At 38.8% G+C, this 260,385-nt stretch overlaps 31 protein-coding genes, 2 long non-coding RNA genes, 1 other non-coding gene and 2 pseudogenes across 53 annotated transcripts; 13 read left to right on the top strand and 23 right to left on the bottom strand.

Annotated features, from left to right (window-relative positions):
• The first annotated feature begins 5,038 nt into the window (after positions 1–5,038).
• On the top strand, positions 5,039–5,954 carry LOC103453895 (protein SRC1). 2 transcript variants are annotated; one of them, XM_029092888.2, is made up of 2 exons: positions 5,039–5,554; positions 5,735–5,954. In XM_029092888.2, exon 1 carries the CDS (start codon positions 5,167–5,169, stop codon positions 5,506–5,508), a length of 342 nt encoding a protein of 113 aa, XP_028948721.2. In that variant the 5' UTR covers positions 5,039–5,166; the 3' UTR covers positions 5,509–5,554; positions 5,735–5,954. The 2 variants fall into 2 exon arrangements, with proteins under 2 accessions (XP_028948721.2, XP_070668686.1); XM_070812585.1 differs by having other exon boundaries at positions 5,075–5,554; positions 5,718–5,954.
• An 8,577-nt stretch (positions 5,955–14,531) lies between these two features.
• Positions 14,532–16,550, top strand: LOC103453967 (protein VAPYRIN-like). The gene has a single exon (XM_008393560.4). It carries the CDS (start codon positions 14,682–14,684, stop codon positions 16,305–16,307), a length of 1,626 nt encoding a protein of 541 aa, XP_008391782.1. The 5' UTR covers positions 14,532–14,681; the 3' UTR covers positions 16,308–16,550.
• A 1,061-nt stretch (positions 16,551–17,611) lies between these two features.
• Positions 17,612–18,490, bottom strand: LOC139191509 (uncharacterized mitochondrial protein AtMg00810-like). Its single transcript, XM_070812396.1, has one exon. The coding sequence runs from the start codon at positions 18,488–18,490 to the stop codon at positions 17,612–17,614; it is 879 nt and encodes a 292-aa protein (XP_070668497.1).
• A 20,063-nt stretch (positions 18,491–38,553) lies between these two features.
• LOC103453893 (5-methyltetrahydropteroyltriglutamate--homocysteine methyltransferase) lies at positions 38,554–43,766 on the top strand. Of its 2 annotated transcripts, none has more exons than XM_008393486.4 (11): positions 38,554–39,102; positions 39,887–40,240; positions 40,341–40,428; positions 40,899–41,026; positions 41,136–41,527; positions 41,609–41,772; positions 41,977–42,057; positions 42,146–42,312; positions 42,415–42,520; positions 42,598–43,050; positions 43,145–43,766. In XM_008393486.4, the coding sequence occupies exons 2-11, from the start codon at positions 39,891–39,893 to the stop codon at positions 43,511–43,513; spliced, it is 2,298 nt and encodes a 765-aa protein (XP_008391708.1). In that variant the 5' UTR covers positions 38,554–39,102; positions 39,887–39,890; the 3' UTR covers positions 43,514–43,766. The 2 variants fall into 2 exon arrangements, with proteins under 2 accessions (XP_008391708.1, XP_008391707.1); XM_008393485.4 differs by having other exon boundaries at positions 38,668–38,881.
• A 6,271-nt stretch (positions 43,767–50,037) lies between these two features.
• Positions 50,038–50,892, top strand: LOC103453966 (blue copper protein 1a-like). The gene is made up of 2 exons (XM_008393558.3): positions 50,038–50,236; positions 50,394–50,892. The coding sequence occupies exons 1-2, from the start codon at positions 50,071–50,073 to the stop codon at positions 50,708–50,710; spliced, it is 483 nt and encodes a 160-aa protein (XP_008391780.1). The 5' UTR covers positions 50,038–50,070; the 3' UTR covers positions 50,711–50,892.
• A 29,694-nt stretch (positions 50,893–80,586) lies between these two features.
• LOC103408701 (uncharacterized) lies at positions 80,587–81,976 on the bottom strand. 2 transcript variants are annotated; one of them, XM_070812583.1, is made up of 3 exons: positions 81,769–81,976; positions 80,966–81,685; positions 80,587–80,881 (listed from the first exon to the last, which is right to left on the bottom strand). In XM_070812583.1, the coding sequence occupies exons 2-3, from the start codon at positions 81,576–81,578 to the stop codon at positions 80,634–80,636; spliced, it is 861 nt and encodes a 286-aa protein (XP_070668684.1). In that variant the 5' UTR covers positions 81,579–81,685; positions 81,769–81,976; the 3' UTR covers positions 80,587–80,633. The 2 variants fall into 2 exon arrangements, with proteins under 2 accessions (XP_070668684.1, XP_028948972.2); XM_029093139.2 differs by lacking the exon at positions 81,769–81,976 and having other exon boundaries at positions 80,966–81,697.
• A 2,316-nt stretch (positions 81,977–84,292) lies between these two features.
• LOC103408702 (uncharacterized) lies at positions 84,293–85,108 on the bottom strand. Its single transcript, XR_011575738.1, has 2 exons — positions 84,838–85,108; positions 84,293–84,762 (listed from the first exon to the last, which is right to left on the bottom strand). It is a non-coding gene; the product is annotated as an uncharacterized lncRNA (long non-coding RNA).
• A 7,294-nt stretch (positions 85,109–92,402) lies between these two features.
• Positions 92,403–93,593, bottom strand: LOC139191508 (uncharacterized). The gene has a single exon (XM_070812394.1). It carries the CDS (start codon positions 93,591–93,593, stop codon positions 92,403–92,405), a length of 1,191 nt encoding a protein of 396 aa, XP_070668495.1.
• An 8,479-nt stretch (positions 93,594–102,072) lies between these two features.
• Positions 102,073–103,306, bottom strand: LOC114821088 (uncharacterized). The gene is made up of 2 exons (XR_003768509.2): positions 103,128–103,306; positions 102,073–103,045 (listed from the first exon to the last, which is right to left on the bottom strand). It is a non-coding gene; the product is annotated as an uncharacterized lncRNA (long non-coding RNA).
• A 4,731-nt stretch (positions 103,307–108,037) lies between these two features.
• Positions 108,038–109,130, bottom strand: LOC114821076 (uncharacterized). Its single transcript, XR_011575408.1, has 2 exons — positions 108,949–109,130; positions 108,038–108,604 (listed from the first exon to the last, which is right to left on the bottom strand). It is a non-coding gene; the product is annotated as an uncharacterized protein (transcript).
• Positions 109,131–112,323: 3,193 nt separating this feature from the next.
• On the bottom strand, positions 112,324–113,705 carry LOC114821197 (uncharacterized). The gene is made up of 2 exons (XM_029093166.2): positions 113,401–113,705; positions 112,324–113,318 (listed from the first exon to the last, which is right to left on the bottom strand). Exons 1-2 carry the CDS (start codon positions 113,581–113,583, stop codon positions 112,473–112,475), a joined length of 1,029 nt encoding a protein of 342 aa, XP_028948999.1. The 5' UTR covers positions 113,584–113,705; the 3' UTR covers positions 112,324–112,472.
• A 2,178-nt stretch (positions 113,706–115,883) lies between these two features.
• Positions 115,884–128,404, bottom strand: LOC114821143 (GPN-loop GTPase QQT2-like; annotated as a pseudogene).
• Positions 121,120–122,472, bottom strand: LOC139191507 (uncharacterized). The gene is made up of 2 exons (XM_070812392.1): positions 121,510–122,472; positions 121,120–121,293 (listed from the first exon to the last, which is right to left on the bottom strand). The coding sequence occupies exons 1-2, from the start codon at positions 122,470–122,472 to the stop codon at positions 121,120–121,122; spliced, it is 1,137 nt and encodes a 378-aa protein (XP_070668493.1).
• On the bottom strand, positions 124,431–124,760 carry LOC139191504 (uncharacterized). The gene has a single exon (XM_070812391.1). The coding sequence runs from the start codon at positions 124,758–124,760 to the stop codon at positions 124,431–124,433; it is 330 nt and encodes a 109-aa protein (XP_070668492.1).
• A 579-nt stretch (positions 128,405–128,983) lies between the features above and the next one.
• On the top strand, positions 128,984–136,695 carry LOC103453886 (uncharacterized). 3 transcript variants are annotated; one of them, XM_008393479.4, is made up of 11 exons: positions 128,984–129,229; positions 130,096–130,648; positions 131,567–131,744; positions 131,848–132,076; positions 132,530–132,669; positions 132,916–133,205; positions 133,371–133,583; positions 133,686–134,168; positions 134,466–135,131; positions 135,585–136,109; positions 136,196–136,695. In XM_008393479.4, the coding sequence occupies exons 2-11, from the start codon at positions 130,394–130,396 to the stop codon at positions 136,430–136,432; spliced, it is 3,216 nt and encodes a 1,071-aa protein (XP_008391701.2). In that variant the 5' UTR covers positions 128,984–129,229; positions 130,096–130,393; the 3' UTR covers positions 136,433–136,695. The 3 variants fall into 3 exon arrangements, with proteins under 3 accessions (XP_008391701.2, XP_008391702.2, XP_017192938.2); XM_008393480.4 differs by having other exon boundaries at positions 129,112–129,302; XM_017337449.3 differs by lacking the exon at positions 128,984–129,229 and adding an exon at positions 129,291–129,383.
• A 3,074-nt stretch (positions 136,696–139,769) lies between these two features.
• Positions 139,770–143,900, top strand: LOC103453887 (multiple C2 domain and transmembrane region protein 16). Its single transcript, XM_008393481.4, has one exon. The coding sequence runs from the start codon at positions 140,532–140,534 to the stop codon at positions 143,703–143,705; it is 3,174 nt and encodes a 1,057-aa protein (XP_008391703.3). The 5' UTR covers positions 139,770–140,531; the 3' UTR covers positions 143,706–143,900.
• A 252-nt stretch (positions 143,901–144,152) lies between these two features.
• LOC139191629 (uncharacterized) lies at positions 144,153–145,495 on the top strand. The gene is made up of 3 exons (XM_070812582.1): positions 144,153–144,234; positions 144,808–145,024; positions 145,150–145,495. The coding sequence occupies exons 2-3, from the start codon at positions 144,811–144,813 to the stop codon at positions 145,377–145,379; spliced, it is 444 nt and encodes a 147-aa protein (XP_070668683.1). The 5' UTR covers positions 144,153–144,234; positions 144,808–144,810; the 3' UTR covers positions 145,380–145,495.
• A 15,619-nt stretch (positions 145,496–161,114) lies between these two features.
• LOC139191503 (S-protein homolog 5-like) lies at positions 161,115–161,522 on the bottom strand. Its single transcript, XM_070812390.1, has one exon. The coding sequence runs from the start codon at positions 161,520–161,522 to the stop codon at positions 161,115–161,117; it is 408 nt and encodes a 135-aa protein (XP_070668491.1).
• A 1,490-nt stretch (positions 161,523–163,012) lies between these two features.
• Positions 163,013–167,593, top strand: LOC103453963 (uncharacterized). The gene is made up of 10 exons (XM_017337451.3): positions 163,013–163,338; positions 163,966–164,188; positions 164,329–164,533; positions 164,916–165,006; positions 165,094–165,239; positions 165,883–166,126; positions 166,226–166,330; positions 166,423–166,605; positions 166,685–166,889; positions 167,027–167,593. The coding sequence occupies exons 2-10, from the start codon at positions 163,969–163,971 to the stop codon at positions 167,512–167,514; spliced, it is 1,887 nt and encodes a 628-aa protein (XP_017192940.1). The 5' UTR covers positions 163,013–163,338; positions 163,966–163,968; the 3' UTR covers positions 167,515–167,593.
• A 300-nt stretch (positions 167,594–167,893) lies between these two features.
• On the bottom strand, positions 167,894–173,420 carry LOC103453889 (syntaxin-132-like). Its single transcript, XM_008393482.4, has 13 exons — positions 173,088–173,420; positions 171,657–171,767; positions 171,431–171,487; positions 170,711–170,759; positions 170,298–170,386; positions 170,135–170,208; positions 169,898–169,940; positions 169,745–169,805; positions 169,608–169,633; positions 169,449–169,526; positions 169,152–169,232; positions 168,437–168,502; positions 167,894–168,278 (listed from the first exon to the last, which is right to left on the bottom strand). Exons 1-13 carry the CDS (start codon positions 173,103–173,105, stop codon positions 168,105–168,107), a joined length of 927 nt encoding a protein of 308 aa, XP_008391704.1. The 5' UTR covers positions 173,106–173,420; the 3' UTR covers positions 167,894–168,104.
• A 1,645-nt stretch (positions 173,421–175,065) lies between these two features.
• LOC103424217 (uncharacterized) lies at positions 175,066–178,495 on the top strand. 4 transcript variants are annotated; one of them, XM_070812580.1, is made up of 3 exons: positions 175,066–175,544; positions 176,376–177,031; positions 177,140–178,495. In XM_070812580.1, exons 2-3 carry the CDS (start codon positions 176,434–176,436, stop codon positions 178,120–178,122), a joined length of 1,581 nt encoding a protein of 526 aa, XP_070668681.1. In that variant the 5' UTR covers positions 175,066–175,544; positions 176,376–176,433; the 3' UTR covers positions 178,123–178,495. The 4 variants fall into 4 exon arrangements, with proteins under 4 accessions (XP_070668681.1, XP_028948325.2, XP_070668682.1 ...); XM_070812581.1 differs by having other exon boundaries at positions 175,092–175,544; positions 176,385–177,031; XM_029092492.2 differs by having other exon boundaries at positions 176,376–178,495.
• A 693-nt stretch (positions 178,496–179,188) lies between these two features.
• Positions 179,189–185,354, bottom strand: LOC103424218 (protein EMBRYO SAC DEVELOPMENT ARREST 30-like). Of its 2 annotated transcripts, XM_008362312.4 has the most exons (11): positions 185,034–185,354; positions 184,591–184,843; positions 184,407–184,491; positions 184,048–184,118; positions 183,881–183,969; positions 183,543–183,786; positions 183,079–183,191; positions 182,115–182,205; positions 181,508–181,636; positions 180,020–180,573; positions 179,189–179,931 (listed from the first exon to the last, which is right to left on the bottom strand). In XM_008362312.4, the coding sequence occupies exons 2-11, from the start codon at positions 184,756–184,758 to the stop codon at positions 179,490–179,492; spliced, it is 1,986 nt and encodes a 661-aa protein (XP_008360534.3). In that variant the 5' UTR covers positions 184,759–184,843; positions 185,034–185,354; the 3' UTR covers positions 179,189–179,489. The 2 variants fall into 2 exon arrangements, with proteins under 2 accessions (XP_008360534.3, XP_008360533.3); XM_008362311.4 differs by lacking the exon at positions 183,543–183,786 and having other exon boundaries at positions 183,881–183,943.
• A 1,033-nt stretch (positions 185,355–186,387) lies between these two features.
• Positions 186,388–195,464, bottom strand: LOC103453961 (THO complex subunit 1). Of its 5 annotated transcripts, none has more exons than XM_029092380.2 (22): positions 195,162–195,464; positions 194,464–194,579; positions 194,288–194,371; positions 193,834–193,908; positions 193,403–193,496; positions 192,742–192,887; positions 192,550–192,621; positions 191,924–191,996; positions 191,750–191,815; positions 191,553–191,599; positions 191,251–191,322; positions 191,019–191,144; positions 190,849–190,914; positions 190,651–190,692; positions 189,842–189,958; positions 189,671–189,753; positions 188,561–188,627; positions 187,990–188,061; positions 187,801–187,851; positions 187,491–187,550; positions 187,256–187,405; positions 186,388–186,844 (listed from the first exon to the last, which is right to left on the bottom strand). In XM_029092380.2, exons 2-22 carry the CDS (start codon positions 194,464–194,466, stop codon positions 186,599–186,601), a joined length of 1,812 nt encoding a protein of 603 aa, XP_028948213.2. In that variant the 5' UTR covers positions 194,467–194,579; positions 195,162–195,464; the 3' UTR covers positions 186,388–186,598. The 5 variants fall into 5 exon arrangements, with proteins under 5 accessions (XP_028948213.2, XP_028948216.2, XP_028948214.2 ...); XM_029092383.2 differs by having other exon boundaries at positions 194,464–194,541; positions 195,162–195,442; XM_029092381.2 differs by having other exon boundaries at positions 194,464–194,527; positions 195,162–195,372.
• Positions 195,465–203,714: 8,250 nt separating this feature from the next.
• Positions 203,715–204,137, bottom strand: LOC103453960 (cysteine proteinase inhibitor 1-like). The gene has a single exon (XM_008393553.3). The coding sequence runs from the start codon at positions 204,135–204,137 to the stop codon at positions 203,715–203,717; it is 423 nt and encodes a 140-aa protein (XP_008391775.3).
• A 1,658-nt stretch (positions 204,138–205,795) lies between these two features.
• Positions 205,796–207,995, bottom strand: LOC103453885 (uncharacterized). The gene is made up of 2 exons (XM_008393478.4): positions 206,631–207,995; positions 205,796–206,181 (listed from the first exon to the last, which is right to left on the bottom strand). The coding sequence occupies exons 1-2, from the start codon at positions 207,405–207,407 to the stop codon at positions 206,065–206,067; spliced, it is 894 nt and encodes a 297-aa protein (XP_008391700.1). The 5' UTR covers positions 207,408–207,995; the 3' UTR covers positions 205,796–206,064.
• Positions 207,996–209,386: 1,391 nt separating this feature from the next.
• Positions 209,387–221,934, bottom strand: LOC103453884 (5'-adenylylsulfate reductase-like 5). Its single transcript, XM_008393477.4, has 4 exons — positions 221,415–221,934; positions 210,813–210,994; positions 210,249–210,373; positions 209,387–210,118 (listed from the first exon to the last, which is right to left on the bottom strand). The coding sequence occupies exons 1-4, from the start codon at positions 221,571–221,573 to the stop codon at positions 209,667–209,669; spliced, it is 918 nt and encodes a 305-aa protein (XP_008391699.1). The 5' UTR covers positions 221,574–221,934; the 3' UTR covers positions 209,387–209,666.
• Positions 221,935–222,719: 785 nt separating this feature from the next.
• LOC103453883 (eukaryotic translation initiation factor NCBP-like) lies at positions 222,720–227,241 on the top strand. Its single transcript, XM_008393476.4, has 6 exons — positions 222,720–223,048; positions 223,472–223,567; positions 223,659–223,763; positions 223,908–223,985; positions 226,666–226,785; positions 226,875–227,241. The coding sequence occupies exons 1-6, from the start codon at positions 222,875–222,877 to the stop codon at positions 227,004–227,006; spliced, it is 705 nt and encodes a 234-aa protein (XP_008391698.1). The 5' UTR covers positions 222,720–222,874; the 3' UTR covers positions 227,007–227,241.
• Positions 227,242–227,981: 740 nt separating this feature from the next.
• Positions 227,982–230,869, bottom strand: LOC103453882 (superoxide dismutase [Cu-Zn] 2-like). 3 transcript variants are annotated; one of them, XM_008393472.4, is made up of 7 exons: positions 230,645–230,830; positions 230,470–230,574; positions 230,206–230,298; positions 230,083–230,114; positions 229,809–229,884; positions 228,498–228,551; positions 227,982–228,343 (listed from the first exon to the last, which is right to left on the bottom strand). In XM_008393472.4, exons 1-7 carry the CDS (start codon positions 230,778–230,780, stop codon positions 228,315–228,317), a joined length of 525 nt encoding a protein of 174 aa, XP_008391694.3. In that variant the 5' UTR covers positions 230,781–230,830; the 3' UTR covers positions 227,982–228,314. The 3 variants fall into 3 exon arrangements, with proteins under 3 accessions (XP_008391694.3, XP_008391695.3, XP_008391696.2); XM_008393473.4 differs by lacking the exon at positions 229,809–229,884 and having other exon boundaries at positions 230,645–230,869; XM_008393474.4 differs by lacking the exon at positions 230,206–230,298 and having other exon boundaries at positions 230,645–230,831.
• A 1,085-nt stretch (positions 230,870–231,954) lies between these two features.
• Positions 231,955–235,937, top strand: LOC103453881 (tubulin alpha-5 chain). The gene is made up of 5 exons (XM_029092680.2): positions 231,955–232,195; positions 233,352–233,566; positions 233,647–233,846; positions 234,440–234,948; positions 235,396–235,937. The coding sequence occupies exons 1-5, from the start codon at positions 232,083–232,085 to the stop codon at positions 235,706–235,708; spliced, it is 1,350 nt and encodes a 449-aa protein (XP_028948513.1). The 5' UTR covers positions 231,955–232,082; the 3' UTR covers positions 235,709–235,937.
• A 429-nt stretch (positions 235,938–236,366) lies between these two features.
• LOC103453959 (ethylene-responsive transcription factor ERN1-like) lies at positions 236,367–237,792 on the bottom strand. The gene has a single exon (XM_008393552.3). It carries the CDS (start codon positions 237,516–237,518, stop codon positions 236,535–236,537), a length of 984 nt encoding a protein of 327 aa, XP_008391774.1. The 5' UTR covers positions 237,519–237,792; the 3' UTR covers positions 236,367–236,534.
• A 2,067-nt stretch (positions 237,793–239,859) lies between these two features.
• LOC103453880 (uncharacterized) lies at positions 239,860–241,949 on the top strand. 2 transcript variants are annotated; one of them, XM_008393470.4, is made up of 5 exons: positions 239,860–240,124; positions 240,240–240,477; positions 241,127–241,418; positions 241,537–241,614; positions 241,727–241,949. In XM_008393470.4, the coding sequence occupies exons 2-5, from the start codon at positions 240,242–240,244 to the stop codon at positions 241,775–241,777; spliced, it is 657 nt and encodes a 218-aa protein (XP_008391692.1). In that variant the 5' UTR covers positions 239,860–240,124; positions 240,240–240,241; the 3' UTR covers positions 241,778–241,949. The 2 variants fall into 2 exon arrangements, with proteins under 2 accessions (XP_008391692.1, XP_008391693.1); XM_008393471.4 differs by having other exon boundaries at positions 239,887–240,142.
• Positions 241,950–242,472: 523 nt separating this feature from the next.
• On the bottom strand, positions 242,473–247,225 carry LOC103453879 (glutamyl-tRNA reductase-binding protein, chloroplastic-like). The gene is made up of 13 exons (XM_008393469.4): positions 246,886–247,225; positions 246,626–246,679; positions 246,364–246,450; positions 245,458–245,556; positions 244,657–244,752; positions 244,445–244,510; positions 244,259–244,349; positions 243,967–244,034; positions 243,805–243,870; positions 243,445–243,495; positions 243,205–243,269; positions 242,869–242,945; positions 242,473–242,784 (listed from the first exon to the last, which is right to left on the bottom strand). Exons 1-12 carry the CDS (start codon positions 247,069–247,071, stop codon positions 242,897–242,899), a joined length of 978 nt encoding a protein of 325 aa, XP_008391691.3. The 5' UTR covers positions 247,072–247,225; the 3' UTR covers positions 242,473–242,784; positions 242,869–242,896.
• A 483-nt stretch (positions 247,226–247,708) lies between these two features.
• On the bottom strand, positions 247,709–248,466 carry LOC103453957 (large ribosomal subunit protein uL1z-like). Its single transcript, XM_017337252.3, has one exon. The coding sequence runs from the start codon at positions 248,308–248,310 to the stop codon at positions 247,780–247,782; it is 531 nt and encodes a 176-aa protein (XP_017192741.3). The 5' UTR covers positions 248,311–248,466; the 3' UTR covers positions 247,709–247,779.
• A 720-nt stretch (positions 248,467–249,186) lies between these two features.
• On the bottom strand, positions 249,187–253,446 carry LOC103453878 (adenylyl-sulfate kinase 3). 4 transcript variants are annotated; one of them, XM_070812576.1, is made up of 8 exons: positions 252,997–253,221; positions 251,772–251,925; positions 251,336–251,430; positions 250,533–250,682; positions 250,180–250,298; positions 249,997–250,081; positions 249,710–249,756; positions 249,187–249,553 (listed from the first exon to the last, which is right to left on the bottom strand). In XM_070812576.1, the coding sequence occupies exons 3-8, from the start codon at positions 251,358–251,360 to the stop codon at positions 249,452–249,454; spliced, it is 528 nt and encodes a 175-aa protein (XP_070668677.1). In that variant the 5' UTR covers positions 251,361–251,430; positions 251,772–251,925; positions 252,997–253,221; the 3' UTR covers positions 249,187–249,451. The 4 variants fall into 4 exon arrangements, with proteins under 4 accessions (XP_070668677.1, XP_028948544.1, XP_028948545.1 ...); XM_029092711.2 differs by lacking the exon at positions 251,336–251,430 and having other exon boundaries at positions 251,772–251,916; positions 252,997–253,446; XM_029092712.2 differs by lacking the exon at positions 251,336–251,430 and having other exon boundaries at positions 252,997–253,254.
• Positions 253,447–254,274: 828 nt separating this feature from the next.
• On the top strand, positions 254,275–256,093 carry LOC139191502 (uncharacterized; annotated as a pseudogene).
• A 1,410-nt stretch (positions 256,094–257,503) lies between these two features.
• Positions 257,504–258,216, bottom strand: LOC103453877 (uncharacterized). The gene is made up of 2 exons (XM_008393465.4): positions 257,818–258,216; positions 257,504–257,697 (listed from the first exon to the last, which is right to left on the bottom strand). The coding sequence occupies exons 1-2, from the start codon at positions 258,001–258,003 to the stop codon at positions 257,599–257,601; spliced, it is 285 nt and encodes a 94-aa protein (XP_008391687.4). The 5' UTR covers positions 258,004–258,216; the 3' UTR covers positions 257,504–257,598.
• Between the last annotated feature and the right edge of the window lie 2,169 nt (positions 258,217–260,385).

Here is a 260,385-nt window from a genome sequence, read left to right as displayed (position 1 = left end):
TAACGCAACGTCGCTGAGCCCAAGTGGGCTGACACATTTTCAGGAAAGCCTGAAACCCACTCGCGCCTTGTGCGCGCCTGAGAAACAGGCCAGCTTCTTGGTTAGTCCAAAACGTGCTGGGCTGTTGCCTGGTATGGGCTGGGTGCCAGGCAACTCCACGGGCTAGAGCAAATGGACTGAGGGCTAGCTTGTTTTTTGGATTGAGGGCTGGGACATTTTTTTCTCGGTGGACTTGCTCTTAGGTTGTCCAGATAGGCCATCATTTAGGTGTGGCCTAATTGGATTATTAGTCCTGTGGTAATAAGGTAGTTGGAAAATAGCTCATGTGGTGAAAAATTTAGGATTTAAGCGCTTGTGGTGAAGTTTATTAGGATTTAGGCCTAAAATTGAAAATTTCGTCAACTCTTTGTTAATTAGCATGTGAGTCACACATATGAGGCTAAAACGAAACTCTTTGTTAATTGTTAGCACGTGAAGCTTACATGTGAGGCTAACATTATTTTTTTAGTCTCACATATTAGACTCATGTGCTAACAACTAACGGTGAGTGAGAAATTTTTTCAATTTTGAGCTTAAATCTCAGAGTAAATTGTAACAATGATCCCTCAACTTTAATCAAATTGGAGTAATGATCTTTCAACTAAAAATCCATTACCATTGGTCCCTCAACCTATCAAAATGTGTAGCTATAGTCATTTTCATCAATTTTGTGAAAATTTTGTTAAAATAAGTTATGTTGGAATAACCATTTATATAATTAGGGTCTCTCAACTCATCAAAGTGTATAATTATGGTTATTTTCGTCAACTACGTCAAAAATTTTGTCAAAATGAGTTATGTTGGAATGACCATTGCTACAATTGGGTTAAAGTTAAAGGACAATTTCTCTAATTGAATTAAAGTTGAGGGACCAATGGTAATGAATTTTTAGTTGAGGGATCATAGCTGCACGTTTTGATGAGTTGAGGGACCAATGATAATTAATTTTTAGTTGAGGGATCATAGGTGCACATTTTGATGAGTTGAGGGACCAATGATAATTAATTTTTAGTTGAGGGACCATTGCTTCAATTGAGTTAAAGTTAAAAGATCATAACTACAATTTACTCTAAATCTCAACAAACTTCATCACAGGAGCTTAAATATTTTATTTTTATTTTTTTACCACAGGGCATGACATTCACGTCGCACATAAGGGGCGAGTGGGAAATAGACAAGTCAGTAGAAGATGTTGGCATTAGTTTGTGTGGAGGAAAATGATGCGGTTTGGCATAAATCTCGGACCCAAACTGTAATTCACGTGGTAACAAATAAAAGCAAGAAAGATCAGTTTCACCACATGTTAGTGTCTTTCGGTCCTCATTGCACATAATGAAAGAGATACTCACAAGAGTGCAATCGGTGACGCACTCAAGAAGTATGTCGAACAAAAATGCTTTAATGAGTCTTTTTAGTCTCCGAAATGATAGATTGTTAAGGCGAAGCCATCGGCCGATCCTTTAAATAAAAAAAAATGATTGCTATGTTGAAATAACGTTCGACCGAAATGATTGCTGTACTGAAATAATATTGGCAACTTGTTCATTTGTATTTTCTTTCTTCTACTTTCTCATATTTTTATATGATTTTATGATATTTGATAATGGGAACTGTTTAATTTTTTTTTTAAGTTAGATTTACTCTGTAAAGAATCAACCAAAAATTGTTTAACTGTTTGATTTACATGGTCATAATTACAGACAACATGATTTATTTATTTATTAAATGAGCAACCGATTAGGTGTAAAATGATTAAACAATTTTAAATTTAATTAATTTTTGCATATACGGTCTTTAAATGATTAAATTAGAAAATAGACGGCGTATGCGCTGTATGATGAGAAGGTTGAAAAAAAAGTATTTAAATGAGAAGGTTGATAGAATTTATGGTAAAATAGATTAGGGTGTAAGTCATAGGGTGATGATGAGAAGAAGATTGAAAATAAAATATGTAATTGAAAAAAGGTAGGTAGCATGTTGCGATATCGATTCTTAGAAATGGGTAAGCTTCCCAAATCTGTCGGCAAGTTGTCGACCGTACACGTGTCAAGCACTGACACATAGAGAAGTTTGATTCGATTCACAGGACTTTCTCAAAGTATATGTAAAAAATAGAGCAGGATTCTCTCGAAACCTTTATTTTCATATGAAAATTAATGAAAATTATTTGAAAGTTTTGAGTTTTAACCATAAGAAAAAAAATAAAGGATAAAGTGAATAATATCAGGATTGACATTTAAGTGTAAAAATATAATTTTTTGTTAAAATGAACAGTACCAGAAGTTTTTCGTTAAAGTTTCGTATTTTCATTCACTTTCCTTCTCTCTTTTTACACTTTATTTTTTTGTTTTATTATCTTTATAAAAAAAATTAATATTTCTACTGATTAATGAAACATCGTTTGTCAATCAAAAAATGGTGAAAAGACAATTTAGTTTTCTATCACAAAAAAAAAATGATGAGCAAAAATGTAATTTCACATGTTCAAATTTTACTATTTTTTATTAAAACTTCACCTACAGATGATGTTAAAATATCTCTAATATTTAAATTAAAAAAAAAACCTCCTACTCCCCCTTCTCCCCCCCGGTTCTCTCTCTCTCTCCCTCTCTTCTTCTTATTTTCTAAAAAAATGTATTTATACATCTAAAGTGTGTAAGCAAATGCTAGTAAGATATTAACGTGACTTAATCGTAACTGTTCAAGGAAAAGAAAAGGAGGAGAGAGATACTATACTATACTAACACAAGTGATGCATTATTGTATTGAATATGGCGTTATGTAAGAGAGTCGTTGAGGCTTTAAAGAGAACAGGTGTCAGCAGCAGCACGTGAACTTGTGTTATGCGGCCATCGTAGAGCGGGGGGTCTGCCTCATTCTTCTCCCTTCTCCATGCTTCAAGATTCTTGCTCATCCAAGAGTTGCCAAAAGGGTAGAAGATATTATCTCTTTGTACATCTCCATATCTTAATTTCTTCAATCTTCTTTTCTCCATAAACACTTTTTATTATATTTACCTTCACATATGGAATGAAATCCATCTCCGGATTTATAAAGAAACCAAATATTTAGACAATCCATTTTACATCGTGTAATCCTTATTATTTTATCACACCGCCTCACTATACAAATCACGCCCTAATATCTCTCTCTCTCTTTCTCAAATGGCCGCATTTTCGGATCCGTCTGCTCTATGGTGTACGATTCTTAGGTAATTGAAGAGAAATTGAACTTGGACCTCGTATGAGGTCTTTAATTATAAAAACATTTGGTAACGACGTTTATCTGATAATCTGATTATAATAGTTCCCACACCAAATGAAATCAAATTGCATAAATAATTACGAATTTGTCGGCCACCTCGACTCGAGTTTTTCTCTTAGTCTAAGACTTTGATGTAGAAATGCTCGTATTTAAAAAAGAAAGAAGAAAATAAACTGATTTACCGACATCCGACAGATGTGGGATATCTAAAGTCTAAAGATAGACCATGGAAGAGACTTTTTACAAAATATATTTTCTTACCTTTTTTTTTTTTCCTGTTTGAAAAACGGTGCTAAATCTAATGATACAAATAAAATTAATAATAAATTTAGACTGAAACATCCAAAGCCAATTTTTATGAACAAAACTAATTGAAGAGGAGAATTATCAAACTAAAAATTGCCTAAATCTAACTCAAGGTTGTAGGTCCTTAAACCGTCCGGCTTCTATGTAAGTGCATAATCTAATTCTACTAGTAATTTATCCGTCCTAATCTTCATGCCAATTGTACGCTTAAATAAAATCCTCGTAGCTCAATAGTGAGAATCTCACATGTGCCTAAATTAACGCAAAACTCAAAAATCTATTTACCATCAAGATCTTTTAAAACACCACCTGCTCCAATAGAATTATTATTTCATTTTCTTACAACCATCAATATTAAGCTTAAACCAATATGAAGTAAGAACTTCCCAACCATCATTGTAACAATAATAAGCTACAATAGCCTTAAGCATATTGTCGGAGAGCTGGCAGATAGCATATGAAGCAAAATACTACATTTTGCCCATTTGTCAGCCCAAAAATTTACCATATAAGTATTTCCAATTCGCATAGTACCCCTCATGCAAAAGTTTAGTCCCTTCAAGAACAAATTTCCAATCGCAAGAATAGTCTAAAGCAGTTTAATTATTGAGTAACTGACCCATATCACCTTTAATATACTTGCTGTCTAAAACTTTTGCCCAAAGACCATTATACCCCTGCATCAATCTTAAAGAGTTCTTAGCAAGAAGAGAGGTAGAGATGAATTTGTACCTCTCATGTTTTTCAAGCCAAACCCACCAAAACACTTTGAAAGGCGAACTTTGGGTCCATTTAACCAAATTAACTTTATTTTTGGATTGAGTGGAGTCCTAGACAAAATTCTTATTCTTATTTCCAAAAGGCTAATCATATTTTCTTATTTTAATTACCCATCATTGTTTCGCGCGTACACGTCGACGTAGTATGGATAATGATATGGCATGGATTTATTACGTGGCAATGGAGAAATTTTTGTAGATAACGTGTTACAATACATGTCACGTGTTTGTATTACTTTACGTGTTATAACATAATTGAACATTAGTTTAACATATTTGAATTTTAAGTCACGTATTTATATCATTTTACGTATTATAATATAAGTAAACACTAAGTTTGATATAATCAACTTTAAGTACCAATATGAAGTTGTTTCATAAAAACGGTGATATTTTTCAAGTTTAAAAAATTCATGTCACGTGTTTATATTATTTTATATGTTATAATATAGACGAACATTAAGATTAATATATCAGACTTTTAAGGTATATTAATAAATTAAATCATGTGATATATTTTAAGTTGAATAATAACATCACATGCCCGTGTATTATGTGTTCTAGATACACATGAAAAGTCCTAGTATGGCCAATGGGCATTTTTGTAGTTTCAAATCAGACCACGGATAAGCTCGAGTATCAGTTGTTTGCTTATTTAAAGAAATAACGAAAAAGAAAGGTAATAAATTTTCGCATTTTCCTTATAAATAGGTACATCTTCAGTTTCATATCTCATAAAACATAACACTACTACACACAGAAGTTAGAGAGAGTGAAAATGGCAGGAATCGTGAGCAAGATTGGAGATGCCCTCCACATTGGAGGAAACAAGAAAGACGGCGAGCACACGGACAAGAAAGGCGAGCACCACACGGACAAGAAGGACGAGCACCACAAGGACAAGAAGGACGAGCACCACAAGGACAAGAAGGACGAGCACCACAAGGACAAGAAGGACGAGCACCACAAGGACAAGAAAGACGACCACCACAAGGAGAAGGACGGCGACCACCACAAGAAGGACAAGGGCGACCACAAAGACAAAGGCGAGAAGAAAAAGAAGAAGGATAAGAAGAAGGATGGCCATGGGAGCGGCAGCAGCAGCAGCGACAGCGATTGATCCGCCCTTGCTACTTCGCATGTGCATGCATCTGCCCAATAATCAGGTAATTATTCACAAAAGAATTTTGATTAGTTCGATTTAATTAAGAAACAAAAAATTAGTCATTTAATTTTGATCTAAATGTGATCAATGGCAAGGTTTAATTAATTCATTTATTTTTCAAGTTTAATTTAATTTGTTAATCTCTATGTAATTATATATGTAAGTTTGATTTGCCTTGTAGGTGTTTCATGTTTGGGGCGTCAAGAGAGCATGCTCAAGTCCTGTTTCCTTTTCGTAACGGCCAATATTTACATTCAAAAAGAAAAGGCTTCTTTCACAGCCCAACCAAAAACCCAAAAAAACGTGTTTATTTTCTTGTTACTAGGAAGTTGTAAAATGTTTCTGGGAAACCTTGGAAAGCCTTTGTGATATGAAATAATAATGTGGGTGAATGCTCAGTACTATCTGTGTTAATTGATTTAGTTGTTTAATATATCTGTACTGCCCATCATAGTAGCGTTTTGTAATTAAACAAGACATTTAAGTGTTATTTAGTATTATTAGCTTATAGGTATTCTTCTTCGTAAGTAAGATTTTAGATTCGAATTTTAAAAATTACGAGCTTGATACTAATTGATGCACACACCCCCAGTATAACTATACATGTTGTATATATATTAAAAAAAACTATAGATGCGGAGGTGTGGCCAATAAACACATACTTCTGATCGGATTGAGAGATCCATACAAGTCAATTTCAATCTTATGGACTCTATTAGACTATTATCCCGTCCCATTAGTCCACTTCACATAAATCTAAAAACTTAAAACGGTTTCTCTTTCTCTTTCTTAAACGGTCAGATATCTCGGTATGTCGGTATGGGAGCTCCAGATAAAGAGATTCCTAATGGTTCTCATTCACGGACCCGGCTTCTCTGCTCTCCAACTTTTGATACTCGCATTCTTTTTTATTCTGTGGTTAAGTCATGTTAATCTTTTATATTAATTTTTTAATAAAAATAATAAGAGAAGAAGTAATAGTAATATAAAATGTTGACGTGGTTTAATTGTTTATATTAATTTTTTAATAAAAATAATAAGAGAAGAAGTAATAGTAATATAAAATGTTGACGTGGTTTAATTGTGATCGTACAAATAGGAGGGTATGAGAGTATATGGTAAATGAGAGGGCGGAAGCTAGGTCCCTCATTCACTTCTCATCTTTCTTAAGAAGATAAGCTTGTCGAATTTTTATCCGACTTGTGATGTGTTCATGTTAGATTAGAAGAATATTACTAGATCATAATACTAAGTGATTTCTTATATTTTTCAAAAATGACGACTTTTGTAGCCTAACTTCATGTTATTAATAGCAATCGAAACGATGGTTAGAGAGCGGTGAACAAATAGTTTGGTTTAGCTTGTCTAAATAGTTGTATTGTATTCATTACTTAGTACTATGGTTTGATAATATTTATCTTCATTTGTAAATGAGGCTTAAGTTTAATTCTTGCTAAAAAGGTATTCGAACCAAATTATTATGGTTAGTACATTATGGTAGCTCATTTCTCACCCCCTTAATGCAAGTAATATCGTATGTATTTAAAAAAATTAGTTGTATTGTTTTCAAAAAAGCATGCTTATATGTACGTAAGAAAAACGAAGGTGCATTTTTGTTCATACAAAGATGCAGAATATATATTTTTTCTTTTGACTTGTAAGATATAGATGTACATTTTTACTCGTAGCAAATAACAAGTGAATTGATTATTTTAAATTCCCATATCTGATTTAGTCAAATTAGTTAGAGCAGTGTACTTCACATGTAGATAAGTACAATGTAATTATAAAAAAGGAAAATTAGATTTTTTTATTATTACAATCTATTTTTTGTATTAATTTGCACGTGGAAGGAAGGAAGGTTTCAACCTGAGATCGTAATATTTTGAAGAGAAAGATCTAACCACCAATTTCATAGAAAATCAATTTCAAAAAGAAATATATATGGATAAAGAAATTATGAAATATGTTGGGCTGTCTCGAATTCTAAGTTTCTAACCTGATAGCCCTAGTTTTGGCACGATGGATCACCTCAGTTAGGTACAGAATCAGAAAATGTGGACTTCGATGGGCTACCAAGGATAACATACATGTAATTTATGACAAGTACCAATCAACTTAAAGAACAAAAATATGACAAGTGGATTGTTATGATGATTAGCGTCTTATTCTTTAATTCACTACTTTTCGAATTCAAATCTTTTCTTCTTAAGTTTGTAATTTAGTATCGTAATAACGCTTATATTAAAAATAAAAATAAAAATTCAATTTAAGACAAAACAAAAGAAAAATAAAATAAAATAAAAGTACCGAGGTAGTTGACAATTTCTCACAATAAATAAACGCACATAGAAATACAGAATCCAACAACTCTAGCAGCAAAAGTTAGATATATGGGTGTAAATCTAGTTGAACAAAACCAACAAATTAAAGACATCGAAAATAGAGGAAGGGCACATCATACATCCATGCAGCAGCCAACTGTATAAGTTAACCATCAACTCACCAGGTGAAAAATCAGCAACCCGACCCACTGTTTTGCTTTTCCTTTCCTTTTCCTTTCGGAGAAAGCAACCTAAACCAGTGGACTGCAGTTAATTTAATTCACCTTCTCCCACTGTTTTGCACTTCCTTTCCTTTCCTTTTCCTTTCGGAGACAACAACCTAAACCCTATATATATATAGCCACAAACAAATCTCTTTCTGTATAATCATCTCTATACATATTCACCACCGTTTCAACTTCAATTCAAGCACAACCAGTTTAGTTCTACTTTCAATGGCTTCTCTTGTTCTTCTGTTGTCCGTAATAGGGCGTCACAGCAGTAACAACACAGATCCAAGTAACTTCTGGGTGACAACAAGTTCACCTCCTTCTTCTTCTTGTTCTAATTCTGCCGGTGCTGCCGCCTCCGCCGCTTCTAATTCTTTTACCGCCGCCATAAAACCGCTGATCAGAAATGGAAGCTGCAAATACAATGAGAATATGGGAAAGTTGGATGATTATCTGCAGTTAGAGTCAAGAGTTTGTGTGGATTCAGTTTGGCCATAGAGATCCATGTCCTGTTTTGCCATCTTCAAAATATTAACCGATTTGTTAATATTTAGGTCTATTTATATTTTCTTGTTGATCTTTAAATTAGAGTCCGTTACATTTACATCTTCTTAAGTTTGTCGTGGTTTTCATTTAACTCCCTCCAGTTGTATAAAGTTTTAAAGTTGCAATAAGAAAACTTGAATGCGATTGCTTGCTATAAAGTTTTAAAGTTTGACACGCCCTTACAAAACTGCAACTTGAAAGGTTGCTTTTCTAATCAATAACAGATCATGCCTTGGGGACCATCGAATGGGCCCTGAGACCTATAGACATAAACTTCATCCAAAATTAGGTTAAACTTCGAAAGATTCACCGAGAAATGCTACAAGTTGTTTGTGACATACCCTTCACTCTGTGATCCAATTGCCAAAGTGAAACCATAAAAAAATTCATTTCTAAAATTCCACATAAAATGAAAAATGAAAACAATTACCAATTAACTTTGTAAAAGTTTAATTATTTATTTGAAAGCTAAAAAAAATAGCTATTCTTAAACTAAACACTAATCTGTAAATTGCAATGATTATTAAACGAGCAGGACACATTTTCATTAAACGTATCAGTTTTCTTCTATTGAGTTACAACAAGGAATACAGTCGAATCAATCGGTGCAATGTCTAAATTTGGAGCTGAGCTACGGGCTTCATTGTTCACTAGAGTCAACTATGATTTCTGGTGCATCAAGATGAAGATAATATTTAAGTCTCACAATCTGTGAAAATTTATTGAAGAAGTTTATGAGCTTCCCTCAGATTCAGATATGAAGAGCTGACTGAGAAGCAACAAATTGTGGCTGAAGATATTACTGCTCGCGATGCTAAAGCTCTGGGATTTATTCAAAGAGTAGACTCTGATGAGATCTTTCCTCGGGTTGCAAATCAAGAGACGGCAAAGACAGCTTGGATAAGCAAGAATATAGAGGTGATTCACATGTCCGAGCTGTGAAATTACAAGGTCTTCGACGAGACTTTGAATATGCTCGTATGAGAATGATGAAATGTTGTATGCTTATTTGACTAGATTGTTTTATCTAATTAATCAAATGTATGGTGAAGAATTGTCAAATAAGAGAATAGTTGAAAACTTGGTCTTACTCCATCTATTGGCAATATAGTGTTTGTGATTGAGGAAACTAAGAAGAGAATTAGATGAAATTGATTCTACTGAAATTGTAGCTACTCTACAAGGCCCTGAGCAGAGATTATTGAGACATGTTGAAGGAAATGAGGTTACTGAAAAGGCTTTTAGTAGATAGCTCACAAGCTAATAGTTCTAAGGGCAAATTTTTTTGGTAGAATAAGGAGAAGAAAGGTGGATTTAAGGCTGGTGATAGAACTGGTACATTGGTGAAGTATAATGGGAACAAGGAGAGTTCAAAGGAAGCTTGTAAATATTATGATGTTTCACTATGACACGTTGGTTCAAAGGTAAGCCTAATAGGTGTGACAAGTTTGGTCATATAGCTAAAGACTGCAATAGCAAGGTGAAACAACTTGTTCACCATGCTAACATGTAGAAGAGGAAGCCTCAATGTTTTATGCTTGCCATTCTGTAGAAGTTGTGAAAAAAAAAAAAAAACCTAGTGGGTGTAGTAATCATATTACATCACATGAATCTCTCTTGATTGATAGTGGACAATGGATCACATGACATCACATAAATCTCTTAAGAATAAGTCTCTGACTTTCAAGGTGAAAATGGAAAATGGTGAACTAGTTATTAACACAGGATCCTTTTCAATACTTAAAATAGTACAGGTCAAGTGAAAAACTGAGAAAAGCTCAAGAAAGATCAAGGCCCAAGGAGGAACATGAAGTCCATGGCCCTGTGGAATTCAAATGAGGCATTTCAGAGCGCTCACTAGTTTGATCCGATTGAGCAACATAAAGTACTTTTTGACTGTCAAGTTCACGTGAGAAGACTGACAACTTTATGACACAATACTTTAAGAGTGGCTTACTCAGACAACAATTAGGCCATGTGTCAATCATCAATCAAAAGCAGAAGTTTAGGACGAGACGTAAAGGTAGTCAGCCCATGGCTTGGGAATGACATCGTTGACTAGTCAAGGCCGAACAGTTCACTCAACACACATTGATTTGAAAAGCCGTGCAATCCTAACTGAGCAACTGTCACTTCACCATTGAATATTGACTGATGGGTAAAAAGGTTATCAGAATGCTAGTCTATATAGATGGCACATTAAATGCCAGAAAAGTAAAGCCAAGTGAGCCCAAAGCTTTCTGGGTTTATTGAGGGTGTATATAAAGGAGTGGAAACCTCTTGTAACTAAAGGTGCTAAAAGAAATTAGCTAGGAAATGAAATTAAAAGCTATTTCACTTTTTAATTTTGGAAGAAGTTTTAAGTCCAAATATCCCATCTTTATCGATTATAAGTATATGCCAGATGCTAAAATTGACAAGAAAAACAACTCATGCTTGAAGTATGATTGCAACAGCAAGAGTGATCATCAAATCAATGAGCCGTTTACAGGTTTTTTTTTTTTTTTTTTTTCTTGTAAATAATCATCAAATAAATAATCATCAAATAGTTGGCTGATGTGCTGCAACATCGCAATCGTAGAAAAGGTCGTGTTATGTAATTTGAAGAGCCAAAGACAAGGCTGATGATTCAAATAGAGCAAATGACAATAGAGATTTTAGGGTAGGGTTCTTACCATTCACAAACCAAATGATGCCACGTGTTAAAGTTCAGCAGTATGTTGTTATGGTTAGTTGTATTGCCAGCAGAAATATTGCAACAAAATCCATTGAAAAGGTAGGTAGTGCCTATTTGTACATGGTATTGTTCATAGTTAATTCGGCAAGTAAATGGTAGTAGGATATTGAATCGCTGCACACAAGGAGTTCTTTATATTTACTCCATAGAATGTTCTTATGATAAACAACAACAAAGTCTTAGTTTATTAAGGGATCGGTTGTATAAATTCTACAACGACACTATGGCATTGAATAAATTCATTAAGTCATTCGTTTGCTCCAAATACTTTATGTCTTTTCTTAAAAACTCATTCAAATCCTAAATCTTATTCTACCCCTTATGCTCTAAGCTTCTGTCACATAGTTCTAAGCCTTTATTATCATATATTCTTATGATAAACTTTATTAAAATAAAAAAGAAGAAAGAAAATATTCTTGTAATAAAACTTATACGTTCACATAGGGTTGTTAGTTTTAATTTTAAATGAAATAAACTAAGAAAATTGTCTTTCTATAATCAGTTTAGACTCCTAGGAATTTTCAATTGGATGGAGAGCATCTTGTTGGCTTCTTCATTGATCCCACTTTGTTAAACAATGATGTTAATTCATTTGACGTAAGCCTCCTCTTTCTCTAGACATTAGAGCAACGACAACAATTAAAAAAGTTTTCTTGTGCATAACATAAATTATATTACAAAACTGAGAGTGACATCTTAGAGAAAAGGCTTTGAAATTAACTCTCTGTCTCTTCCAATTTTTTTTTTTTAGAGAAATGAGATCCACCTATCATTTTTAGCCTTCAACACACCTATGTTCTTTTATTTATTTATTTATTCAATCTTCCGACTAAAAATTGATAGGGGTGTGTAAAACATAATTATTTATTGAATTATCTATCCTCTATCTCTTTTCAATCACTCATTGTTTTTTTTTTATCAAAATTTCAATCACTCATTGAGTAACCTTTTATGTTGACAGTGGATTTTTCTTTTATGAAACTAAACGTGCTAAAAGACACTAGCTAGGAAATGAAATTAAAAGGTATTTCACTTTTCAATATTGGGAGAAGTTGTAAGTCCCAATCTTCCATATCTGTTGATTATAAATAATATACCGAATGATAAAATTGACAAGAAAAACAACTCATGCTTGAAGTATGATTGCAACAGCAAGAGTGATCATCAAATCAATAAGCCGTTTACAGTTTTCATATTTCTGGTAAATAATACAGTTATAGTTGGCTGGTGTGCTGCAACATCGCAATCGTAGAAAAGGTCGTGTTATGTAATTTGAAGAGCCAAAGACAAGGCTTCTGCTTTAAAGAGAGCAAATGACAATAGAGGTGTAGGGTAGGGTTCTTACCATTCCACAAACCAAATGATGCCACGTGTCAATACTTGTCAATATATTGTTGTGGTTGGCTGTCTTGCCAACAGAAATATTGAAACAAATCCATTGAAAAATATTGAAACAAATCCATTGAAAAGGTTGTTAGTGCCTGCTTGTACATGGTATGGTTCAGAGTTAATTCGGCAAGTAAATGGTAGTAGGATTGAGTCGCTGCACACAAGGAATTCTTTATATTTTCTCCATAATATATTCTTATGATAAACTAATTAAAAATGACGAACAAGATGAAATATTCTTGTAAACTAAACTTATACGTTCGCATAGTTCTTCATATTTACTCCATAATATATTCTTATGAAACAACAACAACAACAATAAAGTTGTATCTCACTAAATGATGTGGGATGTATAAATCTTTCAACGTCATTGTGCTCGGATTTGAGCTAAGTCCTCCATTAGTTCTAAATACTCTATGTCTTTTCTTAAAGGTCTTTCAAACTCTTCCTAAGTCTTTCTCTATCCCTTATGCTCTGAGCATGTGTTACATAGCTTTAGAGGTGGCAAATTAACTCACTGGGTTGTTAATGGGTACCCGTTAAAATCTGTTTAGTTTGATATCATCGTAATATAAAGGTGACATTAGTAGTAGTGATGATGATGTAAGGTGAAATCAAACTAAATGGGTGTTAATGAGTACCTATTAACAACCCAATGAGTTAATTTGCTACTTGATAGCTCTAAACCTCCGTTATCATATATTCTTGTAGTAAAACATACGGTTGTTAGTTTTAATTTTTTTAATTTTTTTTAAGAGAAACAATAGCATTTATTGAATAATCATGAGTCAATCAACAACAATGAGGGCCTCCACAATTCAATCCGGAGGCTCCTCAAATCAACAAAACTCAATTGAAGAAGACACAACCAATTTGGCCATACCATATGTGCCGATTCCTGGGGTCTTCTTCCATGGATCTTCTGATGGATGACATCCGTGCTAGTTTTAATTTTAAATGAATACGTTCACATAGGTTGTTAGTTTTAATTTTAAATGAAATAAACTAAGAAAATTATATTTTTATAATCAGTTTATTGTTGTACTCTTAGGAATTTTCAATTGGATGGAGAGCATCTTGATGGCTTCTTCATTGATCCCACTTTTTAAACAATAGTGTTAATTCATTTGACGTAAGCCTCCTCTCTCCCTAGATATTAGAGCAACAACAACAATTAAAAAAAGTTTTCTTGTGCATAATAGAAATTATAATACAAAACTGAGAGAGTGACATCCTAGTTAAGCAGCTTTGAAATTAACTTTCTGTCTCTTCCAAAAAAAAAAAAAAGTTTGAGAAATGGTTTTTACACATCATTTTTAGCTTTTTACACATTCCTACTCATTTCTATTTATTGATTTATTTATTTATTTAATTCACTAACTAGAAATTGATACGGGTGTGTAGAAGGAGAATAAGATTGTAAAATTACCTCTCAAAAATTAAGACGACTAAATTTTTGGCATTTTCACAAGAAGAGTATAATGATATTTCTTTGTACTTGTAGGTAGAAGCTTTTAAACTCGACTTTCATAGATGACAAGTTTGATACCGAATTACTATAACTACTTGTTGGATGATTTAGTCCAAAATCTTCGATTCTTTAATGTGAATATATTGTTTCATTAAAAAAATTGTTCATACAACTGTGATTTTAGGAGTTATACTCCCTAGTTGAGACGCCGAATAGAACAAGTCAGCATTGTTTTTAACACCCCCACTTGGCATTCTCTCATCAAAGCCGGCCTTCACATTCCCTTCTTTTAAACTACACCCACCAAACTCAAAACTTTCAATTCGAATATCACTTCCTCCTTCAGTATTTCATGTGTTTTAATTTCTTCTATACATCATAAGAACCCTAAAAACTCATTGATCTGAAGCCAAAGTGAAAATCAAAGAAAGATGGACAGGCTCATAAGTTTGGAGCCATCAAACTTTGTTGCAATAAGGATCGAACCGGGACAGAAATGTTACGGCCAGCTCACTTTACGCAACGTTATGTACACTATGCCGGTAGCGTTCAGGCTCCAACCGCTGATCAAGAATCGTTACACGGTGAAGCCTCAGTCCGGGATCATATCTCCTCTCGAGAAGTTGACCGTAGAGATTGTTTATCACCTTCCACCGGGGTCCAGTCTCCCCGACTCCTTCCCTTACTGCAATGACTCCTTCCTTTTGCATAGCGTGGTTGTGCCCGGAGCAGCGATCAAAGACTCTTCTTCGACATTCGATGCTGTCCCAAACGACTGGTTCACCACAAAGAAGAAACAAGTGTTCATAGATAGTGGTGTCAAGATTATGTTTGTTGGTTCACCTGTTTTGGCACAACTTGTGTCCGATGGTTTGATGGATGATATTCGAGAAGTGCTTGAGAAGAGTGAAACTTCATGGAGAGCTGCCGATTCCGTGGATTCTGAGGGCCAATCTTTGCTTCACTTGGCTGTTGCTCAAGGACGGCCTGACCTAGTCCAGCTACTTCTTGAATTTGAGCCTGACGTGGAGGCTCAAAGCCGATCAGGGTCTACCCCACTCGAGGCTGCAGCCTCGAAAGGAGAAGCCTTGATAGTCGAACTTTTAATGGCCCGACGTGCCAGCACTGAACGATCTGAGTCCTCCACTTGGGGCCCCATTCACCTTGCGGCCGGAGGAGGCCACGTAGAGGTTCTGAGGCTTCTTATAATCAAGGGGGCTAATGTTGATGCGCTGACTAAAGATGGTAGCACAGCTTTGCACCTTGCGGTGGAGGAGCGAAGAAGGGACTGCGCAAGGCTCTTATTGGCGAGCGGGGCAAAAGCTGGAGTTCGTGATTGTAGAGATGGTGACACGCCTTTGCATATCGCAGCTAGCATGGGGGACGAGTACATGGTGAAGCTGTTGCTGCAAAAGGGTGCCAATAAAGATATCAGAAACTTTGCCGGCCTAACGGCCTATGATGTTGCGTTGGAGAATGGACACACGAGACTATTTGACGCTCTTCGACTTGGTGATAGCTTGTGCATTGCGGCGAGGAAGGGAGAGGTGAGAACAATTGTAAGGCTGCTTGAGACAGGTGCGACGATCAATGGAAGAGACCAACATGGGTGGACTGCTCTCCATAGGGCATGTTTCAAAGGGAACATTGAAGTCGTTCGAACGCTGCTCGAAAAGGGTGTGGATGTGGATGCTAAAGATGAGGATGGATACACCGCGTTGCACTGCGCAGTGGAGTCAGGACATGCGGATGTGATTGAGATGTTGGTAAAGAAAGGAGCTGATGCTGAAGCTCGAACTAACAAAGGTGTGACCGCACTGAAGATTGCTGAGTCTTTGCACTACGCTGGGATTACTAGGATACTTATTCATGGAGGTGCAACAAAAGCCAATAGTAATATGGCACGTATCTCGACCCAGACCTCAGTTGCATTTGGGAAAAAATCTAAGGGACTAGAGGAGGAGATCATCAAAGGAGGGATGAAGAAGAAGAAATCGAGTCGTGCTAGAGCTCTTCGTGGGAGCTTCGACCATTCGATCCCATTGGTTGTTCTTTAGCTAGCAAAACTGGAACTGATATTGGTGCATGTGTATTTTGAATTAGGTTTTGTCACATTTAGAGCTCACAATGACGCTGCTTTGGCTGAAATTATAGGCGGAAGAAATTGTAGACTCTTTTGTAATATATTCATTCTAAAAACACCTAAATACGTATATTTTGTTATTAAAACAAACTTGATCTATGTCACAATTGATTGTAATTCCTTATATGTATGCTAATAAGTGGATGTAGTTCGTTTATATTTGTCACTTGATAAAAGATGATCATAACATAAATATATATGTATATATATGTAGTCAAACCAATGTACTACAAAATATGCACGAAAGCAATGAGAAGACCGAAATTTTGCAATATATTGTTTGTTTGAATCCACAATATTATAAGCCGGCAGTAACAAATCATCATTTGCCAGATTAGGGTAGAAAGGATAATTAATCTTTTCTGGGAGGAAGAGATATTTTACTAAATTTTTTTTCAATAAGATCTTAACAACGGATTCTTTTAACTGCACATGCAACCACCACACAGGCCAAAATAACCACACAAGAGCTTATAGTGGCTCGGCCAATTGTGCTTACAGTCACTCTGGTGATCGCCTCAAGAAATTTCACTAGCAAAGAATAGGAACTGCTATGGCTACAAGCCCCTTACTGTGAAGATTGAAGTAGTAGTTCCAATGAAGGTAGTCGAAGAAACTGAGATTGAGAGAGAGAGAGATAGAGAGATTTCAGAGAAGTTTTCTTTTGTATTTCTTGTATATTGCATTATCGATTACACCTTTAGCTATGTGTATTTATATTATTACATTCCTTGCTCCATAAGCTAAGATATGAATTCTATCAATTTAACAACCTTAGCACCATACCCTAACAACCTTGTAACTTCCTTTGGATCTTGTGACACTTGTCCTCATCTAGACCCTTGAATTGCTTTCACTTGGATTCTGCTCTTGGTGCTTGTTGTCCTTACTTAGATCTTCATCTTTGTGTTTGTTTATACTCTTACATCCCCCCTCAATCTCATGCTTGAGTGAACTGAGCATGAGATTGCCACAGTGATGTTGAAACAAGGGTGCAGATAAACCCTTTGTGAAAATATCAACGAACTGATCAGCAGAAGAAACATGTTGAACGTGAAGATCTCTTCTTGTCACCTTTTCACGAACAAAATGATAGTCAATCTCAATGTGCTTGGACTTCGCATGAAACACAGGATTTGTTGAAAGGGCAATGGCTGAAATGTTATCGCAGTGAATCATTAGGGCTTGAGAGAGAGGAATATATAAATCACAAAGCAACTATCGAATCCAGGATAGTTCAGCAGCTGTGATAGCAAGAGCTCGATACTCAGCTTCTGTGGATGACCGGGAGACCGTATGCTGCTTCTTTGAGGACCAGGAAATAGGATTGGATCCAAGAAAAACTATAAAGCCAGAGGTGGATCGTCTGTCATTTGGATCCCCAGCCCAGTCGGCATCACTATAGGATTGAAGAGATAGCAGTCCAGGTTTAAAATGTATCCTATAATCTGGTGTGCCTTTGAGATATCGAATGATCCGTTTGATTGCAATGACATGAGACTCCATAGGATTATGCATGAATTGGCAAGCTTGATTCATGGAGAAGGCTATGTCAGGCCTTGTAAATGTGAGATATTGAAGGGCTCCCACGACACTTCTGTATTGATCGGGATTGTGATACGGCTTACCATCATCTTTTAAGAGTCGATGATATGGTAAACAGGGAGTAGCACAAGGTTTACACTCTTGTAAATCCACCTTGGCAACTAACTCACTGATGTATTTGGATTGGGAAACAAATAAACCTTCTGCAGTGTGACTAATTTGCAGCCTCAAGAAGTAATGTAGATCACCTAAATCCTTCATTTCAAATTCGGTAGTAAGAGCTTTGATGACCTGAGCTATCAACTGAGGAGAACTCCCAGTTAAAATAACATCATCAACATAAAGCAGTAAGACAACAATGCCTTGTTGAGAGGATTGAACAAATAACGATGGATCGGCATGTGAAGACTGGAATCCCAAGGCTGGTAGAAAACTTGTAAATCTGTCATTCCACGCTCTTGGAGCCTGTTTTAACCCGTAGAGGGACTTGTGAAGCTTACAGACATAATTAGATGGATACTGTGGGCTGAGAAATCCTGGAGGCTGTTCCATGTACACTTATTCTTGTAAAATGCCATGTAAGAAGGCATTTTTTACATCAAGTTGCCGGAGTTGCCAGTGGAACTGTGATGCCAAGGCAAGAATAAGGCGAATGGTTGTAGGTTTAACCACCGAACTGAATGTTTCATCGTAGTCGACACCCTTTTCTTGACTCTACCCTTTTGCTACAAGTCGTGATTTATATCGTGCCACAGTGCCACAGTGCCATTTGCATTCTTCTTTATTCGATACACCTATTTACATCCAACCAAGTTCTTGTCACTTGGAAGAGGAACTAGGGACCATGTTTGTTGAGAATGAAGTGCATCGATCTCTTCCTGCATTGCACTTTGCCATTCTACAACTTTAGAAGCGGTCTTGAATGTTTTTGGTTCGGAGACAGGTGACTGAGAGCCAATGCTAGCTAAGAAAGCCTTCGGTTTGACAATACCATTTTTGGAACGTGTTACCATAGGATGCACATTCATTGGTATTGAGAGAACAACATTAAGATGATCGGGTTGGAAATCAGGATCCACAGGGATGGGAGACTGTGTAGGCGTGGTAACTGGTATGTCAACACTTGGAGGTTGATATGAATTCAAATGTGGGACAGATGCATGTGTTTCCAAGGAATCAGAGGCACTAGATGCAACCAAGGAATCTGAGGCACTAGATGCAGCCAAGTAATCTGAGGCACTAGATACATGCAAGGAATCTGGAGTACTAAATGCATTTGAACGTATTGAATTTGTGTTATGAGATGAGGATGCATGATTATGAAGTGATGATGTGATTTGCTTAGTCAATGTAATGCATGGTAATGACGGAGAATGATGCAATGATGGAGGTGAGACTACCAAAGGTGATGTATTGACAAAAATAGAAAACTTGTCATAAGGAAAGTTGGATTCATCAAAAAGCACATGTCTTGATATGTACATTTTGTTTTGAGTAAGATTTAAACATAGAAAACCTTTATAATCTCCTGCATAGCCCAGAAACACACAAGTAGCTGTTTTTTGTTGTAATTTGGAAGTATTATATGGTTTCAAGAGAGGAAAACATGCACATCCAAAACCTTTTAAATGACTAATGTGTGGAAGATGACCATAAAACAGTTGATAAGGAGACTTCATTTTAAGAATGACACAGGGCAAGCGATTGATGAGATATACTGCAGTGGCACAAGCATGAAACCAGAAGAGAGTAGGTAACTTAGCAGTTTGAAGTAGAGTAATGGCAGTTTCTAGAATGTGCCTATGTTTTCTTTCAACTAATCTGTTCTGTTCAGGAGTGTGTGGGCATGATTTGTGATGAAGTATACCATTGGTGGTGAGAAAATGTTTAAATTGAGAGCTAATGTACTCTCCACCACCATCACTTTGTAAAATTTTTACTTTGGCAGAAAATTGGTTACACACAAACGCATGAAACTTGACAAATATAGCAAACACTTCTGATTTATATTTCAAAGGAAAAATCCATGTAAATCGTGTACATTCGTCTATGAAGGTTACATAGTATCTAAACCCTTCATATGATAAGAGAGGAGCAGGGCCTCATACATCACTATGTATGATTTCTAGGGGATGTACAAATTTATTGGTGGGAAAAGAAAAAGGCAACTTGGTAAATTTCCCTTCTAGACATGGTGTACAAACTGTTTTACAAGTGTCTAAAGATGCAGAAACTTGATGCTGATGTAGTATGGCAGAAGTGATTGCATTATATGGGTGTCCTAGCCTTTGATGCCATAGACTTGTACTAACAAGTTGTGCAAGAAAGCGTTTGTGTAACTGAGATGATGCAGATGGCAGCTTCTGAGTAATGTGGAAAGGTATAGGATAATAACTAGCCCTACACAGCCCCTTGAGAAGGATTTTCCTTGTGAATTTGTCCTGAACCCAAAAAGAAACATCATCACATATGAATCTGCATCTATTATCCTTATAGAGTTGGTAAATTGATAATAAATGCTGAGATATCTTTAGCACATGTAAAACATTCTTCAACACAAGATTATGAGAGGAAGTATGCAATTTGGAAGATCCTATGTGAGAAATGTGTAAACCTGCACCACTTGCATTGGTAATCGTGTCATTGCCGTGGTATGGTCTTGCCAACTCCAAGTTAGCTAGCTCAGAGGTCATATGAGATGTTGCACCCGTGTCTGCAACCCAGAATTGTTCTTCAGGGGCAAATGGTTGATGCTGAACATGCATTGCAGAGAGATGTGGGGTTGGTGGCCTTCCTTGATAAGCAAAATTTCCTCGATGATAGCATTGAATAGCTGAATGACCAAACTTCCAGCAAATTTGGCATTGAATCGAAGAATTAGAAGCGGAGACCGGTGTACTATGTCGCTAAAAGCAATCAGCTACAACATGCCCTTTTTTGTTGCATATTTGACAAGTTGGTATTTCAGATGGATGATCTGGATAATGAGACTGAAATGGTCTTGGAGCACCAAGAATTCCAGGACTTAGATTTGGTGAATGATTATAAGATCGGGGACCAGACTGATATGACCTTCCTCTTCCTTTGCCTCTGAAGTTGTTTCCCTTGTAACCGCCATAGTGGTAAGAACTCTGAGAATTACTTCCAAAATTGATAGATAGACTCCCATTGGTATAATATTGCCCACCAGAATTATAACCAGTAGAACGTGAACCACCACCATTGTTCTTGTATGGTTGATCATTGATGCCAGAGCTAAAACCAAACTCAACAGAATAAGAGGAATCTTGATCAAGAACTAGAGCTTTCCCTTTGTCAGTGTTGGTACCAGCAACCATTGCAGCACTAAAGGATGGGGAAGACTCAAAATATTGACCAATTGTAGTCTCTTCGGCTAACAATTGAGACCTAAAATCTTTTAGGGAAATACCATTTTCTCTGCCTCTTATAACACACCTGAAGGTGTTAAATTCTGCAAGAAGACCTTTCAGGGCAAGAATTATGATATCATCATCATAAAAAATGACTCCTGCAGCAGCAAGATGATCTCTCGCATCTTTGATCTTTTGCAAATACACAGAGACAGATTCATACCCTTTTTGAATGTTTTGGAGCTCAGTTTTCATCTGAAAGATTGTAGCTTTCGTGACTGTCGAGAATCGCTCAGCAAGATTAACCCAAATTTCATGAGAACTGTGACTCCCAATTATACAGGACATTGCAGTTGTAGACAAAGTTGCAATGATTAATTGCATAAGAGCACGATCATGCATCTTCCATACAAGATAATCATCAGTTTCAATCCCTTCAGTTGTAGCATCCTTACCAAATCTTGGAGGACATTTTCGTGATCCATCAACAAACCCTAGAATGCCATGACTTTTAAAGAGAAGTTTAATCTAAAAGCTCCAGGTTAAGTAGTTAGAATCATCAAGCTTGACTGTAACGGACGTAGAAATGGTAGAGATAAGACCGGTGATTGGAGACTGAACAATCCTTAGCTGATCAGTAGTAACCATTGTTGATTCGTGAGACAAGAAGTTCACTGAGACCTTTTAACAAACAGTTGATATGCAGAAGAAGAAGACGAAGTTCTTGAAGCTCTGTAATAATCTGACGACGCCAATTTTGTTTTACCACAGAACAGTGTGCAAACTAGAGGGTAGAGAGAAGAAATGAAAGCTTTGATTAAGATTTGGAAGCGCCAGTCGGATCGGCGATGATACCATGTGAAGATTGAAGCAGTAGTTCCAATGAAGGTAGTCGAAGAAACTGAGATTTAGAGAGAGAGAGATAGAGAGATTTCAGAGAAGTTTTCTTTTGTATTTCTTGTATATTGCATTATCGATTACACCTTTAGCTATGTGTATTTATATTATTACATTCCTTGCTCCATAAGCTAAGATATGAATTCTATCAATTTAACAACCTTAGCACCATATCCTAACAGCCTTGTAACTTCCTTTGGATCTTGTGACACTTATCCTCATCTAGACCCTTGAATTGCTTTCACTTGGATTCTGCTCTTGGTGCTTGTTGTCCTTACTTAGATCCAAGGAACAAAATATCGATATTATCGGCGATATTTCGCCGATAATATCGTTTTTATGAGAAGACGATATTTTCATACTTTTCCATTTAATTATCGTCAAAATATCGTGATATTATCGATAATATCACGATATTACCGATAATATCGCGATATTCGTACTCTTCATCTGTGCTATCACCGTGGCTTTCAGGATTTCTACACAGAAAGCACACATGTATGAGGGTTTCCTCCCTTTTCTTATAAAAAAGAAAACTGGAAACGATGATGACTAAAAAAAAAAAAGAGGTTGTTTACCTTTGTGCACTTTTATCGGCTTAGATCCGTTTATGGGCTGTTTGCCCAATCGAAGTAAGAGGGCAAGATTTGCATAATGGAGGTGTGGGTTGCTTTGGTTTAGGGTTGCAGGTAGAGCTGACCAATAGAGAGGGAGTTGCACGATGGAGCTACAAAGAGAAGAGAGAAATGGGTGAAATGGTTTGGGTTAGTCTTGGGAGTAATGGGAAGAGTCTGGAGAAATAAAAACATATAAGTGGTTTGGCTCTGGGCTCGAGGTGAGAGTGCATGATAGCTGTTTGTTTAATACTCCTTTTTGCTAGGGTTCATGGTGCACTTACGTGGGCTTTCCTTCCAAGACTTGGCTTCTCCCGTCATCATGGTGCCCTTCCATGGGCCTTTCTTCCAAACTCTACTTGGGTTTTCATGACCCAGTGCATGGTTCATCAAGACCTTAGGTCCGTATTCCACCAGGTGCATTCTTTTCTTTTCTTTTCTCTCATTATTTTTTTATTTTTTATTTTTTTTGTCTTTTACTTATTGTTATCTTTCTTTAGGTTTTGTTTAGCTTTTTAATTTCCTTTTCGATTGTCTTTTATTTATTTTTTCACACCTTGGGAACAATGTATGATTTAAGTTTTTTTTTGGGGTGGGGGGGGGACGGATCAATTTGGAGAGAGGCACTACTTTGGAGCTTTTGACGATTCAAGGTGTTTTCCATCCATATTTTTAATAATAATTTATTTTATGATGTTATGCATGTAGGTTGGGATTCGAACCCCTCCCTTTGTCAACAACGCACCTGGACCTTATCCAACTCGCTACAGATGTGTTTATGATTACATATTCATCCTGTAATATTTATATGGTTGTTAAGATTTCTGCAAGGCTTGCAAGCTAATATTTATTATCTAGGATAAATTTCTATATTTAAAAAAACACCAAAGGGATTTGAACCCCTCCCATTTTACTCCTTCAACACCTTGACCACCATATCACTTATGTTTTTGTGAAAATATGCTAAAAAACACTTACTCTACACATAGAGATGATGAAGATAGTGAAAATTTTGAACCTCATAGGAACTCTATGTGGTACTAAATTACTCATGTATCTTACCATGCAATGTATAAAGTGTAAAATATTGTACTAATTCATTATATATAAATGATTATGGTGTGTTTAAACTTCTTTCATTAATTACTACATATTTTCTACACTCACAATGTTTGTCAGCTCGCTATATATTCAACTTGATAATGTTAAATCCATCATGCAATGCATTTCCTTCCAATTTTTTGTGATAAACTAATAGATAATTGACTAAATAAACATCCTACAAAGTTTCAATAAAAATTTCCAAGTTTTTCTTACAATTTCCGTGGTTTCCATGTAATTTTTATCGATATCGATATTATCCCGATATTTCCATCGATATTTCCGTGTTTTCGGACTATCGATATTTCCGATATTACCGATATTTTCTTCCTTGCTTAGATCTTCATCTTTGTGTTTGTTTATACTCTTACACTTACCTCCTATCGAACCCTAGGTCCTAACGTCTCTCACACCCTCCAAATCAAACCCTTTGACTCCCCTTATGACTTGTGTGGGAATTCGATAAACCCGAATAACTCTCTTGTTCTTTGAAATCTCATGTCAAGTCTATCTCCCACACCGCCCCTATCCTATTTACAATAGGAATTGAAACCGTAAACAAATTCTCAAAAATAGGAAAAACCTAGAATTCATATATTCACTTATCGCAACTGTTGGTATTCAGACCATCTTCATCTTAATTAAAACTAGAATAAAAAGATGGAGATATGAATTAAGGCAGCAGCTGCAGAGAAGAAACAGAGAGCAGAGAAAGCTTTTGTACGAAGAGATATTTTCTGATTATTTCCTTTTTGGGTATTGCTTCCAGTGCATAGGACAGCTGCTAAGGCTGTAGGGCAGCAGCATTAGAGCAACTCCAACGTTGCTTATTGCCTTGGAGATTGACAACCTGATCCACTCCCTTCTTCTCAAAATACTCCAACCCACTCGGGTAATTGGGCTCAAGGCAAATCCGATGGAGAAATTAGGTAATAATCGTATGACTCAGCGCCCTGCCTATGTGATGCAAGGTTGACCTTAGCCACAATTTAAATTATTAAAAAATTATAATAAACCAATTAAAAATATAAAAGTTATATTTTTTCTATACCTAACCATGTTCTTCCACTTTGTACTACATTTCAATATTTTCAAATACTTTCAACCAATCTTTTATTATTATCCGAAATTAAAAATAAGGTTATCTTTTATTAGTTTATAAAAAAAAATTAATACGAATTGTCTGACTATTCAATTTAAAGGTGTGGATATGCACTTAGACAATTACTGTTCACTATAGGCCGTTACTGTTCATTCAAGGGGATTGAGTTGCCTATTGCCCAACGGGCTTTAGTACACTGGAAGTGCTCTTACAATTCATCTATGCCATACATGTGGCAGCAAATTAGAATTTAGATCAAAATGCAAATTACCAAACTAAACCTACCAAAATACAGCATAGTACTAACGTTATTGTGAAAAACAAGACATAGGAGTTAGTGGACAGACCTTGTAACAACTCCATTATTAGAGTGAAATGGGTTTATAAGACTAAACTCAATCAAGATGGTTCCATTCAAAGGAACAAAGCTAGATTGGTAGCAAAAGGTTATTCTTAGAAATTCGGGACTGACTTCCTAGAAACCTTTGCATCGTTATCTACGCATGAGGCAATCAGAGGTCTTATTTCTGTAGCTTCTCAGAAGTGGTGGTTCTTACACCAACTCGATGTCAAGTCCGCTTTCCTAAATGGAGTCGTAAAAGAAAAGGTGCTTGTTGACCAACCTCAAGGATTTGTTCATAAAGGACAAGTGCACAAGGTGTACAAGCTTAAGAAGGAATTTTATGGCTTGAAACAAGCTCCAAGAGCATGGTATGGAGAGATCGACTCATATTTCAATGAAAGATGATTTCAAAGAAGTGAGAATAAACCTGCACTCTACGTCAAAACCGAAGGTACTTCAGATATCCTTATCGTTTCTTTATATGTTGATAATTTGGTTTATACTGGAACTAGTGATAGAATGATCTTGAATTTCAAGAATGTCATGATGATGAAATATGAGATGAGTGATCTAGGCATGTTGCATTATTTTTTGGGAATTGGTATCATTCAACCAGATGATGGTATCTTTATTACTCAAAAGAAATATGCAAAAAACATTTTTATAGAAATTCAAAATGGTTGGTTGTATGCCTGTTGCAACACCTCTAGTTGTGAATGACAAGTTTCAAAAAGAAGATGGTAGTGGTGATGCAGATGAATCTATGTATATAAGCCTTGTAGGGAGTTTGTTGTATTTGACAACAACTAGACCCAAGATATCATGTATACTGCAAGCTTGTTGTCTAGATTTATGCACATGTCTACTCGCATTCACTATGAAGCTGCAAAGAGAATCTTATGATACATACAAGATACACACTTGACATTGGTACTATGTATGAAAGGAATGTTGAGCCAAAACTGTTTGTGTTTTGTGACAGTAATTGGGGAGGTAGTGTGGTTGACTTGAAGAGTACATTTGGTTATACTTTTACACTAGGGCTGGTGTATTCTTTTGGGCGTCTAACAAGCAAAAATCAGTTGCATTATCAACTGCAGAGGCTGAGTATGTGCTTTGACTTCAATTGCAACTTCTCAAACAGTGTGGCTGGGAAGAATTATGCAAGACTTTTATGAGAAACAAGAATCAGCAACCCCTATTCTTTGTGATAACAAGTCCGCTATTGCCATGAGCAAGAATCATGTATGTCATGGCAAATCAAAACATGTTTCTATGAAACATCATTAACAAAGGACAAATTCATCTACCTAAGAGGACTTATGAGAGTGAAGTAGTAAAGCATTAAGAAGGAGTGTTAAAGCTAACAACAACACCAATTACAAAATACTATCACACTTACTTTTTTTTTTTTTTTGAGAAATTTCGACGATACGAGAGAATATTATTGATATATAAAAAAAAAATTACAACTAATTAAGGGGACAATCATACCCCTAACATTTTCGACTGCTAACCCTTTCCATTTTCACCTCCCTTCTTTTTTTCTCATGAATCCTGGATTTCATTCCCAACGTTACTTCAATGTCAAAAGTACATAGATTTTTGTTTTTTTGACCAAATGATATTATCTACACTAAGGGGGTGGGGGAGTGGGCGAAGCCTCACAATGGGATAGCAATAATGTGGTTGAAATTTACCTTTGGTAAGAATCAAACCTAAGACGTTTCACTTACAAGTGAAAAGGAATACCACTAGACCGTACGGTAGTACTAAGTGGCAAGAAGTACATAGTTAAGAAACAATAAAAGAGAAGAAAAATAAGACGATAAGCTTAGACCTCTGTAAAAAATCTTCAGTTTGAAAACCACCTAATATGAGGAGAAGACCACCAAAGAAAAAAGGCGCATCCTACCGTTTGGTACGTGGACGAAACGCAGTGGGACATGACACACTCGTCCCACATTTGGTGTGCCAATTTGCCTAGGACGTGTTGTACCGTGGAATAGATTTTAGTCAATTTTTTGTGCCACCCTCCCTCTGAAATGACTTGTTCCAACCCATGGAACACAAAATTATAACTTTTTGGACAGCAATACCCCTCATCTTTTTCATTAATTTCACTATCTACCATTTCTCTCCCGTAGCCTCCCTCTCTTCTACCCTCAATCTCTCTTGTAGCCTCCTCCTCCTCCACCACAAACCCAACAACCCAGGCTAACCCAATCACAGCAAACCCATCCGAAATCAACCCCACCTCCTCCCGCCGCCTCCCTACTATCTGCTAGTCCCACGACAAGACCGTCGCCCTCCGTCGCGAAAACCTCAAGACTACCCACTCATAGGACGTAGCCAACGCCATCACTCTAGAGATGTGATGGCGAGGATTAGGCAGAAGATGTGAGGGATGACGTTGAACTTGTCAGTGGTGACTCAAGTAAGGTCGAACTCGTCGGAGTGGATGGGTACATTTGTCATTTAATTCTTTATTCCATTCCTGCCTGAGCGTACACCAAATGTAGCATGGAACCTCTGTTATGTTCCATTCTGTCCCGTTCTGTCCCGTTTCGTCCCATCTGCGTACCAAACAGTACCTTGTATTCTTGCTTCGCTTGGAAGCCATCTTATAGTTCAAAAAAGGTGTACTAAATTTTCATAAATCAAAGAGGGATTTTCCCAGTAAGATGAACTAGTAAACGTTGTAGTTTGACTTCTTTCTTTCTTTCTTTTTTCCGTCAATGCATACATTTTAAAAATATTGTTAGGTTTTCCCTAAAGAATAGTTTATGACTAATACACTCAGCAAAATTGTATCACCATAATCAGTTAATTACATGTGTATTAAACCCAACATAAATATCTATGTAGTATTGCATTCACATATGAGTCGAATTTAAGCAGCCTCCAGTCAAGTGGTAACAACTATCTCAAAGCTTAGCTATTTCTTTATTTCCCTTACAATATGGACTATGATTGCGTTATTTTGTACCGCTAATGTTAAGAAATGACTTAAGATCTTCCTCTTTAACTCATTTTATCTTACATTCAAACTCGATCTCTCCATCTTTTTGTAACATAAAGTAGTAATATCGCTTATACAAAAATTAAAATACAAGAAAGAAAGAAAATGAAAGTTTTGAAAGGGTTGAGTTTTGGATGTTGGAATTCTTTTTGGGCAGTGGACAATTGAGTAGTAAAACCAAAAGGGAGCAATCAGTTGTTGGTGTTGAAGATGAAAAGACACCTTTCTAGCTTTCCATTTTGTAGTCTCATAGATCACCAACCCTGAATTATACTAAAAGGTGGGTTGGTGATTTTAGGTATTTTATGTGCATCAGGTCCATAAGCTGACGTTATGTGCATCTAGAATAATTACTATGAGAAATCTAAGCACAAATTTTAAAATAGACAGAGAAATTTTTTTATACGTATCATTATTTTTAATATTTAAACAATAAGCACAAAAAAAAAGATGTTTTGCTTGTAATGTCTTTTTTTTTATATAAATAATATTAAAAAAAAAACAATTGGACTCAAACTTAAGATGATAAAATGTAATTATGCGAGATTAGTCCTTCCCAAAGTTCTCTGCATGTCATAGAGTGCAAGCGTCTACCCTCAATCCAAAGGGAGAAGGGACCAAACAAACGCCCGCCCACCATATCCTAGCATTTTTATTCCAAAAGCAAGAACAAGCAAATGCAAACCAAACCAAAACCTCTGGGACTTTTGCTTACCTATCTTCTTAATGATAATAACTTGCATAGCACATGTACATCGTTATGTGCCGATCTGTATTAAAAAAATGAGACTGTACAAAACAAAAATTTACATATGTTTTTGTTTCTTAACATGGAGGTGTTGGAACTTTGAGTAGAAATTTCCTTGTCCCACATTGGCCATTCCCAAAAGAGTTTATCACTTTATAAGGCTTTGTCCTTTAAAGAAAGTAATTTGAGTAATAGGCCTGGAGACTAAAATTGGGCTCACCCTTGGGGTTGGGCTTTGGGGTGTATTAATTATTTGGTAATTAATTATAATTAATATATAATTAATATATATTTAATTGTCAAAAGATGGGCCTTGGGCTCTAATAATTAAATTATTTAATTAATTATTTTTCGGATTTAATTAATTATTTTTAATTAAATTCGAATTTAATTAATTAATTATTTTTATGAAAACAGAGCAAAGCACCCCTCTGAAGAGATGTCTCCCAACAGTCACACCCCATTTTCATACCTGTTGCAAACAGGCATCCATTTGCTATATATACATCCATCTGCCATCCATCTGCATGGCATTTAGAACACAGAAATAATCAACTTCATCTTCTACATTCATAAACCTTCTTACTGAGAGAACCACACTAAATTCGCCAGAAGTTAAATTTTCCGGTGCTGGAATTTTAACTTGATCGTTGAATCCTAGTGAAGCAGACGTCTGTAGAACTATAAGCACAGAGTAGGGACGAAATTTCTGTTTCAAGGACATTGCGGTACGCAAGCCTCGATCTTCAAGTTGTCTCTTTTAGAATTCATATTCTAGTTTATATTATGTTAGTTTCTATTGCATTTATTATTTATTAGCATATATAAATTATCACAGATTGTTGACTTTTAACCAACAGGAGGTGCCATATAAATCCTTCTCCTCCAAAACGGCATTGTACGCACTATGTTTATTTGAACTTTGTTGAATGATATTATCTCGATTCACCGCAAATAAAAGACAAACCGATACGCCTTTAACTCATCAAAGATCATGAGCGCAGAAGTGCTAGCATAAAAAACCAAATAAAACAAAACCCAACACACCATTCCCCAAAACAACAACTAAACAAATTAACAAGAGACTCCAAATCACTATTTACCATCATCTTTCCAGTCATAGCTGACTCCTTAGATTGATATTGACGCCATTATAACACGTGACAACTATCTCTAAGGTCTCAGAGCTGCTAGAAAAGTTAGAGAATATTCTTTAATTACATCGTCGTTCTCATTAATTTTATTCATCAATCCTCACACCCGTTACACAACAAAGAAGAAATGAGAAGGGAGAGAAATAAGAGCGGAAATAATCTCAAATTCTAAGAGCTGAAAACTTACCATCCGAATAACACTCTCAGCCTTGACATTTGCATTGGACTTGATGATAATCTCAAGTTAATAGGAGTGGTCAGCTTAATTTCACTTAACTAGGTCAAAGCCAAGCTTACAACCTAAGGATGTTGGGTACCTTTGTTTTTCTAATTCATATTTAGTTTATTTTTTAATTCCTTAACAAAATTAATAAACGATAATTGAATAAAGCTTGTGGGATAGATGACAGGTGAAGAGAATTGGGTAGTATACACACAAAAGAGAATGTGGGTAGCAAAAATGCACTCTTACTATGAACTCTTCGAAAAGTAGAACAACACATGTAGTTAATGAGAAGCTTGGAATCGCCTTTAACAGTTAACTAGACAGATTCTTTCTTGCACCATAAGATATAGTTTTTAATGACGGTATTCATCTAATGTATCTTTGTCAAAAGAATGCCTCTCCTTTGAGGTTTTAATTGGGATACGAAACCTTATTTTATGTATTATGTATAATGCATGTACTTTGATTTGGACGGATTGATATTATTATTAAGTGATCGGCAGTAGTGATAATGTACGTTTTGTGCATTGGGAATGTAGGAGAATCCAAATGAAAAGGTTAATAATTAAATGGAAAACGACAACAAACTGCAAGCAATCTGCGCACAAGTATCGGCAACGACCGACGAAGAAAAGGCCATGCAGTACACTGCATGCACTGCCCTACTGTACTCTAAGTTATCTCCTTCAATACCTTGTCAGTTGTATGACGCGGATACATCATGATATAAATGTGTTAACTTTTTACATAACTATTCTTATATTATTGATTTGGAAACTTCAGTGTAGCGGTAAATTTTGATGAGAAATGATATCAATTTATGTTTTTAATATAATTTTTGTATCAATATTATAAAATATTATATATATATATAAAAAAAAGATGACTAAGAGAACATAGAGAGTTTCCATTTGCCTTCTTAGCATTTCTCTACCTATATCCCAAGTTGCGCTCCTTTTTGTGACATACGATAAAACGTGTACTTCACTTGCCCCCGACAAAATAGAAGGAGCGTGGGCATTAATTTTGGTTCACTCCAAAACTATCAGACAATAGCATTAAAGTTCTAAATCATGCAGTCGTAAATCTTATGGGATGTGCGTGTTTTGAGAGAGAGAGAGAGAGAGAGAGAGAGAGAGGCAGAACTCCTAGTACTACCGACACTCAGCGTGCGTGCCATGCACGCTATTCTTGTTCTGTCCTGACTGAGTCTAATAAAGCCATTCGAGTCAAAGCAGCTCAATTTCTTTTGCGTTTATTTCCTCACCGTCACCGACATTTCTATAACCCAATTTAATATAGAAATGTGATCTCAAATCCCCATATAAAACTTTATTTATAGATGATAATCACTTCTCCTTTCTGGCATTCTGTATCTGCATATTCTTTTATCTCTCTTTTACCTAAATTTCGATGCATAATAACCAAAAGTCTCCCACTTTTTCAGCTGTTTATTTAGCCTCCCACTAGGGGCACTACTGGGTGTATTTTATTTATCTATATCAGTATATGCTCCTTAAATTTTTTTTTTTTATTTTTAAAATTGAAAGAGGCAGGAAGACAGTGAGAGGAATTAGAAAAACATTATGCTTTAAAAATTTTAGTCAAGAAGTTGGGATTGCAGCAATCGCAACTCTTGTTTTGCTAACAAAGCTATGTTCAAAAGCGTAGAACCCGCACCTTTCTGTCTCACCATACACAAATTATCCCAAACTAGCCAGTACTAGGTACTCAGCAATCGCAACTCTTGTTTTGCAGGAACGCGCGTCCGTTTTCTTCTTGATGCAGTAAGACTACTACGTACCCAGCTCGGCAGATGTCTGGTCTCAGACAATGCCAAAAGGAACCAATAGCTAGCCCTCACACAACTCAAAAGCTTCCGGAGAGATCCTATAAGGCATGGTTCAACTAATGATAATAGTAAGACTCTAACTACTGAAAAACTTTCACAATCTTATATCCCAGATGTTTGTTGTTTCTGACCTGGAAATCTCATACGCACGTCACGTGGAATGCACATGTGAGAGAGGAAAAAGATAAGGTGGAGAGATGAGTGAGAAAGTTGGAAGGGTTCATGTTGTTGCTCTAGCGGGCGTTAGCGTCATTCCACATCAACTTTTGTAAGCATGATTCTAGTATTAGTATATCAGATAAAAAAGTAATATTTATTTTCTTAGAGCGACTATGTTATTTAAATATCATAATAAACTCAAAGAGTTTACTAGAGACGTGGCTTTCTAAACGCAGTTAGAGACTAGAGCAGTGTACTCAATTTTTCGTACTCAAGTTCGACTTCCTCTCCTAGTAAGTCTAGATTTTTTATCGGACGTTTCTCATAATAAGTTAAAATTAGATTAATCAGAACTGCTCAAATGAAAGGAATTAAGATGTTAAAAATTGAGTTAAAGTGATTTCTTATAATTTGCCCAGTTTTTTTTTACAACTTACAATGTTTATATATAAAGGTGTTTCGTGTTTTCACCAAGTTATTTAGCGTTGTCATCTAAATTTAGTTATGAAATAAGCCGAAAAATAAGATAGTTTGATGAAAATAGCATCACTATTTGCTTATAACTATAGAGCTTTTAGTACATTCAATCATTTTTCTTAAGGTAACTTGAGAAGCGTAACCGATTTTGTTCATATTTAAGTTTCAATACAAGATTAAAGCCAAAACATGATGCAAATTTAAAATGTTCGTGGCCTAAGCAAAAACAATATATTGTAATTAGTTGCTTGTGTGAAGAAATTAATATCTTTAACTTTATCCATTTTTACGAGAAAATAAGGACCAAAAAAATTGTACTTCCTAAATTTTTTTAGATTGTATTTGATTATGATTGGATTATAACACATTTATTGGTAATACTAAAGACGATAGTTATTGTTGTTACAAACTACGTAAGATCACTAATATGACCACTAGTTGCCCAATCAATGAGCAAACAAAATAGAAATTGAGAAATGATAAGGAAACTTTCTTAAAATGAAACTCTTCATGAACTCTTTGTGTCACAGCCCGTCCCGAAATTTTTTTATCGGGAGCGTGAAATGACGAAAATACCCTTGACGGGTATTAAGGTATGTGTTTGACATATGTATATATTTTATGGACTAATTATCATCCCTAAACTTTTGGAGAAAATTGAGTTGTAAATTTGTATGGTTAGGGATTGAAGTGGGATTGTTTTGGTTGGACCACACCCTCACTCACGGACTCACCTTTCCTTCCCCCTCTTCCCCGTGTCTCTCTCTCTCCTCCCTCACGACTTTCTCACTCTCTCACCCTCGATCGTACGGACAACACCAAAACCCTCCAAAACTTCGTGGATCGAAGCAAATAAGGTATGATTCTTCACCCTCTTGATGTTCTAAGTTGATTGGTACTAGTTTTAGGAAGTGAAACCCTCGGAATCGTCGTGAAACCCTAACCTCGAAAATGTGCACTGTTCATGCACATGTGAAATCTTGCATTTCAGGGAATTTCAAGCTCACAGTGAGCTTAAGGACATCCTCACGAGCTTCGGGGTACTTCGTTGGTGATATTTAGACGTCGGAGGACCGAGAACGGAGGTTCTCAAAATTTTCGAACTATCGTGCTTCCCCAGGTAAAATCTAGGGAATTTTAGACCTTGAAACTAGTCCATCGTGATTCTACTTGTTGAGGGCTTCAAATTGATATAAAATTCGAAGAAATCGGTTGAGAAACGAAGGAGAACAAGCATTTTTAAAACTCGCCAGAGTCCGGCCACTGGAAAAACCAGTCCGGCGACTGGCTGAGGAAGATGATGCGCGTGGGGGCGCGTAGGCCCGTGCCACCCACGGCGTGTGAGGGCGCGTGGCAAGCCTAAAATTTTTTCTAAAAATTCCTCGACGTCCGTGACGTCAAGTAGGTCGATGTGGTATATTCATATACCCAAATTGAGCATCGTATGAGAAGTTATTTCGATTTGTTGGTTATGTGTTTAAATTAACGTTTTTATAGTTGTTTCGCATATAGGTGACACCTATCCCGAGGACGAGCGCATCCAGCGACGTCACAGGGGTTACGACCCATCGACTTACCAGTGAGTGGGCAGTTTTGTTTTCGTATTACCTATATACTATTGTTTTCCTAGAAAATGCAATTATATGAAAATATGTTTTTAAATGCCACGCATGCAATTGTTGAGATGTTTGAACTGATAATTGATGCATATATATGTGAATTGATGCTGTGGACGCACATGTGAGTATCAGGTGAGTTTATATGGTTTATACGAATGAATGATGATGTGAATTATGTTGGAAGCTCATAACCTGCACCCTAGGTGATAGTGCTTATATTATTCACCACATCGCACGCTCGCCTTGGATCCAAATAGGTGGATGTCGTACAGACCACTAGAGGTGGTTCCGACATGCCAGTCGTACAGACCATTAGAGGGGTTCCGACTGGTAGGTGACCTTAGATTATGTGCACAGATGATTGATGAGAGAAGCACTAGAGCGTATTATTTCACCATCTTAGTCGTACAGACTACTATAGGTAGTTCCGACTTCTGTGCAGTGTAGTGCCGTACAGGTCACAGTTGGTGACTCCGGCTGGATGGGATAGTGAGCTATAGAATCAGCCGTACAGGACCACTGTAGGGTCTCCGGTTGATTTATTATTTCACCTGATTTATATTGATGCATTCATATTATATTTTGGCATGGCATGTCATATTCTTTCTGAGATGTTATGTTGATAGATGGTGAGCGGAGTTTTGATGATATATGTATATATATGTTTATATACTATTTTTCTAGGAAAGTATACAGGTTTTACGGTGAGGGGTTAGAAACGTTTTAAATAAAATGTTTTTGGAAAATCTTTGGTTTTACTGACCCACTCATCTTTGTTTTGCGCCCCTCCAGGTTCTAGTTAGCAGTTGGTGGCTCTTGAGGTCTTTTTCGGCATTCTGACAGACGTACTGCATGTAGGACTCACCTGCGGGTGTTGCACTTTTAATTATAGTCCTACTTGACTGCACTTATACCTACGCTCTGAATTCGTGTGTTTTACTTTATAACTCTCTCTTGTATGCTAGTAGGTTATTCTGCTAGTGGTTGGTTTAAATTCCTTCATATTTCTGTTATATCTTGCTTCCGTGTCGCACTTTTGGCTACGTCACGCTCACGTGACGGCCAGCACGCCTTGATTCTAGGATCGGGGTGTGTCACTTTAACACCTTATAATTTAACGTTAATTCATGTGCCATTATTATTAAACATTGTGCTAAAAACATAAAGTTGGTTGAGAGTCTGTATAGAATTATACTTTTAAAAGAGTATTCTCCTTTTTTTTTGTTGTGAAAACAAAGAGTCTTCTCCTTAGCCAAACCCATACATATTTAACATGTTAAGAACGGATGTTATTATTTTGGAAAGCTTAACAAGAAGGTACCATATCCCTTCCTGGGCATGGGGTGGGGATCCTCCTGATCGGGCAATCTGGACCATTAAAATTTGATCAAACGGCTACAATAATTATAACTTTTAGAGGACTACCTATTTGTAGTCGTTGGATCAAATTTCAATAGTCCAGATGATCCGGTCAGGAGAATCCCCACCCTATGCTCAGAGAGGATCCGGTTCCTAACAAGAAATCCTAGAAAATTCAAAATCATGTGGCACTCACTCTCATGCTTACAATTTACTAATATTATAGTGCGTTTTAAGTATAAAATCTGGTCCCATCCCACCTACTCCGCGGCACTCTTTGCATACAAATCATGGGGTAAATTTAATTCACACAATGTTTAGTACATTAAACAAATAATTAAATTTAGAGAAACGTTAATCTCCCAACAATAGTGCAAAAATGTCGCTCTCCCCGCCACCAACCCCCCCCCCCCCCCCCCAAACCCAAAAAACAACCAGTCACCAACTCAACACCAAAAAAAAAAAGCACTTACCGACTTTCTCCCATATTTTTTTTTTACAATTATTTCCATTCTTTTTATAAAAGTTTTACAAGTTAGAGAAAATCACGTATTTCTGGACTTAGTCAAATTAACGATTGCAATGTGTTTTCTTATCTGCATTACGAGTCCAATCTTCTTTATTAAAAATTAATTTTGAATAGACCGCTTACTCGTATAATTAATTTTCATTTTACAGAAAATCACCAAACATTTTGGAAAAAGTTTAACTAATATTTGTGGATGTTCCCACCAAATGCTTTTGTGGCGCGTGATGAACTGATAATGCTAACTCAACTGGGAGAGCTAGGTTTCTTTGCATTATGAGCGTACTGTATTTTTCAATACAGCACCAATCATGGATGGTTTACACTTGTCGTCATCATTTGAGTAGGTGATCAAGATATCGATAGATTTTTCAATGTACTGAAATTACGGTTAAGTACACCAAGCATATTGGTTAAAAACTTTTAAAAACATTTCAACTAATTTTATATTACATGTGATATATGCACCGTGTTCCAAACATACGAAAAACATTTCTCCTCGATATCCTATTCTTGCTTACTCCTAGCCTGCCAACTCTCTGTTTCTCTGTTTCTTATGTATATAGTTAAGAGTTTTAATATTTTCCATCTCTATTGTATTGTATGTCTCGTGTTATTAATTAGGTCGCTTGTATTTTTTAAAGATGTTGTTCTATCTCTTGATATTCACAATCGCGTGTATTGTTAATTCATTCGACCCGACGGTCGAAAATTAAGAAAAAAACAAAAAATTTTGTAAAACTTTCTCTTCTTTTTCTTGCAAATGATAATTATACCAATCAAATAATACATTTATGGGTGAGTATGATTTAATTTGGATTATCTCACCCATCTTCAGTAATTAAACAAACAAAGCAAGTTTCCTTTCATTTTCGGCCATGAATCTTCTCCTAAATACGGTCATAAAATTTGAGTGCATTCAAAGCAAAAGGCCTAACAGACGGTACATTTTTTTTCTTCTTTAAAATGTTCCTACAATTGTATAAGAACGCATGATATTCTATTCCGTGTTCCGAGCATGTTAAGATAACCAACACAAAATAAGTTTTAACTCATCCTCCTCCAGTCTCAAATCTAATAAAAACTATTTCCAGTCTCCACCCACTCCCGGGTGGGCCCCACCCTAGGCATTCACCTACCATAACAAGCTCTTCATCTCCAAAATAGTAAAGAAACCGCCACAGATTTGTCTTACCGTCAATAAATAAAAAAAATATTATTAGCAATTTTTTCCTCATTTCCTCATTTTACCTTATATTTTCACCTTACAATGTTCTAATATTTAAGTAATTTGATGAAAATATAGTTTTGTAAAAAGTCAATTAAATTATAAATTGTTTAATCATTTGATTAAAAAAATTAAAATTTCAGTACTTAAGTAAGAAACATGGTTTGTCTTATTCAATAATGTTGGATCACTAAATAATTTGAAATTTAGTTTAATTTTACCCAATTTATGTTTAATGAGTAACTTAAAGAATATACGTTAGAATCATTGTGCATCACTAAAAAAAATTTAAAAATAGAACAAAAAATATAAAATGAGAAAATACAAATGAGGAGGTTACTGGCATTAGCACGTCCACCCGTTGCGAAAGGGCAAGGACAAGTCAATGGCTTGGAAATTGCCCTTCAACCTCAAAGTACATCTCCAACGGGCCAAATTGAAGATAGCAATTGGTGGCCATGCAAAGCCTGCCTAAATGCTTGAGCAGTTTAAGTCTGACATTGCGCTTATGGGTAAAGTTGACGTTAGCCACATTCTCCTTTTTTTGTGTCTAGCGCATGTAATACACGCACATCATGGTGAGTGGGTTGACAACTTCTACTGTCGTGGGCCTGGCTACTGCTACTCCAAAAAAAAAAGCCTAGCGACTAATGAAGCGGCACGTTCTAAAGCGTCAAATTCAATAATAAGAAAATAAAATGTACAAGATTAATAATTGTTAAAAACAAAAAGAAAAGATAAAAAAGAAAAATATTTCATTCTATATATATCAACCATCTACATTTATTCGCCTTTTATTTTTAATTATTATGTTAGTTTTAATAGTATGCTTTATTTCCAAACACACTTATGAGGTATAAAAAACAAAAAAACAATATTTGTAAATAGTAATTTTTTTTGCTCTTAAAACGGGCCAACTTGCTAGCGTGATAACTAAATAAAGTTCTGTAAAATAAAATCAGAAATTAAAAAAGAAAAAAGAGAACCCAGATCTAGCAGTGGTTTTGGGCCTTTGGCTATAAATACGGCGAGAGTGAGGCATTCGAACTCGCTCCGCTCTCTTCATCGCTAACAACTACTGATAGGGAAGAAGAAGCGAACCCCAAAAGAAAGAACCATTCAAGCCTTCTCTATCCCTCCGAAAGGTAGGAGTACCGTTCTTTCGTTTTCTCCCTCCTCCTCTTATTCTGTCTCTGTGTCTCTCCCTCTCTGCGAGTCCCGTATTGCTTTCTCTCACCAGATTTCCAATTGTTTTGCCATGCCAACGTGATCTAGAACCCTCGTCTCCCGACCCATTTCGCACTTTCTTTCCATATTTTCAAAGATTTGATATTTTTCTTCTTGTTTTAGGCTGAGATCTGTACTGGTTAGTGTCCATTTCTGTGATTCTCTGGTGGGTTTGGCTTAAAATGTTGATTTTTTGGATACCCTTTTGGTTTGAATGAATGAACAAATTGGTGGCATTGGGATTTTGGGTTGCAGATCTGAGTGTGTTGCGGTTTTTGAATACGTTGATCTGTAATTGGGTTTTGCAGTAGATCTCTGTTTTTTGAGTGGTTAAGATTTTCTATAAGGATAAGGACAAAAAAATATAGTTGTGGCTAAAATAAATTCCATTCTTTTAGGATTAGATCTATAAGTGAGAGCATTTCTCTTTTAACTATTGTTATACTTTACTGCGATTTCAAGATGAAATTGCCTACTTTAAACATTAGGTCTATAAGTACCAAAATTTTGTGTTTAAGGTCGTACTTTCTCTGATCTATGATTGGATTTGATAAAGATATTTATTCTCTAAGCTTTTATTGTCTCAAATTTTATGTAATTTCTGATGTGATTTAGTTACGTAATCCTAAATAATTACACTTTTGTGAATCTGTTGTGATTTCAAATTTTACGGGGTTTAAATACTTCAATTAAACAGTGTTGTGTTCCATTTTTGCTTAATTGTGCTTTGTTGAATGATTTGTACGAGTCAACTTTAGATCAATGAGTTATGAGTTTGAATTGTCCAAAGGCACCTGAATTCAAGTCGAAATATATTGTTATTGGTCATCGTGGATAAATCTCGGTGCTTTTATGCATACTATGTTGTTCTAGTTGTTGATTAAGTCAGCTAAACTTTGTTGCATCTTGATCTGTTCGAACAGAGAAATGGCGTCTCACATTGTTGGATATCCCCGTATGGGCCCTAAGAGAGAGCTCAAATTTGCTCTTGAATCTTTCTGGGATGGGAAGAGCAGTGCCGAGGACTTGCAGAAGGTGTCTGCTGATCTCAGATCTTCCATCTGGAAGCAGATGACTGATGCCGGGATCAAGCACATTCCCAGCAACACCTTCTCATACTACGATCAGGTGCTCGACACCACCGCATTGCTCGGGGCTGTCCCGCCAAGATACGGGTGGAATGGCGGTGAGATAGGATTTGATACATACTTCTCCATGGCCAGAGGAAATGCCTCTGTCCCTGCTATGGAAATGACCAAGTGGTTTGATACCAACTAGTAAGTGGACCCCTCTCAGCATTCTGTGGATTAAAAGTTTCCAAATATTATCAATTGTTATAGTCTTGTACTAACTTTAACTATGTATGTACTAATACAGCCATTTCATTGTCCCTGAGTTGGGCCCTGATGTGAACTTCTCTTATGCTTCTCACAAGGCTGTTGAGGAATACAAGGAGGCTAAGGCGGTATGTATTTGTTTTTATTCTCTATTTAATTTTTATGCATTATTGATTGAGTTGAATGTTAATTATTACTGCAAAAGGAGCATCATAACATCTTGGGTGTAACATTATTTTACTGAACTAATTTACATGCCTGTGTTTGTATATTACTGTAGTATTGGTTTTGTCAGAATTGAAACGCAAAATATACATTTCACCCCGTGCCAATTGAGCTAAAGCTTGTTGGCCATGGTGGTTTTGCTTCACTATATCTATATGTACACATATCTAAAGGGAAATCCTACTTAATGGAGCCCATAAGCATGATTCCACAACTTTGTTATTATGTATATATATACACACACAGAGGCAGATAATCACACGGAACACACACATGCATATCTGAAAGGGCAAATCTCGCTTGGGGACCCGATTAGCAATGATGCAACTTATCCTACTTGCTGATCTTTATTCAAGCAATTACTCTTATGCAGCTTGGAGTGGATACTGTTCCAGTCCTCGTTGGCCCAGTGTCATACTTGTTGCTGTCCAAGCCAGCAAAGGGTGTTGAGAAGACCTTTTCTCTTCTCTCTCTTCTTCCCAAAATTCTTCCCGTCTACAAGTAAGATACTTTAGTTTCATTTTATATATCATACATATGCAATATTTCCTTTTGGTTTTGTTAATTTGAAGTATTCACATTATTGTTCCAACCGTGATTGTTTCTTCAGGGAAGTAGTATCTGAGCTTAAGGCAGCTGGAGCTTCATGGATTCAATTTGATGAGCCTACACTTGTTTTGGATCTTGAATCCGACAAGTTGCAAGCATTCACTGATGCCTACTCTGAACTGGAGTCAACTCTATCTGGCTTGAATGTTCTTATTGAGACCTACTTCGCTGATGTTCCTGCTGCGGCATTCAAGATCCTCACTAGCTTGAAGGGTGTCACCGCATATGGTTTTGATTTGGTCCGTGGTACCAAGACCCTGGATTTGATTAAGAGCGAGTTCCCCAAGGGAAAGTACCTCTTTGCCGGTTTGGTTGATGGAAGGAACATCTGGGCTAATGACCTTTCTGCCTCTCTAAGCACTTTGTTGACCCTTGAAGGCATTGTTGGAAAAGGTATTCAGGTTTTTCTGCAGATTTTTGTGAAGTAATTTTGTTTTTTTAAACTTGTATATCATCAGTTGTTTGTCCGTGCAGATAAACTTGTTGTCTCCACCTCCACCTCTCTTCTTCACACTGCTGTTGACCTTGTCAATGAGACCAAGCTCGACCAGGAAATTAAGTCATGGTTGGCTTTTGCTGCCCAGAAAATTGTTGAAGTTAATGCTTTGGCCAAGGCCTTGGCTGGTCACAAGGATGAGGTAAAACCTTTGTTTTTTTATTTTTTATTCTGTTATGGGTCAGTCATAATGTTGGAGTAGTCGGCAGTTTAACATAAGCAGCATTTTGGAGTTTGAGCTTATTCAGTTCAGCATTGGTTTCTCGGAGTTTCTATTAGTTTCTTTTTTCTTGTTGTTTGGTATTGTAACATAGTAAGAACTCACCCTTTTGGTTTTTGTCATCAGGCATTTTTCTCTGCTAATGCCGCTGCCTTGGCTTCAAGGAAGTCCTCCCCAAGGGTGACCAATGAGGCTGTCCAGAAGGCTGTGAGTGCTCCATTCATGTGCCTTTCAAATTGACATGTGGCTGAAATGGTTTTGTACTATTGAGTTGACCTTTTCTTTTTCTTTTCAGGCTGCTGCTTTGAAGGATTCTGACCACCGTCGTGCTACCAATGTTAGTGCTAGACTTGATGCTCAACAGAAGAAGCTTAACCTTCCAATTCTCCCAACCACCACCATTGGATCGTTCCCTCAGACCATTGAACTCAGGAGGGTCCGTCGTGAGTACAAGGCCAAGAAGTGAGTGAAGTTAATTGTTCCTTTGTGTTTTTTTAAAAATGTGAAATTATCACAATTTTATTAATAATGCATGAGTAAACGTGCTGATGGTTCTTTTCACAGGATTTCCGAGGAGGAATATGTCAAGGCCATCAAGGAAGAAATTAACAAGGTTGTTAAACTTCAGGAAGAACTTGACATTGATGTCCTTGTTCATGGAGAGCCTGAGGTAAGCTTTCATATATAAGAACTTATTTGTCCTTTATACTTGTGCCATCAATTCATTATCGGTTATTCTCATGGCAGAGGAACGATATGGTTGAGTACTTCGGAGAACAATTGTCTGGCTTTGCCTTTACTGCCAATGGGTGGGTGCAATCATATGGATCTCGATGTGTGAAGCCACCAATCATCTATGGTGATGTGAGCCGCCCCAAGCCTATGACTGTGTTCTGGTCATCTGCTGCTCAGAGCATGACTGCCCGCCCAATGAAGGGTATGCTTACGGGCCCCGTCACCATCCTGAACTGGTCTTTCGTCAGAAATGACCAGCCCAGATTCGAGACCACCTACCAGATTGCTTTGGCCATCAAGGATGAAGTGGAGGACCTTGAGAAGGCCGGTATCAGTGTAATTCAGATCGATGAGGCTGCTTTGAGAGAGGGATTGCCTCTTAGGAAATCTGAACATGCTTTCTACTTGGATTGGGCTGTGCACTCCTTCAGGATCACCAACAGTGGTGTACAGGACACTACCCAGGTATGTTTCCGCTTCAATATTTGCTCTACTCATTATGTTATTTTTCTTTTCACTTGTGCAATTTTCTTAACTGGTTTTATTTTCAAACCCGCAGATTCACACTCACATGTGCTACTCCAACTTCAATGACATCATCCACTCAATCATCGACATGGACGCTGATGTGATCACCATTGAGAACTCTCGTTCTGATGAGAAGCTTCTGTCAGTTTTCCGTGAGGGAGTCAAGTATGGTGCTGGAATTGGCCCCGGTGTGTACGACATCCACTCTCCAAGAATACCATCAACCGACGAGATTGCTGACAGGATCAACAAGATGCTTGCGGTGCTGGAGACCAACATCTTGTGGGTGAACCCCGACTGTGGGCTCAAGACCCGCAAGTACACAGAAGTGAAGCCGGCCCTCAGCAACATGGTTGCTGCCGCCAAGCTCCTCCGCACCCAGCTCGCCAGTGCCAAGTGAATGATTTGAGAGGAAGGGAGGGTTGAGTCCACACTTTCTATTGCGTTCAAATTGTTGAAAAATCATGGTTTTTTATTGGATTATTAACTGTGTGATGATGAAATATTTAGTAGGGTTTTTAATGTTCTCTTGAGGGCATTTTATCTTTTATTTTTTGTTTGTTTTTTTTTCCCTCTTTTATATTTTGTATTTTTGAGGCAGTGCCTCCTGTTATTTTCAGTCAATGATAAATGAAGAAATGGTCATTTACCAATTTGAACTTCTTTTCTGTGGTAGACTTATTTAGTATATATTATTTAACAAAACAATATAAATGCAAAATGTCACATATTACTAAATTAAATTATAGTATTCCCACCTGCATTATATAGACTTTCTAGAAATAAACCAAAGTAATTTGATCACATTGGTACCTCAACTAAATTTTCTCTTTTATTACAAGGGTTATTTAAGCGTTGGAAGGATTGAACTCGGAATTGAAATTACGTTGAAGAATCCACTAAAACAATCTACAACTTGCAAAATTCTTTTGTGATTGGTAACCATAAGTGTATTTACATATCACGACATCTTTTTGAAGTATCACTATGTAACATAGTTGCAAGGTAAAATCTCTCCACCACATGAATTTTTTTCTGAAGCTGTCCAATTTAGTAAGAGGACCAAACATGTAACATCACACCAAATTTGTGAATTTGTGCGGATTTATCTCCAAATTAGAATATTTGGTCATTGGAGTATAATAACCATCTGGCATCTCGATGTAACGTTGGTTGTATGTGTATGTTTTAATTAATGAAATTCTCTATAGCCTCTGTAAAAAAAAAAATATATAATATTTTAATTACATATATAATTATCATCCCAAAATCCAATCTGAAGGTTCAAGCCCATTGTTTTGCTCTCCATAGTCCATTTTTACAATTACTTGGAGTACGAAGTGTTATAAATTGCAAAAAATCTTTTTCAATTTAAGCAATGTGAGATAATGAAATTTTTACTCAAAATTCAACAAACCACACAATAGACTTGCCTTCATTATCATTTAAAATTGCATAACTACCCTGAATGGGCATGATTTTGTGAATAATTTGACTAAACCACACAATAGATTTACTCAAATAAATTTTGATATTGAACTCGTCGTCCACACAATTTAAACTAAACCGTGCAAATTCGAATGGGGCAGACTAAAAAATGAAAACTTTATAAATTTTGATATCATCTCACGACTTATGTGGTTTACCCTATTTTGTTGTGCTTAATCTGACTTCAAATCTCTTGCATCCTTCATAAAATCTTGCTCCACTTAGTTACAAACCTTGGTTACAAAACTCTGCACAACATCTTTTTCCAAATCTGCTGATCGTTGTGCGCGCTTATTTGTATCAACTGTTTGACTTGTGGTAGTTATATGGTTTGAATGATTAATTAGCCATGATCTTTGGACAACCAATCACGTAATGCGAATAACAACCTACGGGCATGTAGCTCGACTCGATAGGCTTGAGAATCAGAGTACGCATAAAGAACGAGTGAACAAATGAATTACAAAACGAAAAGATTACTCAGTTAATTAAACGGAAGAGATCAATACAAATTTATCAAAATAACTACATAACTTGTAAAGACTACATTGTGATTGACTTAATTCTCATAGTAAAATATAAGCTATATTTATAGCGACATAAACCTAAAACACCCTAATACATAAATACCAAAAATAATCTAATACAAAATCAACTCTCGAATTAATTTCTTAAATAAACTAATAAATTCCAACAGATAGTTGTCGTGATCGGTTGTTGTTATGGCTTTGTTTTGGGCTAAAAAGTTTTCGGGCATGCATGGCTCATGTCCATGAACCTGGCAGAGGTTAATAATTTGTTAACTCTCTTCTAATTTCTAAATGCCATCAGTAATACACATTTTCTCACTGCGCCGCCAGACAAATGCATTTGGAACAAAAACAAAACATAATTACCTCAAAAATTTAAAATAAAAAATAAAAAAATTTATGCTTTGACCAGGTGCTAATTAATAAAGCCGGCATTGTCTTTGAATTTGCAAAGAAAAGCATTGATCTTCTTGTTCTCTGCGTGAGACTTTATGATTAGGACTGTTTCACAGGTTGTTTCTCCCTGTGGCGGTGGCCGTTTTGGGACCTAGGGAAGCATATAATAAAATAGAGAATTACAATGGTTGTAACTTAACTTGGTGGTTGTCTTATATAAAAATATCTCTCGACTATTTTACGAAGTGACACTTTAGAAAAATTAGTTGATTGTCATGAGATATGCATAAGATGAATACTATATATTCGACCTTGTATTGGGTTGTTGAATGAGACGATGTTCTCATTTAATTTAACTTTTATAAAGAAAAATTTGTAAGAGACTTGTAACCGAGTTGATTAGAAATAAGTGGAGAAATAACACTAAGTTGTAGTTCTAGGTGACAAAAGAATCAAAAGTTAAAAAAAGAATAATACTTGCATTTTCCCCTTTCAGGTTGAACTCATTCTCCCATTGCAAATTACTTATCTTTGCTGTATCGGAATAGTCCGACTCCTAAATCTCCATTTGAAGATCATCTCCACAAAAAAATCATTAGAAGTGTGAGAATAGAAAAGTGAATAGTGATTTTGGTGTCACCAAGCTTCAACAAAAATAATTGGACAAAAATGTCCCCATGACAAAAAACTTCAAAGGCATCCCAAAATAATGCATCAAATAGGGCAAGGGCATTTTCGTCATTTTAACAATATTATTTTTAATAATTTTGTTTTTTGTGGTTTGTTTTTTTGTTTTTATTATTTATTTATTTATTTTTAATTAGTACCTCACAATAGGCTAGCAATAATATGATTCAATTTCTCTATTTTTAAACACGTTCAGAACATCTTAGGAGGCGTGTAATGCCGGTTATAAAAAAGGTCTTCCACATGCGGATAATAATGTGATTAAATTAGTTGTCAAATGATTGTTTTATTATTTTTTTTATTTTTAACAAGCGATATTATCTACACTAAGGGGGAGAAGGTGGACTTGGCCTCGCAATGGGCTAGCAATAATGTGATTCAATTAGTTGTTTTTAAGTATTATTTTCTCTATTTTTAAACACGTTCAAACATCTTAAAAGGCATATAATGCCGATTAATAATAAAGTATTTCACACACGGATAATAATGTGATTAAATTAGTTGTCAAATGATTTTTTTTAACAAACAATATTATCTACACTAAGGGGGAGGGGGTGGACTTAGCCTCACAATGAACTAGCAATAAAGTGATTCAATCAATTGTTTATTAAATATTATTGTTCGTGGCTAGAATTTCCGTTGGGAACGTTTCCTAGACGAGGAGCACACAGCTCCCCGAGAGGTTGGCGCCGGCTGATGCTTTCTGTCGGGCTTCTGCTCACTGGCGGGCTTGTCAGGCAAATCTTGTCGGGCAAGGCTGAAAGAGAAGGACAAGGTTAACTTTGAAAGGTGCCTTTGTAGTGCCTTAGGTGTAGGCCTTGAGGCTCACAATCAAGATTAACTTTTAGATGTTCAGGCGTGCCACTGCCATCTTTAGCATGACAGATGTAAAACAGATGTTGAGTTTTAATTGTATATATACCCGAGTGGCTGTTTTAGTTATGAAAGGTGCATTTGTGGGGCCTTAGGTGTAGGCCTTGAGGCTTCCTATCAATAACTAACCCAGTACTTGAACATATAATGTTTATTTCATTGATTGCAGAAGTGTTATGACTATTATACTTCTAATTACCCGAGCCCGAAGAGCAGAATGAATCCAAATAGGTGCCTTTGTAGGGCCTTAGGTGTAGGCCTTTAGGCTTCCCATCATAATTACTTCTATACTCAAATGTTCTACGATAATCATAATATAACAGAAATAAAACTAGGAAATAGGTCGATTACTTGCGCTCCAAGTAACTTCGGACTTCTTGTTATCAAAGACTGTCGTGGATGGGTTAAGTCCACATAAGGTTCTTTTTTATGCCTTGAGACCAAGGACTTTTGAATGATCAATCTTACATGCCCGAGGGTTTAGAACTCAGATCTGATTTAAGTTGTGACTACATATTCCAATCGGATTCAAGCACTGAGGAGTCTTTTAATCATCAACTTGCTAGAACTAACTTGGATACAAATGGAAGTATACAACATATTACTAGACTTATGAATGAAAAGACAAAAACAAAGAGGGTCGGGCAAGGTTTCACCTTGTCGGGCAAGACTGGTCGTCTTGCAACTTCCTATCTTTGTGATTTATAGAGGGGCTTGAGAGCTTTAGAAAGAGGGATAAGGAGATGAGTTTAAAGAAGGAAATCAATACTACATCAGGATTTATACAAGGTAGCAGAGCTTTTACAAAGGCTTTGGGTGAGGGTTGATCCCGAAAAGGATGAAGGCTTGCGCTGACTACAGATTCGTTGAAAGCAAATCTGGCTTGAGCAAAGTTTGTACTTGTATTTGTTTGTTTGTTTGAGTGTCCTCATCTCTGATTTCTCTTTCTTCTTTTATAGACAGTTTGGCTTGGTCTTCTGGAGCTTTAACCTTGCCCGAATGCAGCTTGAAGGGTAATGACTCATCAGCTTTTTACTTGTACTGCCACTGTAAAGTGCTTTTGGGCTAATTAGCTGGCTGGTCTACACCACTTGGTCTCTAGGTAGGTGAACAAGTGGTTCAAATGATCTGCACCTAGTCGGGAAAAAGCCCTTTTCTGCCTTTTGGGCTTTGGCTGGGCTTCGGGCCCCTTTCCTTATAGTCCTTCTTTTGGGCCAACTTCCTTTTGAGCCCAAAGTTCAAGTTTTAACCCAAACAATTATTTTCTCTATTCTTAATGTAAATTCTATAGAGACCGATTTTATTACGTGAATTCAGTTGTTTTAATTAGTTTAAGAAGGGTTTCTTCTAGCATGATCTAAGATTATTCATTTACTTCAAATATTTGACTTTCCTTTTTTCAATTTACGCATATAAATACATTTTAAACGTGTAAATCGCGTGTAGTACGCTGTGATTCCAAAAATGCATTCTGCACGCATGTGAGCGCGTGCATGAAGGCTAGTATGCATAAGATGAATACTATATATTCGACCTTGTATTGGGTTGTTGAATGAGACGGTATTCTCATTTAATTTAACTTTTATAAAGAAGATTTTGTAAGAGACCTGTTACTGAGTTGATTAAAAATAAGTGAAGAAATAACACTAAGTTGTAGTTCTAGGTGACAAAAGAATCAAAAGTTAAAAAAAGAATAACACTTGCATTTTCTCCTTTCAGGTTGAGCTCATTCCCCCATTGCAAATTACGTATCTTTGCCGTCTTGAAGCAGTCCAACTCCTAAATCTCCATTTGAAGTTCATCTCTACAAAAAATCATTAGAAGTGTTTAGTTATCCAATGTATCAAATAAGTGGACAATTCATGATCAATATGCTACTTGGCACCTACATCCTTGATTTATTTGGTACAATTGGATGACAAAATTATTTTCTCCTTCAAAAGAAAATTAAGAATTTGGATGGTTCCGATTATAATTTCCACGACAAAGATATATTATTTGCAAGTGGGAGAATGAGTTTGTCCCCCAAAGGGAAAATACAGTATTATCTTTTTTTTTTTTAAATATCAACCCAACCCTAATCTATAACATTCACAATTCGGATTTGGCTTGAGTTCAGGTTGATATAGGTTTATATGAGTTCAAGTTTACTTGGGTTGGGTTCAAGTTTGCTCAACTTTATTGAGTTCAATCTCGTAACATTTTATGCTGCAAGACTTTTTAAAATTTTGAATCAAGCAACATCAATACTAGTTAAAATTCAATTTTACGCATAATCATCCATAAAGTAGTTAAAACAAATAGTGTATAGATCATTTCTAATACATGAACCATACGAAGGTGAAATAAAATTAAAAGAAAATATCAAAGTTCTGACAAAATAAAACGTAAATGCAACATTATCATTCATTGTGCAATTACTGTATCCAAAACTTACCTAGTTATATAATATGAAGCAGGATGGGTCATATGTGCATGAGAGAATTAGGACTAGAAATTTGGTTAGGCTTAAGTTGACAGCGACGGGCAAGCCATCAAGACGATCCAACAAATAATCAAGTTGAGATCATGTTGGATTTAAGCGGATTTTTATTTCATTCTAAAATGCCTAATCGAATTTAAAATCAAATTAAGCATATACGAATTTAGTTGACCCAATCCAAATTGCACCACAGACAGAAACAAACTACACGCATTATCTTCCCCGCCTTTTCCTTCCGTCCCTTAACCTTAGTAGGGAAAAAGCATAATAAAGCCGACCATGCCATAACCTATTTTATTAGCACATAGTCTGGTGAGCCGACCAAAGGAGGTCTTCCATATTTTTATCTTTTAAGTCGAGGGTTTCGATGTATATTCAACCATTCAACATCTTATAAATAGACCAGACAACATGCATTCTCACACCAGAATACAGATTAGTACACCCAAGTAAGAGCTAATACAAAGATTAATATCTGCATTATCAAATCAATTAGCTCCAATGGCTTCCAACAAATTTGTCACCCTAGTTACCCTTGTTGTAGTCCTTCTTCCTACAATCGCCATGGCAACGGACTATGTCGTCGGAGGTGATAGCGGCTGGAACACTGGTGTTGATTATTCAGCGTGGGCCAAGGACAAAATGTTTCATGTTGGTGATGCACTAGGTAATACACACACACAATATATATATAGATATATATGCGAGATTCACAATCTGACAAATCATATATAAGTCTGGCAAAAGAACATTATTGTTACCGTACACATAAACAAATGATTAATTTATAACAACGTATCATGCAAATTTGTACGTGCATGCAGTGTTCAAGTACACGAACCCACCCCACAATGTGTTCAAGGTGAACGGAACTGGGTTCAATGCATGTGTTAAACCAACAGAAAATGATCAACCACCACTTACATCTGGAAACGACAGAATAGAGCTAAAGACTCCCGGAAACAAATGGTACATTTGTGCAGCTGCCGATCACTGTAAATCGGGACAGAGGCTTGTTATTACTGTTATGGACACCGCACCTGCATCTCCTCCATCCTCCGCCGTTCGCGGGATCATCATTTCTGGATACCAAGTCTTCGCCGCCGCCGTCGTCGGACTCTTCCTTGCTATTGCAGCCTGATGATATATCGATCGACACATACAATATGCATAAATACACCAAAAGACATGAATAAGTATAACACATGTGTTGTTCTTATAATTTTAATTTTGTACGACGTACAATAAGAGAATTTAATTCTGTATTAGAAGCTAGCATGTTATGCAATTGCTCAATCACAGAGAGTCTGCTCTTCTGTCATCAATCCAAATTTATTATTGATTAAAATTTAATAACATTTTTGCATCTGGTTAAATTCGTAAGACTAGGATTCTCTTGTCCCCTTTTTCCATCCCCTCCTCACATATTCTCTTTCTATAAAAAATTAATATAAGATATTGACGTAGGTGATCGTTCAAATAAGAGACAGAAAGGAGAGAGAAAAAGAAAGAAAAGAGAATCCTACTCCAAATTCGTATTGGTGTTATTTGTTTTGGTCTACACATGGGAACGTACTGAACTTCGTGGATAAATCGTATTCATCATCTCAAGATTGCCATTGGCCCACTGCTAACACCTACGACTTACTTTTCTCAAAGCCTAAATGCTTCAAGGCGAATAATAGGAATCCAGATCCTGATCGGATTCTATTTGTGAGGATATTAGAATTTGTAAATTGTGTCTAATCATCGTACACTGTGATCAGAAATTATTTTTAAATATTTTTATTTAAAATTAAACAAACAACACCTGATAAAAACTAACCACACAACGTACGATGAACAAATACGATTCACAGATCCCATGATTCTCGTCAAAAGGATCCGAAGAAGATCCTGTTGGGAATAATAGTAAGGAAATAAAACAAAATATTCCTCATTTCACAATTATATAATAAAAAAAAAAATAATCTGGTAAATTTAAACGATTACACGATGTAACTTAATGTGCACACCGTAAAGGGCAACCTTGGTATAGTAATACCAACGTCATTTTGCATGATTAAATATAACTTTAAGATAATTATGTAACTTTTTGGAGTGTATATTTGAATAATTACGGTATAACCATACCTTAGACTTTATGGGTTAACGTCATATTGCAACACGATAACGATCTGGTGTAAGTGCATAATGTTCTCTAGTAATATTATAAGTTTATACAGTAATAATACGTCATACATATAATAATAAACGTTAATATAGTAATAATCTCGTCATTTTTTGTCGTTAACTTAAGCTGTATCATTATTATGTAATCTTTAAATGTAATTTTAAATCATCATAGTCTGTCTTAAATAATACCAATTCTTTGTATTTGAATAAAGTACCGTAGAATCTTCCAATAAAAAAATTACTCTATCAAGAACAAAAATATAACTTATTATATTAACATCTCATAAATTGTTGAATAAACCCAACATACTTAATACACCCCACATTTGCTTTTTCACTTAAAAATTATCTTAATACACCCCACATACTTTCCCCTAATACCCCCACACCCTACATTCTCAATATACACCTTATATTTTGTACATACATCCCACATCTTCTATACACCCCACATCTTTTATAAGAGAAAAACAAAGCCAAAAAATCAACAAAACCCTAGTAGCAAAGAAACTGATGAACAACTGCAAAAATAAGGTGTTGTACTGATAGGAGCATATTTATGCGACTGAGTTAGCTTGTTTTCATACATTTATGTTGTTATTTATTAGTTAATTATGTTTTTAAGCTATTTTCGTGTGTTTGTAGGTCCATAGGCCTTATAAAGCAATAAGGTGCATTTTGGTGCATTTTGGAGCAGTTTTGGGCTTAGAATGGATAGCACATGCATGGAGCAAGGTGGATGGACGAAATTGAAGACTAAAGAGGCTTGTAATGTGTTAAAAAGAAAGAATAATTAATGACAAAGAGCTTAGCAACCAAAGAAGAAACATAAGTCAATATTACCTTATTTTGATCTAATCTTTCCTAATCCTCAATGTCCCTAAGTTCCAACAACATTCCTTGTCTATTTCATTCACTCATTGCCTAACACCACCCTTGTTCCCTCCATCATTCCAAATTTCTTGCATCAATCATCACTCAACCTTAACCCTTGACTCATTTCTACACCATTCCACCTCCATTTCCTTTCTCTACCATGTGCACAATCATTCATGTTCCCTACTTGCATTCATTGTTGCAACACCACTCTATTTTATCCCTCATGCTTTGCATCATTACTTCACTTTCACCTTTGAATCATTTCAACACCACTCCATTTTACCCATGCTTTGCATCATTACTTCACTTTCACCTTTGAATCATTTTAACACCATTCCATTTTACCCCTCATGCTTTGCATCATTACTTCACTTTCACCTTTGAATCATTTCAACACCACTCCTTTGAATCATTTCAACACCACTCCATTTTACCCATCATGCTTTGCATCATTACTTCACTTTCACCTTTGAATCATTTCAACACCACTTCATTTTACCCCTCATGCTTTGCATCATTACTTCACTTTCACCTTTGAATCATTTCAACACCACTCCATTTTACCCATGTTTTGCATCATTACTTCACTTTCACCTTTGAATCATTTCAACACCACTCCATGTTCCCCTCCATTGCTTTGCACTTCCTCTATAAAAGGAAGTGTGTGTAACATAAATTTAGTTTATATTTTTTTAGATCATTCACTCCCATTTCAATACAACCTTCATCCAAACACATCCATTCATATTTGCATCCATTCCTCCATACAAACAAACCTTCAAACACTCACCGACACCTTGTGCCGTAGTAAAGGAAGGAAAGCTTGGACGTGCGTGTTGTCAACTTGGATCGTTGGAGCGTTTAGGTGTTTTCTTTCTTTTGTTTCCAATGTTAAATTCATTTTCTGATTTTGTTGCAATTATGAGTGGCTAAACCCCCATTTAGTTAGGGGAAGTTTGAAGCCATGAACATGCTTGAGATATGAATTGATTTCTTCCAATTGTGATTTGATAAGTTGTGATTGCAATTCAATTATCTATTTTATTCATAACTAATTCTTGTATGTTTATTAAGGATGCATACTTAATTTTCATGCATGAATTAGATGCTAGAATATAAATGAGTTTCACCTATTCGTTACAAGTTTATATTCATGAGTAGTGAAGGTTGTTTATCACAATCGCGTTAATTGAATTCTTGGCAATTGTATCATGCATTCATAGTTATAATTGTCTCGTCAACACTTATGATTTTCATTGAACGTAATGATCTCTGATTGTATCTCTATTATGCATTCATATAGGGGACTTTTAGAGAATGATTTGGGTTGTCGCATGCATTCATCCAATTCAATAAGTAAAGGAAAATCTAAGGGTTAATTTGTGCATCACGGTTAATCTGGGGTGTTGAGCACAATAGTTTATTGAAAAGCAATTGGAAATTGATTCATGTACAAGTGTGTCATGTGTGAAGAACGGACCTCTAACTAATCCATCCAAAACAACCAATTTCGTGCAAATCTGTTTAGTTCTAGTTTTTCTTTTGTTTTACTTTATTTTCGTCCAAAACCCAATCCCCCTTTACTTTAGTGTGTCTAATTAGTTAGAATTTGTTTTAGTTTGTGTTTTTAAGTGTTTTGAGTCTATAGAGTCTAGTTAAGTGTTTTTAAGTTTCTTTTTGTAAGCCAGTTTAGTTTAGATTAGCAATCCCTCCTAATCCCCGGTCCAGAACGATCTCTACTTATACATATACTACAATTGTCAAAAGAGGGTTTAATTTGAGTGCTTAACTTTCATCGCATCAAATTTTGGCGCCGTTGCCGGGGATTAGCAACTTTGCTAATCCCTTGTTATTTCTTTTAGTTTATTTTCGTGTCTTTTGTTTTTAGTTACTGACTTTGTTTCTGTTTGTCTTTTATTTATTTATTTATTTTTTGCTTTACTTTTGATATTTGATTTAGTTTTGTTTCCTTGATTTCAGATACTAGAGAAGTAAGACATGGATTTTGCTACCATTCAAGCTCAATTGACGAAACTTACTTCTCAATTGTCACAATATGCCGAAAGGACCACAATGCAAAATGTCCCTACATGTGGTGTGTCCTATGGGCAAGGATATCCAATTAAGCAATATTCTCAATTCGCTGCGAATGAAGATGCTTGGGGTTATCAAGGCCATAGCCAATCATGGGACAACATGTTTTCCAACACTTACAATTCGGATTGGAGAGATTATTCAGATTACATAGAACCTCAACAATTCCAACAAGATGGATATTGGCAACAAGAAAAGGAGTTCCATTCAAGACCTATGCAGCCATCACAACCTCATATACAATATGCTCAATCAAACTCAGGTTCGTCAATAGATTATGATCGAATTTTTGATGAAATAAATTCTTTGGTGCAGGGCTCACAAAATCAAACCAAGGAGGCTCAACAAGATAGATATTGGCAGCAATCTGATAAGTTTTATTTAACACCTATGCAGCCACCATAGCTTCCCCTACAACAATTCCAATCAAATTCAAGTATGTCCACAGATAGTGATCAAAATTTTCAATTACTAACCTCTTTGGTGCAGGGGCAGCAAAATCAAAATGAAACTATGCTCAATCAAGCTAAGGAGATGAGCGAATTGAAAAATCAACTTGGAGAGATTATGGAGTTCACGACACAAATTCAAGAGCAAAGTGAACTCTCCAACTCAACTATTGAAAATTTGAAGGAAGATTTTGAAATCCATGATGCTATCACTTTGGGAAGTGCTATGGAGGTTGGAGGTGAACTCAAGACATCCAAACCAAGCCAAAACATGGATGAACAGCTGATGCTCGAAGAAGAGGAGAATAACAAGGCCACAGTAAGGGAAGAACCACCCTTACCGCAACCTTATATGCCCTTTATGCCGTCCACTACAACCAAGGTAAGCCTAAATTCAATTCGTCTTGACCCCGTTTCACCAAATATCCTTATTCCTTGCAGGATCAAGCAATCCAAGGAAGAAGAGGGTGAGAAAGGCATCTTCGAAACCTTTCCAAAGATTCAAGAGCAAGAAGTGGATGGGGAATGTCTAGAATTCATCAAAGAAGATACACTTGAGACGAAAAATCCCATAGAAGTTGGATTTTATGACATGGGACAAGTCATAACTCTCAAAACACCAAATCTAGCCAAGTCCAATATCTTTGCAACCTTAAAAAATGTGGTGTTCGTAATTGAGTTTGTGTCGGAGCAAGCAAGTAAGCCATCTTCTCCAACTTTGATTTTATTTTCTACTAACTTGCTAATTTTGATGATTCAGGCACCTACACTAGAATTTAAACCATTGCCGGATCACGTCAAGTATCACCTTCCATTCAAGGATCAATTCCATGTCGTGAGACCTATTCAAGCTTAACTGGAGGTATCGTCCGGCTGGAAGACGTTAAAGCAAGCGCTTCTTAGGAGGCAACCCATGTATTCAAAAAAAAAAAAAAGATCTATGAATCGCTCTACAATCAGTTTTGCGTTTCTAAAAACTTTCCCTTTTTTGCATTTCTATTTTGCCATGATTGCAATTTTTTATTTTTGTTGTTTATTTAATTATTTTTGGGTGTGGGTTTATTTTTGAAACATTGATAGATATGCAAGATATTCTTACATTCATTTTCATGAAAAAAAGGAACATTAAGAAGGAAATTACAAGAGGGAGCCTTCACAAAGGCTGCTTAGGAGAAGTCTCAGTAGTCAGCAGAGCCTAAGCAGTCGGCGGAGCCCCAGAAGAAGGAGGCAGTGGAGGTTGATCATTTGGAGCTTCAGTACGCGGTGCAGCCCCAGAAGACGAAGGCAAATGCTGTTGGAACAAACCCACAAACCGCTGATGATCAAGTAAAATCTGACCATCAGATTCCTGCATCTGGTTAATCTTCCTCTTCATGTTTGTAGCATAATTATGTGCGAGCCTGTGCAATTGTTTATTCTCATGCTTAAGCCCTTTAATCTCCTGGTTGAGACTCATCACTTCAGTCGCCAATGATTCAACTTGACGGGTTCGGGCAAATAGGCGTTGGGCCATATTAGACACGAAACCTGCGCACTGCACACTGAGAGCCAGAGAATCCTTTACAGCCAACTCATCAGACCGTTTGGCAAGTAGTCTATTATCTTTGGGAGTGACAAGGTTCCTGGCCACCACCGCAGCTGTCATATCATTCTTCATCACCGAATCCCCAACGGTAAGGGGACCAGTATGGGATATGAAGGATGGGCGCCATATGTTGTCTGGAGAAGACGAGACTACCTCTTCACCAAGGTTCAAGTCAAAACGACGGTCGGAGGGGCCAGACATTTTCACAGGTGTTAAAGAAAGAAGAGGTCGGACAAGTCAAGATCGTAGAAGTGCAAGAAGAGAGTTTTTACAGGCAGAAATTCAAGTGTGCTTTGAATGTCCTGCTTACCTCTATAAAAATCAGCACTCGATGGGATTTCAGAGATTGAAGAGGCAAGCTCAGAAATCGAAGAGGCCAACTAAAAAAAATCAAAGAGGCGCTAGCTTTCTCAAAAGATGAGCTTGCTCAGAAACCACAGCCAATCTTCTTTTCCAGATTTGTCCGCACTTGTCACATGCAACTCGACGGGATTTCAGAGATCGAAGAGGCAATTCCAGATATCGGATATGCATCTGCTTTTGCAGACGTGTCAACATCTGTCACATGCAGAGTAAGCTTTGCGGAAATCACGGGCAGTTTGTCGAAGCGCCGATTCCAACCATCTGCTTTTCTCGACGTGTCAACATCTGTCACTTGCAGAGTCAGCTTTACGGAAATTACGGGCAATTTGTCGAAGATCTCTTGTGAAGTAGAAAACACGTGAAGTTTACTATTAAATCATCCAACGGTTGCTGACAAGAGTGAAAGAATAATACCGGTTATTAATTCCTATAAATGTCATCCTTCACCCTCAATTGCAAGAAAGACATACATAACCCCCATTCTTCCCCGAGAATGCCTTTCCAACACACCCTTTCGAGTCACTCAGTGTTCCTAATTCCTTAGGGTACCTCTGCAAACAACTCATCCAAAGCAAAAGTATTTCATATCATGAAGGTTGAAAGCAAGAGTATCTCATATCATGCTTTCTTCCTGTCATTCTCTTTGTCTTTGTTTTAGGACAAGGAGAAAGAGAGCAATCAGCCAGCACTTGGTGTCAATCTTCCGATTTGGAACCAACTGCCTGAAACCCCTTCCTGATTGCTTACCTAGCCTTGCTCTCGAGTACTCATCTTCATCATCTTATGCTTCCTCTTCGTCTACCACATCTACCTGGGGAACAGATAAGGGAAGTGAAAATGATACCTCGAAGCATGTGGAGACAATTTACCAATTCATCCTCAGCTAGGGACAAGGAGAAAGAAAGCAAGAGGTGGGCACTTGGAAAGATTGAAGAAAGAAACAAACCAACACCTCTACCTCGTGCCTGCCCGCCGTGCAGAAGAATCAAGCAGAGAAGAATGCAGACTGCACAATCAAATCAGGGAACTCTGATATTCCTCGCTCAGAATTCCAAACCAGTTCAAGATCAAGGCTGTGGAAAGTCAACAAGATCATCTATCTCCAAAATTAGATTTGCGTTCTTAAACTCTACTATGTCTGGTTTTTACTTTGCTATACTTGTTGTTTGTTTGTTTGCTTGTTGTTGTGTGAGTTTATGCTTAAAACATTGAGGACAATGTTTGATTTAAGTGTGGGGGGGGGTAACTATTGTTTTGCATGAAATTTGTAGAAATTTATCACCTATTACTTCTAGTGTTGTTCCTTGCTGTTTTTTTTAAGTGTTTTTAAGCTGTTTTGGAGTGTTTTAGTGTGTTTTGATATAAAAATCCGAAAATCTCATAAAAATTTGAAAAATTGTTTTGAAAAACCCAAAAAGAGTTGTTTTTGTGTGTTTATTTGTGTCTTAGGGTACCTTCCAACACAATGATGAGGATTTGGTTTTTAATAACATGACTGTTAAAGAGAGTTATAAACATGGATGAAAATTTGATTTACTCTTTGGTGTATGCTTGGTTGTGGTTATAATTTATGAATTCACATGCAATCATAAAGGAAAAATCAATTTTGTAACATGCTTGAAAGAAGGAACTCAAATGTACGTTACAACCTTGTGAGACTTGAGCCTAAACGTTTATTTGGAGAGTTAATAATCTGTGCATTTTTGTTTTCTAAAGTCGTTGTATGATCTCATTATTCTTTGCTTGGTTGCTACCTAGAATGCGTTCATCATTATAGATCCAAATACTAGAACTCATGCCCGTTCCATTCAAAGCATGACATTGATTTGCATAACACATATCCAAGATGAAGTTGTTTAGTGAACCAAAGCCAAAATAGCCGAACCCACCTTTGTCATTTGTTTTGTACGTTTAAACCCCGTTGAGCCTTGTTTAGCCTATTTTCTTTGTTAAACCACATCATCTCCACGTAACCTAGAATAGGACTATCCATACCCTTGTTTTTGAAGTATAGTGGAGCATAACTTAGAAAGAATTCATTTTGATCAACATTATTGCAGAAAACAAGTGTGGGGGAATTTAGATTTCAAAGTTGTATTTTTTTTTGTGTGCCAAAGAAATTGGGCACGGCAGAGAGAAAAATTCGTGAAAAAAAAGAAAAAGAAAAGAAAAATAAATGCATGAGTTGCATGAATTTTCCCTTGTGTTTAAAAGTAGATTTCTGCATTCTAAAAAGAATTCTAAGTACCTACATCATTACTTTGCTCACTATTGCTTTAAGAACTTTTATTTACCCTTACCTTTCTTTGTTAGCCAACGCCCTTAACCCCATTACAACCCTTGACTTCCGTCTTGAGTGTTGTGTATTTCAATATGTGGAGTTTGAAATTGGTATGAGCATATGATATCACTGGTTCTCGCTTTTAAGTAGTGGCAATCCGTTCATGAGATCATATATATACATGCATTAATAATTCCAGAAATTGTTTCTTTGTCAAAAAACATATGTGAGTACTAGTTTTCTTGTTTACATCAATCTTCTCACATATACCTAGTATAGGGAGTGTAGTCAGAAATTCTTGTGTGAAAATAAGAGTGTATCTAGTAAGGAATTGAGGGAATTCTCTAAGGCATGTTACTACATTCAAAATGCTGTTTTAATTAATTAAATGTGAGCTAGTGAATGGTGACTATGATCAAATATGCTCGAGAGTAAGGATTGCTTAAATCTATATGAGTGGTGATCTTTGGCATGTCATGTTTCATTAAAAATCTCTGAGGCAAATGTTGGAAGGTTTAGGTTATATTTTGTTTGTTTCGTTTGTTTTGTTTTGTTTTGCTCGAGGACTAGCAAAAGTTAAGTGTGGGGGAATTTGATAGGAGCATATTTATGCGACTGAGTTAGCTTGTTCTCATGCATTTATGTTGTTATTTCTTAGTTAATTATGTATTTTAAGCTATTTTCGTGTGTTTGTAGGTCCATAGGCCTTATAAAGCAATAAGGTGCATTTTGGAGCAGTTTTGGGCTTAGAATGGATAGCACATGCATGGAGCAAGGTGGATGGACGAAATTGAAGACTAAAGAGGCTTGGAATGTGTTAAAAAGAAAGAATAATTAATGACAAAGAGCTCAGCAACCAAAGAAGAAACATGAGTCAATATTACCTTATTTTGATCTAATCTTTCCTAATCCTCAATGTCCCTAAGTTCCAACAACATTCATTGTCTATTTCATTCACTCATTGCTTAACACCACCCTTGTTCCCTCCATCATTCCAAATTTCTTGCATCAATCATCACTCCACATTAACCCTTGACTTATTTCTACACCATTCCACCTCCCTTTCCTTTCTCTACCATGTGTACAATCATTCATGTTCCCTACTTGCATTCATTGTTGCAACACCACTCCATTTTACCCCTCATGCTTTGCATCATTACTTCACTTTCACCTTTGAATCATTTCAACACCACTCCATTTTACCCCTCATGCTTTGCATCATTACTTCACTTTCACCTTTGAATCATTTCAACACCACTCCATTTTACCCATGTTTTGCATCATTACTTCACTTTCACCTTTGAATCATTTCAACACCACTCCATGTTCCCCTCCATTGCCTTGCACTTCCTCTATAAAAGGAAATGTGTGTAACATAAATTTAGTTCATATTTTTTTAGATCATTTATTCCCATTTCAATACAACCTTCATCCAAACACATCCATTCATATTTGCATCCATTCCTCCATACAAACAAACCTTCAAACACTCACCGACACCTTGTGCCGTAGTAAAGGAAGGAAAGCTTGGACGTGCGTGCTGTCAACTTGGATCGTTGGAGAGTTTATGTGTTTTCTTTCTTTTGTTTCCAATGTTAAATTCATTTTCTGATTTTGTTGCAATTATGAGTGGCTAAACCCCCATTTAGTTAGGGGGAAGTTTGAAGCCATGAACATGCTTGAGATATGAATTGATTTCTTCCAATTGTGATTTGATAAGTTGTGATTGCAATTCAATTATCTATTTTATTCATAACTAATTCTTGTATGTTTATTAAGGATGCATACTTAATTTTCATGCATGAATTAGATGCTAGAATATAAATGAGTTTCACCTATTCGCTACAAGTTTATATTCATGAGTAGTGAAAGTTGTTTATCACAATCGCGTTAATTGAATTCTTGGCAATTGTAACATGCATTCATAGTTATAATTGTCTCGTCAACACTTATGATTTTCATTGAACGTAATGATCTCTGATTGTATCTCTATTATGCATTTATATAGGGGACTTTTAGAGAATGATTTGGGTTGTTGCATGCATTCATCCAATTCAATGAGTAAAGGAAAATCTAAGGGTTAATTTGTGCATCACGGTTAATCTGGGGTGTTGAGCATAATAGTTTATTGAAAAGCAATTGGAAATTGATTCATGTACAAGTGTGTCATGTGTGAAGAACGGACCTCTAACTAATCCATCCAAAACAACCAATTTCGTGCAAATCTGTTTAGTTCTAGTTTTTCTTTTGTTTTACTTTATTTTCGTCCAAAACCCAACCCCCATTTACTTTAGTGTGTCTAATTAGTTAGAATTTGTTTTAGTTTGTGTTTTTAAGTTTGTGTTTTTAAGTGTTTTGAGTCTATAGAGTTTAGTTAAGTGTTTTTAAGTTTCTTTTTGTAAGTCAATTTAGTTTAGATTAGCAATCCCTCCTAATCCCCGGTCCAGAACGATCCCTACTTATACATATACTACAATTGTCAAAAGAGGGTTTAATTTGAGTGCTCAACTTTCATCGCATCATGTACCAGCTACTAAGCCTCTTGTTTTAGTTTCTTGACCTGTACCGTGCAAGATTAATCGCGACAAGAACCATGGAAAAACTAATCCTGAGATTTACTCAGATTATTTGAGACCAAGAACACGTCCTCCATCCCATAACTGAGCTTAAATTCTTTATGTAGTAACATCTTTTTTCCTTCTTCATATATAAATATGAATATATCTTATAACTTTCATAAGAATATACATAAAGAAAGCGCTTAAAGTATCCTTGGAGTATACGATCTATATATCTCCAAGAACTACTTTGTATTACTGTGCATCTAAATAGTACTTGGATCCAATTGAACATATTAATTTTTCCTTGTGATCCCTAAAAGAATGAAAAATCTGAAGTCTTACATCATGTGAAGCTTCCAAAACATCAATTTTGCTCAATCAACATGTTTGTAGTTTCATTGATTAGGGTTTTGTTCGACAATGGAGGGTGGGAGGGTTTTGATAATTGAGAAGATAAATAATACGCTAAAAGTGATTTGGGGTGTATTTAGAGATTTTTATTTTATTTTTTTAAAACCTAATAAGGTCAAAATTGTCATTGCATAGTAGGGTAAATAAGTAATTTAATATTAAATTTTAATATGAGATGCATTTAACATTTTGTGGGGTGCTCATAAAAAAAGCCCAAAAATATTTAACTTTAGTTGACTAAGCCATCAACTCTCCCATAACAAAACTACAAATGGAGAACTTAATATCAACCTCTCTAAAAATAAAGAAGTTGTCCTCACACTTACGTGAATCGAACAGATGACTACCATCAACCAACTTAATACTAAATACCACTAAACTAACTATAATTATGTATCTTGCTAGTAATCTGCAGGGGCGGAGGCACTCTAAGGCCACCATAGGCCAAGGCCTACCCTCATTAAGGATCCCCCAACTAACCTTTCTAAATAATTATGTATTATATTTGGATAAACTTAATATTATACTTCTTTTAGTTTACACAAAACTCTTAATTGCTATTCACTAATAGTTAAAATAAGAAGTCTCTTTTTCTTTTCAATCCCAACAACACTCGTCCTAAAAATAAATTTACAATCTTATTTTATAAACAAATCAATAGCTCTTAAAATTAAAATCTAAAGTCTAGTTTAGTTTTAGCAAAAAAAAAAATATTCTTTTACATTGCCAACTGAAGAATAATAAACTTTGAGTTTCTCCTTCTCCGCTTCTTGAAATTTTATATATTTTATCTTTGCTCTCTTTAACTTTTTACTAAATTTTTAAAATTTCATATATTTTGTTCACCAAATTCCCAATCCATAATTCTCATTTTTTGTTCAGAAATTCCCAATCTATTCTATATTGACTTGGAGTGATGCTATAGATAGCTTCTACTTGAGCCATATTTTGTGACCACATGATTGTATAGTACTTAATGGTTGGACTACTTTAAATCACCAAAGAAGGAATCCAATCATCAGCGGGGTCACATTATGTGGTTTCTAAAATATGGTCTAAAAACATAGTATCCCTAGCATTTTTCATTGACTTGAGAATGGAAGGTTAACTTCGACATAGAAAAAACATTTAGAGCCTAAAAAATAATTAGCTCACAACTCCAAGCATGTATTATTTAATTTTTTTCACATTTATGTGAGGCCCCTCCTCACCTAAAATCCTGGCTCCGCCACTGGTAATCTGCCAGCATAAACATATCGAATTAAAAATTGTAGGCAATGGCACACAATTTTTGTGAAAAATGCAATTTTGGAGTTTACACAAAATGTTTTGCATCCTCGGCTAAAAAATATGATAAGACATTTAGAAGCGGTCTTACCATTTATTTATATACATTGGTCTACTATGTAATATGACAAATGATGTGTACAACTAACATTTAATGAGATAAACTCACCAATTAACATGACATATACCCATCATTTGCCACATCAAATGGTACACTAATGTGGTCTCTCTAATATTTTCGTCATAAGAAGCTTATGTTTTTTGACATTTTTGTCCCGCATTGTAAGCATCTTAAAATTCATGCAAGACATTCCGGCCATGTTCATGCCGACAAGACTATGTTGAGGCTAAGTTCTTACCCCGCGTAAAGCAACCACAAACCTTAATCATGAGAACCATACATTTACATATCACTTGAAGCAACCACAATTAAATTCAGCGCCTCTAACCAAGAAAGTATTATGGGTTGGAAGAAGCAACTGAGAAAAACATGATCTAATATCCAACGGTCGTTGTTAGAAGTTGATCACGTCAAGAATAAACCAAAACATCATTTTCCAAGCTCATTCGTTTCCTTCACTAAGACGATACATGTGAAGCATAAATTATAATAAGCCGACCAAATATACTTCTAATGTTAACATAGTATGGTAAGCCGACCGTAGTCGGTCTTCAAATTTGTCTCTAATTCGAGGCTTTGGATGAACTTTACAACAAAAACTATATTATAAATAGACCCTAAGCATACCTCAATGGCATCATCACTATGTTGTGCTAGGATAGCATCAAATCTATTGGAAGCAACTCAAGCTAACTCATAGAAAATATATCAAACAGAATGCAAGAACAAAATATAAAAGAAGCTACGATTTTAATGAAGTTCCTCAATAGTCAATGTAACTGAAGTACGTCCTCGGAGCAAAAGGAGCTCACTCAATAATCCACTATCAACCAAATGAGAGTTTACAAAATATTGACAAGCTCACAATCCAAAAACCTAATAAACCCAATAGCTTTCACACATCACAGAAACAAATAGAAAAAGAAATATAATGAATAATTTCTACTCTATACATATAGCTTAAAACTATTACAACAACAACTACTTTGGTGGATGATTACTAACTAAAGAGAGAAGCTCTTTTTCAAATGGGGGATGCGGCACCCCTTTTGCTCTCTGCAACTGCAATCAGAAAATGCTCTCTCTTTTCTGCTGCTCTCTCGACTCTCCCTCGGCATCTATTTTCACCAAAGGCAACTAGTGTGGGAGCCAAAACCGAATTCTCTGCCAACAACAAAACCAGCCTTCCTTTTTCTTCTGAAAACATCATCATTACCCTTTTTATCTTTTCAACAAACATCATTATGTTTGTATTTTTCTTTTTTTCTTTTTTATTATTTCTTTCTAGCCGAAGGGCATTTGCCACTAAATCCAACATAGTATCCCCACTGAAAGCTAATATAACAAAGATTTGTTGAAAATATATATATATATATATTTTTTTTGGAAGCAGGGATTCATTACCCGGGCAAAGATGCCAGCAAATACAGAGAAAGCCCACAACAAGGCAAGCAAACAGGAAAGAAAACAGAAACAGCGAACAGAAGAGGGAGTTACAAGGAAGACATAATAGCCAAGCTAGCATGTCGCCCCCTCCACTGCGCCCCAAAAAACCTTACGGAGGACAGGACAGGGTAAACCATCACAATGGAGCACAAAAACCAGAAAAGATGGGGGTCTATTGACCCATGAAACATTGCACATCTCCACACACCGATGCGACGCTAGAGAGTCCGCCGCCGTATTGGCTGATCTTGGAATCCAAGACCAGCGACAGTCCTGGAAAGACTATCCTAACCTCTTAGCTTTCACTAAAGAAGGAAAGGCTTCCCAACTGCCCATCCTAAGAGAAACCGAAAGAGAGCTAATAGAATCTTGGGAGTCAGACTCAACGATTACCTTTTAAAGTCCCAGAGCTACCCAAATTGACAACCCATAGAAATGGCCATTGCTTCAGCAGCATTCATGCAAGGAGTCGTGATTGAATGTCTGATTGCAGCCACGAAGGAACCCTCAGCATCCCGCAGAACAATGCCAACGAAACTAGCTCGCGTTAACGCTGACCAGCTGGCGTCAACGTTAATTTTCGTGTACTGCAGAGGAGGAGTGGCCCATCTGGCCTCCAGAGTAGCCACAGTTCGACGGACAGGGAAGTCTGGGTTCCTACGGACAGCTTCGAAAAAAGCACTAGCCGAGTTGGAAATAGCCCACATCACCTGAGAGGGATTGATAAGGCTGTTATTATACACAAAATTGCACATGGCTTTCCAAATGTGCCAGCACGAGAAGGCAACAAAAGAAAGGAGGGACAACCTGTCATCATTTGGACCGCCAAGGACATTTGAAGCAGAAATGAACCACTCCACCCAGTTTGAAACCTCGGTCCTCGCAATCCGGAGATTGAGAGCACCATCAAACCAAACGGGTTCCACCCAAGGGCAAAATAACAATAAGTGCTCGATAGATTCTTCCTGATTATGACAAATGGGGCAATTTGGATAAGGCATATACCGCTTTTTAAACAACTCAGACATCATAGGGAGAGCACCATGGAGGGATTTCCATATAAAATGTTTGATCTTTGCCGGTACTCTAAGTTTCCAGATAAGCTTCCAAACCCGACTTGGGATAACAATGGGAGCACGGGAATGCAAAGCCATCGGGTGGTTGAAACGGGCATGCACCCAGTGATACCCGGTCTTCACCGAATACTGCCCATTCTTGGTCCCCGGCCAAATGAACCGATCCTCACTCCTCAAATCACCAATAAAAGTATCCCTAATGGCATTGAGATCCTCTGCCGGAAGAAAAGGTTGGAGCGAATTAAGGTCCCAGGTGCAAGAATCAGGGCAAATGAAAGACCTCACCCGAGTATTCAAGGTAACCAACACCTCACCACCAGGGGTGGGATGACCCAACGGGATGGATGGAAGCCACCTGTCAACCCATACCCGCACTCGCTGCCCATCCATGATTTGCCAGTGGGCCCCCTTTAACAGTAAATCTCTGCCCACCAGTAAACTGGACCAAACCCATGAAACACGACTGCCCTTTTGAGCATCAAGAAAGGAACAGTTAGGGAAATACCTGGCTTTAAGAACAGACGCCCATAAAGAATTTGGCTCCATAATCAACCTCCAGCACTGCTTAGCAAGAAGGGCATCATTAAAGGATTTGAAATTTCTAAAACCCAAACCCCCTGCAGATTTTGGAATACCCATCTCTTTTTTGGAAACCCAGTGAATTTTCCTCTCCCCATTTTTCTGACCCCACAAGAACCCAAAAATCAAAGAGTCTAACTCATTGCAAATAGAGTCCGGGAACTTAAATAAATTCATCGGGTATGCCGGAATGGCTTGGGCAACAGCCTTTATCATCACTTCTTTGCCAGCCTGAGAAAACGTACACTGTTTCCACCCCTGAATTTTCCCCAACAAACGACCTTTCAAATAAGCGAGACCACGGGACTTGGAGCGGCCCCAAATGGCAGGAAGACCGAGATAAGAACCTGGGTGAGAAACCACCGGAATGCCAAGATCACACCCAAGATCAGCCGCCACATCCATAGGAGTATTAACACTGAAGTACACACACGATTTCTAAAGGTTCACCGCCTGACCTGAAGCCGAGCAATACGATGCCAATAATCTGCTCACGTTGTTGCAATTAGCTTTATCTGCCTTCAAGAAGATCAAAGTGTCGTCAGCAAAAAAAATGTGGGAAATAGGCGGGCCGTGGGTAGACATTCGAACCCCCTGTAGTTGATTAGACTGAATGGCGATACAAATCATTTTGGACAAAACGTCACTAATCAAAAGAAACAGATAAGGGGAGAGAGGGTCTCCTTGCCTTAAACCTCTTGAAGGAGAAAATTTGTTACTGGGTTGCCCATTGAGAATAACAGTAAAGTTGACAGAGCTCACACATCCCATGATGAGCCGACGCCATATGGGGTGAAACCCCATCTTCTTCATAACTGCATCTAAAAAATCCCACTCCACCCGGTCATAAGCTTTGTGCATATCGAGCTTGATACCAAGTTCAAACTTGCTCTTAGTTTTCCTGAGTTTTAGGAAGTGGAATAATTCATGAGCAATCCCAATAATGTCCTGGATCTGTCGGCCCCCAACGAACGCATTCTGCATGGGAAAAATAAGGCTCGGCAGTAAAGGTTTCAGTCTATTAGTTAAAATCTTAGATAAGACTTTATAGGAAAAATTACATAAACTAATAGGTCTGAAATGGGAAACAGACTCCGGGTTCGGGATTTTAAGGATGAGAACAATATGGGTCGCGTTGAGCTGCCGAGGACAAATTTCACCGTTAGACAATAATAAGACAAGATCATAAACATCCTTAGCAATATAATCCCAAAAAGAATGGTAGAACACCCCTTGGAACCCGTCTGGCCCCGGGGCCTTGAAACCACCCATTTGTCGGGCAGCCATCCTAATTTCCTCCTCTGAGATCGGCTTCAATAAGGATTGGTTCATATCGTCCGTGACAACCTGGCCGATGCATTCCAGAGCCTGGCCCCAATCTCTTGGTCCAGAAGAAGTAAAGAGATTGATGAAATAGTCGTCAACCACTTGGTGCACACGTCGTGGATTCTCCTCCCAAACCCCGTCTTCCATCAAGATTTTCACTACCTTGTTTCTCCGTCGATGTTGCAAAGTAGACTGATGGAAGAACAAAGTGTTTGCATCTCCCTCTCGGAGCCATTTAATCCTTGATCGTTGTTTCCAGAAACTTTCCTCTTGTTCCCGTAACAAGTCAACCTCGATGGTCAACCTCAGAATTGCCTCCCTATTTGGTCCCCGGTTCAATTGTAGTTCCCCTAGCTGGTCCATTAGAACTGCAATTGCCTCTGTTCTATGGTTGAACTTTCTTTTGCTCCAAGAGGTCAGTTTGGATCGACAAACATTAATCCGATACTGCCACCTTGTGATAGCGTCCCCAGGGCATTGGCGGTTCCAACAGGACTCGACAATACTTCTGCACTTCTCTTCCTTTGCCCACATTGCTTCAAAACGAAACCTTTTCCTTCCTCTTCTCTGATTCGGCTCACAGCTAATCAACATGGGGCAGTGATTTGAGCCCACAACCGCGGCGTGATTGACCAAAGTATTTGGCCAAGTGTTCTGCCAGAGCTGATTACATAAGCCTCTGTCTATCCTTTCCTCCACCAACTCCCCATTTCGAATCCCTCGCCAAGTAAAGGGAGACCCATTAAAGTCAAGATCATGCAACTCTACCTCCTCCATAAAATTAGCCAAGTACCGAGGTCGGTTATAAAGAACCGGAGCCCCACCAAATTTCTCGGACTCCTATAAGAATTCGTTAAAGTCACCCCCACATAACCAAGGAATATCCATAGGCTGGAAAAAGGAATTCATCCAATTCCAAAAGGTTGCCTTCTCACCACGATACGAAGTGCCATAAACACCCGTCACCCTCATCCACCTAACAACACCAACTTCCCTGACCTTAGCATCGATGATATGCTTGGAAGAGAAAACTATTTGGACCTCAAACGAGTGTTCCCACCAAAGACTGAGACCCCCTGCCCTACCAATCAGTGAAACATTAAAACCATCCACGAAACCCATCCTTCTACGCACCCCATTGACTCTATGATCCTTCATTTTTATTTCGGAGAGAAAGATCATAGAGGGTCTATATTTTCTAATGAGCCCGTGTAAAGCCCGAACTGCCGTGTCCGACCCAAGACCACGGCAGTTCCAGAATAAGTGCGTCATGGTGAACTTGCGGCTGTATCAGGCCAGCCGCCACCGCCTTGGGAATTGTTCCCCTGCTCACTGAATTTGCTTCTCTTGTGATAAGGTTGGATGTCACTTAGTTCCGCACCCCTTTTCATATTACGACCATCGTTCCCTTCCCCTCCAATCTATTTTATAACCACATTAGAATTGCCTCCAATATGCCTTTGCAAAGCACTATCAGCTGACATTGAGAGGCCCGCCTTTGGACTACCCATGCTGGAATGGCGAATTAACATATGGTGGACACCAGGGAAGGTCCAGTTTGATATATTATGCGTGGATCCCTCACCCAGATGATTGAATCTGAATCTCCTTTTCCATCCCCTTTTCAACATTTGGGTAAGGTCAGAGAGTTCCTTCTGCCCAAGTCTACTATCTTGTAACCCCCTTCCTGTAGACGCTGATGAACTCGGCACTGGTGATCTCCTGCCTGCACGCGCCACACCTGCTTGTCGTCTCTCCCCCATTCCCATAGGCAACGATTTATGATTAACTATCATCTCACGAATAGGAGCCTCCTTGGTCCACTCACCAAATCCCGCAGCCCCTCCTTTAGATTGTTCATAAGAACATTGATAGAAGCATATTTATGCGCCTTAGTTAGTTAGTTCTTATGCATTTATGTTGTGTTTTCTTAGTTAAAGTTAGTCTTTTAAGCTAGTTTCATGTGTTTTCAGGTTTTAGAGACAAAGTGAGCAAAAGGATGCAATTTGGAGCGTTTTGGAGCAAAATTGGGCTAAAATGGCGTTCATGCACATGAAGCACAAGGGATGGACGAATTTGAGGGATTGATGAAGCTAGGAAGACGTTTCAAAGTTGAAGAATTGAAGATACAAAGTTTCCTAGTTGATGTAGGAAATGGCTTACATGAAGGATTCCTAAACGAAGAAGGATTCCTAATCAATGTAGGAGTCCTAATTGAAGATGGATTCCTAGACACATGAAGTTTCCTACTCAAGCAAGGTTTCCTACATGAAGAAGAAGAATTAAAGTCAAAGAATCAGCTCAAGATAAGGATCTTATCCAAAACCTCATCCATAATCTTATTTTAGCTTATCTTATCCAAACAAACCTTATCCTATCCTATCTTATCCTTATCCTAAACTATCCACATTCCAGCCACTTAGGAGGGTTTCTAATTAGATTAGGATGCTTAAAATGAGATTTCTAGAAACCTTATCCCTTCCTATCTTTGTGCCGCACCTTATCTCCCAATTCCTTTGGGTTTTTGACTTGTTTTCCTTGTAGGATTGTATGTTATTATCCTATGCAGTTTAGGTCTTTAAAACCTTGTCCTTGGCTATCGAGGAGATGGGATTTTCAGCCTATATATACAACCCATTGCCGCACCCTTTCATTCACCATCCTCTACCATATTTTCACTACACCATTCACCCATAAACCCCTCTTGTGCCGTGAGTTTGCAAGGAGAAGAAGGAAGACAACTTGGAGCCGTGCATGCCATTCAAGGAGCTTGGATTGTGGAGCGATTCTAGGTGTTTTCTATCTTTGTTTTAATGTTTAAATTTATTTATCTTTGTTTATTTGCGAACATGAGGAACTAATTTATTTATAGTTAGAGGGGAATTCAAAGCCATGATCATATGTTTTATATGACTTGATTTCTTCCAATTATGATTTCATAAATCGTGAATGTGGTTTACTTATCTATTTGATTGATAACATGTTTATGTATGTTGATTGAGGGTTGACACTTAGTTTGCATGCATGAATTTGATGCTAGAGTATAAGGGAATTTCACCTAATCGTTATTAACTTATATTCATAAGTAGTAAAAGTCGCTAGTCACGATTGTGTTAAGTAAATCCTAGGCAAGAGTAACATGCGTATCCCATAGTTATGAATGCCTCGTCAATGCTTATGATTTCCATTGAACTTAATGATCTTTGATATGTGTCTCTATCATGCGTATTCCATAGTTAGGGTCCTTGATAAGAATAATTTGGTTGTAATGCGTATCCCATTCAATTCAATGAATCTAGGGAAATCTGAGAGTTAATTGGTCAATCTAGTTAATTTGGGGCATTGTCATTCATGGTTTATTGAAAGAGTAATTGGAAATCGAGTCGTATGCATATGTTTCATGTGTGGAGAAGGAACCCTCTAACTAGCCTTTCCTCATTCTATTTCATCAAAATCGTTTTCATTAAAGTTTGTTTTTGAAGTTTATGTTTTAAAGTCCAATTTCGTCAAAACCAATCCCTTTACTTTTAAATCTTGTTTTTAGAGTCAAAACGTGTTTTCTTTAAGTCTTTTGAGTCTTTGAAGTTCTATTTTCGTCCAAATCACTTGTTAGGTCTAGAATTGAGTCTTTTTGATTGTTTCTTGCTGTTTTTAGTGTTTTAAGTTAGTTTTGAGTCTATAGAGTCTAGTTTAGTGTTTTTGAGTCTTATTTGTGTTGATTAGCATCCCTAGTTAATCCCCGGTTTAGAACGATCCCTACTTGCATCATTACTACAATTGTCATCAATAGGGTTTAATTTGTGTGTCAAGTTAATTTTCACATCAAATTTTGGCGCCGTTGTCGGGGATTAGCAAAATTGCTAATCCCCCTTTCTTTCTTTTTCATGTCTTTTGTTTTTCCTTTCTGATTTTGTTTTGTTTATTTTACTTTTGATATTTGATTTAGTTTTCTTTCTTTGATTTCAGGTTCTAGAGAAGTAAGACATGGATTTTGCTAACATTCAAGCTCAATTGGCGAATCTTACTTCTCAATTGTCACAGATTGCCGGAAGGACTACAATGCAAAGTGTCCCTACATTTGGTGTGTCTTATGGGCACGAATATCAAGCTCATCAACATCCTCAATTCATTGTGAACGAAGATGCTTGGGGTTATCAAGGCTATGATCAACCAAGCAACAACATGTTTTCCAACACTTACAATTCGGCTTGGAGAGATCATTCAAATTATATGTGGGGGGAACCTCAACAATTCCAACAAGATGGATATTGGCAGCAAGAGGAGGAGTTCTATTCAAGACCTTTGCAATATGCTCAATCAAACTCAGGTTCGTCAATAAATTATAATCAAATTCTTAATGAATTAAATTGTTTGGTGCAGGGCTCACAAAATCAAGCCAAGGAGGCTCAACAAGATGCATATTGGCAGCCATATGAGGAGTTCTACACCACACCTATACAACCACCACCGCATACCCCACAACAATTCTAATCAAATTCAAGTATGTCCATGGATAGTGATCAAATTCTTCAAGTACTAACCTCTTTGACGCAGGACCAACAAAATCAAGACAAGAAGTTGGATAAATTGAAGAGTCAAATGGGAGAGATTATGGAATTCATGGTACAAATTCAAGAGCAAAGTGAACTCTCCAACTCAACTGTTGAAAATTCGAAGGAAGATTTTGAAATCCACGATGCTATCACTTTGGGAAGTGCTATGGAGTTGGAGCTGGCCTAAAAACATCCAAACATAGCCTAGAAGTGGATGAGGAGCTGCTGATTAAGGAGGAGGAAGCAGACATACACACGGCAAGGGTAGAACAACCCTTGCCGCAGCCCCTTAAGCCCTCTAACCCACCCACCACAAGTAAGGACGTCCTAATTTCATTTCATTCTAATGTTATTCCTCCGAATGTCCCTTTTCTTAGCAGGTTTTTGATTCCCAAGAAAGAAGAGAGTGAAAAAGACATCGTGGAAGCCTTCCCAAAGGTGCAAAATGATATTCCAATTCTTGGCACACCCACTCAAGTACCAGATTGTGTTGAAGTGTTCAAAGAACCTTGTTCACCATAAAGAAGGAGTCAAGATAAAGAAGTGGCTGGAGAATTTCAAGAATTCATTAAAGAGGATGTATTTGAAGTAACAAAATCCAAAGAAGTTGAGTTTGATGACACGGGACAAATCACAACCATCGTAGTAAATCTGGCCAAATTCAAAGTCCCTGAAACTTTCACAGAAGTGGTGTTTGTCATTGCGTTCATGTTGGAGCAAACAGGTAAGCCACCTCTTCGAAATTCAATTTCGTTTTCTCCTAACATGCTGTTGATGATTCAGGCACCCATGTTAGAATTTAAACCATTGCCGGATCATTTCAAGTATCACCGTCCATTCAAAGATCCATTCCATGCCATGGCCACCAATGGAGCTTAATTGGAGGTATCGTCCGGCTGGAAGACATTAAAGCAAGCGCTTCTTGGGAGGCAACCCATGCGTTCAAATAAAGAAGACCTAGGAAGCTCCGGCATCATAATCAGATTTGCGTTTCTAGACCCTACTCTTTATTGCTTTTACTTTGCCTTATTTGTCATGTTTGCTAGTTGTGTTATTTGCTTGTTTTTGTGTGAGTCTATGTTTGAAACATTGAGGACAATGTTTGGTTTAAGTGTGGGGGGGTAAACAAAGTGTTTTTATGTCAAAATTCGTAGGGTTTTACCACCTAACATTTCAAAGGTTGTTTTTCATTGTTTTTGAGTGTTTTTAGAATGTTTTGATGTGTTTTTATGTAGCTTTAGACTGTTCATAGGAACATTCATTCATATTATGTCCAATTCGACCGCACCTATAGCAGAAATCCTGCAGCCGTTCATAACGAAACTCTACCCAGATATCCTTATCCTCATCCCTTGGCAACCAGCAGCCTGTAATCAGGGACTCTTGTGTGTTGACAATGATTCTCACTCTTAAGAAACCCTGAGCCTTGGCCAGATTCTCTACCTCCACAAATTCACCGATTTCCTTCGCAAGACGCTGGACGTTTGCCACTGATATGAGACAAGGGGGGACCCCTATGATCTAAACCCAAAAAGGAACCCTCGCCACCTCAATTTCCTCCAGCGCCATCTCCTTTGGCCATCTTTTGATTGAGAAGTTCTGTTTCATTACAGCCCAGGGTACCTGACTAAGAATCTTTCCCGCTGTGCTTTCATCTTGGACGGTAATGATGTACAGATTGTCCTTGACCCACTTGATATCCACCTCTCCAAGATCTTTCCAAGAGGATCTAAGTATATTTCGTACACCCCACTTGTTTAGATTTTTGTTAACCAAAGCCGCTCCAACCAACGCAATCCCCTGTTCCATGGTCGACAAGTCCATGCCTTTTTCAAGGTGGACCACCAAGTCATATACATCCTGGTTAGCCATGAATTCCTCCCAATAGCAGGTTCCGTTGACAATTTTAACAAATATGTGATAACGAAAGGTCGTTAGGGCCCTCCTTAGATGCCTTCCTGTTTTGTTTTCTCCTCCCCAAATTTCCTGAGTTATAAACGCCAATAATACCCATAAAATTGGGGGTGGGAAATACCTTACCTCTGTGCCCTTTGTCATAAAGCTCGAAACTGCTTGGTAGGTGAGATGGGTATTGCTCGCCAAATAGCAATGAAAGATGGATTGGGTAGAGGATTTAATTCCCCCCAATCTATCGGATCAGCAATTCAAAGCTTTACCCCCAAGATCAGAGCTTTACCTGTACATTCCACTATTGAGATCTAGGGTTGGCATCATCAATATTCCTCCACATCAATATTAGCGATAAAAGGTAGGTCCACTTGAAACCTCCCACCGGCCGCAATTAAGATGAGTTCCTACAACGGAGAGAAAGGAAACATTCACAGAGGAGTGGCTCTCACAGCGGAGAGAAAGGGTTGTTTGAGTCGGTCCGTGAGTTTTTGTTGAAAATATATATTGTCAAAGATCCAATGGGTTCGAAATTTGTACCCCTAATTTCCATTCTTGTGCTTCTTCTTCCTACACTGTCCATGGCAAAAGAGTTCGTCGTCGGAGATACACACATTGTGAAAGTGCATTGTGATTATTTTTTACGGAAAGTAGCAATGACGAGTATAAAAACATATATCCGACTTATTCTGCTTTATACCTAATATTCGAGAGGTTCTTGGGTAAGGAAACTGGGTCAGAGGATTGTGAAAGGGGGAGAAACCAAAAATGGGTCAGTGTAGCATGACAAATCAGATAGACTAGAGTAAGGTTTTTTGTGTCTAGATCTGCACGGACACATGATCTAGTTGTCGAACTCCATAATTTCTTGTACCATTAGTAGTCCCATAGGTTAAGTGAATATGGGCACAAATAAAAGAGAAGAGTACGAATGAGCTCATTTGTATACACATGGGTAAGTTCAATCTTAACACACCCTAAAACAAATTTAAATAACAAGTGACTTTTAATTAATGCTTCTCAACAACATGCGTAGATGGCAAGTGTTTCAGGATTACATAACCTCCAACAGCCACGCCCACAGCAACAAGTGCAATTGATCCGAGGATTCCTCTTTTGCCGATTTTCAGCCTGAAAAGCTTACCGTTGTAGACAAATAGATCAGACTTGTCGTCGGAATTCGAAATCATCAATGGTTCCTGTTAAAATGCATGAAATAAACATGTTGGAATAATGGTGAAATTAGGCTAGTCAACTTTCTTGTTCAAAGTTAGGCAAGTTAGGTTAGTCAAGCAAGATAGGTAAGTTAGGCAAAATTAGGCTTATGATCTTTTTCTTCCCTATATATATGTTTCATCTTGTAATTGTTTCTTCAAGCAAATATACATCAAAATTCAATATGGTATCAGAGCTGTGATCTGGGAAAAATCACAAAACACAGCTCTAAAGCAGCCACGAGGTCAACCATTCTAGGCATGGCCTCTCATTCAAAATGGGAAAATCCCAACCACCCGCTCTATCTCCACCACTCGGATCAACCTGGTGCAATCCTCGTACCACAACCATTGGTGGAAGACAACTACAACACATGGGTTCAATCCATGAGTATGGCCTTAACGGTCAAGAACAAACTTGGTTTTGTTGATGGAACGATCAACAAACTAAGTGAGGATAATTTTGAGAAGCTGCAGCAATGGAATCGCTGCAACAACTTGGTCAAGACATGGCTACTAGGCTCCATGTCAAAGGAGATTTCAGGGAGTGTCATCAACTACAAGGATGCTCGACAAATGTGGACCGATCTGCAGGAGAGGTTCTCACATGTGAATATAGTTCAGCTGTTCCATGTTGAGAACGAGATCCATGATTGCGTCCAAAGCAATATGAGTGTAAGTTCTTACTTCACTAAACTTAAAAGTTTATGGGATGAACGTGATACTTTGTGTTCCATTCCAGCATGCAGTTGTGGAACAAAGAATGAGATGAACTCATATGTTGAAACTCAGAAAACCATGAAGTTCCTTATGGGACTGAACGAATCGTATGATACGGTTCGAAGCAATACTCTTCTTCTCGAACCACTGCCTACGGTGAACAAGGCATATGCGTTGGTCCTTCGACATGAACGCCAGGCAGAGGTTTCCAATGGGAAAAGCACACAACTAGATTCTGTTGTCTTTGCAGTGAAGAATCTGTCGCGAGAACCTACACCCGAAGACAAGGAGATGCGATGTGGAAAGTGCAATAAAACCAATCACATCACCAAAAATTGTCGTGCACATCTCAAGTGCACTTTTTGCGGATGGAAAGGCCACACCTTCGATTTCTGTCGAAAACGGAAAGCAGCCACAGAGACCGAATCCAATCGTCTATTTTCTTCAAAGGGGAATCAAGTTTCACAAAGTAACAAGCAAGAGACAGTGCCTAATTTCCCGTTCTCTCAGGAGGACTGCAAGCAAATCCTTCAGATGTTGAACAAGAACAAATCATCATTTGCCAATCAAGTCAGTAATCTTCCTAGTCATGAAGAACTTTCAGGTAAAGCCTTCTCTTTTTCATGTAAAGGAACCAAAAGTATTTGGATCCTGGACAGTGGTGCCACGGATCACATAGTTTGCAGTCCTAGTCTCCTTACACACTCACGAGCTGTTGAAAATCATACAGTTGAACTGCCAAATGGTTCCGTTGCCAAAGTCACTCACATTGGACAAGTTGTTTTCTCTCATAATCTTATCCTTGAAAATGTCCTATGTGTGCCGTTCTTTAGGTTGAATTTAATATCTATCAGTAAACTAGCCTATGATTCCTTATATGTCACCATTTTCTTCACCCAATTTTGTGTCATTCAGGACCTTCGCTCGGGGAAGATGATTGGGACAGGAACTGAAAGGGATGGACTTTACTACCTCGACCCATCAAAGAAAGGAACATGCAACAATATTCAAACCGTCTCACCAAAGCTTTGGCACCAACGCCTAGGACACCCATCTCATAAAGTCACTTCGTTATTACCTTTATTTAACAATAAGGCTTGTGATTTAGAAAAATGTTTAATTTGCCCATTGGCCAAACAAACAAGATCACCCTTTCCTTTGAGCTCTATTTCTACCAAATCATGTTTTGAATTATTGCATATTGATATTTGGGGTGGTTATCAAGTTGCTTCTATTTCAGGTGCCAAGTATTTCCTTACCATCGTAGATGACTACACTAGAAGCACTTGGGTTTATTTGATGAAACATAAATCTGACACAAAAGACATTTTAGTCGGATTCACTCAAATGATTGAGACTCAATTCAATACCAGAGTTCAAATCATACGAAGTGACAATGGCCCTGAGTTTAAGCTTGAGCAATTTTATGCTCTCAAAGGCATCATACATCAATCTAGTTGTGTCAACACACCACAACAAAATGGTGTTGCCGAACGTAAACACCGGCATTTGCTCAATGTTGCTCGGGCTTTGCTCTTTCAAGCTTGTTTGCCAAAACGTTTTTGGGGGGATGCAATCTTAACCTCAGCCTACCTCATCAATAGAACACCCACTCCACTTCTCGAAGGTAAAACACCTTACGAAAAACTGTTTCACAAAGCACCTAACTATTCCCATTTAAAGGTTTTCGGTAGTTTATGTTTTGCTTCTACACACGCCCAAAGGCCTTCTAAATTCGACCCCCGTGCAATCCAATGCATTTTTCTTGGGTATCCTTATGGTCAAAAGGGTTATAAATTGTTTGATATAAAACACAATAAGACTTTTGTTTCTAGGGATGTTGTTTTTTTTGACGATCATTTTCCATTCCAAAATCATACCACTTCCGCTGCCCCGTCTCCATCAAACATTACACCCTTACCCATCACGTTTGACTTGACCTCTCACATTGAGTCGCACTCAAGCCTTGCACCCGAAGAAATAAACATCACCTCTCCCACACTTGCCGACATCACCCCACTCTCATCTCCTTTACCTACTACAACTCCACCACCAGATACCTTATTAACACCTTCACATACCCTACACTCTTCACCACCTCCAACCACTCCATCACCAGACCAACCACCTCCACTCCGTCGTAGCACTCGACCGACCAAAACTTCCACATTTTTGCAGGACTTTCATGTTGAGGTGGCCCTCCCTTCCCGTGTTGCTCCCACATCTTCCACAAGCATGGTCCAGTCATCAGGTACATCTCACCCCATATCTCGTTATTTATCTTATGACCATGTATCCCCCACTCACAAAACCTTTCTCACCACCCTCACCATTATCAAAGAACCCACCAGTTTTTCGCAAGCTGTTCAGGATCCAAAATGGCGTGAAGCCATGCAAAAAGAGATTGTTGCCCTTCATGACAATCGCACTTGGACTCTTGTGCCCTTACCACCTCACAAACATCCCATCGGTTGCAAATGGATCTATAAGGTGAAGCTTAAACCTGACGGCAGTGTTGAACGCTACAAAGCTCGTCTCGTTGCTAAAGGCTACAGTCAAATTGAGGGGCTTGATTATCGGGAAACTTTTGCTCCAGTTGCCAAGCTCACCACCGTCCGCGTCCTCCTGAGTATTGCCTCCATACGAGGCTGGCATCTTCATCAACTTGATGTGAACAACGCATTTTTGCATGGTGACTTATACGAGGAGGTTTATATGTCCTTGCCTCCTGGGTTCGGACGAAAGGGGGAGACACGAGTATGCAAATTACACAAATCCATTTATGGTTTAAAACAGGCCTCGAGACAATGGTTTATCAAGCTGTCTAGTGCTCTTAAGACTGCTGGTTTTCATCAATCATGGTCAGATTACTCATTGTTCGTCCGAAACTGTCAAGGCAGTTTTATGGCATTACTTGTGTATGTTGATGACGTGATACTTGCAGGTAACAATTTGAGAGATTTTGAAGAGACTAAACTCTTCCTTTCCCAACATTTTAAACTAAAGGATTTGGGAAAACTCAAATACTTTTTGGGGATAGAAGTTGCAAGATCTAAACAAGGGATTGCCTTGTGCCAACGCAAATATGCGTTGGAGATACTAGAAGATGCTGGGTTCCTTGGTGCGAAGCCCTCACGATTACCAATGGAACCAAACCTGTCCCTTACACAAACTGATGGGACGCTCCTACATGATCCTTCTTCATACAGGCGACTCGTAGGGAGGCTGATTTACTTAACCATCACGCGGCCTAACCTGACTTATGTGGTTAATATGTTGAGCCAATTCATGGACAAGCCACGACAACCACACCTTGAAGCGGTGCATAAGGTTCTCAGGTACATCAAACAATCTCCTGGACAGGGAATTATTTTGCCTTCTACAGGTTCACTACAATTACAAGCCTTTTGTGATGCTGATTGGGCTAGGTGTAAAGACACTAGAAGGTCAATAACCGGTTATTGTATCTTCCTTGGACAAGCACCGATATCTTGGAAAACGAAGAAACAAAGCACAATATCTCGTTCTAGTGCAGAGGCAGAATACCGTTCTATGGCTACTACTTGTTGTGAAGTTATATGGCTAAGAAACATTTTGAAGGACTTGCAAGTAAATCATGCACAACCAGTCACAATGTTTTGTGATAATCAAGCTGCCATGCACATTGCTTCGAACCCAGTGTTTCATGAACGAACGAAGCATATAGAGATAGACTGTCACCTAGTACGTGAGAAGATTCAAATGGGAATGGTGCAAACAGCTTACATACGGACCTCGAATCAACCTGCAGACTTGTTCACCAAACCACTAAGCTCGGCACAATTTGAGGTCTTAATTAGCAAGTTGGGTGTCATCGACATTCACACTCCAACTTGAGGGGGAGTGTTAAAATGCATGAAATAAACATGTTGGAATAATGGTGAAATTAGGCTAGTCAACTTTCTTGTTCAAAGTTAGGCAAGTTAGGTTAGTCAAGCAAGATAGGTAAGTTAGGCAAAATTAGGCTTATGATCTTTCTCTTCCCTATATATGTGTTTCATCTTGTAATTGTTTCTTCAAGCAAATATACATCAAAATTCAATAGTTCCCTTTTTGGCAGTCTTATGGTAAGGACACCATTGCCAAAACTTGCATGAATATCCTTAGTGTTATAAACATTGCAAGGAAGTTTGAATTTTTGGCGGAAGCCGCTCCATCTACTTCCACCCTTAGGACGTTGGCCTTCAATCTTTATTGTTCCTTTGTTGTCGTTCAAGAATAGCTTGAATTGTTCCATCTTGAAACCTACCAACCAAAAAATACAGAAAAGAAAATATGTAAAAAAAAAAAAAAAATTCACAAAACAAAGAACATGAAAAAGAAGAATACCATGGAAAGGAATCTGGTAAGTGTCGAATCGTTCCTCTTTTAGGAACTTGCAATAAGGCATAAAATCCTCGTAAGAATGTATAATGTTCACTTCCTCGATCTTCTTGTATAGCTTGCTCGAGAGAGTAGTCTCCTCAGCCTTCAGATCACAAAGTTGTTCCTCCAATTTCTGGATCTCGGCAGCTACCACTATTATCCGATCTTTCATGGTCGAGCCCTCCTCCACCAGCTGCTGCAAAGTAGTGGAGGTCCAAGTGTGCTTCTCCTTGTAGCATCTCACCTTGTTGGCTTGCCTCTCAGCCTTAAGATGTTGATCCCTCAAGGCCCTTAGATTTTTAAAGAAGGAAATGAAGGACTCATATTGCACCTTAGTCATCTGCTGGGCTTGGTATAATTCAGTGAGAGCTCTCTCAGCAGCTTGAAGAGCCTTAAGGCTAAAGGAGGCAGAAAAGTCCATCTGCATAAATTCTTTGAAGATCCTGCACTGATCTTGAAGATGTTGAGGCTCAGAAGGGCACCTTGGGGATTGCAACTTCGTCCTAATTTGCCCGAATTCTCTAACTAGTTCATGCAAATAGGTCGTGGCTGGGAGAGAAGCCATAAGAGGAGGCATCACGCTAGCACCACAAGAAGCAACAGCAGCAGCGGCAACCTCAGCGGGAAAAGAATGAGAGGATTCAGCAGCAAGCTGAGAAAAACTGCCGGAGCCCTCACCAGTGGCTTGTTAAAACGCAGAGAAGACAAATTAATGGAGCAATATTGATCCGAATTAGGAAAAGACAAGATTGAGAGTACGTTTGTACCTAAGAAGGGCCTTGTGCTTTGGGAGGAGGATGTGTTGATGTAGCTGGTCTAGCTTGGGCCCTCCCCTCAGGCTCAAAATCAGAAGATTCTACAACAAAAGATCTCGGCCAACGAAGAGAAGATCTTGCCCGACATGGTCTTTGCTTCTGACTCATATTCACCATTGGAATCCATGTGATAATCAGTCAGCTAGCTGCTTTTCTAGGTTTTTGGCTCTGTCATAGGCATATAAAATATATAGCTTGATCATTTACAGGTTTCTTGTAGGCTTGGTCAATCTACAAAGATCGAGAATGTTCTTTAGTTTGTCTAACATCCTAACCTTTATATCTTGCCTAATTTCTGTCTTTGCATTTCTTTAAAACAACGCATGCACAGAATCTTAGCTAGTTGATGCCTTTCTAACTTTTTTGTAGTTCAATATAAGTGTATTCAGCTTCAAGGGAGCTGACGATTGTATCGATCATTATTTCCAATGTGTGCGTATTTGCAATCCTAAGCATCTATGTCCTTTAAATACAGGCTTTGTGTTCAAGGTGAAAGGAACTGGGTTCAAGGCATGTGTTAAACCAACGGCAAATGATCAACCACCACTTACCTCTGGAAGCGACAGAATAGAGCTAAAGACTCCTGGAAACAAATGGTACATTTGTGCAGCTGACAACCACTGTGATTTGGGACAGAAGCTTGTTATTACTGTTATGGACACCGCACCCGCATCTCCTCCATCCTCCGCCGTTTGCGGGATCATTTTTCTGGATACCAAGTCTTCGCCGCGGCCGTCGTTGGAGTCTTCCTTGCTATTGCAGCCTGGTGCACATATCGATCGACACATACAATATGCATAAATACACCAAAAGACAAGAATATGTATAACATATGTGTTGTTCTTATAAATTTAATTTTGTGCAACATAGACTAGAATTTAATTCTGTATTAGAAGCTAGCATGTTGATGCAATTGCTCAATCAGAGAGAGTCTGCTCTTCTATCATCAATCCAAATTTATTATTGATTAAAATTTAATAACATTTTTGCATCTGCGCTAGTTAAATACGTATTGGCGCTATTTGTTTTGATCTACACATTGGGAGGGAAGGTGAGGAAAAAAAAGAGATGGGATAGAGGAAAAAAAAGAGATGGGATAGAGGAAAAAAAAGAGATGGGATAATCCACTCCTAAATCATATTCATCATCTAAAGATTGCCACTGGCCCACTGCTAACACCTACAACAACGTACATTTCTCAAAGCCTGAATGCTCCAAGGCGAATAATAGTAAGGAAATAAAACAAAATATTCCTCATTTCACAATTATATAATGAAAAAAATAAATGATCCGGTATTTAATAGAAAAAAGTATCAGTGCCATTTAATTTGAATGCTAAACTATAATGCGATAAAGTTCAACTATAATATACTACTTTAACAGATTCAGCGGGCTTCTGTGGGGGATGGTGCTCGGGCATGGAACCCTTCCCCACCCGGAGTCATTAAGGTAAATGTGGATGCCAGCTGGAAGCGGATTGATGGGTGCTGCCACATTGAGGTTGTCATTAGGGACTCTGGTTCTCGGTGCTTGGAGGAGGATCAGAGCCCCTTCGGTTCTTATGGCGGAGGTGCGAGGAGTGCTGGACGGTTGCATCATGGTGCGGCGGCGAGGATACTCCCGTATTGTGGTTGAATCGGATTCAAAGGAGATTATCACTTGGTTGAACGGATGTATCGAGCAGGGTTCATGGCAAGTTTTTTCTGTTTCGTGTGAGATCAGTAAGGAGGGGAGGATGTTCTCCTCATGTGATTGGTCAGAAGACCCCCATCTTCGTTTGTCCGTGTTCTTAACAAAGATGGGCTCCCATGCCCTCCGCATTAGCACTTGATTCGGTAGAAGTAAGGGTAACATGGTGATGTAATGTGTCTTGTTTTCTGTCCCTTTTTCTACTGCTTGTCTGTTGTTGTTGGCCATCTTGGCTTTCTATTCTCTATTGGCTTCGGCTGGTTAATGATATTTTCCAGTTCACCAAAAAAAAAAAAAAAAGTACCAATACTCTGTTTCTTAAAATTACCGTATAGAATTTCCCAAAACAGATGGTCCTAAAAAACTTCATTCTTTTTACAACGTTGAGTATTCATGTACAAACAACTTATTCATATTTGTTAATTATACCTCAAAATTTTCAGCCTTCATGAATAAGAATGAAATTGTATTTACTTGCAAGTGCATTGTGATTATTTTTTACGGAAAGTAGCAATGATGAGTATAAAAACATATAGCCGACTTATTCTGCTTTATACCTCACATTGGAGAGGTTCTTGGGCAAGAAAACTGGGTTAGAGGATTGTGAAAGGGGGAGAGACCAAAAATGGGTCAGTGTAGCATGACAAATCAGAGAGACTAGAGTAAGTTGTGTTTTTTGTGTCTGGATCTGCACGGACACGTGATCTGGTTGTCGGACTCCAGAATTTCTCATAACATTAGCAGTCCCATAGGTTAATTGAATATGGGCACAAATAAAAGAGAAGAATAGGAATGAGCGCATTTGTATACACATGAGTAAGTTCAATCTTAACAAACCCTAGAACAAATTCAAATTACAATTGACTTTTAATTAATGCTTCTCAGCAGCATGCGTAGATGGCAAGTGTTTTAGGATTACATAACCTCCAACGGCCACGCCCACAGCAACAAGTGCAATTGATCCGAGGATTCCTCTTTTGCTGATTTTCAGCCTGAAAAGCTTACCGTTGTAGACAAATAGATCAGACTTATCGTCGGAATTCGAAATCATCAATGGTTCCCTTTTTGGCAGTATTATGGTAAGGACACCATTGCCAAAACTTGCATGAATATCCTTAGTGTTATAAACATTGCAAGGAAGTTTGAATTTTTGGCGGAAGCGGCTCCATCTGCTTCCACCCTTAGGACGTTGGCCTTCAATCTTTATTGTTCCTTTGTTGTCGTTCACAAATAGCTTGAATTGTTCCATCTTGAAACCTACCAACAAAAAAAAAAAAAAAAAAAATATGTAAAAAAAAATCACAAAACAAAGAACATGAAAAAGAAGAATACCATGAAGAGGAATCTGGTAAATGTCGAATCGTTCCTCTTTTAGGAACTTGCAATAAGGCATAAAATCCTCGTAAGAACGTATAATGTTAACCACTTCACCGTTGGAATCCATGTGATAATCAGTCAGCTAGCTGCTTTTCTAGGTTTTTGGCTCTGTCTTAGGCATATAAAATATATAGCTTGATCATTTACAGGTTTCTTGTACTCTTGGTCGATCTACAAAAATCGAGAATGTTCTTTAGTTTGTCTAACATCCTAACCTATATGTCTTGCTTAATTTCTGTCTTTGCATTTCTTTAAAACAAGGCATGCACAGAATCTTAGCTAGCTGATGCCTTTCTAACTTTTGTGCAGTTCAATAGAAGTGTATTCAGCTTCAAGGAAGCTGACAATTGGATCGATCATCATTTCCAATGTGTACGTATTTGCAATCCTAAGCATGTATGTCCGTTAAATACAGGCTCTATTTCTAAACTTCCTCCTTAAGACTTTTTGGGTATTTACAGGACTCTGGCTGCGAAGGTATATGCTCTCAAACGCTAGCTACAAGCCCCTTGCTCTCCTTAGTAATACAAAGATGAAAAGATAGTCGCGGGTTGTTACAATAAATTCTCAGTGTCGGCACAAATGGAGTCAGCACCACCAAGTGATGCATAGCATAGCGGAGCCAAAGACATAGCTAATTCTATTTTTATACTTCCCCTTGGTTCTAAATTCTCATACAATTATTTGAACAAGATAAAAATATAATTTTTATTTCACAACAAATGAGCAAATACCACTACAAGGAAAATGAGCAACAGTTACCAAGACTAGTAGTTGTTTGATTGTTTTTGGTGTCGTAAAAATGATGTTATTAATGAAAGATATGTGGTAAAAGCTAAAAAGTACGTAATAGCACAGCACAATAGTGACTAATGCATTTTTTTCCAGTAAAATCTAAAAGTCAATCCAACTCTAGCATTGCTATCATGAGAAGTGACAATGAGGTAGCTTTATTTAAAAAAAGAAATTACAATCAATCAAGGAGGACATAAAGCCTAACCTGTCCATGGTAGCAGCCATAACAAAACAAACCCTCCAATAACTAATATAAGATATAACAAGACTAACAAAAAATAATTTATCTAAAATGATAGTATGGAAACCTTACATAATCGCGATGATAATATGGCAATACAAAAGCAAACAGAGAATCTCACCAAACAAGACTAGTAAAATATACTTTTTTTATCACTGACTCACCTTTTCTCGTTGGTAACACATTATTATCCCGACAACATCGACCAATTAGTCTTTATTGGTTCTTTTTGTTTTGGTCAATATCCATATCTGGTTCATGGTTTCATTTTTTTTTTTTTTTTTTTGATCACGAAGACAACTTTCATTACAATAAAAACTAGTACATGGCCCAAAAAGGACAGGGCAAACAACTACAGGAAAAGTAAAAGGTCCAAACAAAATGAGAGCAACAACCGAAGATACAATGGGAGGCCCACACAAGCTTAGGCCCAAATGCAGCATAAAACAAACAATAAAAAATACTAATCTCTAGCAGCAATGACCATATTGTTGCCACTGTCACATCCTCGAAGAAAGGCAAACTCCGAACTAAGAAAGTAGACACCAGATCCAAGTTCCCTTCACGAACCCCTGCAAATATATACAAACAAAATAACATATGGGAAGAAGGTGAGACTAAGGGGTACATAAAATACCCAACACTTGGCCTCAATGGAGATCCAACATGCTGGTTGGGGGAAGGGAAGTGAGAGAGAGGGAAGTAGATCTAATATCCAATTTCTGATAAGAGCCCGCCGATCCAAGCACATGGTAGGATGGGGATGAAGTATCATAGCTGGGGAGGATAGAGGAAGGGAAATAAAAGATAGAAAGTAGTAAAAGTAGGCGATAAAATGCCGAATAAGAGGCAAGAAGCCCGGATAGTTGAGACTCGGCTCAAGGAAAACTGAGACTAAACTCAAGGGAGAACCTACAATGATAAAGGAATGGAGAAAAATGGAAAAGATGAAGGAAGAGGAGGAGGGAAGCAGGGGAGGGGAGGACGGAGGAGATGTGGGGAAGGAAAAGAGGGAAAGTGCAAAGGAAAGAGAACCTAAGAAAACTTAAAAGGAAAATGAGAAGGAGGAAAATAAGAAAAGAAGGAAGGGAGGATGCCTCCGGCACCTAAGCCAAAGGCTAGGGCCGATGGTGAAGTTGCTGGGATTCTTCCACATAGAGAATTTTAGAGATATAGAAAAGGGGAGACTTTTTAGAGAGAAGAGAAATTCAATTACTACCCATTTACTTTCACATTTTGGTGGAGCGGTTCTTGGCCTCTATTTGCTAAGTTTATCGTTTTACGACTTAACAAAACTTATTTCTACATATTTTAATCTTCATTATTTGTTTTTCACACTTAGATCATCTTCAACCCTTGAGTTAAAACTTAAAATTTTTAACCCAAAAAATTTAGGTTTTAACCCAGAAACAATTTTTCTTCTCCAACCCTTATGGGTTAAAATTTAGCCCGATATTATTAAAGAATCAAATTAGGATAATTTTTTTCTTAAATTAATTTTTTTTTTAATATGTAGACTATCCTAATTAAATTTTAGGGAAAACTAATGAAAATGACTTGAAAACTTTGAGTTGTAATGACAATGATAAAATAAAGGGTAAAGTGAATAGTACCATAATTGACTCTTTAGTGTAAAAATATGGTTTTTCGTTAAAGTGAACAGTACTATCGTTAACGTTCCCTATATTTTATGAACATTTTAACCTAAAAATATATAGATTCTGATAAATATTGAAAAATCACTAAACCGATACCATGAAACTCGTGAAACACTATGAAAGAATATGAAACACACATAAAAAAATTTAATTACTTTAGCCGTTGGATTTAAATTTGGACTGTTGTATCTTTCTTTTTTAACCGTTGAATTTGATCATATTAGATTTTAACTATTGAATTCATAAATTTTGGTTCTCACTGCTCTACATATAAATCCAAATTTTGACATGACTATATATAGCCCTCATAGTTGATCTATCAAGAATTTTAGTTTATCCAATTTAAAATTTGACTTCTATATATTCCTAATTTCATGAATTAAACTTGCCACGCCATCCATCTTGGAGTAAGACTTGAATTGTGATTCAATTAGAACAACACATTACCACTTTTTTTACTTATTTGGTCATCCTTTATATATTGGATGAAGCTTCAATTAGTCCTACCAAACAAGACCCAAATTCTTTCTGGTAATTGAGATTAGTCTCTGATTGTTTGATAATCCTCTATATATTTGATGAAGCTTCAACTAGCTTTTACCAGACAACCCCTGATTTCTTTATAGTAATAGAGCTTCGTCTCTAATTGTTTATTGTCTAATTAGATTATTATAATATTTGGGTTGTTGGATAAGTTGGGTTTGAATTGAGTTTTTGTTTTTGTTTTTTAGAGTGATGGAATTTTTAATGAAATGCACTCAACCATGAATTCCAGTAGGGGTGGCTGAAGCAGCTACCGGATATGGCAAAGGGCAGCCAAGTGTCACGGGATGACTCTTTAAGCCTTCCGCCCGTGCGGCACTTAGACTTGAATACCTCGATGAACAAGCTAAGTAAGCCTTCGAAGCCTCGCTTCCCCGGATCGAATCACAAAGAAAGCTAAGATAGCTTGGAGAATGCTAAGATCACTTAGAAGATGGGAGAAAGGAAGCTTTGTATTGAAAGTTAAGAGAACTTTACAATTGCTTACAATTCTTGGGATGGTTTGGCCAAATGGCCTTGCCTCCTATTTATAGGCCTAAGTCACCTCCTCTACTTACATCCAAAAATATCTAGCATAGTTCTAGATACAACTTGCCTAATCTAGATTATTCTAGGTGAGGCTTAAATATGTACACTTGTGTGGAATGTTCCGGAATGCCCTAGATTATCTTGAATGCTCCGCCACGTTCTTGATTTCTCCGGGACGTTCCAGAAGCTTCCATGAAGACAAGGCTTTATGGGCTTAGATATATGATGTCTTGGGCATTTTCTTTGTTTTTAACATGCGGCCCGTGACATCCTCCCCCACTTAAGCCGTCGACGTCCTCGTCGACTCTTGCCTCTCGAATGTCTCGATCAAGTCCTTATATTGCCATAAGGACGACTCCTTCTCCCATGTTGCTTCGGAGTATGGTAGCCCCTTCCATTTGACAAAGTACTCCACATGCTTTGGTTGTCTTGGTCGCACCACGACACGCTTAGCTTCAATGTTCTCCACTTCTTTGTCAAATGCCTCCGTCATCAAAGGGGGTGCTCGATGAGACTCACCTCGGCTTGGCTCCTCATTGTCTGCATGATAAGGCTTTAAGTTGCTCACATGGAACACCGGGTGAAACTTGAGGCGGGGTGGGAGTTCCACAACATAAGCGGCTTTGCCAACCTTCTTGATGATAGGGAATGGTCCCTCATATTTCCGCAACAAGCTCTTGTGCAAGCCACGAGTACTCTTGTGCTGAGACGCATTGAGCTTTACAAAGACTTGGTCGCCGGTTTGGAACTCCACATTCCTTCGCTTACGATCCGCCCATTTCTTCATCTTCTTTGAAGCCTTCTCCAAGTGAGCTCGAGCAAGTTCGTGGGCTAATTGCCACTCCTTAGCGGTTTTGAAAGCGGCTGGACTATTCCCCGTGTAGCCAGTCACGACCGTGTTCGGGGTCAAGGGTTGTTGCCCTATAGCCAACTCGAACGGACTTTTCCCTGTCGACTCCGAACGTTGCAAGTTATAAGAGAATTGGGCAACATCAAGTAACTTAGCCCAATCTCGTTGATTGGCACTAACATAGTGCCGCAAATAAGTCTCCAACAATGCATTAACCCGCTCCGTTTGTCCATCAGTTTGGGGATGAAAAGCTGTGGAGAAGTCTAATTTCGAGCCAAGTAGCTTGAAGAGCTCCTTCCAAAATCTACCCGTGAAGCGAGCATCTCGATCGCTGACTATGCTCCTCGGAACACCCCAATACTTCACCACGTGCTTTAAAAACAAGCGTGCAGCTACTTCGGCTGTGCACTCCACAGGTGCGGGTATGAAAGTGGCATACTTGGTGAATCTATCGACCACGACGAAGATAGATCCACATCCATCAGACTTGGGCAAATGTGTGATGAAATCCATGGTCAAACACTCCCATGGTCTTGATGGGGTGGGAAGTGGTTCCAACAGTCCTCCCGGTTGCCTTTGTTCCACTTTGTCTTGTTGGCACACAAGACAAGTCTTCACGTATGAATCTACATCATCCCGGATTTGTGGCCAATAATAAGCATCGCTCACCAAAGCCAACGTGCGGTGAGTGCCAGGATGTCCTGCCCACATTGAGTCATGGCACTCCTTAAGGATTTCTTTCCTTAAGCTTCCCCACTTTGGGACGTAGATCCGCTTGCCCTTGGTGTATAGCAAGCCGTCCTCAAGCCAAAACCTTCTTGTCTTCCCATCCTTGACAAACTCCACAATGTTCTTGGCTTGGACGTCATGTGATAAACCTTCTCGGACACGGTCCAAGAGATGGCTTTGCGGCTTGAGTACCGTAGCCATTAACTCTACTCGTCTACTTAGTGCATCGGCCACCACGTTCTCCTTTCCTTGCTTGTACTCTAGCTTGTAATCAAACTCCGCTAAGAACTCTTGCCACCTTGCTTGCTTAGGTGTGAGCTTTTGTTGGGTTTGAAAGTAGCTAGTGGCAACGTTGTCCGTCTTGATGACGAATGGGGTACCAAGCAAGTAATGCCTCCAAACTCTAAGGCAATGGACGATGGCGGTCATCTCCTTTTCATGGGTCGTGTACCTCTTCTCGGCATTGTTTAGCTTGCGACTTTCATAGGCTATCGGATGTCCCTCTTGCATCAACACTCCTCCTATGGCAAAGTCGGAAGCATCAGTGTGCAACTCGAATGGCTTACTAAGGTCGGGCAACCTTAGTACAGGCTCCTCCATTAGGGCCTTCTTCAACCTCTCAAAGGCCTCTTGACACCGGTCCGTCCATTCCCATGCCTTGTTTTTCTTAAGAAGGTCTGTTAAGGGTGCCGCTATAGCTGAATACCCTTTTATGAATCTCCGATAGTAGTTGGCTAGCCCCAGAAAGGATCGTAGTGTTGGTACCTTGGTCGGCGGTTCCCACTCTTGAATGGCCTTGATCTTGCCCTTTTCCATCATAAGTTTCCCCTCCTTTATCTTGTGGCCAAGAAATTCTACTTCTTTTGTGGCAAAGGAGCATTTCTCCTTCTTGACATAGAGTTCATGCTCCCGAAGGGTCTTGAACACTATGCGCAAGTGCTTGACGTGCTCCTCCAATGTCTTGCTATAGACAACGATATCATCAATGTAAACCACGACAAACTTGTCAAGATAAGGATGGAATACCTTGTTCATCAATGTACAGAATGTTGCAGGGGCATTGGTCAGACCAAATGGCATGACTTTATACTCGAACGCTCCATATCTGGTCACCATCGCCGTCTTCGATTCGTCTCCAGGGGCTATCCTCACTTGGTAGTATCCCGATCGAAGATCTAACTTTGTGAAGTACCTTGCTTCACCAAGTTGATCGAATAAGTCGGCGATCAACGGAAGTGGGTACTTGTTCTTAATGGTAATCTTGTTCAATGCTCTATAGTCGATGCACAACCTTAAGCTACCATCCTTCTTGCGTTGGAACAGGACGGGTGCACCATATGGGGACTTGGAGGGTTGGATGTAGCCAGCATCAAGTAGCTCGTTGAGTTGCTTCCTCAATTCCTCCAACTCGGGTGGCGACATCCTATAAGGTGATTTGGAGGGAGGCTTAGCACCAGGCTCCAACTCAATCGCATGGTCGACCTCTCTCCTTGGTGGCAACTTCTTTGGCAGTTCCTTAGGCATCACGTCCACAAACTCCGCAAGGACGTCTTCCACTTGTTTCGGCAAAGGCCCGTACTTCTCTTCCCCTTCATTCAACATTAGGGTTGCAAGAAATGTGGCCTCGCCTTTCTTCCAAGATTTGGCAAATTGAATTGCCGACAAGTGTTGGGTACACTTCTTGGCTTGCCTTTCCAATGGCACCAGGCAAGGTTGTCTCCCGTCGGCTAGGATACAGAAGATATTGTAGAAGGGAATGGGAAAGGCTCGTACCTTGTCCATGAACTCTAACCCAATGACTACGCCATAGTCGTCCATCTTGACTACGGTGAAGTCGATCGTTCCCTTCCATGTGCCAATGTCTACGTGTACATTACGCGCAACTCCAACAATGGGGGTGGCGGCGGAATTTACCGTCTTCACGCTGCCAGGCTCCTTTGTGACTCGGAGGCCAAGCCTTGTGGCTTCCTCCGACGTCATGAAGTTGTGTGTTGCTCCCGTGTCCACCAACACACGCGTCGTCTTGTCACCAGTCTTGACGTCGACGAACAATGATCCTCCTCCAACTTGAGCCTTAGGTTGTGGGAGGGTTGTCTGGATGGCATTCAGTAGACGGATGCATCCCATCGTTGCATCGTTACTCTCTTTGACCTTGTCCTCCTTGAAAGCCATGGCCTTAAGGGCCTTCCTTTTGTGGGCAATCTCGCATCATGTGAGGGCCGTCGCATAGGTAACAAGTGGGTTGCCAAGACTTACCTTTGCCTTTGTCATGCTTATCGGCTTTCTTCTCCTTCGGTTTGCTTGTCTCGGCCTTGTCCTTCGGCTTATGTTCTCCCCCACTTCTCTCATGGTTACCCTTCTTCCCCGTGGACTTGGAATCACCTTGGTGGCTTGATTTAAACTCAATCAAGGATTCGGCAGCGGCAATGGCATCAGACAATGTTTGCACGTGTCTCCTTTGTAGTTCGAGTTTTGCCCAATTTTGCAGTCCACTCATGAAGTACATGAGCTTGTCTTCCTCTAACATGTTGGGCACCTCGAATAACAAGCTCACGAAGGCGTTGACATAGTCTTTGACGCTCCCCGTTTGCTTGAGCCACCTTAGTTTCTCCTTGGCTTCGTACTTGGCATTTTGGGGATAGAAGTGCAACATAAGATCTTTCTTAAATTCATCCCAAGTGGTGAGAGAGAACGTACCTTGCTCAATTTCCATGCTCCGACGACGCCACCACATAAGGGCATTGTCAGCTAAGAACATGGTTGCCGTTGAGATTTTGGACTCGTCATCTTCAAGCTTCAGGTACTTGAAGTATCGCTCCACGTTCCACACGAATGTGTCGAGCTCCTTTGCTTCCCTCTTCCCATTATAGGATTTGGGTTTAAAGGAGTCGATTACCTTGGAGTCCAACGCCTTGATTTCCCTCGGCCCTTGCACGAATTGCTTCACGACTGCTTCTTTACAAAACGCCACATCTCCCTTAAGTTCCCTTGTGTCCTTTATCTCTTCTTGAAGCGCCACAAACCTTGCCTCTATGTTGTCAAGGTGAACCTGGACTTCCCTCCGCATCTTGTCTGCCATGGTGTTGAGAGCGCCAAGGAGCTCATCTCGTAGCCCTTCCACCAAGCCACGCAGTTCATCCTTACCATTGTCCACTATGGTTTGGATTTCCTCCTTGTCGACAACGTCCTCATCAAGTCGAGTATCGAACTCGAGTATGGTTCGTTCCATCTTCTCGAGTCGCTCTTCCATGGTCTCCATCGATGCTTGCAAGTCCTTTAACTTTGGCTTGCTCTTGGCAACGTCTTGGACCTCGACAGCACGCTCCCTTAGCTCGGAGACTCCGGACACCGTCTCTCCACTTGCCATATCCTACTTTCCTTCAAGTGATTCACGAACTAGGCTCTGATACCAGCTGTCACGGGATGACTCTTTAAGCCTTCCGCCCGTGCGGCACTTAGACTTGAATACCTCGATGAACAAGCTAAGTAAGCCTTCGAAGCCTCGCTTCCCCGGATCGAATCACAAAGAAAGCTAAGATAGCTTGGAGAATGCTAAGATCACTTAGAAGATGGGAGAAAGGAAGCTTTGTATTGAAAGTTAAGAGAACTTTACAATTGCTTACAATTCTTGGGATGGTTTGGCCAAATGGCCTTGCCTCCTATTTATAGGCCTAAGTCACCTCCTCTACTTACATCCAAAAATATCTAGCATAGTTCTAGATACAACTTGCCTAATCTAGATTATTCTAGGTGAGGCTTAAATATGTACACTTGTGTGGAATGTTCCGGAATGCCCTAGATTATCTTGAATGCTCCGCCACGTTCTTGATTTCTCCGGGACGTTCCAGAAGCTTCCATGAAGACAAGGCTTTATGGGCTTAGATATATGATGTCTTGGGCATTTTCTTTGTTTTTAACATGCGGCCCGTGACACAAGGTTCCCTAACTTGCCCATCCTTTTAGTTTTGAAGTATGACAATTTGATATACATACATACATATATATATATATATATATATATGTATATAGAGAACTTACATCTCTTGACAGATTGTGTTGCTAGATAGTTTTTCACTTACCTGATCAAAATAAAGTTTATCAGGTTATTTTGTCCAACTATTGATTTGTAACAACGTTATGTAAACACTTTTTATACACCATTTTTATAACACATTTAGTCCTGTATTTGAAGACTTATATACAATACTTATATTTCGTTTGACATTTCGCTGCAACGCGCGGGCTAAATCCCTAGTTAATGCTTAGGTTAAAATATATAGTAACATATTGACTCATCAACATATAAGCCCTAAATTAACAAGTTTACATCTTTAGCCAAGGCAACTATCATAGAATGATAAGTCTGCTTGATGGTAAAAATGCGACCCGGCTCTTCTAAAGCTATATTGTTGTTGGCTAGCTGGGCTTCAGACTCCTCCACTTCGTGGTTTACTTTCTTCACTTTCTCGAGCTTTTTGTATAGCTTGCTCGAGAAAGTCATCTGCTCAGCCTTCAGAGCAGAAAGTTGTTCCTCCAGTTTCTAGATCTCACAGTTACCACTATTATTCGATCCTCCATGGACGAATCCTCCTCCACCAGCTGCTGTAGAGTAGTGGAGGTCCGAGTGTGCTTCTCCTTGTAGCACCTCACCCTGTTAGCTTGCCTCTCGGCCTTAAGATGTTGATCCCTCAAGGCCCTTAAATGAAGGACTTATATTGCACCTTTGTCATCTGCTGGGCTTGGTATAATTCAGCGAGAGCTATCTCAACATCTTGAAGAGCCTTAAGGCTAAAAAAGGCAGAAAAGTCCCTTTGCATCCATTCTCTGAAGATCCTGCACTGATCTTGAAGATGTTGAGGCTCAGAATGGCGCCTTGTGGATCTCAGCTTTGTCATAATTTGCCCGAACTCTGTAACTAGTTCAAGCAAATAGACGGTTGGAAGAGAAGCCAAAGGAGGAGGCATCATGCCAGCGCCACAAGAAGCAGCAGCAACAATGGCAATTTCAGCAGGAACATAATCAAAAGATCTTGACCGACGAAGAGAAGATCGTGCCCAACGAAGAGCCATGGTCTCTGCTTCTGTCTCATATTGACCATTGGTATCCATGTGAAAATTAGTTAGCTAGCTGCTTTTCTAGGTTTTTGGCTCTGTCATAGGCATATAAATATATCATGTATAGGTTTCTTGTTGGCTTGGTCAATCTACAAAAATCGAGAATGTTCTTTACTTTGTCCAACATCCTAACCTTTATATCTTGCTTAATTTCTGTCTTTGCATTCCTTTAAAACTTAGCTAGCTAATGCCTTTCTAACTTTTTTGTAGTTCAATAGAAGCGTATTCAGCTTCAAGGGAGTTGGCGATTTGATCAATCATCATTTTCAATGTTTACGTATTTGCAATCCTAAGCATGTATGTCCGTTAAATACAGGCTTTGTTTCTAAACTTCTTCCTTTAAGACTTTTTTGGTATATACAAGACTCTGGCTGCAAAGGTATATGCTCTCAAACGCTAGCTACAAGCCCATTGTTCTCCTTAGTAATACATAGATGAAAAGATAATTTAAATTAGGATATTTTTTTTAAAATTTAATTAGGATAATTTTTTTCTTAAGTAATTTTTTTTTAAAGATATGTAGACTACACTAATTAAATTTTATGAATATTTTAACCTAAAAATATTTAGATTCCGATAAATATTGAAAAATCACTAAACCGATACCATGAAACTCGTGAAACACTATGAAAGAATATGGAACACACATAAAAAAAATAATTAGTTTAGCCGTTGGATTTAAATTTGGACCGTTATATCTTTCCTTTTTTACCGTTGGATTTGATCATATTAGATTTTAACTGTTGAATTCAATGAATTTATAAATATAAAACTAAAAAAAATACACATATAATGGTGGGCTAGCCCCACTAATCCGGGGGAATTCTTGGCTAAATTTGCCCCATAAAAAAGTTTTGGGTTAAAACTCATATTTGCCGGGGTTGGAGCAAGTTGGGGTAAGTTTAGAACCTAAAATTTGAGTTTTACTCCAAGGGTTAAAGATAGTCTTAGGCTTCACTATTTCGCCCCGATCATGCCCCCCCCTTCGTGGTTTCAATGTCTTTTTATTCATACCGTTCCTACTCTTGAGACTTGAGAGTAATGAGAATCTCACATCAGGAAAGAAACATCTTGCATGTGTTTATAAGTAGTTATGCTACTTCCCACATTACTGATTGGTTTTTTATAGAACATCAATTTTCTTCATGGTATAAGAGCAGGTTATCCCGCGTGTGTGGCGTAACAGACATGTACTCCACGTCACTCAATTGTGAGTATGAATCACACATCAGAGAAAGAATAAACCTCACATGTTCTTATAAATAGTTAAATTACTCCCCATATTGTCAATTAGATAATTAGTGACTTGATGTGTATTGACTGCGTGTTTAAATGACGTGGTTGAGTCCTTAATATACCCCATTCTATGCTAATGAATCTTTGTAATGAAATAAGGTTCCTTCCAGCGATGTTTTGGTCTTCGTTGAATTGACTTCAATCTTGTATTTAATACCCACAATTTGGGCACTGGTTGAATTTGTCTATGAGGAATTTGGATGCCACATTCCGTCTTCTTCTTCTCGTATGCCTTAGCCTTCTTGTAGGATTGACCTTGATATTCTTTAAATTTTGATGGGCTGTACTGCTAGAATGTCCAATTTAGCGACAAAAATTGTATTAGTAGTCATCAGCCTTGTATCCAAATTCTTGAGTGTGTCCAAAAGCTGACAATTTAATTTTCCAGATTTTGAATTTGTGTGAACATCCCTCTCCAACACATCTATTCCAGTGCTTTCCTACAGTCTTTGTGGGAAAAATTCTGACAGCACATGAACCTGGGTTGCCGTAGATTCTGGGAGAATTTCAGGATCAGTATATGTTGTTTCCTCCCTTAGGCGTGAATAGCTTGCAGGTGGCTCTTTTGTTTCTGCACCAATTTCCTCTTGATCATCATAGCTTTTTTTTATTTTTTTTATTTTTTTGGGGAACCTCGGCGGTACGAGGGAATTTTATTGATAAGAAAAAAGAAGTTACACCTAGACAGAGGGGGGACATAAACCTAACCCCTCATAGAACAATAGAAAAGAAATACAAGGGGGGACATGCACCTTACCCCTTTTGAGAAAGGAAATACCGGAAAAAGAGGGGGGGACATAGACCGTACCCCTCTTGGAAAAGAAAATACAAGGAAAAGACTAGGTGGACAAAAGCCCAAACCCCTCTAAAAACCTTAAAAGGTAATAACCTGCAAGACAAACTGCAAAACAAACGGGAAACCAAAAAGGTTAGGAAAAGAAAGGAGAGCACACATCAAGAAGAGGGGACAAACATGTAGGTTGGCATGCCCAAGAAATCTGAGTGCAGATGAGGAAGGATCTCTATTGGGGGAGTGGAATGCCAAACAAGTGAAGATGATAGAAGCCCTAAATTGGCTAATTTGTCAGCAGCAACATTCCCTTCTCGAAAAATATGAGAGCAACGAAAAACCATGTTCTGCAAATGGAGAGTACAATTGTTCCAGCGTGTCTGGAGCGACCAAGGGGGAGAGAAGGATCCAGAAGCAAAACATGATATTACACTAGAAGAGTCGCTTTCAAGCCATAAATTTTGCCAGCCCCGCGCGTGGGCCAATTCGACAGCAAGGATGACAGCATGGACTTCCGCATAGAAAGAAGTACGATGGCCCAAGCTTAGGGAGAAACCACCAAGAAAATAACCCGCAGAATCTCGAAAAACCCCGCCACATGCCGCAGGACCCGGATTACCTTTAGCAAGGCCATCAGTATTCACTTTGACCCAAGAAAAAGGAGGAGGGTGACAAAGAACAGGGACAATAGAAGGAGTTTTACTGGAGTTAGGCGATATTCCAAGAGAGACTAAAAGTTGCCTATCCAAAATGCCTCGTACATGGCCAGGGGTGAGAGCTCCAACCTGCCTAATCCAGGCCGAGGTGGAGCGGCAGAGACGTGAGAAGGAGGGAGGTTTGCCTTCAAACTTCACTTTATTACGCATCTTCCAAATAGCCATTAGTAAGAAAAACCCTGAAGCGAGCCAGACATTGCGAAGATGTGGAGAAAATCGCTTTGACAGAAAATCAAGCCATAGATCAGAGAGGGAGCCCGTAGGTGGAATAATGGTGCCAAATTGGGTAGCTAGCCAACGCCAAGCACATTGTGCAAATTCACAGCTAGAAAATAAGTGGTCAATAGATTCAGAATTCTTGTAACATAGTTGGCAAATTGGAGCCAGCAGGATGCCTCGGCGCTGAAGTTGATCCTCCGTTGGGAGCTTGCTGAATAGAATCTTCCAAACTAAAATAGAGTAACGAGGTGGGATGAAAGGACTCCAGATAATGGAAGCCCAATTCTTGACAGGAAACCGATGACGAACAATTTCATAGCCATTGGAAAACGAAAAAACGCCAGATGTAGAAACTTCCCAAATTAAAACGTCATTATCCTCATCGATTGGAAGAGGCATTTCTAAAATCTCATTAGTTAGGTCTGGGAAAGTAGAAGAAAAAATTGAAGGAATAACCCATTTTCCCATACGAATAATATTTGAGACCTTAGTACGAGATAAAGAGGGAGCAATCTCTGTTGCACCAACGACGTCCACAATAGGCTTATCCAGCCATTTATCAACCCAAAGGGAAGTAGTAGAGCCATTTCCAATCACCCAACGACAATTCTGAAACAAGATATGAAGAATGGATTTAATACCAGGCCATATAGAAGATCGCTTATAACTACAAGAATATAGGCGACCGTGAAGCTGGAACCGTTCCCGAAGATAAATACTCCAAGGGGAATCAGTAGTAATAATAAGCCATCCAAGCTTTAAGAGAGCTGTAGTGTTAAGAGAGCTAAGATCACGCAAACCCAAACCACCTTCATTCTTCGGAGCACATATCTGACGCCAAGAAACGGTAACAAACTTCTTGGAGGTTACGTCACCAGACCATATAAAATTGCGAGCACATCGTGAAAGAGACCTTAGCAAGGAAGAAGGCCACTTATAAACAGAAAAGCTATGCAAGAGCATACTTTGAAAAACTGATTGAGTGAGTTGAACTCTTCCTGCCATAGATAAAAGTTTCCCCTTCCAACCAGTTAACTTAGCTTTAGCTTTATCTGCCAAGGCTTGGAGATGACTCCTTTTAGGCTTGCCACAGAAGATTGGAACTCCTAAGTAGACAAAAGGTGCTTTGCCTTCTTTGAAACCCAAGTAACTCTCAACCATAGCTTTGCGATGCCTTGAGGTAGAGCCCAAGTAGAAAGTACTTTTTGCCTTATTGATAAATTGACCAGAGGCTCTACTATATCTATCGAGGAAACCTTGCAAATTACGCAGGGTGACACCATCACTTCTACAGAAAATGAATAAGTCATCTGCATAGAGAACGTGAGAAGGAGAGATACAACCTCTTGGAGCAAAAGTTGGCTTAGTAAGCCCATCAAGTTGAAGACGACTTAGGCCCCTTGATAAAGCCTCCTCAGCTAGACAGAAAAGTAACGGAGAGAGAGGATCCCTTTGGCGCACTCCTCGGGAACAAGAGAAAAAACCATGCGGGGAACCATTGATAAGTTTAAATCCATAAAAACCTTTTACTGCTTGAAACCCATAACGGCAACCCTCCTGGTGGTAGCTCCATCATTGAATTGCTCTCTAAATTAACAAGCCAACAAAGATAAAAATAAAATCAACAAGTAAATAAATAGATACACACACACACAAATAATTAACTAAGAAAATGATAAACACAAATTATTTAAAACAATCTCCGGCGATGGCGCCAATTTCTTGATAGAATTTTTACTACCTACAAAAGGAAGGTTAAAAATCACACAAAAATACTTGCAAGAGAAAAATGTAGTTATAGTATAAACAACTCAAGTAAGGTCGTTTTCCACAAGGATTGAATGAATAATTTGTATTTAAACCAACTCTTAATTAATTATTTAAAACAAAGTTTGGAAATGTTGATTTTAGAATTTAAAATAATAAAAATGAATTTAATAAAAAACAAATTAAGAAATCAATTTAAATAAAGTCAATTCAAAGGGATACTATTTGTAAAAATACTAGGGTTCCGCTGTCACTTTAACAATCCTACGGAATTCTTCCAATTACTTATGAACTACCCATGCATATTTTGAAGGTTACGTTTTCCTAATATATATCCTACTTGGAACCTCCAACATATGTTAGATCCCACATCGCCCATGCCTTATATGTACATGCTCACCTCCTTTAGCACGAGGCATTTTAGGAGCTCACTGGCTTCAGATTCCATAGGAACTCCAAAGTTAAGCGAGATAGCGCGAGAGCAATCTTAGGATGGGTGACCCACTAGGAAGTTCTCGTGTGAGTTCCTAGAAACAAAACCGTGAGGGCGTGGTTGGGGCCCAAAGCGAACAATATCGTACTACGGCGGATGTGAGGCCGAGATGTGACAACATATAACGTCTATCTAACATGCAACATGTCCAGACGTTATCAAATATGACCATGAATGACTCATTAAGTTTTATGAAAACCCTTTGAAAAACTATGCAACCCTTAAGATGTGGTGTTCATCTTAAGTGAAATTACAATTATTAACCACAAGAAGCCAGCGTCAATTTCAAGGAACTTTCCGACCAAAATTGCATCAAATTACTTTTCTCCGAATAGTCGCGAATCACTAAGATACTTAGATAGTTTAATCACGGTGATTAATAATTCAAAACATGCATGCATAAGAAACCACATATTCTTACTAAGGCTCGTAGCCTCGCCCTAGCAAAAGAAACTAGCTATGAACAACCATAAAACAAAATATTATTAAAAATATGGAAAGAAAATACCTTGAAAATAAACTTAAATTGTCAAAGGCTGCATCTCCTCCCTTCCGTCTAATGGTTAAATATCCTTATTTATACTACAACAAAATAAAACCCTAAAAGGTCTTGGAATAAAACTAGGAAACATAAATTAATAAAACATCAAATAAAAGGTTTCCTATTTGAACTGAAATTCAAACTTCTCATAAAATCAAACTTTTAACCAAGCAAATCAACTCTGGTTTGGTCTCAAAAGGTCTCTTTTGAAAGCTGAAGATGTCCCCTACAAATCCTCAGAATGAGTATTCCTCAAAATATGTCATCTTGACCTCTAAAATACCCAAAATGTCCAAAAACGTCAATCTGGGAAAGCTACGCGTTGGGCCTTTGTTTCATTGCCACAGTCGAATGGCTTGATAGAAAAATCTGAAACTTTGATAAAAACCTCTTGAAAGACTCACGAACCTCCTCCAATTTGAATCACTCCAAAATTCGTCCATTTAATTACTTTATGCCCAAGAGGAATTCGAATGTCCTACATTAGAAATATAATTTAAAGTATCAAAATTCACACAAAATAACCAATAAATTATCTATTCAAAAGTTGAGGAGGGATTTGACTGTAGCTTAGCTACATTCAAATCTTTGCCACTCGATTTTGCTTCATTTACACCACTACCAACAAATCTGAGACTGGGTTGGAGGGTAAATATTAGAAGTTAGAAAGGTAACTTTGTCTTTGACCAGATTTCGAAATATTTACGATTTTGCCAGTCTATTCATGTTTATTTTAAAATAGGCTATCGATTTTTAAGTTTTATGAAGTATGACAATTTGATATAAATATATATATGTATATAGAGAACTTACATCTTTTGACCGATTGTGTTACTAGATAGTTTTTCACTTACCTGATCAAAATAAAGTTTATCATGTTATTCTGTCCAATTATTGATTTGTAACAACATTATGTAAATACTTTTTATAACACATTTAGTCTTGTATTTGAAGACTTATATACAATACTTTTATTTCGTTTGACATTCCGCGGCAACGCGCGGGCTAAATCCCTAGTTAATACTAAGATTAGATTAAAATATATGTTAACATATTGACTCATTAGTACATGAGCCCTAAATTAACAAGTTTACATCTTTAGCCAAGGCAGCTATCATAGAATGATAAGTCTGCATAATGGTAAAAATGCAACCAGGCTCTTCTAAAGCCATATTGTTGTTGGCTAGCTGGGCTTCAGATTCCTCCACTTCATGGTTTACTTTCTTCACTTTCTCGAGCTTCTTGTATAGCTTGCTCGAGAGAGTCATCTGCTCAGCCTTCATAGTAGAAAGTTGTTCCTCCAGTTTCTGGATCTCGACAGCTACCACTATTATCTGATCCTCCATGAACGAGCCTTCATCCACCAGCTGCTACAGAGTAGTGGAGGTCCGAGTGTGCTTCTCCTTATAGCACCTCACCCTGTTAGCTTGCCTCTCGGCCTTAAGATGTTGATCCCTCAAAGCCCTTAGATTTTCAAAGAAGGAAACGAAGGACTCATATTGCACCTTAGTCATCTGTTGGGCTTGGTATAATTTAGTGAGAGCTATCTCAGCAGCTTGAAGAGCCTTAAGGCTAAAGAAGGCACTAAAGTCCCTCTGCATCCATTCTTTGAAGATCCTGCGCTGATCTTGAAGATGTTGAGGCTTAGAAGGGCGCCTTGTGGATCTTAACTTCGTCATAATTTGCTTGAACTCTCTAACTAGTTCAGGCAAATAAGTCGTGGTTGGAAGAGAAGCCAAAGGAGGCATCATGCCAACGCCATCAAAAGCAGGAGCAGCATGGGCAGCAGGGTTAACTTCAACATGGACAGGAGGAAAGGATTAAGCAGCTACAACCTTTTGAGGCCAAGGGATTGGAGACATGCCTAAGCCCTCACTAGTGGCCTATTAAAACGCAGAGAAGACAAATTAATGGAAAAATCTTGACCCGAATTAGGAAAAGACAAGATTGCGAGTATGTTTGTACCTGAGAAAGGCATTGTGCTTTGGGAGGAGGATCTGTTGCTGTAGCTGGTCTAGCTTGGGGCCTCCCCTCGGGCTCAGAATCAGATGATTCTACAATAGAAGATCTTGCCCGACGAAGAGCCATGGTCTCTGCTTCTGTCTCATTTTCACCGTTGGAATCCATGTGAAAATCAGTCAGCTATCTGCTTTTTTAGGTTTTTGGATCTGTCATGGGCATATAGAATATATATAGCTTGATCATTTACAAGTTTCTTGTAGGCTTGGTCGATCTACAAAAATTGAGAATGTTCTTTACTTTGTCTAACATCCTTACCTTTATATCTTGCTTAATTTATGTCTTTGCATTTCTTTAAAACAAGGCATGCACATAATCTTAGCTAGCTGATGCCTTTCTAACTTTTTTGTGTTAGATTTTTTTAAGTATTTCAAATTACAAATCATTTTACTTCCTAAAAATTATGGTTGTTAATAGCTATATAGCCGTTTCTTGTATTTGTCTGTCTTTGGTTTGCTTTTAATTTGCAATATATGTGGGGGATTGTAGGAAATATGTTTTGCAAATTAAAATATTTTTATCCCACAATATTACGATTATTAAATTGGATATGTACAAACCGTTAAATGGGTTTAATTTGCTTTATTTTCAGTTTTGGTTGGTTACCATATCAATCTTATTATTGCTGCCTTTATATGCTTTTACTCTTGATTTATGATAAGAAATTTATCCTTCCGTTTTGTTTTGAACAATTAAGTTACCTAATTTTTAATATATATTAATAGCTATATAATTATAATATCTATATTCTTATTCTATTAAGAGAAAATGGTTTGTCAACTTTTTGCCCCCTTTTCTTTCAATTTTGTCCTCACTTTTGAATACACAATGTTGACATGAGGAGGGAAAAATAGTAATTTTGTATCTTTTGAACTTTTTCCCTTTTTTTCCTATTTTGCCTTCACTTTTGATACACAATATTTACATAAGGAGGGCAAAATAGTAATTTTATATCGAAATATTTACATAAGATAAAAATATGCACTTATTAAGAGAAATTGTCCCATCATCATTTTTTCATATAGGTAAGTGAAATCATGATGCTTTTTTGGATAGTTTGAATGAACTGAAGCAGTTACGCTGGAAGAGAACGTGGGAGGAGGTGGGCGGTTGTTCACACACACAAAGTGTATGCTCTCTGCTAGTTTATTATTACGAAAACATGTTACAAAGGAAATATATATAGCGCGGGCATTTTATGGTACAGAGTAGTTTTCCAAAATTTCATGACCTTTCCTTATTCCTTGAAGTGTTCATCATTTACAGGTTTCTTGTAGGCTTGGTCGATCTACAAAAATTGAGAATGTTCTTTAGTTTGTCTAACATCTTAACCTCTATATCTTGCTTAATTTCTGTCTTCGCATTTCTTTAAAACAAGGCATGCACAAAATCTTAGCTAGCTGATGCCTTTCTAACTTTTTTGGAGTTCAATGAAAGTGTATTCAGCTTCAAGGGAGCTGACGATTGGATCGTTCATTATTTCCAATGTGTACGTATTTGCAATCCTAAGCATGTATGTTCGTTAAATACAGGCTCTGTTTCTAAACTTCCTCCTTAAGACTTTTTTGGTATATACAGGACTCTGGCTGCAAAGGTATATGCTCTCAAATGCTAGCTACAAACCCCTTGCTCTCCTTAGTAATACATAGATGAAAAGATAGTCGTGGTTTGTTACAACAAATAATTAGTGTGGGTACAAATGGAGTCAACACCACCAAGTGATGCATAGCATAGCGCAGCCAAAGACATAGCTAATTCTATTTTAAAACTTCCCCCTTGGTTCTAAATTCTCATATAATTATTTGAACAAGATAAAAATATAGTTTTTAGGGTTTTTATCACAAATGATCCTTGAAATTGACCCACCCAATCAAGATGGTCCCTGAAATTGAAAATCGATCAATGTAGTCCCTGAAAACGGCTGTTGCAAATCAATGTGGTCATTCCGTCACAATTCCGTTAAAATTTCTGTTAAGTGCTAATGTGGCACATAAATGGGTCCCACAAATTTAATTAAATATTATTATGTGAATAAAAAATATTTAAATAATAAAAAACAATTGTTATTTTTTATAATTAAAATATTAAAAAATAAAAAATAAAAAAAGAAGGAGGAGATGATTGAACACTGTTCATCATCTTCTTCCCCTCCTATTCACATAAATATTCACATAAATGATGACATTGGAAGGAGAAATCCCAAGCTTGAAATTGGCAAGCCAGGTGAGGAAGAAAGAGGACGGGCCGCCTAGAAAAACCGTGGTCAGATTGAGAGGGAGGTAGACGAAGAAGAATGTGACGGGTAGGATGGCGAGGAGTCTGGTGGTGCTCGGAGAAGTGAGCTTGCAGACGGTGTGAAAGTAGGATAGTGATGCCACAACCAAAATCCACACCATGAAAAAGTTTGGGATTTCTCCTTCCAATTTCATCATTTCTATGAATAGGAAGGGAAGAAGATGATGAACAGTGTTCAATCATCTCTTTCTTTCTTTTTTCTTTTTTTTTTTAAGATTTTAATTATAAAAATAATAATTGTTTTTTATTATTTAAATGTTTTTTATTCACATAATAATATTTAATTAAATTTGAGGGACCCATTTATGTGCCACATCGGCACTTAACAGAAATTTTAACGGAATTGTAACGGAAGAACCACATTAATTTGCAACAACCATTTTCAGGGACTACATTGATCGATTTTCAATTTTAGAGACCATCTTGATTGGGTGGATCAATTTCGGGGACCATTTGTGATAAAAACCCTAGTTTTTATTTCACAACAAATGAGCAAATACCACTACAAGAAAACTGAGCAATAGTTACCAAGATTGGTAGTTGTTTGATTGTTTTTGGTGGCGTAAAAATGGTGTTATGAATGAAAGATATGTGGCTAAAGCTAACAAGTACCTAATAGCACACCATAATAGTGACTAATGCATTTTTTTTTTCCCGGTAAAATTCTAAATTCAATCCAACTCTAGCATTGCTATCATGAGAAGTGACAATGAGATTGCTTTATTTACAAAAAAAAAAATTACAATCAGTTAAGGAGGATATAAAGCCTAACCTGGCCATGGTAGCAGCCATAACTAAACAAACCCTCCAATAACTAATATAAGATATAACAAGACCAACAAAAAATTAATTTATCTAAAATGATAGTATGAAAACCTTACATAATCACAATGATAATATAACAATATGAAATCAAAAAGAGAATCTCACCAAACAAGACCAGTAAAATATACTTTTTGTACCATTGACTACCTTTTTCTCATTGGTAACACATTATTATCCCGGCAATATCAACCAATTAGTCTTTATTGGTTCTTTTTTTTTTTTTTTGGTTCACGGTTTCATTTATTTTTATTTTATTTTTAAAACGAAGACAATTTTCATTGCAATAAAAACTAGTACAGGGCCCAAAAAGGACCAGGCAAACAACTACAGGAAAAGTAAAAGGTCCAAACAAAATGATAGCAACAACCCAAGATAAGATATAATGAGAGGCTCACACAAGTTTAGCTCGAAGGCAGCAAAAAATAGACAATAAAAAAACACTAATATCTTGCAACAAAGACCACATTGCCGCCGCCGTCACATCCTCAGAGGAAGCCAAACTCCGAACTGAGAAAGTAGACACCAGATCCAAGTCCCCTTCATGAACCCTTGCAAATATATACAAACAAAGTAACATATGGGAAGAAGGTGAGGCTAAGGGGTATGTAAAATACCCAACACTTGGCCTCGATGGAGATCCAGCATGTTGGTTGGGGGAAGGGAAGTGGATCTGATATCCAATTTCTTATTAGAGCCCCCCGATCCAAACACATGGTGGGATGGAAATGAAGTATCACAGCTAGGGAGGAGGGAGGAAGGGAAACAAAAGATAGAAAGCAGAAAAAGCAGGCGAAAAAACGTCGAATAAAAGGCAAGAAGCCCGAATAGTTGAGACTCGGCTCAAGGAAAACTGAGATTATTCTTTCACATTTTGGTGGAGCAGTTATTGGCCTCTATTTGCTCGGGTTTTCATTTTACTATTTAACAAAACTTCTTTCATATTTTAATCTTCATTATTTGTTTTTCACACTTAGACCATCTTCAACCCTTGAGTTAAAACTTAAAAATTTTAACCCAAAAAATTTAGGTATTAACTTAGAAACAGTTTTTCTCCTCCAATCCTTCTGGGTTGAATTTTTAGCTCAAGATTATTAAAGAATGAATTTTCTTAAAGTAAATTAAAAAAAAATATATGTACACTATCCTAATTAAATTTTATGAACATTTTAACCTAAAAATATTTAGATTCCAATCAATATTAAAAAAATCACTAAACCGATACCATGGAACTCGTGAAACTCTATGAAAGAATATGAAATACATAAAAAAAAATTTTAATTACTTTAGCCGTTGGATTTAAATTTGGACAATTATATCTTTATTTTTTTTTACCGTTGGATTTGATCATATTAGATCTTAGCGGTTGAATTCAATGAATTTATAAATATAAAACAAAAAAAAATACACATATAATGGTGGGCTACCCCCACTAACCCGGGGAAATTCTAGGCTAAATTTGCCTCACAAAAGAGTTTTTGGTTAAAACTCATATTTGTCCCAAGAGTTGGAGTAAGTTGGGGTAAATTTATAACCTAAAATTTGAGTTTTACTTCAAGAGTTGGAGATGGTCTTAGGCTTCACTATTTCGCCCCAACAATGACTATCTCAAGTACCACTCTTGATTTATCTTTTTAATTCATATACATTAACATTGTGCGTGGTTTATGTATTTGGTTAATACTTTATTCGGTTAATTAATATGGTGTTATCTATAAAGGCATTCTAGGAGCTTGTTCTGCTTTGTAACCTTTATTATATATTGAAATTGAATAATTACAAATTAAGATACAATTGAAACAGAAAAACTAAAGAGACCAAGTAAATTAAGTGAAATGACCAGGTAATATAGAAATGTAATATGGTCCGAAAATTAAAAATGTTTTGCTAAAATTGTTGATCAATTTTGAACTGTAAGAGTAGCTAGCTAGCTGACTTCGGATATCTACACACTACATAAACTCCCAGAGCCATGACCAGAACAACCACCACCACCATCACAGCTGTCTTCTTGCTCAGCCTTGGCTTCAAAACTTTGCTTCTTAAACCAACTAAGTAGTCATTAGCTGACGCCCATGCAGCATTCACTCCGCCGTGCTGAGCTTCTTTTGGAATGGTTATGGAAAGAATTCCACGGGAAAACTTAGCGCGGATACCATTCGTAGTACAATGTTTAGAAATTTTGATCTCTTTACAGAAGCGGCTGGGTATAGCAGATGTAGTTTCTTCAACCCTAGGTTGCTTTCCGCTAATGGTTAGGATGCCCCAATTGTTGATTTGAACTCTAATATCTTGTCTTTTGAAACCTACATGCATGCATCAACAAGTAGAACAACGAGTACGTAAGAGAAGATGAAACGTAACTCGGTCTTTTGCCAAACTTATGCTGTTAGGCAATTGTCATGCTTACATCTCTCATGTACAAGAGTATATATTTAGACAGTAAATCTAGATTACACATTTAGCTAAAATTCTAAAGAATAACAATGTATAGCATACATTACTTACTAGCTAGAGAGACGTGCGCTAAGAAATATTTCAGAAAATTTAACAAGTGAATCCGAGTCACTTAAAAGATAATATATACTACACATTGATGTATGATAGAATGACTCAATATTTAGTCATGATCAATTTGATCTAGTAGTACCTTGTAAATGAACTTCAAGAATGTCATGTCCTTCCTCCTTGTTCCATTGGCAAAACGGTTCGAATTCCTCATAACATGTCTCATCCTTGGCCGTGGGTTTGGTTTCCATCGTAGAGCAGATGCTTAATTACTTGTTTTTTCTCTTTTCGGTGATCAGTTTCAACGAAATGTAATAAGAACATATGAAGGACTCTCTTTCTCTTATATTTATACATGATGTAAGGGTTGGTGACAAGCTAGCCTAAAAGTTTTCTTCTGGGTTTCCTTCCTAAAGAGAATGATTCGATCTCTTGATTTTTTTGTTTCCTTTTCCCAAGTTGAAGTTTTCTTGTTCCTGGATTGAGGTAATAATTTCTTCAACCTCAAGATATCAAGCATGTGCTAATACTTCCAGAGCACATCATCAGCTATAGGCTTTATATATAGAGAACTGTGAAAAAAGGGTTGTTTAGATATCTGCTATCTGTTGATCACAACTGCATGAACTTTTGGCAACAAAGAAGCAAAGCGTCTAATTGCCATCAACAATCTTCGTTGTATAGTCGTTCATTTTCTCATCACCATTTAAGAAATTAATCAAATTAGAGATCATTAAGTCATTATCAAATAAATGAACGATTCTTAATGATTTAAGTTAATTTTTTTGCGGAAGATACACCTTAAATTATGATCTAAGAAATTAACCATTTGTGATGTGTGCGATGAAAATTCACTACACAATTGGAATGAGGAAAGGGAGCTCATTAACTTTTTTTTAAGGTAATAAGAGGAAATGATCAGTGGTTCTTTCAAGAAATTAAACTCGTTAAAATTATAATCATGATTATCGTAGCGAAATAGTTAGGTGGATTATACATGCATCGTTAAAATTATAATCATGATTACAGGGCTGGTCAATGCGGAGAAGGGTTCCTGGTTTGAACTTTGAACTCTCCCGTTGTTGAACCACATGTTGGGGGCAGAAAAAAATGAATAATTTGTTGGGTGTAAGTAGAGTATAAAGTGTTATAATGGGTGTGAACAATAACTGGCTCTATAATCTTAAACGTATGATACTTCTGGTCATAAGTTTTCTTAAATAACTGGCCCTAAGAATTTATTACTTGGAATGGGATCTAAGTTTTTTTTGTGTTACCTTAATTTATGTGCAAAACATACAACGTTTGTGATATGAAATGTTTAAGTTCGTCTTGTAAATTGTACAGCCTTTTTATGTCATCTGAATTGAATTTATATGAAAACCAAGTAGCTGTGTCTTTTTCATGCAATTACACCTGATGCATTCAGTTCCCGCCGCAACGTGCGGGCGTATTTTCTAGTTAATACTAGGATTATGGTAAAATATATAGTGACATATCGACTCATCAGTAAATAAGCCCTAAATTAACAAGTTCACATCTTTAGCCAAGGCAGCTATCCTAGAATGATAAGTCTGCATGATGGTAAAAATATGACCCGGCTCTTCTAAAGCTATATTGTTGTTGGCTAGCTGGGCTTCAGACTCCTCCACTTCGTGGTTTACTTTCTTCACTTCCTCGATCTTCTTGTATAGCTTGCTCGAGAGAGTCATCTGCTCAGCCTTCAGAGCCGAAAGTTGTTCCTCCAGTTTTTGGATCTCAGCAACTACCACTATTATCCGATCCTCCATGGATGAGCCCTCCTCCACTAGCTGCTGCAGAGTAATGGAGGTCTGAATGTGCTTCTCCTTGGAACACCTCACCATGTTGGCTTGCCTCTCGGCCTTAACATGTTGATCCCTCAAGGCCCTTAGATTTTCAAAGAAGGAAACGAAGGACTCATATTGCACCTTAGTCATATGCTGGGCTTGGTATAATTTAGTGAGAGCTATCTCAGCATCTTGAAGAGCCTTAAGGCTAAAGAAGGCAGAAAAGTCCCTTTGCATCCATTCTTTGAAGATCCTGCGCTGATCTTGAAGATGTTGAGGCTCAGAAGGGCGCCTTGTGGATCTCCGCTTCATCATAATTTGCCCGAACTCCTTTCTGCTAGTTTATTATTACGAAAACATGTTACGAAGGAAATATATATATAGCGCGGGCATTTTATGGTACATAGTAGTTTTCCAAAATTTCATATGACCTTTCCTTATTCCTTGAAGTGTTGATCATTTACAGGTTTCTTGTAGGCTTGGTCGGTTTACAAAAATCGAGAATGTTCTTTAGTTTGTCTAGCATCTTAACCTTTATATCTTGCTTAATTTATGTCTTTGCATTTCTTTAAAACAAGGCATGCACAGAATCTTAGCTAGCTGATGCCTTTCTAACTTTTTTGGAGTTCAATAAAAGTGTATTCAGCTTCAAGGGAGCTGACGATTGGATCGATCATTATTTCCAATGTGTACGTATTTGCAATCCTAAGAATGTATGTCCGTTAAATACAGGCTTTATTTCTAAACTTCCTCCTTAAGACTTTTTTGGTATATACAAGACTCTGGCTGCAAAAGTATATGCTCTCAAACGCTAGCTACAAACCCCTTGCTCTGCTTAGTAATACATAGATGAAAAGATAGTCGCAGTTTGTTACAACAAATAATCAATGTGGGTACAAATGGAGTTAACACCAACAAGTGATGCATAGCATAGCGGAGCCAAAGACATAGCTAATTCCATTTTTAAACTTCCCCCTTGGTTCTAAATTCTCATATAATTATTTGAACAAGATAAAAATATAGTTTTTATTTCACAACAAATGTGCAAATACCACTACAAGAAAAATGTGACAGCCCGTTCCGAAATAAATTTTTTTTGTAGCTTAATTCTGTTGATGTTGAATCTCAAATTTTATTGTTCATAATGTCAAATTTTATTGTTCACTGTGACTTTCCTGTGCAAAAGTAAAATGTTAAAATTAAATATCTTATTTTTAAAAGAAATTGTGATCTGATATATTTTACATTTTGGCTAGAATTCTAAGAAGCGGTAACATGAGTTAGGGTCATAGTGAATACGATGCGTGCATGTTTAACCCCCTTTTTTTGCACCCGGCCCTGTTATGTATGCCCAAAAGTATGGAAGGTTACAGGGCTGGTCAATGCGGAGAAGGGTTCCTAACTTTGAACTCTCCCGTTGTTGAACCACATGTTGGGGGGCGGAAAAAAATGAATAATTTGTTGGGTGTAAGTAGAGTATAAGATGTTATAATGGGTGTGAACAATAACTGGCTCTATAATCTTAAACTTATGATACTTCTGGTCATAAGTGTTTGTAAATAATTGGTCTTGAGAATTTATTACTTGGAATGGGATCTTAGTTTTTTTGTGTTACCTTCATTTATGTGCAAAACATACAACTTTTGTGATCTAAAATGTTTAAGTCCGTCTTATAAATTGTACAGCCTCTTTATGTTAGCTGAATTGAATTTATATGAAAGCCAAGTAGCTGTGTCTTATTCATGGAGTTACACATGATGCATTCAGTTCCCGCCGCAACGCACGGGCGTATTTTCTAGTTAATACTAGGATTACGGTAAAATATATAGTAACATATCGACTCATCAGTACATAAGCCCTAAATTAACAAGTTTACATCTTTAGCCAAGGCAGCTATCCTAGAATGATAAGTTTGCATGATGGTAAAAATGCGACCCGGCTCTTCTAAAGCTATATTGCTGTTGGCTAGCTGGGCTTCAGACTCCTCCACTTCGTGGTTTACTTTCTTCACTTCCTCGAGCTTCTTGTATAGCTTGCTCGAGAGAGTCATCTGCTCAGCCTTCAGAGCCAAAAGTTGTTCCTCCAATTTTTGGATCTCGGCAACTACCACTATTATCCGATCCTCCATGGACGAGCCCTCATCCACCAGCTGCTGCAGAGTAATGGAGGTCCGAATGTGCTTCTCCTTGTAGCACCTCACCATGTTGGCTTGCCTCTCGGCCTTATGATGTTGATCCCTCAAGGCCCTTAGATTTTCAAAGAAAGAAACGAAGGACTCATATTGCACCTTAGTCATCTGCTGAGCTTGGTATAATTTAGTGAGAGCTATCTCAGCATCTTGAAGAGCCTTAAGGCTAAAGAAGGCAGAAAAGTCCCTTTGCATCCATTCTCTGAAGATCCTGCGCTGATCTTGAAGATGTTGAGGCTCAGAAGGGCGCCTTGTGGATCTCAGCTTCGTCATAATTTGCCCGAACTCTCTAACTAGTTCAGGCAAAGAGGTCGTGGTTGGAAGAGAAGCCAAAGGAGAAGGTGTCATGCCAGTGTAATCAAAAGCAGGAGCAGCAGGGTCAACATGGGTAACCTCAGCAGGAGCAGGATGAAAGGATTCAGCAACTGCAACCCTTTGAGGCCAAGGGATTGAAATCCCTGAAACTTCAGTAGCTCGAGAAGGTCGATGAGACCTGCCCGAGCCCTCACTAGTGGCCTATTAAAACACAGAGAAGACAAATTAATGGAGCAATCTTGACCCAAATTAGGAAAAGACGAGATTGCGAGTATGTTTGTACCTGAGAAAGGCATTGTGCTTTGGGAGGAGGATGTGGTGTTGTAGCTGGTCTAGATTGGGGCCTCCCATCGGGCTCAGAATCAGAAGATTCTACAACAGAAGATCTTGCCCGATGAAGAGAAGGTCTTGCCTGACGAAGAGCCATGGTCCTTGCTTCTGTCTCATATTCACTGTTGGAATCCATGTGAAAATCAGTCAGCTAGCTGCTTTTTTAGGTTTTTGGATCTGTCATAGGCATATAAAATATATAGCTTGATCATTTACAGGTTTCTTGTAGGCTTGGTCGATCTACAAAATCAAGAATGTTCTTTACTTTGTCTAACATCCTAACCTTTATATCTTGCTTAATTTCTGTCTTTGCATTTCTTTAAAACAAGGCATGCACAAAATCTTAGCTAGCTGATGCCTTTCTAACTTTTTTGTATTAGATTTTTTAAGTATTTCAAATTACAAATCATTTTACTTCCTAAAAATTATGGTTGTTAATAGCTATATCGTCATTTCTTGTATTTGTCTATCTTTGGTTTGCTTTTAATTTGCAATATATGTGGGGTAGTGTAGGAAATATGTTTTGCAAATTAAAATATTTTTATCCCACAATATTACGATTATTAAATTGGTTATGTGCAAACCGTTAAATGGGTTTAATTTACTTTATTTTCAGTTTTGGTTGGTTACTATAGGGTGGTGTGGGAGTAAGGTGCTTAAAAAAAAAACACACATGAAAAAAAGCTGTGAGGGTTTTAGGTGTTTGGTAAACTGAAAAAAAAGGGCTTATTTTGGAAGCTGCTGTGATAATAAGCTGAAGCTGCTATTTGCAGCTTTGGAAAACTAGCTTTTTTTCAAAGCACACGGAGCTACAGTGTTCCTTTAATGAAAAGACCAACTATCAGACTGTTTTTTTTTTTCCAAAAGCACTTTTACAAAAAAGTTTACCAAATACTCTGCTCATTTATTTCACACCCGCTTATTCTCACATCACAGCCGCTTATTCTCACAGCAGTTTTTTTTCAAAGTAGAGCAATACCAAACCAGCCCTATATCAATCTTATTATTGTTGCCTTTATATGCTTTTACTCTTGATTTATGATAAGAAATGTATCCTTCCGTTTTGTATTGAACAATTAAGTTACCTAATTTTTAATATATATTAGTAGCTATATAATTATAATATCTATATTCTATTAAGAGAGGGATGTGATATCCACACACCCCATTTTACTTCTCACACACCTTTTTAATTTTTGGCTATCGGATCGGATGAATTGAAAAAGATCAACGAACATAAATTATCAAGGGGTGTGTGAGAAGTAGAATGGGGTGTGAGGATAGCACACCCCTTAAAAGAAGAGGGTTTGTCAACTTTTTGCCCTCTTTTCTTTCAATTTTGCCCTCACTTTTGAATCCACAATGTTGACATGATGAGGGCAAAATAGTAATTTTGTATCTTTTGAATTTTTTCCCTTTTTTCCTATTTTCTCCTTACTTTTGATACACAATATTTACATAAGGAGAGCAAAATAGTAATTTTATATCAAAATATTTACATAAGATAAAAATATGCACTTATTAAGAGAAATTGTCCCACCATCATTTTTTCATATAGGTAAGGTAAGTGAAATCATGATGCTTTTTGGATAGTTTGAATGAACTGAAACATTTGCGCTTGAGGAGAACGTGGGAGAAGGTGAACAGTTGCTCACACACATAAACTTTCTGCTAGTTTATTATTACGAAAACATGTTACGAAGGAAATATATATATAGCGCGGGCATTTTATGGTACAGAGTAGTTTTCCAAAATTTCATATGACCTTTCCTTATTCCTTGAAGTGTTGATCATTTACAGGTTTCTTGTAGGCTTGGTCGATTTACAAAAATCGAGAATGTTCTTTAGTTTGTCTAGCATCTTAACCTTTGTATCTTGCTTAATTTATGTCTTTGCATTTCTTTAAAACAAGGCATGCACAGAATCTTAGCTAGCTGATGCCTTTCTAACTTTTTTGGAGTTCAATAAAAGTGTGTTCAGCTTCAAGGGAGCTGACGATTGGATCGATCATTATTTCCAATGTGTACGTATTTGCAATCCTAAGCATGTATGTCCGTTAAATACAGGCTCTATTTCTAAACTTCCTCCTTAAGACTTTTTGGTATATACAAGACTGGCTGCAAAAGTATATGCTCTCAAACGCTAGCTACAAACCTCTTGCTCTCCTTAGTAATACATAGATGAAAAGATAGTCGCAGTTTGTTACAACAAATAATCGATGTGGGTACAAATGGAGTTAACACCAACAAGTGATGCATAGCATAGCGGAGCCAAAGACACAGCTAATTCCATTTTTAAACTCGTTAAAATGGAGATAACCATTTGTGATGTGTGCGATGAAATTAACTACGCAATTGGAATGAGGAAAGGGAGCTAATTAACTTTTTTTTAAGGTAATAAGAGGAAATGATCAGTGGTTCTTTCAAGAAATTAAACTCGTTAAAATTATAATCATGATTATCGTAGCGAAATAGTTAGGTGGATTATACATGCATTGTACAACCAACTTCATTGCATTTTCATCAACAAAGTTTACATCCAAACAAATTGATGAAAATACTCAACCAACGTCCACCCCAAGTCATACCATAAATTCCCTTGGTAACTACCAACTAGTGAGTTAATACTTACAATCCAAATAACATCTGCCAGCAACGAAACATCACTAAAACGAGAACCTGCCAACCTCTTCGTCTTCATCTTCATCTATACCTTCCTCGTCTTCAGAAAAAACCTCATCTTCCTCTTCGACTTCATCTTCTTCATCCTCATCCATCATGGCATTACCCCTCTCATCTTTGTCCTTCAAACCAGTGCTCAAGACCACAGTTTCTCCCTTGGATTTCTCCATATCCTTCCTCAACTTCTCCATGTTCTCCTTTCTGTGTTCCTCCTCTAATCGTTGCTTCTCTGCCCGTCTCTTGTCCAGATCAGCCCTACACAAACAATAAGAAGCGCCTAATTATGAAAACTAAATCCAATATATACATAATTTTGACCTATATCATAAACATATTCCCACTGTGGCATTGTAGCATAAAGTGAAGGTAGGTTCGTGAAGTTCATGCATTACTTATAGGTTTCCATGTACTCGTCAGCACTTGCTTCAATGGCGTTAAAGAAATCCTTCATTCCAGCACCACTAACCGCAGACACTCCAACAGACTGCAAGTTCTTATAGAATTCATCCAACACAAGGGAGAGGCTCTGAGCCAAATTTGAAGAGTATGAACTATCTGCACTCACTGCTGCTTGAAATGTCTCAAAATCCTCCATCCACTGTATGAACACAGCAGTTTTCAGGACTGGAACTACAATTCTTCCATATAAATTTTCAATTATTTCCATCCAGCTACTAAAATCGCAGGCATATTAAAATGGTATTCCAACACTTGAATCATAACAAGGTTGAACAGAGCTATTCTACAAAAAAAATGGCATAATATAATACCAGAGATTGTTTTATGCTCTGCTCCCTGTCACTACTGAGTTTTGCATGACAGAATGCCCCCTAAAAGCATTGTTCCACAATCTATACATTCGTTTAATATTAAACTTGAATAACTATAAACCACCTGAGTTTGTAACAGATTCTACCACTAGGGCCGAGCAATATATTCCTGAAACCATCTAATGCTTATATAGTGGGCAGCTGGCTTAATTTATGGTTTACCCTAACAGCTTGCAGATCCACCATACTCAAGCACTTCAACGATGTGAGTATGTCATTAAGGTGCTTATGTATATGTCTAATCAGTCTATGTCTGCATGCTATCTCCTGCCTGCATTCACACACAACTGCAACTGCAAAACATACCTCCAAAGCAAATTGATGTTGAGCAACGTCAATTTTGTTGAATGCCAACACAAGGGGCAGCCTTGTCTTGTAAAGAATACTACAAGCATACAGCATATTGCTCATAAAAGTGACAGGGCTAGCTGAACGAGGCGTATCTACCACATAAGCGATTACAGTGGGAAACGTTGAAGCAAATGCTTCTGTGATGATAGCACCAGAAGCAGCCAAGTGAATATCTCAATCTGACCAGGAGTATCCACAAGAACATAATCAAGCTGATCCGCTCGCTTCTCAATGACTGAGACAACCTGAATTGAAGATCATGATGATAATTTCATTTTTAATAAATGAGAAAAAAGAATGAAGCAAATAAGACAAAGCATGAGATACAAGAACCACTTTAGAGCTTAGTCATATAGATCCAACCAAAATCGCCACGTACTTGGAAACAAATTGAACAAGTAGAACCAGTACTCAGCCCAACGATGCAATACATTATACAAAGTTATTGAATGAAATCACCAAAATTACAATCTGACGTACTATGCATGTGATACAAAACTCTTCCAAATGCTTATGAAGATGAGTTGATAGTAAAAAAAAGGACGCCATATCCCATTTACGGTGCGTTCCAAACGCTCAAGTGAACAAAATGACTTGAGGCAAAGATTAAGAAGCAAGTACCTCATCAAACTTGGTAGCAAACAAGTTGAGTGAAGTCAAAATCCCACCATTTGGTCCAAGATTGAACTGTTTCATCACCTCCTTGTACCGAACAGTATCCCGTATGTCAATGTTCGCACCAAACGGGAGAGTCATCACAGCTGGGTCGAGATTCATCACGTATCCACGAATGTTGGATTCATGTGTGTGCGAAACCAACCGATGCATAAAGGTTGTCTTACCACTCCCTAATCAAAACCCACAACACATTTCAATCGCTTAATCGAGTAGTCACATAATAACACAATTATTCACCAAACTAGGAACCAAAATGAATCAAGTAAAACAACCTAATTCAATGAAGTTGTTCGTGGTTGGAATTTCCGTGGGGGATGCTTCCTGTCCGACGAGCACACAGCTCCCCGAGAGGTTGGCGCCGGTTGATGGTTTCTGTCGGGCTCCTGCTTTACTGGCGGGCTTGTCGGGCAAGTCTGAAAGAAAAGGACAGAGTTAACTTTGAAAGGTGCATTTGTGAGGCCTTAGGTGTAGGCCTTGAGGCTTCACAATCAAGATTAACCTTTAAGTGCTCAGGCGTGCCACTGCCATCTTCAGCATGACAGATGTAGAACGGATGTTTGAGTTTAATTATATGTTCGAGAGACTATGTTTAGTTATTGACAGGTGCCTTTGTGGGGCCTTAGGTATAGGCCTTGAGGCTTCACAATCAATAACTAAACAGTGCTCGAACACATAAGGTTCATTTTCTTGGTTATATAGGTCTTATAACCATCATACTTCTGATTACCTGAACGTAAAGAACAGAATGAATCCAAATAGGTGCCTTTGTGGGGCCTTAGGTATAGGCCTTGAGGCTTCCCATCAGAATCCCTTCTATATTCAATGTTCTTGCCCGAGAAAAAGGATGAATCCAAATAGGTGCCTTTGTGGGGCCTTAGGTATAGGCCTTGAGGCTTCCCATCAGAATTCATCCCGTCCCCGAACGTGATATGGTAATCATGATATAACAGAAATAAAACTAAGTGACATGTCGATTACTTGCGCCCCAAGTAACTTCGGACTTCTTGTTATCAAAGCTTGTAGTGGATGGGTACAATTTGTAGTATATAACATATTGCTAGGCTAATGAATAAAAAGACAAAAACAAAGAGGGTCGGGCAAGGTTTAACCTTGTCGGGCAAGGCTGATCGTCTTGTAAGAGGTTTGAAAGCTTAGAAAAAGGACTGGGATGTGAGTTTTCAGAAAAGAGATCGATACTACAGCAAGAGTTGAGCAGGGTAGCAGAGCTATTACAAAAAAAGGTTACCCCGAAAGGGATGAAGGCTTGGGCTGACTACAGCTTCGTTTTGAAGACAAATCTGGCTTTGAGCAGAGTTTGTGCTTGTATTTGTTTGTTTGAGTGTCCTTGATTCTGACCTCTTTTTCTCCTTTTATAGACATCTTAGCTTGGCCTCCTGTAGCAGCAACCTTGCCCGAATGCAGTTTGAAGGGTAGTGACTCATCAACTATTTACTTGTACTGCCATTTAAAAGTACTTTTTGGGCTGATTAGCTGGCTGGTCTATACCACTTAGCCTTTGGGTAGGTGAGCAAGTGGTCTACATGGCCTGCACCTAGTCGGGAAAAAGCCTCTCCTGCTTTCTGGACTTCGGGTGGGTTTTTGACTGGGCCTTCAATTTCCTCTCCCTTTTAGGCTACTTTTTGGGCCAACTTCCCCCGGGCCCAAAGTTGAAGTTTTGATCCAAACTGTGCCCCCTTCAATTGATATTTAGCCAGGAATTTCAGGCGCCAATATTAATTGAATAGCTGCATGCGTCTGCGCCCTTACTCTTGGAACTTGTATTTTCTTATTGAGATTAACGCCATCCGGAGTCTTTTGATCTTCCCACAACCTTTGAACTACCTTCTGACATTCCTATAAATTCTGGTTTTCCCCACAAATCATCCTCGACCTTATCTTTTACCCGCTCCCAATGTTTTTACTTCCTTAGTTTTCTTCCAAAAACTGTGAAAATGAGTTCTTCAGAGTTTAAGTGGGGTTTCTTAAAACTCCCTTTTCGTGAGAAAAAGAGTTCTCATCAGATAACTATTATCTCCAACACCTTTGGTCGATCACCCCGCTATATCCAACACCCTTGGTCAGACGGTTTCCTCACGATGACTTGCCTTCCCGCTCGTCGCCGTGATAAATCAGGCTTCACCATCATGTGGTGGTGACTCTGTCTGATGATCCTCTACCAGGCACGTCTTGGCCGCACAACCCGATCACCTGATCGGGTCCTATCTAGGAAGACATCGGAAAACCAGCTGAAAATAACATTGTATCCAGAAGGAATCGAATGTAGTACTTAGGACTTGGATCTGTTTGCAAATATCACCAATTTGTCGAAATGAAATAAACATTGTCTTAGCAACTTTTTGTTTTTCTGTTTTCTTTTGAATGGTTGGTGATCATATACTGCACCTTGATATTCCAACATTTGTTTTACCTTGCATCATCTTCAATATAACAATCTCTAACATCCCATAATGTAGGACAATATTTTTTCAAGAATTTAACATTAGTGGGATGTTTCTGCCCCTTTCCTTCGAGATCCGCCAGGTAATACCCCCCTTTGTTTAATACTTGACTAATTATGAAAGGACCTTCCCATGTCGAACTCCACTTTCCAAAGCCCCTAAGCTGAGCTCCTAGAGAGAGGATTGTCTTCCATACTAAATCCCTCTCCTTAAAAGACTTCACCTTCACCTTCTTGTTATAAGCTCGGGCAACAACTTTCTTTCCTTCTTGAATCTGATTCAAGGCTTCAAGTCGGGCTACATCTAGGTCTTCAATTCCTTGACACATGGCTTCGATATATTCCTCGCTGTGTAACCCAAACTGATTTTGAATTCTGATAGAACTTACGTTGATTTCCATGGGAAGCACTGCATCTTGCCCGAATGTTAAAGCATAAGGAGTTGTGCCTGTTCCTGCCCTCCTGGAAGTTTTGTATGCCCACAAAGTGTTTCCCAGCTTTTCATGCCACTTTTTCGGACTCTCAATCACCATTCTTTTAATAATGTTTACCAAAATCTTGTTGCTGGATTCTGCCTGGCCATTTTACTGCGGGTAGTAAGGACTGGACTGGATCATCTTTATTTTGTATTTGCTTGCAAATTCTTCAACTTCTTTTGAGATAAAAGATGGCCCTCAATCAGTCACAATAGTTTCGGGCACCCCAAATCTATGCAGAATCTTGGTCTCAATGAAATTCTTAATTGTGGCTGAGGTTATGGATTTTACCGTCGATGCTTCCACCCATTTGGTGAAGTAATCCGTTGCCACAATTATGAAAGTGTGCCCCTTACTAGAAGCTGGATATATCTGCCCGATGAAGTCCATCGCCCATCATCGGAAAGGCCATGGCTTGACTATTGGATTCAAATGTACAGAGGGTACATGTTGGAGAGGACCGTGCCTTTGACATTCCTCACACCCTCAGGCATAAGACTTGCAATCCTTTTCCATGTTGGGCTAAAAATAACCATATCGCCTAAGCAACCACCTCATCTTTGTCCTCGCCTGATGTGCTCCACATACTCCTTCATGTACTTCGGCCATTACTCGCATAGATTCTTCTTGGCCTAGGCATTTCAGTAATAACCCGTCTGGAGTTTTCCTTAGTAAGTCTTTCGCCCATAAGACATACTTAGTTGCTTGATGTCGGTTCTTCTTGCTGGTAGGTGAAGAGGGATCTTTCAAATGAAGGGTGATGGGCGATCTCCAATCTTCTTTCTCAGTCTCCTGAACCATTATATCCAGGCTGAATCCCCTTTCCAGGATAGAAGGAAGATTTCTCCTTTGAATCTCGACATCTAACCCATATCTTCTCTCCTGTACTGGCATGCCTGAGGCTAATTGCGCCATCTCATTGGCTGCTAAGTTGGCTCCCCGGGGAACATGACTCACCGATATCTCAGAATCCCAATAACTCAGCAATTGCGTAGCCGCCAAATAATATCCGGCCATGGTGATATGTCTGCAATTGAACTCCCCATTTAGCTGGTTTATTACCAATTCTGAATCACCAAACACCTCAACTTCCATTGCCCCCAGATCCATCAAGATTTCCAAACCAATTATTAAGGCCTCGTACTCTGCCCGATTGTTGGTATTCCCTTGATAATCCAAAAGAAATGAGTAATAATGATAAATCCCCTGATGATTGATAATCACAACCCCAGCTCCTGAAGCCTTATGAGTATAAGAACCATCAAAATACAGCTTCCAATGAGTAATCCACAAACCAGCCACTATTCTTATCTCCTGCTGGATCCACTCTTCTTTGCCCGATATCCCTTTACCTGGCGGGATCCAAACATTAGTAACTTCCACGGTTCCTGGTATATTGATTATCTCATCTCGAGATTCTTGATGCTCCGCCAAGAAGTCAGCAATTGTTTGGCCTTTTACTGCCCTTTGGGGAACATACTGGAAGTTGAATTCTGATAATGCTAGAATCCATTTCCCAATCCTCCCTATTAACATTGGCTTTGACAGCATGTACTTTATCACATCTGTCTTGGCGATGATGTGCACGTGACAAGGTAACATGTAATGCCTCAGCTTATTGGCAGTAAAATACAGAGCTAAGCATAATTTCTCTACTGGGGAATATCTTGTTTCTACCTTGGTCAGAATTCTACTGAGGTTGTACACTGCCTACTCTTTCCCGCCTTCATTGTTCTGAGCTAGCAAACTCCCAATTGATTTATCTGAAGCGGAGATAAATAGCTTTAAGAGTTTTCCCCTCTGAGGTGGTACCAATAATTGAGGAGAAGTCAAATAAGCTTTGATACCATCAAAAGCCTCTTGATGCGGTGGTCCCCACTCGAAATTCTCTTTATCCTTCAGTCTTAATAAAGGAGTCAGCGGCTGAATCTTGCCCGCCAGGTTGGCAATGAATCTTCTTAAGAAATTAATTTTTCCCAACAGCCTCTGAAGTTGCACTTTGTTGGTAGGTGAAGGTGACTCCATTATTGCCCGAGCTTTATTCTTGTCCACTTCTACCCCTCGTTGATGAACCAGGAATCCCAAGAAATTGCTCGCTCTTACTCCAAACGCACACTTCTTTGGATTCATCTTCAATTTGTGGACCCTCATTCTTGTTAGTGCCTGCCTGAGGTCTATCAGATGTTGTTCTTCCGTCTTAGATTTCACCACGATGTCATCAATATACACCTCCATATTCTGGCCAATTAGATCATGAAAGATGGCATTCATCACCCTTTGGTAGGTTGCACCAGCATTCTTGAGCCCGAAGGGCATGACCAGATATTCATATGCCCCCACATGCCCAGGGCACCTAAAAGCTGTTTTATGTATATCTTCCGAGGCCATCTTTATCTGATTATACCCGGCATTTCCATCCATAAAAGATAAGACTTTGTGTTTTGCTACTGCATCTATGGACAGATCTGCCATAGGCATAGGATATTCATCTTTAGGTGTAGCGCCATTAATATTTCTGTAATCAACACAACATCGTACTGCTTTTGTTACAGCTTTTAAAACGGGTACAATATTAGCTAACCACTCTACATATTTGGCTGGCCTGATAAATCCGGCTTTTACGAGCCTTTCAATCTCTTCTTTGACCTTCTCTTCTATCTCCTTCGACATCCTTCGTGGTGCTTGCTTAACCGGCTTATATCCTTCCTTGATGGGCATTCTGTGTTCCACCAAAGTTGCATCTAAACCCGACATCTCAGTGTAATGCCAAGCAAAACAATCTCTGAATTCTTGCAAGAGATAAATAATTTGTGCCCGATCTTCTTGCTTCAATAAACCACTGATTTGTATTGGTCTTGGGTCCTCCTTTGTTCCTAGCTCAATAACTTCCAAAGGATCTTGGACCTCTAGTGGTGGCTTATCAGGTTCTGCACACAAAAATTCGACTAGCTCTGGGCTCTCGGGCAAGTCGTCTGGCTCATCTAGGTCATTTATACACTCGGCCATTTGAATGGCCCTTTCCAATTCTTATTGACAAGATTCCTCGCTGCTTTGATCATGGCTGGTTGAAGCTCCTACCTGCCATTCCTGCTCTTCTCTGTCTAAGAGCTCCTTTTCTTGTCTTCTTTCTTTCCCATACACCAACAGTCATTTAATCAGGGATCTGACTGCCATTACCTGATCTTTCCTTTTTTGTTCTATCATTGATGGTGTAGGGGTGTTGGGATGATAAAAGGTCTATCCCACTCTTCTCTAGTAAAGAGCATCCCTTATTCTAGAAGCTTTTGGGCCGTCACCTTGGTAGGGCGGCCGTTCTCATCTGCTCCCAAACACTTCAAGATTCCTACGTTGGGATTGTAGAAACTTGCTTCCGCTATATTGGCTGTGAGAAGAAATGGCTGTGACTCGGCCTCTACTATCTCCCAAAAGCCTGGCTCTTCTGCGCTTGCTTCATGATACACAGCCACTTGTTGATGTAGGGTAGAGGGTACAGCAAGACTTTGGTGGATCTAATCCCTTCCAAGTAAGGCTCCATAGGTGGAGGTGCAGTCCACCACAAAGAACGCCAGCATAATCTGTTTAGACCCCAGATCTACTTCCAAAGGCAATATCCCAAGAGTCTTGGTGATAGCGCCCGAGAAACCAGAAACTGTGAGGTCTGTAGGAATAAGATCCTCTGTGCCTCTCCCCAATTTTTTCATCTGCTTAGCTAGTAATACATTAACAGCTGCCCCTCCATCAATCAAAATCCTTCTGAAGGGCACCCTCTCCAGATGAGTTGTTACATATATGGGTTTCAGATGATTGGCAAGTGAAATGGTCGGGCTGCTGAACACCATTTTGTCTGTGTAGATCCTTAAAGGACCCTCTTTAGATGCTTCAGATGATGCAGCTTTTCCCGACTCTCATTCCTCTGCTTCCTCTATATTAACATGAGCCATCATTGGCTCAGTTGCTACATAATCTCCTTCCATGGCGACGGGCTGATCAGGTTGGGCAACAAACATAGCAGGTAGCACATATGCCATGTTTATATGAAAGTTGCTAGGCTCTAGCAATTCCTCTTTTTGCTCCCAATCTGGTCCATGAACTCATCCAATCATGCCATAGCATCTGGTGGAAGCAATGGTTCTGGTGCCCCCACGAGTTGATTCACACATGGGCATGGTGTTTGTTTTGGAACTTCCCCGAAGGGATTCCCTAATGATGGAGAAGGTTGTTTTTTCTCAGGGGAGACAGTTCCAAAGAAAATAGGTTGTTCTGCCTTCCAGCCAGGAGTTGGCACCATAACCATATCTTCTTGAGCTCTCCTCAAGATTCTATATTTCCCAGGGTGCAGGTTTGGTGGCACATGATTTCCTTCGCCCTCAATCTTGATGTTAGCCCTTTCCACCTCCTTCTTACTTCTCCAGTGGAGCTGACTGCTCTCTCCAGACGACGTTTTCTCTAACTTTTGATTTTTAGAGGCTTCTGACGTCGCTGGGGCTTTCAAGGAATTCATGTAAGCTTTATGTTGCCTCTGAACCCTTCTGACCATGCAAGCCCCCATTTGCTTAACGGGCTGTCCATTCTTTCCGACCACATACCATTTTCGTCCGAGGCGGGCAGGATTATCCTTTGTGACAGGGTTTGTTATCCTGTCATTCCTCTTGACTTCTCTTCCCATATGGTCGTACTGAGAATGCCCTACACTTCTTTCTTTTGGCTTCTTAGCATCTTTATCCTCTGCTTCTTCAGAAACCTCATGGTTACGAAAGATTTCTGATAAAGCCCTTGGTTGGGAATCACCTCCTAGCCGCTGAAAGACACTTCGGGAGGTATCCCTTCCTGTAGTTCGCCGAGCCTTCTCTTGTGCCTCTTTTCTCTTTTGCTCTTCATTCCTTCTGATCAGTTCATGGTCTATGAAGGCTCATGTGGGTGGTATTTCGAGCTCACACTCGCATTGGCACTTACTGCACATCACCCTTCCTTTGAATATGGCGGCTTTTGGATATTCGGGCAAGTTAACCACCATTTTTATGGGTTTGTCAATCAGTCTTCTTTCTTCCTCTCTTGTGACCTTCTCGTTTCCCTTCTCTGCCCAGGCCATACTGATCATATTGATAGGGGCTTCTGAGAAGGGATCCGTATGTTTATCCGTCACCGCAGCTTCTTCTAGTTGATTGGTTTTAAGCCCCCTATTTTCCCTATCACTTTTCTCCCCAAGATGAGGTAAAGACATAAGAATAGGTGGTTTTAGAACCGGATCATCTTCTTTTCTGGAGCCTGCAGAGGTGTTCTCCAATCTTTGCAGCATGTGCAATAAAGCAGTTTGGAAATCTTCTGATCCTTTTGACATATTGCTTTGATCAGCAAAATCCCATCGGCCGTGCCAAAACTATGTTCGTGGTTGGAATTTCCGTGGGGGATGCTTCCTGTCCGACGAGCACACAGCTCCCCGAGAGGTTGGCGCCGGTTGATGGTTTCTGTCGGGCTCCTGCTTTACTGGCGGGGTTGTCGAGCAAGGCTTGTCGGGCAAGTCTGAAAGAGAAGGACAGAGTTAACTTTGAAATGTGCCTTTGTGAGGCCTTAGGTGTAGGCCTTGAGGCTTCACAATCAAGATTAACCTTTACGTGCTCAGGCGTGCCACTGCCATCTTCAACATGACCGATGTAGAACGGATGTTTGAGTTTAATTATATGTTCGAGAGACTATGTTTAGTTATTGACAGGTGCCTTTGTGGGGCCTTAGGTATAGGCCTTAAGGCTTCACAATCAATAACTAAACAGTGCTCGAACACATAAGGTTCCTTTTCTTGGTTATATGGATCTTATAACCATCATACTTCTGATTACCTGAACGTAAAGAACAGAATGAATCCAAATAGGTGCCTTTGTGGGGCCTTAGGTATAGGCCTTAAGGCTTCCCATCAGAACCCCTTCTATATTCAATGTTCTTGCCCGAGAAATAGGATGAATCCAAATAGGTGCCTTTGTGGGGCCTTAAGTATAGGCCTTGATGCTTCCCATCAGAATTCATCCCGTCCCCGAACGTTACATGGTAATCATGATATAACAGAAATAAAACTAAGTGACAGGTCGATTACTTGCGCCCCAAGTAACTTCGGACTTCTTGTTATCAAAACTTGTAGTGGATGGGTTAAGTCCACATCAGGTTCTTTTTCATGCCTTGAGGCCAAGGACTTTTAGGGTGATCAAATCTTATATGCCCGAGGGCTTAGAACTAGAACTTAGATCTAACTTGAACAGTGGAAACATGTTCAAATCAGATTCAAGCACTGAGAGAACCTTTTAATAGCCATATTACTAGAAATAACTTGGGTACAATTTGTATTATATAACATATTGCTAGGCTAATGAATAAAAAGACAAAAACAAAAAGGGTCGGGCAAGGTTTAACCTTGTCGGACAAGGCTAATCGTCTTGCAAGAGGTTTGAAAGCTTAGAAAAAAAGACTGGGAGGTGAGTTTTCAGAAAAGATATCGATACTACAGCAAGAGTTGAGCAGGGTAGCAGAGCTATTACAAAAAAGGGTTACCCCGAAAGGGATGAAGGCTTGGGCTGACTACAGCTTCGTTTTGAAGGCAAATCTGGCTTTGAGCAGAGTTTGTGCTTGTATTTGTTTGTTTGAGTGTCCTTGATTCTGACTTCTCTTTCTCCTTTTATAGACATCTTAGCTTGGCCTCATGTAGCAGCAACCTTGCCCGAATGCAGTTTGAAGGGTAGTGACTCATCAGCTATTTACTTGCACTCTCATTTAAAAGTACTTTTTGGGCTGATTAGCTGGTTGGTCTAGACCACTTGGCCTTTGGATAGGTGAGCAAGTGGTCTACATGGCCTGCACCTAGTCGGGAAAAAGCCTATCCCGCTTTCTGGACTTTGGGTGGGTTTTTGACTGGGCCTTCAATTTCCTCTCCCTTTTAGGTTGCTTTTTGGGCCAACTTCCCCCGGCCCAAAGTTTAAGTTTTGATCCAAACAGAAGTTAGCTGCCATGCCGACAACGATTACAATAACCGGTTTTCTCTTGAAGTTAGACACTGATGCCTGCCCTGAACCGGATGATGATTCCTCAAATCGTAGTTTCTTCATTAAGTTAGTAAGCTCCTCATCTTCTCTCCCCTCATTCTTCTGAGCAAAATCAAACACACTAAAGCTTAATCAAAATTCAAGCAAAAAACCAATAAAGCTAAGAACTTGACAAACAAAACCCTAGTGTGCGAATGAGAGAAAGTGAGAGAGAGAGAGAGAGAGAGAGTACCTTAACGGCGGATGAGTTTTCCGAGTCCATGGGACCTGGCGTGCCACTTCCTTCCCGCAATTTGATATTGATTTTCTGGGAATCAGAATGAATTTCTATTGGGTGAAGGAGAGTTGCTGGGTTTCTCTGATGGTCGGAAGTAGAGTTGCGACGCTATGAGCTCCGGCGGAACTGTGGGGTTTATGGGAGGTTCAGGGATTTATAGGCTGAAATGGAGTGAAAAGTCTTGAAATTTGGGAACTTTTTCACCCGTATTTCACGCAAATTCTGAAACCCTACGTATTTTATTATTCTGTACGACGTCGTAGGGGCTCGAAATTATTTGCCAGAGTTGCACAAACGCCCTTCTGAAGTCCAAAGTAGTAAAATTTTGATAATTTACCACCCAATAATTTTTTGATAATTTACCACCCAAACTCATGTTTTACTATGCGTGTATCACTTCATTATTTAAAAAAAATTAGTTAAAAAAATGTATCATCTGAAATGCAAAAATATTTTTTCCGGTTAAGTACAAGTCACGAGAAATCAATTAATAACAATCGTGAGTGGAAGATTTCAGGATCAATTTTGCAATGTGCTTAAAACACAAGATGACAAATTTTAATATCTTATGTTATTATACAAGTAAAAAACATTTGAGAAATAAAATTTTTTTTTCTACATATATAATAATGATATATGATGTACTTCTGGATGCGAATACAGTAAATATTCTCTCACTAATATCACCTTGAGATTTACCAAAAAATGAAAAGGGAACACGTAAGGCTTAAAGAGCAAGCCCGTGTCAAACGGGGAGAGAGACTTCACCGAACCGAATAGAGCTGATCAGACCGCCCACCTCTCGCGCGCGCGCGCGCACGCCAACGCCATCTCCGTCAACTCTAAAGTACAACCACATTTTTCTTCACCCAACTATTCTAATTCCCAAAATGCCCTTCCAGTTTAAAGATTCGGTTCTCTCCTCTCTGTCTGAAGCGTTGATGCGTTTATGCCTTTCAGGATATTCTCCGTTTCGATTCACAGAACAGAACGCAACAGCAACACGGTAACAGCTCCTTTAAATTCTCTCTCTCTCTCTCTCTCTCTCTCTCTCTCTCTCTCCCTCCAGAGGAAAACAGGTGATTTATTTTCGTATTATTATTTTCTTGGGTAAATTTTAACGATTTATTTTGGAATTTTGATGCGATCCAGTTGAGTTGGTCAGTTAATTTCCGAGCTTATTATCTCTGTTCTTGTGATTTATTGTAGTTTCTGGAAAATGGGTATTGATTGTTTTCTGGTATCTCGGTGTGTATTGGGTTCACGTTTCTGTTCTTGCCATTCTAGTAGTGTTAGTTTCGTGCTCATTTTCTTATATGAAATCCTTTTTCTGGTGGTGGGCATGATTTGGTTTGATTGGCACTCTTCAAATTCATGTGATTTTTCTTTTATTTGAACTTTTATGCGGGTTTTGAAAATTATAACTTGATCCGTACATTTGGGGGAGTCAATTTTGTGTTAAAGTTTGCGTTTTGAGTCGATTGGGTGATTCGGGGATTTGTTCGAAAATCATATCTTTCGGTTTGTCATTGGACTATTAGCCAACTGATGAGAAGTAGGTCTCAGTTTTTTTTGTCTGAGATTTCATTTCATAGAAAGAACAAATCTTGTATAGATGGATTATATTTTATACTGAAAGTAGATGAGCAATGTGGTTCATGTAAGCGCTGATACAGTGATCTTACCATTAATTGCCAATCTGTGAAAAAAAAGAATCTACATACCGCGGGGTAGAATTTTACTTTTGTTTCTAGCATTTTTTAAGATCGAATTGGCAGTCATTCAGGGTGTAGCTGTATGACAGATAAAAAAACCCTTTTGGCAATCCGTGCAATTGGTTTAGTTGTTAATGTTGTTTTAAATTTGTTTCAGTTGGTCGGCGTGAAGGGTATATTGTACTGTCAGAGTAACTGCAAATACAGTCTCTTGTCTATTGAATATCTCTGTTTGTCGGAGGAGCGGAGATTGGGTCCCGTGAGGGGATTGTGTTCAGCACAAGGACGTTGATGATGATTTAGCTACTTGGATTTCTAGATATTAGATTGGAAATCAACTGGAACATGGATTAGACGACACCAACCTCAACACCTCCATGGTTGGTTGGTCATTAACTGGCAGTGACAACATATTAGTCGTTACGTAGTGGCATTCAGCCTTGCTTTTTAGACTAATGGAAGCCTCGCCTCAAGGACAAAAGCCTGCTCGCAAATTTCTGTCAACTGGAACCCAGAAAGATCTGTGCATTGTTGTGCGAGAAGGATCATTGGCTGATGTGGATTCAGCACTAGGTTTACTGAAGAAGAGTGGTGGTGATATAAATTCAAGAAATATTTTTGGTCTCACTCCTCTTCATATTGCAACATGGAGAAATCACCTTCCCATTGTCAGGACGCTTCTTGCTGCTGGTGCTGACCCTGATGCTAGGGTTTGTTGCTTTACCAATCTTTTAGTGACATGAATGCTTTTATGTTGTTGCTAGTGGTTATTAAGCTGTTTGTTTTATATGATTATTATTTATTTATTTATTTATCATTACTTCACTCATGCACCTGTAAAAGTTGAAATTTAGCGACCTTTCCTGAAATTTAGGACTGAAGTTGTTGTTAAAGTAACTATCAGCGATAAACTTCCATACAATTCAGTTGTAATGTTATTGCTATATTATATTAAAGTTCTTATTGCCAATTGTGTTTTTGAGTCGCTGTACTTTGTAACTTCCGTACAATTCAGTTAATCAGACCTGCAGTTAAGGAAATTTTATAGGAAATAACAAATTATTAGAGAAATAAAGCAACTGAGGCCAAGGATATAATCTAACTACCATGATATAATCAAGTAAATTGCTAATCTAAACGGACTTGGAAAGAGACTTTATAAAAAGACATGGAGTACTTGGAGCTAACGGAAGACTTGGTGCAAAACCAAGCGCAATGGTGTCCTAGATACAGCTGACCCCACTTAGTGAGATAAGACTGGTTGTTGTTTGTAAGTTTTTACAATGTAAAAAAGGCAAAGAAGTAAATACTCAACTTTTAGATAACTACAATTCAAAAATATTAGCCATTAATTTTTACAAATAGGCCTCATCTGCAAGGCATGTGACAAGTTTGTGAATTTCTATGTTTTTTTTTTTAATTTTTTTATCTTCTATGTTGTGGTGAAGGCTATAACTTCCAATTATCCCAAACACTTTGATCAGGAAAGTATGATTCATTTATATAACAGAATGAACTGATATTTTTTGTGATACTTTTGTGTTTTGGTTGGGGTTCATTTATACTTTTCATTTAATGTGGAAACTGGTTTTTATGATTTGCATGGCCATTCATATCATTTATTGCAGGATGGGGAATCTGGATGGAGTAGCCTTCACAGAGCTCTGCATTTTGGTCATCTTGCAGTGGCAAGTATACTTCTCCAGTCTGGTGCTTCTATCACACTAGAAGATTCTAAATTTCGAACACCTATCGATCTCCTATCTGGGCCTGTCATGCAAGCTCTTCAAAATGGAGATAATTCTGGTATCTACCGCTGTGTTTTGCCAAGGTTTCTGAGGATCTTATGTTTTTTCAGACTGTTATTACTTGTGCTTAGAGATGAGCTGATTCCTTTTGTTGTCTTCAGTTACTACAGAGGTTTATAGTTGGGGAAGTGGTACAAACTATCAACTTGGAACTGGAAATGCGCACATACAAAAGTTACCATGCAAGGTTGATGTTCTTCGTGGTTCTTTAATCAAATTGGTTTCTGCTGCTAAGTTCCATAGCGTGGCAGTCACTTCTCGAGGAGAAGTCTACACTTGGGGATTTGGAAGAGGAGGACGACTTGGTCACCCCGATTTTGATATACACAGGTATAAACATGTAGGATACTTTGACCTTGGTTGATTTAGCATTTCCATATAATATCTAAAATTAGGTACTCAACAGTTCTTAATGTGCTAATTGTTTGGACAATTTTGAATGCTTTAACATAACTAAATTTACGTGTGTGATACTCCTACCATTATATATCCATGTATGGTATTGGGTACACGAATATGCTTGTCCTCATGGAAAATAAGAAATGATTTGAGTAGGAATGTAGTTTCTAAGGCGAAGGAACTTTTCATCTTGAACTTGTAAAAAGACGAGATGCAAGAAAAAACAGCCCTATATTTCTGTAGGTTTATTCACAGTATGAAGTAGAAGTCGAGTTTTGTCACCTTTCACTAAAAAAATGGTTAATCGGTTGAAATCTCCTTGCTTTACCTAGTTATACCTTTTGTGAATCGCCAGTCAGATCCATTTTATTATATGCATTTCAGCGGTCAAGCTGCAGTTATCACACCGCGTCAGGTGACTTTTGGTATAGGGTCCCGTCAGGTGAAGGCAATTGCGGCAGCTAAACATCACACTGTTATTGCTACGGAGGGTGGGGAAGTGTTCACTTGGGGATCCAACAGAGGTAAATCATATGGGGATTTAAACTGCCAACTAAAAGGGGTTGATATTTCAAATTACTTACTGATCATAATAAAAGAAACACAAATTTTGTCTTCTTTAGTCAATGGCTACATTCACAATTCAACTTGTCAGAGAATTGATTTGTTTTCTTTAATGTATTTGGGCATTAATAAATGGTTCATCTGTGATCAATTTATTGCTGAGATTGAGGACTAGAAAATTGATTTATTCACATGATGTTGTGCAGAGGGTCAGCTTGGCTACACTTCTGTGGATACCCAACCTACTCCTCGTAGAGTGAATTATCTTAGGTCAAAAATTGTTGAAGTTGCTGCAGCCAACAAGCACACTGCTGTTGTTTCCGATGCCGGTGAAGTTTTCACATGGGGTTGCAATAGGGAGGGTCAGCTAGGCTATGGTACATCCAACTCTGCATCAAACTACACTCCAAGATTAGTTGAATCCTTGAAAGGCAAGGTTTTTAAGGGGGTTGCAGCAGCAAAATATCACACAATTGTTTTGGGAGTTGATGGGGAGGTAAATTTAACCTGATTGAAAATTGCATATTCTTCTCAAACATTAGAACTATCTCTGGTATTCAGTTCCGATACATTTAGATACTATGCTTTTATCTGGGATCTTGTGAAAACTTTCCTCTATCTGCTTTATTTGAGCCTAATCCTGTATGTATTTATGTGCCAGGTATACACTTGGGGTCATCGAATTGTTACGCCAAAACGTGTTGTAATTGCTAGAAACTTGAAAAAGAGTGGAACTACCACTTTGAAGTTTCATCGCAAAGAACGGCTTCATGTGGTCTCTATAGCTGCAGGGATGGTACATAGCACAGCCCTGACAGATGATGGCGCATTATTTTATTGGGTGTCATCAGATCCAGACTTCAGATGCCAGCAGGTTTTACTTTAGTAAACTAGTGATGTTGTTGATTGTCTTATCCTTTGGGCGACGCATGTCAAAGCACTAATCTTCTCTGTGTTCTTTTGTTTGTTTGTATAGCTGTATTCATTGGGTGGAAGAATTATGGTGAACATATCTGCAGGGAAATACTGGACTGCTGCAGTTACGGCTACAGGTGATGTTTACATGTGGGATGGGAAGAAAGGTAAGGATAAGCCACCGGTTGCAACTCGGCTACATGGTACAAAGCGGGCTAGTTCAGTTTCTGTAGGCGAAACACACTTGTTGATTATTGGCTCCCTTTATCACCCTGCCTTTACTTCCAATAACCCTCAGAAGCAGAAGTCAAATGTCAAAGATGAGCTAGAAGAGCTTGATGAAGATCTTATGTTCAATGACATGGAGTCTGATAATCTGTTACCTACTATCCAAAATGATGATGCTGGGATAAAGCCCACACCAAGCTTAAAAAGTCTTTGTGAAAAAGTGGCTGCAGATAATCTAGTGGAGCCACGAAATACTATTCAACTGCTTGAAATTGCCGATTCACTTGTGGCAGATGATTTGCGGAAGTACTGTGAGGTATTCTTTGACTGCTCAATATATGAAGGAAAAGTTATGAAACCTTTAATCTGTCTCAAATTGTACCTGATTTGAATCTCTCCCTCCCTGTGTGTCTGTGTGTGTGTGGTTGGGTGGGCGTATTACTGATGGCTAAAATTATCAGATAGGTCTTGTATTGCCTAAAATTTGTCCAAAAAACATTTGATATTTGGGCTGCGCCATTGCCTTATGCTTCTGGTTTTGCAACTTGTGAGGAAATTTATTGTAGCTTTCTGTTTTACATGTTATTGAAGCTGTTCTTTTTTTTAATCGCAGGAGATTGCCATACGCAACCTTGACTATATTTTTACAGTATCTTCACAAGCTATTGCTAGTGCTTCACCAGATGTTCTGGCTAACCTTGAAAATGTATTGGACCTTAGGTCATCTGAACCATGGAGTTACCGTCGTCTCCCAACTCCTACAGCTACTTTGCCTGCTATTATTTGTAGTGAAGAGGAAGATAGTGAGACTGAGGTTCAAAGGACGCGCGATGGCCATACAGAGCAATCCGTATGGAAAAGTGAAATCCATCAAAGGACAGAATCCTTTCTTCAACCCAAAGATGACTCAAATATTGAAAAGCAAGTTCGAGCCTTGTGGAAAAAGCTGCAGCAGATTGAGATGCTTGAAGCAAAACAGTCTAGGGGGCAAGTTCTTGATAACCAGCAAATTGCAAAGCTTGAAACAAGGTCAGCTTTAGAGAGCTCGCTGGCTGAGCTTGGTGTTCCAGTTGAGGCACCACTGTTGAGGGCACCATCATCAGGTTTGGTAGATGGAAAAGGGAACAAAAAGGTTGAGCCATCAAAAAAACAGAGGAGAAGGAACAAAAAGATGGCAACACAAGTGGATATAGGGTCGTGTTTTTCGGGAAATGAAGTAGAACCAGACCATGAAAATGGTTTTTCGAATAATGAAATCTCTCAAACCTCAAAGAATATGGTGAGCTTGTCAATTTCTTGAATTAATTTTCTTTTCAAGATTGAGTAAATTATGGTTCTTGTCTACAAATCTATTTATCAGCTCATGTTGAGATGATTTTGTTTTTCTTTTGAGATGTTTGAAACTTCAAATGGGCTAGGGAATCTTTTCAGGTTATTGATAATAAGGATTCACGGGTTTAACATGTTCATAATTAATCATTTTCTAGATGGAGGTTTTGAATTTGACCTTTCCCTTTATTACTTCCTATCACTTCACCCCACCTAGCACATTCCTTTAGCTTGATCTTGCCATGCTATTCACTCAATATTAGAACTTGCATTTCTTAAATATTTGTGATCCTTGCCTTTTTTAAAATATTTTATACAACTTAGTGCGAACAGAAGTTTTTAAAATTATGTGTTGAGCATTTCATCTCATTTTCTAAATTGTTTGAAATTTTACGTGTGATAGGACGATGTCATGATTGAAGAGATTGCTACAAGCCAAACCAATCAGGAGTCAGCTTTGTGTGTTCAGAAGGACAATTTCAACCTAACAAATAACAAGTGTTCTTCACCAATAGTTTCCAAGAAGAAGAATAAAAAGGGTGGGCTTTCTATGTTCTTGAGTGGCGCTCTTGATGATGCCCCCAAGTTTGTTGCACCACCTCCACCATCTCCAAAAAGTGAAGGCCCTGCATGGGGTGGGGCTAAATTTTCCAAAGGTTTTGCATCCCTTCGTGAGATTCAGGATGAGCAAGGCAAAACCAAGGAGAGTCGGTCAACTAGGAACAAAAATCACGTGGAAGATCCTTCTGATGCGAGAAGCGATGGGAAGATTCGACTGAGTTCGTTTTTACCTTCCAAGCCAATACCATTGGTCTCAGCCCATACTTCACTGGCATCTGATGGAGAAAGATGTACACCTCCTTGGACTGCGTCAGGAACTCCTCCCCTTGTTTCCCGGCCATCTCTTAGGGACATCCAAATGCAGCAGGTATATGACTTGCACATCTTTCTCGTATATCATGTTTTCCTGCATATAGTTTACAGAACTCTTACCTGTCTTTTTACGTCTCAAAGCAAGGAAAGCAACACCAGAGTGTTTCCCACAGTCCAAAGACAAAAACCGCCGGATTCTCAGTCACAACAAGTGGTCAGGGATCGCCACTGGATACTTCCGGAGTGAACCGCTGGTTCAAACCGGAGGTAGATCAACCATCGCCAATTCGGTCAATTCAGATCGAGGAAAAGGCTATGAAGGAGCTTAGGCGCTTCTACGACAGTGTCAAGATTGTCAAGAAGCCGATGGTGAATTAGGTAGAAATTTAGGCATCTCCCTGTTCCTTTGATTTACATTTTGGGTTAACACAATGCTGTAAGTTTGACTGTATAGATTTAGCTTTGCTTTGCACATATATCATCCCTTCAAATCCGTAAAGTAGCAGTTGTTTTCTTCTCATGCTCCCTTGAGACTTTTAATTCAGGGAGTTATGTTCATAATATAGAACTATATAATGTCAATAAATCCGTAAAAGTATATTTTTCCGATTGGAGAATTTAGTTCAAATGATTCATTTTAATTTTTCCATGATTTTATTTACAGTAGTTTTGCGGTTATCCCATTTAATATAAGTTTTATTGTTGAAATACTTGTTCATTCTTTCAATTTTTTTGTTTTTTTTTTTTTTTTTGCTAGGATTTAGAATAATGAAATTGTATTGCTTCCCTTTAGAAGTATGATATTAAAACAGAATACAAAGTTCTTACACAAATAGTTTTCACAAAATGGTTAATGTGATAGTTAAAAAAAACAAATATCAAAATTAGAAAAAGAATGAAAAACAAATAATTAGGAAAATTCATGACATAACAAGTACCCACTCAATATTGTGGTTTAGTGGTGTCCAACCATCAGGGGCATGGTGAAACAAGTCCAAGTTTTTTGGGTTCTTCTTGCATTTAACATTTTCATTTACCTTAGCACTCGAGGTTCTAGGAGGCTAGGTCTACACTAAATTGCATGAAAATTAGATTTTATTTACGTTTTGGTCATTTCATTAACTAATATTGCAAAATAAATGAAATAAAAATAACAAATTTGTTGGAATGTAAAGAAACGTAATTATGCAAATTTTGTTGATATATCATGCAACGTATATGTCTTTTTAAGTAATCATAATTTTTTCACTTAAAAAAGTAATCATATTTTCATGATAGTAAACTTTATGCAGTTGCGGACTATGTTGATAGATGCACATTCATATGTCAAACAAATGATTGAATTAGAAATGAAAAATAGACTTTAATTAGTTTGAGATATTTGAGAAAACTAGAAATTAACTATGCTCTCTCACTTGCAAACTTACAAAGATATAGAGAGTCAAATAGAACGTCAAACTCAACAAGTAAATCTATAGAGATGAGATATAGTCTCTTCAACAAAAAATTGTGTTCAACAAAAAATCAAAATCTGTAGCAATTGGGTTTTTACATCTAAAATCTGGATAAGATTACTAATTATTCAAGTATGATTAGTAAATCTCCGAAGTCTTACATATAAATATCACCTCTCACTTAATGCACTTATCATTCTACTCTTAATCCCATTCTTTCAATCTCATCTTCATTAGCTCCATCGAATGCTAAAAATGAGTATCCCGCAAACTCACGGTTAGTTACTTTTATTTCTCAGGTTTTTTGCTTTTCTTTTTTTCTTCATAATTTTCATAAAGAAAAAACTCAATTTAAGGTGGCTTGTTCTTTTTTTTTTTTGTTTTGGCATTAATAGGTGATTATTAGGATTGCAATTGCTATTAAATTTGGGGTTGGTAACAACCTTGGTGTATTGTCAAGGGGGTTTGTTGATGTCTTGATGAACGGCATCTCAGCATATGTTGCTGGATTTGCTTGGTTTTGGGAATCTAGGTTGGTGGATTTGCATGGTCTTGGACCTCTAGGATGGATGGTGCAGGGAGTTTGTTGAGGTCTTGATGAACGGCATTTCTGCATATGTTGCTGGATTTGCATGGTTTTGGGAATCTAGGTTGGTGGATTTGCATGGTCTTTGACCTCTAGGATGGGCGGTGAGAAGTGAAATTTTCCCTGTTGAAGTAAATTCACTTGCTGAATCCAGCGACATCATTACCAAAATGATCTTCAAATTTTCCATAGCTCAAGTTTCATCAAAATGCTTTGTTACTTATGTTTATCTTCTTTGTGGTCTGGGTCCTGATCATGAATGTCTTCATCTACAAATTAAACTAAAGGCGTTCCGATTGAAGAAATGCACACTATTTGATAGAAACACCCGTTTGAGATAAGTATGTCCTTCAAGACGAAGGAATTGTTATGGGCAAGGGACAACATGGTTAATGTCTAGACTTTTCCTCTGCTTTATCTTTTAAATATTGAGGCAAATTTATCACTCTACCAAAAACTTGTTACTTTTTGCTTTCAGTTCTAACATGTAGTCCAACTTAAGCAACCAAAGAGTTTTTGGCTCCCACTTTATCGGTCTAACAATATCTAATTCTTCTATTAATGTGGAATTCATTATTCACACATAAAATATGATAAAAGATTTTATGATGGTTTCGTAAAACTTCACATATTTGAACAAAAGCCATGAATTAACTCACAAATTTTGTGAAAAATGCGATAGTTGAGCATTGTTGATAAACTATTGGGTGTGTAAAAATTAGAACCCTTGGGTTTTTACAAGATTTACGCAACTAAAAAATACTCATGATTTGCCTATCTTACATTTTACATAATTCCAATCAGGATAATGTTAAGAATACCAAATTTTTAACCAAATTTAAAAATAAAAAATAAATACGTGAATCGATACTTAATTAATAATTCAATTATCAACATTCACATTATTTGCTTTAAAAATTTATCCTCTTCAACCTTTCTCTTCCAATTTGATTGAATCTGTGTGTTGTCCTGCGTCAGGAGCACCAAGCACTTTTCAATGGAATCAAACTTTTAGATTTATTGAAGTGTGGGAAAGGCTTGGGTGATTGGCTTGTAGTCATATAGCCTAAGTGTGAACGAGTCATCTTTGTCAAATTTCCAGTTATCATTACAAGACAATGTAGTTGGGGTGACAAAATCCCGCGGTCGGTGACACAAAAGCTTTTCATCTTTGAAAAAAAAGCTTGTCCATTACTTTATATATATATTAGATCCGGAAACACATTTTTCCAGGAGGATCTGGAAATTCTCTAATCACATCCGATCATCGTAAATTGTACAATTAGAAATTATTATAATTTTTTTATTTAAAATTGAATATAAACAGTACATGATAAAAACTGACTGCACGATGTACGATGAACGGATGTGATTGGAAGATCCGGTGAGGATCCTCTATCACACATTTTGACACATATTTTGTTGAATTCATTTCTTAATGTATTTCAATAATTAAAGTTGTTCATAAATGATTCTTGCAAAAAATTAGGTAAAATTAAAATCATTAAAATGTTCATAATAGACAGTATGAATTGTTGAAAAATATTACAAAGTGAGCCCTACAAAATAAGTGTAAATATGTGTCAAAAGCGTGTGCCTCTAATGTCTGTGGTATTGGCCAAAAGGAAAGGGCTTATATCTGAGAGACAGAATCTTTGAGTTTAATAAAGAAAAGTATTTCCTAATAACAAGCAAAAGAAATTAGATAGTCTAAAAGCTCCTTACACATCAAGAAAAAAAATAATAAAAGCTTCTTGAGGATGAAGTTAAGCACCTTTAGTTTTCTTATCTCCCTATCTCCTCCTCCTCCCAATCTTTTTATCCTTTACTTGCCCACCCAACTGGAATCCCACTACCTCTGTTTCCCATTTATCGTTCTCTTTTCCATTTTTTCTGCACCAAAAGAATTAAAAGACATATTTATGTATATATATTCAAAAAGTAGTGAATTAAATACGTAAAGGATGAAGAAGTTAAGAAACATATCTGTCATGCGGCAAATTTTAGGTGTAACCAGTTGCATCTCTCTCATGTAATGTGATGAGAGAAGTAGAGTGATGAAAATATACAATCGATATGATAAAAACCTTGCTCGCATGCATTACTTAATAGTTTTGCTACACCAAAAAAAAAAAAAAAAAAAAAAAGTAAAGTAAGAAACGTCAATTTTACGGTAAAATCTCAAGTGTAATCAATTGTACTTTTTATCTCTCATTACATGAAGTGATGAGAGAATTCGAGATATGCAATCGGTCACGGGATGGAATATCTCCCCTCATACTTTACTTAACATTATTTATAGCTTCTCTCCATAACCATGATGCCTCTTCTCTCTTACTTGAAAGTGGAGTATGATAGTAGCTAGCTAAGAAACTCTACAGTACCAAAGCTAGCTACACATTTTCTGTGACATTTTGATCACTCAAGAACCAACGTTATGGCTACTGTACGGAAACTGATAGTTGAGGTTGTCGATGCTCGAAATCTGTCGCCGAAAGACGGGCACGGGACGTCGAGCCCGTACGTGGTGATGGACTACTACGGGCAGCGGAAGCGGACGCAGACAAAGATACGAGACCTAAACCCCGTGTGGAACGAGTTGCTCGAGTTCAACGTTGGCAAGCCTTCCGATGTTTTTGGGGATGTGCTGGAGCTCGATGTCCACCACGACAAGAACTACGGACCCACCCGGAGGAACAACTTCCTCGGGAGGATCCGACTGAGTTCCACTCAGTTTGTCAAGAAAGGCGAGGAGGCTTTGATTTATTTCCCATTGGAGAAGAAGAGCTTCTTTAGTTGGATTCAAGGTGAAATTGGCTTGAAGATTTATTACGTCGATGAGGTTGTCCCGCCGCCTGCACCACCAACACCGCCGCCTCAAGCGGAAGAGCCAAAGGCTGAAACTGCACCGCCTCCGTCGTCGGAGGCGCCGCCGCCACCAGAATCTGACTCAACCCCACCACCAGGCGAGAAGGAAACTAAGGCGGACCCACCACCGGAAGCAGAACAAGCACCGCCACCGGAAGGTGAGAAGCCCGCCGAAGAACCACCGACTGAGGTGGTGCCACCACAGGAAACTGTAGCTCCTGAAGATGTACAGTCTGATCCTCCACCGGGGCCGACGTCAACACCACCACCACCCACTGATGATGCAAATCATGATCAAGGGGATCCGCCGCCGCCGCCACCACCTGAAGCAGCCATGCAACGTGAACCCGAAATAGAGATGATTGGAGCCGCCGTATCGAAATCAGTTCCAGATGTCAAATTCCATGGAATCAACGGCCCACAGCCAATGCCAAGGCCACCAGTAATGAACTATACGTCGCAGCTGGAGCCAACAGAAAGCATGTCGATGGATCGGCCGTCGTTTGATCTGGTGGAGAAGATGCACTACCTCTTCGTCCGAGTGGTGAAGGCGCGCTTCATTCCCTCCAGCGGCAGTCCGATCGTTAAAATCTCCACTGCCAACCACCATATCACGTCCAAACCCGCCAGAAAAACCCAATGCTTCGAGTGGGACCAGACCTTCGCCTTCGCCCGCCAATCCCCCGACCAATCCGACGCCTCCATCCTCGAAATTTCCGTGTGGGACCCGCCCATGTTTGACCCCGCGACCGCCTCGGTTGCCTCCGGGCATCACTTCCTCGGTGGAATCTGTTTCGACGTGACGGAAATTCCCCTGAGAGACCCGCCCGACAGCCCCTTGGCCCCGCAGTGGTACAGGCTGGAGGGCGGCGGGGCCCGCATGAACGGCGACCTGATGCTCGCCACGTGGATGGGAACTCAGGCGGACGATTCGTTTCCCGACGCGTGGAAGACCGATACAGCCGGTAACCCAAACGCGCGAGCCAAAGTCTACCAATCGCCGAAGCTGTGGTATCTCCGAGCAACAGTCCTCGAAGCCCAAGACGTTCTCCCCATGACGCCGTCGTTGACGGAGTCATCTGTCCAAGTCAAAGCCCAGCTCGGATTCCAGTCCCTCAAGACCGACCCCGCAGTCACCCAAAACGGCACGCTGTCGTGGAACCAAGACTTGATGTTCGTAGCCGCGGAGCCGTTCAGCGATCGTTTAATTTTCACTGTAGAGAATCGGCTAGCGAAAGGACCGGTCACATTGGGGGTGGCGACAATACCCCTTACCGCCATCGAACGACGCGTCGACGACCGCAAAGTGGCTTCGAGATGGTTCTCATTGGAGAGCCCAGGCGAGGAAGACCAGAAGAAGAGGACGGTGTACAGAGGCAGAATGCACCTGCGCCTCTGTTTCGACGGCGGGTATCACGTGATGGACGAGGCAGCGTACGTGTGCAGCGACTACCGGCCCACCGCGAGGCAGCTCTGGAAGCCGCCGCTGGGCACCGTCGAGCTCGGCGTCATCGGGTGCAAGAACTTGATACCTGTCAAGACGGTGAGCGGTAAGGGATGTACGGATGCGTATTGCGTGGCAAAATATGGATCCAAATGGGTACGGACACGGGCCGTGTGCGATAGCTTGGAGCCCAAATGGAACGAGCAGTATACGTTTAAAGTATACGATCCGTGTACGGTGTTGAGCATCGGCGTTTTTGATAGCTCTGGACCGGGATTCAAAATCGACGGCTCGACAGATGCCACGCGTCCCGATTTTCGTATCGGGAAGCTCCGCTTGCGTATTTCGACGCTGGCTACGGGTAGAGTATACAGAAATACGTATCCGCTGTTGCTTTTGTCTCCCGCCGGTTTGAAAAAAATGGGGGAGGTGGAGGTGGCCATACGGTTTGTTCGAGTGTGTCCGACGTTGGATTTGATCCACGCGTACTCGCAGCCTTCACTGCCGTTGATGCACCACATAAAGCCGCTAGGTGTGATGCAACAGGACCTACTGCGCAGGGCGGCGGTTAAGATCGTCGCCGCACACCTGTCTCGCTCGGAACCGCCGCTCGGGCGCGAGGTTGTGATTTACATGCTGGACGCGGATTCGCAGGGATTCAGCATGCGGAAAGTGCGCGCCAATTATTTCCGGATCATCAATGTCGTAGCAGGGGTTGTGGATGTCGTAGCGTGGATAAACGACACGCGTTCTTGGAAGAAACCGATGGCAACGATTCTTGTGCACGCACTGCTGGTGCTGCTCGTTTGGTTCCCGGATCTGATCGTGCCCACCCTGTTGTTTTACGTGTTTGTGATTGGCGCGTGGAACTACAGGTTTCGCTCTCGGGCCCCACTCCAGCACTTTGACCCGAAGCTCTCGCTGGCGGACAACGTTGACCGGGACGAGCTGGACGAGGAGTTTGATGCGGTGCCGAGCAACAGGCCGTATGAGGTGGTGCGGGCGAGGTACGACAAGCTTAGGATGTTGGGGGCACGCGTGCAGACCGTGCTGGGAGATTTTGCAACGCAAGGGGAACGAGTGCAGGCGCTGGTGACGTGGCAGGATCCGCGGGCGACGGGGATCTTTGTGGTGTTGTGTTTGGTGGTGGCGATGATACTGTACGTGGTGCCGTCGAAGATGGTGGCGATGGCGTTTGGGTTCTATTATCTCCGTCATCCGATATTCCGTGATCGGATGCCGTCGCCGGCTTTGAACTTCATTCGACGGCTTCCGTCGTTGTCTGATCGCCTTTTGTGAGATTGATTATTTCATCATGTTTTTAATTAATCAAGCTTAAGCTTCTGTTTTGTAACGTTTGGATAATCAACTGCTTTTGCTTAGGCAAAGCAAGTGAAGTAACATTAATAAGCATGTGTATCTATAATTCTTGTAAGATACATATATGTAATGCTTTTTGGTACATGAGTAGAATTTGCATCAACAACAAACAAACATTATACCACTAAATAGAATCGGCTATATGAATTCTAAAACGTGACTCCGCTCGTTTTTGCACAAAGTCTTTCGTTAACTCCAATACGTCCTATCTTGAGTAGAAATTGCAAACAGTTAATATTATCCATCAAAGTCAGTTCATTGTTCATTGAAGAAGCCAACAAGAAGTCCGTGTCCTGTTTCAATAAAGTGAGAGTCAAATTGTCCATCTATAACTTCACGTTTTTCACTCAACTCTCTTCTGCCCTCCACTCCCTCACTCACTCACTATTCCTTCAAGTTCAACACAGAACAGATAAAGCTCATTGCCTCTCCACTCCATTACTCCTCTGTAAGTTCCCACTTCTCACTTTTTAGTACATGCAACTTCTTTAATTACTCCCATTTTTTGTTTCTGGAAAAGGGAAACTTTTAGTTCGTCTCTTGTTCGGTTTCAGATTTTCGTTACCGGTAATTTACGATCAGATGCTAAGGGGGATAAACGAACTTTATTTCGAGTTTTGGTGGGGAAGGAGGATTAAGGAGCAATGTTGAGGAGCTCAAACTATTCGTGTCTTGTGCTTCTCACTTGTTTTATTGTCTTTAGTTGCTTGAAAAATGGATTCTCTTCTGTTTCTACTATTTTGATCAAAGGGTGCTTCTGATTCCTTTCTCCGAGTCTAATTTTTGCTGCAGTTTTTCTTTTTTCTGTCGCACCCCGACCGCGCAAACTGTTATTCCCTTGCTGCCTGAATTCTTGAAAATTATATGATGGTTGCTTTCTACTTTTCATGTTCTAGTTTTAGACCTGTTTTCTTTTCTAGTATTGGTTGTGAATTTGTGATGTTGCTGTTATACATTCATCCTCAAAAGTGGCTTTCTAATTGAGCGCCGCGTTACATTCTTGTGTAAATATTTGGAACAGGAAATGGCTAGGAATCCCTTCTTGTTGGGGTTTCTTTTAGTTTTCTGCATAGCTATTGCAGAGGCAGAATACATTAAATATAAAGATCCCAAACAACCATTGAATTCTCGAATCAAGGATCTACTGAGCCGGATGACGTTGGAGGAAAAGATTGGCCAAATGGTGCAGATAGACCGCAGCGTTGCTTCGCCTGAGGTGATGAAGAAGCACTTCATTGGTAAACATTACTATTCTCTCTCTCGTCTCTGCATAAAATATATATAGAAAGAATGGAAGCAGTCCTTCTGCATGTATATGAAGATTAGTTGGATTTTAAGGGTAGAGGAAATTTGTCTTGGGCAGGAAGTATATTAAGAGGGGTTGTGAATGTTCCGCCACAAAAGGATTCTGCAGAAACTTGGATTAACATGGTGAATGATCTTCAGAAGGGTTCTTTATCAACTCGGCTTGGAATTCCGTTTATTTTTGGTATCGATGCTGTTCATGGCCACAATAATGTTTACAAAGCAACAATCTTTCCTCACAATGTTGGCCTTGGAGCAACCAGGCAAGTAGATGTCCTCCATTGCTAACATATCACTGAGCTGTAACTTATTTTGTAATCCTAGTCTCAAAGTAATATTGATTGAATTTAAAGTAGATATTGTGCTAAAATTTATTAGCAATAGAGAAATTTGTTTTTTCGACTCTTAACTTTTAGTCGTATTAAGAGATCAACCCATATGAAATTCAAGGAGTAAATATACTGATATCAACTTGATCGAACTTAAAATCAACTAGGGATCCTGAACTTGTTAAAAGGATCGGAGCTGCAACTGCGCTTGAAGTTAGAGCTACAGGCATTCCTTACGTCTTTGCACCTTGTATAGCGGTAACTAAAATAAACTGTATATATCTGATGATTGATATGAACACAAGTCAATTTATGCTGGCACTGAACTTCATATTGATTTTGTCCATGCAGGTCTGCAGAGATCCAAGATGAATCAACTAGGGATCCTGAACTTGTTAAAAGGATCGGAGCTGCAACTGCGCTTGAAGTTAGAGCTACAGGCATTCCTTACGTCTTTGCACCTTGTATAGCGGTAACTAAAATAAACTGTATATATCTGATGATTGATATGAACACAAGTCAATTTATGCTGGCACTGAACTTCATATTGATTTTGTCCATGCAGGTCTGCAGAGATCCAAGATGGGGTCGATGTTATGAAAGTGTTTGGGCCCAAAATAGCAGTTTGGGCCGAGGGAGGTATCACTTTCGGCCCGGGAAGACTACGGCGAGAAAGTCATGGGGGCTTCAGCTCATGGGCTTCTAGGCCTAGGTCGGTTAAATCAGAATGCAAGTCGAGTCCTAATACAATAGGGACCCTCGACGAGATCAGTAAAACTAGAAGGCGAATCCGGCTCAGTTAAGGACTAGATTCGTAGTCCTAGCAGAGGTAGGACTGATTGAGGTAACGTTAATCCGGAGGAGGAAACCTAGTTCGAATAGGATTAGAACTCGGGCTCGGTGTTCTGCTTCTATAAATACAAGACATTCAGCAATGGAAAAGGACCACAAAATCAACACAAAATTGCCCTGCGCAAACTCTCACAACTTGAGATCTTTTTCTTTTCCTTTTTCGCTGACACATCTTCCGTTGGCATCAACAGCACTGTGGAAGCAACCGGTGATATCTTAAGTCGGCATAGATAGCTCTGTCACCGTAGAATTGGTCGGTCTCGCAGTATCTTCCGTTGGCATCAACAGCACTGCGGCGAGAACGGTCGATTACCTATCCAAGTCTCGGTCGAGAAGGGTTTTCGAATCCTTGTTGGTCGAGGTCATCTCATTAGCCTTCTCGGCGAGGTGAGGTGTCACAGTTATTACATTCGGCACATTGAAAGCCGAATTCGGTTCGTGAACTTTGTAAGAAATAGCAGCCTTGTCTTCAGGCTCGAGAACCCAAGAGGCCGAGACGTGTTCCTTTCTCGGCCGCAATCGCAAGACGCAGAAGTCAGTAGCGCGACCCAACGCAACATCATCAAATTTACTCCTCGGCCGAGCCTCGGCCGACGAGTTGGCACGCCCGCAATCACCGAAGGACGTAGTTAGCTTAGAATATACTCGGCCTGCGCGCCACGTAGGCTTTGTAATTTCTAGGGTCAACATTTTGGCACGCCCAGTGGGACCCAGTGCTAAAACTACGAAGTTCATGCCAATTGAAACGCGATCGGTAAAAAAGAAAACAGCTATGGGAAAATCAACAGCCGATTTACCGATTCAGAACGTAGGACAAAGTGTGCCACAGGCGCAGAATCCCCTTAGCGCCGGGACACCTGAGTCCACAAGTGCGACTCGCCGAGAAAGGGAAGTTAATCTCGGCGGTCAACACCGCAGTCTAGAAATCCCTAACAGGAACACTTGTGTTCTCAATGAAGGGATAGTGGAGGATTGCGACGAGGATGGCGGTGAAGGATCTGACCCACCAACAAGGTCGTTTCTTCGAAAGCGACTCGACGAGCAGTCTCGGTCAGTTGAGCAGACGTTTAGCCGAGGTATTGACAAGCTACATGACGTGATACTCAATTCCACTGAGCAGCAAACCAGACTGCTCGAAATGCTGGTTAGTAAATTCAGTGACGGCAGGCCTTTCGATCCTTTCCAACGCTTGCCACCAAGAAATAATCCGTTACCAATGGTACAGGCCGAGCCAATTCCTGCTCGGCCCAAACCAATTGACTTGGAAAAGGTCGGAGGGTCAAATAGTAGGTCGGACGGAATCGACCAGAGGGTCGAAGCAACACCTGTTGATATGACCGAGGTTCAGCGGATGATCGACTCGGCCATGAAGAAAGGGCCGAAGTTTCCTAAGTTTATCCATCCGTACCCGGCCTACATAGAAACGTTCGGATATCCGAAAGGTTTCAAGATTCCGGATTTTAGCCTTTTTGCCGGTGAATCGTCCTTGTCTTCGTTGGAGCACGTGGCTCGTTTCACCGCGCAATGCGGCGATGTTCATAGTGATTTCCATAAATTACGGCTGTTCAACTTCTCGTTGACCGGCTCGGCATTTGCTTGGTATATCAATCTCCCTCCTAATTCCATCCAAAACTGGGATGAGTTGGTCGAGAAATTCCACGAGCAGTTTTATCGACCAGGGTTGGAGGTGTCGGTTTCTTCATTAGCAAGGATGGCTCAGGCATCAGATGAGTCCCCGATGGATTATCTTACCAGGTTCAAATCAGCCAGGAATTGGTGCCGAGTACCCTTGCCCGAAGTCGAGTTCGTCCGGCTTGCTTTGAACGGCCTCGACGTCGAATACAAAAAGAAATTCTTGGGGGCAAATGTTCGGGATATGTATGAATTAGCCCAACATGTCGAACAGTATGATTATTTGCTCCGCGAGGAAAAGATTTCGAAAACTCCGTCTCGGGGGACGATTTACAAGAATCCTACCGTCAGTTATGCGTCAACCGAGGATGAATGCGTTAGTGTGGATGCGGCTGAGATAGTAATAGATAAGCCATACGTTTGCAAGGCCTTGACTCAAGTTGACTCCAGGGAAGTCAAAAGCCGCTCGGCCACTGAAGGAACATTGAAACCGTCAAAAGTGTATACTTTTGATATTACAAAGGCTGACGCAATTTTTGATCAACTGTTGTCAGCAAGGATCATCAAACTTCGGCCTGGTCACAACATTCCCAAGGCCGAAGAGCTTAAAGGAAAGGTGTATTGCAAATACCATAATTCAAGTAAACATACGACAAACAATTGTGTCGTATTTCGAGACAACGTCCAGAGCTGGATTGATAATGGAAAACTGAAATTTCCAGAGAAGAAGATGAGTATTGATGCTGATCCTTTCCCCACAGCAACCGTGAATATGGTCAATGCATACCTACCTAAGGACAAAGGAAAAGGGAAGGGAAGGCCGAAGTTGTTGCGACGCAAGACTTTCGCACTCAGAATTCTCGGCCACGTTTCATGGCCGATTTTCGTTCGAACAAACCACCTACAGCTTTAACAGGACCCGCTATTGTTAAACCTATGAGGGATTATAGCACCGATGAAGATAGTGGGACGGCGGTTTTTTGCAGTAAATGTAGAGCGAAGGTCGGCAGTGAGCCAGAGGAGAAACCATCTTCGCCTATCACAGAACGACCTACGGCCGCAATTCAGCAAAAAGCAGCCGGCGTCGGCCGACACCAAGGGGTTTTTGATAGGCTCGGCCCAAAAGTGAAGATGGAAGAGACACCCTCAGTCAGGCGGCGCCTCGATTTTGGCGCTTCATTTTATGACGAGGACTATTATACACGTAATTCTGGTAGTTCGGAATCGTCGCGGAGTCAAAAAACCTTCAAACCTCCCGAGCCTAAAGATCAACGTTGGTACACATATCATTCTTCGAAAGGCGTCTACACCGCGTTGTCCAAATCCCAGAAACGCCGGCACCAGAGGATAGATTGCATGGCCCGTCGGCAGGCAGCCCAAGAAACTTCGGCCCCTAAATGGCGGCCGAAGGACACAGTTGCTACTGGTGATGAACGACCATCTCCAGCTATTATGACAGAGTTGGGTCAGGGGAAACGGTTGGTCGACCGAGATATCGAGACCACGTTCGAAGAAGCCGATAAACGGATCAAACTTCTTCTTCGCCCAGGGGAGATGAAGGCACGCCTCGAGCATTTCAGGCAAGAGGCCGAGAGCAAATTAGCCCAGCCAGCTATACAAGAACCGTTGATTAAAATTCGACGGAATTTGCATCCACCATTCCTTGGGGAGGCTTTAGAATATATGCGCGAATTCCATAAGAAACATTCGGCCAACGATCTGTATGGTTTGCCGAAAGCATGCCAGGACACCATTGATCTAGTCCTGACTTGTCCGGACGCCGAGCGCATCATCCAGAAGACCTCTGACCCGGGATTGAAGGCAAGGTTCCAGCACATACGAGAAGCCCGTGTCCTTGGATTTGAAGTCGACCCATACACTGATATCGTTGCAGCCGACCTTCCTTTCTCAATGGAGGATCTTCAGTATTTACGATATCACTTCGAAGTATTTTCGGCGGTTTCTCTCTTCGGTCTCACGACCGATGAAGTAGCACGTGTTGCACGTCTGGATGCTTATCTCGATACCAGAGATGCCCGGCTATACTACCAAGAGCAGGTGCAGGTCCTGACCCAAAGCACACTGTCGATCTCAACCTCGCCTGCGGCGGTCACACAGAACCAACAAGCTGCCGAAGCAGCACCGCAGGTTCAAACCCTCGAAGAAGGGACAGAGGAGTCTTTTTGTCCAACTCTGACAAAAACAGAGCCCGCAGTCGTCGACCAAACGAGGGATGAGGTTAGCGAGGAGGGTCCCAACCCGATGGGCCCGTCAGTCTTGGATAACATGGAAATTAGTATGGTCCATGTGTTACCTGCTGATTTTCAATCAAGCACGGCTCAACCGAATTTCCTCGATGGTGATGTAGTCGCCGAGGAAACTGGCCATGTGGATTTTGTGTCTATTGCTGAAGATGAGTCAACAACGAAAGATGACAGTCTGAAGGCCGCTTTGACCGAATTATTTCCTCGTTCGTCATCGGCCGCACTCCACCATTTAAAGCCATTGTATGTGACGGCCCACATCGAGGGATATCCCGTTTCTAAAGTTTTTGTCGACTGTGGCGCGACCGTCAATATCCTGCCTCTGAACATCATGAAGGCCTTGCGTCGCTCGAACGACGAACTTATTCCGTCAGGGATCACAATGAGTAGTTTCGTCGGCGACAAATCGCAAACCAAGGGTGTACTTCCGTTAACTGTGACTATTGCCGGTCGCACTCACATGACCGCTTTTTTTGTAGTTGATTCCAAAACCGAGTATAATGCACTGCTCGGTCGAGATTGGATTCATCAAACCAGTTGTATTCCTTCCTCATTGTATCAAGTGCTTGTTTTTTGGGACGGCAAATCGGTCACTGTTCACCCAGCCGATAACCAGCCCTTTGAAACTAACATGATCCAAGCACGGTATTATGATGACCACGTCGGCTACATTACTTTGCAAGGCTTCAATGATGAAGGCCGGCCGACTCGGATTTCTGTACAGAAAGCTATCGAGGTTGGCGCCGAGACTGTCCACCAGGATTCGGCGAGACTCGGATTAGCCAATTTCCTCCCCGAGGCCGATGTCTGACACCGATCGAGAAGCACGTAGGGCCGCGGTTTCATCTACTATGGAACGACTGCTGGCCCATTGGTATACTATATCTAAACAGCCAAATTCGGGCGTTAACCTCGTCGAGTTCCTGGCCGAAGGAGATAATGGTCCTGTTTTGTCTCTTGATAAAATTCAAGCCGCCCCGGCCGCGCTCGAAGACCATCGGCCCCAAGTTAAGGATCCCCTGGAAGAGATTAATGTTGGGACGGCCGATGACCCACGGCCTTTGTTTATTAGTGCTTTACTTCCCCAACAAATGAAAGATGAGCTTCGTGCCTTGCTTACGGAGTTCAAAGATTGCTTTGCTTGGAGCTACCATGAGATGCCCGGCTTAGATCGTACTCTTGTCGAGCATGAGTTACGTATTAAGCCCGGATGTAAACCTTTCCGTCAGCCACCGCGTCGATTTTCGACGGAAGTGCAACTCAGCATCAAGGACGAGCTGGTTCGGCTTTTGAAAGCCGGGTTTATTCGGACAGCTCGATATGTTGAATGGTTGGCGAATATCGTTCCTGTTTTAAAGAAAAGTGGTGCACTGCGCATATGCATCGATTTCAGAAATCTGAATCTGGCAACTCCCAAAGATGAGTATACAATGCCGATTTCAGACCTGTTAATCGACGCCGCGGCGAATCATGAGATGTTATCCTTTATGGATGGGCATGCTGGGTACAATCAAATATTCATCGCCGAAGCCGATGTGCATAAAACTGCTTTCCGTTGCCCGGGGGCACTCGGTACTTACGAGTGGGTTGTTATGCCATTCGGCCTCAAAAATGCCGGCGCCACATACCAACGAGCGATGAACACCATCTTCCACGACTTAATCGGAACCATCGTCGAAGTTTACATCGACGACGTTGTCATCAAATCTAAACGCCGACGGACACATCTGGACGACCTCCGACAGGCTTTCCTCCGCATGCGTCAGCACAACCTCAAGATGAATCCTGCCAAATGTGCTTTCGGCGTGTCGGCCGGAAATTTCCTTGGTTTCCTCGTGCATCACCGTGGAATTGAAGTCGATGCGAATAAAGCACGCGCAATCGTCGATGCCCCACCCCCAACAACGAAGAAACAACTCCAGTCCTTGCTTGGCCAGATCAATTTCCTCCGCCGATTTATTGCTAACTCGGCCGGTAAAATGAAAGCGTTCTCCACGCTTTTGAAACTCAAGGACTCGGATAAATTCGTGTGGAACGGCGAGCATGAGGCGGCGTTTACACAGATCAAAGTATCCCTCACGAAACCCCCTGTCATAGTTCCCCCTCGGCGTGGTAAACCTCTGAAGCTCTATATCTCGGCGGCCGAAGAATCTATCGGCTGCCTCCTCGCGCAAGACAATGATGCCGGCCGAGAGCAGGCTATATTTTATCTAAGCCGGAATCTCAATCAACCAGAGATCAATTATCCCGCCGTCGAGAAACTGTGTCTCGCCGTATTTTTCGCCGCATCCAAGCTCCGGCATTACATGCTCCCGTCGGTCACCCAAGTCATTGCCCAGACCGACGTTATCCGGTACATGCTTACCCGACCAATCGTCAAAGGCCGAATTGGGAAGTGGACAATGGCGTTGTCCGAATTTAGTTTGCAGTACGTGCCGCAGAAAGCTGTGAAGGGACAGGCGTTGGCCGATTTCCTTGCTCAGCACCCTTCGCCTTATGGTTTCGGGGATGCTGACGTCGAAATCGGCATGGTGGTGACCCGCGACAACTATTGGACGATGTATTTTGATGGTTCCAGTACTTCGTCTTCGGCCGGCGTGGGCATCGTCATTCAATCTCCTCACAACGATCGCTGGTATTTTTCGCTCAAACTGGATTTCGAGTGCACCAATAATCAGGCCGAATACGAGGCTCTTGTCATTGGTCTTGGCCTCCTTCTTGACCTTCGAGCCACTCGTGCCCTCGTCCTCGGTGATTCTGAACTCGTGATTAACCAAATTAATGGGTCTTTTCGTTGCATGAGTTGTACTCTGGCGCCCTACCACATGGTCGCCAGCTATTTGGCCGAGTCTTTTGACGGTATTACATTCGAGCATATTTCTCGGGTTCATAATACCGACGCAGACGAGTTAGCTCAGATCGCCTCCGGTGCTCAACTCATGGGGGGCAAGCTAGGCCGGGAGATACCAATATTACGACAGCTATACCCGGCCTTGGTTAATCAGCAAATCCTCCGTCGAGACAATGTGATCCGCACCAGGGTCATGTCCTTGCCTTCGTTGTTGGATCGGCAGGACTCTATAGAAATTTGCGCGGCCGAGGCTATACCAGATGATTGGAGGAAACCCATTATGCAGTACCTTGATAATCCTAACGGGACACATAGTCGCAGGACACGGGTTCACGCCATGAACTATGTCACGTACCAGAACGAGTTGTACCGAAAGGGCGAAGATGGTTTGTTACTGCTATGCCTCGGCCCCCAAGAGAGTGCTCGGGCGATCGCAGAGGTTCATGAAGGGGTATGCGGAGCTCACCAATCTGGACGGAAAATGCGATGGCTACTCCGACGACACGGCTATTTTTGGCCGAAAATACTGAAAGATTGTATCGAGTTTGCACGAGGATGCGTGCAGTGCCAAATCCATGGGCCTATACAAAGGGTCCCGGCCGAATCACTACATTCGGTCATTAAGCCGTGGCCGTTTAGAGGATGGGCCATGGACGTAATCGGCAAAATCACGCCGACTTCTGGAGCTGCTAAGCATGCATGGATAATAGTCGCAACTGATTACTTTACTAAGTGGGTCGAAGCAAAATCATATGCCGAGTTAACATCTAAAGAAGTTTGCGACTTCGTGGAGGAACACATTGTGACTCGGTTCGGTGTACCAGAAACAATCATAACCGACAATGGAACAATCTTCACAGCCGAAAGGTTTAAAGAATACACGGCAAATTTGAACATTCGGCTGGAGCAGTCCACACCGTATTATCCACAGGCGAATGGGCAGGCCGAAGCAAGTAATAAAGTGTTGATCGGCATCCTCGAAAAAATAATAAAAGACAGGCCTGGCATGTGGCATTTGAAGTTGAACGAGGCATTATGGGCATACCGAACGTCGCCCCGATCGGCGACTGCAACAACCCCATACGCATTAACCTACGGACACGATGCAGTGCTACCAGTCGAGTTGAGCATAAATTCGTTGCGATTAATTGAACAAAGTAGTTTGTTTAGCGCCGAATACAATCAGTCCATGAGACAGGAACTAGAAGATTTGGAAGAAGCGCGACTTGACGCGTATAACTTACTAGTGGCGCAAAAACAGATTGCCGAGCGAGCCTATAATCAAAAGGTGCGACAGAAAACGTTCGGCGAGGGTGAATTGGTATGGCAAACGGTGTTGCCCGTAGGACTAAAAGATCCTAGGTTCGGCAAGTGGTCGCCGAATTGGGAAGGGCCGTTCATTGTGCATAAAGTATACGGTAAAGGGGCGTATCATCTTAAAGATCGGACTGGTGTGATTCACAAATTACCGATTAATGGGAAGTTTTTGAAGAAATACTATCCAGTTACTTGGGAAATGCGTGAGTAAAAAATCAATCCATTAAAATTGATAAGTATTTACAAATGAGTAGGACGGTTGGTTTACATTCAAATATATCTAAGGAGAAGAGGGAAGAAGAGTGCTGAGCAGAGCCTTCAGCTCCAACCACCGCACGTCGGCCATGATGACTTCGGCCTGCCGATTCTTTTTATCCAGCTTCAGCCGCTCGACTCGTTTGTTGGCCGCCGCATACTCAGTTAGGCGATCCTTCCCGCCTGACTCGAAGTCCCTCGCAAGCTCAGAAGCAATGGCCGACCGACGTTTTGCTAGTTCGGCCATCTGACGGTCGAGCTCGGCTAACGTTTCTCCTTTTGCCCGTAGATCGTCAATCTTCGGACGGAGGGTGTCTTGAACGGCCATGGCGGCTTGCAGGTCCTGTTCGGCCTTCAGAGCAGTCTGGAAGATACTAAATGTCTCCCGAACGCGCTCCAAGGCAGACGATGCCCGGACAATGGCATCTCCGCTCAGGCGACCATCGGCTCCAAGGTCGTTCAGACACACGCCGAGCAAATCGAGACCGTTGCGCTCAAGAACTTGCGATGATGAGAGCGCTAGGACTTCTCGCAGCTGGGTTAGGGCACTTGGATCGGCAGCATCAGTCGAAGCGGCCGAAGGGCCGGACTCTGCAGTCGTGCTGGAGAGGAGGGCTTTGAATTCAACCTCCCATGAAGCCTGCACAAATAAACAAGGTTAAGTTTAAAGGAAGTCATGACAAGAATAGCAAGAAGGTGTCGTGTTTTAACCTGCCGAGAGGAGACCTCGGCCATGTCCCCAGGATCGTTGCTCGAACCTAAAGAACTCAATGGCCGAGCCCAGTGTCTCAGATTGCTTCTCACTTCACGCGGCCGATGGAGGTTATCTACGTTTGATGGCCACTGAGGCGGCCAGGAAATATAGATAACGCCCTTCGGCGCATCGAATTGACGGTGAAAAGAATGTATAGGCACCTGACATTTGGTATTTTCTTTGTTTAGAAGTCTAAAGCGGAAAAGTAATCAGGAGGAGACGAGTGAAGGTACTTACAAAGGCCGAGGTAACCTCCTGTGGAGGAATATGGAAGCCTTGGTCTTGGGGATGGACCGGCGATTCCGCCGTAGCCTCGGGTTCCTCGAGCAGCCGTTTGCCCCGGTCGGCTGCCGATGGGCCGACTGGCGCAGCTGCTTCAGAGGAGGCAGGGACGCCCTGGTCCTGAGAAGGAACGAGAGGTTCGGCCACCGGGATCGGTTCCTCGACCGTGCGCTTGCCACGATTAACCGGGGAGGGGCCGGTTTGAACCGCCATCTCGGGTATTGGAGGAGGTTGTCGACGAGTATGAGGACGGTGCGCCAGCGGGACCTCGTCGCTCCCCTCGCTTTCGTCCAACACAAGGACCGAGGGCTTTGGATTCTTGGGAGAAGTTCCCTCGGTCGTAGAAACCGCCTGTTGAGAGACAGGTGCCTTCTCGGCAGAGGGAGGTACGACTGATTCGCCGGCCACAGAAGCAGGCCGCGCTGGGATCGTCTCTATGGCCGAAGCCGGTTGTTTCTTGACCCCAGAATGGCCGGCGGCGGGAGAAGGGGAAGCACTGGGAGTCGTCGTGTGGCTGGAAATAACGTGGATCTCCCGTGCACCTTTCTTCGCCAGTTGCTTGACCCGCTTGGCAGGCGGGGAAGGCTTGATAGCCGGCCCGACCTCTTGGCGAGGCCGTTTGGTCAGCCCGGCCCTACCAGCAGGTTTGTCTTTTTTGGCCACGACCGATTTTTTCCCGGCCATAGCAGCGGCAACTACCTCTGTCTTTCTCAAAGGCCGACTACCTAAAAGGATAAAGACAATTCAGTAAGGCGTACAACAGGCAAGGTTGAAGAAAAAGGGGGAATTGAACAACTACCTTGAGAGTGGGGGGCCGGGGCTTTCTTAGGTCGGTTACCGAAGAGCCTGTTTAGTACATCCTCGACCGGCGTACCGAAGAACTCTTGAGTGTAATTTTCCCACCACTCACCGAAGGTGTCAGTGCAATGGGTTTCTGGGGTGGCCGGTCGTAGGCGAAATCTTTGGCAGTACTCTTGAAACTCCTTCGCGGCAGTCCTGCACTCGTTCTCTGAAGAGCGAGGCTCGCGTCCGCGGCTCAATACTGTGCGGGAGGAGAGAAAGGGGACGGGACAGCCCTGAAGATAGCCGAGCTGACGGGCAAGGAAGTTCGGATGGTACACTTCCCACCCCGACCGTTTCCCGTCGCAGCCGAGAGGAAGGTCGCGAGCAAGCACGAACGACCCCCAGGTTCGGCGAAGAGCGGCGTCCTCCTCTGCCGCCCACGTAGAGGTAGGCAGTTTGATGGAGGGGGGGTAATCACGACGACGACAAATCAGGAATTCGTCGCTTGTGAGATCGTCAAGGGCAAAGAGGTACCTAAACACCTCTTCGGCCTGATGAGGAGGCGTTGGTCGGGAGGCTAGCTGAGGACCAAGAGCCTCTGTTGCTGAGAAATCAGCTATAGCCGGCCGAAGGGAGGCGAAGTACACCTGCAACCAGAGCTGGAAGACCCAGAGAGGGCCATTCTGGTGGGGGTCCACCGTGTGGAGAGTCGCCTCGGCCAGGCAACGGAAGAGGTGGGCAAGAATATTAGAACTCAGCGCCAGGACGCGACCACTGGCCAGGGCTTCGGCCACTGGCATATTCTCGACCAAACATTTGTTTGATTTGGTACAACAAATGTATTTATTGTACCAGTAGAAGAGGAAGGCTTCATGCTCTCCTTCTCGCAGGTCCTCTTCCCCTCGACCGGCGAAGTGAAGGTAGAGGGTGTTGTAGTTGAGAAAGTTCTTGTGGAGCTTCTGTATTTCATCCCTCGACGGGATGTGACCGTCACTATTCAGGGTCTCGAAGGCTCGACGGTCGAAGAGCGTCTTCAGATCGATATTCGACGGGTGCCCGGAGAGGGTCGCGTCGATAGGGATCCCGGTGGCCGAGGTCCCCAAAATGGCGGTGATGTCCAGGATGGTGGGACCAATGGGACCAAGGGGAAGGACCATTGTGTTGGTGGCTGAGCACCAGAAGCATAGAGCGGCTAGGAGCAGCTCCTTGTCAGGGACAATGTCCATCGACGAAAGGAGGATGGCGTCGTAGATGCCCAGGATTTTCCATTTTTCGCCGAAGAGCCGTTCCATTCGGACAACCCAGGTCGCCCAGGTGGTGGTCGTCGAGGGCCAGGAGCCTTGGGGCTTTGCCGCCTCCCATCTCGACCATTCGAACCCTTGGAGCAAGGGTGTAAGGCAGTGTTCCTGGAGAAGACCAGTGATGGTCGGCGGGATTGTTGCCTTGAAGAGAGGACCCAGGATTTGGTGGACGGTGCTCATGTCGTTCTCGAACCGTATATTCTTGATCGAGCTCCGATCAAGGATCTTCTGATGCTGGTCGCATTCCCGGGAAAGCTTGGAGATGAAGGAGGCCATTGTAAAAGCACAGCGTAAGGAGGTTTTTTGGGTTGGGGATTTGAGGACGAAAGCTTGGAATGGAGGAATGCACTTGAGAGCAAGAGTAGGGGATTTCAGGAAGTTTGAGAACGTAAAGTACAAATGAGGAAATTTCGGTATTTATAGAGTAATGGGAGGAAGAGCAATCGTTCGAAATTCAAAGCAAAGGGCAAAATCGACCGGAGGAATCGTTGATCATGATGAGCATTTGGGGAATGCGGTTGAGAAGACCGACGGTTTTAGGTTTTGGGGGCGCACGATCGCGTGTGACGGCGAAGTTAATGACGAAAGACGGTTCGACGCCTGCACGATGACAGGAGGGCTCACGGACTGATGAAATGGCTCGCGGATTGAGATAGTGGTCATAATTACGAGACGGTTCGGGCAGGCGCACGCTTCAGACGTCATTATCGGGGATTGGCCATGTTAGGGGATGCCACGTGGCGAGTGGTTTAGCAGGATCAAGATCGTGCGATCATGTTCAATAAATGCGCCTTGGAACTCGGGTATTGGGATCCTGAGTGGTAGATTCGCTTCTTCAAGGCCGAAACTCGGCCGAAGGTTTCAGGCCGAGGACCTCAAAAGCGAGGGGGCAATGTTTGGGCCCAAAATAGCAGTTTGGGCCGAGGGAGGTATCACTTTCGGCCCGGGAAGACTACGGCGAGAAAGTCATGGGGGCTTCAGCTCATGGGCTTCTAGGCCTAGGTCGGTTAAATCAGAATGCAAGTCGAGTCCTAATACAATAGGGACCCTCGACGAGATCAGTAAAACTAGAAGGCGAATCCGGCTCAGTTAAGGACTAGATTCGTAGTCCTAGCAGAGGTAGGACTGATTGAGGTAACGTTAATCCGGAGGAGGAAACCTAGTTCGAATAGGATTAGAACTCGGGCTCGGTGTTCTGCTTCTATAAATACAAGACATTCAGCAATGGAAAAGGACCACAAAATCAACACAAAATTGCCCTGCGCAAACTCTCACAACTTGAGATCTTTTTCTTTTCCTTTTTCGCTGACACATCTTCCGTTGGCATCAACAGCACTGTGGAAGCAACCGGTGATATCTTAAGTCGGCATAGATAGCTCTGTCACCGTAGAATTGGTCGGTCTCGCAGTATCTTCCGTTGGCATCAACAGCACTGCGGCGAGAACGGTCGATTACCTATCCAAGTCTCGGTCGAGAAGGGTTTTCGAATCCTTGTTGGTCGAGGTCATCTCATTAGCCTTCTCGGCGAGGTGAGGTGTCACAGTTATTACATTCGGCACATTGAAAGCCGAATTCGGTTCGTGAACTTTGTAAGAAATAGCAGCCTTGTCTTCAGGCTCGAGAACCCAAGAGGCCGAGACGTGTTCCTTTCTCGGCCGCAATCGCAAGACGCAGAAGTCAGTAGCGCGACCCAACGCAACATCATCAAATTTACTCCTCGGCCGAGCCTCGGCCGACGAGTTGGCACGCCCGCAATCACCGAAGGACGTAGTTAGCTTAGAATATACTCGGCCTGCGCGCCACGTAGGCTTTGTAATTTCTAGGGTCAACAGAAAGCTACAGTGAAGATCCCAAGATTGTGCAAGCAATGTCTTAAATTTCAAGTAGACGGGCCATGGGCCCACTCCAACAACACCGATATTGTCCCCAATTGGCCACCTGCTCAATCCGTCAGGTGTGGGGTTTTAATACAAAAGGCATCGGTGTTAGAATGGGGTAATTCTTCTGGCTAATGTGGGACAAAGGAATTCTAACACTCCCCCGCACTTGAGACCCCATTTTATGGGTCACACGTGGAGTTCCACACATCGGCAACCATGTGGAGCCAAGTTGGGGCTCACCCATTTGTGCGGGGCCAAAGGGGACCCACCCGTTCACGTGGATGTACGGACCCGTCCCCTGGCTCTGATACCATCTTAAATTTCAAGTAAACGGGCCATGGGCCCACTCCAACAACACCGGTACTGTCCCCACTTGGCCACCTTCTCAATCCGTCAGGTGTGGGGTTTTAATACAAAAGGCCTCAGTGTTAGTTAGAGTGAGGTAATTCTATATAAATGGCTTGTTCTCAATCCTTCTGGCCGATGTGGGACAAAGAAATTCTAACAGAGATCATACCTGGCTTACAAGGGGAGATACCAGCTCTGAAAAGGGCATTCCCTTCGTAGCAGGAAAGTAAGAATTTTCATTCCTCGGCTTTTGACTTACTAATTTCTAGTACTAACAAGGGGTGGCTGATGTTTTATTTGGTGACTACGGCTTCACTGGCAAGCTTTCTAGAACTTGGTTCAAAACGGTTGATCAACTACCTATGAATGTTGGGGATGCACATTATGACCCTCTCTTCCCCTTTGGATTTGGGCTCACTACAACACCCAAAAAATTCAACTAGAAAAATCATGTAGCTACTCTTCTTTTTCGGTTTTAATGTGCAAGTTAAATGTCTTTTTTCTATGGACGCTCTGCGCGCGTCTTACGTCATCCTTTACTAAGAGACTTGATTCGAAGTTATTGCTTGAGGTGCAAGTTATATATGTCTTTTTACAATCTATTAGGATTTCTCATAGCTAGTGGTGGCACGATCATAATTAATTAAATCTTTTGTCAAACAATAAATTTGTTAGAGATGTTAGATTAGGACGTCGATGGGTTGGAACTCATGTCATGGTGCAAGGGCAACACTCTTCTTCACTATTGAGGTGGAGGGCTACTTGCTAATTAATTAAATCTTTTGGCTTTGCTTATATAATTTCCTTTCACAATAATAATATATTAGTGTGACGAATTAAGAAATTCTAGTTACAGTAGAAGCTAGGAAATAAGTTTTTACTTGTTATTGATCACAACAAAATTGGTGACTAATATATCCCACTTTATTTATTCAATTGAAATTATATTTAATCTAATACAAATTACAAATGAGGATTCAAATTTAGGTTATACAGAAAAAGGAGCACACTACTTTTGCTAACTTAACTGCACATGCAAGAAAGAGCACAACGATAGATTTGCTTTTTATTTTTCCCTCCTTTTTCCTTATATATCTCGAAACGGTAAAGATCCACATTTCCACTTGGGGTATCTTGCAACAGAGTTGTCCCCAGAATGTTTGATTTTGAAACAACTAGTCCTTCCATGCATACAGAAGATCATATGAGCCAGTATAGCCGTTGAACCTGGACGGACCGTTCACTTGTATCCGCCATAAACAAACGCTGTCGTCTAGTACACAACCTCCATCCCTTCCTTGGTCGTATATATCGAAATGGTGAAGTTGGCCCTGCCACTCAAAGCTGCAATAAAATAGCGTGGTCCGCCATATGTTTGGATGGAACTTAAATTCGTAGGAGTCAGCAAGGGGGACGGCATGGACACCAAGGTCATCGTCTTTGGATTTGCAGTGAACTTTCAGTGGCGAGTCGCCCGATTGATCCCACAAATAATTTTCGATCACAACAGTTACTGCATCAGACATAATTAGAATCAACATAAGCAGCATTAGCAGCAGTGCATTTCTTGCGAAGAAGGCCATGACCAGTTTGCACTTTGCATCGTTATGTACGGTAGTATTTATATAGCTAGCTAGGTTGGGTGTCGTGTCACGTATGAAAGTGCTTGATTTGCATGGCTAAATTGTGCATGCAGTTTGGCCTCAAGATACGTACAATGCGTGACGAATGAAGAAGCTATAATCACAACGAATTCGTGACTAATAATATATATGAAAATTTCCAATTGGTCGATCACTTTGCTAGCTGCTTGTTTAAAGGAAAATCAAACAAACCATTGTTGTTTCTTTGTTTTTTTTTTTTTTCCCGAAAATAAAATAAAATTGAATTGGTTGTGTTTCTTTTTTGGATGCTATGTATTTCCTTGATTAAGTGTGTTCAATTAGTTATTTATATATAAGTGCAACATCGGGAGAGATGATTTAGCTACCGAAAAAAGCAATAATCCAAACCAATTCAAGTCATCCAATACTTGTAATATTTAATGTCTTCCATACAAATTTAGGTATAAGGAAGGAAAAACATGCATTTAAAGTGCTTCCTGGAAGAAGCACATAACTAATGCTTTTGGAATCCAAAAATAATTTTACCCAAAGTGCTTCCAGTTACTTTAAAAACATTTCCAAACGAGTTTTTTTTATTTTTTATCTCTTTCTCTTTTATGTTTTTTCATTCATTAGAAATTGGAAAGGAAATGAAAAACTTCCAAATCCAAATTAAGACAGGCTATCTAATGCTCGTAGTATTTAAGGTTACCTAGAATGGAATAATTGTCTCTGTTCTTGATGATTGATGGGTATTTAGAGTACACAAATTTAAAGAGAAAATAATTGTTTTTGCTATTTTCATGTAAGTTTATAATTTTATATTGAAATCGAGTAGGGATTTGGGAATACCCAGTAAGAGGAGAGAAGACTCTAATTCAAAAGGGTACTCTCTCTCTCTCTTGTGCCGCCTCCCTCAATCTCATCGCCTTTCCTCAATTTCTAAAACCCCACTAGCCGTTTTCGAGCGATATCGATCTCTGTAACGCAATGCATGCGTGTGTAGTGTAAGGCTGTAATTTGTGGATGAGGCAGGAAGCCAAAAACAAATGTTAAAAGTTGGAACAGTTGTTTCTTTCTTTTTAGAAGTTTGACAGGAAGAAGAATTTGGAATAATAGTCAACAAGCAAAACCACCAGTTTTATTGCCAGTGGGGCCTTCTTAATACAGACAAGAATTGTCTGCCCTCTCATTTTTGGTGCCCTTCCGTGCCCTCCTGTTTTGTGTGGTCACAATTAAGCCACGTCAACATTTTATATTATTTTTTATAGAAATAATAAGATAAAAATGAATAGTAATATAAAATATTAACGTGGTTTAACCGTGACCACACAAACAAAAGGGCACGAGAGAGCACCGAAAATGGGAGGGCAGACAATCCTTGTCTCTTAATTCACCTACACCAGCAGCATCACTAATGCGGGTGCTAATCTCACCAATAAAGTAAAGATAAGCATGATGAATTATGAGTTCATCCATGAAAGCGAAATGAAAGGCAAATAAACAAATTTGGATTCCAGTAAAACTCTCTGCGTCACCTTTCTCTGCCCGCTATCGAATTGACAAATATTTTTTTTTCCAGAAATTGACAAATATATCATCACATCCAAATTTTCAGTCAACTAGCACCTAATTTTTTTTTTCTATAAAGTTCCATTTTCTGCCTCACATTGCTTTCCAAATCCCAAGTCCCAACTCAACTTCTCTCTCTCTCTTCCACAAAGCAGCAGAGCTCATTGCCAACCTCTCTCTCTGCTCATTGCCTATTGGAGTATCGGGTCTCCATTGCTTCTCTGTAAGTTCCACTTCCACATGCTACTAGTTTCTTTTGACAAATGGGAATTTATTAGTTTCCAGAAAGATGAAATGAAATACTTCACTCAGTTGTGATTCAGTTACCTCTCTCTTAGTTGTTGGGTTTCAGATTTTAGTTCCATTCAGTCACAAAAAAAAAAGGCCAGCGAAATTTCTTAAGTGTTTTGGTGGTTAATAAGGAGCAACATGCATGTGTTGTGATTGTCACTTGAAGAATAGTAAACTTTTTTTACCCTTTTTTTCATTGCTTGGAAAAGGGTTCTCTTTGATTCTGCATTTTGCTACAAGGTCCTTCTGATTCCTTTCTCTGGGATTAACTTCGGGTGCAGCATTTTTTTGTTAATAAAAGTGGTAACTTTCTATAATTTCCACCATGCAACTAATCTTCCATTGGTGCTTGAATGCTTGAGGTTCATTATATTGTGATTCCTTTCCATTGTTGCCTTAATACTTTTCTTCAAATTTTGTTCATCTTTTAACTGTTTGATGTTCTAATTTTAGGCCTTTTTTATGTTTTCGAATTTCGGTTCACAATGTTCCATAGCTCATCCTCAAACTGGCTTTCTAATTGTGCATTACATTCTTCTGTAAATTTTTTTGGGAACAGGAAATGGCTAGAACTCCCATCTTCTTGATGGGGCTTCTTCTCTCATGTTTCTTCATAGCTGTAGCAGAAGCAGAACATATTAGATATAAAGACCCCAAACAGCCGCTGAATACTCGAATCAAGGATCTATTGAGCCGGATGACGTTGGAGGAAAAGATTGGCCAAATGGTGCAGATAGACCGCAGTGTTGCTTCGTCTGAGGTGATGAAGAAATACTTCATTGGTAATCATCACTCTTCTTTCTGTCCTGCCTGTGTATAAATTATATATACATGTGTAACTACAGAAAGAATGGAATGTATCACATATGCATATGCAGATCAGTTAGATTTAAGGAAGAAGAAATTAATCTGTTTTTGGCAGGGAGTATATTAAGCGGGGGTGGGAGCGTTCCAGCACAAAGGGCTTCTCCAGAAGCATGGATTAACATGGTGAATGATTTTCAAAAAGGTTCTTTATCAACCCGGCTTGGAATTCCAATGATTTATGGTATCGATGCAGTTCATGGCCACAACAACGTCTACAAAGCAACAATCTTTCCGCACAATATTGGCCTTGGAGCTACCAGGCAAGTAGATTTGCCTTGAATACCAACATTTCGCTTAGTCTCTTTTGTCAACCTTTTGAATTTTGGAGAGAAAAAAACAACCTTTCCTTTCTCTACAATTAAATGAAGAGTTCTACGATGCGATAATTGTCTTATGTGTCCGGCATTTGATCAAGAATTTGACTGAAGCTTTCATTTTTCGTTGGTGCTGACAAATTAAAATTCCAAATACAAATAAGTTGGTGTATATATGTTCGAGTATATGATGATACTTTAACTAAATGGGATCAATTGAGAAATTTGTTTCTTCAACTGTAAAATTTTAGTCCTCTTAGTAGTTCAAACTTTAAACCATAAGAGTGAATGTATTAATGTCAACTTCCTCGTATTTAAAATCAACCAGGGACCCCGTACTTGTTAAGAGGATCGGAGCTGCAACTGCACTTGAAGCTAGAGCTACAGGCATTCCATATGTCTTCGCACCTTGTATAGCGGTAACTAAAATAAACTGTACATCTGATTAGTACCGACAGAAGTTACTTTAAGCTAAGTTGTGCTTCCTCTTAATTTTGTCTTTGCAGGTTTGCAGAGATCCAAGATGGGGTCGATGTTATGAAAGCTACAGTGAAGATCACAAAATTGTTCAAGCAATGACTGAGATCATACCTGGATTACAAGGGGAGTTACCAGCCAACTCTAGAAAGGGCATTCCCTTTGTGGGCGGAAAGTAAGAGTTTTAATTCCTCAGTTTTTTGTCATAGCCTTGTGCTTGATTTATGCTTTTTTTTGGGTCCATTTGTGCTATCAAAGATAAAACGGTCCAACATTTCTAACACATTACAAGAGTTTGAAAGGTCTTATTCTCTTTTGCATAATGTGGCGGTCCACGTTCTCGAAAATGATTGATACTCATCATAATGGTCCTGTGAAAGTTACAGTTTTGGAATATCTTGAAGTTTAACTTGGTTTTAGTTCTATTGGTCCACATAAATCCAACATGCAATGCAAGTACTAGTCGTTTTTTCTTCTCCTTCGCGTGCAGTGATGTTGGCTCTTAGAGGAAGGGAGAGATGACGAGTGTGTTTAAGCACTTTCATTGAAAAATTGGTAGCTTTTTGTAGGAAAAAAAGAGGGAAAGTGCTTGTCAAAGCATACTTTGGCACTAGGCTATTTACGGTGGTCACAAAGACCACCTATAATCCCTATATTGTTGCATTTTGATTTGTCCGAAAAGGACATATTTACAACTGCAATTCTCATGGCACATTAATTTACTGAAAGATCACCAATCATTGTCAAATTCCAAACAACACGATTGTGATCCAATTTACGAAGGTGTTTTGTTCATGTTCCGCCATTTCTGTTGGCAGTAAAAAGGTTGCAGCGTGTGCAAAGCATTACGTCGGTGATGGAGGAACAACTAGGGGCATCAACGAGAATAACACTGTGATAAACAGACACGGCTTGCTCAGTATCCACATGCCAGGCTACTATGACTCAATTATCAAAGGGGTTGCAACTATTATGGTATCTTACTCGAGCTGGAATGGAGTAAAGATGCATGCTAATCATGATCTTGTTACTGGCTTCCTTAAGAACACTCTTCATTTCAGGGTAAAAACGACTCTCTGATGTTCTTTTCGGCCCTATGCCCATTTTACAATAGCCTCAGTAGAAACTAAAAGCACTGTAGAACTTTGTGGACTATATCAGGGTTTTGTCATCTCAGATTGGGAGGGTATTGACAGGATCACGTCTCCACCTCATGCCAACTACTCATATTCAATTCAAGCAGGCGTCAATGCCGGAATTGACATGGTAATTAACATCTCTGTTGCTTTCCTTTCTTAAGTTCCATAAACTTGATGATGTGTTTGGTCTTCTAACCCATACTTAATTGCCTGTTACAGGTCATGATTCCATACAACTATACGGAATTTATTGACGGTCTAACCTCCCTGGTGAAAAATGGAATCATTCCCATGAGCAGAATTGATGATGCTGTAAAAAGAATTTTGCGGGTTAAGTTCGTCATGGGCTTATTTGAGGAACCGTTGGCTGATCGCAGCCTGGTCGACCAACTTGGGAGTAAGGTAGACGTTGGTAAATTTATCACCATTCTACAACAATGCAGGAAACTTAATCTGGTTTTTTGTATTACTATTTTCACAGGAACACAGAGAATTAGCTAGGGAAGCTGTGAGGAGATCTCTAGTGCTTCTAAAGAACGGCAAATCTGCTGATGAGCTGTTGCTTCCCCTTCCGAAGAAGGCATCAAAAATACTTGTAGCTGGTAGTCATGCAGATAACCTTGGTTATCAGTGTGGTGGGTGGACCATTGAGTGGCAGGGCTTAAGTGGCAACAATCTCACCGAAGGTAAACAAAGATCCTTCTGTTTTTGCTGTCATAAAACATAATATCCTCTTGATACATGTTTGCCTATGAAATCTGTCGGGACTCTGAAAAAACTGACCTATTAAACTCTGTAAGAAACTTATTTTTCTCTTTAACAGGTACCACAATTCTTAGTGCCATTAAGAACACAGTGGATCCTAAAACCAAAGTAGTGTACAAGGAGAATCCTGATGCTGACTTTGTGAAGTCGAATGATTTCTCATATGCCATCGTTGTGGTAGGGGAACACCCGTACGCAGAGACGTTTGGTGACAGCCTAAACTTGACAATACCGGATCCTGGCCCGAGCGCCATCACAAATGTTTGCGGTTCTGTGAAATGTGTTGTTATCGTCATCTCTGGCCGTCCTGTTGTGATCCAACCTTATGTTCCCTTGATGGATGCTCTTGTTGCAGCTTGGCTTCCAGGAACGGAAGGGCAGGGCGTAGCTGATGTTTTATTTGGTGACTATGGCTTCACGGGCAAGCTTTCTCGAACCTGGTTCAAAACCGTTGATCAGCTGCCGATGAATGTAGGAGACGCACATTATGACCCTCTCTTCCCCTTTGGATATGGCCTCACTACAACAACGGCCAATTCCAACTAGGAAACTATTTAGCGACTCCTCGTCAGTAATTTGCTCATGTCAGCTACTCTTCAATAGTTAATAGAAATCATTTAACTAATCTTCGATAAGTATGTCAGCTACACTTTTTATCAAAACGTGGAGAGATTATTTAGTGTCATTATATAAGTGGAGGAACATTTGGAACGGAAAAAAAAACTTCCCTCCACTTGTATAATAACTTATGATGTACCGCTCTATATTTCGGCCACATTGAAAAATCTCTCCTAAACGTGCCAATCTACACCCTAACATCGCCCACTCTCTTACACCCCTTCTTGGAGAGTCCGTTAAATCCGTACGAAATATCAACGGGAATATCTCCGTGACGGTACGGTTTTATAACCAGTAACATGAGCCATTCAAGAAGAAAAAAGAGAGTTTTCTTTTATGCATATTAAAGAATCCCTTAAAGAATATAGTGACAGTTTGTTTCGATTAATAGTGTTACATGCGGGCATTATCACAGGAGAACAAAAGGGCTAGAAATGATTCACAAGATTTGTTCGAGTCCCAAAGTGTCAGTTGTAATCCCCTATACTTATCAGTTACAAATTATCATAGGAGCTAATTTAAGCACCCTTGTTGCTCTGCCACGGCTTGAACACCGCCACCACAATGATTGCAACGATGATAAGAAGAATGAGAATCGCAATGCACATCCATTTCCTCGAATTCTTTTGTAGCTTCTTGGCCTTCTGAAGAGCGGTATTCCCCTGCTGTACATGATCTACTGCACTTGATACCTGCGGAATGAAAGCACAACATACATGATCGTCTACCCAAGTGCGATACAAGAGTTGCACTCCACGTCATGTTTTTACAAATCAACTTCTGTTTTCTTTCGGGTTTGAAACTTTACGAAATTCAGGGGGTCATCATGCTTTGAAATTGTGGTAATTACCTGGGTTTCTATGTTGTCAAGCAATTCCCCTTGTGCATCAACCAGCACCGCCATATCCATAAATATCTGTGCATATGAGTTGGTGTTTAACATATAATATATACTCATGGCGAAACACAAACAGAAAGTTTTCCTTTTAGTTTTGCAGCTATTCTCACAGTCGGCCTCAATAAATCATGGCAATTAAAAGTGGACAATAACTTGGCTTTCTTATGAGTTACATGCCTAAACAGAGACTTACCACGTCATGACACAACTTAATAATCTACCGATCCTGCACTTTCTTACAGAAATGCAGAAAGATTTAACAGATTAATGTTATTATATTCATAAGGCAATACCAAATTGAAAACTCTAAATTAAAAGGCCTGTTGGTTCTGGTACTTTCACGTGATGGATTCCCTTGTCCTCCGTCATTGCTAGTCTGAAGACGGCTACTCCATTGCCATCCTCTATTTTTTGTATGCCTTAATGGCTTTTTCTAGCTAGTGTTATCTTCTCTTCCTGAGATTTACTTTCTCTGTATGGTTGGTATCACTATGTATCCCCAGCTGGGATCAGAGTCTTCTATGACTCCACTTGTACTTGTTATCTCTTTCAATATATTTCCTCATTTTTTCCAAAAATTAAAAGGCCTATGCTAGACATCTGTATTGTATAGCAACTTCATGTCTTCATCAGAGAGTACGCATCATTGCACAAACTAAGAAGATACCTGTTGTAAATCGAGAAGCTTCTTCTCAAGATCTCTAACAGCATCATGTCGCTCTTGAATTTCGGCCAGAGTGTCCATTATCTACAATTTGATACACAATTTTGGATGTGATCAATCTTAATCAGAAAATTCAATGTTTCAACAACCCAAGCTAACAAATTTACGAGAGGAGTTAGGAGCTTGGAATTAATTGTTCAAAGTGTCAAAAAGTTTGTCAAGTTTGTGAGAGAATTCAGAATTTTGATCATAAAATGTGCTTATTCGGGGGCATAGAATAAAAAGGGGAAATTGACAAACCTGGCCTCGCCCTTGTTCCTGGATTGCCTTTTGGAAAATTTGTTCACTGTCCCCTGTCTCGATTAATCTTTCAATTGTCTGTACAATGTTAAATGATTAGAAAATGAGCTTTCACAATGGTATAGATATACCATATTTCAACAGTGCAATAAGCTTTACCTCTTCATCAGCTCTTGCGCCCGTCACTAACGATAACAAAAAGCAAGAAAAATAAAATAGAAAATCAGATCATGGAAAATCAAGTAGATGTTCTAAAAATAGCAGCGATTCATGAGTGGCAAGTGAGGGGTTCAAACCTGTAAAAACTCGCCTCTCGACAACATCACGATACTCTTGATGGATGGTTTCCCTTAGAGTCTGCATATTTTGGAAGTTAAAAAATTTAGTGATGAAAGAAATAAAGAAACAGACATTAAAACAAAATGCATGTGTGGGTGCGTGTGGCCTACCTGAAATTCAGCCATCTTGTCCTTTAATTTCTTTTTCAAGGCACTGCAACAATAGATAACAGTGGACACTTGACAATGTTGGATTCAGTTGAGTTGACAAATTAATAAAAGATTTCTCAAACAAAGCATGTGTGAGGGAAAATCATTGGTGATCCCACAACTTAGGAGATACCAAAAGGAAATGAGGGGAAATAGGCATGAGGCATTTCAAAGGAAATTGTTGAAATACGAACTTACAGGGTTGTTGCTGTTCGGGATCTATCTACACCTGTTCCTTTTCCGCAACCAGCCTTCTGTCTATTTGCTAAATTCTGGACCCAGAAGGAAAGGTTAGTCCGACAAGCAAAATTACAGTGAACCACAGAAATAAAACCAAGCTTTCTGTTGAGTCAGGTTTTACCTCTTTGTCAAGTTCTTCAATTTTTGACTTTATCCAACGAGCAACTTTTCCAACTTCATCGACATCTTTTTCCATCCGTTGCTTGATTGCTGCACATGGTGAAAGGATCCATCATCTTTGTTGGGTTAATGAGGAAGGAAAAAATAAGTTGATGGATGCAAACAGAAGAAAGAACACCAGCAGAGGTAAACTGATTACAGGCGTTCTTTTTCAAAAATTATGAGAAAACACGCTAGAATAATTTCTGACATCTCCTGTCCTGCATGCATATCGTTTCCTCCCTTCATTTTAATCCATAGACATCATTACAGAACTATGAAAGGAACAAGCATACATAACATAAAAGAAAAATACGAATATAAGCATGAAAGATTCACGTGATTATCAAATTAATTAAACAAGTTTGAGATTACATTTCATTGAAGGAGCCTTAGTAATAGCCTTGGACTCCTCATGTGCACCCTGCAGACAAAAGCGATTAAAAGTGATAAAAAAAAGTGCATTTAATTTTTTATTTTTTATATCTCAAAGAATCATTACAACTATAATGCTCTCTAATTTTTTTAAGCTATTGCATAAGGCACAAAAATGTAAACACAGGAATTTTCCAAAATAACAGTTTCACAATATTTAAATTAGTGGGTACAAACACAGTAAATTTACCAATCTGGATGATGCATTATTTTGCAAATAAACAATACTCAGTCCAGTTGCTACACAATTCTATGTTACCTACACTGCAGTATGACGTTTATATGTTCGGTTTAGTTACAGTTATACTTGTTCATAACCTTATCACTAAATTCCCAATTTGATGAAACGATGTGTAACTAGAAATCCGTTAATGATATCACCACATATTGGCATCATGCATGCAATTACAAAGACGACAACATTATCAAACCAAAACAGGACTCAAATCTTTGAGCTTCTTGGATAAGTAAATTCACTCTCAATTAAGTTTAACGGCTGATGTCATCAGCACAACATGAAATTAGACCAAGTTAAGAGTAGTAAGTCTATACATTTTAGACAAGAGAACCCAACCAATTAGGAACTATGACAGCTGAGGCTAACAAAAAAACCTTCATGTTGCTGGTAAGGTAAGGAAAACATATTGGAAAGCATAATACCTGGAGCTTTTTCAAAAGCTTATCAAGCTTCTCATTTTGCTTCTCGATCTCTTGAACCTGGAGACAAAAATCATGAAAGCATTAGACAGAATCAACAGAAAGTAAACATAACACATACTCCATGTACAGAATAATTATCTATGGAAAAAGTAACGGAAAGAGAAATAATTGCGTTTCATGCATTTAAGGGATATTAAAGAAAAATAAGTCAAGGAAGCTAAAGCACCTTTTTGAAGAAATTCTCCAAACCAAGTTCTCCAGAATTCATTGAAGCATGTGCTCCTAGTTCAATATCCTGATCTCTCGAAGCTTGACCCCGAGGGATCTCAAAAGAATCCTGCAAGCAGTAATTAGGTCATAAATGTACTTGAACAAAACCTTAATCCCAAATCCGATTGCTTGAGTTCAATGGGGTTTAGGAAAGAAAGATAAAAGGAAAGAAAAGGCACGATAACTATGACTCGAACTTTCGTAACGACAAGACACTACTAAATTTCTAAGAACACATTTTGGTATATAATTAGTATATACAAGCAAACACCAAACATAGAAAGGAAAACCGAGCCTCAATCGCAGATTAAATGGCTTGGGTATATGTCAAGTGTTATTCAGCAGTTCTGCATTATGTAAAAGTACAATACTTGCTTTGCAACTTCCATCATTGTCCTTATCGTTAATCATTTCAATTCCAAAAATGAGAAAAAGGGAAGTACTTCTCACAAATTAAAACAAGTTTCGTTTATAAAGATCTTAAGTGATTCAAACACCAATGCCGATGAACTCTGTTCAAAAGCTGAGAAACCAAAAACAACACAGGAAAATAAAAGGAAAAGAAACCAAATTGTTCAATTTTCTCAGTTTAGGGTAACACCAAACTGTTCGAAAGCTGCAGTAGCTCGTGTTGATTGAGCTGCAATGAAGTATGTTTGTACCATACTTGATCAATTCCAAAACTACCAAGCACCGATCAACATTATACCATCAAGGACCAGTTTCCCTCCAACTAGAAGGTCAATCACAGTGCGACACGTGTCGACATCAGAAGCTAATTACAACACAACACGTGTCAATGTCAGAACAAAGCTAGAAACTCTCTTCTATAAAAGGATATCATTCTTCTACAATATTTCCTAATGTCATTTGTCCTAAATCATTCACTAGTACTCACAGCTTGATCCTAAGGGTAAATCCTTCACAATTAATGAGAACTCCACGACGTAACCAATCTGGGTGAACCACGTACATCTTATGTTTATTTCCCTATCTCTATCCATTTACATAATTATCCACACTAACCGAAGCAATCTAGCGAATATCACAAACTTAACACTTTCTGTTGTACCAAAGTCCACATTGATTTTGTGGATCTACAAAGTAAAACCCACCACTTCCATTCCCTAAAGCACAATGCAAAATCCCATGATTCAAAAACTTTCAATTCTTCCATCAATTTCCCTCCTTTTTCTCACTAACCAAACAGAAAGTAAAGAAAACCAAAACCCCATAAGCCAAAAATTCAAAAAAAATCATTAAAAAAGCAGATCCAATAACATCAAACGCAGCCGGATCATGACAAAAACAGAGCATCAAAACCTCCAAACATGCCCAAACATACAAACCATGGCATAAATTAATGAAAGAAAATCAAATACATTACCGTTAGCAGGTCGTTCATTGTCGAGGGCAGCTGACAAATGCAACAAAGAAAAACTACAGCTTGCGAAGAAATTTAACAAAAACTAAAAATTTAAGAAAAACAAATTGAAGGTTTTTTCCCTGTGAGGGACCTGGTTAATTGAAAAAACCAGGCCACTGTTAGGGTTTCCAGAGGAGAGGGAGAGCGAAACCAAAAGAAAGGGAAGGAAAGAAAGAAAGAAAGAAAGACGATGCTTTTTGCGCTGGAGATGTTGCAGCTGAGGGGAGAGAGACAGATCAGAGACAGAACGTGATTTTCTTTTCTGTTTTAAATTTCTCACTTTGTTTTCAGTAAATTCGTTTGTTACTTTTTTATTTTTAAATTATTATTGATTTGTTACTCAATGTGGGAATTTTCAAAAAATGATATTATCAACTTGAATGATAGATTTTTCAGTGTAACCAGTACATTAAGTGGTACATCATTTATCATTATATAAATATTGAGATATATATACTAAAATGTTAATAAATTAAAAAATAAAATTTTCTACCACTCCTATTAAAACATGTGGTGTACCACTTCTATTCTCATCACAACTAAAAATTTCTTCTCGTAAAGAAGTGGATTAAACTTTACAATAACTATAAACAATACAGTACAAATTTATTTTTTTAAAAAATTAAACTTAAAATTTATCACTTACGAACAAAACTAAAGAAAAATACTATTAGCACGAAATGACCTTAACCTAGGCAATTTGAAGGAGAAAGAAGTGGCACTTTCTATTTTTAAATGACGAAAGTGGCCTTTTGATTTCGGCTGTTTTTCTCTACTTACATTGCACGACAGCCATTGAAAAACTATGTAGCATGTGTTATGTCGGTCATGGCGGTGGACCTACGAGGTTCCACAAGTACATTTATTAAACTAAGGTGCCTTTAATTACGCTCAATTGTTTTCTAAATTCACATTATTTAGTTTCTTCTTTGATAGTTTTTTTAGAAGGTTAAAAATCTATTAGTACACCTATAAACATTCAAATTGTTCCTTATCAAACCCAATTTGGATAACTTAACTTTTAAGTTTATTATGCATCATCGAAACTTACAAGTTCATAATGAATGTTAAAAATTCTTGATAAAAAGGACATGAATCATTGACTAAGGTTCAGTCCGATTGCACCTATCCTTGTGCATTCAACCTCAAATCTTGGACTATGGTTATGTAGAGAAAAAAAAAATTCAATCATGGTTGTTCAATAAATAATACTGGACGGTGAAAGAAGTTCACTCGATCAACATCTAAAATTTATAATTTTATTTTGTTTTTAATTCGCTTATCTTTATATATAAAGCCAACAACAACTCCTTTGGGGTCACAAACTTCATCAAAAAATAAGTGGACAGAAAAGTGGACAGAAATGCCGCTCAAACAAAGCAACCCAAAATAATGCATCAAATATGATAGGGTTATTTTTGTCATTTTAAAAGTATTTTTTTAATAATTATTTTTTTGTACATTATTTTTTTTATTTTATAATTAGTACCTTATAATAGGCTAGTAATAATGTGTTTCAACAAGTTGTTCATTAAATATTATTTTTTCAATTTTTAAATACGTTCAAAACATCTTAAGATGCATGTAATGCTGGTTATAAAAAATGTTTTTCGCACGCACATAATAATGTGATTAAATTAGTTGTCAAATGATTGTTTTTTTTTTCTTTCGAACAAACGATATTATCTACACTAAGGGGGAGGGAGTGAGCTTAGTCTTACAATGAGCTAGCAATAATGTGATTCAATAAGTTGTTTATTAAATATTATTTTCTCTATTCTTAATGTAAATTCAATAGAGAAAGATTATTCATTTACTTCAACTATTTGACTTTCTTTTTGTTAATTTACGCATATAAATACATTTAAAACGTGCAAATCGTACAACGTGATTCAAAAAATGTTCTCTTAACGAAGGGCAAGAAGGAAAGTACAAAATTGATTAAAAGTTTGGCACCCTAAAAATACAGACCAAAAAATACTATTGGAACAAGGAGGGAGGTTGCGATGTGAAAGTGACCGGAAGGTAGGGAGGGGTGAGGGGTTCAGACTTGGAAGAAGACTTAAGAGCTAAGTAAATTTTCTGATCCAAGTCGTCGACGTTGGAGTTTCGGAGAAAACACACAAAACAAAACGCCACGTATTGGGTACGCACACTACGCAGAAGAATCAAGAAGGTGTCGGTCCTTTGCGTGTTGACGAAAATACCGACAGGTGGCCGCCCGTGGCACAATCAATCCAATGCCCAACAGCTTTCCGTATTTCCAATTATGTTTATATATCGGTCAATTTGCACATCGACTCGATTCGAAGCTAACACAATTTGCAAAGGAATCCAAAGCTCTCTCTCTCTCTCTCTCTCTCACTTCCTCTCTCAAGTTACTGAAGAAGGAGGCAGTCAAACCAGAGCTTCCTTGAGGTACTGACGATTCGTTACTCCAATCAATTCCGGTTACGGATTAGTAAACGTGTAGTTTTTGTGATCGATCGTGAATGCGTGTTATGAAATTGTGATTCTTTCTTGTTGCTTTTATTTGATGTTATTGTGTTGATTTGTGTACTGCTTTCGCAATTTCTTGAGGACAAAATTGTTGCTTTATTTACTCATTCGCGTTCAATTGTATCAATTTAATTACTTTGTGGGAATTTGGAGAAAAACGTTATCGAATTGTGCTCAAATCACCGTTCAGAAATCGATTTGATATGCTTTCCTTTCCCTTACAACAGAATCGTGTTCGTGTCTTGAGAATCCTGACTGTTTATATGGAAATCTCTCTGTTGGATGAAAGTGATAGGTTTTCCATTAAGTGTAGGACAAAGTAGGGGTCGATTAAAGTGGCTAAAATTAGGGAACTCAGAGTTTGTGTTCCATCCTCCGAACCTTTGCAAGTTTGGGGAAATCTTAAGCCCTATGTGTATCGGCTGTGTATTTCGAAAAATGACAACAAAATGTTAACTAGAGCTAGATTCTTTTGGAACACTCTTTCGCCCTTTATCGACTGTTGCTTGCCGCCAAAGATATGCATAACCTTGTCCCGGATCTGTACTCTGTGTTTTGTGATGGTGAACTGAAAGTAAGCATGGTCTCTGCAATGTGCCGAGTATTAGCAAGCAGAAGGGATTTATACTTTTTTTTAGTTACTTCGTTTTGTACATCACCAAGTTCAGCTTCTTCTTTTTTTCTTTTTTTTTTTTTTAATCTACTGAATTTGTTTTCCGGATTACTGATCGCACGGTTGATTTGTTTTAGGGATCTCAGGTTCGGAGGAAACTGTTTTGCGTTTCGAGTTTTGGCAGATAGTCTGTAGATGGAAGACAAAACTGAATATAAACGAGAAGAAATTGAAAAGGTTCAAAAGGAAGAACGGTTTATGGTGATGAAGACCAAGGATGTAGAACCAGGCGACCTGAAGGAGGAGAAGACTGAAGTGGAACTTGAATCTAAGACCAAGTCAGTGGTAAAAGAAAAGTCGAAACATGAAAAGGATGAGGATAAACATAAGGATGCAGACGAGGAGAAATCGAAGAAGAAGGATAAAGACATAACGAAGAAGGAAAAGAAGAAAGAGAAGGATAATGAAGCGGGAGAGAGTGAAGAAGATAAAAAGGAGGACAAGGAAGAGAAGAAGAAAAAGAACAAGGAGAAGAACGAAGATAAAGAAGATGATATAGAAGGGGGAGAAAAAGAGAAAAAGAAGAAGGATAAGAAGGACAAAGGTAAAGATTTAGAGGAAGGGGAAAAGGTGGATGATGAAAAAGAAGGGAAGAAGAAGGAGAAGAAAGACAAGGATGAGGAAAACGACGGTGATGATAAGAAAAAAGGAAAGAAGAAGAAAGACGAAGATGAGAAAAAGAAGAAACACAAGGGCGATGATGAAAAAGAGAAGAAGAGCGATGAGGTAAAAGGTGACTACGATAAAAAAGAAGGGGAGAAGAAGAAAGACAAGGACGATAAAAAGAAGAAACATAAGGGTGGTGGTGATGAAAAAGAGAAGAAGAGCGATGAGGTAAAAGGTGACGACAATAAAAAAGGAGAGAAGAAGAAAGAGAAGGATGATAAAAAGAAGAAACACAAGGATGGTGGTGATGAAAAAGAGAAGAAGAGCGGTGAACAAAAAGATGACAAAAAAGAAGGAAAGAAGAAGAAAGACAAGGAGGACAAAAAAAAGAAACACAAAAATGAAGAGGATGAGGAGGAGGTCAAGGCTGAAGTTACTTCCAGGGAGATTGACATTGAAGATAATGTAAAGGAATCAAAGGGTGAAGCAGAGGAGATGCATAAGGATGAAGCAAAGGACTATAAAAAGAAGAAACACAAGGGCGGTGATGATGAAACAGAGAAGAAGAGTGATGAGGTAAAAGGTGACGATGATAAAAAAGAAGGGGAGAAGAAGAAAGACGATGAAAAGAAGAAACACAAGGGTGGTGATGGCGAAAAGGAGAAGAGCGATGAAGTAAAAGGTGACGGCAATAAAAAAGAAGGGGAGAAGAAGAAAGACGAGGATGATAAAAAGAAGAAACACAAGGACGGTGATGATGAAAAAGAGAAGAAGAGCGATGAGCAAAAAGATGACAAAAAAGAAGGAAAGAAGAAGAAAGACAAGGAGGACAAAAAGAAGAAACACAAAAATGAAGAGGATGAGGAGGAGGTCAAGGCTGAAGTTACTTCCAGGGAGATTGACACTGAAGAAAATGTAAAGGAATCAAAGGGTGAAGAAGAGGAGGAGACGCAGAAAGATGAAGGAAAGGAGGGTAAAGAGAAGAAAGATAAAGAGAAAAAGGTGAAGGGGGAGAAGGGGGAGAAGGGCGAGAAGAAAAGGAAAGTCGATAAAAAGGACAAAGGCAGTGATGTTGTAAAGCTGAAACAGAAGCTAGAGAAGATCAATGGCAAAATAGAAGGCCTGCTTGAGAAAAAGTCAGACATCATGAGGCAGATAAAAGAAGCCGAAAGTGCAAGCCTCACTGTTGCTGAGAAGCCCACAGAAGCAGCAGCATAGCAATCTTTGGTAGCGCATTTCACCTCTCTATACTATGGTCCATACTTTGTGTTTAATATTACTTGAATAAAGTGTTCCTGGTAACGAATAAACGTAATCTGTTAGTGTGGTTTTCTTGTGTTGTGCAATTTAGAAGTGATCCATGTGTAAACTGATGTTTTGTGTAAACACCTCACATTTCGGTGGGTGTTAGGGCAGCGGAATATGTACTAGAGGAAACCCGGTAAGCTGGAGTGGGTTGGTATGTATATCATCTTACAGGACTATGATGGGAGGTTTCGGTAGGATGTAAATTACTTGAAATTTTGTTTCGCTCGTAAACAAAGAGGCTGTATAACTTTTTATATGAAATTACAAATTACAGTTGTATGCATGTGATATTTTCTCTGTATTCAAGACTTGTTTTCTTCTGAGAAAGCATGCAGCTGCCGCCTGAATTTCCTTCTGTTCGAGTTGTTTTCTTCTGTTCAAGACTTGTTTTGGAGCTGTTGAGGCTGCTATATTTTTTCCGGGTTAACTAGTTTTGCCCTTTTGAGTTTTAAAGAGTGACATACAGAGAGCCACAAATTGCTCGAGCGGTGGTGGCATATGCCTCGATTGTTTGCATATTTCTCCGGCGAAGTAAATTTTCTAAATGGACCTCTGTGCACGGGCGAGGAGCCTCTCCTACATAAGAGCTTGTTTGGATGTGCTTTTAAAATGACTAAAAGTGCTTTTAGATAAACTTGTTTTGGTTTCCAAAAGCACTTGAAGTGCTTTCTGCAAGAAGCATCAATTATATACTTCTTCCAAGAAGCATTTTAAATGTTTTTCAGGATTAATTTGCATTTTTACTAAAGATTGGTTCTAAAAACATTTTCATCAAAAACACTTACGATCATTTTAAAAACACATTCAAACGAGCTCTAACATTGCAGTTCAACATTTGAACAAATAGGAGGCAGTGTGAGCTACATGTGTTTTGATCCGCTAAATTTTTGCTCGAATTCTGGCCAACAAACGAGCAAGTGCATGATTCAAAAACGGAAAGCGAACAGTTTTCGAAATGAAATGTATCGACAAAAAATTATCTGAGAGACCGCAATGAATCATTTCGTGTACTCGTCATTTGTTCTCTACAAGAAAATTACATGTGGCTTATCTAACAAGTAATAACTTTTTCTATCAATATAAACCTTATATCAGTAAAACGGTGTACAAACTCTGATTGGCTTACTCCAAGCGCATCGATTTGTCCTCGATCCTCGTCTTGTGTGAAGTTAATGTCATCTCTACCTCCAAAACTTTCCATTTTGGTAGAAAACGATGGAAACTGAATGCCGCAGTGTAGTAAAAAGATGGGAACTGGATCGTATGCAGATCCAACTTTAGTCATTCGGGTCCATTTCCTCGTCCTGATCAGAGTAGAGAGTAGCATTAGTTCTGTCACTGTCATTTGATTCTGGTTGTTCGTCCAGAGTACTTCCGTACTGGGACAATTCATTGTCCTCCACTCCCTCTTCCCCAGCTGAATCCAAAGGAACTTCTTGACCATGCTTCATCCACTTCGGGCACTCTTCTTCGCCTCCATATACAGTTCGGCCATCATTACCTTTTACATGAACTGGAGCATCGGCAGAAGACATTCTACAAGAGCATTCGGGGAGTGGGTGTGAAATAAACAAGGCTGGCTTCGACACAACGGATTGCCTTGTAAGGCCTTCCTCACTTAAGCTTTTCTTAAGATGTTCCTGCACTGAGAGTGTCCAATTATGCTTGGGATGGTAGACATTGTCCCTCGTCATGTTGAAAAGTTGTGCTACAACTTTCCTGTTCGAAAAGAGGACACACAAAGTTAAACAAGATCATCAATCATATATAAAAAGTCGAATTAGATTCTTTTTTTTTCTTCTCTTGCCTGTCTGGTCGGTATGTTCTAGAAGAAGCAACCTCATACAAACGGTGTCCCATGACCAAGCTTGAAAAATCTGGCCATCCACTGCCATCATTGTTAAAACCAGGAAAGAATGTGTCTGCTTCCACAGAGACAATATAATCAAGAGCATCCCAAATTAGTCTATGTGCTTGCATTCTCAGATCCAAAGCAGAAAGGTCTGGTTCGATGTCAGTCTCAGTAATCCAACCATACCAGCCTTCTTTTTCATGTTGATAGATAGGTCTACCAGGAGGTGGAGGAAGAGGCCGAGGCCTAGGACCAGCCTTCTTCCATTCTTCTTTAAGTTGTTCCTCGCTTTTTGCTGGAGGTGGATGAAATGGATTTTGCGGAAGAGGTGTTTCAGGTCCAAGTATATCAGCCAATTCTTTATTGCTGCACAAGGAAGTGCGATCCACTAAATTGGGAAACATAGCACGCAAAGGGACCAGAACACGTTGACCCCCAAATGTTTCAGAACCAGCCAGATATATGATTGTTTTAGGAGAAAACCCCATTGAACGAAGAAGAATTCCAACCTGGGAAAGTCTCAAGAAGAATAAATGAGCTAATGAACAACGGAAATGTAGATAGATTGATTTATTAATTATCATCAATGAGCCCATACATTATCAATGCACCACCAAAACTGAAATTATACAGTGGAAAATGACACAATAAGTAGAAGATCAAATTTATACCATGATTCTTAGTCACAAGCTTGTTCACAAACGTATTAACATGCTTGAGTCAAGCCCCGGAATACGAACTCAAGCTTGAGATAATATACAGGGTTTTCAAGCCCAGGTTCTTTACTTCTACTACCCTCCCCTCCCTTTTTTATCTTATGCTTTTGGTCAAGGTGATGACCCAATTAGGCCAGTCAAGGAGGTAATGTAGAAATCACAGTGACACATATCCTTATTTTGAGTGGATACCTTTAGAAAGGATCAGTCCTTACTCTTATTCGATGTCTATTCATCATTTTCTCCTTTAAAATAAAATTTTCAAGTAATTAAAATACGAAAGTTGTTTTTATGAATTAGATGGTGTTGGATTAACTAAATTCTCAGCGTCATTCCATCCTCTACTGTTTTTTCTGGTCTGCATCCTTGACTTAATAAACCTATCACTTGAGCATAAATTTTTGGAAACACAAATTCCACTCCCATTGTAATGTTAATATTTAATATTTAAAAGCGAAATTGATAGAAGGATGCTTGAGGTTCTGCTTTTTCTGAACTGCTCAAATCAATTCAGTGTTGAGTGAGTGCCAAGGAAGCTTAATTTCACAACCAGCACTGAAGTTCACTACTAATCTTCTAGACATTCTTATGGCATTGAAAAGTGAAATTTTCAAAACAATAAAAAATGAACCACGAGAAAGAAGCATCAGGCTGGACTAAAAGCCACACAACAGTACTTACAATTTACAAATACATAAGCTGGATCTCAAATTAGTACTGAGCTTACCTCTTCAGGCATCAGCGGGCATGAGCCATTTTCTCTACGCAAGTGTGAATCTATGCTTAGTTCCTCATGAACAATGCCCTTTTTAATCATTTGTTTCCTTCGATATTGTATGAGTTCAGTGTGAACATCCTACAGAAAAGTAGCAAGTTAGCAAGATAACTTTGATAACCATGACAGTGAATGGACACGCTGTTAATATTTTGCAGTTGTTTAAGGTAGAAACCACCTGTACTCAAGAGGAGGGAGAGAACTCCAAAACTGAATTTTTATCGGACTTGGATTTTAACCAAGGAACAAAGGAGAACAATCGTTTTAACACTAACTTAGACTTCACAGGCAGAGATATGAAAAAGATTGTAACCAGAAAGTTTAAGCTGTGTGTATGTGTTGGACAGAATTAAGTTAAGTTGTAACACCCATCACATGTGAACCTCTTTCCATCACTAAGGACCAACGTGTGGAACTCAACTTAATATTGGAATTTCATAATTGGAGGTGGTTCAAACTTAGGTTCTATTACTCTAATACTATGATAAAGTCTAAGCATGTAGATCAACAATTTATATTTTCACAACTACCAAAGATAAAACTGGCTAAAACATCTTACCTGAAAAAGTTCAGCACAGCCATGATATGCCAAGGTTTCTCTCACTAAACCAGGATGATACGCTAGGAAAGGTTGACCCCATGCACGTAACCTATTGGAGTATAAAAGCCACATTGATCAACTGAAGGAAAATAGTTCTTAGAAGTAAATTATTACAAGAAGTGAACGGGGTCCACCAGAAGCCACGTAAAATGATTTTGGTTGAGGTATTGTTACTTGTAATCAGATCTATTTGAGAGGTCTTAGCTAGCTTTGCTATATGGTGGATTTCTTATGCACTATTTTTTAATTCTTGTTTTTATTTTAATAAAGTGTTATCGTTTCTTCTCAAAAAAAAAAAAAAGAAAAAAAAAAGGAAACTAATAAAGATCCATCATCCACAGAAGCTACATAAATAAAAGCTATGATACAAAATAATCACATAACTGCCTTCTAATCTAGTAATATATACGAAAGTAATAATCCCTAAACTCTGATGAGATAGAATCAATCCCCAAGCAAAAACCTAAACCTCACCCCTTCCTAGAAGAATATGACCACACTAGCGGATATTATAGGAAACTTCACGTGGCCTTTGAACCTCTTTAAGAGGATGTGTTCACTTTGACTGCTTGGAAAACCTAGGCATATCCATTAGGCTTATAGTTTCCATTTTCCTTATACAAACTTCCATCCAATTTGTAGAAAGCCAGACCTAAGACTTTCAAAGATAAAATTTCCTTACTCCATAACTCGACCCCTCCTGTTGACTCCATCCTTCTGGTTAACTCTATCCCTCCAGTTAACTCTATCTATTACCTAATCTTTCCAACTCAACCGTAACCTTCAAATAAAATCTATTTAATTAAAAACATCTTGCATCAGATGGTCTAAGAGCAGTCTATACTAATCAAGTTCTCTAAACACCAATATCACTCTATCGGTTCAAATCTTCAGGAAAAAAGGTGCGTTGCTAGATTCATACCTCTCCACCATCTTGTGTCCAAGCATTTGAATTTCTGGCCTGAATTGAAGTGCATGGAAGGCAACCCTGCATCTAAGTCTTTGAAACTCGGCCATGTTTGGTGGAAGGATTGACTGAAAATAGGATTATATTGCATCAACACTTAAACTTAATTGTCAAGCATGCATGCTTGTAACACAGAAATCACTAAGTGAAAAGAAACAAAACAGACTCACTACTGACATAATCATATACGAATGAATGATCCCTATCAACCAATAGGAAAGCGACAGAGAATGAATGTTCAAGTGGTTCTTAGATAACATTTATTTATTTTCATAGACAATGGTTCATAGGTGACAGTTCTAGCGCAAAAAAGAGTATGACAATATGTGGTTATAAATGTTAACAGAATATGCATATTTTCTCAAGCAGATGACATTTTGAAATAGGCTATACTATTAAACTAGTAGAAAATCAGCTACCCGCAGACATCCACCATCAGCAATGATCAAGCCGATAACTTTGGTTTTCTTTAACTTTGGTAGGACTTCTTTGATATAAAAATTTGGAGAAGCTGAATTCTTGGGTCTAAAAGAAGGGAATTCATTTCTTTTCCTTGCTGCCTTCAGATTATCTGGCAGACTCTTCACAATGACTATGTCGTTTTTTAGAGATGCTATAAAGTGCACCTCATTGTAGAGATATGTAAAACTCTTGAAACGAGAGCTGGCAAAGTCATAAAAAACAAAAGAGATAAGAAGCAATGAATCATATGATCGCAGCAAACTGGCATAAAAGAAGTAGCAAACTAAAAAAGAACCTGATGCCTTTTGAGCGAGTACTTTCTTGAATGTCTGGAATGACAAGAGTAGCATTTAGAAGCCTGGATATGGTGACCAGATCACAGATCTAGAAAATTAACAAAGATTTATGAACACCACATACAAATTATCACAGAATCACTTTCACATATTTGACAAATCTTACCGTAGATCTTATCTTTCCAAATCCTCCAAATATTTTTGCATAAATGAAGCCATTGCTCTGTTCATTTGGAACTGTAAAAAAGATAAAAGTATTCAATCAACTAAAATATGAATGGTTCAAGGTTATCAAATCCTCCAGTGACAAAAAAGAACATAGAATGAGGGAACTCAATTCAAATTCAGTATAACAAAGATAACAGTTACCATTAGCTTCGAGATGGTCATGCATGCGAGGGAATGGATTCACCAATGGGTTCAAATTGTCAAATTCATAAACTATACCATGCAAGAATATGATAAACCTAGAAACGAACAAACTAAGAAAATACACAAATGCAAGAAACAGAGCAAGATGATCACCAGGATAGTTGCCTCGGGGGTTGGCATAAGGCTGAAAAGACTGCAGGGTCTTCACAGGCCCCCATAGCTTCTTATTAGGAACACTCTGCATGATTGTAAAAAACAAAAGAAGCCCATCAAGACAACCAAGAACATACACTCGAAATAGACGCATGATGGGCAGAGAAATGACTCAAAATCTCACCTGCCTCCCAGAGATAGAATCGAAATCGTTATGGAATGCGGTCAATGCGCTATACTGGACTAAATCGACACTCGAAAATCTTGCTATAGAGATGTGCCGAAGCAATGATGCAAAAGATAAAATGAGGACAAAGAGAGCAACCCATTTTATCTTAGATTTGAACAGCATCTTGGCTCATCAAGCACACAACAAGAATTCCACTTTCCCCAATCAAACATCACATTCCAAATCCAATTTCAACTCCATGATTTTCCTACTCAAAAATCAACAATCAACAATCATAATTCAATTAACCAAGAAAACAAAGACAACCCATTTGAGCTAAAACAATGAATCAATAATTAAAAAAAGATGTCAAATTTCGAATCAAACGATCTGAACTATTGTACCACCAGATTATCAAAGATCAAAGATTGAGAAAATCGTAAGTTAAGTCAACGAACCTCGGAAGCAGGGGCCATTAGTTAATCCAAATCTGAACAATAAAAAATTGAACATGGAAAAACTTTCTCGGGAAACAAACAGAAAGCAGACGGAGGGGTATCAACGAATCTGGTGGTGTGGAGTGAAGCTTTGGGTGAAAGAAAATCCGAAAGGGAAAAGGGTTTTAGATTTTGTGCGGTAAATTTGTAAAATGTAAAATGTAAAATGGAACTGGAAATTTGGAAGAAAGGAAGGAATTTTGTGTTTTGTCGTGGGTGTCAGAGTGTGTGTTTCTTCTCACTCGGATTCCTACTCCCTTTTTTTTTTTTTCGATCGAACCTTTTTTTATTTTATGTTCAAGATCTCGAGTTTTGTTTGTCTTACTTTTACTGCACAATTAATAAATACCAGTGAAAAAAACTAATTCAAAAGTGGGGTAGAAAAATATTCTTAATCAGCTGAGTTACAAATCTTTGACACTCTGATATTAGGGAACTTTAACGAAAAGCACCAGGTACTGTTTACTTTAACGAAAAATCACATTTTTACATTAAAAAGTCAATCCTGGTACTATTCACTTTACCCTTTATTTTGTCTTTATCATTAAAACTTAAAGTTTTCAAGCCCTTTTCATTAGTTTTCCTCTGATATTATTGCTTTCTTCTTAAACTTGTTAACAGCTTTGTTACTAAATACTACTGTTTGTTGATATTTCTCTTCTTCATTTGTAATTGATAAGTAGTAGGGTTGAATCTAATGATACTTGTGTAAATAATACCGTTGTGTTAAAGCTTGTTAAAAATATTAATTTTTTTCCTTAAAAGACACATTTGCATTCTCTCTCTTCCTTCATCTTCAAATTACTAGAAACAGAATTATTATTAGCATTCGAAAAAAATAACAAGCAAGTTTTATTTTGAAGTCATTTCTCCAGACTTGAAGAAGCTTTTTCTCCTTCTGGGGAGTGGGGAGTTGATCGATTCCTCCGGCGAAGTACGCAAGCTTCGCTCTGCATTTCATTAATTTTTTTTTGTTTGAATACAACGATATATTTATAAGTTCGGTTAAATCACATAATGGGTAACTTAATTTGGTATTGAATTCATCATCCACGAGATTCAAATCTAAGACATCTCACTTACAAGTGAAAAGAAATACCTCGTGAAGAGATCATTTAATGAACAAAGGTCACGGGGGGTTTGATTTGTAGGCCAAATTTGTGGCAGACATGCATCCTTGTGTGATATGTAACCCGGTAGGAAGTAGCTTGAAGATCAGACAACCCGAATGGCAGTTAATTTGCCTTCATTTGCTTACTTTTCCCATGGCTGACTGCGACCGCCCAAGGAACTCGCAAGCAACGTATCAATGATGTTCTTGGAACACGTCTTTATATTCCATTTTTTCCATGAATCCCTTTTAACGGAAGAAACGGAACCTCGAGTGGTTCATTGGCCGGCGAACATACAATCTCATTACAAAAATTAGTCGGAATTTTTGTTGCTAATCTAGGATTTCCAAACATGTCATCTACTTTCAATCAAATGTTCATTCTTACATATGCAAACACCCAACTTTGAACGGGTTAACCAACTGGATCCAAATCAGCCTCCGCGTCCTCACCATCAAGCATCCCTGCCTCAACCTCGACCTCGGCATCTGCTTCCAACTGACCTCCCTCTTGACCCACATCCGCATCAGAGCTTTGCTTCTGATGTTCATCGGGGATTGGACTTCCACCTTGGGACATGTTGCCGGCTGCAGCAATGGTATCAGTGTCCATTGGCGTCCCTGAGGCTTCACCATCTAATTCACTTGCAGGTGTAGCATTCTTCAGGGAAAAAAATATTGTCAAAATTTTTGGGGTACAAGTAATGTTGATACTTCCATATACGTACACATGCATTTACTTGATCTCAAATTTGAAAACAACCTACCCCAAGACAAAAAAGAACACGAAATATACAACAATAAAGGGACAAAAGTTTATAACATTTTTCATCTCATTTTTTCAATCTTTAGGCTGAAGATGCATTGCACAGATCAAGTGTTATGCAGCCATGTAACGTTATGTCTAAATAATAAAGATGTTTCCTTCTAAATCTCATCGGCAATATACACGCACACACAAACACATACACATTATTCATATTATTTCCTCATTTGCATATTCAACTTTCTACAGGAATCAAAGACGTCAACAATAAAACACTAGAAATTCAACACACTGCCAATTATATACCTGACTTTCTTCTAATTGATGTGCAGCACCTTTTGATTCTTCCTTTTTAGCACGTTTAGACCTGTCATTTGGTTTAGCTTGGTATTTAGACCGCTCCTCAGGAGACAAAAGTTCCAGCGGTACAACTCCTTCAATACCATGTTCAGTAAACTGCAATGACATCCACACAAGTGGTGTAAAGCTCAGTGAAAAATGAAATAATACATTAACCATGCAAACATAGTTATATTCATACTCGAGAAAATCCTTCCAAGTCTTGTCTAGCTGAAAATCGAAGACCTTTCCAGCAATAAACCTGCATGTTGAAATTTTACTATTGGATAAAACAAAATCAAATTTTAAGTGGAACACTAGTTTGAGTTTCAACAATTCTAATATTCAAAAGCAAGAGGTAATGCACATTGAATCACATTGTGAAACAGTTGAACAGCTATTAAATAAAATAGCACTCTATATTACCAATAAACCCTAGTCAAAATGCAACCCAACTTTTATCTATATGATTGTCTTCTGATATTGACCCAAAATTCCAGAAGAAAACTCACTCGGTTATTTTTGTGGTGATACTCAGGTTCTATTCCAGCTGCTGGATCCATCTGTAACTCAAAGAAATTCATCTTACTAAACAGTTACTGAGAAAATAAAATATCCATAGCATGAGAAGGGACAAGAGTGAGCACGAGTACACACACACAACATGCTAGTTTGGGCATTGAGAAGTAAATAGTACTTACATCTTCAACCAAGGGCTTCCAGTACTCAGTGATGGAAGGTGTTCGAACACGTTGAGGATCAGTTAAAGCATTCTAGACAAGTAAAAAATAACTATTAAACAATATAACACCAAAATTTTCAAATTAATTTTGTGGTCAACAATTTTGAAAGGAACATATTGCTACATATTTACACGTTTCTTCCTCAACAACTTGATCTGTAATCTTTGTCTTCTTTATAGTAAGAACTGAACTGATATTCTATGAGTATATAAGTACTAATTCAGAAAGGACAGTAGGTATGAACCATGAAGAATCAGCAAGATGCCATTAACTTTTTTCTGTTAACAGCTGATAATATAATTATTTATATATACTGTGTGAGTGTGGGGGTGTACATTTCCTCATGATGATCACCGCCACTCTTGAAAATAAATCAAACTTTTTCTCAATATTTAATTATAGAATCAGCGAAGTTTGTTAAACATTGGGGGTTACAAAAAATAATTGCATATATTCAAAACCTTGTGAATATCATGTTTGAAGCCAGATTTATTTCAACAATCTTGTCATAAATAGCAATCTAGCATACCGGATTCTGATCTGCCCACTTCCACAACTGAGATAGTTCTTTATTTCCCATTCTCCATCTCGGCCTACTGTTGAATTTAGGACAAAAAAAACCAAAAAGTTCATTATAATGAGCACTGCAAACTTATTAAATATCTTCACAGGTCACAACAAACAGAAGGCTGATAAAAGTTGGTGAACAATTCAAAAATTTTAATTTGTAGGCATGGGTATATATGCCAGCAAAAATCCATGAGTTCATCTAGCATGTGAATTTGTTTATTTTTCTGCATAGATTGTAGCTTATTTTAAAATATCCTAAATACCATTATGAGGGTAGGGTTGTCTTTCTCTCAAACCAAATCATTTCGTATATTCAAGTAAGAGGAAACAATCTCCACCACAAGGCAAAACATCTGCACTTGGTCAGAAGACATCATCCCAAAAACAGTCGAGTTTTGTTTCCTTTTTTCTTAGTGAAAGAGAGTACAGAAGTTTCAGCTGGTATCAGGGCAGCATATGGGTAGCAGGGTTCTGCCAAAAAAATGTGTAAATCTTATTCCTTCGTACAATATCATTGAGGACCAGTGGAATGTCTTTAATATTTCCAGAGATGTCACCGCAATTTTGACCAATTTCCAAGCTCTTGCTCTGTTATGTAAAATGGTAGTATCACTGGAATCTCTGAAGTTGTTAAATTCCCATGGAAGTTTTCTACAGCAATGTCTTTAGTATTTCCAGAGATAAAGTTGAGATCTGATGGAAATGTCTTTAATACTACACATCAAAGGTTGAAGCAATATACACCCGTGTCTATACAAGTAACCCAAAACTTCAGAAACAAAAAAAATCGAAACATCACAACGACGAGTCAAAATATGCATCACTGTTTAGAATAAAGAGATCTAAAACATACATAAAAGATAAACCTACTCCCAAGGCCATGAATAACTAAAGTAGAATTGCCCAGCAGGGCCAGAAAACAAAGGATGAATTTAGTTCTATCTGCTTCAGTTATTCGTATTAAGACCTTATACAAAAGGAAAAATAAAATTGTTCAATTTTTTCTTATTAAAAAACACATTAAAAATGAATAGCAGGACCCAGACAAACAGGCCACTGAATTGCATACCGCTTTTTGGCTCCTTCTTGGATCACCTTTTTCTCCATTGGCTGCTTCTCAAATGGGGGACAACCGTCACATTTCCACCATACCTAAGAATAGATTAAATGCATATTATGCTCAAGAACAACGATAACATTTTCTGAGAATAGCGTGGCTGAGGCCAGATAACACACTCACCCAATTCCTTTCACGTTCCAATATATGCTCAATTTTATTAAGAAATTCCTTCCCTTTGGGCGGAGTCATCTCAAGCAGCTTTTTGACACGCTCCTCACAAGATTTTATTTCCTCTTTCTGAAATCAACAAGGAAATCTTTAGCAGACATCATAAATTGCACAGATGTTCTAAAGCTGACTTTATAGCATCATACAAAACCTTCTGCTATAACCGTGTCCAAATGAAAGTAAATCCTCTTTATCAGTTCACAATGAAAGGTATACTACACAAATTCATTAATTTTTCAAGCTTAAAGAAAATGTAAGCGGTGTCCATTCGCATCTTGATAAAGATAAGATATAGTCCCAAGTACAACTCAATTACCCAGGGACCATCAGTTGCTTTTGAATACAATAAACTTAGAGAATTGCATGAGTAAATTAGCGATTTTTTTTCTTTTCTTTTTTTGAGAAGAAACGATAACAAAACTGATGCAAATGACTGGGATAATACTGCATTCATAAGCAAACACAAGCACGGAACATTGATATAAAGTTACAGGTGAGATCTGATTGTAGTACTCTAATCCACCGTTGTTCCAAATTCCTAACTTCGGAGATAAACAAGGCTAACAAAATCATAACATATCTAAGGCATCTCAATTTATTCCATTTTTTTGTCAACATCCTTTGTTATAACCTACACCGCCGAGGTAAATTCTCTTTCTAAAGATAGCACCACCTGAGGAAAGTTGTTTTCTTTTCTAATGAAAGCAAAAGAAGAAGGAAGAAAGTTACAAAAGTCAACAAGATATAACTACAACACTGACCATGCTTTCAGAAGGTAAATCTTTTTCACTTTTTCCCGGGGCCTACAAGAAAATAAGAGTTAGTTTTACCATATTAGAGTACTATATGGAAAAATAGATCAATCAGAAAGTTGAAAAGGGCCATTATAACAAGCCCAAAGATTAGGAAGGTGTAATGATATTTCCCCAAAATCAATATTAAGACCTGTTCAACTCTACCTTCAGATAATCGAACAATATGAGGCACTGCACAAGAATGTGACGTCGGAAACTGGGATCCTTCAACTGTGCTCACCAGAAAACATCAAAATTCAAGGATTTGATTCCTAATCAAAATAATGGTCTGCTACAACAATTAAACTCTAAGTCAACACTCCAGCATTACTAACCTCCAAACCCATCAGTTTACTGCTTGTAAGATATTTTATGCTAAAATTTGTTGCTTCCTCCTCCAAGTTATTGGCATCTCCCTCTTCATCACTTAATGGTTGAGCTTCAAAGGTATTCAAAACAACCTAACAAGACATTCAAGAAAAGAATATTTGAGTGAATAATAAAATAAAGAGAAACTGGCATACCATAAAGATAAATAAAACGAAGATGTCAGAAGACTGTTATTACCATTAAACCCGACGTAAATTTCTTCCACTTGGTAGGACCAAGAGTTAAGGAAGGAGGGTTACAGAAGCTTTCCTGAAAATCCATCCAGACAAGTTTTTAGCATAATGAATGATATTACTGATATCAGTTTACAAGAAGAATTACAGAAACAAAGTATGAATATTTAACAACATTTCAAACTATATAACCTTTTAGCATTATATATAGACACTCCCTAAGCTAAAAACTCAAATCAAAATGGAGAAGAGGAAACCATAACTAAAAAGCCTAGCTCCGTATTGCTTCCAAGTTGCATAGTTTACCTGTAAACTCCAAAAGGTTTTGTAAAAGTTGAAATCGATGGAAATTCCTGAAAATTATAAAACAGATAACATATATGCTTAAGAGACCTATACTCACCAAAAAGTTATACACACTAGATATATATACAGATATATGTGTAATAATATGTTGACATCAACATTGAGAAATCAAGCAACTGTCATTAGCAAGGATGTACCATCAGGGGGGTCTTTCTCATATTTTGTCTCGTTTGATGTGTTGAAAACTCCTTTTATATTAACAGCTGCACACAGTAAACATAAGAGCAACATGAATATATAGTCCAACTGAACACCAGGGTCGAGAGCAATTAAATTACAAGTGAAGACAAGGGTTGAAGACAAACAGGTACCTGAACGCTCAGATAATGGGAAAAAGTGTGCCAAAAACATTAGAATTCGTCCACAAAATACCACATCATTTGCCTATGAGTCAGGTTCAAAGAAATTAGTACGCAACATGACTATAACAATAAGTTTTTCAAGTAAAATTTAATCATCGAAGTGGATATAGTTTCATCAAATAAGGTCTTCTTGAAGTGGTACAACAATAGCTAAAACACTTAATTTCAAAAAACAAAAAATTAGTTCATAAATCAAAAGAGAGAAAAACAATATCAATATGATTGTATACCGCATTTTAAATTTTGTTTATCACAGTGAAGCAATGTGAGGAACACAACGGAGCAATGTGAGAAACACATAAGAACCTCCCTAGCACAAATATGCAATGCCCCATCCTCAAGTCTATAATGTCAAATATGTAACCACCATTACATAATTACAAGTACAACACATATTAACCTGAGCACCTGTTATTTTCTATAAACAATATAAAACCAGCTTTAAATGTGACTTCTGAATGGCATACCAATTTTTGGTGTTTGAAAAACAAACAAATATCACAATATAGGGGAAAGTTTCAAAAATGAAAGTTGGCTATAAAAGCAATGATGACTACTATGATTAGTAACACCACCTTTGACAGACGACGAAGAAGTTGATTGCATGTTCTCAACATCACAAGTTTTCCTCGAGCAAAAAGCTCAGGCTGCATGAGGAGAACCATATAAAGTACAGCAGGATGTAAAAGAGAAGGAAAATGGGAAACTTACAATAAAAAAAAACAAAACAAGGAAAAATAATCCATTGACATATAAAAAGCACAAACCTTTCCTAATATATCTTGTTTACTCTCAATATAACCGAAAACGTCTTTGCAATTTCTCATAGTTGACATTTCTGTTAAGTCTTCCAACAGCTGAAAGATCATGCCACCTTCGACATGCTCTTTCTCACAAAGATACAACACAACATCTGGTGCATCAGAAGATAAAAGGAGCCGTATAAGGCAGAGGAAGAGAGTAGTATATATGTGGAGATAGAGCAAGAGAGGGATGCATTCTATAAGACTCGTCAATTTTCTTCTTCACTAAAACCAATATTACAAGCCATTTTCCATAGAGTAGCTCTTGTTGTAAGGCAAAGAACTGACCTAAAAAAGCTTATTGTTTACATTAGAGTATATACAGGTCTACAATTGAGAATCAAAAGTCAATTCTGAATTTTGTCAAAAAGTAGTTAGGTGCGATTTAAATGTCAAAAGATAAACCACAGAAATTAATAGCAATACGAATTCTTTTCAGAAAAACATCAATGTATAACTTCTCAGAGTTTAAAGATTTATGCTGAGTGCACATATCGTAATATCAACACAACAAGTAGGAATTTTTATATTAGAAAGTGTATAAGCTTCTTCTAAAAAGCAAGTCAAGAACATTAGATACGTACAACTAAGTGCTTGCAATAGTTTAACAGAAACATGTACAGACCAAGAAGACGTGGAATATGTCCTTGGGCAGTTTCTCCAGCATCAATTGATTGACCATACTGCATTATTTGCTCCCCAGACTGTACTGCAGAAGACTGTGAGAATCTCAAGTTACGCGACATAAAATTACAAATAAAACCAAATGCATAAGAAAGAGAAAATTACGTATTGATGTCAAATATGTAAAGAGGGTTCAGGTTGATGGGGAATCAAGTATATAACAGGGTCTACTTTACTTCAGATTTAGATAGAATACATGACTGTGACGTCAAATAAGCATAAGGTCTTTTTTTAGCATGTCACAAACATTAATTTCCTGTGGATGACCACCATGCTAACATATGCAGAAAAAACTAGAAATGCAGTATACTTCAGAAGTATAATCAAATAATCAAAATATTCTGTTCACAAATACAAGAAAGAGAAACATACCACCAGTTCCTGAAGCAATGTCCGAAGGATATTTTCTAACAGTTGATTCTCATCTTGGACTAACTTTGTTTGTTTCTGTCATGATGAAATCAATTGGCCCAATTTTAATTGACCAAACAACAAAATTCGGAAAAAATAAAGATTTAAATATGTGATTAATGTACAATCAGGATATATGTGAAGAAAGCAATGCTCCCCTGAACACCAAGGATAAAGCCTAGAATCAAGTAAAGGACTCATTGGAAAATTAGAAATTGGAGTCTTTATAGGACAAAGGTGGCAAAAAAAAGTGTATCCAAATGTAGCAAACAGAAAGAGAATGAAATCACAACTGTATTTCAGTCTTGAGAAGCAAAGCCATAAATAGCTAAGCATGCATTTACACAGGACTTAATCTTTGGGAAGCAAAAAATATAAATAAGAACCCTGAACATGAAGGATCTATGGTTGTTACCTGAGGTTGTATAACTTGTTGAACTGTCTGAAGGGCAAACCTTTCAGGTGGGCCAGGCTGCAAAATGGCCGTCCTGAATACTTCCTGAGAATAAAAACAGAAAGAAAATTTAACAATACTTGACAGAGAAGACAAATAACAATCAAAATTATAGCTGTGATGAAAATAAGGCTAACCATGTTAAAGACTTCAACCAGAGTGCTGACACTGAAGCCAACGACAAACAGTCTGCTTTCCGCTCTGTCAAACAAAGCCTTCCCAAAAGCTCAATTAAAATGATTTCAAAAATATTCTGCAGCAGCAAAAATGAAAAGTATAGTCTAAAGAAATTAAGCCAGCAGTGACATTTGGAACTGCATGTTAGAATGTAGAACAGGCAGAGACCCAGGAATGGAAAATGTGGCGGGACGGGATGAAATTCCAATCCAATTTTCCTCGGTTAAAAATTATACAGTGCCCTTTGTTAATATGAGTTCCCCAATTTTATGGAACCTGTTAATTCCTTAATCTGCACATTTAATTGTTTGGTTTTTCCGGTCACCCGCTTTTCGTTAGAACAAAAGTATCAACGATCAACAGACTTTACACTGAGCAAGAAGTTATTCAGAGACAGAACTCCATCGTTTCGTTGTCCATTTGAATCTTCAGTGAATACTAATCTCACTTTGTTTTCACTTTTCAGAAGCTATTACAAATTGATTACAGTTGAAAATTAACAAGCAGAGAAAAATCGCTGAAAACCATTCACTGAACAAGTTGGAAATTTTCGAATTCATCTGTTTGTAATGGCAACATCCCTAAATCCTCAATACGCAAATTCCTAAATTAGAGAACGAAGCGGAATTAAAAATAGAAGAGGCAATAAATCTCTTACCCGGCAGAGGTCACGGCTGCGGGGCGAGTTATAAGGAGAGAGTCGTGCTTTACGTACGGCGGCGACCCGGGGAAGAAGAAGAAGTTGATGTTGTCTACGACTGTAAAATCCAGTCCCTCCTCCTCTTTTCGCCGTCACAGGCTTCGCCAAATTATATGGATAAAAACACCCTGAACAAAAAGAAAGCTACGTGTCGTTTTTTATATTTGACGGAATTTTTACGAGGGCACTACGTAGCAGAGTCAAGCCGTTCCACTCTACTCAGAATGGTGATTAGTCCCACTTTTTTTTGTGTGTGGAGACACTTCGCGGTCTTTATAAAAAATGAAATTACTTTTTATATTCGTGTTTGTTGATTAATTTAATTTCTCCCTTTTCTATATCATTTGTTGGTAATTTCACAAAAAGAGAATATTGTTTGTTATGGATAAAAAATAAAAAATATAAAAAAGTGGTTCAAGGAGAAGTCGAGAAAAGTGATGAATTGAGTTGTTTTTTTTATTATTAGAAAAAAAAAAGGATCAGTTCGTCGCTTTGACAGTAATCCATCTTTATTTTAACCGGAAAGAGTTATTAAAGCATTTCAGGCTCTCTCTGGCCACCATTTTGTGATTCACCAACGTCAGAAATCGAACTTATGACATGTTATGTAAAAGTAACTTGTATATTATTAGCAGATGCTTAATTTCTTATGCTCCAAAGCATATAAGAAAGAAGTGAGAAACGACCCCAAAGACCATAAATAAGATGGACGGGATTTAATTTTTAGGGGTTTTTGAACATTAATCCTTGCAAAAGATTAAAATTTAAAAAAAACCTAGTGCTAGATTAAATATTCAATTTAATCCCTTGAGTGTACTTTTATCAAAATTTACATTCAATTTTTGTTATTTAATGTATATTTTTATTTAATCTCTCCATATTAAATTTTAATTGGCTTATTATATTAACACCCCACAAATTGTTGAATAAACCCCACATACTTAATACACCCCACATTTACTTTTTCAATTAAAAATTATCTTTATACACCCCACATACCTCTCCATAATACCCTCACACTCCACATTCTCAAAATACACATTATATTTCTATATACACCCCAATTTCTTCAAATTTTATAATACTCATTTTTAATTTTGATGGATTGAATCTAGATACCCTGCTGTTCCCAGGCTAGTTACTTCTGTGATTGACTTGTTTTTCGTTTCCAGTTTGAGAGCATATTATCATTCACCGATTTGGACGCTAACACTTATCTTAAATTTTTTTATCTTTGTGCATTTTGGAAAATCTTATGTCACTTCCAAACTCAAGAATTATCCAAACTCAAGATCTTATGTAACTTTTCTATAACAAAAGAAATACAAAATAAAAAATAATTATCGAAAGTTTCAAGTTGTTGGCATTGCAATTTATAGAGCTAGTTTCAAAGGCATAAGTTCTAAAGTTTTTCGACATAGTAAATACCGGGATGTGATAAAATGTGTGGTTGGAGAGAAAATAATTTCTTGCAGTCACAGTGATCAATAGCATTGGCATATTCATAGACATTTTGTTAGGGTTTTCTCAATCAATGTGTTTGTAGTTTCATTAGTTGGGATTTTGTTCAACAATGGAGGGTGAGATGGTTTTGATAATCGAAGAAGATAAATAATACGTTAAAAGTGATGTGGGGTGTATTTGGAAAATTTTTTTTTTTTTAAAACTTAATAAGGTCGAAATTGTCATTACATAGTAGAATAAATAAGTAATTTAATATTGAATATTTTGTGGGGTGCATTCAACAATATGTGGGGTGCTAATAAAAAAAGCCATTTTAATTTTATTAATATGCACACATTTAGTTTTTTTTTTTAATTAGAAATGAATGTAAATGAGAAAATATTAAAAAAAATTTGTGATACAAAAATATATAAATACATAAGTGTTCAGAAATGATTGTGCCAAAATATATAAAATTAACTTTTTTGTACCAAAATATTTGTACCTACATGATTGTACTGAAATATATTACAATGAACCTAAATGTATGTATCAAAATGTATTATACTGAATTAATGTACCTAAATGTCAATACCGAAATGTATGTACCTAATGTCAATACCGAAAATGTATGTACCTAAATATCAATACCAAAATGTATGTACCTAAATGTATTTACTGAAATATAATAATTGAATTAATGTACCTAAAAGTCGATACTCAAATGTGTGTACCAAAGTGTACGTAACGAAATACATTATATTATTGAAATGCATTATATTGAATCAATGTAACTACATGTTTGTACCGATGGATATACCAAAATATTCAAATGTATTAATGTACCTAAATAAAGAACATACAAAATTGTTATCGGAATATATATTATAAAAAAATTAGTTACCTAAACGTAGACATTAAAATATATTATGATGAATGAAATAAAAATTAAATTTAAATGTAATTAATACATTAAAATAAAAATAAAAGGATAAAATAAAACATCAAAATACAACTAATAAATGATATGATTAAATGTGCTAGGGACTAAAATTGGATTTTAATCTTACTTATGGTTATAATCTAAAACTCATCTTTTTTAAGGATTAAAATGAAGTTTTCTATAATTTTTATTAGTTTGAATTCGAACAAAGGACTCCAGTTCCTTAATACTAATAGTCTTCCAAAGATTCTCGAACACAATGATCTCAGGGCACGTTTACTAATCCGTAATCAGATTGAGAGGAATTGGATTGAGGAGGAATTGGAATGAGGTGAAATCAGAATTAGATTCATGTTGAATTTGTTTACCAAAACTGTCTGGAATCGGAGTAGGAATGACATTGATGTATACAAACTATTTACTAATTCACATGAATCGGAATGATAACTAATGTGATTACTAAAGTACCCCTATTTTAACTAATTTATTTTATATGCTAATTATTTTTAGTAAAACTTTTTTTTCTTAATTTTTTACTAAAGAGAATATTTTTTTTTCTTTTATATAACTTTTAAATTTTCCTAATTGCATAGATTACTTCAAATTTGATATGAAAGAATCAATTTTTATTTGCTTCTAACCCTTAATCACCCTAAATCCTATTAGAAATACCTACATAAAGTAAACTAAATAACATTTTACTTCCTTCTCTCTTCTCCCTTTCTTTCCGCATTCTTTTTCTGCAACCCTTTCCCCTTTCTTTCCCCAATACGCAATATAACATTTTACTTCCTTCTCTCTCTTCCCCCTTTCTTTCCCCATTCTTTTTCTTTCCCCTTTCTTTCACCAGTACGCAGTATCCACACCCCACTATCCAATCTCAGGAGGAACTACGAAGCCACGACCCACCCCATCAACAAAAAAAATCCAATTTTCAGGGTGAAAGTGATAAAAGTTCTTTCCTTCTCTTTTGTTTGAGTCTACAAATCGCAATTTCCTTATGGATTTGGGCGTTCGTTGTTCCAGATCATGTTCGTCGTTGTGTCGTCGTTTCAAACCCCGGTCGATCGTTGTTCCAAATCGCAGGCGTTCGTCGTTCTGTGTTACTGCGTTTCAGATTACAAAGGTGGGGTGGTATGAGCTGTGAGAGAAACAAATACAGAGAAGAGTGATTGATGAAGGTAGAAGTTGTTTTAGGAATATACATGGGTATTTTGGGTAGAAAATTTTGATTCGTGATGGAGCTCTCTACCCGGAATTCAATTACCACCTCTATAGAGGGAATCCAAATCCAGAGAAATCCGAAATTGAAATCCTGAAATTGGCTGGACCCCACATAAAATCTGATTCCCCAGTTGCTAGTAAACTGCAGAATGCTTGGGGAGGAATTCAATTCCATTTCTCTCCATTCCACTCCCGATTGGTAAACACGCCATCATAGTTGATGGGGCCACCATATATCGAAGAAGAATTGACAACCGCAATGACAAGCTTGAAATTGGTTCCCTCCACTATTTAGAACTGTCCCCGAACTAACTTTTGCAACACCAGTGTTTTGTCATAAATCTTGTTGTACATGGAGATAACAAGCTCCACGATCTCCCTCAAATGTGGGTCGCTCAAGTTGTCAATAGAGAAGTACCCACCCCTTAGAGAACGGTTCTTGGGAGGGTAATTGTGCTCTTCTCATCCTCCTACTCCATACGAGGTGGCAGCAATGGAAAGATACAACAAGGCGGTGAGCACTAGGAGGAGGCAATTAAGGTAATACATGCTCATCGTTAGTTTCGTGTTTATCTTGAGAAAAAAAAATAGAAAAGTGAGAGATTAACAGATGTCACATTAACTTGGAATGTAAACTACGTTTATAATGAATAACAATTAAATTGGAGGGCAAAAAGGAGTCCCTTTTTTGTTATAAGAAAAATATAAAGAAAATAAACACTGCACCATAATCAAAAGGATGACCAAAAAATGACCCAAAAAATGAAAATTGTTGCAGTCCTATTAGATTATGAAAGTCATTATGTAAATCCTATCATATCTTGGATATCTCTTAGACTATACATTATCATATTAGTGTTGTAATCCTATTAGGGTAAGGAATTTACCTTTCCTACTACTATAAATAAAGGCACAATAGGTGGCATAACACACATCTCACAATTACACATCTCTCTCTTCTCTCTATTGCCTCCACACTCCTTCTCTCCATCCTTTATAAAGATTTAGTAAATTAAGCCAACAACAAAAATCAATTTCAAATAATAATGATATAGTAATTACTGGCTTAAAATCATGTTCTCTGATTAATTGCATTGTTGAGTATCTTCGATAAGGATCAATTGGGCAATGTATATAGTGACTTTTATTTCTTTCAGATATTTAAAAATGATATTATTTCTTTTGTTTTGTGGGTTTAATGACTAAAAAGGAAAACATTGAACCACGTTCCGTCGATGAATGCCAACGTAGAACCTGGAAACAAGCAATCCAGGTCAAACTCGACTCGCTCGCAAAACGTAAGGTATTTGGACTTATCGTTCCTACACCCCCACGCGTGAAGCCCATTGGCTACAAGTGGGTTTTCGTGAGGAAGCGTAATGAGAAGAATGAAATAGTGCGATACAAAGCACGCCTTATAGCGCAAGGCTTCTCTGTCACATCCTAACTCGGGCTCGACTCCGTCATAGCACGATATTGTCCGCTTTGGACCCTGACCATTCCCTCACAGTTTTGTTTTTGGGAACTTACGCGATCAGAACTTCCCAATGGGTCACCCATCATGGGATTGCTCTCTCGCGCTACTCACTGTCTTCGGGTTCCATCGGAACTCCGAAGTTAAGCGGTTCGCGCGAGAGCAATCCCAGGATGGGTAACCCTTGGGCCCCGACCACATCCCGGACTCGATTCCACCGTAGCACGATATTGTCCGCTTTGGGCCCTGACCACGCCCTCACGGTTTTGTTTCTGGGAAATCACACGAGAACTTCCCAGTGGGTCGCCCATCCTGGTATTGCTTTCGCGTGAACTCGCTTAACTTCGGAGTTTCGATGGAACCCGAAGCCAGTGAGCTTCCAAAATGCCTCGTGCTAGGTAGAGATGAGAATATACATATAAGGCTTACAAGATCCTCACCCTTGGGCGATGTGGGCTATTACATTCTCTCAGCGCCCAAGGATTGATTACTAGGAGACGTATTCCCCCATAATAGACGTTATAACGTTCCCCTACCTAATTAGTTTGCTAGTTTCTGAAAAACTAAATATGCAGCTTATGGACGTGGTAACCGCATATCTATATGGGGATCTAGATACAGAAATTTATATGAAAGTTCCAGAAGGACTTCCATTGACTGGTTCAAATAGTTCTAAACCACAGAACACTCTCTCAATTAGGTTGAGGATGTCACTCTATGGATTAAAACAATTCGGACGGATATGGTATGACCGTCTGAGTGAATATTTGACAAGTCGGGGTTATGTGAACAACGAACTATGCCCATGTGTGTTCATAAATAAGTCATATTCCGGATTTGCAATCATTGCAGTTTATGTCGATGACATGAACCACATTGGGACTGCCGCAGAGATTGAGGAAATTGCTACACACTTGAAATCAGAATTTGAGGTAAAGGATCTTGGAAAACTCGATATTGCCTCGGCCTGGAGATCGAGCATTGTTCGGATGGAATCCTAGTACATTAATCAAACTACACCCAAAAGGTGTTATGACGTTTTAATGAAGATAAAGCGAAGCCTTCGAGTACACGTATGGTTGTTCAAACTCTAGATGCTAAACGAGATCCCTTCAGTCCAAAGGAGGATGAGGAAGAGATTTTGGAACCCGAAGTTCCTCACTTAAGTGCAATTGGGGCTTTATTGTACTTGGCTCAATGCATTAGAGCTGACATCTCATTCTCTGTGAATCTATTGGCTAGATACAACAATGCACCCAAATGCAGGCACTGGAATGGTGTTAAAGACATTTTTCGCTACCTCAAAGGTACTACGAATTTGGGTTTGTTCTATACTCGCTAATCTCCAAGTGTTGTCGCCCTCTATGGCCCTCAGAATGATTCTCGCCTTGTTGGTTATGCAGATGTTGGATATATGTTTGACCCACATAGAGCACGTTCTCAACGGGTTATGTCTTTACCGTTGGAGACATCGCTATATCTTGGAAGTCTACCAAGAAAACGCAAGTTGCGACTTCGTCTAACCATGCTGAGATTCTCGCCCTACATGAAGCATCGCGTGAGTGCTTTTGGCTAAGAGAAGTTATGGAACATATTCGAAGCACTAGTGGTCTTACATCAGTCGTTGACCTTCCTACGACGATCTTTGAAGACAATGCAGCATGTATCGAGCAGCTGAAGAAGGGATACATCAAAAGAGACAACACCAAGCACATATTATGAAAGTTCTTTTAATCACACCAGCAGCAGCAACATCAGAACATTGAAGTCAAGCAAATCCGTTCCCAGGACAACCTGGCCGATCTCTTTACCAAGTTATTGTCCAAGTCTACATTTCAGAAACCCATCCAAGGAATCGGTATGCGTAAATTATCTAAGTTGCATCGTTTGTAGTTCTCTTATTTAGAAGTTATGTCTAACTTAAGGGGAGTATCTAGAAGCATACTCACATGATCTTACTGTACTATTTTCCCTACGATTAGAAGCATTTTTTCCACTGGGTTTTTGCTACCTAACGAGGTTTTAATGAGGCACCCATCATGGGATGATCATACTCCGTTGAGTTTACTACATTCTTCCAGTTTAACGTTTGTTTTAGACATTATGCATACTTCTCACTCTTCTCCTTAGTCTATGGGTTTTCCCCATGCCTTGGGTTTTACCATAACGACGTTTTGTGAGTTTTACTACAAATGCATACTTCACTTAAAGTTGAGACTGGCGATCACCCGTTGTGCCGATGACTTCATCAACTATTCTACCTTATCTGCTGAAGATCTGATGGGATGATTTGTTGAGTATTTACACACTCAAGGGGGAGTGTTGCAGTCATATTTAGAATATGAATGTGATTGTGTAAATCCTAGGGAATATGGGAAAATATCTTATATTCCTATTAAGATTAGATTATCTATTAAATATTGTAATCCTAAAGGGAAATGTTTTACCCTTCCTACTACTATAAATAAAGGCACAATGGGGTGAATCAAACACACCTCACAATTAAATCAATCTCTCTTCTCTCTCAATATTGCCGAACCCCTATCTCTCTCTCTAAACCCTAGATCTTTCAATCAAATAGGCCTACAACAAAAATGATATTATTTCTTTTGTTTTGTGGGTTTTAATGACTAAAAAGGAAAGACACGGAGGGTTTAACAAATTAACTTCAATTGTTTGTCTCCTGCCTTTAGCTTTCCTCAAATTGGCTTCCGGTATTTCAAGAGTTTGTTGAGCTTCTTATGGATCAATGTCACTATCCTTTTTTGCATCATCTACTAAAATTTAGCCCTTCCTCTTTTTGACGTCAAAAGCTTCACCAAATTATATGGACAAAACAAACATGAACAAAAAGAAAACTACGTGTCGTTTTTTATATTTGCCAGAATTTTTACGAAAGCACTTTGTGGCCAGTGTCAAGCCAAACCTTGAGTAGATATTGGTCACACTTTTCGGGTGTGCAGACGCTTCACGGTCTTTACCCCCCAAAAAAATTTACTTTTTTACATGCGAGATTGTTAATTAGTTTAATTTTTTTCATGTTCTTATATCTTTTTGTTGGTTATTTCACAAACGATAAAATTATTTGCCATCGAACAAAAAAGAGTGAGTAAAGGAGAATATGAGAAAAGTAATGAAATTGAGTTGTTTCCAAACTGTGTTTGTATTATGTTGTTTTTTTATTTTAGAAAAAGAGGACTAGTTGGTGGCTTCACCACGGTAATCATTCATTTCGGAATTCAGGAAGACTCACAAAGACATTTCAGCCTCTCTTTGACCACCATCGCATGATTAACTAACACAAAAAATCGAACTCATAATGCATCATGTGAAGGTAACTTATATATTATTAGTTGATAATGCTCTAAAACATATAAGAAAGAAATGAGAAAGGACTCCAGAAACCTTAAAATAAGGTGGACTGGATTTAAGTTTTATTAATTTGGACTCGAACAAAGGACTTCAGTTCCTTAATAGTCCTCCAAAGATTTTCGAACACAATGATCTCATAGTTGATTGGGCCGCTAAAGACCTTGGAAGAATTGAGAACTGAAATGACAAGCTTGTAATTGGTTCCCTCCACTATTTGGAACTGTCCATGAACCAACTTTTGCAACACTAGTTTTTGGTCATGAATCTTGTTGTACTTGGAAATGGCGAACTCTGCGATCTCCCTCAAACGTGGGTCGTTCAGGTTGTCAAAGGGGAAATACCCACCCCTTAGAGGAGGGTACTTGGGAGGGTAAAGGTGCTCTTCTCCTCCTCCTACTCCAAACGCGGTGATAGCAACGAAAAGATACAACAAGGCGGTGAGGACTAGGAGGAGGCAATTAGGACAATATATGCTCATTGTTAGTATCTTGTTTGTCTTGAGAAATAAAGAGAAAAGTGAGAGAGAAACAGATGTCACATTAACTTGGAATGCAAACTACTTTTATAGCGAATAACAATTAAATTGGAGGGCAAAAAGGAGTCCGTTTTTGTCATAAGAAAAACACAAAGAAAAGAAACGCTACACCATAATTAAGAGGTGAGCAAAAACTCACCTAAAAATGAAAATTAATTTCAAATAATAATGATATCGTAACTACTTGTTTAAAATCAGGTTTTCTAATTAATTGCCTTCTTGAGTATATTTACGAATCTCACTAATTGGGCAACGTATATAGTGATTTTTATTTCTTTCAAATGTTTCCAAATCATTTTTTTTTTCTTTTGTTTTGACGTACGTGGTTGAACTCCGAGCACCAGCCACCAGGGTGTCTAAAGTCTTGAAGAAGAGTCATTGATGGAGATCGTACTCAATCAAATTAACCAAAATTCCAAGAGACCAAATTATTTAACGTAGTTATAAAGTCCATTCTGGTGGAGACGCCTTGAGGGTCACTCCAAGCAGAACCAGTTCGCGTTTGTGAATTATTTCTCGATCGTATATTGAATGTAGCCTATAAACATCACGTCTTGAATTTTGTAATGAAGCACAGGTCATCACATATTTGACAAATTAAGCAACCAAATTCTGTTCGAAGTGGGTCATGACTCAGTAATATCATTTGTTTGAATATGTATGGTGTTCCCATCAGTTCCCCTCATGGCCTGTCAAAATATCTACCAATTAAGTTCTTGCATATGAGTAATCTGATTCGGCAACCAATTAATTAGCTGCTTCTAATCAATTATTTGGATCAAGTATTTCCAGATAGAGTAAGAGCATAGAGAAAGAAAGATTAGTTTGGAAAAAAGTAAGCGTTAGCTGAACAAAACCATCCAGGAGTTGTAACGTATATGTGAGTTATAAGCTAGTTTGTTAGAACTATATATTCATTTTTTTTTGTACTTAGAATTCTTCTTCTCGTAATTTTGAATAATTTAGAAAATCGTATAAAACATGAAGAATAATGGCAATGGTTAACAATTGCATATATAAAATTAAAGTTAGGTAGCAGCTGAATAAACTATTTCTGGCTTTAGACTTTACCCAAGAGAAAAGGATATTGTTTATTACGTAATCATGTTTGAAAACTAAACTGCTTAGATAATGATAAGACGATATCGATCAGTCGAGATTATAAAAGTTCATTAGTCATCCATATAAAAGTTCATTAGTCATCCATGTGATGCATGGGATGGAATCCATCATCCACCATTGGCCTTTACATGAAGATAACGAAAAGGAAATTGGGTGTGTTACTTTTTAATATAAATTTCTTTTCAACCACACTAATACAAGAAAAGTTAACAACAGTTACCAAAATTAGTAGTTATTTTATTGTTGGTGCAAGTGCAATAACGAGGTTGCGAATGAAAATAATTGGTGAAAAGTGACCACACCACAATGTGACTAGTACATTATAATTTGTTTTTTTTTTTTAACTTTTTGCTATTTTTTTCTCGTTGATAACAACGTTGTTACCAAGCACTCAAGCAGCAACAACTAAATAACTACTCATCTTTGTTATTGTTCACTTTTCTTGTAGTGCAAAGAGGTTCAAGATGGCGGAAAAGAAGTGAGAAATGAGAACTTTTATATATCTTCTACAAATACAAATAATATGTGTGTAGCCAAACTAATACAAAGTTGGGAATCTACTATACAAAGAAAGGATTCGGAATCTAAATATACAAGCATCGATCGCATGCATGCAACGCGCAATTATTGACCTTATACGCTTAGAAGAAAGATTATATATATCTTGTACAATTACATTGCAAAAGCAAACTCACGCAGTACCGTACCGTACTAAAAACTTTCATTTCATCGAGTGGGCGCCGGCTGTTCATAAACCATTATAGTAACCACCATATGTGACATGAGCTCTAGGGAGGGGTACTCCTCTAGCTGCTGAAAATGCTTCATTCAATTTGGTTGGACGTTCCATAGCCTGATTAAACCTCTGCAAACATCCAAAAATTAACAAAAGTGGGATTAAATTATTATTGGTTCAACTCTAGTACAATTGACAATCCTAAAATGGGGCAAATAAACCTACAACAATGCATTTTGACGCCACACGGAAGATATTATTGTGCATGGTTGAAACATCATGTTGGGTTCGGTAATTTGTAACCAGTCACCATCTTGTTTATATTATATAACTCAGGTCAAGTTTAATGTTTAATGACTAACTGGACATGTTAACGTGTATTAGAAAACTAATCAGATTTGATAAAGAAAATTAATCAAACAAATTTTAATAAGACAATGTTTTGGACGAGTGCCAATTTTTAATTAACTAAAAAGAAAGAGAAAAAGAAAACAAATTAAGAAATTAAAATAGCACTTATGTAATTAATTGGACTAATTATGTAGCTAAGAGCTAGAAGAAAAATTAAATTTGCTAACCTTGTTGTCATCAGTATAGATCTGGAAGCGATTCTGGTTGTGCTGATACTGTTTGTTCCTCTGATGGGCACCGAAAAAGATAATACAAATGGTAGCAGCAGCAAAACCAAAAGAGCAAATCGCACCGATTCCTGTAAAACTCAGCTTCCAGATGTTGTTGCTGTTGTTGTTGTTGTTGCTGTTATTGATCTCTTTGGTATCTTCTGATGACTCCAACAAGCTGTTTTGGTCAACAACTTTCGTCCTTGGAGAGGTGATTTCTTGACCTAAATTTTCATCAAACTGAAACTTATCAGTTTGTTGATGCATAAACTTGGGTGATTTGCAGGTGGGAGACTTTGGGGAGTCCAATATTTTCATGTCGGCAAATTCATTTTCCCAAGTTTTCTTGAAGTAAACTTGGGACAGTTGTGTGTCTTGATCCACTTGGGAGACTTTGATTACTTGTTTTTCTTCTTGTTCTTCTTGTGGGAGTGATGAGGCCTTGCAAAAGCTTGGAGGTAGTTCCAGTTGAATTGGAACAGGAACAAGCCTTGAATCAATCCCAGCTGGCGACGCCGATGGCGGTGGTGTTGGCGGTTGTGGTGGTGGTGTCTCGTGAATGACTTTTGACCTAGAACTGGGTGATGGGATTATGAAGTAGTTCATGTTGAAAACACTTTTTGAATTATCAGAAGAGTTGTATCGCTTGCTTGAGAAAATCCTCTTGTCCGCACTCTCTTCATGGAAATCAAGAAACGCATCGTCAGGGAGGTATTCCCACTCATCAAGATCCATCTCGTTTCCAAACAAGAACAAAAAAAGAAATATTTTGTGATCAATGAATTTAGACGATCAAAAAAGGAGAAGGGTGTTTCATCTATATAAAATAAAATCGGGAAATATTTTTCAAAGTTGGGTACTGGTAATGTTGAATAATAATTGAATCAAAGAAGGTGGCTTTCATGGAGTTTTGTGGGGAGATTCTAACTGTACATGGGATGGATTGTGTCTTGTTGCCCTTGGAGTGAAAGATTCATCCACCATTCAGCAAGCAAGATATCTAACACGGTTTGAATGAAGGGCGTGCTTATCCTTTCTAATAGTGACAAAGAGAAGGATGCATGGTGCTCCTAAAGGGGACCCACCAGAGAGAGAAAGCAAGGTTTGCCTTGCCAGATGGGTTCGGTTTATATTTCTTTTCAATTGTTAATGGCTTTATTTTAAGTGTAAAGTTTGATTACTATTGTGTAACTTGGGTTAGAGGTTAATTAATGTTCAAGGACCAAAGGTTCTTTCTTTTGATCCTCCCTCCATGTGAAAGTTGCACACTTTCTGCTCAAGAGAAAGGAAATTAGAACTGTCGGTTGCTTGTTTGAGTTTGCTTTGGATGACAATGATGCAAAAGCAAAAAGTTAAAAAACACCAAGCAAAGGGAGGGCCGTACAACTGTCCATCTGATGGAATCTTTATTATTGGTTTCTTTTCTTTCTTAAGAAATGTTGAGGAGACTCTTTCAAAGTGAAATTGTTTTTGAATCAATGAAGAACGATCGAGTTTTACCATGTTCAGAATCTTCTTCTGGCTAGGTGTGGTGGGTTAACTTGTCGGCACGGTAAGCATGCTTCATGTGATGACGGTAATTCTTATTTACACTTCTGAATTGTTTTAGAGTTGTGGTTGATATTGCTCATGTAAACCGGAGAATACTATTCGATATTATTCACACGATGCAAGGCCTCAAATTTCTTATTGTACCAATTAGGATTAGGTTAAGAGCTTTAATCGAAGAATGCGAGACTTGGCGACGTTTCCGTTGAGAATGATTCTGAATATGTCGAAGAATTTGAATATTATCATAATTTTACAACTCAACAGACTTGGGCATTAAGGAAATTTGTTCTTACAAATACAAGAGGATTTGCAATGAGAAAAACCCCCTTCAACCCAACAAATAACTCAAATTCTCAACGTGAAAACCCTTGCTCTACACTAAACCCTTCTCACACCTCAGTCAACTCATTTTCAGTTTGGATGAGTAAACAACAATGGTGCTGTAGAATCAAGCAACATAGGAGCACATTCAGTTTGGATAAGTAAACAATACTACTTCTGGATTGGTTGATTATCTTCCAAGTCTTGGTTGACGAAGAATTCTTAATTTCGCCCAAAGAAGTCACTTCATTAGCTTCCCATTGAAGTGGAGTGCTCTATGACTGGTTAATCTTATGTGCATTTGCAGTTCGACATTCACACGACTTAACCACATTCACCATTAAAACGCTTCTCCCCTTTGATTACCTTTGTCGTTACAGCTTGATATCAGTTCAACGCACGCTGAACTCGATGCAGACAATCTTGACCTTCATAGTTAATTAGACAACCTAGCCACCTTCTGGTTCTAGAACAAGGCTAAGACGCGTTCCTTCCTCAACCGTAGTTGCTCAAGTGCATAAGTCAACAACAAATCCGACACCACTACCACACTATTCTACTCGTCCAACCGAGCTCGGTTGCGAATTGGCACGCCGGCACTCACCAAAAAGACATTAGGTCATAGTTAACAGCTGCAAACGTAACGTCGTGGCGGAGACGGTCAATGATGAAGCAGAGTTCTGTGTGGGCAAGTCGTTCGATATGGAATGTGATGTTTAACCAACACGTCGTGGATTACATTAGGCAAATTAAGAATGCCCAAAAAATGCAGAGCTCCTTACTCAACAAGCACTCAATATGCCCAACTATTATCTGGAACATGATAATTAGTGAAAGCAAGATTATGGTCATGAACAATGAAACTTGTATAACCCCATACAGGTTCCGTCAGATGACGATTAATTTACAAACAGAAAGCTATTCTCAAATTTACAATGCTTGTTTGTTTTCACCAAAAAAAACTCAACTCAAAGGAGGACAGCTTCAGCTATCATCACTACCAGTAAAAATAAGAGGAAAAGAAAGAGAGAGGACTACCTGCCCCGAGAGCATCACAGCAGATTATGATCGATGATACACGTTAGTTGGAGATTTATACGCAAGTTTGTCTTGTGCAAGATTTTAAGTACTGCATTTAAGATGACATGACAATGACGATGATCGAGCAGATGAAGATTCGCCCAAGGAGACAGAAGTTAGGGAAGAAGCCCAAACCCTGGCGTTCTTTGCTCCCTCGTGGAAGTTCCTCGTCTTGCATAATCTCAGCTTGGTCCAAATCCTCCTAACGTCAACCATGGGGAGGATACGCCCCATAATTTGACTCGTCTCCCCAAATATTCCCAAGTTAAAATGGGGAACGTATAGGACCCAGAAAGCTTGGAGGCGAGTCAATACCTTTGGGAATGTATACAGAATCACCCTCAAACAGAGAAACAATATGGCAAAAGCTAAGTAGGGTTCCCTCCTTGATATCTCCCTGAGTGACATGTTACTCATTGACTGGATTAAAGATTTTTCACGAATGTTTAAGCTGACTATTTGATCGCCATCAAAATATTGAACTGGTTTAAGTCCTGAAAGACACAAGGCATCAAGAACACATGCGGTAACAAATAGTGCAAAAAGTGGAAGAAGGAAAAGAATACAATAGGTAAGCTTCCTACTGCACGTGCATAAATATTATTCAATTTAAGAAAATTTTACCTGTGGTTTTCTGGTAAAACTGTGCAAGCAAGGAGAGACTTTTTGGACCATGATAACGCACCCTTGATGTCTGATTGACTATTAAAATCGAAGGGAAGCTATGTATTCCATATCTTGAGAACACACTGCAATACAACACAGCAAAGGCAGGTAAGGCAGCATGACGATGTAGCTAATGTTTTCAAAGAACAGATAATATTGTAACTTTCTTGCATCCCATAAATATCTTACGGTAAATATCTCCTCCATTGCTGGAAGCGGTATAGTAATAACTATAAGAAAATGAACAAATTGCCTTCCAAGGCCATGGATATTATGCAGTTTAAACTAGAACAAATCTGTAGAATTTTCTTTGACAATTAGATTACAAAACATTATGAATGCACAGATTTTTTTTAAGAAACAAACAAAATACTCAGTAAATTTACACAGTTACACTTATATTTTCTTTTTCCTGAAATGAATGTTTGGCCTACAACATTAATAATTTAGCTTACCACATATACAAATGCAATCTTACACGAAAATTAGATAGAGGACAAAAGTACACCAAGTTAAGCTTACCTTGGCAGGGCTGAAGATTGCTCAATGGCCAAATGTTGTACTTGAGGGAACATGAAGCTGAGCTTTTCAAATGTAGGATACATTATGCGTGAAAATGGGCACCAGGAAGCATAAAAGAGCACTGCTGCATAATCAGTCCTCTGTTGCGATGCCAAAGCTCTGTCTAGGAAGTTTCCATCCACCTGCAGAAATAAAAATAATAAGCAACAACATTCAGAAGTCTCCATTTTTTACAAGGAACAAGAATGTCATGCTGTTGTATTCTTTCAAAACAATGACATACTACCATCAACTGATTATTATACAACAACAACAACAACAACAACAAAGCCTTTTCCCACTAAGTGGGGTCGGCTATATGAATCCTAGAACGCCATTGCGCTCGGTTTTGTGTCATGTCCTCCGTTAGATCCAAGTACTCTAAGTCTTTTCTTAGAGTCTCTTCCAAAGTTTTCCTAGGTCTTCCTCTACCCCTTCGGCCCTGAACCTCTGTCCCGTAGTCACATCTTCGAACCGGAGCGTCAGTCGGCCTTCTTTGCACATGTCCAAATCACCGGAGCCGATTTTCTCTCATCTTTCCTACAATTTCGGCTACTCCTACTTTACCTTGGATATCCTCATTCCCAATCTTATCCTTTCTCGTGTGCCCACACATCCCACGAAGCATCCTCATCTCCGCTACACCCATTTTGTGTACGTGTTGATGCTTCACCGCCCAACATTCTGTGCCATACAACATCGATGGCCTTATTGCCGTCCTATAAAATTTTCCCTTGAGCTTCAGTGGCCTACGACGGTCACACAACACGCCGGATGCGCTCTTACACTTCATCCATCCAGCTCGTATTCTATGGTTGAGATCTCCATCTAATTCTCCGTTCTCTTGCAAGATAGATCCTAGGTAGCGAAAACGGTCGCTTTTTGTGATCTTCGCTAGATTGCTCCGGTCATTAGTGTGGATAAGTATATAAATGGATAGAGATAGGAAAGCAAACACAAGATGTACGTGGTTCACCCAGATTGGCTACGTCCACGGAATAGAAGAGTTCTCATTAATTGTGAAGGGTTTACACAAGTACATAGGTTCAAGCTCTCCTTTAGTGAGTACAAGTGAATGATTTAGTACAAATGACATTAGGATATATTGTGGGAGAATGATCTCGTAATCACGAAACTTCTAAGTATCGGAGTGTGGTGTCGTCTTGACTTGCCTTAATAGTCTCATAGGTAGATGTGGCATCTTCTCTGGAAGTACTTTTCCTCCATCCAGGGGTGGTATCTTTAACTGGTGGAGATGCACAAGGTAATGTATCAATTTCACTTGAAGCTTACTTGTAGTTTCAGGCTTGGTCAAGCGCGATACAAACCATGTAGTAGGAGTCCCCCAAGTCGCCGAGCTAGGGGGTCTGCTGAAAGAGGTGACAGACAAGGTAAGCAATCAGAGCTCCGACTGATTGTTCACCTTCTCCCCATCTTGCAACAGCATGAAGGATAAAGAGAAGAAAAATGAGAAGAGATGATATGAGATACTTTTGCTTTTGAAGAAGTAACTTTCCACAGGCTTATTCTTGAACTGAGCTGGAGGGTTTTCTGGTTTCCTCCAGAGTATAAGGCCGACTGAAGAATTTGAGGGTCAAAACAAGTCCATCAAATCTAGAGTACGTTCCACCCTGCTGATATGGGATACTTTTGCTTTTGACAGAGTAATGGATGTATCGGCACGTGTGCTGTTACACTTGTCTCCACATGCTTCCTTGTATCCTTCGCACTTGCCCTATCTGTTCCTCAAGCAGATGCGGAATCTTCCCTGGAAACATAAGATGTTGAAGATGAGTACTCGAGAGCAATGCCAGGTAAGTAATCAGGTAAGGGGTTCCAGGCAGTCAGTTCCTGGCTGGAAGCTTGATTCCAAGTGCTGACTGATTGCTCTCTTTCTCCTTGTCTTGCAGGTAAAAACAAGGCCAAAGGAAAAGACAGGGAAAAAGCATGATATGGGATACTCTTGCTTTTAACCCTGATGATATGAGATATTCTTGCTCTAGTATAGCTTGTTTGCAGAGGTATTATCAGGGGGAAAGAAAACTGAATATTTCGAAAGGCTTCGTTGGGAGTGCCCTCTCAGATATGATGAAGGGTTGAGCATTTTTGCAGGTCTGCCTGTCCGTTGGGGATGGAGGTCGACATATATAGGAGTCTCCCTAACAACAAGTAGTAATGCTATTCCTTTACCCTGCTTGGTCATAGCACGGTAGTGGGAGCTGTCAGTTTCACATGTTTTAACTCTGTCAGAGCACTTTGAAAAAGTGGTCTGTGGTATCTGGCTCTCGAGATTCGGAGAACGATGCCTCTTCGATTTTTGAGAAAGCAATCATGCTGGGGGTCTGGCTCTCGAGATTCGGAGAGCAGTGTCTCTTCGATTTTTGAGGAAGTAATCATGTTGGGAGTCTGGCTCTCGAGATTCGGATGGCGGTGCCTCTTCGATTTTGGAGCAAGCAATCTTGTTGGGAGTGTTGTCTCGAATGTGAGTAAAGGTTGGGCATGTTTGCTAGTCTACCTTGCCACGAAGCACAAAGGTTGACACACAGGGACTTTCCAATTATCCAGCAATGGTACTGTTCCTTTACCCTCTCTTCGATTTTGAGAAAGTAGTCATGTTGGGAGTCTGGCTCTCGAGATTCGGAGGACGGTGCCTCTTCGATTTTGGAGCAAGCAATCTTGTTGGGAGTGTTTTCTCGAATGTGAGTAAAAGTTGGGCATGTTTGCTAGTCTACCTTGCCACGAAGCAGAGAGGTTGACACACAGAGACTTTCCAATTATCCAGCAGTGGTACTGTTCCTTTACCCTTGTGGGTAATAATATGGTAGCTAGACCTTCAAAATTTATGTGTCTAAACTTTGTTAGTGCTGTTTCTTTGCTATTCTTTTACCTTTCTTGGTCAGAGCGATTTAGTGGGAGCTGCAAGCTTCACGTGCTCAACTTTGGCAGAGAACTTTGGCAAAGTTATCTGTGGTACCCATGAGCTATTGTTGCGTGTGGGAAGTGGGTAATTGAACAGTAAGATTCATGTGCTTTCTACTTCACCAGAAATCTTCGACAGAATGCCCATAATTTCTGCAAAGCTGAGTGTGCGTGTGACAGGTGCTGACAAGGCTAGAAAAGTAGGTGCCTCTTCGATTTCTGAGATCGGCCCTCGTGGTCTCTGAGCAGCCCAGCTTTTGAGAAAGCGAGCGCCTCTTCGATTGATTCAGAGAACGATGCCTCATCGATTTTTGAGAAAGCAATCATGCTGGGGGTCTGGCTCTCGAAGATTCGGGGAGCAGTGTCTCTTCGATTTTTGAGAAAGTAATCATGTTGGGAGTCTGGCTCTCGAGATTCGGAAGGCGGTGCCTCTTCGATTTTGGAGCAAGCAATCTTGTTGGGAGTGTTTTCTCGAATGTGAGTAAAGGTTGGGCATGTTTGCTAGTCTACCTTGCCACGAAGCACAGAGGTTGACACACAGGGACTTTCCAATTATCCAGCAATGGTACTGTTCCTTTACCCTCTCTTCGATTTTTAATAAAGTAGTCATGTTGGGAGTCTGGCTCTCGAGATTCGGAGGGCGGTGCCTCTTCGATTTTGGAGCAAGCAATCTTATTGGGAGTGTTTTCTCGAATGTGAGTAAAGGTTGGGCATGTTTGCTAGTCTACCTTGCCACGAAGCACAGAGGTTGACACACAGGGACTTTCCAATTATCCAGCAGTGGTACTGTTCCTTTACCCTTGTGGGTAATAATATGGTAGCTAGACCTTCAAAATTTATGGGTCTAAACTTTGTTAGTGCTGTTTCTTTGCTATTCTTTTACCCTTCTTGGTCAGAGCGATGTAGTGGGAGCTGCAAGCTTAACGTGCTCAACTTTGGCAGAGAACTTTGGCAAAGTTATCTGTGGTACCCATGAGCTATTGTTGCGTGTGGGAAGTGGGTGATTGAACAGTAAGATTCATGTGTTTTCTACTTCCCCAGAAGTCTTCGACAGAATGCCCATAATTTCCGCAAAGCTGAGTGTGCGTGTGACAGGTGCTGACAAGGCTGGAAAAGTAGGTGCCTCTTCGATTTTTGAGATCGGCCCTCGTGATCTCTGGGGAGCCCAGCTTTTGAGAAAGCGAGCGCCTCTTCGATTTCTGAGATCGGCCTTCGTGGTCTTTGAGCAGCCCAACTTTTGAGAAAGCAAACGCCTCTTCGATTTCTGAGATCAACCCTCGTGATCTCTAAGCAGCTCAGCTTTTGAGAAAGCAAACGCCTCTTCGATTTCTGAGCAGGCGCCTCTTCAATTTCTGAAGCTCCGTCGAGTGCAGATTTTTATAGGGGCTGGCATTAAATTCCAAAGCACACTTGAATCTCCACCAGTAGAAGCTTCATTCTTGCACTTCTAAGATCTTGATTTGTCCGACCTCTTCTCTCTTCAACACCTTTGAAAATGTCTGGCCCCTCCGACCGTCGTTTTGACTTGAACCTTGTTGAAGAGGCAGCCCCGCCTTCTCCAGACAACATATGGCGCCCATCCTTCGTCTCCCCTACTGGTCCTCTTACCGTTGGGGATTCCGTGATGAAGAATGATATGACCGCTGCGGTGGTGGCCAGGAACCTTCTCACTCCCAAAGATAACAGACTACTTTCCAAACGGTCTGATGAGTTAGCTGTTAAGGATTCGCTGGCTCTCAGTGTTCAGTGTGCAGGTTCTGTGTCTAATATGGCCCAACGCCTATTTGCTCGAACCCGCCAAGTTGAATCATTGGCGGCTGAAGTGATGAGACTCAAACAGGAGATTAGAGGGCTTAAGCATGAGAATAAACAGTTGCACCGGCTCGCACATGACTATGCTACAAACATGAAGAGGAAGCTTGACCAGATGAAGGAAACTGATGGTCAGGTTTTACTTGATCATCAGAGATTTGTGGGTTTGTTCCAAAGGCATTTATTGCCTTCGTCTTCTGGGGCTGTACCGCGTAATGAAGCTCCAAATGATCAACCTCTGATGCCTCCTCCTTCTAGGGTTCTGTCCAGTACTGAGGCTCCAAATGATCCCCCTCCGGTGCCTTCTCTTTCTGGGCCTCTACCGACTGCTGAGACTTCTCCTAAGCAACCTTTGTGAAGGCTCCCTCTTGTGTGTTTATTTTGACTCATGTATATGTACATATTTGTAGCTTATCGGGGATATCAATAAATAAGCTTTCCTTCATTTCAACGTATTGTGTTAAATACACCAAAGCCTTCTTCGCTAAGTTCTTTGAATTTTCTTTTGTTGAAGCTTGTATGTTGAAGCTTTCTGAGTGGAGCATGTAGGTTGGGGTAGTGTTCCCTTAATTTCCCGAGTGAGGAAAACTTCTCAGTTGGAGACTTGGAAAATCCAAGTCACTGAGTGGGATCGGCTATATGAATCTTAGAACGCCATTGTGCTCGATCCTGTGTCATGTCCTTCGTTAGATCCAAGTACTCTAAGTCTTTTCTTAGAGTCTCTTCCAAAGTTTTCCTAGGTCTTCCTCTACCCCTTCGGCCCTGAACCTCTGTCCCATAATCGCATCTTCTAATCGGAGCGTCAGTAGGCCTTCTTTGCACATGTCCAAACCACCGTAACCGATTTTCTCTCATCTTTCCTTCAATTTTGGCTACTCCTACTTTACCCCGGATATCCTCATTCCTAATCTTATCCTTTCTCGTGTGCCCACACATCCAACGAAGCATCCTCATCTCCGCTACACCCATTTTGTGTACGTGTTGATGTTTCACCGCCCAACATTCTGTGCCATACAGCATCGCCGGCCTTATTGCCGTCCTATAAAATTTTCCCTTGAGCTTCAGTGGCATACAGCGGTCACACAACACGCCGGATGCACTCTTCCACTTCATCCATCCAGCTTGTATTCTATGGTTGAGATCTCCATCTAATTCTCCGTTCTTTTGCAAGATAGATCCTAGGTAACGAAAACGGTCGCTCTTTGGTATTTCTTGATCTCCGATCCTCACCCCTAACTCGTTTTGGCCTCCATTTGCACTGAACTTGCACTCCATATATTCTGTCTTTGATCGGCTTAGGCGAAGACCTTTAGATTCCAACACTTCTCTCCAAAGGTTAAGCTTTGCATTTACCCCTTCCTGAGTTTCATCTATCAACACTATATCGTCTGCGAAAAGCATACACCAAGGAATATCATCTTGAATATGTCCTGTTAACTCATCCATTACCAACGCAAAAAGGTAAGGACTTAAGGATGAGCCTTGATGTAATCCTACAGTTATGGGAAAGCTTTCGGTTTGTCCTTCATGAGTTCTTACGGCAGTCTTTGCTCCTTCATACATATCCTTTATAGCTTGGATATATGCTACTCGTACTCCTTTCTTCTCTAAAATCCTCCAAAGAATGTCTCTTGGGACCCTATCATACGCTTTTTCCAAATCTATAAAGACCATGTGTAAATCCTTTTTCCCATCTCTATATCTTTCCATCAATCTTCGTAAGAGATAGATTGCCTCCATGGTTGAGCGCCCTGGCATGAACCCGAATTGGTTGTCCAAAACCCGTGTCTCTTGCCTCAATCTATGCTCAATGACTCTCTCCCAGAGCTTCATTGTATGACTCATTAGCTTAATACCCCTATAGTTCATGCAATTTTGTACGTCGCCCTTATTCTTGTAGATAGGCACCAAAGTGCTCGTTCGCCACTCATTTGGCATCTTCTTCGTTTTCAAAATCCTATTGAAAAGGTCAGTGAGCCATGTTATACCTGTCTCTCCCAAAAGTTTCCACACTTCGATTGGTATATCGTCTGGGCCTATTGCTTTTTTATGCTTCATCTTCTTCAAAGCTACAACCACTTCTTCCTTCCGGATTCGACGATAAAAAGAGTAGTTTCTACACTCTTCTGAGTTACTCAACTCCCCTAAAGAAGCACTCATTTCATGTCCTTCATTGAAAAGATTATGAAAATAACCTCTCCATCTGTCTTTAACCGCGTTCTCTGTAGCAAGAACCTTTCCATCCTCATCCTTGATGCACCTCACTTGGTTTAGGTCCCTTGTCTTCTTTTCCCTTGCTCTAGATAGTTTATAGATATCCAACTCTCCTTCTTTGGTATCTAGTCGTTTATACATATCGTCGTAAGCCGCTAACTTAGCTTCTCTGACAGCTTTCTTCGCCTCTTGCTTCGCTTTTCTATACCTTTCACCATTTTCATCGGTCCTCTCCTTGTATAAGGCTTTACAACATTCCTTCTTAGCCTTCACCTTCGTTTGTACCTCCTCATTCCACCACCAAGATTCCTTTTGGTGTGGGGCAAAGCCCTTGGACTCTCCTAATACCTCTTTTGCTACTTTTCGGATACAACTAGCCATGGAATCCCACATTTGGCTAGCTTCCCCCTCTCTATCCCACACACATTGGGTGATTACCTTCTCTTTGAAAATGGCTTGTTTTTCTTCTTTTAGATTCCACCATCTAGTCCTTGGGCACTTCCAAGTCTTGTTCTTTTGTCTTACTCTTTTGATATGTACATCCATCACCAACAAGCGATGTTGATTAGCCACGCTCTCTCCTGGTATAACTTTGCAATCCTTACAAGTTATACGATCCCCTTTCCTCATTAGAAGAAAATCTATTTGTGTTTTTGACGACCCACTCTTGTAGGTGATCACATGTTCTTTTCTCTTCTTAAAGAAGGTGTTGGCTAAGAAGAGATCATATGCCATTGCAAAATCCAAGATAGCTTCCCCATCCTCGTTTCTCTCCCCAAAACCATGGCCACCATGAAAACCTCCATAGTTGCCTGTCTCCCTGCCCACGTGTCCATTTAAATCTCCTCCTATAAATAACTTCTCCGTCTGAGCAATTCCTTGCACCAAGTCTCCAAGATCTTCCCAAAATTTCTCCTTCGAACTCGTATCCAACCCTACTTGAGGTGCGTACGCACTAATCACATTGATAAGTTCTTGTCCTATTACAATCTTGATTGCCATGATTCTATCTCCTACCCTCTTGACATCTACAACATCTTGTACCAAGGTCTTGTCCACGATGATGCCAACACCGTTTCTCGTTCTATTTGTGCCCGAATACCAAAGTTTAAACCCTGAGTTTTCTAGATCCTTTGCCTTACTACCAACCCACTTAGTTTCTTGTAGGCACATAATATTTATCCTTCTCCTCACCATAACTTCCACTACTTCCATAGATTTTCCCGTTAAGGTTCCTATATTCCACGTTCCTAAACGCATTTTGCTCTCTTGAACTCTACCCTTCTGTCCTAGCTTCTTCACCCTCCCCCGTCTAATAGGATCAAAGTACTTCTTTTGTGTGTCCCGGGTAAAGTTGATAGGAGCATATGCTCCCAAACAACTTTGAGTGGAGTCGTTCGAAAAGAAGTTTCTATGGCCCCCTTGCTCATTTAACACTGCATCCGGGTGCCGATGGAGATACAGCGACCCTTGCTCACTTATCACTGTGCTCGGGCCACACAGCGCGCCACTTACGGGTGACGCCCTAGCTTTAGCGCGATTTTGTTCTGGATTCATTTTCATAAGGATTCGACGTGATCATGGAGTGCCGGCTGTCGACTACCTGACGCCCTCCCCCTCCTCCTTTATCCGGGCTTGAGACCGGCCATGTAAGACATAGGCGGAGTTCATCAACTGATTATTATGACTCAATAAAATAATGTAATGGTAAAAATATGATAAAGATTGAAAAACGGATCCCCGTTGCATTTAAAAGATGGATCATTTACTGTTCAAACGGATCCCCGTTGTTTTTCCCCAAGGCACTGTATCCAAACTCTAAATTCAACTTACAAAAGCAGCAAACCTCGTTTACATCCCCTGGATCGAAAAGTAAAACATCTAACAATGAATATGCACTCCAAATTCTTAAGGTTTGCGGTTTTCATTCTAATACAGAAAACACTGTAAAGATTAATGGCACTTGCTGAGATGCATCCTTAGTCAACAACAAAATTTCTGACCATATTTCTAATAAATATTGAGTCGCTTTGGTACCTAGAATTTAGTCTTTTCCATAGATATTCAGGCACTGCTATGACCATGTGTACATAACCAGCCCCTATTTCTTCATATCACCACCACAATACTCTTTTTGGATCCCCCAAAACACTTTACTTTAGCGGAACCAGCAATCTATATCCCTATCCCTAACACCTTGTTTCAAGACTATCGTGCAGCAGTTTTCACTTAAGACTATCAACCTCTAATCAACTTTACATATTATATTTATACATCATAATCACTTTCATTGTACATAAACTTTTCAGCAATAATATAAACAATTAACAGCCAGTGTTTCACAACCTCTAAAAAATAAGATGCTCTGATAAAAGGACAACAAAGGCATTCCAAATGTACTAAAACCACTGTAAGAGAATGCACTACCCAAGTTCCTTATGTGCCACAAAATCATAAGTTACCGAGAGAGATCACCACATGACTTTAAGATTAATTTAATGTTGTAATGCTAACATTCTCACCAAATGTAGAAGCATACATGATCACAAAGTTCAACACATTAAGTTTGGTAAAATGGTCCAAACATTACGTCTAACTAAAGTAACCAACTTTCTTCTTCGCCTTTTAATTTGGGTGAACAATAAATTTAATTTTGTTTTATTTTTTTTAATGAATATACAATCTGAAAACACGAGTCCCTTATATGAAACTAGTTCTAGTTTAACCTATAGTGTGGCTGAGGATTGGTAGGTAAAAGGGGGAATGAAACAACTGCTGCATTTAATGCCAAATTAGAGAGAGTTTCGGTGCAAGGCAATAGTCTTGTTTTGATGCAACCCCAAAATGATCCTATACATACACGATGTTCATATCGTTTCTCTGTAGGATTAATCATACAATGCACCAACTTGAACCATAGCCACACACGACGACACACCCTACTTGTTGTAACTTATAACATTTGCCAAGCTTCTAGCTCCATCATGCAGCATAGCACGTTTTCCACCAAAACCCACCATTTACCTAAAACTATCTCAGCAGATTCTTCAAAGCAGCAAAACATATATGTAAGCACAAAAAATAATAGCTTACTCATACAAAGATTTACTTCATACCAAGCCTCTTCACCGGATAACGCAATACTAACACCGCACTCGTGGAGTGACTGGACAGAAACGCTATCTAATAGGCGACCTAGCACTTTGACGGAGTTATATAACTTATATTCCCTTGAAGCCAATACATATTTGTATATTTCAGTAACAAAGCTATCTCAAATGTCTATCTTAATTTTCTTTCTTTAGCTCGTTGATCACAAATTCAGAAACTTAAGGAATTTCATCATTCCAACAAAGACAAAATACATGGCATACGAAGTTTATCTGTAATCGTATTTCATCATTCTAACAAAGAAACAATGCATGGCATAACAACCATCATCTTGCAATTAAAACCTCGAAAACTGAAGAAATTGGATTCAGACATCACCAACCCATAGGAAAAAAAAGAAAAAGAGATTTACAATAATCAACAAAGTCAACAACAAAAGAAACAGTAATTTAACAAATAAATGGATAATTAACGAGTTATGTAAGAAATTGGAAGGGTAAACCGTACCTTGAGGGGTGGGTGGGGGGAGATCGAGATAGGGCATTGAGATTGAAGGCCGTATCGGAAGAAATCGGAGTCGTGAGGGCATAGAACAGAAGAAGAAGAAACTAATCCTAGAGAAGTTGTCAAGGCAGCGATATACAAAAAGATTACAGATTTATCCATAGACGATGAACAACAATAACCAGTCGAAGGTGAGAGAAGGGTAAAATTGGAAAAAATGAAAATTGGGTATGAGTTTTTATGAGAAACAAAATCTGGGGTTAGAAGAAATGCAGGAAAAGATAAGGGTGCGAAATTTTGGGGTTGGAGTTGGTGGTGGTGGTGACTGGTGTTGGAATTTTACCCGCATTCCTTCTTCTAACAAAAATATCTTGGAAAAAAAAAACCAGGGAGAGGAAAGGTAGCTCTCAAAATTGAAAATTCTCTGTATCCTCCTTCCTCCACGCGGCGGCGGCCTCGTTTGTGAATAAAAATGGTGCTCAAAATTAAAACCAGACTAGTCATATAATATATTTATAAAAAAAATACGTTAGAGTCAATTACATTTTTAATAATTAAATAGAGCCAATTAAATTATTAATATCTTGATATTTATGTTTATAATTTATTTATTTTCTCTATCTTATCAATATAAGTCTTGAATATGGAAAGTCTATGAGTTTTATTTTTTTCCTCAACAAATGATGATGTTATGTACATTACGCGAGTGAGAGAATATGCTAAATCTCACAATAAAATTAACAATAATGTGGTTCAAAGTAACTTATAATCTCCTTTTTTTAGCAACTAAAAATATAAAAAATACAAGTTTTGAAATTTCTACAAAATAAAAGTTGAAAGTTCAAGAGATATTACCGTGACACTTGGGAAAAAAACCCCTTTATTAAAATTAGTTGTAAAGAGATCTGTTATTTCTTGAAATCTATCTTCGGATTCAAAATCGTAGTGTAATTTTTAAAATTAAAAAAAAAAAATAGTTATGTGTGGAGAGTGTAATTGTATTTTCATGCATTTTTTTGGTTGCAAAGAGATACTCTTAATAATAGTAAGTAAGTACTGGTTTAGTATTGAGGTTCTTTTATAAAAAGTGGATATAAAAAAAAACTGTGCTAAAAAAAGTGTTTGGTAAACACTTTAAAATAGCTTATTTCACAGTTTTGGATGAAAAAAAAGTTGAAAACGTGAAGCAGCAAAAATAAGTTTATTCTTATAACACAATAAAATCATTTTTATTTTCGAAGAACAGCAATACCAAACCAGTGCTAAGGTCAACCTGAAATCCAATTGCGGGTAATTGAAATTGAGCCCAATACCATCTCATAAGAAAAGCCCAGCGGCCGCGTTTCTCTTCTTCTTCCTTCACTTCATACGGTGTTCTTCCGTTGTTGCTGTGCGTTGCAGACAGACAGACAGACAGACAGAGAGAAGAGAAGAGAAAGACGGAATTAGGGCTTTTGGGGAGGATGGAGTTGATAGCAGAAAAGGAGTCGAACCACAACAACAATGAGAACAACAACAACAACGTCACCAGTTACGCGCAAGCACTCTTAGACTCTCGCGATAATCATCCCAACGAATCCGATGAAGTTCGTGAACGTCATGCTCGCGACCTCAAAGCTGGCCTCCATCCTCTCAAGGTCCTCTCTCTCTCTCTCCCTCTCTCTATATATGTGTGTATGTATAGGGTTTAGATTGATTGACCAAGATTTGTTCATCTAGATAAAGTGATTTGTTCATCTAGATAAAGTTGTGGTATTTCATTAGTGAATTTCTGCTCAATGAGCTGAATTTATTATGATTAGACTGTTAATCTTCTAATTTGCGCTGAATGAGTTGGCTTGCTGCAGATTTATCTATCTTTGAGTCAGTTTATTTTGATCTCCGTCTTTTGTTCTCGTCAGTTTTGTAAACGCTACCGGGTTTCGTTGGATTCACTTTGTCTACTGTGGGTCTTTCACATGCCCAAATTGTGTTCCTCCATTTTTTGTTTGAAATGCAAGTTCCAATTGGTAATCTTTGTGTCCTTGTAGCACTTATTTTTGTTATGTTTTTATCATTAGCACAAGTTCGTATTTTGGTACACTCGCCGAACTCCAGGAATCCGGAGCCAGACATCATATGAAGACAATATAAAGAAAATAGTCGACTTCAGTACGGTATAACATCTACCTTAATTTCTGCCGGAGGTAATGTGATTGAGTCTAATTGTTTCTTTTTATTGACTTCTTGTTGCTTGGATAACATAAGGTTGAAGGTTTTTGGGTCAGTTATTGCCACCTAGCCCGACCTTCTTCTTTGCCTAGTCCAACAGACTTGCATCTTTTCAAGGATGGAATTCGCCCTCTCTGGGAGGTAAATATCTGAAACCTGACTTCCATTTTCCTCTTTCTAATCACTGGCTAGTTTTGCTTCTTATTGCTTCCCACAGAATGCAAGTGTTCAGAGATGTTGAACTTTTTAAATGACAGAACTAGTGTGAATTTTTTTGTTTTTCAGGACTCTGCTAATTGCAACGGTGGCAAATGGATAATACGATTCAAAAAGGCTGTGTCGGGCCGTTTTTGGGAGGACCTGGTAAGGATAAGAACTGGAATTTCTCTATTTGTTTTGGTCTTGTGCAATTTCCAGGCCGTACTATCAGTTGATGGTGTTATTTCATTTTTAAAATGCCAAGTTTTGAAAAAATTATCCTACTGAAAGCTTAAGTGGCTTCAGTAGGAAATTCTCACATTTTCTAAACTTTTGGAAGAGTCGTCTATTTTTCCTATACATGTTGCCTTTCTCAAGATTTATGCCTGCAATACACAGTAATCATGATTATTGGCAAATTATAGTATTCCATCTTTTGTTTTGTGTGCTACAGAATTTGTTTGAATTACCTTGTTGCATATACATTTGACATGAAGTGAAAGTTCTGTAAAAGGGAAATTGTGACTAATTTATCAAGGTTAAGGGTGTCAGTATAACTTATTATTCTGCATTGCATCTGTTTTACTATAGTTCTTTTCTTACCAACTAAAGGGATGAAAAATAGATACTAAGGCTTCGTTTGGCACACTGTATAAGGCACCGGATAGTACTAATAATACAGAATACGGTGTTTGGTGTCCGTTTGTATTAAATAGCCACCAGCTTAAATAATCCGGGTCCACCAACTTTATTAGGTATACACCCACTTGCTTATACCATCCAAAACCATGGTACAATTTAGTCGGGTTCTCTTCTTCCGCTCCAGACGCTCTCTCATTCCTCTCCAGACACACGGTCCTCTCCAGACGCTCTCTCTGCTTTGCTCTCTCCAAACGAGGCCCCCCACATACCACAGGACTACCTAAGAACTTGCTTTGTCCTCCTCGCTTCGCTCCCTGCTCCATCATCTCTCACATCCTTTCCCTTCCTCCTTGCCCTGAACCCAGAATCACAAACTAACAAGACCTCAAATTTGAGTCATCGATCGCGCCTCCATCCTCCTCCATCCTCCTGGACCTTGATTTTCGATGGCAAGGGCTTTGGGCTCCGTCCTCCTCGACCTTTTGACTTGCTTCATCTCCTTGACCTTGATTTCTCAATACCATTTGCTAGGTTCTTCTAATGCCCTCTGATTACTAACTTGAAGCCCTTAAGATCCATTCCTTGTTATTGTACATGCAATGACTCTCAGCAAATTAGCAGCATCTACGGATGCTCAGAATCCCTCTTCTCTGTGGGAGCATCTTAGCCATGCGGCCATGCCCATCTCAGTAGAAGCTCAGTAGAATCCCTTTTCCCTATTCTTATCCAGTTCAGTACCAAACACAGTATAAATAATACGGTCCTTAGTCCGATATTGCACCAAACGCCCGACTAATTTAGTTAGTACTATCCGATGGCTATTTATCCTATCCGACAAAAATAGTCATTACAATCCGAGCTGCCAAATGAAGCCTAAGGGAATACATTGGTAGTCCAGATTTATCAAAGTATTGGTGAAAACATATAGTAAAAGTTACAAAAATGCAGCTTTTGTAAAAATACATAAATTTTGAATGAAGCTTTAGGAGATGCTAATTAATGCACTGATTAAACTTGTAGGCTTTGTATATCCATAAATGTTGAGCTCAACAGGATCAAGAAGCCTACTTGGGTCAAGACCAAGAAGCTTTTGCTTTGCACATCACATAGGAGGACTAAGATTTTGGTGAATATTCATCAAATTTGTGGTCCTCTTTCACTGCTATGCTGGGAATTTTTTTTGCCTCAGCGTTGACATATACTGATACTTCTCTTTATTTCGGTGTCATATGGCCTAAATGTCAGTGATACCTTCGAAGAATATATCATCCACCCCATATAGTTGGTAGCACCCTAAAAAGTCTGAAATTGGAAAGATTGGCTTCACCTGGATATACACAACTAACTTCGAATCCATACAGGTTTTATTACCTGGTTTGCCAAAAAGAAACCATATGTTTTTCTTAGAGTTGCTTATCTTGGCTCGGACCTATTAAGGCGTTAAATTTACAGTTCTTGGTTGTGGAATATTAAATGGGAATTTAATTACGAATTACCACAATGGAGTTCACTTATTAGTCCAACTCTTACAAGTAATGCATTTTTTTTGTCCTTGTTGAGACCCTCTTTAGAATAGATGTTAGCCATGTAGTTACTTTCTGGATTAGGTAACTTAAAATACTACACTGCGTTCTCTATTCATTGGTACTTTGTCTCATTGATTTTGTTGAGTAATGAAAATCTTTCTGCAATTCAAGTGATGCTTCCAATTGTTTTTTACTGATCTAAGAAGGCATATTCTGGCAGCTTCAGGTGCGGGGTCCTGTTTGGCAGGATCCCAGATCGTAAGAACAGCATTTTACACTTTTATGGCAATGGGTTGATGCTTTCAGGTTTAGGTTTTATCTCTTGGGGGTGGTTTGTCACCCAGAACCTTAGCATTAAAGCCTAAACCCTGAATCACACATGTTGGCATTTTTCTGAAGTACACTTCCTAATCTCTGGATGCTGTCTGAATGGAGCCTATAGAAGTATATACAAATGCCTGGATGTGCTTGACATATTAGTGCACATACATGTGTTTATATGAGAGTGTTTCTGTTATGGTGTTTTACTGCTAATTTAATGTGGCTTTCTCTTATGTTTTCTAAATTGAGATATTTGGGGGTGGGGAATGGGGGTATTTGAACATAGTATATCCTCGTTAGAGGAGAGATGTGTATACTAGAACTTATTTCTGCGCCTACTTACATGTTATGCACAGGTTCTTGCCTTGGTGGGTGACCAGCTTGATTATGGAGAGAACATATGTGGTGCGGTACTAAGCATCAGATTCAATGAGGATATATTGAGTGTCTGGAACCGGAATGCTTCTGATCATCAGGTTGGTAATTTATAGCAATCTGCTGCTTGTGTGACTAGTCTTTCTGTGTGTGTGTAGTGTAATCTGTTGACCTTGCTTTTGTTGACCAGGCTGTAATGGCTTTAAGAGATGCGATCAAGCGGAACTTGAAGCTTCCACACAGCTATCTCATGGAATACAAGCCACATGATGCTTCGCTGCGCGACAATTCATCTTACAGAAACACATGGTTGAGGGGCTAGATTGATGCCACCAGATAAGAGCACTAGTTTCAGAAAAGCTTTCTGGAAGGCGATTGATGCACAAGCCACGACCAGAATCGGTAAAATTCTTGCATGGCGAAAAGGAGATGTGCAAAGTCTGGAGACATTATAATTGGTGGCAATCTGTACCTGAGTATATCTGTACCAAATTAACTTACTGATGGATTATCAAACAAATTACCGGCTTTATCAAATAGATCTTTCCAATTTGCCATTGTTGTGCGTGGTTCCTTTAATTTGTCTACGTCCAATTTATGTGAGCATTTTTGCTCCCCACAATAAACTATGGTGTATGTTTTTCATCACCTTCAAAGCTTGACATCTGTCCACTAGCATAACTATGGTTAAATATTTATTTAAAATAATAAAAAATTAAAATGCTCCTCATCCAATGTGTTAAAAACCCCGTCTTGACATATGTCCACTAACATGGACTTGATTTCTCTGCCCTCTCAGTTCCCATACCTTTCTATTTGTGCGATCACGATTAAGCCACGTCAACATTTTATATCACTAAATAGGAGGGGATGAGAGTATGGAAACTAGGAGGGCAGAGAAGCTGGGTCCATCGTTTGCGGTTGGATCGCAGAGTCTGAGATTTACAAACTCGAAAAACATAAGCATCAAGGGAGTGACGTAATTGAACAGCCAGATATTCCACATTGTGATAAACGGGTGCCAAGATGTTGAGATTGAAGGCGTCATAGCGAATGCCGCCGGAAATAGCCCCAACACTGATGGCATCCAGGCAACATCGACTGCCCTGTTCGAGTAATAAACGTCTATCGCACATTTGAGTGTAGCCAAACAGGTTTTGTGCATCAAAGTTTGATTCCCTTGAATCTCTTCAACGGTTTTTAGGTTAGATTAATTAGAATATCGCTAGCGTAAAAACGTCTCTTTTTATCCTGATGCAATGAATTACAGGGATCAGGTGTGAGAGTCAGCGACGTATTGTACCGGAACAAAATGGATCAATCACATTGTATCAATGTAAATGTAAACACTTCTGGCATTGTTCAACCAGATGCTTGTTTGTAATATTCAAAAAACAAATTAACTAAGCATCTAGTACTTTATCGAAGATGATTGGAACTAAAAACTAAGAACAAAATGGTTAACAGAGACCCCTAAATTATACTTCTCGTCCCCAGAGTTTCATCTCATAAACCCCTAGAATATTATCATAACATGCATAACGAACACTGAACACAAATGAGAAAAAAGAAAGGACTAAACCACATTTATTAGGTTGTTTGCTTTCTGTTCTGTAAGCAATTCTTCTTTTCAAACAGATGACTTAAGGCCAATGATACCTGTCGAAAATCAATATTACCAATATTAGGAAAGGGTGTTGCAGACGAAAAGGGGGAAGGGGAGAAAAAAGAGCGAAAATAGAGACCCTACTACTGAATTTGATATAAACAATTTGTCAGCAACAACAAAAGGCTAGAGAAGTGAAATACATACCACATCCAACTCTTGCTCCTGCGTTCCCAGTAGTCTTGCTAAGTTCATGTCCACCTGTTCAATCAGGGATATATAGACATCGGGGTTAAAACGTCGATGATATCACTCTTGTGCGGAGATGAATCAGAGATCAACCCACAACTCTGTCATTTGCACTAAAAAACGGAATTATGAAATAACTGAAGATGCCCATGTAATTTATTTACAGAAAATGCAGAAGCCAAATCAGTATGCTGCTTTATGATTTCCTAACATCATACTAACAATTGCAGCACAAACTGGAAAAAATCATCTACAGGGTTTACGTCTTGTTATGAAACGTATATGATATGACTTTAAGGGCTACTAAACAGGTAAAGTCACCAGTTTTTCTGTTAAAACTTAAGGTCACAATTAAGTCCCAAAAGATATGCAAGAAAAATTATTTCTCAAGTATGAAGGGCTACTGAGACAACAATTTCTAATTTGAATAACAAAAGGTGGAAGAGCTCTTCTTAGAGTGTTCAGTGATTGGCACAAACCTTACAAAAGTGAAAGAGAAATTTCACAGCAAAAGAATAACCATAATTGAGTCTTAATTATCATGAGATTGTCGTCTCCATGATATAAGCTCAAGAAGATGCTTTGCAAAACCATAAAGCACATTCATGTTTATTACAGTATCTCCAATAGCCTTATAGGGTTAACGACTTCAAAATTAATAATTTTGAAAAACCTTACAAAGTCTCATAAGATTTTAATTCCATGAAAAGAAATTCATTGCAGATTTGGAACTAAGTGAATTAGAATTAAATACCAAGACAAGCTAAAACTCTTAAAAGATTGATACTTTGACACAATGTTAAATAGACAAATTTTGGCCTATTACCATGTACCGAAAAAAAGTTATATAAACAAATATTGATCCCCACAGCGTAGTTATTTGCAACTAGGAAGTGTCGTAAAATCAGTAGCTGGTCAAATGCCAATTGATACTGATAATTCAGATTCAAAAACTTGAGTGATCAAGTAATAATAATATGCACAGTTTCTCTGATGAATTAAAACTTCACCTCTTCACTTAAAAACAAAAAGCAGAAGTAATTGTCCATTAGAAGCAAGAAGTGACAAGAAATTTGTAATCAAGGGCTAGATGCCTCAAAATCATATTGTGTACCATGTGAAATCCCTTTTGAGCGAAATAATCATGGAATAGGAAAACTTAATGCTTTCGTGACGAATCATCAAAGAAGATACCAAACTTCACAAAGAGGTTGTAGTAGCCTAAACGTGATAAACAAACAATTGGCCAATCAAATTTTACACACTCACCTTTACCAAGATCATCAGGATCAGCGTGCACTACAACTGCTCGCCCAAGAATTGAATTAGGTCCGCTTAGTGGAATCTAAGATTCATAAACAGCAATCCAAGGACATATGAATTATGAATAATCTCGTAGCTGCCGATAAGCCTATGACATGCATATACATGCGCTTCTTCTACCAATTCAATCCTTTATCCATAGAATAAAGTTAAAGAGTCTAGGCATACATATTTCTTCATATTCGTATTTCGACTTTTACAAAAGGGAAAGAATTGTTACCAGCCAGTCCTGGAGAGAAACCTCAGCAACTCCTGCGGAGTGAGTGAGAGTGCAACTTTAGTAGAATGCTGAATTTATTACACACAGAAAAGAAAAGCAATACTTTTTCATAGTTGTTAATACCATCTGGGCCGGCAACAATGTTACCCAAATCGCCGGCGTGACGCTCCTTATCTGAAGGAGCTCCATGCTCCTTCAGTGGATTAAAATGAGGTCCTTAAACATCAAAGATTAAAAATTTGAAAAGTCCAAACCAGAAAGCATCCACCAACGAAAACAAATAGTAGGAATCAAGTAAAACCCATTGAAGAAACAAGAACCACGTCCTAGATGCAATGAAAAATTACATTAATTGAAGAATTTAAGCAGAAATTAAGAGAGAGATACCAGTGGAATTGCAACCATTGGAGGTATCACCAAGAGCATGGATATGGAAACCATGAAGGCCGGGAGAGAGGCCACTAATCCTCCCCTGTATGTGCGTAGGCCCTCCTGTTCATCATTCAGTTGATTTCCGGTGAAACAGTAGGGAAAAAGTGAAAGAGAGAGATAAGAGAGAGACCGGTGGATGCCTGAAGGAAATGAAGGGAGCCTCGGACGTTGGAATCTCCGGTCATAAGAGCCACCGCTTTCACACTAGCCATTTGATTCCCTCCGCTGCTTCCGCTGCCCCTTATGCCGCTTTTCAATTTTTTCATCTCTCATATCTTTTTTTATTTTTTATTTCAGGCTTTTCAGCTCCCATGCTGCTATGCATGTGATAATACTAAATGATTGAATATTAGTTAAACGTTAATTAATGTTTTATTGATGATATATAAGTTAATTTGTAAATTTAATTTAAATTTCTAATCTCTTTAACATTATCCTTTCACATAATATACAATTTTAACCATTTAAATTTTTATTATTTTCTGGATAACATAAGAAGGTGGATCATCCCAAAAATTAATTTAGATAATCATCACATCATCAAATAACCGAAGATTTTTCAATGTTCCGCATAATATTGTCTTGGTATATAAGTTTATAACACAATTGATTGAAATCTATTTTTTCAAGTACTATTACACTAATAATTAGTTGGTGCATGAACCTTCTTTACCCATCACCCTTTTATAGCACATCATATGTCTCATTTATGGTATCCATCTAGCACAAGATTGGGCTTAGCCAATTAAGTTAGAGCCACTAAGTTCAATTTTATTATTTTATAATATATAATGTAGAATATTCCAATCTTACGGATGATGAACTTAATATTAATTTATTCTTCAAAATTTTACTGTAAATACTAAATAGATTGAATTACCCATCACCTTTTTATAGCACATCATATGTCACATGTATGGTATCCATCTAGCACAAGATTGGGCTTAGCCAATTAAGTTAGAGCCACTAAGTTCAATTTTATTATTTTATAATATATAATGTAGAATATTCCAATCTTACGGGTGACGAACTTAATATTAATTTATTCTTCAAAATTTTACTATAAATACTAAATAGATTGAATCAAACAAAAATCATAGAAATGATACAAAGTTTAAATTAGAAAATAGTTTTTGAATTTTGATGTGTTACATATGAGTGAACGGGTGAGTGTAGATCTAGAGATCCATCCCTTTTATCTAATTCTTTTCATCAAACAATTCAAATCCATGAAATTTGATCTAACAGCTAAAAATACGATCACACTTTAAAAGTTATAATAACTTTAGCTGTTAAATCAAATTTTAAAGGTTTAGATTGTTTGATGAGCATGATTAGATGAAGGGATTCAACCTAAATCTAGAACCACTAATTATTTACTTTACCAAAAACAACTAGTAATTGATTATAACTTTTTACCAAAAAAAGCCATACAACGAATAATTTATATTCAACAACTAAAAATAAATAATCATTTCAGTGGTTCCTCTGGATTGTTTCTTCTTCTTCCCGTATTTCTTTCCTGTGTTGTTTCTCTGTGTTCGTTAATTGGAGAGTGAGAGAGAAAGATGAGGGAGATAATAAGCATACACATCGGACAGGCAGGGATCCAAGTTGGGAATGCGTGCTGGGAGCTCTACTGCCTTGAACATGGCATTCAGCCCGATGGTATGATGCCCAGGTATGTATTTATCTCTCTCTCTCTCTCTCTCTCTCACACCCCCCTGAGTTTCTATGATTTTTTTTCTTAATTTGAATCCGTTCCTGTGAAAAAACCAATCCTTTTTATTAAATTAATAGTTTTTGGGTTTTGGTATTCAATTCAATATGGAAATTGGGAATTGAGTTATATTTATGTTCAACAAATCTAGCGGATCAGATTTGGATTAACCTAAATGCAACATGGTTTCTTGCTACTTCATTCATGAAAACTAAAATGTGGGGAGCTTATTTGTGATTGAGATCAATTCTTTTTGCTTCCTTTGATCCGTTTATCGTTGCGTTTTCAATTTAGAGGAACCTTGAGGAGTTAATCGAGGAGAAAAAAAATCACCTTGTAATGTTAGCTTCCTGTCTAGATTTGGAATGTTGGATTTTGTCTTTCTTGGAATTTCAATCAAGTTTTGCCTCTTTGTGCTAATAGTTTTGCCTCTGGTGAGATCAAACTAGCAATCGCGGTGGCTTGATGCAGACTGTCTTGTCATTCAATCTATTAGATGAACACATGCAATGTGTTGATTTCATGTTTACTCTTTTCCTTTCTTAATTGAAACTCAGACGCCCTCGTCTGTTGCTAATGTGCAAATATCAACAAATGTCATGATCTCTTAATGCAAACTATGTGGTGTCAGCTACATTTAACTTATCTCAAGCTCAAACGTATGCTTAAGATTAAAGATTTATTGATACCTTTCCTATGCAATTCCCTACTGGGGAATCAGACTATTTGAATTGGCAAAAATTTCTAGAATTTATGTACCCAAAAAAAAAAACAAGGTGTAGGTATGTAACACGTTTTACATCCTCATAGTTTGGTTATGCAAGTTATTTTTCATTCTTTCCAATGCACTTGTATGAACTTGTCTGTGTGTTCACATCTCCCTTTTGTGGGTTCCCGTGCCACGTATATCCATAACTGGTATTTGGCGGGGTTGTGAATAGTAATATAGTTCTGATATTTAGAACAACTGCTTTTCATTTTGTTTTGTTGTATTTCTTCTTTGATATGTGGACCAGTTTATTGGGTAGTTACTTAGTTACCGCAAAATTCTTATAATCCCTTGTACCTGTGTAGAAGGATGGATTATTAATTTTTAATTGTATTTGTGTGAATGCAGTGACACCTCTGTCGGCGCTGCAACCGATTCTTTTAACACCTTCTTCAGCGAAACTGGTTCTGGAAATCATGTGCCCAGAGCCATATTTGTTGATCTTGAACCGACGGTTATTGATGAAGTCAGGACTGGGACTTACAGACAACTTTTTCATCCCGAGCAACTTATTTCTGGCAAAGAAGATGCTGCAAACAATTTTGCCCGAGGACACTACACAGGTATAATTATGTATGTTGCGCTGTCCAACTGGCATTTCCATCTATTACTTTAGTTATAACTGGTTTTCTGAATGCTACAGTGGGGAAGGACATTGTGGACCTATGCCTTGACAGGGTAAGAAAATTAGCCGATAATTGCACTGGCCTGCAAGGGTTTTTGGTATTTAATGCTGTTGGTGGTGGCACTGGTTCTGGTTTGGGTTCCTTACTTCTCGAACGATTGTCTGTTGATTATGGAAAGAAGTCAAAGCTCGGTTTCACGATTTATCCTTCTCCTCAGGTACATTACTTAGAAAAGTGCAGGATATGGTAATTGGATAGATCTTAAGTGCTAAAACTAGTATTTGTGAACACTTGTCTAACTCGTCTTTCTTCTCTAAATTTTGTATGCTGTACCTGTTTCAATGGTTTACTGCGACAAATTAGTTCTGCTACCTCAATAAGCAAAAAACTAAATCTGATAAAAAAGCTAGTCTACAATTATAAGAGACATGTTTATTCTTACCAGAAGGGCATCAGAAATGATGGTCAGAAAGATTCTCAGAACCTAGACAAGATGACTTCTTTGAGAATATAAAATTTTTAGTGGCTTGCATTCGGTTAATGTTCACATTTTTTAATATTTTTACCTTCTGATTGTACTTAATGGTTTTTCAGTTCTTAATGTAAAAATATGCACACCAAGTCCGAAACTAGATATTACATCTGGAGAGACAACATAAGTGGTGTGCGGAAACTTAGGAAATATTACTGTTTGAGAATAAAATCTTTTGAAGGTTCTCCCTTTCATCTGCTTCCACATAATTAGCTCTCTTAATTTTCTTGAACCATTCATGTGCGACTGTCTACAGAAACTAATCTTAAAATGTGCAGGTCTCCACTGCTGTGGTAGAACCTTATAATAGCGTGCTTTCCACGCATTCTCTCCTTGAACATACAGACGTGGCTGTGCTTCTGGACAATGAAGCCATTTATGATATCTGTAGGAGATCTTTAGACATTGAAAGGCCAACGTACACCAACTTGAATCGTTTAATATCCCAAACGATATCTTCTTTGACAACTTCGTTGAGGTTTGACGGTGCCATTAATGTGGACATTACGGAGTTTCAAACTAATCTGGTTCCATATCCTCGTATCCACTTTATGCTCTCATCTTATGCCCCTGTAATCTCCGCTGCAAAGGCCTACCATGAGCAACTGTCAGTTCCTGAGATCACAAGTTCTGTATTTGAGCCCTCAAGTATGATGGCCAAGTGTGATCCTAGGCATGGGAAGTACATGGCATGCTGCTTGATGTACCGTGGTGATGTTGTACCGAAGGATGTAAATGCTGCTGTAGCTACCATTAAGACAAAGAGGACAGTTCAGTTTGTGGACTGGTGAGTAGACACTTCATGCATCTAGTTTCATTAAAATATAAACCTAAATAGTATTCGCACCAAAATTGATGAGATGGATGTTACTTTATTATTGATTTCAATATTTCAGTCCTTGTAGTTCAAGCAATGGCAATGACGTTTATTTATGGTCATACATGTTAAGCTTAGGCTGTATTAATGCTGACATCTTCTTAGTATATCTCTAACACGTTTGTGGGTTAAACATGTTTTTGATATCGTACTCTCATTGTGTATACATTAATTTCTTATGCACTGGTAGCAATATTAATGGTAGGAAACCCTTGTTTGTAGACAAACTGGATTCAAAATAGCCGTCTTAAAAGGAAGGATGCTGGGGTTTTCATTGCAGATTATTTGACTTCGTAAACTATTTTTTTGTTGTCCCTTGTGTTTATCTGAATGGTTGCTCTATATGGATACTTTCAGGTGCCCAACTGGTTTCAAATGTGGTATTAACTACCAGCCCCCGACAGTTGTACCAGGTGGTGATCTTGCCAAGGTGCAACGTGCAGTTTGTATGATAAGCAACAACACTGCAGTAGCTGAGGTCTTCTCCCGAATTGACCATAAATTTGACCTTATGTATTCCAAGCGGGCATTTGTGCATTGGTATGTAGGTGAAGGGATGGAGGAAGGTGAATTCTCAGAAGCCCGTGAGGATCTTGCTGCTCTTGAAAAAGACTACGAGGAAGTTGGGGCAGAAGGCGCTGATGATGAAGAGGAAGGGGAAGATTACTGAACCATAATACTTTGGGATTCACTTCGGAAGCAATCTGTCTATCCTGCTAGACCTCTCCATTATTTTGTTTCTTATCTAGCTGTGCATTTTTCTTTATCCTTTTTTCTTTCGAAAGACATGCACATTGTGTTTTGGTTCTGCCCTTGTGATGGTTTTGGAAGTACGTTTGCCGTGTATAAGTAATCAACTTTTCATTACTTGGAATGAAATAATGTTGTCTTTGAAACAATTGAGATCTGCCCAAAGCTCGAGACCTGTATCCTAGACCCCATGTTAACGAATGGTTGTAAGTGTTAATCGGTTGGTAAGTTGATATGGCAACTCTGTGTAGGTTGTCTCCACAATATGATGTCATGATTTGAAGTGTTCATTTTTTGGTTCTCTTTGCTGAACTGTTTTGGACCACAATTTCAATAACCTTTAAATCTACCACAATTACTCCGCATGGACGAAGGTGAAATTGCCCACGATTTTGTCGTAACGTACATCTCCTCGGAGTTTCTTGTTTTAAGCTGTAGAGAAATTAGGGATGCTTACTTTATAACAAATAAGATATCAATTACATTCGTTGAGGTAGCTAGGAAACCTTTGAATAACATTAAGTGTAATTAACTTGTCTCCATGTATGTGTGTGTGTATGTTCCAGCAGATATCGATCTTGAATTAAATCCGCAAGAATAAGTTAATACAAATAAATTTCTGATCATCTTAATCTCTTAACAGTTTCTCAGTTGACAATTGCAAGAATAATTGAAGAGAAAGAGAGATCCAACTTCCGTGCATGGCCACCAACAACAAAACCTTCAATTCAACTGATCCTAATTAATTAGCAGAACAAAGAACACAGCGGCGGAAGATCCCAGAGCGCTTCGTTAGGATCATGAACTGTTTCCATATACTCTTGCATCCCATTCATTGCATAAAGCGAAGCCGATATCTGTCTCTCCACTTTCAACCTTTCGAAATCCATCAGCCCCGAATCAGCTTCACCTGCCGTACAAATAGTACTAGTAGTAGTCGTATTACTCTCCGCCGAGGACAAAGCAGCCGCCGCCTGATGTTTCGGAAACTCAAACGCTTGTTGAGCAAACGAGAAGCAGTCAACCCCCGTTTGATATGACCCCCATGAAGGCAGGTTGGATTGAGAAGTATTGGAGGAAGAACTCAACTCAAAGTCCTCGTTGCAGTTTCTCAAATCCGGTTTGTAGACATCGTCAAACAGCAGAGAATTATCATGAAACACCTCGCTCGAAAGGGAAGTTGTGTCGCTGCCGCTGCTAGTTGAAGTACAAGTAGTACTAGTACTACTTTTACGTACTAGTTGTTTAGACGGAGGCGGCAGATGATCATGATCAGAACTAGTACTAGTAGTAGTGCTAGTACTACTGCTTTGGTGTTGTAGTAGTGCTAGTTGTTTAGTGGCTCCTCCTCCTCCTCCTCCTCCTCCTTTTTTCGTGTTGAGTAAATTCCGAATGCGAGAAGCGAGAGGGGAGTCCAAAGATACGTGGGTGATGAAGTTGGTTCGAGCGTTTGAACCGCGAAGAAGGCAGGCGGCTTCATCATAAGAACGGGCAGCCTCCTCCGCGGTCTCAAAGGTTCCGAGCCACATCCTTATTTTTTGAGTAGTGCCTTTGATCTCGGCAACCCATCTCCCCGAAGGCCTCTGTCTCACGCCAACAAACTTGTTTGCGTTGTTGTTGCTTCTACTATTATTATTTCTTCCCTTCAACTTCCCTACTTTGCTGCTGCTTTTTGGAATGCCTGCAGCTGCAAAGGAAACTTGCTGCGGCCGTTGGAACTGAAACTCCATTGAAATTACTTTGCATGCAAATTAATTAAAGAGAGAGAAAGCTAGTGTTGGATTTAAGCTAGGGTTTGATTTAAGGAAATGGAAGAAGGGGAGGCACTCTTGTATTGGCTAGCTCTGATTGGCTGCGGGGAGCTCGTCTGCATCTCCTTGTTTGGTTGTGGGAGCGGGACTTGTATATTTTAGGGGTTTCTGAGTTTTCTATGAACAAATTGGTTGTTTAGGAGCTTCTCTACGTCCTTTTGTGTTTGTTATCTTATGAAACACATATTTTAAGTTTAAAGTAGGAAAAACATGTGTCGCAAGAGACTTATTTACTTTTCCATTTACACCCTTTTCCGCATTTCACAATTAAAAGATTATGATTCTTCTGGTATGTAGTTTAAGTATTTTAGAGTGTTAATCGTTATACTCGAGTTTTTATATTCAAATCATCCCTCCTACATTATCTCTAATTGTACCCAAAAAAAATAATACTCTTACGCACAATACTAAGCTGAGTAAACTTTTATGTGCAAGAATAAAAATTCTTAACTACTTTAGCTCTAAACTCTCGCTAATGTGTCAATATTTGTTGATCATTTTTTTTTTTATATATACTTTACAATGTTGCTCATTTCTTCTTCACCAAATGTCGTCTATTTACCTTCTGAAAAAATGTCACCTATTTACAAACAAACTAGAAACTAAAGTAAAGAAAATAAATTGAGGACTTTAAGGACATAACACATAAGAAGAGAGGTTTTGCCATTTAAGATCCTGTAGGGCACCAAGTCAAGCACTTGACATAAAAAAGGTCGTCAAGGCACGACAAGCTGCCACTTGGAGGCACCAAAATCATCTTCTAGAGAGTAACAGAAAACACAGAGAGAGAGAGAGAAAGAGAGAGAACGCATCTTGAAATTTAGGTAAAGACAGTCATATGAAACAACTTGCATCTTCAAATGCATGGTTCATCGACAAAACTTAAATCACCACACAAAACTTGGCAAAATTCTTCCCTTAGAGATCTGAATTAGTTTGAATTAATATTTTTATTGTGATTTCGTGAATTCAGATTATCCAATGCTCGTGATATTTAATATTACATAACATGAAAATGGAATTCTTAAACTTTGTTCACTTCCTTAAACATTATTGATAGATTCTTTCTTTCAATAAACATAGATATATCATATATGATGGTGATCATCATCACTCTCAACATTAGATATAACATAAGTTAATGTTGAAAAAATGGTCAAAAACTAATTCACATCATACTACTTTTTATGTAACAAACTCTTAGGCCACGAACTGAATTTATAGAGTTCGATAGGGAAAATAATTTTCACACACTATTATTATCTCTATGCATACTTATGTTTCTACCATTTTTTTTATAGAAAGTGAGACAACTAGTGGCAAGCTACTATTATCCACCCTTACCAGAAGTCGGGAATACTCACAGAGGTATTTCAGTCTCCATCTAACTACAAGTCTGGCTTCCACACTAGCAACGATTTTCAAACTTAAGACCTCCAGTTTTAGGGTCGAATAAAGCAAACAAAAATCAATGGCCTGTTGTAAACATTAGTGTAGAAAACAAAGAGTGGATAAATATTATTTGAAGATGAAGGGTTGGTTTGATATGACTGTGCTTTGAAGAAAAATTGCTTCTGCTGTGCTGTGAGAATAAGCTCATTTTTGCTGCTTCACGTTTTCAGCTTTTTTTTTTACCCAAAACTGTGAAAATAAGTTGTTTTTAAGTGTTTACCAAACACCTTTTTGAGCTCAGCTTTTTGGACCCGGCTTCTTTGCCCTCCCACTTCCCATACACTCTCATCCCCTTCTATTTTGTGCAATAACAGTTAAGCTACGTCAACATTTTATATTGATTTTTTTTTTAGAGATAATAAGACAAAAAATAATAGTAATATAAAATGTTGACGTGACTTAACCGTGACCGCACAAATAGGATGGGATGAGAGTGTATGAGAAGTGGGAGGGCAGAGAAGCGAGATCCCTTTTTTTTTTTATACCCATTTTTTATAAAAGTATCACAGTACCAAACTAGTATGAATTGTGACAAGGAGAACCTCGAGCAATTAGTAAAAGCCCACTCATGGTCACCAGAGTGGCCACAATCTACTCTCCTTGAAGGGCCGACGGGGACATCGGTGCATTTCCGTTTGGGTTCGACTCGACACTCATGCTAAACCCAAAAGCAAATATGCAAATCCAATTTCATTTTGGGCTCCAAAATCAGGGACCCAAAATCCTTACGCATCGAAACCGTTGATGTTGAATCTAACGGTTACAGTAATCTTCAGTTTTTTTTATTGTCCGGCCGACGCAAAGGATAAAACGAGAAATGCAAGAGAGAGAAAGAGGAGGACGGAGAAACAACAGACAGGAAAGGAAGAAGAAGAAGAACAAGAAGAAATAATTCACAAAAACTTGAGAGGAGAAAAACAGAGAGCAACACCAGAACAACAGCAAAGACGGAGGAGGCGGAGAAGCGAGATTTACAGAAGAAGAATCTCCATCTCCATCTGGGCTTTCGTCGTCTTGGTGAAATTTGCTGGAAAATCCTCAAAGTTCTGTAATTTACATTTAAACATCTCATCGTAAGCTTCCTTCAACTGGTAAAATTTTGATTATTCACTTCTGGGTTTCATTTGGGAAGATGCAAGTTTTTATTTTTATTTTTTTTATATTTAATTTCTGAATTTATTTTTGCAGGTATGGAGACGGAGGAAGAGAGGAATAATCAGAGAGCTTCAGAACCTGAGTTTTTCCTGCAGTGGGGGAACAGGAAGAGGCTCAGATGTGTGAGAGTCAAAGGCTCGGAAATCTCAGCCGAGAGATTCAAATTCAATGGTGGCATGTGCAGGACAATCACATCGTCTCGGATTCATCGCTTTGCGGTCTCCACTTCCGGAAAAGACATCTCTGGTTTTCAATCCAATCGCCTTACCAGGTCAGAAAATTTCACATGATTTCTCTGGCTCACGCCTACCACCTGTGTGGTTTTACGAGAAACTAAAGGAAAAGAAATAAGCAGAGAATATGAGCCAATTTCTTTTGTTATGTGCTCGTTTTTACATGGATTTTCTTTTGTGTTATTATTTGGATCCCAAGTATTACTGTATTAATATAATTCCTCAACCTTTTCTCCGACGAATCGAAGGGAGGTGAGTTATTTTCCGGAGAAACGGAATTGATAACAGAAGAGAAGTGATTTCTGCACACCCCTGCCTTTGGATTGAACAGATGAAATGAGAACAAAGCGACATGAGTATTCAGCTGGTGTGTACAAGGAGAAAATGGGTGCACGCAAATCATTTCTCTAACAGAAAAAATATATTTTTTGGACAAAGAGAAAAGATCAGTTTAAAAGGTTTCAATGTTATTGGATTTAATATATGAGGAGTTTTGCAATTAAGAATCAATCGGAACATGATAAGTGGAGCCGTTGTCGAGCAGTTCAGGGTTGTTTTGTTCTCTAATTGAGCTTTTGAAGTGTTTTGTTATGAAACTTGTAGTTGTCAACCTGTGTTTTTTTTTTTTTTGTCTTTCTAATTTACTAAATTTAGTTTGTGGGTCTGTTTGGTTTGGTTTGGTTACAGGAATTCTGACGGGAACCGAAAGTCATCTTCACCGGAGAAGGAGGAAAGGTACTACACCAGAAGAGGATCTGTGGGTGTGGGATCTGTGGGTGTGGATGAGAGTTGTAACGGGAATGGGAATGGGAAGGTTATGATGGACGGAAACAATGTTGAGGACCGGGGGCTTGTTTGGCCAAAGCTGTACATCACTTTGTCGAGCAAAGAGAAAGAAGAGGACTTTTTGGCCATGAAGGGTTGTAAACTTCCCCAGAGACCCAAGAAAAGGGCCAAACTCATCCAAAGAAGCTTACTTGTAAGCCCTCCTGTTAGTTTCTCTGCTAATTAATAGATATGAAAGTGGATTTTATTTTCCTTGTGTGGCTATGCGGGTTTAATTTTAGCTTCTGATACCAATTTTGGTTGGTTTGTAGTTGGTGAGTCCCGGTGCATGGCTGACTGATATGTGCCAAGAGAGATATGAAGTTAGGGAGAAGAAAAGTACTAAGAAGGTAGTTGAACTGGACTTATCTCATAATTTGCTGCATCATTTTTCTTTATTTTCGAGGGGTATTTGTATTTGTATTCGTATTCTGATATTTGGTTGATGTTTGAATGATGCAGAAATCAAGAGGATTGAAGGCTATGGGGAGCCTGGAAACCGACTCGGAGTGATGGGTTGCTGAAGCAGAAGACTGTTTTCTTTGTTTTGTTTAGAAGATGAATGTGAAATGTATGTGGAGTGGTTAGGCTTTTGTTAGAGTAAAAGGGGTTATCGTAAATTACTAAATTATGTGTTGTATACAACTGTGAGCAATGTATCAATCAATTCTTTTTTCGTTGGTCAGATTCTTGGATGGTAATTTTATATTATCAGCCGTGGATTATTTTTATGGTCACAAATAGTTATGGTCAAATGTATTGTGTAAATACGGAGAGATTTTCCGGGAAGGGGCTTCTGTGTCGCGAACCGAATGCAGGGGTCCTCGGAATGTCTTGGGAGGACGGGTGATGCGGCACCGGAATCCTTACCCTAGAATTTCTCCGAAGTCCTAAATATGGGGGGGCTACCGCTGCAATGCGACACACTAGGTGGATACAGGACAAAGCCCTGGGTTTCTGAGTTGAAACGCGAAGCTACTCGAATGGCAGATTTGGTATCTATCAAAATAATGACTCGGAAAACCTAATGAACCCAATGCAAAAACCCTAGGGCAACCAACACCCAAAGCAACTTCGAATTCGGAAGAGTGCGCCCCGCAGAAGCTAAGGCATCCGTCAAGCGAAAAACACAGTGGGGTTGCTGGTTCCAAGCGTATTCTTAAATTGCAATATTGCATGATCCATCTGGACATTATCCATAAGAGCACTTAGACCCCAACTTCTTGTATGTTCAATTCTCATTGAGGTCGATAATAATTTTTTCTTTACACAATCTGTCAAACAAACAAGGATAAGGCGGAAGATTTTACAGTCTGTATTCTACGTATGCACTATGCAATATCGCTTTTCACGCTACACGATTACAAGTTTGGAAGCAGTTTATGTGGATGCCGCAACCATGATTCTTACTATTATGTAGACTTTCTTTCCGGGCATAGAAACAAGCAAACTTCTGCAACGAATATCTCAGTTCACCTCTTCCGAGTTCAATTTTTTCCATCTCTGTGATGGCAAACATCCTACAAAGTAAAACAGGATAAGAACATCTCAAAACAAGACGACTCTATGGGCAATTGCATCATTCGAAATTTAGATACGCGCACCTTCTTATATACTGCGAGATTAACTAACTTAAGGCTTTGCAGCCTGAAGCATCTCCACTATTAAAGTCTTCACATCCCTAAAAAGAGAGAAATAAAATCCAACTTCTTAGAAAAAATTTAAACCAACTCAAAGTATGCAGTAAGAACATTTCAACCAGAAAAAACAAATAACTATATCCTCTGACCAATGTGACGGACAATTATACCATGATCTATGCAGTAGTACATTAACATAAAAAACCCTGTAGAATCTGGAATAGCTGAAGCACAAATAAATCAAAGATAAATCTTGACTTCCACAAAAAGAGGAATATTCATATAAATGAGAGGTCTCACTTTCGATTCTCTGCACGTCTAGGAAAAGGTATGCGGAGCTTGAAATTATCACCCTGATAGCCAGCCTAAAATGAGAATAATAAAGTCCGAAAAATATCATGTCAAAATGGAAGAAATTTTATTGGTGATGTGTAATATTTCAAGCACAAAACCTTATTTGCAGCATAGAGACAAATGCTTTAGAAAAAAAACATATAAAGGATGGCTATTAGCAATGAAATGTTAAAGATTGGTAGTTACCTTAACATTGAAACCCAGGCTATCCAAGTCCAAAATGTAAGCAGAGTCCACCTGCCGAAAAACAAAATCACCTTGCATCAAACTAAACTTTCCCCACCCGTCTATCTATATGTTCATATCTTGTATTATTCCAAAATTCCAAAATTCATATATGGATCTGGGCAATTCATGCAGAATCCTTCCGAAGTGTCAGCCTGGCATACACAACATGTATTGGCACAATATTGACACCATATTCATTGGTTTAGTTTCAACTAATGTGAGCAAAGTTGACATCCCCTATATTGAGAAGGAAAAGATGAAAAAATAAAAGAAACACCTTTCGACTTAATAATATTAGGTTATAACAGTTGAAATTACCAGAATCGACGTCGAGTGTTGCACAATGGCTTTTGTATCGTCAGCATGATCCCTGTTCATGTGAGACTGGGAAGCAATAGTTTTAAGATTCTATTAGAAAAGACGAACAATTCATATTAAGATGAACCATAAAGCATGTAATACTAGTTAAGGAGTTAGTACTGCAACAGGCTTTGAAAACTGAGCAATTGGATCAACTTTTGCAGCCTTATACTCCTCACTTCTGAACTCTGAAAGTAAAAGTAGCGAATGTTAAGAAAACAGAAAAATATGAAATAAAGGTAACAAATATTTTGTAAATAAAATATCAATAAGAGGTGCTATAAACAGAAAAAGAACAAAGCCTTGGTATATCCGTTTCAAAAGTCATCTACAGAGTACGAAATTATCTTTTCCAAGAGTGACAAGACACCAAAAAAGATTGAACTACAAACATTAGAAAAAATTAAAGTACCTCCTGATCCTAATAAGGCTGTTGCAACCCCTGACACGTATCGCACAACTTTTGGTTCAATGCGCATGAATTGGAAGTCGCCAAAGTCAACCTTCAGATTGTACGTGATTATTTAATACTGACTATAAAATTTGCTGCAACGTATCATCCATATACATTAATTATGCTTCGGAACAAGAATGTTACCCAGAATGCATTGGGATGCTTAGCCAAATATGCAGTGCGTATGGCTGCTTGATCCTTCTCGGAAACCTAAATAATTGTTCACAAAAGAACACCCATTTTCACTTGTTTGCAACCAGACAGAGAGAGAGGGAGGGAGAGGGAGAGGGAGAGAGTGTGAGAGAGAGAGAGCACTTCAAACACTATCCAAAAGTAGAAAAGTAGCCATTACTTACAGGAATAGCATCACCATGCAGCGTGACCACCAAATCAGTCCTATCTTCAGGGTCTCTAGCCACAAGCAATGAGCACTTGGGATTAAGGGAAAGGTCCTATTGAATCAACAAAAAAAAAAAGCATGATATGATATGATATGGCATTGTTGATATCGGTGAGATTAACATGCAGAGAGATTCATACAGTGATAAAGTAGCAGCTTATTTTACTAGGCTGGTTTCCATGCTTGGAAGGGGTACATGTTTCTAGGGAAAATCATATGGAACAGATTGGAAGTTTAACACATAATGCTTCTGCAGTCTTCCTTCCGTATGAAAGAAGGTTAGCATCATTTCAAGTGAAGAAAGGATGCTGCCTATGCATCTAGATAATATATTGCAGCTTAGTTCCAATTTTAGCTTGAGTGAACATTGTGTAAGAGCAAAAATCTCTTCGGAGAGAGTGTGTTTTCTGGGGCATTGAAATAGTGAGTGTATCAGAGTTTAACTTTGCATTAGGGTTGTGTTGATTTAATTCAAACTGTCTTGCATTCGTTATATTCCTTATGAAGAAGAAAGATCCCTCATGGATGTACCCGATGTAGGGAGAACTTGCTGAACCACATAAAACTCATGAACATAATTTTTACTGCCTATCTATAAGTGCAATTGTGTATTGCTGTGTGGTGTGATTTCTCCTTTGAAACTGAGTTTGTACTTCTAAAACTCAACAAGTGGTATCAGAGATTTGTTATTTTGAGGTTTACAAGAATTGTTATTCACCCCAGTACAACAATGAGTTCAAAGTTAAATCCAACAAACCTTAGTATGAACTGCCAAGCTGCTAACTGCTAATATTGGAGATCCATCTGCATCACATGCAAAGTCAACCATTGATCCTGATGGATAACCCTCATGCTTCTGCACATTAAAGAAAACCAAAGAAAATGAAATAAGAACAACAAGGTCGTTGAAGTAATAAATACCATAAACATCAATCAACCAGAGTGGTTAATGGGAATATACTCGAGGTCATAAAATGATAACACTCTATGACTGTTAAAAGAAAAGTACTATCTATTCCCCAACCACGTACTTTGGTCCAGCATCATGATTTTGTAGCGCAATTACATGTTTTTTTGCACACTTTTCATCACCGACCACCAGTGTGTCCTAAAATTAATTTTATTCAAAAATAAAAATAATTTCAACAGAACTTCAACATCATTAACTTGTTGGGAATCAAACTTTGATTGCTTCATCCCAAATTTTGTAAGAAAGAATTATGATGCTCCACAAGGCCAATAGCCCCAATACTCATGGTGTATGTTATTATGAGAACCACCACAAAGACTACACCGTGCATAAACTTCCAAAAGCCTAATCACTAGTGAGAGGAACTGACATATATGTGAGATAATATTACTTTCGCGCAATTACTGGTTAAAGAAAGAGAGATTTACATAAGTGCATCCAAATCCATGAAATAATATGCCTTTCTGATGGATGATTAGTAGGCCTACCCTTAATCATAGACTGGGAGACATCTAATCTAAATAGGATTGCTATCTGGTAGTTCATTCTCATAATCTCCACACTAGACCAAGAATACTAATTGACCAGTCTACTGCTTACAAAGTGCAAGAAGGTCATGCACTAATCTAGAATCAAATAGCAATGAAACAAAAATTCATTTAAGAAAAGAACGAAAAACACTGATATAGAAACCTGAGAAAAAGTGGAGAGTGTTCCACGAACACTACGATCAAGTAGAGTTCGGATTTCCTCAACTGGGGGAAGCCGAGCAGCCTTTTCCTGTAACAACAACCAAAATTCAACAGAGCCAAATCCTACATTCCCACATTCAATTTCCTACACTTATAGTCTAATAGCAATAGTACATTATTTATGTAGAACCTTTGAATATGGACATGTGATGCAGTACAAGCGTTCAACTTCACATCAAATTTTACCAAGTATTAAACTTTACCTGATGAGATTGAATCAACTGAAAAACATTGGCATCATCACCAGCTGCAACACTCTGATTCAACAAGAACAATTAAAATTAAAGCTTAAAATTAACAAATTTACATCAATTTTTTTCTCACTTAATTTCGAAATCATTCATTCATTCATCGCAAAATTAGATACAAATATATATAATCAAAAAATCAAAAAACCAATCAGAAAATAAAATTATAAAATTGGGGTTCATTTGTTTTCGCTGGAATCATAAGACAAGGGTACCTGAGTAGATGACTGAGCGGCGGCGGCGGCCATTGATAAACTACGAGGAAGAGTGGTTGGGGAGGAGAAGAAGGTGGAAGAGGGGCGAAATTGTAAGATGAGAGGGGAGTGGAGGTTATTATGGCCATTAAAGCGGGAGAGTAGGAAGGTCTGCCCCTGCCAAGGCGTCACCAGAGTCTTCAACATCTCTCTCTTCTTTCACACGCCCCGCGACCAAACTCTCTAACTGTCTTTTTTATTCGTAAATGGTTGGAACTTGGTTGTCCACTTTTTACTTCTTTTCTTTTTTTTCGTCTTTTTCGTCAAAAACATAGTTTCCTGCCGATAGTTACTTATTCCTAAAAGATTTGGATACGCTTACCCGTTATATTCTACATTAATATACAATAAAAATATAAGTATAAAGGTACAGAGACACATACGAAAAAACCGAAACTGTGTAACACAATTATAAATAAGCTACTCGAAAGACAAACGTTGCATGACGATAACCATTAAACAAAGTAAAAGCGAACCAATATCGAAACTGTACCATTCAGATAACATACATCCTATTAACTATAATTCTTTAATAACCTCAAAACTTTGAGAATAAGCGAAAATATGACACATTTGGATATGCTTTTAAAATGACTGAAAACGTTTATAGAGAAAATATTTTTAGGTTTCAAAAGCATTTAAAGTGCTTTATATGTGCTTCTTCAGGAAGCACTTTAAGTGCTTTTTCAAGATTTATTTGATCTTCACTAATGATTGGTTCTAAATATATTTTCACCACGAATGTTTTCGGTCATTTCAAAAAAACATTCAAACGAGTTCGTAGTTAATAGATGCGATATGGGTTGCCCATACTAGTCCTTAGGTTCAAGCACCGTACATTTTGCCAATCTTTCTTCAACAGCGATACAGAAAGTTAACGCTCAATTGCAAGTTCTGGAATATCTGCTTCTCTTCCATGCTCACATTCCCTATAGCAACTCCCATACAAACAAGCTTCTTCAGTTGGAACTTGATCGTTGCTTTTGTCTCGGAAACCCTAGACTCGACGGATTCTTGGTGACTAACAAGGGTTGGAAATTTTCCTGCCTCGTTGAGACCAGGACCCAGAAGATGGGGAATCTGCTTCATAACGGCTTCTGAAGCCAAAAAGGCATGGTATTTCTTTGCCAACTTCTTAACCAACTTCTTGTTCTTGTTTAGCTTCTTTAGCCCTTCAACGTCCATATAGTCCAACCCAATCTTTTCAGCCTCCTCAACATGCTGAGCATCTCCAAGCATCCAGACCTTCATCTTTGGACGAGGGATGTGCGGCAACCTTACAGAACCACCGAACCGTTTGTCTCTTTGAGGATCATAATTTTTCAGCCCAATCTGAAGTTCAATAGTCTCGGTGAAGTTACGTTCCTTTGCCATGGACGCATTCATGATGATGGAAATACCTTCTCGGAGAGTATCACTCTCTCAAGTCTACTCATGGCTGAAGCTTAAGCTGCCTGACCAAACGAAGACTTCTGACTCTAGATCACTCTATTATTCTTGGCTCTCTACTCTTGTATTCTCTTGGTTGGTTGTGTGAATAAATAGCTCCCGACGAGCCTATTTATAATACATGAACGGTAGTTACATGTCTTATAAGTATAAGATTCCTCAATCGTTTTAGAATAGGGAATCTTACTTATTTTCTAACCCTAAACTGATTGGATTACGTTGAACGATTTTCAATTTCAGAGATCATTTTGATGAGATGGGTCAATTTCAGAGACTATTTCTGATAAAACCCTTTTCCAGATTGTCGACCAAATGTAGCTGCTGCTGATTTCTAACATACAAAAACACACGGGATTTTCTACACTAATGCCATCTGGATAAATTCCATTGAATTCAACTAATCGGAGTGCGAATTGGTGGCGCAGGCGGAGAGATCGGAAACATCTTCGGACGAGGAGGAGGAAGAAGAGAGACAAGGAAGGCAGGGGAAGCCGACGTTGTAGGTGGTGTAAAGGGGAGCAGAAGAGGAGGTGAGGCACTTGGTGGCTACTCAATCACTCAGGATTGCAGGCGATTTATTGACATAGATTTGCTGAAATAGTTACAATTCAGTTTTAACCAACAACATTGCCCCAAACATGTTCCAAAAGATCCAAGAAACACTACATTAACGTATGGTAGAATTCAAAACTCATGTACTATCCGACAATGTAGGTAAATGACTAAATATATGTTGTAAATCCGAGGTCAAAATTCGATGAATGCACACAAGTTTAAGATGGTACAAATCAAACCATATGAAAATCTCCAACATGGAAATGGAACTTTGATACCATTATAATTATCAGAATTAGCCACATAAATGTTTTGCTAATTCAAAACTGTATTATCTATTAGTCTTATAAACAAAATATATTAGCCAAAAATATGTACTCATTCCTAGCAAGCAGTACCAAAAGCTTGTCGGGGCCGTCTTAGTGCCAGCCAGGTTGATCCAACCAATCATACCTTAATAAAATCCTTAACTCCAAAGCGACGCATTGCCAGGTATGCAAAGGGTAAGTTGAACAGACGCAAGTCACTGAACCTGAAGAAATCCTTTCACCTCCAAGTAGGACACTACTTGGCCTGCCATGGCTGCAGGCATGGGGCAAACTCCATTTTTTTGTTCTATTTCTATCTGACAAAAGAAGGGTAAAGTTTTCAGTTTGATTTGCATACACAAGGAACACCAAAAGAACACTGGTGATTTTATAATGTCTCCAAACTAAACAATGTGTAATAGAAGATTCATGCCGACATGGCCATTAGTTTTTATACTCCACCAAATACATACCTCGCATTTCTCTGGTGGCTCGTAAGGGTCATCTATTCCAGTAAAACCTGCAATTGAAAACTATTACTGGAAAATTGACCAGAAGAAAAAGGAAAGACTGTTATTTGAATAGAAAGTGACACTATGGTATATTAAAATTCTGTCATTTCATGATACAAATCATTTATTGGGATTCTATATTTGTTTTTATTAATTTTATCTCTTTCCCTCCGAAGTATGGCATAGACCAACAGTCTGTCCATGCCAATGGAGAAATTATATGAGTTACATATGTTTCGAAAACACACCCTTAACTTTTCCAGCACGTGCAAGCTTGTAAAGGCCTTTTGCATCTCTTGACTCACATAATTCTAGGGGCATGTTCATGAAAACCTGTTAACATGGAAGTAATATAAAGTCAATCTTCGTAGTTTAAAATAGGTGGACCACATTTACCAGATTATAAGAACAAGAACCATATGAAGTCTTGCCTCAATAAAGTTTGCATCAGATAACATTGCACGGCAAGCATCTCGTTCTTTCCTATAAGGAGATATGAGGCTAGCAATACAAATCAATCCCGCATCTGCAAAGAGTTTTGCTACCTCCCCTACATTGAAAACTTATTTAGTTTAAATATTACCAATGGACACACTATGGTCAAGTTGTAAGGGCAAAGAATTATGAAGCCAGAATACATTTGGCCCCACAAAGGAAAAATCAAATCAAATCAACATTCTCAGCGTGGGCTATATCCAATATTGGTTGGCATGTCTTATGTGTTATCTGAGAACAAATAATCTATGTTTCCTACCAAAATAGTTTGTTGTCAAGAATAACATACCAACTCTGCGTATATTTTCAGCCCGGTCTTCGGCTTTGAAACCAAGATCCTTGTTCAGACCATGCCTAAGGTTATCTCCATCAAGGACATATGACAACTTTCCCCTAGAGTGTAGTTCTCTACTTAATGCGCATGCCAGTGTACTTTTCCCTGATTCCAGAAAAGAGTTCAAGAAGCCATTTAGTGAATACATAGACTGGAGTGAATTGAAAAAGGGGAAAAAAAACCAAATTTCTTGTAGCTTGCTTCCTGTGTGTGAAGTGTTAGTTGACTAGGAGTGAGTCAAGATGCTTTCGGTGTGATCTCATACATTTTCTGATTTTTTTAATAGACAATAAATTACAAGTGGTATGGACAATGCCACAACATGGATAACAAAAAACGAGGCATAAACAAATGTTCTCTTACGCTAAAACATAAGCACAAGACACAAAACCTAACAAATAGCAGTTTTCCAATCTAACCAAATGCTTGAATGAGATAATGCCCCATCAGTCCTGTAGACCGAGGCCCAAAATGATGATAACAAAAATTTATCCCATAACTTGTCTGTCCCACTGCCAGCAAATCTTTGAAAATAATTTTTTTTCTCTCTAGCCAGACTACCTGAAGTACAAGCAATACTATGCATCCCCCCCAAAAAATTGTGGCCTTCTTCCCCATCCATGGTCATTTATTCTTCTCAGACAGAGTCACAGAAAAGAGAAACAATTACGGGGAAAAACCCAACTTACTAAAAACTCCCTAAACAGCTTCCACCAAAGACTCAAACTCATAGGGTAAGTTAGAAAAACATGACCTACATCTCTCTTGCATATGATTGACCATTGAGGATAGAGGCAAGAATTGGTTCTGCTCCTCTGAATCATGTCACAGGTATTGACCATCCCATGAGCCCCTAACCAAATAAAAAAATTTTCTCCAAAATGATGTAAGCAATTCCATACAATCACCAGGATTGACCGAAGTAACTGCTCACGCATATTAAGACTACTGAGAATTTTCCTACCATGCCAAATAATGGGCTGATATCGTATTAGCAAGTTGCCAAGCCAGGCAAAAACAAAATGCAGTTAGTTAACTGTGTTTTTGTGCAAATCTCTGATAAAAATCATTACTGTCGGACAAAAGGAACACAACAGCAGAAGGTATGGGAAGAAATGTTAGCTAATGAAAAATATATTGATTCGTATGTGTAACTTTAAAAGAAGGGATAAACAAATCAGTTAAGAAAATAACCTGAGCCACTGAGACCAGTAATCCATACAACACATCCCTTTTGATTCAGTAGTTTCTGCCTATCGACCTTCCCAATCTGACATTCTTGCCAAAATACATTTGTTGAATTGTTCAAAGTAGACATCTACTTATCTGTTCTGTCCTACTGAGCGCACTAAAATCATTGAAAGGTAAGAAAATGTACTCAAATTCATTATTTACAACGAGGGAAAACACTTATAAACACTTACTTAAATTTAAACTACAATTAAATTGCAATGGGGATAAGATTAGCTATTTGCAAAAGAAAGTTAACACTAGTTGTGTAATAGTTGATTGTTGGGTTGTTGCTTGCTCCACCATTAATTTTATTTCGTTTTATTTATAAGAAACAGAAGAGGTCGCACTTGGTGCGATGGCAAGTGCCTTCGTCCATGAGCGGTAGGTCTCGGGTTCGAGACTTGGGAGCAGCCTCTCCATAAATGGGGGTAAGGCTAGCCGACATTCACCTCTCCCAGACCCTGCGTAAAGCGGGAGCCTTGTGCACTGGGTACGACCTTTTTTTATTTATAAGAAACAGAACTGATTAACAGCTTCATAAGAATCAAAGTTGTGAAAAGGTTTCCACTACAAGCAATACAAAGGACAATTTCCTATCAACATGGATGACAAAGACTATTTAAGCGCAGCCCTCCAATCTGCAAGAATATCAGCAAACGAATCCAAAATCTTACTCTAAAGGTCGTACCCAGTGCACAAGGCTCCCGCTTTACGCAAGGTCTGGGAGAGGTGAATGTCGGCCAAAATCTTACTCTAATCCCAAAAAATTTCCTCCCCAACTTCTCTATAATTTTCATAAAATCCGTTTGCTTTCTCTCTAGCTATGACCAACCCATATTACCATTTTGGTTTTCCTCCATAGTAAGAACTCCTCTCTCCATGCCCCCCCCCCCCCCCCAATATGCAATTTTCAGGAATTTCAAACGAACAAGAAAACTACGAAGCAATAAAAATTGCAGAAGTAATTTATTGTCCAAGAACAACAAACCCAATGTACCATTAACAGCTATGATGATTTCAAAATCCATATTAAAAATAACAACAAAAGATCAGGATCCCAATAACTCAATTGTCAAAGCCTACATTAGGAGCATTATAATCTACCGAAAAATATAGCATGACCCATCAAACAAACAGCAATCCAAAACCCAAATAAACAGATAGAGAAAGAGAAAGCAAAGAATACCTGACAGGTGTTTGATTATTTGCCTGAAAGAAGAATAAGATGTCGGAGGTCTGGGAGGGAAGGGTTAAATGGAAGAGGAAATGGCCAACCATGCGCCCTGTTTTCAAGGCATCTCATTTGGGGTTTTGCCTTTTTTTGGCTACTTTGGGGGTTCGGAATGAATCTGGACGCATCCTCCTCCTCCATTGCCTACTCCGAGTCTATGACGTCGAACTCACTCCCTCCACTTCCTCTCTTGGACTTTGGTTACATTTTCTTCTCCGCGTGTGACCATGTATGCCAATGTACTTGAGTGAAGTGGGTCCACTTTTGTCGTTGCATTTGCTGACGGGACATCATTTCAAAGGTTGACATAGGTGCTGACGCTGCTACCACTTTGTCATACTTGTGAGAGCATCCCTTCCCAACGTGGCAGTGTTCATTTGTTTTCTTAATACAAGAACCTCCCACCTAATGTGTAATAAACACGTTTATCAACGTTTAAGTAATAAACCAATCATCAACTTTCATGTCTTTTAGTTTTCAAAATTGTCTACAAATTTAGTCTCCCTAGCATTACTCTACGGGTGCGTTTGTTGCACCGGACTATCTCAGACTTGATTAGCTTTAGGGACTAAACTGGATTGGCTTAGACTAGACAAACTGGACTAACTTAGTGAAGCGTTTGGTGCAGTGTCAGACTAAAAAGCAAGATAATTAATAAACTATAATATTATATTATTTATTGTATATCTAATATTATATTATAATTTTATTTATTTTATTATTTTATGAAATCATCTACCTCTCTCTAATGGCCAATATTTTTTAGAATCATCTCTCACAAAACCTATTTTCCTCCGCCACTCTCTCCCTCCCCTCTCCCAGTTTTATCATTTTTGTCTAGAATATCTATCTCTCTCTCTAACAAATTCTAGAAGGCACGACAAATCAATTCAAAGATTTTGGTTTTGGTCGAATTGGGGTCTGGGTTCTTGGTGGGGGTTGAACCCATATGAGAAATGAGCCATTTAGGTGGGTTTTTTTTGGGTGTTCTGGGACAAATTGGACGACGGCTTGGACAGCTGGACTGATTAGGAAGGTTACTTTCTTTATCTTCCTCTTATGGTGTTTGTGCTTGGATGTCGGTGGGTTTTATTTTTGGGTTATGCGTCGGATTCCATCAATTCAGAGAGAAAGAAGAGAGAGAGATAGTTGTTAGCTTTGGAGGTGGCTGTTGGTTTGGGAGGTGGGTGGCTAAGGGTAATTGCAGACTTACTCTTCTGGGTTTTATGGGAGATGGGGAAGTCTACAGTCGTTGATAAGACGGACGAAGTAAGAAGGGGTGAAGCGGATTAACAGTCCGCTCAATATTGGGGGGTCTCGCTAAGACCAGCTAGAGAAGCCTTTAGTCTGGGTGAGTCCCTTCTAGTCTCATTAAAACTAGTCTCAGCGCCTAACAAACACGGGATTGGACTAATACTTAGTCCAATCCAGTCTAGTGAAAGCTAGTGAAGGCAAACAAACGCACCTTACAAGTAATAATTAGTATAAAACTCGTTATCTAATGAATTAGTATATGACTCGTCATTAACGAGATTCGAACATAGAATCTCTTACATACTCACTTGTCCTTTAGCTTCTGTTTTCTCTTTAATTACTTTTTTGGGTTTGTTCCTGAGAAACCTTAGAAATGACTCTGTGTGTGTGTGTTGGTATGTAAATTCCTTAGTGGCATGCTTTTATGTGTCCCTAATGGTGAGGGGTACCTCCCGAGGAAACCCTGGACACCCTTAGTTTGGCATGACGCCATCACACTTTGATTCGTGCATGTAGCCATAACCTTAATATCTCCCCTACTGCATTTGTGTGGTTAGGAGATCCCACTGAAATTGGTTTTCAAAGAATTTACAGACTTTGTAAGGCAGAGTTTCACAATTAAGAACTTAAACATTCTTGCATATCTTTTGTAGTATCATCCTGATGTCAGCACCGATTCTCAAGCTGGCGAGGTATTCAAGAGCATCCCTCAGGCGTATGAAGTGAGTAATTTCTAATAATAATAAGTACCCTTTTTTTTATCTAATCTATCTAGTCTAAATATCATCGAGTAAGCCTCTTTGTTGTTGAACCCATTAATAATAAGTTGAAGAACCAAGGATGAAATGGGCATTGTACAATACCCTGTCTTATTTGAACCTTCAGTCTGTTTCTTTCTTTTACTCTTTGTATTCTCTCTGAGTCTGGAAATGCTTTTCCAGAAACAAGGGGTTTACAGAAATAGCGTCTGGAAGAACTTGGGTAATGATAGAATCACTGGATTCCAAGAAATGCATTTCGTTTTCCGTAAACCCATTGTTTCTTTTTTTTTTCTTTTTCGCATTTTAATTTTTCATTCATGTTTAGTAGACGCAGTGAGAGAACCTGAATATTACCTATAAAAAGATTCTATCCAATGAAGCAACCAGGAGTCAGTATGACCGGGAACTTAGATTACAAAAGGATACTGGTAGGCAATGTAGTGCAAAATGGAACTACAGTACTGAATTTGAAGATGGAGTAAGGATCTATAAATGGGCTGAAGTGCGGCAGAAAATGCAATGGGAGAGATACTGGGAACCTATAATGTCAATGAAGAGAGTTCGTTCATATGGTAAAACTGAGGAGATCCAGCCCAAGAGAGAGGTTCCTTGGGCGAAGTTCTTTAATCGACCTTTTTATCTCTATTTCTATTGCAGACATTTGGATCCTGGTTATCTCTCACGTTTAGCAGCCTGATGGCCTTGTTTGAAGGAAGTTGGATGCTGGATACAAGATAGGTTATGTAATTGCGTGGGTTTATCTTGCTCACTTTGATCCCATCGTTTGCAAGTTGGGTTTGTGGGAAAACCAGCAACAACATGGTTGCTCTAGTGGTGGTAGCCATGTTGGTTAGCTCCGCTCTTATCTCGCAAGATTTGCATCACTTCCACAGGGCGCTCTTCTTACACTTGTGTACATGTCGATTAAGCTACAAGTTGATTTGAAGTTTGAACTGAAAGAAAGGTTGTTGCTTTATCTCCAATGTGATGTTTATATGTTCTCCCCATTTTTCTTTTCTTGGTTTATAGAATTATGATGTTGTACATATGTTATATATGGCAATGATGTACGCTGGTTCTTTGCAACGGATTTAGATGAAAAGTTTGGTTTTGCAAACGACGAGTATGGATCGATCTTTTTGGACTAAATCTACATTGTCTAGCAAGCAGTACTGTATTTTGTTTTGGTAAAGACTAAGAATACAAATCTCTTTTCTGGGGAATAAGGCCATCTCCAACCGATGGCTGGCCAGAGGGCTCGTTTTAGCCCTCTGGCCCTCCAAGATCCTCCAAAATATTAATATTTTAATGAACAAAACATGGCCATATTTGCCTCCGTCTCCAACCGAGGGTCAGATGGCTAAAGGGCTCGTTTTAGCCCTGTCACAAAATACCGTCTTCAACCGAGGGCCAAAGGGTCATAGGGCCAAACATAATTTATTATTTAAAAACTACAACTTAAATTCCAATCCAATGGCCAAGTGATGTCAGCATGATCTTGTTGCACATCTTTGGGCCCAAAGAAGCATGGAGTAGGCATTTAAGTTTTATGTTTTTAAATGTTTTTAAAAATGTTGTTTAAGTTTCATGTTGTATAATTTTTATGTTGGTTAATGTTATTTAATGTTGTTTCATATTGTTTAATGTTGTTTCATGTTGCTTAATTTAATTTAATGTTGTATAATGACTTAGGAAGTTATAGGAAAAAAATAGAATTAAAAAAAAATATGAAACAAATTTTGTGAAATAGAAGTTATAGGAAAAAATGGAATTTAAAAAAAATATGAAACAAATTTTGTAAAATAGAAGTTATACGAAAAGGGGGTAAGGCTAGCCGACATTCACCTCTCCCAGACCCTGCGTAAAGCGGGAGCCTTGTGCACTGGGTACGACCTTTTTTTTAGAAGTTATACGAAAAAAAATATGAACCAAAATTTGAAAATATAAGTTATAGGAAAAAAGTTATAGCAAGTTATAAAAAAAAAAGGTTTAAATTCATAAAAACAAAAAAAAATTTGAATACAACGGCTAGTGACTGGCTAGCCGTTGGAATTCAAATTAGTGTCGGTTTTAACCGACACTGTTCAAACTGCTATTATATTAACATTGCTATTAGTATCGGTTATAACCGACACTAATAATATTGTATATATTATTTCTGTCGGCTATAATCGACAGAAATAACAAAACATTAAAAAAAAAAAAAAAGGCTAGCTGCAGCCAGCCCTCCAGCCCTCTCCGATTCCATGGGGCCCTTCCAGATTCTAGAGCCCTCTGGCCTAGCTCTCGGTTGGAGACGATTTTCGGGCTATTTTCGACCCTCTGACCCTCTGGACCATTCGGTTGGAGATAGCATAAGAACTAACACTATACATTTGCCTTTATCATCAACCTCCTCACCCGTGAAACGATAAAAATTAGGAAAAAGTAAAATAAAATCAAGAAGATTGATTTGCATGGTTTTGCAATAATACCCTCGATTAGAACAAAAAAAAAAATAATAATAGACAAGCATGTGCATGTACAATTTGGTAATCAACAACTAACATTTTACTTTGCCTTCATTCATCTCCTTAAAATTCCTCCACAAGTATTTCCCGCTGGCCATGTCCACAAATACCCAGAAGCCATTCTGAATCATCTGAAAATTCAAAAACCAACATTAATAGAATGAGAGAGAGAGAGAGAGAGAGAGACATATAAAATATTACTTGAATGGAATAATAAATAAAGAACAAAATGGAGGAGGAAATAAACATACAAATTTAAAATTGAATGCTTCTTGTTCATGTTTGGATGATCCCATATTTTCATTAATGTTGGTAGAATCAAGCTGTGAGGAGGTTATGATGTCGGTTCCGGAGGGAGAAGAATGAACCGTCCTCCATGCAAAGTATCCTGCAAGGATTGCTGAGAAGAACAACAAGATGAACCTTAGAGGACACATCTGGTTGATTTGTATGAGAGAGAGAGAGAGAGAGAGAGAGAGAGGGGTTGGATGAACCTGTTAGACCAAAAACAAAAACCCTAACTAGCTAACTAGTTGTATTTTCAAGGGAGATGGAATATTAGGCCGATAACAGAGACAACCAAAAGAACGAAAGCCCTTGCTTTTTTAAGGTCGATGATATCGAGGGAGGGAGGGAGGAGTGAAACCGCGTTCTTGAAAGGAGAGAAGTTTCTTCTTCTTGAGCATATGTATATTTGATGCGTCATTTCTGACTTGGTACGTTGAATTGTACAGTTCAAAAGCTATCGAGTTGTCAATGGTGGGTAGGTTACCTACTGCTCCTCCTATTCTTGGTCAACGGTTATATATATATTTATTTATTTATATTACTTGAATGTTTGTATGTATCCATGCCATCCCGGACATAGAGATAAGACTTTAGAGGTGTGCAATCCACTACCACGTAAGGTCGACAAGTCCAGCCGGCTAAAGTAAATCTGATTTTGACCTGGTTTATTATTTAGCAATGTCACTGAACGATTCATTGTTACCATGTATTGATGGTCATTGGGCAAAAAAAGTTGGGTTTGGACTATCCATACCCATTAACTAAATAACAAATAATAGTCCATAATTCATCATACCCATCTATTAACTTAATGGGTCTAACCTGCCCACTTAAAAGACAAGTGGTATCGGTGAAATCTACTTGGTTATGGCTACCCAGGTCCAAGTTAATGGTTTTCTAAGCTGTTTTTTTTTTCCATTTTCTTTACAAGTACAGTTTTAGGTCCAATACTTTAGTAATAAAAAATAGTTTAAAAACAAAAAACAATGAAAAAGATTTAAAACCTAAAAAGCCCAAATATTTTCTCATTTTAGTTATTAAATGTTAGATTCGTGTATTCATCAAGTTAAAGTTGTATCTGCTGATCATGATACGCATTTGACAACATCCGACAAGTATCGTATTTGATAAAGTATCGAATACGAAATAATCCACAACAAAAGACCCTTTCAGGAAGAGTGTGAGGGGTAGGAATTGATCATAGATTGTGTGGTTTCTAAGAATTTGAGTTGGAGCAAAACCATAAGTGTGGAGATAAAAGTGCGGCATCTGGTGGTGGAAGGGTGGCCCATCGCAACGGAGGTTTACTTGGTTGAGGGGAGAGAGGGTGTATGAGGGAGTTGATAGATTGAGAAATGACATAAGACTATGACAACAATGGTAGATCCAGGATTTGAATCTTGGGGGTCCCATTGTTAAACATCTAAGTTTTTTAGATAGAAACATAGCGCGAAGCGTGCAAAAACAATTCAGTTTATTCCGTGAGGCATTTCGTCAAACACTTGGTGGATTTGTCGTCGTCAGTAGAACCAAGTTGCACACATGTCAACATTATATTGACATATATGTCGAAGTAATCTGATGAGTGCTATAGAGAGAATTTGTTGAGTGTTGTCGATGCAACATGCGAAAGGCATTTCGTTAAACACTTAGTAGGCACAAAAATGATCTACCAAACATTCAAAGGTCCTTAGAAGGTCTACACATGTATATTTCTCGAACTTCGGATGGTCCTAGGACCACCCTCTGTGCATCTGCCACTGCAGAACTATGAACGGTTTCAATTTTAGGTTTCTTAGGTCATCTCCAACCGAATGGTCCAGAGGGCCAGAGGGTCGAAAATAGCCCGAAAACTATCTCCAACTGAGGGCTAGGTGTGACAACCCATTCATAATTTTACGTTTTTATTAATTTTAAAAGCGTGAATTTACGAAAATGCCCTAAAGACAAGGACTTTGACTTCCATTGACCCAAAGGTTTGAGAGATGTATGACTTATTCTTTTAGCGTATCCTTGTAGTACTCGTTGGTACGAACGCTTAGGCGAAAGTCGTTTGTAAGTCCGGATTATAACGGTATAGTTATAGACGTTTGAAAATGGTTATTTAAAGTTTAGTTATAAATTATTTGAATTCCCACCTTGTGGGAAAGTGGCCTGATAAGATTAAAAGCACACCACAAAGTAGAACATAAATATCCTATTGATTTTTCTTATTAACACTAAGCTTTGTCAATTGTAGCATATGAAAATAAGGGTATTTCCCGTAGAAGATTGTTTTATCTAACTACTTAAAATGTCACATAAACTGTGCTGCAGTCCCTACTGGCCAGCCACCGAAAAATAATTATTAGACCAACTTACACTTATCTAAATTCTCCGAAATTTTACATGAAGACACTAGACACAGAGCTATGCTCATACAAATTTTTGGGATTTTTGGAGTTGATATTCTATTTAAATTAAATCGAACAAAAATAGGACAGGAACAAATTTTAAATAGTTCACAAATTAAGAAAAACGAGTTAGGGGAA

Source organism: Malus domestica, chromosome 14 (assembly GCF_042453785.1).
Source record: "Malus domestica chromosome 14, GDT2T_hap1".
NCBI lineage: Eukaryota > Viridiplantae > Streptophyta > Magnoliopsida > Rosales > Rosaceae > Malus > Malus domestica.
This window is presented reverse-complemented; position numbering and strand designations above follow the sequence as displayed.

What these genes read in the sequence shown, in the direction of transcription:
- LOC103453961 (XM_029092380.2), bottom strand. An exon ending in TTCTTCGTCGTCTGTCAAAG is followed by an intron (nt 191,997 to 192,549) that starts GTGGTGTTACTA and finishes CCTGACTCATAG; the next exon opens with GCAAATGATGTGGTATTTTG. An exon ending in AATTTACGTCGGGTTTAATG is followed by an intron (nt 191,145 to 191,250) that starts GTAATAACAGTC and finishes ATGTCTTGTTAG; the next exon opens with GTTGTTTTGAATACCTTTGA.
- LOC139191503 (XM_070812390.1), bottom strand. Translation starts at nt 161,522, where the DNA reads ATGGCCTTCTTCGCAAGAAATGCACTGCTGCTAATGCTGCTTATGTTG.
- LOC139191509 (XM_070812396.1), bottom strand. Translation starts at nt 18,490, where the DNA reads ATGGAACAGCCTCCAGGATTTCTCAGCCCACAGTATCCATCTAATTAT.
- LOC103453959 (XM_008393552.3), bottom strand. Translation starts at nt 237,518, where the DNA reads ATGGAGTTTCAGTTCCAACGGCCGCAGCAAGTTTCCTTTGCAGCTGCA.
- LOC139191629 (XM_070812582.1), top strand. Translation starts at nt 144,811, where the DNA reads ATGGCTAGGAATCCCTTCTTGTTGGGGTTTCTTTTAGTTTTCTGCATA. An exon ending in GATGAAGAAGCACTTCATTG is followed by an intron (nt 145,025 to 145,149) that starts GTAAACATTACT and finishes TGTCTTGGGCAG; the next exon opens with GAAGTATATTAAGAGGGGTT.
- LOC103453879 (XM_008393469.4), bottom strand. Translation starts at nt 247,071, where the DNA reads ATGTTGAAGACTCTGGTGACGCCTTGGCAGGGGCAGACCTTCCTACTC. An exon ending in GCTTGGCAGTTCATACTAAG is followed by an intron (nt 244,753 to 245,457) that starts GTTTGTTGGATT and finishes TTGATTCAATAG; the next exon opens with GACCTTTCCCTTAATCCCAA. An exon ending in GCCTGGGTTTCAATGTTAAG is followed by an intron (nt 243,270 to 243,444) that starts GTAACTACCAAT and finishes TTCTCATTTTAG; the next exon opens with GCTGGCTATCAGGGTGATAA.
- LOC103453889 (XM_008393482.4), bottom strand. An exon ending in AGCTTTTGAAAAAGCTCCAG is followed by an intron (nt 170,760 to 171,430) that starts GTATTATGCTTT and finishes TTTTGTCTGCAG; the next exon opens with GGTGCACATGAGGAGTCCAA. An exon ending in TCCCGAACAGCAACAACCCT is followed by an intron (nt 169,941 to 170,134) that starts GTAAGTTCGTAT and finishes CTATTGTTGCAG; the next exon opens with TGCCTTGAAAAAGAAATTAA.
- LOC103453884 (XM_008393477.4), bottom strand. Translation starts at nt 221,573, where the DNA reads ATGGATAAATCTGTAATCTTTTTGTATATCGCTGCCTTGACAACTTCT. An exon ending in CCCCCCACCCACCCCTCAAG is followed by an intron (nt 210,995 to 221,414) that starts GTACGGTTTACC and finishes TTATTTCTGCAG; the next exon opens with GTGGATGGAAACTTCCTAGA. An exon ending in CAATCTTCAGCCCTGCCAAG is followed by an intron (nt 210,374 to 210,812) that starts GTAAGCTTAACT and finishes GTTGTATTGCAG; the next exon opens with TGTGTTCTCAAGATATGGAA.
- LOC103453881 (XM_029092680.2), top strand. Translation starts at nt 232,083, where the DNA reads ATGAGGGAGATAATAAGCATACACATCGGACAGGCAGGGATCCAAGTT. An exon ending in TGCCCGAGGACACTACACAG is followed by an intron (nt 233,567 to 233,646) that starts GTATAATTATGT and finishes TGAATGCTACAG; the next exon opens with TGGGGAAGGACATTGTGGAC. An exon ending in CGATTTATCCTTCTCCTCAG is followed by an intron (nt 233,847 to 234,439) that starts GTACATTACTTA and finishes TAAAATGTGCAG; the next exon opens with GTCTCCACTGCTGTGGTAGA.
- LOC114821197 (XM_029093166.2), bottom strand. Translation starts at nt 113,583, where the DNA reads ATGGATTCCAACAGTGAATATGAGACAGAAGCAAGGACCATGGCTCTT. An exon ending in AAGCACAATGCCTTTCTCAG is followed by an intron (nt 113,319 to 113,400) that starts GTACAAACATAC and finishes GTGTTTTAATAG; the next exon opens with GCCACTAGTGAGGGCTCGGG.
- LOC103424218 (XM_008362312.4), bottom strand. Translation starts at nt 184,758, where the DNA reads ATGCTGTTCAAATCTAAGATAAAATGGGTTGCTCTCTTTGTCCTCATT. An exon ending in ACTCGCTCAAAAGGCATCAG is followed by an intron (nt 183,787 to 183,880) that starts GTTCTTTTTTAG and finishes TGACTTTGCCAG; the next exon opens with CTCTCGTTTCAAGAGTTTTA. An exon ending in AGAACATACCGACCAGACAG is followed by an intron (nt 179,932 to 180,019) that starts GCAAGAGAAGAA and finishes CTTTTCGAACAG; the next exon opens with GAAAGTTGTAGCACAACTTT.
- LOC103453877 (XM_008393465.4), bottom strand. Translation starts at nt 258,003, where the DNA reads ATGTGTCCTCTAAGGTTCATCTTGTTGTTCTTCTCAGCAATCCTTGCA. An exon ending in AAGCATTCAATTTTAAATTT is followed by an intron (nt 257,698 to 257,817) that starts GTATGTTTATTT and finishes TTGAATTTTCAG; the next exon opens with ATGATTCAGAATGGCTTCTG.
- LOC103453960 (XM_008393553.3), bottom strand. Translation starts at nt 204,137, where the DNA reads ATGAGCATATATTGTCCTAATTGCCTCCTCCTAGTCCTCACCGCCTTG.
- LOC103408701 (XM_070812583.1), bottom strand. Translation starts at nt 81,578, where the DNA reads ATGCCTCCTCTTATGGCTTCTCTCCCAGCCACGACCTATTTGCATGAA. An exon ending in TTACCAGATTCCTTTCCATG is followed by an intron (nt 80,882 to 80,965) that starts GTATTCTTCTTT and finishes TTTGGTTGGTAG; the next exon opens with GTTTCAAGATGGAACAATTC.
- LOC103453885 (XM_008393478.4), bottom strand. Translation starts at nt 207,407, where the DNA reads ATGGATCTTGATGAGTGGGAATACCTCCCTGACGATGCGTTTCTTGAT. An exon ending in TCTATACTGATGACAACAAG is followed by an intron (nt 206,182 to 206,630) that starts GTTAGCAAATTT and finishes GGATGTTTGCAG; the next exon opens with AGGTTTAATCAGGCTATGGA.
- LOC103453883 (XM_008393476.4), top strand. Translation starts at nt 222,875, where the DNA reads ATGGAGTTGATAGCAGAAAAGGAGTCGAACCACAACAACAATGAGAAC. An exon ending in CTGGCCTCCATCCTCTCAAG is followed by an intron (nt 223,049 to 223,471) that starts GTCCTCTCTCTC and finishes TTTTATCATTAG; the next exon opens with CACAAGTTCGTATTTTGGTA. An exon ending in GGAATGCTTCTGATCATCAG is followed by an intron (nt 226,786 to 226,874) that starts GTTGGTAATTTA and finishes TTTGTTGACCAG; the next exon opens with GCTGTAATGGCTTTAAGAGA.
- LOC103453895 (XM_029092888.2), top strand. Translation starts at nt 5,167, where the DNA reads ATGGCAGGAATCGTGAGCAAGATTGGAGATGCCCTCCACATTGGAGGA.
- LOC139191507 (XM_070812392.1), bottom strand. Translation starts at nt 122,472, where the DNA reads ATGCTGTCAAAGCCAATGTTAATAGGGAGGATTGGGAAATGGATTCTA. An exon ending in TGGCCGAAGTACATGAAGGA is followed by an intron (nt 121,294 to 121,509) that starts GTATGTGGAGCA and finishes TTCATCGGGCAG; the next exon opens with ATATATCCAGCTTCTAGTAA.
- LOC103453878 (XM_029092711.2), bottom strand. Translation starts at nt 251,895, where the DNA reads ATGTCTACTTTGAACAATTCAACAAATGTATTTTGGCAAGAATGTCAG. An exon ending in TGAAAATATACGCAGAGTTG is followed by an intron (nt 250,299 to 250,532) that starts GTATGTTATTCT and finishes TTTTCAATGTAG; the next exon opens with GGGAGGTAGCAAAACTCTTT. An exon ending in CTGATGCAAACTTTATTGAG is followed by an intron (nt 250,082 to 250,179) that starts GCAAGACTTCAT and finishes CCATGTTAACAG; the next exon opens with GTTTTCATGAACATGCCCCT.
- LOC103453887 (XM_008393481.4), top strand. Translation starts at nt 140,532, where the DNA reads ATGGCTACTGTACGGAAACTGATAGTTGAGGTTGTCGATGCTCGAAAT.
- LOC103453966 (XM_008393558.3), top strand. Translation starts at nt 50,071, where the DNA reads ATGGCTTCCAACAAATTTGTCACCCTAGTTACCCTTGTTGTAGTCCTT. An exon ending in TCATGTTGGTGATGCACTAG is followed by an intron (nt 50,237 to 50,393) that starts GTAATACACACA and finishes ACGTGCATGCAG; the next exon opens with TGTTCAAGTACACGAACCCA.
- LOC103453880 (XM_008393470.4), top strand. Translation starts at nt 240,242, where the DNA reads ATGGAGACGGAGGAAGAGAGGAATAATCAGAGAGCTTCAGAACCTGAG. An exon ending in CAATCCAATCGCCTTACCAG is followed by an intron (nt 240,478 to 241,126) that starts GTCAGAAAATTT and finishes GTTTGGTTACAG; the next exon opens with GAATTCTGACGGGAACCGAA. An exon ending in TCATCCAAAGAAGCTTACTT is followed by an intron (nt 241,419 to 241,536) that starts GTAAGCCCTCCT and finishes GTTGGTTTGTAG; the next exon opens with TTGGTGAGTCCCGGTGCATG.
- LOC103453967 (XM_008393560.4), top strand. Translation starts at nt 14,682, where the DNA reads ATGGACAGGCTCATAAGTTTGGAGCCATCAAACTTTGTTGCAATAAGG.
- LOC103453963 (XM_017337451.3), top strand. Translation starts at nt 163,969, where the DNA reads ATGGCTAGAACTCCCATCTTCTTGATGGGGCTTCTTCTCTCATGTTTC. An exon ending in TCAATGCCGGAATTGACATG is followed by an intron (nt 166,331 to 166,422) that starts GTAATTAACATC and finishes TGCCTGTTACAG; the next exon opens with GTCATGATTCCATACAACTA. An exon ending in TGGCAACAATCTCACCGAAG is followed by an intron (nt 166,890 to 167,026) that starts GTAAACAAAGAT and finishes TCTCTTTAACAG; the next exon opens with GTACCACAATTCTTAGTGCC.
- LOC103424217 (XM_029092492.2), top strand. Translation starts at nt 176,434, where the DNA reads ATGGAAGACAAAACTGAATATAAACGAGAAGAAATTGAAAAGGTTCAA.
- LOC103453886 (XM_008393479.4), top strand. Translation starts at nt 130,394, where the DNA reads ATGGAAGCCTCGCCTCAAGGACAAAAGCCTGCTCGCAAATTTCTGTCA. An exon ending in GTGCTGACCCTGATGCTAGG is followed by an intron (nt 130,649 to 131,566) that starts GTTTGTTGCTTT and finishes CATTTATTGCAG; the next exon opens with GATGGGGAATCTGGATGGAG. An exon ending in CACTTGGGGATCCAACAGAG is followed by an intron (nt 132,670 to 132,915) that starts GTAAATCATATG and finishes GATGTTGTGCAG; the next exon opens with AGGGTCAGCTTGGCTACACT.
- LOC139191508 (XM_070812394.1), bottom strand. Translation starts at nt 93,593, where the DNA reads ATGGCAAGTGGAGAGACGGTGTCCGGAGTCTCCGAGCTAAGGGAGCGT.
- LOC103453957 (XM_017337252.3), bottom strand. Translation starts at nt 248,310, where the DNA reads ATGAATGCGTCCATGGCAAAGGAACGTAACTTCACCGAGACTATTGAA.
- LOC139191504 (XM_070812391.1), bottom strand. Translation starts at nt 124,760, where the DNA reads ATGGTGTTCAGCAGCCCGACCATTTCACTTGCCAATCATCTGAAACCC.
- LOC103453893 (XM_008393486.4), top strand. Translation starts at nt 39,891, where the DNA reads ATGGCGTCTCACATTGTTGGATATCCCCGTATGGGCCCTAAGAGAGAG. An exon ending in AAGTGGTTTGATACCAACTA is followed by an intron (nt 40,241 to 40,340) that starts GTAAGTGGACCC and finishes GTACTAATACAG; the next exon opens with CCATTTCATTGTCCCTGAGT. An exon ending in TGGCTGGTCACAAGGATGAG is followed by an intron (nt 41,773 to 41,976) that starts GTAAAACCTTTG and finishes TTTTGTCATCAG; the next exon opens with GCATTTTTCTCTGCTAATGC.
- LOC103453882 (XM_008393472.4), bottom strand. Translation starts at nt 230,780, where the DNA reads ATGAAAAAATTGAAAAGCGGCATAAGGGGCAGCGGAAGCAGCGGAGGG. An exon ending in CAATGGTTGCAATTCCACTG is followed by an intron (nt 230,299 to 230,469) that starts GTATCTCTCTCT and finishes TTGATGTTTAAG; the next exon opens with GACCTCATTTTAATCCACTG. An exon ending in TTTCTCTCCAGGACTGGCTG is followed by an intron (nt 229,885 to 230,082) that starts GTAACAATTCTT and finishes TATGAATCTTAG; the next exon opens with ATTCCACTAAGCGGACCTAA.